General features: G+C 40.8%; 3 protein-coding genes and 2 long non-coding RNA genes across 19 annotated transcripts in view; 2 read left to right on the top strand and 3 right to left on the bottom strand.

Annotated features, from left to right (window-relative positions):
* Nucleotides 1-8,813: 8,813 nt before the first annotated feature.
* On the bottom strand, nucleotides 8,814-11,006 carry LOC108698206. Of its 2 annotated transcripts, none has more exons than XR_005963215.1 (3): nucleotides 10,901-11,006; nucleotides 9,632-9,705; nucleotides 8,814-9,306 (listed from the first exon to the last, which is right to left on the bottom strand). It is a non-coding gene; the product is annotated as an uncharacterized LOC108698206 (long non-coding RNA). The 2 variants fall into 2 exon arrangements; XR_005963214.1 differs by having other exon boundaries at nucleotides 10,882-11,000.
* Nucleotides 11,007-36,081: 25,075 nt separating this feature from the next.
* LOC108698862 (carboxyl-terminal PDZ ligand of neuronal nitric oxide synthase protein) lies at nucleotides 36,082-95,183 on the bottom strand. 3 transcript variants are annotated; one of them, XM_041572380.1, is made up of 11 exons: nucleotides 94,892-95,183; nucleotides 78,114-78,185; nucleotides 48,419-48,511; nucleotides 48,247-48,305; nucleotides 43,541-43,649; nucleotides 42,380-42,521; nucleotides 41,869-42,029; nucleotides 40,741-40,908; nucleotides 40,357-40,522; nucleotides 39,901-40,228; nucleotides 36,082-39,684 (listed from the first exon to the last, which is right to left on the bottom strand). In XM_041572380.1, the coding sequence occupies exons 1-11, from the start codon at nucleotides 94,994-94,996 to the stop codon at nucleotides 39,138-39,140; spliced, it is 1,950 nt and encodes a 649-aa protein (XP_041428314.1). In that variant the 5' UTR covers nucleotides 94,997-95,183; the 3' UTR covers nucleotides 36,082-39,137. The 3 variants fall into 3 exon arrangements, with proteins under 3 accessions (XP_041428314.1, XP_041428315.1, XP_041428316.1); XM_041572381.1 differs by having other exon boundaries at nucleotides 40,741-40,866; XM_041572382.1 differs by lacking the exons at nucleotides 78,114-78,185; nucleotides 94,892-95,183 and adding an exon at nucleotides 67,096-67,196.
* A 19,572-nt stretch (nucleotides 95,184-114,755) lies between these two features.
* ttll11.L (tubulin tyrosine ligase like11 L homeolog) lies at nucleotides 114,756-192,888 on the top strand. Its single transcript, XM_018229513.2, has 9 exons — nucleotides 114,756-116,207; nucleotides 122,432-122,531; nucleotides 126,924-127,057; nucleotides 140,715-141,290; nucleotides 143,527-143,622; nucleotides 148,524-148,642; nucleotides 180,050-180,298; nucleotides 188,123-188,229; nucleotides 192,327-192,888. Exons 1-9 carry the CDS (start codon nucleotides 115,152-115,154, stop codon nucleotides 192,593-192,595), a joined length of 2,706 nt encoding a protein of 901 aa, XP_018085002.1. The 5' UTR covers nucleotides 114,756-115,151; the 3' UTR covers nucleotides 192,596-192,888.
* Nucleotides 192,889-204,703: 11,815 nt separating this feature from the next.
* On the top strand, nucleotides 204,704-226,117 carry LOC108698204. The gene is made up of 3 exons (XR_001932587.2): nucleotides 204,704-204,804; nucleotides 213,005-213,106; nucleotides 225,705-226,117. It is a non-coding gene; the product is annotated as an uncharacterized LOC108698204 (long non-coding RNA).
* Nucleotides 226,118-237,974: 11,857 nt separating this feature from the next.
* The window catches only part of LOC108698203 (disabled homolog 2-interacting protein), a 253,072-nt gene continuing 239,918 nt past the window's right edge, over nucleotides 237,975-251,128 (bottom strand). For 10 of the 12 annotated variants that reach the window (XM_041572374.1, XM_041572369.1, XM_041572371.1 and 7 more), the window contains one exon: nucleotides 250,312-250,495. In XM_041572374.1, coding sequence (XP_041428308.1) covers nucleotides 250,328-250,495 — 168 coding nt within the window. In that variant the 3' untranslated portion in view covers nucleotides 250,312-250,327. Of the gene's footprint in view, nucleotides 239,386-240,516; nucleotides 245,277-250,311; nucleotides 250,496-251,128 lie in introns of those variants that run through there. The other 2 variants (XR_005963203.1, XM_041572372.1) reach the window with 2 other exon arrangements.

Below are 251,128 nucleotides of genomic sequence, written 5' to 3'. Positions count from 1 at the left end.
GCAGTGAGACATAAATCACTCATTCATGCTGTTCCCAGTTTGTGCCACAGGAGGGCAGCAGTGAGACATTAATCACCCATTCATGCTGTTCCAGACTTCTACCATGTAAGTCTCCAAAACAAAGATGCCGATTTCTTACTCTGTTGACAGTACAGATACAGACGACTATCCAACAATTAGATCACAGATGACAGTTGGTATCAAAATACTCAAACCTATTTTCTTGAAATGTGGCAATAACTCAGGTGTCACAGAGGGGTATCAAGTGTTTCTCCACAGGCTGAAATCCACTGATGTGGGAGTCATGAGTGTACCCTAATGATTTATCTAGTATAGGTAAATCTAAAAACAACTCGACTTGCTGAGTAATCATTGAAGACGTGTCACTACTGATCCGAGCAGCTTCTTCAGTACAACTGACTGGTGTGGGAAGTTCTCGGCATATAAACTCTTCCACTAATCCAATCACAATGGCACATTGTAACTCTTCAAAGAGGTGACATCTGAAGAAATTCTGTGTAGTTTTACTGTGATAGGATTATCCAATGTGTCATGCAACTCCTAGATACAGGTGTTACTTGTGAGAGTTGCATGAATGGATGTGTGAAATTTTCTGAAACCGCCGGGGTACAGATGTTAGAACAGCATTGTATATAGCAGACAGTTGGTGTCGAATGCACCTCTGTGAGTTTCTTCAGATGTCACCTCTTTGAAGAGTTACAATGTGTACACAGACCAACCAGCATCAACTAGCCTCCAACAGCATACAGGTAATGAAACCTTCCCATCCCAAGATCACGCTAGTGACTTAAGAAACTTAGATTTGGGAACAGACTCCTTACCTGTGCAACGCAGCCTTGACCTAAACTGGGACTTGAAATCTGATACATTTACATTTCAAGTGAACAAGGATAAGAAACCTTTAACTCACAGAGGAGTCTTATCTACAGAATCTTGTGACTGAGATTCACCACTTCCATCAGAGAAAGAACAAGTGTGGATAGAGGGGAAAGACTGTTTAGAATCATTGTCTACCTTACAGGCTCCGAGGCAATACACTTCTACTCCTCCTACAGGAATCAAGGAGAGGGAACTCTGTGTATTCTCTGATGCTTCAACCAAGGCTGTAGCTGCTGTTGCTCATATCAAGACTGTTGACTACAAAGATCAGTGCCCTTTAGGATTTGTTATGGGTAAAGCAAAACTAGCTCCATGGTCAGAGCACACTATACCCAGACTAGAGCTTTGTGCAGCTGTTTTAGCAGTAGAAATGGCTGATCTTATCACTTCAGAAATTGATCTCCAACTAAGTGAGGCGGAATTGTACACAGACAGTAATGTAGTGTTGGGCTACATCTGCAATGAGACCAGACGCTTCTATGTCTATGTCAGCATCAGAATTCTGTGTATATGGGGATTAATACACCCAAAACAATGACACTATGTACCATCAGACCCAAACCCAGCAGATCATGCAACAAGAGCTGTACATGCAGCTTGTTTAAAACAAACCTCCTGGTTTGCAGGACCCACATTCCTGTATATTTCTGAACAGAACCGCCCTGATGATGTGTATGAGTTAGTTGAGGCAACATGTGACCCAGAGATTCATCCACAAGTGTCAGCACTCTGCACTAATGTCTGAACTACCCACCTCAGGTCCCATCGCTTCAAAAGATTTTCTACTTGGAAATCTCTAGTCAGGTCTATTACTTGGCTACTTTATATAGCAAAGTTATTTAAGAAACATTTCCTTCCAACCTCCAACAACTGCAAAGGTTGGCACTACTGTCAAAAGACATATACAGTGAATGAACTTAAAGGGCTTGTTCACCTTTAAACTAACTTTTATTATGTTGTGGTTTTTGAGTTATTTAGCTTTTTATTCAGCAGCTCTCCAGTTTGCAATTTCAGCTGTCTGGTTGCTAGGGTCTGAATTACCCTAGCAACCATGCACTGATTGGAATAAGAGACTGTAAAATGAATAGGAGAGACCTGAATAAAAAGTAGCAATAATAATACATTTGTAGCTTTACAGAGCATTTGTCTTTAGAAGGGGTCAGTGACCTCCATTTGAAAGATGGAAAAAGTCAGAAGAAAAAGGCAAATAATGCAAATATAAAAGAAATAACAAAAAACAATTAAAAAGTTGCTTAGAATTAGCCATTCTTTAACATATTTAAAGTTAACTTAAAGGTAAACTAACACTTTAAGCAAGTGACAGACATTGTCATTCTCTGTGTACAGCATGAAACAGCTGTAAGGGTCAGTCCACACTGGGCGTTTTAGGGAGATTTGTTTGCCTGGCCACTAATCGCCTCGTTTTTGCGGCGACCAATCTCCCCAAACGCCTTCCTGACTTTGCGCCGGCTAAAATGAAAAAAAAAAACGCCGGAGCTAATCACAAGCGGAAATTCGTTTTCCGAAGTCACCTGAAGTTTTCTCGTGAGGCAACTTTGTGCGACTTCGGAAAATGAACTGCCGTGTGTGATTAGCGCTGGCGTTTTTTCATTTTAAGCTGGTGCAGAGTGAGGGAAGGCGTGACCATGTGTAACAACAGTAAATGATCAGTCTAGCTGCCATCTTTATACTAATCACAGCTAGCACACCAGCATCTGCAGTAATCCTACCCCATCCACCCTTGTGGTAGCATCGTTGGTAGGTGTTAATAATGTAGAAACCCTGGTTTATGAAAGCATACCATTATTTTCTTGTTTTGTACTTTTATACAAGTTTTATGTGCAGCCGCCTCATAGTCCTACTGTATACCCAGGCTTCTAAGCTTTACTTACCTACAGATGCCTCTCATGCTTTATGCATTATACATGCTATTTCCACAGTGTTTATGGACTTATGTTATGATATATATCGTACAGTTTCACTAAACACTGTTATTTTCTGTTCCCCAGTTTTACACTTTCCCCTTGTTAACAAAAACTGAAGCTTTCTAACCTGGAATCCTTCCTTCCTAATGAAGAAAGGAATTTAGCTGCAAGTCAAGCTACACACTACCCCATGGTATCACCATAGTGGGGATTAAAAAATGCCTTTTCTCTTTAAATTGCTAATAAACATGATAATCTATGATAAATATACCAAAAACAAGGCTGTTTCTTGTGTGGCACAGTAGCTCAATGGGTAGCACTGCTGTGTAGCCAAAACAAATCCTGTCGCTGAGGGCTTGGGTTTGAATCCAGCTGTAGCAGTGATTTAAAAGTCTATTTTCTCTTTAAAGTGCAGTTGTGTTTCATGTAAGATAGCAAACATGATAATCCATGACAAAATTACCAAAAATAAGGTTAATTCTTGTGTGGCCAGGTGGTGCAAGGGGTAGCACTGCTACATAGCAACACCTGTGGGCCATGAGTTCAAATCCCGTCTGTGACTGTGTGGAATGCAGGCAGGTAGCAGCGGTGCAAGGCTACAATGTGCAAAGTGGATTCCAGATTCCAGGTAAGAGTTCTCAAGATGTCCGAAGACTGAGTTCCAGGTAAGGCTACTCAAGAAGTCTGGATTCCAGGTAAGACCTGTCAAGATGGCTGCATTCCAGATGCAAGGTAAGACCAGTGGTGCATGGTTACAATGTGTGAAGTGGATTCCAAATTCCAGGTTAGAGTTCTCAAGATGTCTGAACACTGAGTTCCAGGTAAGAGGTCTGGATTGCAGGTAAGCCCTGTCAAGATGGCCGCAGACTGGGTTCCAGGTAAGGAGCAAAACATCATGTTTCATGAAAGATAGCAACGGTTTAAGAAACTTTAATTAGTATCTTATTTTCTTTCATTTTTTCCGATATTCTTTACTTACCATAAACCAGGCTATTTTTACACATCTTACCTTTCTTTATGAATCTCACCTGTTATCTTTTCTGACCCACTGTCATCTTGCCTTACCTGCTATCTGGACTGCAACCGTCTTCACTTGTCTTACCTGGAATCCGGACTGTGGCCATCTTTACGCCTGTACATGTCTTAACTGTACTGTGGTCATCTTTATGTGTCTTACCTGGCATCCAGACTGTGGCCATCTATACGTCTTTACATGTCTTACCTGTACTGTAGTTATCTTTATGTGTCTTACCTGGCATCCAGACTGTGGCCAGCTATACATTTTTACGTGTCTTACCTGGCACCCGGACTGTGGCCTTCTTTACATGTCTTACCTGGTAACCGGACTGTGCACATCTTACCTGGCACCCAGACTTCAGACATATTGAGTTTTCTTACCTGGATCATCTTACCTTGAACTTGGAATTCAGTCATCTTGAGGATTCGAACTCAGCACCATTGCATCGAAAGGAGCACCCATATCCAATGCACCACCTCATCGCTTGCTTCTAGCCTTTAATTTTTGGTAAATATATCATTTAAACAAGTTGGGAGAGATCTTTAAAGTGATCATTAAGCCAAGAGATTTGGCTGGAGTTGAACTCAGAACCCCTACATTACAAGGTATAGCTTTTAAGACTGAGCCATGACATCACTTGATACAAGCCAACCATTCTTTGTAAATATATAGTTAAAACATGATGAGACAGCACTTTAAATGGTCATTGACAAGAATTGAACTCCAAACCTTGCGTTGTAAAGCAGCTCCTCTATTCACCACACCACTGCAGTGATCAAGAATCAAAGCCATTCTTCGTAAATATATAGTTAAAAGATATTGAGACAGCACATAAATGTGATCATTTATCTCCTTATTCTTCTTAATACAAACATGTTGAGAGAGCGCTTTTAAATGGTTAATTACCCAAGTTATTTGGCTGGATTTGAACTCAAAACTCTGCGTTGCAAAGCATCATCTCTAACCACTAAACTACAGCAGCACTTGACAGAAACACTGCCATTCTTTGTAAATATATAGTTAAAACATGATGAGACAGCACTTGAAATTGATCATTAAACTCACTATTCTTTGTAAATATAAATTTTAAAGATTTTTGACTGGAATTGAACTCAAAACTACCAGTTGCAAAGCATCACCTCTAACCACTAAGCTATAGTAGCACCTAAGCATCAACCTGACATTCTTCGTGAATATATAGTTAAAACACACTGAGACAGCACTTGAAAATGATCATTAAACTCACTATTCTTCATGAATATAAAGTTCTTTGGCTGGAATTGAACTCAAAACTTTGTGTTGCAAAGCATTAACTCTAGCCACTACACTATAGCAGCAACTGACAAAAATATTGCCATTCTTCGTAAATATATGGTTTAAACATAATGAGACCAAACTTGAAAGTGATCATTAAACTCACTATTCTTTATAAAGTTCTTTGGCTTGAATTGAACTCAAAACTTTGTATTGCAAATCAGCACCTCTAGCCACTACACTAAAGAAGCAGTTGACAAAACCACTGCCATTCTTTGTAAATATATAGTTAAAACATGATGAGACAGCACTTGAAAGTTATCATTCAACTCGCTATTCTTCGTAAAACAAACATGTTGAGACAGAGCTTTTAAATGGTCAATTACCCAAGTTCTTTGGCTGGATTTGAACTCAAAACTCTGTGTTGCAAAGCATAACATTAAGCCACTACACTACAGCAGAACATGATGAAAAAGGTGTCTTTTTTCGTAAATATATAGTTAAAACAAGAGGAGACAGCACTTGAAAGTGATCATTCAAATCACTATTCTTAGTAAATATAAAGTTCTTTGGCTGGAATTGAACTCAAAACATTGTGTTACAAAGTAACATCTCTAGCCACTACACTACAGCAGCACTTGACAAAATCGCTGCCATTATTTGTAAATATATAGTTAAAACATGATGAGACAGCACTTGAAAGAGATCATTAAACTCACTATTCTTTGTAAATATTCTTTGGCTGGAATTGAACTCAAAACTTTGTGTTGCAAAGCATCACCTCTAGCCACAACACCATATCAATACTGGTTAAACCTGCCATTCTTTGTAAATATATAGTTAAAACACACTTTTTACTTGAAAATCAAATCCCATCTGCGACTGTGATTTTCCAGCCCCACTGCAGAAATCTACAGGCAGATGCATGGGGTGGGCCCTAGCAAATATCATTGGAACATATGGCCTTGGAGCTCTGGCTGGGGCCCTATCTGCAACGTCTTGTATGTTCCTCTCCATGTCTGTGTGGCTTTCCTTCAACACTTACAGCTTAATATCTCCTGACCAAGCTCCACTGGGGCAGTCTCTGGCCTCATAAACATGTGGCACATTGGAAAATCAGCCCCATTATAGACAACTTTCATTGTGAGAACAAACAGTTGAATTCAGCTGTTCAGTGTTCTATTTTCTGGAGAAGCAAAATGCGGGAAGAAACTGACTCGGATTTATGAAAATATTTGCTGCTGGTGAATATGTGAATTTGGCTGGAAAACTGAACCAGAATTAAAAAGTACACAAGATAACCAGGAACTATGTCTCACCTTTGTATTAACTTTTATTAAGATGTAAAGAGTGACATTCTGAGACAATTTGCAATTGGTCTTCAATTTTTCTTTATTTTTTTATAGTATTTTGCAAATTTCTGTCGCCAGCCGAGCTGGATATCAGTTGCTTAGAGTAACATCGTATCCCAGCGGCTCCCAAGGGGCCTTTGAGTCCATGACACTTCTCATTCAGATCTTCCCCAGCAAACTTGTGCCCGTGCCCCACACCTTCCCACTCCAGGTTGATACAGAAGATTGTTGTAAAACTACAGGGGCCACTGATCAGATCCGGCAGCAGTTTGCCAAGGGCCAGTAGTGTTGGGACCAAGGGGCTTCTCAGTTTGTCTATTTAATGTGTAGCATCAACTACTGAAGGGAAAGCTGGGAGCTGTTTTCCATCCCAGTCCAGAGGGCAAAGCTAAATCATGGGGCTGCTTTAAGCGTCCAGCAGTCCAATGGCCTTAAATATCTTCTCCCTTTAATAAGTTGTCCCCTGCTCTGTGACATCAGTGAGTACTTGCTCCTTACATGTTTCCTACGTGTGCCTCTTCAGCTCATTGAGCATGTGCAGGGTCACTGACTCTGTCTTGAGAAGAACAAAGGGAATATTTTCAGGGAAAGAAAAAATATTTATTATTGGGCTTCTTTTTGACACTAAAGAGTTTTCTGAGGCCAAATTAAGGCCACCCAGACAAGCCGCAGGCCCTGGAGCAGCTCTGCAGAAGGGATTGACTGCAACACTAAACAATAACAGAGATGGGATCTGTTATCCGGAAACCCGTTATCCAGAAAGATCAAAATTATGAAATGGCCATCTCCCATAGACTTCATTTCATCCAAATAATCAAAATTTTAACAAACTATTCCCTTTCTTTCTGAAATAATAAAACAGGTGCTTGTACTTGATCCCAACTAAGATATAATTAATCCTTATTGGAAGCAAAACCAGCCTATTGGGTTTTTTTAATGTTTACCTGATTTTCTAGTAGACTTAAGGTATGGAGATCCAAATTATGGTAAAATCTGTTATCCAGAATACCCCAGGACCTGAGCATTCTGGGTCACAGGTCCTATACCTGTACAAGTAAGTCCTTGCAGTCAAATGCAAGTGCAACCAAAAAGCAGGGCCCAGAAGGTCTTGGACCCACCGGGTTTTTTCCCAATCCGACCCTGGGAATAACAGAAGGTTCTTGTTTAGCAGCATTTAGTGGTCAAAGAACATTATATATGATAAACTTTAGCCAGCAGATTGCTAGTCCTCCAGCAGCTCATTGTGGGTGTGGATCAGCTAGCTGGGTGTTGTAGTCAAATATTATTTAATTTTTCTTTCAAAATGCATTTTTGATTTTAGGAGGACACTCCACCCAGTAATTGTCAGCTAATAATAAAATTGCCATTCTAAGCAGCTTGCCAATCTCCATGCATTCCTAATTCTCACTGGGTTGAAACTGCCAATTGCCTTCCACAGACTTTGGTTTGGAAAAATGTATGTTTTGGGCCAAAACTCACTTGCACCCAAATTGCTCACATTGCATAATTATCTAATTACAGACAGACAAACAACACTATTGATACTGAAATCAAAACACTGGCTTGTCAGATGCTGCCCTCTTGTGGCACTATATAAGTAGTACATTAGTCTTTACTGGGAAATTTAGGGATTTCATATATATATATATATATATATATATATATATATATATATATATATATATATATATATATATAGGCAGATGCTGCCATCTAGTGACCCTATAGCAGAAGTTCATTGGCATGAAGGGGTTCAATGAGAAATGGTCAGATGCTGCCCTCTAGTGAAATTATAGAAGTAGTATGTCTGTGAAGCTTTTTATTCATCTAGGTCTGGAGTCCCCTGTGAGCCACATGCAAATGTAAGAGTTGGGGAGCAAAACCCATGTATGAAAAAGTTCCTGAAAGATACCAAATAAGGTCTGTGATTGTCATATAGTGAGAATTACATGAGAACAAATGAGAACTACATTCCCAGTCCCACAGAGGAGGGCAGTTTACACTGTCCAATCTCAGCAAAGCAAATACAGGGATACGTATGGGTTAATGGTAAGAGACCAGTGACAAGGTCCTGAAACAGGGTCTGTACCTTAGAAAAAAGGGTAGACGGGAACTTTACACTAGGAGAATATACGGTTATCAGAGTAGAATTGTTCCCTTTGAACAGTTCCCAATGAGCACAGTGATAAACAGTAGTGTTCCCTTACTGAGCAAATGGGATAGGGGTTTAGGTTGTAAATGGAGATTGATGTGTATTATGTATAATCATAAAACATTGTGGAATAGATCAAAACTATATAAAGGATATTAGCAGATACACAAGGGGTAAAGTATCGCAAGATTCTTACAAACAACAGACACAGGTGACGTTTAGAAGCAGCTTTATACATAGCTTATGTTACACGTAAAACTCATGAATCTACAAGATTAATGGCAAGTTTTCCAGTACATTGTTTTCGGGGTAAATAGTCACATTTACAGCCATAGAGTTGCCATTAGTGTTTGGAAAAATAAACCGCTACTTTGATACAAAATATTCTCTTCTTCATCATTTAAGTGAGACACAAAACAAGACTATTTTCAAGTATAAATATCTGCTTTTTAGAAATAGTGACATTTGCTTAGTCTCCTTTGATATCAATATTTAAATGTGACTTTAAAATAAGTTATTTCTAAATATATTCATTATGATTGGATTCTTTGAGATAAATGAGGCAGAAAAAAAAATTCCAAAACGTTGCACAATCCGATCCAGATGAAACTACCAGCAGACCAGCTGACACTTGATCCTTGATATGAATGGATAATGTGATGGAGTCTGGGGGTTATTTAATCGTCAGCTCTTGTATTACCAGTCCTGTGAAAATAAGGGGAAGAAAAGTGTCACATGAAGTACACATGTTTTTCCAGGCCTTAAGAATACAAGTTTTATTTAGATATTGGCCATAGCAGTTTCAGGCCAGCTTATTTTTTTAGGGAATTTACAGAAAGTGTAAATTTAAAAATGTGACCAAGTGCAATAAAAACCTTTTACAACTTGTGCAGTGTCTATAGATATAAACCACATACTGTGTGCTTAACATACAGCTACTGGATATTCAGCTACTAAAACATGGTGTTAAATGCCCCAAAGTATCCATAACTGTTGCACTGCCCTTCAAATGAAATAATGGGACAATCACCTGAAAATCCCTCTGAGCTGCCTCTTTCATATGATAAAAAAGGCTACGGATGATGACCAGACCCCAGATTAGCACTAACAAAGAAAAGAAAAAATAATTATTTTATCCTGCAACATGTTAATATTAATAACAGTTTTATGTACATGTATGTCTCCTCCTTCAATAAACTATTGTTTTGTGAATAACTGTACAAGGGAGGGAGAGGGTTTATAAGAATGACCGGTGCAACATATCTCAACGTAGTAAACCCATAGTACAGAAACTGGTACAACTATCAGACCAGACTAATACGGCTTATTAGACTTACAAAGGAAATTATGTTTTTAAATGTATTTAATAACCTCTATGGGAGATGACCTTCCCGTAATTGTCCACAGAATGGATCCCATACCTGTACTATTTATTACTCACAAAAACCACCTATTTTTGATAGCTCTTTCCCAAGTAACCATGTGCAATAAAATAGTGCACTTCACACTAAGAAATGATAAATTACATCAGCTTTAACTTAGTGGATGGATCTAAACACTTTTGCACGGCTTAACCACACTTTTACTTGAACACAATCTCCCACAACTATGTAATGCATTAGCAAGGTTAAGGCATGCTGGGAGCTGTTGTCCAGCAACATCATTGTATTCTTAAAGCAATATCATATACAGATAAGACACAATGCAGCTGTTGAAAAAGTGGCAATTTTAGTAACGTTACATCACTGTATTATTTCCTGAGCAAATAGATCATAAGGAATTCCAACAAGAGCATAGCCACAAGCACATTTTCAGGGACTAGAAAGACTTAAGTACTAGAAAGGTTTAAGGACAGAATTGTGTCACAATGTTCTATGCTGTTGTTTTGTTGTCATTCATTTTTCCAACAAAGGGCCAATTTAGTTGTTTTTGTACAATATGTACATCAATGCTGAAACTGGCAGCTGTGTGTATTGGGAACATTAAACAAATAGGTGGTGCTACATTCCCTCTGCTGTGTGCACTGACATTAGACACAAGGATGGAAGTGTAATTACATAGCTGAGTTCTTGGGACATTAAACATGAAATAAAACTGCTGTGAGGGCCCCAAATAATAACGGAGGTCCCAAGACAAAGAGAAATTTCTCTCGTAAACACAGCCCTGTGAATGCAGCTACCGACCCCATCTATAAGAGTTGTCTAAACTAAACTGTCAAATGCTGTGAATGAATGACTTCAGCTGCCACTTAAACATCACTTTGGTTTGAGAGCAACTCACCATTCTGCCTAATACTCACTGTGGTCACAATGAAAATCCTTTTACCTCTAACTTTACCCCTGTCTGTAAAGGAGTGCACACGTCACATGATCCAAACTTGTGATTCACAATGGGGAGGAGCTGCCTAATCAGGAACAGCAATGGAAAACCTGACTATTTAAACCAAGGTCAGAACATTAAAGGGGCTGTTCACCTTTGGAAAAAACTATCTTGTAGTGTGATGTAGAGAGGGATATTCTGAGACACTTTGCAATTGGTTTTCATTTTTTTATTATTTGTGTTTTTTTACTTATTTAGCTTTTTATTCAGCAGCTCTCCAGTTTGTAATTTCAACAATCTGGTTGCCAGGGTCCAAATTCCCCTAGCAACCACACACTGATTTGAATAAGACACTGGAATAATAAAAGAGGTCTGAATAGAAAGATGAATAATAAAATAGTAGGAACTAGCAGTGCGTAGAATAGACAAGGACAAGCAATGAAAGACAATAGCAATGACAGTTACACAGAACTATAAACCCAGTGAGAATGAGGAATAAATGGAAATAGGGAAGTCACTTAGAGTTACATTGTTTCATCAGTCAGAACCCACAGTGCAGAGAACAAACAAAAACAGAGAATATCAATGACATTGAAGTACATTGTTTCATGAGTCAGAACCAGCAGTGCAGGGAAAAGACAGAACCAGAGAGTAACAATGACATCGATGTACATTGTTTCATCAGTAAGAACCTACAGTGCAGAGAACAGAATAAAACAGAGTATAACAATGACATTGAGGTACATTGTTTCATGAGTCAGAATCTGCAGTGCAGAGAACAGACAAACACAGAGAAGAGCAATGACATTGAGGTACATTGTGTCATCATTCAGAACCATCAGTGCAGAGAACAGACAAAAACAGAGAATAACAATGACATTGAGGTACATTGTGTCATCATTGAGAACCAGCAGTGCAGAGAACAGACAAAAAAAGAGAATAGCAATGACATTGAAGTACATTGTTTCATGAGTCAGAACCAGCAGTGCAGAGAAGAGCAATGACATTGGGGTACATTGTTTCATTAGTCACTACCAACAGTGTAGAGAACAGACAAAAACAGAAAATAGCAATGACATTGAGGTACATTGTTTCATGAGGCAGAACCTGCAGTGCAGAGAACAGACAAAAACAGAGAATAGCAATGACATTGAGGTACATGGTTTCATCATTCAGAACCAGCAGTGCAGAGAACAGACAAAAATAGAGAATAGCAATGTCATATGTGTACATTGTTTCATCAGTCAGAACCAGCAGTGCAGAGAACAGATACAAGCAGAGAATAGCAATGACATTGAGGTACATTGGTTCATGAGTCAGAACCAGCTGTGCAAAGAACAGACAAAAACAGAGAACAGCAGATATTGGGGTACATTGTTTCATCAGTCAGAATCAGCAGTGCAGAGAACAGACCAAAACAGAGAATAGCAATGACATTGAGGAACATAGTTTCATGCATCAGAACCAGCAGTGCAGGGAACAGACAAGGACAGACAAAAATGACATTGAGGTACATTGTTTCATGCATCAGAACCAGCAGTGTAGAGAACAGACAAAACCAGAGAACAGCAATGACATTGAGGTACAGAGTTTCATGAGTCAGAACCAGCAGTGCAGGGAACGGAAAGCACAGTGCCACATAACTATAAGAAGAGGAGCAGCAGGTCACTATATTGAGGTTGATCAGAGTGGGAGCAATTTTCCTTTTATGGTTTAATTTGCAGTATTATTGCTAATTGTATCAGCGCTATATTCTTTTTCACCACTAGATGTCACCAAATGACAACATATAAATGTAACATGACGTCTCTGTGTTCAGTAATGAGCTGAAACTGTCTATAGAAGCTGCACTTGTACCATGAGGTATTTATGGAAATTGAGAATTCACTATGAGGTACATTGTTTCATAAGTCAGATCAAGCAGTGCAAGGAATAGACAAGGACACATAATGACAATGCAAATAGCAAATAACTATAAACCCAGTGTGAATGAGGAATAAAAGGATATTGGGAAGCCACTTCGAGATACATTGTTTCATGAGTCAAAACCAGCACTGCAGTGAACAGAGAACGACAGACAATGGCAATGACTCTTACAATTAACTATAAACCCAGTGAGAATGCGGAAAACATGGAAGTTGGGAATTCATTTACAGATACATTGTATTAACAGTCAGAACCAGCAGTGCAGGAAACAGACAAAAACAGAGAATTGTTTCATGAGTCAGAACTAGCAGTGCAGAGAACAGACAAAAAGAGAGAAAAGCAATAACATTGAGGTAAATTGTTTCATCAGTCAGAACCAGAAGTGAATGGAACAATCAAACAGAAACTAGCAATGATATTGAGATACGTTGTTTCATGAGTCAGAACCAGCAGTGCAAGGAACAGAACAAAACAGGGAATAGCGATGATAGTGAGTTACATTGTTTCATAGCTCAGAACCTGCAGTGCAGAGAACAGAAAAAAACAGAGAATAGCAATGACATTGAGGTACATAGTTTCAACAGTCAGAATCAGCAGTGCATGGAACAAAGAAAACAAAGAATAGAAATAACTTTGAGGTACATTGTTTCATGAGTCAGAACGAGCAGTGCATGGAACAGACAAAAACACAGTAAACCAATGACATTGAAGTACATTGTTTCATCAGTCAGAACCTGCAGTGCAGGTAACAGACGAAGATTGAGAATAGCAATGACATTGAGGTACATTGTTTCATCAGTCAGAACCTGCAGTGCAGAGAACAGACAAAAACAGAGAATAGCAAAGATATTGAGGTACATTGTTTTGTGATTCAGAACATTCAGTGCAGAGAACAGACAAAAACAAAGAACAGCAATGACATTGAGGTACATTGTTCCCTGAGTCAGAACCGCTAGTGCACGAACAACTGAAAACAGAGACGGACAATGATATGGAGCTACATTGCTTCATAAGTTAGAACCAGAAAGTGCAGGGGACAAAACAGAGAATAGCAATGACATTGAGGTACAATTGTTTCATCAGTCAGAACCATGCAGTACACGGAACTAAGAAAACATAAAATAGCAATGATATTGATGTACATTGTTTCATTCAGTCATATACACCAGCAGTAACTAAGAACAGACACAATAAGAGGAACTCAGCCGATATCGACCAATTCATGATGATACACAGTTTCATCTCAAGAGCTCAAGAACCAATCGTGTCAAGAGAAAAGACAAAAAACGAGAATAGAAATTAACATTGAAGTTAGAGGTACATTGATTTACATAAGGTTAGAAATCTGTGCAGTGCAGAGAACAGCAAAAACAAAAGTAAAATAGAAATACATATTGAGGTACATTGTTTAAATCAGCAATCACACTGCCAGTAGCACATGGAAGCCCAAAAGAAAACAGTTGAGAGAGCAATGACAGGATTAACAATTGTTTACAATTCGGTTCAGAAACCAGAGCATATAGTGAACAGAAGAAATTCAAGAGTACATAAATTTCAATCATGAAATTGAGTATTGAGCTGGTACTCAGTCAGAATAAACCAGCAGTTGCAGCGGCAAAACAGACAATCAGCAAAATGACCAAGTGACACAGGCCAATGACAATGAGATGGTAAATTGTGGTTCGAGTCAGCTCTGAGTAAACAAGCAGTGCGAGCGAACAGAGCGAAACATGATCTAAGAGTGGAATTACATTTGAACGTGTCTCCACAGCGTTTCTATGAGTCAGAACCCAGCAGTGCATGCGAAACACGAGAAAAACAAAGATAGTAGCTAATGATATTTGGACTGCAATGTTTCATCAATTCAGAACCAGCAGTGTCAGTGAATTACATATGGCCAAAAACAGAGAATAAAGCATATGATATGATTGGATTACATTGTTCCATCAGTTCAGCAATTCGAACAGACACAGAGAATAGCAATGGCATGAGGTAAACGCTGAGAACCAGCAGTGCAGAGAAAAGATATATTAATGACATGAAGAGTTGTATCCAGAACCTACAGTGCAGGAACACCGAAGACAAACACAGATGAAAGGCAATATATGCAGCACCCTTGGTCTAATACATGTTCCCAGCAACCAGAAGAGTCTTATAACTGTGCAAATGAAACAGGAAGGAGGTAATCATTAGTTTTCATCTCAAGTTACAGTGCAACCAGAGCAAAAAATTATGAACAGCAATGACATTCAACGCGTACATTCGTTTTCATCAGTCAGAACCAGCAGTGCAGGGAACAGACAAAAACAGAGAATAGCAATGACATTGAGGTAAATTGTTTCATCAGTCAGAACAAGCAGTGCAGAGAACAGAGAAAAACAGAGAATAGTAATGACATTGAGGTACATTGTTTCATGAGTCAGAACCAGCAGTGCAGAGAACAGAGAAAAACAGAGAATAGCAATGACATTGAGGTACATTGTTTCATCAGTCAGAACCAGCAGTACAGTTAACAGACAAAACCAGCGAATAACAATGACATAGAGGTACATTGTTTCATCAGTCAGAACCAGCAGTACAGTGAACAGACAAAAACAGAGACTAGCAATGACATTGAGGTACATTGTTTCATCAGTCAGAACCAGCAGTACAGTTAACAGACAAAAACAGAGACTAGCAATGACATTGAGGTATATTGTTTCATCAGTCAGAACCAGCAGTGCAGAGAACAGACAAAAACAAAGAATAGCAATGACAATGAGGTACATTCAGTTCCCTGCACTGCTGGTTCTGACTCATGAAACAATGTACCTCAAACCCATTGCTGTTCTCTGCACTGCAGGTTCTGACTGATGAAACCATGTACCTCAACGTCATTGCTTTTCTCAGTTTGTGCCTGTTCCCTGCACTGCTGGTTCTGACTGATAAAACAATGTACCGCAATGTCATTGCTATTCTCTGTTTTTTCTCTGTTCTCTGCACTGCTGGTTCTGACTGATGAAACAAAGTACCTCAATGTCATTACTATTCTCTGTTTTTCTCTGTTCTCTGAACTGCTGGTTCTGACTCATGAAACAATGTACCTCAATCTCATTGCTATTTTCTGTCTTTGTCTGTTCTCGGCACTGCAGGTTCTGACTGATGAAACAATTTACCTCTATGTCATTGCTATTCTCTGTTTTTGTCCCCTGCTCTGCTGGTTCTGACTAATAAAACAATGCACCTCGAATGTCATTGCTGTTCACGGTTTTTGTCTGTTCCCTGCACTGCAGGTTCTGACTGATGAAACAACGTACCTCACTGTCATTGCTATTCTCTGTTTTTCTATGTTCTCTGCACTGCTGGTTCTGACTGATGAAACAATGTAACTCAATATCATTGCTATTCTCTGTTTTTGTCTGTTCCCTGCACTGCTGGATCTGACTCATGAAACAATGTACCTCAATCCCATTGCTGTTCTCTGCACTGCAGGTTCTGACTGATGAAACTATGTACCTCAACGTCCTTGCTATTCTCAGTTTGTGTCTGTTCCCTGCACTGCTGGTTCTGACTGATAAAACAATGTACCGCAATGTCATTGCTATTCTCTGTTTTTATCTGTTCTATGCACTGCTGGTTCTCAATGATGACAAAATGTACCTCAATGTCATTGTTATTCTCTGTTTTTGCCAGTTTCCTGCACTGCTGGTTCTGACTGATGGAACAATATAACTCATTGTCATTGCTATTCTCTGTTTTTTTCTCTGTTCTCTGCACTGCTGGTTCTGACTCATGAAACAATGTACCTCAATGTCATTACTATTCTCTGTTTTTCTCTGTTCTCTGAACTGCTGGTTCTGACTGATGAAACAATTTACCTCAATGTCATTGCTATTCTCTGTTTTTGTCTGTTCCCTGCACTGCTGGTTCTGACTGATGAAACAATGTACCTTGAATGTCATTGCTGTTTACCTTTTTATGCCTGCCTGCACTGTAGGTTCTGACTGATGAACTATGTACCTCAATGTCATAGCTATTCTCTGTTTTTGCCAGTTTCCTGCACTGCTGATTCTGACTGATGAAACAATATACCTCAATATCATTGCTATTCTCTGTTTTTGTCTGTTCCCTGCATTGCTGGTTCTGACTTATGAAACAATGTACCTCAATCCCATTGCTGTTCTCTGCACTGCAGGTTCTGACTGATAAAACTATGTACTTCAACGTCATTGCTATTCTCAGTTTGTGCCTGTTCTCTGCACTGCTGGTTCTGACTGATAAAACAATGTACCGCAATGTCATTGCTATTCTCTGTTTTTATCTGTTCTATGCACTGCTGGTTCTCAATGATGACACAATGTACCTCAATATGATTGCTATTCTCTGTTTTCATCTGTTCTCTGCACTGCTGTTTCTGACTGATGAAACAATGTACCGCAATGTCATTGCTATTCTCTGTTTTTCTCTGTTCTCTGCACTGCTTGTTCTGACTGATGAAACAATTTACCTCAATCTCAGTGCTATTTTCTGTTTTTGTCTGTTCTCTGCACTGCTGTTTCTGACTGATGAAACAATGTAGCTCAGTGTCATTGCTATTCTATGTTTTTGTAATTTTTTTTTCACTGCTGGTTCTGACTCATGAAACAATGTACCTGAATCTCATTGCTATTTTCTGTTTTTGTCTGTTCTCGGCACTGCAGGTTCTGACTGATGAAACAATGTACCTCTATGTCATTGCTATTCTCTTTTTTTGTCCCCTGCTCTGCTGGTTCTGACTAATAAAACAATGCACCTCGAATGTCATTGCTGTTCCCTGTTTTTGTCTGTTCCCTGCACTGCAGGTTCTGACTGATGAAACAACGTACCTCACTGTCATTGCTATTCTCTGTTTTTCTATGTTCTCTGCACTGCTGGTTCTGACTGATGAAACAATGTAACTCAATGTCATTGCTATTCTCTGGTGTTGTCTGTTCACTGTACTGCTGGTTCTGACTGATGAAACAACGTACCTCAATATCATTGCTATTCTCTGTTTTTGTCTGTTGCCTGCACTGCTGGATCTGACTCATGAAGCAATGTACCTCAATCCCATTGCTGTTCTCTGCACTGCAGGTTCTGACTGATGAAACGATGTACCTCAACGTCATTGCTATTCTCAATTTGTGTCTGTTCCCTGCACTGCTGGTTCTGACTGACAAAACAATGTACCGCAATGTCATTGCTATTCTCTGTTTTTATCTGTTCTATGCACTGCTGGTTCTCAATGATGACAAAATGTACCTCAATGTCATTGTTATTCTCTGTTTTTGCCAGTTTCCTGCACTGCTGGTTCTGACCGATGGAACAATATACCTCAAGGTCATTGCTATTCTCTGTTTTTTCTCTGTTCTCTGCACTGCTGGTTCTGACTCATGAAACAATGTACCTCAATGTCATTACTATTCTCTGTTTTTGTCTGTTCCCTGTACTGCTGGTTCTGACTGATGTAACAATGTACCTTGAATGTCATTGCTGTTCACCTTTTTTTGCCTGCCTGCACTGTAGGTTCTGACTAATGAAACTATGTACCTCAATGTCATAGCTATTCTCTGTTTTTGCCACTTTCCTGCACTGCTGATTCTGACTGATGAAACAATGTACTTCAATGTCACTGCTATTCTCTGTTTTTCTCTGTTCTCTGCACTGTAGGTTCTTACTGATGAAACAATGTACTTCAATGTCATTGTTAGTCTCTGTTTTTGTCTGTTTTCTGCACTGCTGGTTCTGATTGATGAAACAATTTACCTCAACGTCATTGCTATTCTCTGTCTTTGTCTGTTCCCTGCACTGCTGGTTCTGACTGATGAAACAATGTACCTCAATGTCATTGCTATTCTCAATCTTTGTCTGTTACCTGCACTACAGGTTCTGACTGATGAAACTATGTACCTCAATGTCATTGCTATTCTCTGTTTTTTCCAGTTTCCTGCACTGCTGGTTCTGACTGATGAAACAATGTACCTCAATGTCATTGCTATTGTCTGTTTTTCTCAGTTCTATGCACTGCTGGTTTGACTCATGAAACAATGTACCTCAATGCCATTACTGTTCTTTGTTTTTGTCTGTTCCCTGCACTGCTTGTTCTGACTGATGAAACAATATACCTCAGTGTCATTGCTTTTCACTGTTTTTGTCTGTTGCCTGCACTGCTTGTTCTGACTGATGAAACAATGAACCTCGAATGTCATTGCTGTTCACTGTTTTTGTCTGTTCCCTGCACTGCAGGTTCTGACTGATGAAACAATGTACCTCAATGTCATTGCTATTCTCTGTTTTTGCCAGTTTCCTGCACTGCTCGTTCTGATTGATGTAACAATGCACTTCAATATCATTGCTATTCTCTGTTTTTAATCTGTTCTTGGCACTGCTTGTTCTGACTCATGAAACAATGTAACTCAATATCATTGCTATTCTCTGTTTTTGTCTGTTCTCTGCACTGCTGGTTCTGACTGATAAAACAATATACCTCAATTCATTGATATTCTCTGTTTTCTTTGTTCCATGCACTGCTGGTTCTGACCGATGGAACAATGTACATCAATGTCATTGCGTTTCACTGTTTTCTTTGTTACGGTTCCATGCACTGCTGGTTATTATTGATCAAACAATTCACCTCAATGTCATTGCTATTCTTTGCTTTTGTCTGTTCTCTGCACTGCAGGTTCTAACTTATGAATCAATGTACCTCAATGTCATTTCTGTTCTCTGTTTTTGTCTTTTCTCTGCACTGCTGGTTCTGACAGATGAAACAACATACTTTGAATGTCATTGCTGTAAACTGTTTTTGTCGGTTCCCTGCACTGGTGGTTCTGACTGATGAAACTATGTACCTGAATGTCATTGATATTCTCTTCTGTTGTCTGTTCCCTGCACTGCTGGTTCTGACTGATGAAACAATGTACCTCAATGTCATTGCTATTGTCTGTTTTTCTCAGTTCTCTGCACTGCTGGTTCGACTCATGAAACAATGTATCTCAGCGCCATTACTATTCTTTGTTTTTGTCTGTTCTCTGCACTGCTTGTTCTGACTGATGAAACAGTATACCTCAATGTCATTGCTATTGTCTGTTTTTCTCAGTTCTCTGCACTGCTGGTTCGACTCATGAAACAATGTATCTCAACGCCATTACTATTCTTTGTTTTTGTCTGTTCTCTGCACTGCTTGTTCTGACTGATGAAACAATATACCTCAGTGTCATTGCTTTTCTCTGTTTTTGTCTGTTGCCTGCACTGCTTGTTCTGACTGATGAAACAATGAACCTCAAATGTCATTGCTGTTCACTGTTTTTGTCTGTTCCCTGCACTGCAGGTTCTGACTGATGAAACTATGTACCTCAATGTCATTGCTATTCTCTGTTTTTGCCAGTTTCCTGCACTGCTGGTTCTGATTGATGAAACAATGCACTTCAATATCATTGCTATTCTCTGTTTTTTCTCTGTTCTCTGCACTGCTGGTTCTGACTGATGAAACAATTTACCTCTATTTCATTGCTGTTCCCTGTTTTTGTCTGTTGCCTGCACTGCTTGTTCTGACTCATGAAACAATGTAACTCAATGTCATTGCTATTCTCTGTTTTTGTCTGTTCTCAGCACTGCTGGTTCTGACTGATATAACAGTATACCTCAATTCATTGATATTCGCTGTTTTCTTTGTTCCATGCACTGCTGGTTCTGACCGATGGAACAATGTACATCAATGTCATTGCCTTTCACTGTTTTCTTTGTTACGGTTCCATGCACTGCTGGTTATTATTGATTAAACAATGTGCCTCAATGTAATTTCTATTCTCTGTTTTTGTCTTTTCTCTGCACTGCTGGTTCTGACTGATGAAACAACGTACTTTGAATGTCATTGCTGTAAACTGTTTTTGTCGGTTCCCTGCACTGGTGGTTCTGACTGATGAAACTATGTACCTGAATGTCATTGATATTCTCTTCTGTTGTCTGTTCCCTGCACTGCTGGTTCTGACTGATGAAACAATGTACCTCAATGTCATTGCTATTGTCTGTTTTTCTCAGTTCTCTGCACTGCTGGTTCGACTCATGAAACAATGTATCTCAACGCCATTACTATTCTTTGTTTTTGTCTGTTCTCTGCACTGCTTGTTCTGACTGATGAAACAATATACCTCAGTGTCATTGCTTTTCTCTGTTTTTGTCTGTTGCCTGCACTGCTTGTTCTGACTGATGAAACAATGAACCTCGAATGTCATTGCTGTTCACTGTTTTTGTCTGTTCCCTGCACTGCAGGTTCTGACTGATGAAACTATGTACCTCAATGTCATTGCTATTCTCTGTTTTTGCCAGTTTCCTGCACTTCTGGCTCTGATTGATGAAACAATGCACTTCAATATCATTGCTATTCTCTGGTTTTTCTCTGTTCTCTGCACTGCTGGTTCTGACTGATGAAACAATTTACCTCTATTTCATTGCTGTTCCCTGTTTTTGTCTGTTGCCTGCACTGCTTGTTCTGACTCATGAAACAATGTAACTCAATGTCATTGCTATTCTCTGTTTCTGTCTGTTCTCTGCATTGCTGGTTCTGACTGATATAACAATATACCTCAATTCATTGATATTCTCTGTTTTCTTTGTTCCATGCACTGCTGGTTCTGACCGATGGAACAATGTACATCAATGTCATTGCGTTTCACTGTTTTCTTTATTACGGTTCCATGCACTGCTGGTTATTATTGATTAAACAATGTGCCTCAATGTAATTTCTATTCTCTGTTTTTGTCTTTTCTCTGCACTGCTGGTTCTGACCGATGAAACAACGTTCTTTGAATGTCATTGCTGTAAACTGTTTTTGTCGGTTCCCTGCACTGCTGGTTCTGACTGATGAAACAATGTACATCAATATCATTGCTATTATATGTTTTCTTAGTTCCGTGTACTGCTTGAGCAATTTTCCTTTTATGGTTTAAGTTGCAGTATTATTGCTAATTGTATCAGCGCTATATTCTTTTTCACCACTAGATGTCACCAAATGACAACATATAAATGTAACATGACTTCACTGTAGTCAGTAATGAGCTGAAACTGTCTATAGAAGCTGCACTTGTATCATGAGGTAGGTCAGAACCAGCAGTGCAGAAACAGACAAAAACAGAGAATAGCATTGAGATTGAGGTACATTGTTGCATGAGTCAGAACCAACAGTGCAGAGAACAGAAAAAAACAAAGAATAGCAATGACATTGAGGTACATTGGTTCATGCATCAGAACCAGCAGTGCAGAGAGGAGACAGAAACAGAGAACAGCAATTCCATTGAGGTACATTGTTTCATCAGTCAAAACCAGCAGTGCAGGGAACAGACACAAACTGAGAATAGCAATGACGTTGAGGTACATGGTTTCATGAGTGAGAACCAGCAGTGCAGACAACAGACAAACACAGAGCAGAGCAATGGCATTGAGATAAATAGTTTCATCAGTCATTAGCAGCAGTGCAGAGAACAGACAAAAACAGAGATTAGCAATGACATTGAGGTACATTGTTTCATGAGGCAGAACCTGCAGTGCAGAGAACAGACAAAAACAGAGAATAGCAATGACATTGAGGTACATGGTTTCATCATTCAGAACCAGCAGTGCAGAGAACAGACAAAAATAGAGAATAGCAATGTCATATGTGTACATTGTTTCATCAGTCAGAACCAGCAGTGCAGAGAACAGATACAAGCAGAGAATAGCAATGGCATTGAGGTACATTGGTTCATGAGTCAGAACCAGCTGTGCAAAGAACAGACAAAAACAGAGAACAGCAGACATTGGGGTACATTGTTTCATCAGTCAGAACCAGCAGTGCAGAGAGCAGACCAAAACAGAGAATAGCAATGACATTGAGGAACATTGTTTCATCAGTCAGAACTTGCAGTGCAGTGAACAGACAAAAACAAAGAATAGCAATGACATTGAGGTATATATTTTTCATCAGCCTGAATCTGCAGTGCAGAAATCAGACAAAACCAGAGAATAGCAATGACATTGAGGAACAGAGTTTCATGCATCAGAACCAGCAGTGCAGGGAACAGACAAGGACAAACAATAGAATGACATTGAGGTACATTGTTTCATGCATCAGAACCAGCAGTGCAGGGAACAGACAAAAACAAAGAATTGTAATGACATTGAGGTACATAGTTTCATGAGTGAGAACTAGCAGTGCAGGGAACAGACAGAAACAGAGAATAGCAATGACATTGAGGTACATTGTTTCATGAATCAGAACCAGCAGTGTAGAGAACAGACAAAACCAGAGAACAGCAATGATATTGACAAAAACAAAGAATTGTAATGACATTGAGGTACATAGTTTCATGAGTGAGAACCAGCAGTGCAGGGAACAGACAGAAACAGAGAATAGCAATGACATTGAGGTACATTGTTTCATGAGTCAGAACCAGCAGTGCAGGGAACAGACAAGCACAGTGCCACATAACTATAAGAAGAGGAGCAGCAGGTCACTATACTGAGGTTGATCAAAGTGGGAGCAATTTTCCTTTTATGGTTTAATTTGCAGTATTATTGCTAATTGTATCAGTGCTATATTCTTTTTCACCACTAGATGTCACCAAATGACAACATATAAATGTAACATGACGTCTCTGTGTTCAGTAATGGGCTGAAACTGTCTATAGAAGCTGCAATTGTACCATGAGTTATTTATGGAAATTGGGAATTCACTATGAGGTACATTGTTTCATAAGTCAGATCAAGTAGTGCAAGGAATAGACAAGGACACATAATGACAATGCAAATAGCAAATAACTATAAACCCAGTGTGAATGAGGAATAAAAGGATATTGGGAAGTCACTTCAAGATACATTGTTTCGTGAGTCAAAACCAGCACTGCAGTGAACAGAGAACGACAGACAATGGCAATGACTCTTACAATTAACTATAAACCTAGTGAGAATGCGGAAAACATGGAAGTTGGGAATTCACTTACAGATACATTGTATTAACAGTCAGAACCAGCAGTGCAGGAAACAGACAAAAACAGAGAATAGCAATGGCATTGAGATGTATTGTTTCATGAGTCAGAACTAGCAGTGCAGAGAACAGACAAAAAGAGAGAAAAGCAATAACATTGAGGTACATTGTTTCATCAGTCAGAACCAGAAGTGCATGGAACAATCAAACAGAAACTAGCAATAATATTGAGATACGTTGTTTCATGAGTCAGAACCAGCAGTGCAAGGAACAGAAAAAAACAGGGAATAGCGATGATAGTGAGTTACATTGTTTCATAGGTCAGAACCTGCAGTGCAGAGAACAGAAAAAAACAGAGAATAGCAATGACATTGAGGTACATAGTTTCAACAGTCAGAAACAGCAGTGCATCGAACAAAGAAAACAAAGAATAGAAAAAACTTTGAGGTACATTGTTTCATGAGTCAGAACCAGCAGTGCATGGAACAAAAAAAAAAGAGAATATCGATGACATTGAGGTACATTATTTCATCAGTCAGAACCAGCAGTGCAGAGAACAGACAAAAACACAGTAAACCAATGACATTGAAGTACATTGTTTCATCAGTCAGAACCTGCAGTGCAGAGAACAGACAAAAACAGAGAATAGCAAAGATATTGAGGTACATTTTTTGTGATTCAGAACATTCAGTGCAGAGAACAGACAAAAACAAAGAACAGCAATGACATTGAGGTACATTGTTCCCTGAGTCAGAACCAGCAGTGCACGGAACAATGAAAACAGAGACGGACAATGATATTGAGCTACATTGCTTCATAAGTTAGAACCAGAAGTGCAGGGGACAAAAACAGAGAATAGCAATGACATTGAGGTACATTGTTTCATCAGTCAGAACCAGCAGTACACGGAACTAAGAAAACATATAATAGCAATTATATTGATGTACATTGTTTCATCAGTCAGAACCAGCAGTACAGGGAACAGACAACATAAGAGAATATCAATGACATTCATGTACACAGTTTCATCAGTCAGAACCAGCAGTGCAGAGAAAAGACAAAAACAGAGAATAGAAATTACATTGAGGTACATTGATTCATAAGTTAGAACCTGCAGTGCAGAGAACAGACAAAAACAAAGAATAGCAATGACATTGAGGTACATTGTTTAATCAATCATAACCAGCAGTGCATGGAACCGTAACAAAGAAAACAGTGAAAAGCAATGACAATGATGTACATTGTTTCATTGGTCAGAACCAGCAGTGCATGGAACAAAGAAAACAGAGAATATCAATGAATTGAGGTATATTGTTTTATCAGTCAGAACCAGCAGTGCAGGCAACAGACAAAACAGTGAACAGCATTGACATAGAGATAAATTGTTTCATCAGTCAGAAACAGCAGTGCAGAGAACAGAGAAAAAACAGAATAGTAATGACATTGAGGTACAATGTTTCATGAGTCAGAACCAGCAATGCAGCGAACAGAGAAAAACAAAGAATAGTAATGATATTGAAGTGCATTGTTTCATCAATCAGAACCAGCAGTGCAGGAAACTGGCAAAAACAGAGAATAGCAATGACATTGAGGTACATTGTTCCATCAGTCAGAACCAGCAGTGCAGGGAACAGACAAAGACAGAGAATAGCAATGGCATTGAGGTAAATTGTTTCATCAATCAGAACCAGCAGTGCAGGAAACTGGCAAAAACAGAGACTAGCAATGACATTGAGGTACATTGTTTCATCAGTCAGAACCAGAAGTGCAGGAAACTGGCAAAAACAAAGAATAGCTATGACATAAAGGTACATAGTTTCATCAGTCAGAACCTACAGTGCAGGAAGGCAAAAAAAAGCTGAACAGCAATGACATTCAAGGTACATTGTTTCATCAGTCAGAACCAGCAGTGAAGGGAACAGACAAAAACAGAGAATAGCAATGACATTGAGGTAAATTGTTTCATCAGTCAGAACAAACAGTGCAGAGAATAGTGAAAAACAGAGAATAGTAATGACATTGAGGTACATTGTTTCATGAGTCAGAACCAACAGTGCAGGAAACTGGCCAAAACAGAGAATAACAATGACATTGAGGTACATTGTTTCATCAGTCAGAACCAGCAGTATAGTTAACAGACAAAATCAGCGAATAACAATGACATAGAGGTACATTGTTTCATCAGTCAGAACCAGCAGTACAGTAAACAGACAAAAACAGAGACTAGCAATGACATTGGGGTACATGAGTCAGAACCAGCAGTGCAGGGAAAAGACAGAACCAGAGAACAGCAATGACATTGAGGTATATTGTTTCATCACTCAGAACCAGCAGTGCAGGGAACAGACAAAAACAAAGAATAGCAATGACAATTAGGTACATTGTTTCATCAGTCAGAAACATCAGTGTAGAGAACAGACAAAAACAGAGAATAGCAATGACATTTAATTACATTGTTTCATCAATGTCATTGCTATTCTCTGTTTTTGTCTGTTCTCTGCATTGCTGTTTCTGACTGAGGAAAAAATGTACCTCATTGTCATTGCTATTCTTTGTTTTTGTCTGTTCTTTGCACTACAGGTTCTGACGGATGAAACAATGTACCTCAGTGTCATTGATATTCTATGTTTTTGTATATTTTTGCACTGCTAGTTCTGTCTCATGAAACAATGTACCTCAATCTCATTGCTATTTTCTGTCTTTGTCTGTTCCCTGCACTGCTGGTTCTGACTCATGAAACTGTGTACCTCAATGTCATTACAATTCTTTGTTTTCGTCTGTTCCCTGCACTGCTGGTACGGATGCATGAAACAATGTACCTCAATGTCATTGCTTTTCTTTGTTTTTGTCTGTTCTCTGCACTGCTGGTACTGACTGATGAAACAATGTACCTCTATGTCATTGCTATTCTCTTTTTTTGTCTGTTCTCTGCACTGCTGGTAATGACTGATGAAACAATGTACCTCAATGTCATTGCTCTTCTCTGTTTTTGTCCCCTGCTCTGCTGATTCTGACTAATAAAACATTGCACCTCGAATGTCATTGCTGTTCACTGTTTTTGTCTGTTCCCTGCACTGCAGGTTCTGACTGATGAAACAACGTACCTCACTGTCAATGCTATTCTCTGTTTTTCTATGTTCTCTGCACTGCTGGTTCTGTCTGATGCACCATGTACATCAATGTCATTGCTATTCTCTGGTGTTGTCTGTTCACTGTACTGCTGGTTCTGACTGATGAAACATTGTACCTCAATGTCATTGTCATTCTCTGGTTTTGTCTGTTAACTGTACTGCTGGTTCTGACTGATGAAACAATGTACCTCAATGTCATTGTTATTCTCTGTTTTTGCCAGTTCTGTGTACTGCTGGTTCTGACTGATGAAACAATGTACCTCAATGTCATTACTATTCTCTGTTTTTCTCTGTTCTCTGCACTGCTGGTTCTGACCGATGAAACAATTTACCTCAATGTCATTGCTGTTCACCTTTTTTTGCCTGCCTGCACTGTAGGTTATGACTGATGAAACTATGTACCTCAATGTCATAGCTATTCTCTGTTTTTGCCAGTTTCCTGCACTGCTGATTATGACTGATGAAACAATGTACCTCAATGTCATTGCTATTCTCTGTTTTTCTATGTTCTCTGCACTGTAGGTTCTTACTGATGAAACAATGTACTTCAATGTCATTGTTATTCTCTGTTTTTGTCTGTTTTCTGCACTGCTGGTTCTGATTGATGAAATAATTTACCTCAATGTCATTGCTATTCTCTGTTTTTCCATTTTCCTGCACTGCTGGTTCTGACTGATGAAACAATGTACCTCAATGTCATTGCTATTGTCTGTTTTTCTCAGTTCTCTGCACTGCTGGTTTGACTCATGAAACAATGTACCTCAATGTCGTTTGCTATTCTCTGTTTTTCTCTGTTCTCTGCACTGTAGGTTCTTACTGATGAAACAATGTACTTCAATGTCATTGTTATTCTCTGTTTTTGTCTGTTTTCTGCACTGCTGGTTCTGATTGATGAAATAATTTACCTCAATGTCATTGCTATTCTCTGTTTTTCCATTTTCCTGCACTGCTTGTTCTGACTGATGAAACAATGAACCTCGAATGTCATTGCTGTTCACTGTTTTTGTCTGTTCCCTGCACTGCAGGTTCTGACTGATGAAACTATGTACCTCAATGTCATTGCTATTCTCTGTTTTTGCCAGTTTCCTGTACTGCTGGTTCTGATTGATGAAACAATGCACTTCAATATCATTGCTATTCTCTGTTTTGTCTCTGTTCTCTGCACTGCTGGTTCTGACTCATGAAACAATGTAACTCAATGTCATTGCTATTCTCTGTTTTTGTCTGTTCCCTGCACTGCAGGTTCTGACTGATGAAACTATGTACCTCAATGTCATTGCTATTCTCTGTTTTTGCCAGTTTCCTGTACTGCTGGTTCTGATTGATGAAACAATGCACTTCAATATCATTGCTATTCTCTGTTTTGTCTCTGTTCTCTGCACTGCTGGTTCTGACTCATGAAACAATGTAACTCAATGTCATTGCTATTCTCTGTTTTTGTCTGTTCTCTGCACTGCTGGTTCTGACTGATAAAACAATATACCTCAATTCATTGATATTCTCTGTTTTCTTTGTTCCATGCACTGCTGGTTCTGACCGATGGAACAATGTACATCAATGTCATTGCGTTTCACTGTTTTCTTTGTTACGGTTCCATGCACTGCTGGTTATTATTGATCAAACAATGTACCTCAATGTCATTGCTATTCTTTGTTTTTGTCTGTTCTCTGCACTGCAGGTTCTAACTTGTGAATCAATGTACCTCAATGTAATTTCTATTCTCTGTTTTTGTCTTTTCTCTGCACTGCTGGTTCTGACTGATGAAACAACGTACTTTGAATGTCATTGCTGTAAACTGTTTTTGTCGGTTCCCTGCACTGGTGGTTCTGACTGTTGAAACTATGTACCTGAATGTCATTGATATTCTCTTCTGTTGTCTGTTCCCTGCACTGCTGGTTCTGACTGATGAAACAATGTACATCAATATCATTGCTATTATATGTTTTCTTAGTTCCGTGTACTGCTTGAGCAATTTTCCTTTTATGGTTTAATTTGCAGTATTATTGCTAATTGTATCAGCGCTATATTCTTTTTCACCACTAGATGTCACCAAATGACAACATATATATGTAACATGACTTCACTGTGTTCAGTAATGGGCTGAAATTGTCTATAGAAGCTGCACTTGTACCATGAGGAATTTATTGAAATTGGGAATTCACTATGAGGTACATTGCTTCATGAGTCACAACCAGCAGTGCAGAGAACAGAGAAGGACAGACAATGGCAATAACTGTTACACTTAACTATAAGCTCAGTGAGAATGAGGAATGAATGGATATTGGGAAGTTGTATCAGGAGTCAGAGGCAGCAGTGCAGAGAAGAAAAAGGGACAGACACAATGACAGTTACACAGAACTATAAACCCAGTGAGAATGAAGAAAACATGAATATTCAGAAGTCACTTAGAGGTACATTGTTTCATGAGTGATAACCAGCAGTGCAGGGAACAGAGAAGGACATAAAATGGCAATGACTGTTAAACTTAACTATAAACCCAGTGACAATGAGGAAAAATGGAAATTGGGAAGTCACTTAGAGGTACATTGTTTCATGAGTCAGAACAAGCAGTGCAGACAACAGACAAAAACAGAGAAGAGCAATGACTATGAGGTACATTGTTTCATGAGTCAGAACCAGCAGTGTAGAGAACAGACAAAAACAGAGAATAGCAATGGGATTGAGGTACATTGTTTCATGAATCAGAACCAGCAGTGCAGGGAGCAGACAAAAACAGAGAACAACAATGACATTGGGGTACATTGTTGCATGAGTTAGAAACCGCAGTTCAAAGAACAGAGTATAGCAATGAGATTGAGGTACATTGTTTCATCAGTCAGAACCAGCAGTGCAGACACAGACAAAAACAGAGAATAGCATTGAGCTTAAGGTACATTGTTGCATGAGTCACAACCAGCAGTGCAGAGAACAGACAAAAACAAAGAATAGCAATGACATTGAGGTACATTGGTTCATGCATCAGAACCAGCAGTGCAGAGAGGAGACAAAAACAGAGAACAGCAATTCCATTGAGGTACATTGTTTCATCAGTCAGAACCAGCAGTGCAAGGAACAGACACAAACTGAGAATAGCAATGACGTTGAGGTACATGGTTTCATGAGTGAGAACCAGCAGTGCAGACAACAAACAAAAGCAGAGAATAGCAATGATATTGAGGTATATTGTTTCTTCAGTCAGAACTAGCAGTGCAGAGAACAGAGAAAAACAGAGAATAGCAATAACATATATGTACATTGTTTCATCAGTCAGAACCAGCAGTGCAGTGAACAGACAAAAACAGAGAATAGCAATGGCATTGGGGTACATTGTTTCATGAGTCAGAACCAGCAGTGCAGGGAAAAGACAGAACCAGAGAACAGCAATCACATTGGGGTACATTGCTTCATGAGTCAGAAACAGCAGTGCAGAGAACAGACAAAACAGAGGATAACAATTACATTGAGGTACGTTGTTTCATGAGTCAGAATCTGCAGTGCAGAGAACAGACAAACACAGAGAATCGCATTGAGATTGAGGTACATTGTTTCATGAGTCAGAACCTGTAGTGCAAACAACAGACAAAAACAAAGAATAGAAATGACATTGAGGTACATTGTTTCATCAGTCAGAACCAGCAGTGCAGAGAACATAAAAAACCAGAGAACAGCAATGACATTGAGGTACATTGTTTCATGAGTTAGAACCCGCAGTGCAAAGAACAGAAAATAAAAGAATAGCAATGACATTGAGGTACATTGTTTAATTTGTCAGAACCAGCAGTGCAGTGAACAGACAAAAACAGAGAATAGCAATGACATTGGAGTACATTGTTTCATGAGTCAGAACCAGCAGTGCAGAGAACAGACAAAAACAGAGAATAGCAATGACATTGAGGTACATGGTTTCATCATTCAGAACCAGCAGTGCAGAGAACAGACAAAGACAGAAAATAGCAATGAGATTGAGGTACATTGTTTCATGAGTCAGAAGCAGCAGTGCAGAGAACAGACAAAAACAGAGAATAGCAATGACATTGGGGTACATTGTTTCATGAGTCAGAACCTGCAGTGCAGACAAAAGACAAAAACGGAGAACATCAATGACACTGCCGTACATTGTTTCATCAGTCAGAACCAGCAGTGCAGAAACAGACAAAATCAGAGAATAGCAATCATATTGAGGTACATTGTTTCATCAGTCAGAACCAGCAGTGCAGAGAACAGACAAAAACAGAGAATAGCAATGCCATTGAGGTATATTGTTTCAGGAGTCAGAGGCAGCAGTGCAGAGAAACGGACAGACACAATGACAGTTACACAGAACTATAAACCCAGTGAGAATGAGGAATGAATGGATATTGGGAAGTTGTATCAGGAGTCAGAAGCAGCAGTGGCCAAGAGAAGAGAAAGGGGACAGACACAACTGACAGTTACACCAGAACTATAAACCCAGTGAGAATGAGGAATTGAATGGAATTGGGAAGTCGTATCAGGAGGTCAAGAGGCAGCAGTGCAGAGAGAGAAGGACAACGCATGACGTTAACAGAATATCCCCGGTGAGAATGCCAGGAATGATTGGATTATTGGGAGTTGTATCATGGGCAGATCGCGAGCCTGCAGTGTGCGGAAGAGATAAGACAGCGCAACTACATGTTACACACACTTCATAACCCATCGGCAATAGGCATGAATGATATTGTGGGAGTTTGTTTCAGGAGTCAGAAGCACGAGTGCGAGAGGAGGACGGACAGCCAATATGACCATGTGTACACCAGAACCTATAACCAGTTGAGAGATGAGGAAATCAAGCGATTTGGGAAGTTGTTGTGCAAGGATCAAGGGCAGCGAATGAGACGAAAGGGACAACACAATAGACCAGTTAATAGGACGATAAACCAGTGGATGTAGAATGATGGAGTATTGGGAAGTTGTATCAGCGACGTCAGAGCGCAGCAGTTGCATAGAAAGGCGACAGACCCAAATGACAGTACAGAACTAAACCCAGTGAAATTGAGGAATGAATGGATATTGGGACGTTGTATCAGGAGTCAGAAGCAGCAGTGCAGAGAAGAGAAAGGGACAGACACAATGACAGTTACACAGAACTATAAACCCAGTGAGAATGAGGAATGAATGGATATTGGGAAGTTGTATCAGGAGTCAGAAGCAGCAGTGCAGAGAAGAGAAAGGGACAGACACAATGACAGTTACACAGAACTATAAACCCAGTGAGAATGAGGAATGAATGGATATTGGGAAGTTGTATCAGGAGTCAGAGGCAGCAGTGCAGTGCAGAGAAAGGGACAGACACAATGACAGTTACAGAGAACTATAAACCCAGTGAGAATGAGGAATGAATGGATATTGGGAAGTTGTATCAGGAGTCAGAGGCAGCAGTGCAGAGAAAGGGACAGACACAATGACAGTTACACAGAACTATAAACCCAGTGAGAATGAGGAATGAATGGATATTGGGAAGTCACTTAGAGGTACATTATTTCATGAGTCACAACTAGCAGTGCAATCAATAGACAAGGCCAAACAAGGACAGACATTAGCAATGACAGTTACACATAACTAGACACTCAGTGAGAGGAATGAATGAATTATAATCATGTGTAACTGTCGTTGTGTCTGTCCCTTTCTCTGCACTGCTACCTCTGACTCCTGATACAACTTCCCAATATCCATTCATTCCTCATTCTCACTGGGTTTATAGTTCTGTGTAACTGTCATTGTGTCTGTCCAGCTTTCTCTTCTCGCACTGCGCCTCTGACTCCTGTACAACTCCAATATCCATTCATTCCTTCTTTCTCCACTGGATTATATATTCTGTGTAACTGTCATGGTCTGTCCCTTCTCTTCTCTGCACTGCTGCCTCTGACTCCTGATACAACTTCCAATATCCATTCATTCCCATTCTCACTGGCTTATAGTTGCTGTGATACTTCATTGTGCTGTCCCTTTCTCTTTCTCTGCACTTGCTGCCTCTGACTCCTGATACAAATCTTCCCAATTATCCATTCATTCCTCGATTCTCATCTTGGTTTATAGTTCTGTGTAACTGTCATTGTGTCTGTCCCTTTCTCTGCACTGCTGCCTCTGACTCCTGATACAACTTCCCAATATCCATTCATTCCTCATTCTCACTGGGTTTATAGTTCTGTGTAACTGTCATTGTGTCTGTCCCTTTCTCTGCACTGCTGTCTCCGACTCCTGATACAACTTCCCTATATCCATTCATTCCTCATTCTCACTGGGTTTATAGTTCTGTGTAACTGTCATTGTGTCTGTCCCTTTCTCTGCACTGCTGTCTCTGACTCCTGATACAACTTCCCTATATCCATTCATTCCTCATTCTCACTGGGTTTATACTGCCCTTCTGTGGAATAATCCTGGAACTGCATGAACCTGTGATTAATGTCTCACTGCTTCCCTCCAGTGGTAGAAGTATTGAACAGCATGGACGGGTGTCTCATTATTGCTCTTCTGTGGCACAAGTCTAGGGATGTCTCAACAGAGCCTGAAAGATCTATAAGTGGTCTGTGCAGAATTCCCTTATATGAATATGGGTAGAAATGTCATATTTTATATATTGAACTTATTGCACTAGCCCAAAGATGAGGAGTGTCAGTGACATAACGCATGTGCTATGGGCAGTAACTAATTCTATGGAACCCATAAATAAAGTCCTTGGGACCTGAGGCTTCATTGATTTTCCAGATTTCAATGTAAACATTCAGGGGCAGATTAATGGTTGGTGGGGCTCCTAGAAGCCAATCAGAGGAGTGTGCAGTGCAGTGATGAGGCACAACGTCTCCTATACAGCCCAATGTGAATTATATATCTACAGTCTCTTACTCACGGTCTTATACTTTCGCTGGGCATCAGATCTTCTCCAGAATCACGGGGCCCACGTATGTTGAAAGGTAATTCCCTATTTCTCTGATTGCAAAAGCAAAGATAAAGCAAAGAAAAGCTTTGCCAAGACAAAAAGCACCTTCTTTCTTTCAAACCTGCCCATGAGATATCGGTGCAATGTTTTGCCTTCTTTTAGTCTATTATTTTGTTGCTAGGGTCCCATTCATCCTAGCAACTGGGCAAAAAAAAAAATGAAATCAGAGACATTTAACTTAGTCAGATGTGAGTGATGTTTAGCCGTTCCCAGATAACACTCCGTGCTGCACCCCAGTGGGATATGTTAATACAGGCGACTCCTGAATAACTGGCAGGTCTGGGAAATGGCCGATGTCAAAACCTGGGTCTCGCCTTTGTTGGTTACAGTCTTTGTGCATAAGAACTAGGTCTGTGAGTCTTCAGGAATTCTATGATTTAGACTGCCTATTCAAGACACTACCTGGTTGCTAGGGGTTAGAGATCTTAGAAACAAAAAGACTAGTGATGTGATGGCTGATCTACAAATAACTGCAATTCCATCAGCGGCACCTACTACTCAATTCACAGCAATTCCACCAAACATGTTTCTAAGTCAGACCACCACATTCTAACTAGCGCCAGTGATACTCACACTTCCACATACCGCAAACTGCTGTCCTGCAAGCTAGCAGGGAATGCTGGGAGCTGTAGTTCAGCAACAGATGGCATGACATTAGGGTCACAGCCAGCAGCCGAGTATAATTCACTCCTGAGTATGTGGGACACAGAAATACTTTCTATATACATAAACCCAGTAGAAGAGACAGGCAATGTGTATCTATAAAAGATACACAGGGTTATTTACAGGCTTAGCTCATTGGAAGCAAGCAATATGGCAGCTCCCTATAAGTGGGAAGCTGTTCCCCATATTATATAGATTATAGTTTTGCGCCTGCCCCGTCCCCTTCACTGTGGGGCGAGTGCAGAGCCGGGTTGGGGGAAGGTGAGTTACGATACCTCCCAACATTTTGGAAATGAAAACCATTTAATCCACGCCCATTTTGTGACCACACCCCCTAATTATCATGTTAATTTACAAAATTTGGCAGGTTATAATAGCTTGAACATATTTCTGTGTTTTTTTCAGTTATTACAGTTTTGCTAGTGCAGGTGACTTGCCCTTTAAGCTGCGAGTCTAACTTTTCCCAAGGGACCTCCTTATCTAAATTGTTACAATTACTTACTTGCTGATCTCAAAATTGTTACAAAAGTATCTTAGCTGCACCTAGTGGCTGTTCTGGGCTCTCTTCCAAAAGACAATTAAGTTAGAAACTTTGTTTAGCGCAGAGAAAGTCTGTTCAGTGCAGAGAAAGTCAGGACTTTTCAGTACAAACGCGGAACTGCAGGTTGAGCTGTCAAAAGCCGGACTGTCCCGCTGAAAACGGGACAGTTGGGAGGTATGTAGGCCTTTTCTGTTTAAAGGAGACATTTTACCTTGGAATAAAATGAATCAAGACAGGCGGAAATTTTCCCCTTCACTGAACTCCTATTCACCCTAGTCCTGGCTTAACTGCTGCCCCTTTTACCTTCTCACTGGCCCAAACAAGTTCCTGCAGGGGAAATCCTGTATAGGCCAACCTTATGGGTTGCTGCCACCTGCTGGCTGACTTGCATATTGCCTCAGCTATTTACATTTAATGGGGGTTTTCACCTTCAATTTAACTTTTAGTATGACATAGAGAGGGAACAATTTACAATTGGTTTTTATTTTTTATTATTTGTGGTTTTTGAGCTATTTAGCTTTTTATTTAGCAGCTCTCCGGTTTGCAATTTCAGCTATCTGGTTGCTAGGATCCAAATTCCCCTAGCAACCATGCATTGATTTGAATAAGAGACTGGAATATGAACTGGAGAGGCCTGAATAGAAGACGAGTAATAAAAAGAAGCAATAACAATACATTTGTAGTCTTACAGAGCATTTGTTTTTTTTAGAGGGGGTCAGCGACCCTCATTTGAAAGCTGTATAGAAGTCAGAAGAAGAAGGCAAATAATTAAAATAACTATAAAAAAGAAATAATGAAGACCAATGGAAAAGTTGCACAGAAGTAGCCTATCATATACTATAAACTAACTGTGAAGGTGAACCACCCTTTAAAGTGAAGTAGTTCACTAGATACAGTATTCATACATAAAGTCTGTGTATAACACATGGAAATACAAACTCTTTTTTCTACATTTTGACCAGAAAATAAACACTCTGCATTGGGACGATTACAATTTAGAATATAGATTTTTTTTATTTCATTAGAAAACCAGTTCCTGTGCAATATAGACATGTTCTTCAGTAGTGGACTAAACACATAATTGAGATTCACATTAATAGGCGTTAAATTGACACTCGCTACAAAATATCTATAGGAGCCATACATAAGCTGTGGCCTTTCTGATTTCCCAGAATCCCCCGGGCTCAGTCCAGCTATTTTGGAATGACACTCCTGGTCTAAGTGTTGGGGAGAATAAATATAAGGTTGGGGTTGGGGGACACAAGGCAAATCTTAGTGCTTCTTAAATGCAGCAACATATTCATAAACGGCTCTGAGTCTCTATTCCATCCCTCCAACCTTCTCCTATGTCTCATGGAACCTTCTCTATCACATTTAACTCCATCTTCCCATCCTCCCCTAGTGCGGCACTTCACAACTGCAGCCATAGAGGCCACTTATCCTGTTATGATCCCATTCTATAGGGTAAATCAGCTACACCCCACCTTTTGACTAGGCTTGGGGTGGGGCAAATACCCATAGGAATACCCATCCTCCCCGTCCAGAGCTGAGGAACCCTGTACCACCTCCTTCTTGTATCAACTACCTCATCCCACTCATCTCCGTCACTTACCAATTCCCTTCATCCACATTCTCTGTGAAACTTCAACCCCCAAACACAACATTCCCTTCACATTCTGTTGTCTTCTGAATCCATTCTATAGGTCCCTATAGATCCTAATATGCCCTGCTGCACCTGATGCCTAAGTGACTGATATAGAAATTAACATGGGGGGCAATTCCACCAATCTGCCATGACCCTAAAGGTGGCCACAGAAGATCTTTCCCTGATATGCCCACCAGCGGCAGGGCAATATTGGGTTAATCCAAACGATTTGATTAGAACGATGACAACGGGTTGTAGGAATGCATGAACTAGCCGACACGGTCCACAAGAGCAGGTGAATTCAAACCTGCCCGATGAGTATCTGACCGATTGACTAACAGCCATTGAAGTTGCCTAACATATAGAATTCCAACCAATCAGTGCAAGCACTTTCTGGACAATCTCATGTCCTGGAGATAAAGAATGCCAAAGGGGTATACAATTAAAGGATAACTAAAGCCTGTCTAATAACCAGGACCCCCTTCAGAGCCTACTCTCCCCCCTCCTGAATCCAAACTACAGAGGAACCCTTAATATAAACTTTTGCTCTTAATTGTTATTAAAAGCATCACTTTGGGTTTGGTGGAGTTGAAGGTCCTCTTCTCTGCAATCTTCTGTCGGAAGCATGCACAGGTGATGCCAACTGGACCTAGCTTGTGCATGCAATTGCATAAAAGAGGTGAAGCCGTGCCCGCCAACCCCATGGGGCTTCTCTGCTTTTCAGAACAAGGTACAGTAACTACCCTCAGAGCAGTGATCCCCTACCAGTGGCTCTGGAGCAACATGTTGATCATCACCCCTTGGATGTTGCTCCCAGTGGCCTCAAAGCAGACACTTACTTTTAAATTCCAGGCTTGGAGGCTCGTTTTGGTGGTATAAAACCAGGTGTATTGTCACACAGCTTCCTGTAGGCTGCCAGTCCACATAGGGGCTACTAATAGCCAATCCCAGTCTTTATTTGGCACCAACAGGAACTTTATGCATGCTTGTGTTGCTCTCCAGATCTTCTTATATTTGAATGTGTCTCACAGGTAAAAAAAAGCCTGGGGAGGGTCCCCCACTAGTGTGGTTTAGTAAGGAGGCCCAGTCCCAGTTATTACTCAGGCTTTACGTCCCTAATATTTCACATAATAGACCCAGGGATAATGGGAATCCCTGAAGAGCTAAAGTCCCACCAGCTGCCCATAATCATATTATATTTTGGACAGCACTGCTTCCATACATTGAAACCTACTTAAGATTTCTATTCCTGCACTTGGTGCTGTTTAGCATTTCGGGGGGATCCATTTTCCTTGTACTCACTACTCATTACCATTATTGTCTTACGGGGGGGGGGGACATAAAACCAAAAAGCAAGTTTAAAAATATCAATACAAATCTAAAGATTAAGCATAATCATTGTTAAAAAATAAACCTATGCATCTTCTACATCTCATATTAAACTTTCTCTCTCTATAAGAGGTGAAATTGTTCCTTATATTGCACTTTAACGGCAAACTACTCTATTGTATTGTAGCCATTCTGTTACACAGGCGCCATATCTTCCAGTAACCAATGAGGAGCAGCTATATCTGTCTGGGCCATACAGGGAACCCAATATACATGTTTCATGTTGATGGCTACAGAGGTACATTGTGGTGCTGACTCTGATACATGAAATGGTAGATGAGGCAGAAGCTCCACAGCGGGGTCTTTAGTTATAGAACAGGTTCCTTGTGGTCAGTCTGTACAAGGCACATCCATTGACAAAGGGTACCAGTCCTCCCAATAGTGACAATTCAGACTGGGCATATCCATATTAGATTTGGGGATGACCTAAATTGTGCAGCTGAAGTATAAGGGGGTGTGCCATATGGGGTTGGTGTCCTTCGGGAAAAGTTTGTAAATCGGCGGCACCTCCAACAAATCAATAATTTACATTTCACAGTTTTATGGGGGGGAGGGGGGAAATTCCATATTTCAAGTAATATTTTCAGTAATCTTCAGTTTAATTGGTTCCAAATGGCACTAGAGAAAACTTGCTCATTGGCATTGGACCCATATAGAAATTGGACAATTTACAATCCATCCAAGGAACCCAATATTGGTAAAAAATGGCCCATGTTAAACTTTTGAAACTAGACATTGGGGTAATTACCCATAATATCTACCCATAGAACAGCACCACCTGTTAGTTGCATGGATCATATCACAAGCAGCCCCTTTGCTTCCCAAGTGAAAGGTTTGTGCCCAAGAAATTAAGTCTCAATAGTTATTCAGTTGTCTTTAACGTTGACCGTGTTGCAGATGGAGGCAACTTTGGAAAGTTCTTGAATGATGCAGATGGAGGCAGCTTTGAATAAATCCCAGTTGATGATGTTGTTTTTCCACCAGCCGCTCTCCAGAACAAAGCCAGCATTTCAGTTCCCATTTTTGATTAGGCGCCATTGTTTTTGGACGGACACATCGGACTCGACTTCTGGGAAATCGTCTTCAGAAAAACTGATGTGCAGACAGGTGTCGTGAGCGGTGGAGAACGGCAATGTGCTCTCGATGGCAAACTGCTTGGCGGAACCATTAAAGACTTGGTCATCAGGCGAGATGGTCGGGGTGTCCTCCAAGTTATCATAGCTGCTGGTGATCGAGTGAAATGTTCCGTTCTCATCCACCGCTTCTCGGTGGAAGGATAAACTCGATGCCTCCTTGATGGGAGAAAGCTCAGGGTTCTCAAAGCACGGAAAGTGGGTATTTTTAAAGGACGGACTGGTGTCCTCGGTGGTGAACTCGGATGGTGTAATGGAACATGAGGTGATGGTGGTAAAGCTGGTCAGGTTAACCATAGTTGGGGTCGTCAGCGTGATGCTCTCACTAGAAGCAAATTCTGGTATTTGGCCAGAAAAGATCTTACTGGACCTCTTTTTAGTGACGGGAGGAGGTGGGATCAGCTTGGGAATAGACTGTAGGATCCTACGGAAAGAAACACACATTTGTTATTAAACAGGGACTAATAAACCGGCAAGGGGGCACCATTAGTAAGGGGTGTAAACAATGGATACCTTTACATAACGAGGGGCAATCTGGCTCAGTGAAGTTGATGAATGACTACAGTTCTGTCTGAAACATTATTAGTGAGTGTATGATTTGCACAAGAGAAGGGATGCAAAAGTGTTAAAATAAACCTACTTTGCCTCGTCTGATCCTGCCCTTCCATCCCTGGCTTTGAGACCCTCAGTGTGATCGTCTATCACCTCAATGACCTCCGACCCTTCCACCTTTCTGCAGGAGACCCCGGTGCCTTCCTCAGAGGCTGCGTGTGGAAGATCCAGGTTCAGCAGGTTCAGGTACGACTCCCCAATGTTGTTGCCATTCAAGGCTTGCACCATGCCAGGATTATTCTGAAGACTAGCAGGCGTGGAGGTGCACGGAAGGTTGATCTCCAGGTTGTATAGGTTCTTTAGGTTTAGCGAAAGGGACTGCGCAATCGCCAGGTTGTGTAATGATCTTCTGTCCCCTGGTATAAAAGGCATAATGTAATAAATGTAAGAGTGTAATCTATGCACTGCTAATTCTGACTCCTGAAACCCAGCTGACTGTCTCCAGTCACATGTCATGCAAAAGGCCTATCCAATTCCTCCTCACCTGGCTGCTTGGTGTCAGATCTCAGCTCCAGCTCCTTCAGCAGTCGCACAAGGAGAGAGATATGCTGTAACAGGTCTCTATTGGTCAGCAGCAGCTGCCGGACGCGGGCCTGCGATTCAATGCGTGCTGCTGTTTCTGCGGCCAGCTGGTCTTTGAGCAGTTGCACCTGGTGATTTATGGGAGAAAACAATAAATATTATAATTTTAATGGACAGAGAGCTGCAAGCACAGGTGAGAATATGCCTGAAAGAGAAAGCAGTCCCACTGGAATGTTAGTGCCATCTAGAGGTGAGATGTGGGTAAGACAGGTAATATCCAGGAGTTCAAGAGTCTGTTAAAGGTATTTCACACAGGGTACAAAGCATCTTGGAAGAGATGACTTACCTGGGCTACAGCGACTTGAGTTTGCTGCTGTTGCTGTAGAAGCTGATGTTGCAGGAGTTGCAAGCGATGTTGGGAAGCGAGTGGCGTCAGGACAGAGATAGAGCAGGACGAATCTGGAGTCTGAGCCTGGTGGGATGCAGGAGAATGGTTGGAACACTTCTCTATGTCCTAGATAAACACAACAAAGGTAAAGTACAATGCGTACAGCCACTCATGGAACAATCTCATGGCCTATCTCAGTGGTGCACTTATGGGATCATCCCACGGTCTCAGTAGAGCATTTATGGAACCATACCATGGCCTATCTTAGTAGAACATTTATGGAACCATCCTAAGAACTATCTGCACTTATGTACAGTATTTGCTTTTAAAAACCCACAGTTACTACAGGAATCTAGCACAGGTATTCAGGCCTTCCATCAGGGACCAGAATGAATTGCCATTACAATGTATAGGAAGTTATTTTGGACACGTTGTCATCCACTAGTAACACCACCTGTAATTGCACTATGCTCCAATGGCCTTAGGCAAGAAAGGTAACAGTTAGCAATGCCCCAAGGGTTAAAATTGGTTAAATTAGGAACAAGGATATATCTGCATGAAGAGTGTATAGTCTTCCCGTATCTGTGTGGGCACATGGGCAAATAGGTGAATATTCAATAAAGACAGTCTGATGGTCTGATGATAATAGAGTTATTCACTGCATTACACTGATTCACCACCTGGTGGCGCCAGCGTTCAGAGAATAATTGTGAGCTCTTGCGCTGTGGATAATATTACACGAAACGTCCTGCAGAGGCAATACCTTATGACACGGTTATCTGGCTGAATATATCAGCTGGAGCCCCATAGCCTTCTATGCAATGTATTTTCATGCCCCCCTCCCCTGCCAAGAGCTTCAAGATTTGTTACAATCTAAACAGTGGCACGTCATGTTGGTGATTCAATTCCCATAGATTCGTCTTTTATAAAAAATACATTGGCTTTGCTTGTTTTGCCTCCGCAATGCTATTACCCTGCTATTGCCATGGTCACATGACTAGCAATAGATACAGTCATCATGCAAAAATGACTATACATTTTTAGGAGCACAGAGGAAGCCTCCATCTCTCCAGCGACGTGTCCTACCTGACTACCATGTTCCACTAATGCTCGCACAGACTGCAGGACCCCTAAATCAGATATTGTGGAGTCTCGTTTGATGTTCCTCTCATCTCGGAGGACGACCCTCTTGAGATCAGCATCGTCTTCTTCAGGGTCTTTATTCTCTTCTCCTGTCAACTGGCGTGCTGACGAGAGAAAATAAAAAAAGAGAGAGAGAGGGATTAAGCAACACGGCCTGACGCCTCGCATATTAATCTGCCCCTCTAGCCCTGCATTTGCATCCCATTGAAATGCTCCAGGCGTCCCACATTGTATCAGGTGACAGATCTTTCAAATCAGGCAGATGTCCTCATATTCGAGGTTAATGCTTTCCCTTATTAAGGAATGGCAGACTATGGAACGCTCATCAATGAACAATTTCATACTTCCGTGCCTGGCAGATACTACACAATTGTGTCGTCACCAAGTACTGTTGATGTCACACTCGCTTAGGCTGCAGAGGCGGAGCTTGGCGTGTACCTCTGCTTATACCTACCTTCCAAAATGGCTTCTTCTTGGGATTTGTCACTGGCACCGTCCGCCTGCCCATCTGCATTCTGTTGGGCATGTTGCAGGCTCATTTTGTGACACACTTCAAAGGCTTGTCCAACTGTCCGCACAATCTGCATCGCCTGGCTCTGGCATATAGAAACAAAGACATTAACACCCGTTGACGATCCACAGTGTAATAACCACAAAACAATATTGCAACATTTCCATAAGTAGACCAGTGCATAGCGGAAACCCATTAGACTGGATACAGAGGCCGATAGGACTAAAAAGCTTGCGCGGATACCTGCAATTTGCCTCCTACTGCAACTGTCACACCAAAAAAAACAAAAAAAACCCTGCAACTCAATTCCGATAATTTGCATCATGTGAATTTCATGCAATGCATTTGGATTTGGCATGGGATACCCAATTTCGAATTGCAAGAATTGGATAATGGAAATGTATTTGAATGTGGTTTACTTGAGACCTCCTGTGGTTGTTGGACTTCTAGGTAATCTGAAATATCACCAACTGGTCTTCAGGCTAAAACCTTTAGGCTACTGTTCCAGGTCCCAGCTCCACAGTTTAGGAACACCTGCTGTAGATAACACTACTGGGTTGTCTTCAATGGATTCTGGTATAGATGAAGGACAGGCACTCAATGAGATCTCACCAGACAACCATCAAACTGGTATATAGTGACATATAAACATAAGGCCTGGTGTGTCTCATGCTGTTCTTGCATAGTAATAGGCTTAGACCTGCCTGGTCTAGAGATGTCTATGACAGCCTGCGTCTATTCTGGTTCATCTGCTTGATCAGCTGAAAGCTCAGGGCCACGTACCAGAGTCCTTCCTTTACCAGAGGTTTTTATTCTATTGATGGCTTCCAGCACAACCTTGTTGCTTGTGGAATCATCAGCTGAACTTTATGCTTTAAGGAATGGTGGGTTGTTCTTTAAAACCATCAAAAGGTTGGAGGATACCAAACATTTATAGAAAACTCTATGTTCAGAGGTCAGACTCTAGAGGGCAGTATTGGTCATCACATACCGTATGTCTATAGAGGACTAATAGCTCATGACATTTTTTCTCAAGGTCAAAACATTTTTTTCACCAATTTGCCCCCCCATTATTCTGCCTATGAAAACACCATTCAACTTCACCTTTTTCTTTGACTTAAAGACGTTGCACTTAAAAGTGTTGCTGGCTCCGTCTCGTGCGATGTAACTGAATATTTTTAAGTCTTGAGAGTCGTGAGATACATAGAATATTCTGGAAGCATAAGAAAACATTAAGTATTATTTCTTCATAAAAAAACGAGTTGTAATAATAATGGGTATTAAACTCCCAGGTTAGCCTCGTCCCCAGGCCATGAATATTCAACAGTACTTGGAACCGATGCCTTAAAAATTAATTATTCATTATTTCTGCCAGGCCAAGCTAAAGTGCAAAAAGAAGTAACCGTGAGCAGAAAACAGAATATTATAATTTTACTGGATCGGAATGAAATGATCCTGGCGCTTGGTACTGCAGATGCCTGCCAATGAATGCAGAAAAGTACTCAGTCATTACCAATACATAAAAATAATCATCCTTCCTCCTCTGGCCTTGGTACATTATCCCAGTGTCTATTTTACATTTGTTTTAAAAATATTTTTAAACTTTTTTTTTTTATTTTTAACATTAGCGTTTTTTTTTCAACATAATTTTTCAATTTAATCTTATAATTTAAAATTTTAGATTCTTCTTCTTTTTAAAACATTAAAACAAATTTCAACTTAAAATATCAATGAAGTCACAAAAAATACATTTTACAAATTAATTACAAGACAATTGTTGAATTCATTGTGTTAAGCGTTTTTTGCTCCTTTTTTTCCTGCATGCACAGAAGCCTATACTTCCTGGATAGTCATGTAATGGTATCTACTTCCTTCCTGCTGCAAGCATCCAGCTCAATGTTTCTACTGCTCACTCCCTGTAGATTGGAAAGGCTTTAAAGTTGCTAGGACCATAAACATCATCCAAGTGTAGAAGTTTACCCCATCCGACCATTGCCCCTCATGTCCCAAACAGGAACATGCACTTAAAGTCTCAAAGGATAAGTTAGACAGATCATGGGAAGATCAACAAAAAAGTCCAGAAAATAAAACTGAGAAGACATTTAAGGGGTATTTAGAAGCAACCCCTGTAATTTTCTTGGAGTGCTACCCTGATGATCCCCTGGCTTTATTCCAAATACAAGTAGATGGAACCAATGACTGTCTTTGTTGAGTGTTAGAAACCCACAGGGCTGTAATTTGAAAGGCATAAAACTGCCGGCCATGGGAAATGGCACAAAAAACCTGAGCCGTTATACAGTGCAACTTTAGTGTAGGCTTTGTTTACCCTTTAAAGGACAAAGTGTTTCAAACAGCAAGGGAATCGGCCATTCCAATAATTCTTATTAGCCTGTGGACCTGTCTTTACGGCTAAAACCTTTAAAGATGCCAAGGCACTAACAGTCTGCCCGCCAGGGGCTTAAATCACTGTTTACTACAGGTAATAAATTGCATCGTCTTCACAGTACGACTCTGAACATTGCGGTGTGCGTGACTTTCCTTATACTGGCACGGTGCTAAACCATCGGGGCTGTCAGACTAGTGATAAGAGCAACCCAAGGGGCCCCCGGAGTATTGGAGGCTGCTCAGATAATACGGAATTAGTTGGGTAATAGGCCAACCTAATTGAAAGGCAAAGCACATCTAGATCCTAACGAGACCCATAACTCAAAGCAGAGGTCAATAGTGAGGGTGCTGCCGCTGTTGAAATCAAACAAAGCAGGAAATTGCATGTCAATCACAGCGCCATATACAAGCCTGATGTTCTGCACAAACCTTCCCATCCCACCTGGATTTGCTTTATTAAAGGGCATCAAAAACCCCAATAAGAAATGTTGCCGAATGAAAGGAAACATCATTCTAAGCACCTTCCCAATATACGTTTATTAAACATTGTCAGTGGTTTTAAAGTTATGAGTAAATGTCATTGCTATTGACAGCAAGTGCCTGCCTGGCCATTTCTGTTACTGGAACTGTTCTGAAACAATGCATCAGCAGTCAGCTGACTAGCCAGCAACATTGTTTTCGAGTGACCGAACCAGAGAACAGAAATGGCCAGAGAGACACTTGCTGTCAATAGCAATTATATTTACACATAACTTTAAAACCACTGACAATGTTTAATCAATGTATTTTGGGAAGTTGCTTAGAATGACGTTTTCTTTAATTAAGCAAAGGTTTCATTTTGAAGTTTGCTATCCTTTAATTAAGCAAAAGTTTCATTTTGAAGTTTGCTATCCTTTAATTAAGCAAAAGTTTCATTTTGAAGTTTGCTATCCTTTTAAGGCAGAAATCTTACCACCAATAAGCAATGCCATCCTTAGTCCACCTTTTCTCTGTGTTATAGATAGTAATGTGCATTTAGGCTTCCAAATATCTTTATTCTAATTGCTGCCCCGCCCCCTTGATAATAGCCTCAGAAGGGCCTGAATAATCAGTAAAATGGGTATATTTGCACCAGTGAAGTACCCCATAGCAATCATTCAGATACATGATTCCATCATTCATTGATATTTGATTTCATTGGACAGAAGTAACTCCGATGGTCCACTGCTGGTCATCATATTCCCCCCCCAGCCCTGTACTGTACCCTCTTTACTTGTGACCCATCCCACTACCAACCTCTTCTCCATAAAAATTAAAAACTCAAATCATCATTGATGACAAAATGGCAGCATCATGGATTCGGAGAAGGTAATTAGGCTCATTTATAAACACCAGGCAAATTTGCAACTGGGCAGTAACCCATAGCAACCAATCAGCAATTAGCTTTTCTTAGCTAGCTGCAAGTAGACCAATGAAGACCAATTGCAATCATTGCTTGATTGCCACGGGTAACGGCCAGGGTGCAAATTTGCCCAGTGTTTATAAATGACCCCCAGTGAGTGGTGGGGAAACTCTTATTGACCCAATTCACCCTGCATTTAATCCTGCCCCTGCATTGCTAATAGTCACCCTTGGGTACCCAGTAGGACAATGCCATGAGCAGAGCAGTTGCCTATTACACTTTAGTTTAAATGCAGCAGCTTGGAGATGTCTTAACTGGTTGTTACCACCATAACTGGTTCATTATAGGGGTGATTGAGAGGCCACAGGGTTTGCGCTGGATCAGGCAACCAACGAGAGTCAAACATGAGCCTAGAAATACAACCCTGCTGATCTGCTGCTATAGAGCAACCTGTGGGTCTCACACAGGTCGGTAGTATACTGACTAGACCCATGGAACTGTAGAAGATTACTTTAAGTCAAACAAAACTCTAAAGAACTTATAACTTTATCAGATCTTCAGCTTTCCGGATAAAATAATGGCTTTTTTATATACAAGAGATGTCACTGTATTGCAGAGACCAGGTAAGCTTTAGACACAAGAGATGCAGAATATATATATATATAATATATATATATATATATATATATATATATATATATATATATATATATATATAATATAAATAAAAAGCTTGGAACAGATGAAAAGGGGTTATACATTAAGTGCTCCTCCAGACAACATTTTTCTTTACAGCAAGGTTACTGTGTCCTTGGCTAATAAGCACTGAATCCGCACATTAGCGCAGGTGCGTCATCTGTATTGTTCCTCCTAGATACAACTTTCTGACTCATCCGTAAAGGAGTCTTTGTTCTGTGACCCTATGATTATAACAATTCTCTTGCGCTATGGAAGAACTATGGATACTAAAACTGAATATATATATATATATATATATATATATATATTGTTTAGGAGAAAAGGTTTATCTTAGAAGTATACTACCAGGGATCCAATGCTGTGTAATCTCAGCCATAAAGCAGGACAGGACTGCTGCTTACAAAGGGGATCAGATAGGATCTGTGCAGCCACTGGGACAGAATGTTCTGTTATACAGATAGCTAGAATCTCAGCTGCCATAAAGCAGGACAGGACTGTTTCTTACAATGGGGATCAGATAGGATCTGTGCAGCCACTGGGACAGAATGTTCTGTTATACAGATAGCTAGAATCTCAGCTGCCATAAAGCAGGACAGGACTGCTGCTTACAATGGGGATCAGATAGGATCTGTGCAGCCACTGGGACAGAATGTTCTGTTATACACAGGGATGCTTCGCCAATGAGGCGAGTTGAGGCTGCCGCCTCAGGCTGGAGGGGGGAGGATCGCCCCTGGTTATACAGATAGCTAGAATCTCAGCTGCCATAAAGCAGGACAGGACTGCTGCTTACAATGGGGGATCAGATAGGATCTGTGCAGCCACTGGGACAGAATGATCTGTTATACAGATAGCTAGAATCTCAGCTGCCATAAAGCAGGACAGGACTGCTGCTTACAATGGGGGATCAGATAGGATCTGTGCAGTCACTGGGACAGAATGCTCTGTTATACAGATAGCTAGAATCTCAGCTGCCATAAAGCAGGACAGGACTGCTGCTTACAATGGGGATCAGATAAGATTTGTGCAGCCACTGGGACAGAATGTTCTGTTATACAGATAGCTAGAATCTCAGCTGCCATAAAGCAGGGCAGAACTGCTGGTTACAGTGGGGATCAGATAGGATCTGTGCAGCCACTGGGACAGAATGTTCTGTAATACAGATAGCTAGAATCTCAGCTGCCATAAAGCAGGACAGGACTGCTGCTTACAATGAGGATCAGATCTGTGTAATGTTATTAGTGTTGAAAAGGCAGAATAGGGCTGGGATAGAAATAACAAGGGGGGGGGAGAGCAGTGAGTGGAAAGCCTCTCATTCCTACTGACTAATGACCAATTAATCTCATACCTGTACACAGGATCGTGCATCATCAGCATTTTGCTCTCGTCCCATGTCCATTCCTTTCTCTGTGGGGGGGGGGATATAAAATACACTGAATTAGGGTGATTAGGAGAGGAGCAGTGTCAGACAGTTACTATAGTTAACTAATAAGTCCCTCTCTTGGCACAACTGCTCTCACCTTCTGTTTCTTCCTCATCACCACCTTGACTCCATCCACCGACACCGTGATACTCACTTTCTTCTTCTTTATGTTCTTGGCTTTAAATTCATACTGCAAGAGAAAGTGCGGAGCCTGCATCACACACACATTATATATAATTGTTACAGCATTATATATATATATATATATATATATATATATATATATATACATGTTTTTTAAATGTTTTTTAACCATACACACAGTGCATGGTTCTCTTCCCCCCCTAATTTACATATGCAAATTAAGGTTTTGGTGCATCCGTAATATATATATATATATATATATATATATATATATATATATATATATATATATACTGTACAGGTATGGGATCTGTTGTCCGGAAACCCGTTATCCAGAAAGTTCTGAATTTTGGAAAGGCTGTCTCCCATAGACTCCATTATAATCACATAATCAAAATGTTTAAAAAAATATTTCCTTTTTCTGTTTGATAATAAAACAGTCGCTTGTACTTGATCCCAACTAAGATCCATTATCTGGAAAAACCCAGGTCCCAAGCAATCTGGATAACAGGTCCCATACCTTTTGACTGAATACCAAACTGAATCCTAATTTGCATATGTAAATTATGGACGGGAAGGGAAAAAGTGGGATTTTTTTTTACTTCCTTGTTTGGTGACAAAAAGCTACGTGATTTCCCTTCTTGACCCATAATTACATTTGCCAGACAAGAGGATTCGGCTGAATCCTGCTGAAAAAAGGCCAATTCCTGGCTGAATCCCGGATTCTGTACATCCCTAGTATATCAATAATTTCTCCATATTACACCTGGCAGGTGTTTCTTCTCCATGTTTCCCATGTGTGCCACTGTCCAATTTTTCCTTAAAGCTAAATTAAAAGATGACTGTAAAGTTGAAGTAAAGCTACCGAGGCAGTTTAGCCACAATAGTGCAAGCTATAACACTATATTTATTCTGCAGAATGCTTTACCATACCTGAGTAAACAGCTCTAGAAGCTCTCTCTGTTTGTTTAGGATAGCAGCTGCCATATTAGCTTGGTGTGACATCACTTCCTGCCTGAGTCTCTCCCTGCTCCCTCATAGCTCTGGGCTCCGATTACAGCAGGGAGGGGAGTGGAGCAAACTGAGCATGCTCAAGCCCTAGCCCTGGAGGTTTCAGCTGAAAACAGGAAGTCTGATACAGAAGCCCATGAGTACACAATAGAAGGAAAGAAATGTGGTGTTTCTTTTGACAGAGGACTCAGAGCAGCATTACTTTGAGGGGTTACTGGTGTATTTATATAGACCTTTCTGATAAAGCTTACTTAATTTTAGCATTTGCTTCTTCTTTAAAAGAAAACCTATTCATTTCAGAGTGTTAAACCCAGTGCATTAAATAAGAGAGGCTACAAAGCGTTGAAGCAAACAAATCCCTCTTCAATCAATAATGAGAGCAAGTCATTAACAATGAGTCATTAATATCACTCTGCATAAACCATCCAGGCAGCCAATACTTAGCAGGATTTACATCTGGGGTGGGGGGATAAAGGCAACTTTGTCCTTCATTTTCATTTGTATGCGTATAAAATTCATGTTTTGTGCATTTTTTCTAAAAATACCAGCAAATGCCAATGATGTGTGCACCTGACGTTCTGCATGTTGCACACTTGTATAGGAATGTACCACCACACACTTTAGATGCCCCCCAAATGCAAACCAACGTATCTGTAAACATATAGAACTGCCAGGCTCTCTGCCAACTGCCACATTCTGCCTGGTAAAATGCCATGCCATGTGCTAGAAAGATAAAATAAGGGGGCAAACACAAAAAGGCTGATCAGGGCACAGACTGAACTTAAAGGGGTGGTTCACCTTTAAGTTAACATTTAGTATGTCATAGAATGGCTAATTCTAAGCAACTTTTCAACTGGTCCTTATTATTTTATTTTTTTTATATTTTTTATTTATTTGCCCTTTTCTTTCCAGCTTTCAAATGGCCCCATCTAACAAAATCAAATGCTCTGTGAGGCTACAAATGTATTGTTACTGCTACTTTTTATAACTCATCTTTCCATTCAGGCCTCTCCTATTCATATTCTCTTGTTCCAATCAGTGCATGGTTACTAGGGTAATTTGGACCCTAACAACCAAATTGCTGAAATTACAAACTACAGAGCTGCTGAATAAAAAGCTAAATAAGTCAAAAGCCACAAATAATAAGAAATGAAAACCAATTGCAAATTGTCTCAGAATATCACTCTCTACGTCAGACAACTCAAAGGTGAACAAAACCTTTAATTTAGGAATCCTGCATGCGAGGTGTAAAAGGGGGGGGTGATATGGGGGTGTGTGTGTGTAAATATTTGGGTGAAACCAGGGAAACTGCCATTCATGCATTATTCATTATCCTTCAGATAAGTTTATAGAGAAGATGCAAAAATCTGACATTTGCTTTGTGGGAAAATTACCATAGGAATAGAATGGACTAAATGAACCGGGAGGGAAGGAGGAGGGGTGTTCGACTCACTATGAGCTAAAGATTAAAACATGCTGAATATTTGGCATTTACTTCCAGCCATTATAGTTCTGCTACACTATATCCAGCTGGGGATCATCAGCCACAACCTTTATGGGTAACTATGGTCTATAACTACATATAATACACAAGAGCCATGAATATCCTGTCAATGATATCCTTATAAACGGTGCTTAGTGATGTCATCGGTTATAATCAAGAGCTTAGTGATGTCATTTCTGTCACATGACTCACTGAAACTTGTGTATTATAATTATAATTATAAAGTACCCCCTGCTGTCTTCTGCCTTCTGTTTTTATATGGTCATGGAACTAATAATATCCTTATAATGCATTCTACATTGATTGTGAACACTATCCCCTCAATATACATATTTAACACAGCACAACTCTTTCTCACACTAAAAAATTTAATTTGAGTAACAGAACAGAAATCAGCAAAAAGGACAAAAAGAGGGAGGGAGGGATGGAAGAGATGGAGATAAAAGGGAATTGAGAAAAGGTCTAAGAAAAGAGCAACAATAGTGCAGAAGAGAAAAGGAAACAAACAGTAGAACAGAAAAATAGTTGTAATCACTATTAGTGTTTTTCTGGTTGTTCCTCTTCCCTGCACTGCAGGTTCTGACTGCATAAACAATTTTATTGTTTTTAAAAACAATTATTTGACTTCTTCTTCTGACTCTTTACAGCTTTTAAACGGGGGTCACCGACCCCCATCTAAAAACAAACACATTTAGGGGGTTATTTATAAAGGATCGAGTTGTGTTTTCATGAATAGAAAATAAAGATTGCAAAAAGAACAATTTATTGCATGTCCGTTATACCATGGGGCACATTTACTAATGGTTAATTAACCCTTGATATTCGACCCTTGAAGTTAAATCCTTCGACTTCGAATATTGAAGTCGAAGGATTTAGCGATCTTGGATTTTAATCCATCGACCGAACGATTTTCCTTTGATCAGAAATTGGCTAGAAAGCCTATGGGGACCTTCCCCATAGGCTAACATTGATGCTCGGTAGGTTTTAGGTGGCGAAGTAGGAGATCGAAGTTTTTTTTAAAGAGACAGTACTTCGACTATCGAATGGTCGAATAGTCGAATGATTTTTAGTTCGAATCGTTCGATTCGAAGTCGAAGTAGCCAATTCGATGGTCGAAGTAGCCAAAAAAAACCTTCGAAATTCAAAGTTTTTTTTATTCTCATCCTTCACTCGAGCTAAGTAAATGTGCCCCCATATGTTCTTTTTGCTTTAAGAGTGTGCAATCTTTATTTTCTGATTAAAGAAAAAACAACTGAATTTTTTTGAGATTTTTTTATACCCCGACCCTGGAAATAGCTCGAATCTCAAAACACACCATCTAAAACCTGTTGAGGTCATGTAGGAGACAATGGCATAGGTCCCTTGAACCATCATTTGGCACACAGATTGGTAAAATCCACTAGAGAACAAGGGAAGGCTTGTTGGATGATACTAGAAGAACTCCAGCAAAACTGAAACAAGCTAGGACAAAATGTATTCAAAAACACACTTCCCTCCTGTTGTAACCAGCATGTTTTAAATTGGAATATTGATTAAAAGTTATGTTTTAGTTACATTGTTACAACTAATATCTGAACTAGTTTGCTGGTTACAACAGGAGGGAAGTGTGTGATTTGAATACATTTTGTCATAGTTGGTTTCAGTTTTGCTTGAGCACTTTTGTTAGTTTGTTGCAAACTTGCGGCGTAACAGTTGTTAAAAGTACTTTCTGCTCTTTCAGTTAATCATACTAGAAGAAGAAAGTCCAGGAGAAAGTAACGGCCCAATTCCACCTTAAACCAGCCAGTCCTCATAATCCTTTTCTACTATTCAGATCAAGATGGCACCAAGAGTTGTATAGTTATGGGCAATGGCACGTTGACTCCAGGAGGGGATGTAGAATTCTAGATCAGAGTTTCATTAGCCTCATACCCCTGATTATTACCAATACCTGTTGTACATATGTATAGTAACCTTCCTTATATACACCTCCTTTATACCCCTTAAATAACCATGCCCACCCAAATACAATGCAGCCTTGCCCACCTATTTTACCCCTTTATTAACCATGCCCATCCAAATACAATGCAGCCTTGCCCATCCCCTTTTTAACCCTTTATTAACCATGCCCACCCAAATACAATGCAGCCATGCCCACCCCTTTTACCCCTTTATTAACCATGCCCACCCAAATACAATGCAGCCTTCCCCATCCCCTTTATAACCCTTTATTAACCATGCCCACCCAAATACAATGCAGCCTTGCCCACCCTTTTACCCCTTTATTAACCATGCCCACCCAAATACAATGCAGCATTGCCCACCCCTTTTACCCCTTTATTAACCATGCCCACCCAAATACAATGCAGCCTTGCAGATAACCTTTTTACCCCTTTATTAACCATGCCCACCCAAATACAATGCAGCCTTGCCCATCCCCTTTTTAACCCTTTATTAACCATGCCCATCCAAATACAATGCAGCCTTGCCCATCCCCTTTTTAACCCTTTATTAACCATGCCCATCCAAATACAATGCAGCCTTGCAGATCCCCTTTTTACCCCTTTATTAACCATGCCCACCCAAATACAATGCAGCCTTGCCCATCCCCCTTTTAACCCTTTATTAACCATGTCCATCCAAATACAATGCAGCCTTGCCCACCCCTTTTACCCCTTTATTAACCATACCCACCCAAATACAATGCAGCCTTGCAGATCCCCTTTTTACCCCTTTATTAACCATGCCCACCCAAATACAATGCAGCCTTGCCCATCACCTTTTTAACCCTTTATTCTGTCGCTGTACTGCGGGTTTTGACTACATGTACCACTAAAAATCAGTAGTCAGCTCAACTAGGATTCTCTAATTCCCACAATGCCTCTTGCATACTTTCTTCGAGGGACTCTTGACCCAACCAAAATTTTTTACATGATAAAAGACATCTTTTTACATGATATAGGAAAACATAATTCTTAGCAATTTCCCAGACATGCTGACCCCTAACCTGACCCGCATCTGCCACCCAAAACATCCCTCTACCCAGAACCATTACCGACCCTTTAGAATTAACTTATCTTCTGACCCAGGAACTGTGAAATTGTAAGGGAAGTCATCATAAAATAATAATAATAATCATAGCCCAGAAGTGATGTCACTCCGGCACCAATCCAGCAAGTTGTGTTTTTCTCTCCAAAACACAACTGTTTTGCACATATTCTGCGGGTACCTAACCAGGTGCAGGACTCTACAATAGAGGGGTGTCATGCCAATTTATCCATTTCTGAATCCCAAAGAAATACACTTCCCTGCAAAAGCTAAAGTTGCAACTGTTTATTCTAAATGAGAAGATGTTTATTCCCCAGTATAACTCTGTCCAATGTGTAAATCTAGATTGAGCCTGTCACACTCGTTCAAGCACAGGAACAATGTATAATTTAATGCCGGAGGCAGGGAGTTCACCTCTGCATTGTGTTAACGGGCGTGCATCAGAGCCGGCAGCCATTCTGTTCCCTCATTACATGCACCACTGCCGGGAGAATTTAGCAGCGCTCAGTCGGGAAGCCAGTGGTGAAGCAAATACAGGGAGTTGGGATATGAGATTGGTTTCAATATTTAAACTTATATTTAAAGGGAAATAACAGCTGGAGTTTATTTGACCTATATAAAAGTACTCAGGATTGCAGCCTTATGTCTTTATATGGTCACAGAACCCCTCAGTGACTTCTAATATTCTTATTATTTACAGTAGGGGGTAGATTATGCCTTATAATACATGAGTGATACTCAGAGTTCCCTGTATAACTCAGCCTGCAGCCTTGTGCCTTTATATGGTCACAGAACCCCTCAGTGACTTCTAATATCCTTATCATTTACAGTAGGGGGTACATTATCCCTTATAATACATGAGAGATACTCAGAGTTCCCTGTATAACTCAGCCTGCAGCCTTGTGTCTTTATATGGTCACAGAACAACTTCTCAGTGACTTCTAATATCCTTATCATTTACAGTAGGGGGTAAATCACCCCTTATAATACATGCATGAGGCCCCATAAGCGTGCTCTGCCCATAAGGACACCCATGTGAGCTATTTATAGAGTCATACGATCCAATTCATATTTATGAGCCAAACTGTAAATATTTAAGAGTAACAAGGGAAGGTACTTATCCTCCGCTATGTGTAAATGGGTTTAGCACAAGAACCCTTCTAGGTATAAATAATAAAGGTTAGAAAAAGCAAATTTACTATTTTATACGCAGAAAGAACAAGGTGGCGGCCTGTCTGCACGGGGGGATTCTGTTGTAGCTGCTAAATATTTCATAGCTATGACTAGAGATTTGATATCCCCAAAAGTTCTGCACATTATTCGGACCGGCCAACAGTCGGGGTGCAAGACAAGGGTGCTTCATCTTGGGGTAACGCAGGAGTTGCAGGTATTTCTCGCTCAGACCGTTCTGTTTACAGAAAAGATGCGGTGGTGGCGCAGTGTGATTATGCCTTATAATACATGAGTGATACTCAGAGTTCCCTGTATAACTCAGCCTGCAGCCATGAGTCTTTATATGGTCACAGAACAACCCCTCAGTGACTTCTAATATCCTTATCATTTACAGTAGGGGGTACATTATCCCTTATAATACATGAGTGATACTCAGAGTTCCCTGTATAACTCAGCCTGCAGCCTTGTGCCTTTATATGGTGACAGAACAACCCCTCAGTGACTTCTAATATCCTTATCATTTACAGTAGGGGGGTACATTATCCCTTATAATACATGAGAGATACTCAGAGTTCCCTGTATAACTCAGCCTGCAGCCTTGTGTCTTTATATGGTCACAGAACAACCCCTCAGTGACTTCTAATATCCTTATCATTTACAGTAGGGGGTACATTATCCCTTATAATACATGAGTGATACTCAGAGTTCCCTGTATAACTCAGCCTGCAGCCTTGTGTCTTTATATGGTCACAGAACAACCCCTCAGTGACTTCTAATGTCCTTATCATTTACAGTAGGGGGTACATTATCCCTTATAATACATGAATGATACTCAGAGTTCCCTGTATAACTCAGCCTGCAGCCTTGTGCCCAGTGGAGTAACTAGATGCTACTGGGCCCCACAGCAAATTAATTTTAGGGCCCCCAACATTTCCAGAGGTTGTCCTGTTTTACCAATATATATTGACATTTCTCATTAATTAGTGCCTCATAGGCCCCCTATACCTCCTGGGCCCCCCTGCAGCTGCAGGGTCTGCTTCCTCTGTAGTTATGCCCCTGCTTGTGCCTTTAAATGGTCACAGAACAACCCCTCAGTGACTTATAATATCCTTATCATTTACAGTAGGGGGTACATTATCCCTTATAATACATGAGTGATACTCAGAGTTCCCTGTATAACTCAGCCTGCAGCCTTGTACCTTTATATGGTCACAGAACAACCCTTCGGTGACTTCTAAAATCCTTATCATTTACAGTAGGGGGTACATAATCCCTTAAAATACATGAGTGACACTCAGAGTTCCTTGTATAACTCAGCCTGCAGCCTTGTGCCTTTAAATGGTCACAGAACAACCCCTCAGTGACTTATAATATCCTTATCATTTACAGTAGGGGGTACATTATCCCTTATAATACATGAGTGACACTCAGAGTTCCTTGTATAACTCAGCCTGCAGCCTTGTGCCTTTATATGGTCACAGAACAACTTCTCAGTGACTTCTAATATCCTTATCATTTACAGTAGGGGGTAAATTACCCCTTATAATACATGCATGAGGCCCCATAAGCGTGCTCTGCCCATAAGGACACCCATGTGAGCTATTTATAGAGTCATATGATCCAATTCATATTTATGAGCCAAACTGTAAATATTTAAGAGTAACAAGGGAAGGTACTTATCCTCCGCTGTGTGTAAATGGGTTTAGCACAAGAGCCCTTCTAGGTATAAATAATAAAGGTTAAAAAAAGCAAATTTACTATTTTATACGCAGAAAGAACAAGGTGGCGGCCTGTCTGCACGGGGGGGATTCTGTTGTAGCTGCTAAATATTTCATAGCTATGACTAGAGATTTGATATCCCCAAAAGTTCTGCACATTAGTCGGACCGGCCAACAGTCGGGGTGCAAGACAAGGGTGCTTCATCTTGGGGTAACGCAGGAGTTGCAGGTATTTCTCGCTCAGACCGTTCTGTTTACAGAAAAGATGCGGTGGTGGTGCAGTGTGATGTTCCATGCCCCAGATATATCAAAGGGGATCCAGGATCTGTCACATCAAAGGCAGAAAATAAAAGCGCTGAGATGCTGCAGTGACTGGTACCGGCTCCTTTCAAGGTTTAACTTCTATGAACACAACCTCCTTGCTACGACACTAGTGCACTTTATTAAAGGGAATAACTAATATATATTCATGTCAATCAAGGGGAAGTCGATTTTCACTTATCACTTCTCTAACAGTGACGTCACAATGGCATCCTGCTAATGCCTTACATTACAATTAAAATGCTTTTTAACCCCCCCAAACAATACTCATTAACCAATTAGTGAAATACAGAGAGCAGAGACTTTGGAGCAGCGATATAAATGCAAAAATAATCAGAATTTCCTCCCAGGAGCAATTAGACACACAGACGTGGCTACAGCGCAGCGTATTGGGCTGTCAACATCATTCTCAGGCGCCTGATAAATCAAACCCATTGTATTCGCTCAAGCTCCTCATCTCAATAAAATGATTTATGACAGCGTATGTACATATTTGTGATACATTTCAGTCTTTTGGGAGATACATCCTCCCTTTCAATCACACAGGTTGCTAAGTGTGCTGGGTTTGGCTTACACCACCGTCATGTATTATCTTTTGGCTTTTTCTAATTAACTAATGCAAATTATACAGCAGCTCCATTTGCTGTTCCCACTGGCTGCACAGATCCTATCTGTTCCCCATTGTAAGCAGCAGTCCTGTCCTGCTTTATGGCAGCTGAGATTCTAGCTATCTGTATAACAGAACATTCTGTCCCAGTGGCTGCACAGATCCTATCTGATCCCCATTAAACAGTTGTATGAACAAGTGCTAAGCTCCTTTTTTGTTGTCTCTTTGAGTGCAAAAGATTGCCCTGTAAAAGTCATGGGGGAATGCATTAAGTTTTTGAATGGAAAAAGACTCCCAGAAAAAATGTTTGATAACGCATGGTTGGCCCTACAGGGGAAGTTATTTGTAAGGGGAAATTTAAGTTATCTAAGTGCAGTAAATAGTTTATGCCCCTGGGACTGTGGAAAAGAAGAAACAGTAGATCATTTTTTATTAGAATGTTCAGTCTCAAAAGCCCTTTATGATCAAGTTTTAACAACTTTGGGAATCAATAATTTCTGTAGAAACACTTACGGGGAAAGAGCCTATGGAATTGTAACTAATGACCATCCTCTGGATAAAGAGACCCTCTTTGTTATTTTCTCAGTTGTTCGATATTTCTTATGGATGAGGAGATGTGGTAAAACTTTTGGGAGAGAAGAAGGATCTATAGATTTGACAACCAAAAAGATTTTGAAAGAATTATACCTGATAAAATTGAAAGAAATAAATATCAATAAAGAAAACAATAAATTGTGGAGGGGGATAGATTTTTCATGGGAAAAAACTATGGATTTTTGAATATGTATCTGTTGTATGTTTTGATTTGTTTGTTATGACATTTTGATTTTGTTTATTGTTATTGTTCATATTTTTTAATAAAAATCCCTATCTGATCCCCATTGTAAGCAACAGTCCTGTCCTGCTTTATGGCAGCTGAGATTCTAGCTATCTGTATAACAGAACATTCTGTCCCAGTGGCTGCACAGATCCTATCTGATCCCCATTGTAAGCAGCAGTCCTGTCCTGCTTTATGGCAGCTGAGATTCTAGCTATCTGTATAATGAGCATTCTGTCCCAGTAGCCGCACAGATCCTATCTGATCCCCATTGTAAGCAGCAGTAATGCCCTGCTTTATGGCAGCTGAGATTCTAGCTATTCCTATAATAGAGCATGTTGTCCCAGTGATAATCAAAGCTAAATACATAGCTGCTAAATGAATATGGACCAGTAAAAAGAAGAGAAACTAAAGTATACCATAAAGTGAGTATGTGCTTCTACATAGTAAACAGGCATAATCCCAATCACATTCAGCGTCCCGAGGATTTAGTATCTTTGCATCAAGACAAACAAGGCCTCTGCTCAGTGTAAATACCAGGTGATGGTTAATAAAGAGAAGAATCCTGGGAGTTTTATTTGATAATCAGGGATATATCTCTATAAGCCAGAATGTAAGCAGTTGTAATAAAGTCATGGAAAAAACCTTCAGATTTGACTTGAAACGTAGTGGTTTAGTCGTTTCAATAATCCCCCCAGTCAACTGGATTTGTGGGCCAATCCAGGCAGTGTTAACCCCGAGTGCCCTAGCAATACTACCAATGTTTACCCATGATTAAAGACACACTCAACTGTTGCACTGACATTATTGGAGGATTAGTAGCCATACTCTTTTATACCCGATCTCAAAGGGCAGCCATTGGTGCAGGATTTTAAAACTTCATTTTAAATTTAACAACACTTTACAGTTTATTCAAAAAAGCAGGTTACATCATATTCGCTGTTCAGACCATCCGTTGTCCAAGTGTGTAAGAAAAAGATCCATTTTGTCTCCAAATACAGAAGCTTTGAGATATGCCTCCTGACCCCTCTTTTTGGAAAATAAACTTTCACCCCATTTTTTACCCTAATACCTTCAAGTTAGGCTTTCACTCTTCAAACGCATTGCATAGACCCCCCTTCTCAATGCATTACTAAGGCATCCACCCTCCACCTCTGGATTGCTGAACTACCTGCAATCACATGCCCAAAACCTACTTAGATTGGATGGTAGGTAAGGGTGCTGATGAGGGTCCTTACTGGGCCCCCCTCTCTCCCCAAACACTGCAACCTAGAACCCCAGAACTGCATGGAAACAATGCTAAGCACTAAGCCACCATTCAGTATGGGACATCAAATGGGAACTTCTACTACCGAAAACCTTGCCTTCTCTGGAAAAGACTGGGTTACTGGCCTGACCCCTCTTCATATATATAGTGAATAAAGTATCCTCTCTTGTAAAATATAAGGATATTATAAGTTACCAAGGAGCTTCATGACCATATAAAAACTAGGGATGCACCGAATCCACTTTTTTGGATTCGGCCGAACCCCCGAATCCTTCACGAAGGATTCGGCCGAATACCGAACCCTAATTTGCAAATGCAAATTAGGGGTGGGAAGGGGAAAACATTTTTTACTTCCTTGTTTTCTGACAAAAAGTCACGCAATTTCCCTCCCCGCCCCTAATTTGCATATGCAAATTAGGATTCGGATTCGGTTCGGCCGGGCAGAAGGATTCCGAATCCGAATCCTGCAGAAAAAGACCGAATCCTGGCCGAATCCCGAACCGAATCCTGGATTCGGTGCATCCCTAATAAAAACATTCTGCAACTGGGGGTACTTTATTTATTATAATACACAAGTATCAGTGAGTCATGTGACTGAAATGACATCAGAACTCACCGTTGATAACTGATGACATCAGAACTCGTTTATAAGGATATAATTTACAAGATATTCATGGCTTATGTGTATTATATAAATACATACACTTACTGGCTGAGCAAACACAGTATGAGGCAAGTGTACAGAACAAACAAACAGATACAGACGGAAGCTATTTGCACTGGCAGAAATGTTCCAGCTTTGGCATTTGTAATACAAACTGCTGAGAAAACACAAGAAAAAGAAAGAAGTGAATGTCAGACACAGTTTCTTCATACAAGACAGGGGAGCCCCTGCAACAGAAGTAGAATTAAATACTATAATATCTAATATCTTCCTTTGCAGAACACAACGTTACGGGACAATGTGACTCCGTCCCCACAGATGCACAAAGTGTTGGCTTCACGATTATACCGGATGGCAGAATAACCTTTACATGGGAAGAAGACAGCTGAGGCTGTTTATTTCTTCAACTTGCAGGCAATGCGAATAGAGAGTCCGCTGGTAAACCTTAATGCATGTGGCATGTCTTCTCTGCAAGGCACTGATATATGCGTTCTTTACATTTAGGGCAATGGCACATTCACTTTCCCCCTCTCAGCAATCTGTCTGTCTACACGCAGCTGGGTGTCGGAGGCGTTTATGATAAAAGACAGTTAGCTCTAATACATTATCTAGGCAAAGGCAGCACAGGCCAATGATGAATTTTACCTAATGGTCCACCAGAACCGTACTCAGACTCCTGCATAAGGAGAGACTTTGTCCTCTTTAAAGGGCAACAAACTAACAGGAGGCGCCAATTTCTTCACCACCCTGAAATCACTATAATTGTTAACCTGGAACAGGAGTAAAGCAATGTGTAGTTTGCATTGTTTTTCAGGAGCAAACTAAATAGAACTTGTGCTGAAAAACCATTCTGCCCTTTTAATGCTTTTAATCTAGCTAGATTAGGTAGAGACAATGAGTTCTGTATAAACAAACCCCTCCATCGCCCTTTCTTGTGACTTGCATAAATCCATTATGCAGGGGGGGGTTATATTTGATAATGGGTAATTTAAATGATCTACCTCATAAGACCTTGTAGACACCAAATTGTTTGCTCTCTACAGATGCACGAGCAAGGAATCCGAGGATAAAAAGAGTTTTTAATATTTTTTTAGAAGCAGCCAGTTCTGCTCTTGGGCCCCTGTCAGAAGCAGGAGATGCAGCCTCATCCAAGACATATTTTATCAAAGATTTAAATGGTTCTGTGATTTCTGGGCAGCTACAGCCGCTGCTTGTATCCCACACACAGGTGAGTGCCTCACGTAGGAGTGCCCCAGGGATGAATAGGACGGGGCAGGTTTAATGCACAGTTAGGCATTAACTAAAGACAATCATTCAATTCCCCCGCAGAGCACGGGACTGGAAGTTTCCATTGCAGGACGGCTGCTGATTGATAGCACTGAGAGTGGAAATACCAGTTTGCACTTGCTACACCACAGTAGGAAATATAAAATATGGATATTATATTAGAGTGCTTTAGAATGACAGACTTGTGAATTTAAATTTGAGGAGGAATCATAAAATGTCACAGATTTAAAAAAAAAAAAAAAATCACATTTAATTTTCCCAGAGCATCAAAGTCACTTGACTTAAAAGGCTTGAATTTACTTTGGCTGAGCATTTATGAATCCACCAAATCCAAACCTGTTAAAAAATGCAAGGATATGGCTAAATCCTGGATTTGGTGCCTCGTTATTATATCCTACTGACTGTGTGTAACTACAGCATCATTCACTGTAACTTTGTCCTGCTGCAAGTCACTCACTCATGCTGCGAGCCCTATCAACATGTAGAGCCAAAGAGGACTGATCAGATTGCTTGGCTCTGGGCCAAATATTGGATCATAATAGGGACTTACACAGACCCATTAATGGTCAATGTAATACTTTAAAGGGCACCCGTCACCCCCACATTGTTTACCCCATCAGAGGAGGAGGCTATTAGAGCTAACTCCATTGTTGGGGGAAACAATAGTGTGGCACAAATGTGCATAATGAGCTCCAGATAGATAGATAGATCCCCTCTCTGTTATCAGAGTGACTGAAACAATCTAGCAGAAGCTAGCTCTATTTTTTTCCCGTTTATCAGATGACTGCTGCTACATTGTTTCGTTGCTAAGAAAAGAGAGACAGTGAAGGAGAATAGCAGTGACAGTTACCTTAACTATAAATCCAGTGTGAATGAGGAATGAATGGATATTGGGAAGTTGTATCAGGAGTCAGAGGCAGCAGTGCAGAGAAAGGGACAGACACAATGACACTTACACAGAACTATAAACCCAGTGAGAATGAGGAATGAATGGATATTGGGAAGTTGTATCAGGAGTCAGAGGCAGCAGTGCAGAGAAGAGAAAGGGACAGACACAATGACAGTTACACAGAACTATAAACCCAGTGAGAATGAGGAATGAATGGATATTGGGAAGTTGTATCAGGAGTCAGAGGCAGCAGTGCAGAGAAAGGGACAGACACAATGACAGTTACACAGAACTATAAAGCCAGTGAGAATGAGGAATGAATGGATATTGGGAAGTTGTATCAGGAGTCAGAGGCAGCAGTGCAGAGAAAGGGACAGACACAATGACACTTACACAGAATTATAAACCCAGTGAGAATGAGGAATGAATGGATATTGGGAAGTTGTATCAGGAGTCAGAGGCAGCAGTGCAGAGAAAGGGACAGACACAATGACAGTTACACAGAACTATAAACCCAGTGAGAATGAGGAATGAATGGATATTGGGAAGCTGTATCAGGAGTCAGAGGCAGCAGTGCAGAGAAAGGGACAGACACAATGACAGTTACACAGAACTATAAACCCAGTGAGAATGAGGAATGAATGGATATTGGGAAGTTGTATCAGGAGTCAGAGGCAGCAGTGCAGAGAAAGGGACAGACACAATGACAGTTGCACAGAACTATAAACCCAGTGAGAATGAGGAATGAATGGATATTGGGAAGTTGTATCAGGAGTCAGAGGCAGCAGTGCAGAGAAAGGGACAGACACAATGACAGTTACACAGAACTATAAACCCAGTGAGAATGAGGAATGAATGGATATTGGGAAGTTGTATCAGGAGTCAGAAGCAGCAGTGCAGAGAAAGGGACAGACACAATGACAGTTACACAGAACTATAAACCCAGTGAGAATGAGGAATGAATGGATATTGGGAAGTTGTATCAGGAATCAGAAGCAGCAGTGCAGAGAAGAGAAAGGGACAGAAACAATGACAGTTACACAGAACTATAAACCCAGTGAGAATGAGGAATGAATGGATATTGGGAAGTTGTATCAGGAGTCAGAGGCAGCAGTGCAGAGAAGAGAAAGGGACAGACACAATGACAGTTGCACAGAACTATAAACCCAGTGAGAATGATAAATTAATGGATATTGGGAAGTGGCTTAGACCTATATCCTTTTTAGGGAACATAGAATTTTTGGGTTTATATTCCCTTTAAGCAGTTCACCTTAGTTTACCTTTAAGCATTTTTATGACAATCCATTGCTTATGTGACAGCGCTTTAAAGTGAATTCATTCTCTCTGTAAAACTTTACTAATAATGTTCAGCTCTCCATTTACATTGACTGTTCCTCAGGAAGCACTTTCCGGGGCCGTGACTACCCTGGATTCTGATATTATCTACAAATGAGCCACAAAGGACACGTCCCTTCCCGGAGACACAGACAGCAGCGCGGCAAGAAAGGTCTCTGCGATTTCCTATTCGTGCCAGCCTTAAGTGAAACTTAGCTGCAATTAACAAACAGCTTTCTACTTAATTAAAAAGACAGTGGGCCAAATTAAAAGAAACTCTGGCTAACTGCACGTCCCCCTCCCCAACAAACTACTCCAAAGCTCCCTTTCCATCCTAGGATTTTTAATGTTCGGTCATTTCAGAGAAGAAATGTTCTGGGCAAACAGACTGTCTAAAGGAATCAATATGGCACCGCCTCCCATATGTATCAATACAAATATACAGAGAAGGAATGTTCTGGGCACACAATAAGCTATACCCTCATACTGTACTGTCTAAGGGAATCAATATGGCACCTCCTCCCATATGTATAAATACAAATATACAGAGAAGGAATGTTCTGGGCACATAATAAGCTATACCCTCATACTGTACTGTCTAAGGGAATCAATATGGCACCTCCCTCCTCCCATATGTATAAATACAAATATACAGAGAAGGAATGTTCTGGGCACACAATAAGCTATACCCTCATACTGTACTGTCTAAGGGAATCAATATGGCCCCTCCTCCCATATGTATAAATACAAATATACAGAGAAGGAATGTTCTGGGCACACAATAAGCTATACCCTCATACTGTACTGTCTAAGGGAATCAATATGGCACCTCCTCCCATATGTATAAATACAAATATATAGAGAAGGAATGTTCTGGGAGCTTTAAGCTTGTGCTGTCCCGTATACCATGCGATTGAATACATATTTTGCCTTTCCCCTCGCCGGTGGTAGACTGCAGCAGATATTAATTTTGAATAATAATTATCATACATTAAATCAGAGAGCAGCTTGCTGTGCATCGTCTGGAAAATAAATAGATATTTAGAGATGCGAGTGACACCTTGCAGGCGCAATTAAAGACCATCTCTATTACATTATCCAAATGCCCGGTGGCATACGCTGTATCAAAATGACAAACGACAAATCAACTGCCGGCAAGAAGCAGACGTGAGATTGAATATGATTAGTCACTCTGTGCCATTTAATAGTGCATCTGTGCACTTCTCTTATACACGGCGACTGGCCACGCTTATATATCACAGGGTCATTCAGTGGCACCTACTTCCTGCAGATCATCTCACATAGTGCTGGCACTGCCAATTTCTTTCTAGAACCAGATGGAACCTACAAACTATAGAAGTATGGTACCCTATATAATACTTTGTGATAAGCTTGGAATATCTGACCCTGAACCAGATCATATAGCTCCCTCCCATATGTATAAATACAAATATACAGAGAAGGAATGTTCTGGGCACACAATAAGCTATACCCTCATACTGTACTGTCTAAGGGAATCAATATGGCACCTCCTCCCATATGTATAAATACAAATATACAGAGAAGGAATGTTCTGGGCACACAATAAGCTATACCCTCATACTGTACTGTCTAAGGGAATCAATATGGCACCTCCTCCTCCCATATGTATAAATACAAATATACAGAGAAGGAATGTTCTGGGCACACAATAAGCTATACCCTCATACTGTACTGTCTAAGGGAATCAATATGGCACCTCCTCCCATATGTATAAATACAAATATACAGAGAAGGAATGTTCTGGGCACACAATAAGCTATACCCTCATACTGTACTGTCTAAGGGAATCAATATGGCACCTCCTCCTCCCATATGTATAAATACAAATATACAGAGAAGGAATGTTCTGGGCACACAATAAGCTATACCCTCATACTGTACTGTCTAAGGGAATCAATATGGCACCTTCCTCCTCCCATATGTATAAATACAAATATACAGAGAAAGAATGCACACAATAAGCTATAACCTCAAGCTGTATTGGCAAATTAAAGGGAAAATTTTAGTCCAAACCGGGTGTTAGTACACCTCCCTGAATAGCAATAATAAGGCTTGAACCCTGCATCTATCAAGGGGCAGACTATAACCAGTGCTGGGGTAGCCTTACTTAACATTATTCTTACTCTTTAATAAGGGTTTGACAGATTGGTTTCCCCTTTTTGCAATAACAGGGTCATGCAATAGACAAATTTATTTCTCCCTGTAACCACCTCAAGCCTGTGAATCAGGGGCAGCCAAGCTCTCTAATTAAAACCTCCCTGTCTCATAGACCCCGGAAAGGCGTCCTTTCATGATTTAGAATGTCTGTGTTCCGGTGGCGAATCACATTCCATGTCCTGCTGCCTAATTGACTGGAGCGACAAAACCCCCTTTTTTTTTATTCCTGCGGGAGCCTTTCACAAAAGCCGACACATCTGTCATTGTTCTGTGATGAGGAAAAAAAACCCCAGTCTCTCCTCTTGGATAATAAGCCCAGGGCCCCCCGACACTTGTGATTATTCTTAGACAAAGTGTCAGCTTGTGGAAACGGCTCAAATGCACAAAAAAATTCCCCCAAATAAAAAGCGATTCCTTTGCCCTATTTTAGTTTTCACTTTCAGTGAGTAAGATGTGATTGATTGTCATAGCGTTGGTGGGATAAGAAGACGTACCCCTGAACAACACCAGGCACCCCGTTTACAATGTATATGCTGATGAACTTTAACCAGTTTGTCCGAAGGTCACCCTGCTGTGCTGGGCATCAATGAACTGGCAGGAGAATAAAAAGTATTAAAAGTAGAACATCTTTAATTCACCATATCTATTATCAGTAAAGTAAGGAAAGAGTAGGTTGGCAGCCGACTCTCCTTTCTGAAACCATCAATATAACTGCCCTAAAAAGATGACAAGATGCGACTGTCAACCGCCAGTCTGCAGTAGCCGGAGAGACAGATGGCACACTCAAAGCCATCGCATTAAAAAGAGATACCTCAGTGGTGGAATTATTGATGATGTTTCTGTCTGTTGAAGAGAGCTTGGGCATTACTAAAGCGTGTCAGCTGCGAGGCCCAGGGAGCATAGAGGGGCCCGTCTGATGCACATCTGTCTTAGGGGGTCCTAAAGAGATTTTTCAGGGCCCAGAAATTCCTAGTGAGGTGGCTGCAGGAGTCTGAAACAAAATGCAAATTAAATAGGCTTGGGGTACAAGGCACATTGCAGGCAGTGGTGCAACTGCAGCTGGACTGAAAGTCTGTAAAGTGAATCAGATGCAATAATAGATTGTTGCTTGTGCTGGTAAAGCAAGTGTAGACCCAAATATCTATGGGACACAGGAGTTACCCACTGGGTCAGACAGGTTTGGGCTGATCAGTTTCCCCCAGAGGCAGGTTGTGGGCAGGTGGCAGTCTGTATTTACTGCCTGTCCTGTACTCCCTACACCTCCTCTCAGTCCTAGCCCCTCAATTGACTCCATATACTTGTGTTTGCCTGCCCCATCTCTGATGTCACCATAGGGGTATATAAATTTTAACAATGCGGCAAGCCAGGTCGGTCAGGGGTTAGGTTATGCCGGTATCACTAGCTCACACCCATACACCTATTGAGGTCACAACATCACAGAATCAATAATGCAATCCGACACACACAAACAAATACAATTTGACATTTTACAACATCGGAGCAGCACACACTCAGTTCTTCTCCTGCTGGCTTCTGCTGCGGGACAAGGAGAGCAGGGACGGGATACGGAGAGCAGAGACAGTATGATGGGAACAAGGAGAGCAAGGACAGTATGATAGGAACAAAGAGAGCAGGGACAGGACAAGGACAGTAGAGACAATATGATGGGAACAAGGAGAGCAGAGACAGGAGAGTAGAGATAGTATGATGGGAACAGGGAGAGCAGGGACAGGACAAGGAGAGCAGAGACAGTATGATGGAACAAGGAGAGCAGGGACAATATGATGGGAACAAGGAGAGCAGAGACAGGACAAGGAAAGTAGAGACAGTATGATGGGAACAAGGAGAGCAGGTACAGGAAAAGGAGAGTAGAGACAGTATGATGGGAACAAGGAGAGCAGGGACTGGACAAGGAGAGCAGAGACAGTATGATGGGAACAAGGAGAGCAGGGACAATATGATGGGAACAAGGAGAGTAAGGACAGGACAAGGAAACTAGAGACAGTATGATGGGAACAAGGAGAGCAGAGACAGGAGAAGGAGAGTAGAGACCGTATGATGGGGAAAAGGAGAGCAGGAACAGAACAAGGGAAGTAGAGACAGTATGATGGGAACAGAGAGAGCAGGGACGGGACAAGGAGAGCAGAGACAGTATGATGGGAACAAGGAGAGTAGGGACAGGACAAGGAAAGTTGAGACAGTATGGTGGGAACAAGGAGAGCAGGGATGGAACAAGGAAAGTAGAGACAGTAGGATGGGAACATTGAGAGCAAGGATGGGACTACTGCTACATTGTGTCTGTAGTTAGAACCAAAGGGCACAGCCTAACAAACCTTTCTTTACTTTTCTGTCCTCTCTTTATGCACAAGGGCAGAGAGAAAACCCTGTTATGCTGCTGCAGTAAAAGTGCCCGCATCGTTTCATACATATATGTATTTCTTTCCAAATACAGCGTAGTCTGCAATATCTATATTTCTGGAGGAAAAAACCAAGCTTTCCTGGTACCTGCTTGCCTTAAAAATTTGCAGTCAGCACCAAGGTGGCACAGAGGAACTGATTTTAACTCGCAAGCTGTTGGAAAACAACAGGCACTGCTAAAAATCACTGCAAATATGTTTTCCGAGGGCTTAAAACACAATAAATCAGCTTAGCCACGGGAAACCTAATTTGGTCAGCCTTGAAGATCTCCTGGCTATGAAGGCTTTAGCAATTCGACGTAACCAATAGCAGCCAAGGGGTTAACAGAATTGTTCAGCTATGGATATAAAATGTTACAACAACTTGCAGCTGCTTCCTAGCCCCTTCTACTGTATTAAGGGAAGCAATATGGCTGCTCTCACCCATATAAATAGAGAGATGTACTCTGTACACAATAACCTATATACATATGCTTTATATAATATATACAGAGGGGACAGTCCATGGGATATAACTCCACTCACAAACTAGGTTGTTATATTGGCCCTTTAAATCCTATAATTATATAATTCAGTGAGATGCAGAGAATGCTGCCTATACAAACAGGATCAACAGGTGAATGATCTGGCATGACAAGGGACTGGTTTCCGACCCCTTTCTCATCTAAATACCCACACAATTTACACTCTTCCTGTAAGAAATTGCTGGCTCTGATTCCCCCAGGGGCCTGCTACAGTTTTCAGTGCAATGGAAAGCCAAAAAGACCCCAACAGGGCAAGAAGGAGAGAAGAGGGCACATTGGCAACAGTTGGCCCTGGGCCCTGCCATAATGACTCTGGTGTAACTATGATCTATATAGCTAAGAGAGGATTCAGAAATGACAGATTCAAACTGGCTCTTGATCGCACTTGGAAGGACCACTTGAAATCTAAAGTGATCAGACTAAAAGGCGGCGGCAGGAACATTAACAACTCAGTACGGATTTGACATAAACCCTGTTAGTCCCACGTTAGGAGTCGGATTAACCTTATGCATAATGCATTAGAGAGCGGCTGAAAAACCAAGGTACAGGCAAGCCAAACGGAGAGAACTTTGAGATGAGATTCAATGTTGAGAGTCAGAACCATGCTTTTAATATACAATTGTACATATAATTCTGGCAGCCTTATATACATATAAGTGTGTGTCTATGCAAGCCATGCTGAAAGTGTGTCCGTGCAAAGCCATGCGGAGAGTGTGTCTGTGCAAAGCCATGCTGAGATGGTGAAAGTGCTGCTGTACATGGGGAAATGCTGGTGTACAAGAGCAGACTGGAGAAACCATTGTTTCAGCTGTACAAAGCAATGATGCAGGGAAGGGGGATGAGCAGGTGGATAACGAGGTGCAGGTGGATAACGAGGAGCAGATGGATAACGAGAAGCAGGTGGAAGACAAAAAGCAGGTGAATAATGAGGAGCAGGTGGATAACGAGGAGAAGGTGGATAAGGAGGAGCAGGTGGATAACAAAAAGAAGGTGGATAACGAGGTACAGGTGGATAAGGAGGTGCAGGTGGATAAGGAGGTGCAGGTGGATAAGGAGGAGCATGTGTATAAGGAGGAGCAGGTGGATAACGAGGTACAGGTGGATGACGAGGAGCAGGTGGATGACAAGGAGAAGGTGGTTAACAAGATTCAGGAGGATAAAGAGGTGAAGGTGGATAACGGGGAGCAGGTGGATAACGAGGAGCAGGTGGATAACGGGGAGCAGGTAGATACGGAGGAGCAGGTGAATAACAAAAAGCAGGTGGATAACGAGATGCAGGTGGATAAGGAGGAGCATGTGTATAAGGAGGAGCAGGTGGATAACGAGGTGCAGGTGGATGATGAGGAGCAGGTGGATGACAAGGAGAAGGTGGTTAACAAGATTCAGGAGGATAAAGAGGTGCAGGTGGATAACGAGGAGCAGGTGGATAACGGGGAGCAGGTGGATAACGAGGAGCAGGTGGATAACAAGGAGCAGAGTGAATTGGAAAGGAATGTGGGGCAGGTGAAGGCAGTTACAGGCACTGATTCTGATGCTGCTGTAGGGGTACGTGTGTAGGGAATGCAGAGGCTGCAAGAGAGAAATCAGGAGGAAGCTATAGAGGAAGAGTATGGGAAGAGACAGAATGTGGTTAAGATCAAGTGGGTTAAGGAAATAGCAGATTGCCCCGGCAGGAGGTTTGTGGGTAGGAGGCTGATAAATGAGGTTTTGCAGAAGTGCAAATAGACCGGGAGGATAGGTGACCGGACATGGGGCAGGCGACAGAGCTGTATTTAGGTCCCATGCCGCCCTAGGCATCGGACTGAAACATGCCCTTACGTTGTACGGACTGGCCAAGTGGCCATGTGAGCAAGGTGTGTGAAAGGCAAATCCAGGGTAATTTATGTCTAAAGTCAGGCCATGCCTATAAGAACTGCCCTGAGGCTTGGAAGAACATTAAGAAGACTTGCCCCAATATAGAGGAGCTGATGAACAGAGATCTTGGTGAAAGTCAGTGCAGGACATGGCCCAAGAACTTCTACAGAAGATTCTGTGTTACCCCAGGAGGGGCAGGAGAGGCTAAAGAGGAAGGTTCATATGCCCATTAGGGATAAAAGCAGATGAGGACTGGAAGGTGGTGGGTAAGGAGAAAAGAGAAAGGAGAAAGAAAAAGGAGCCCAGTGGGAGTCACTTGATATAGGCGAACTAATGGAGTTCAGTGAGGAAGTGGGGTTAGGGGCAAGGGTTCAAGTTAAGACCAGTATTGGGGGGCTGAATACTTCTAAGAAAACATATAAAAAACATCAGGCCATAAATTGCAGCAAATGTTATCAGTTTCCGGGTGGGTGTTGCAAATGCAATCTTTGCGATACAGTTTGTAGCAAAACATGGGAAATTGAGAAATCACATGTGAAGGGTTAATGTCAAGATTTGATACTTTATTAATTGATACTATGAATTTTGTTTGATTTGTTTCTGTAATCATTGATTTTGTATATTGTTTTAATTCCAATAAAATTCCCTCCCATATGTATAAATACAAATATACAGATAAGGAATGTTTTGGGCACACAATAAGCTATACCCTCATACTGTACTGTCTAAGGGAATCAATATGGCACCTCCTCCTCCCATATGTATAAATACAAATATACATAGAAGGAATGTTCTGGGCACACAATAAGCTATACCCTCATACTGTACTGTCTAAGGGAATCAATATGGCACCTCCTCCCATATGTATAAATACAAATATACAGAGAAGGAATGTTCTGGGCACACAATAAGCTACACCCTCAAACTGTACTCTCTCTTAACTGAACTAAGATAAAACTCTGTTTATGAATATGGCATATTTTCCCTTTAATCTCAGGTGACAGGACCTGTCTTTGCAAAACACAGGGCATCAGAAGATCTAAGGCACCTTTATCAGAGAGATGCAAGATGTAAAGATGATATAAAGCAAGTTAAATATGCTCAGAAGTTCCTTGTTCACTGCAAATAAAGAAATAAAACATATCGTATTGATGAGGCTGAAGGTACAGTTAATTACACGAACGAACCTGGTGCTTTGATCAGTACAGTCTTTCAAATCAATTATATGCAAGATTTGGCAATATCAAAGCGCTGGCGGCATTGATACCGGGATCCATTGGCACACCTTGATATAAGGGTTGGAAAACAGCTTTAAAAGAAATTTATGCAAAGTTTAAAAAAAAAAATCTTTTCAGGCAAATGCTGTTTTTTTGCAGTGGAGCAGATTCTGTCGTCTATACCCTGCATATGTATGTTTATCAATTAAAGTGTCAAGCAGTTTTGGCATCAGAGAAGCAGGGTTGGAATGGACTGGTAGGCCACTGGGAAAAATATGATGGGCCCCCCAATTCTGTTTAGGGGTAAACTGGAGGGTGAAAATCGGGAAAGGTGGCTCTTGATGGTTCTAGAACTAGTGGGCCCTGGACACCCTGTTCAGTGCTGCACAGAAGTGGGTGGGGAAAGGGTGTATAATGTTGAAGGAGCTGGGGAAAGTCAGGCCTATCACCCACCCAGGCCCGGACTGGCAATCTGTGGGTTCTGGCAAATGCCAGAGGGGCTGCTATAAGGTGCCATAGAAAGTCAGTATTTAGTGGCCTGGTGGGGGCTGTTTGGGCCTTTCTGTGGGCTGATTGGGCCTCTGTGTACCTGAAATGCCAGGGCCTATTTTAATTCTTAGTCCAGACCTGCACCCACCCATACCTCCTAACTATTCTATTTTTCACCAGACAGTCCAGATATTGACAGCTCAGCCCGCAGTCCCAGATTATTACTGAAATGTCCCAACTTTCTCTTTGATTTCCTGCACTGAACATCCAGAAAAAGATACAAAGTTTCTAAAACTCAATTGGCTTTTGGCATAGAGTTCAGAATACATGGCAGGTGCACTTAGATACATTTTAACTATTTAAGTTGGATCGTGGGAACATATACACTCATAGATGCGGCCGCGATCCGGCGGGATTTTTTAACCTGCCCGATCGATATCTGGCTGACTTTGTGGTTGCCTAAATGACAGATATATTGTATAGGGATTAGGGATGCACCAAATCCACTATTTTGGATTCGGCCAAACCCCAGAATCCTTCGAGAAAGATTCGGCTGAATTCTGAATCGAATCTGAATCCTAATTTGCATATGCAAATTAGGGATGGGAAGAGGAAAACATTTTTTACTTCCTAGTTTTAGGTTTTGGATTTGGTTCGGCCGGGCAGAAGGATTCAGCCAAATCCGAATCCTGCTAAAAAAAGGCCGAACCCCGAACAGAATCCTGGATTCGGTGCATCCCTAATAGGGATGCACTAAATCCCAGATCAAGTTCAGAACCTGAATGCTGGGCTAAACCAAATGCAAATTAGGATTAGGGCTCCCATTCAGTTGGGGATTCCAATGATTCCTTTGCGCTGGAGTTGATATTCAGCTGGAACCCAACACTGTGGATTCACATCCCTGAATTGCCTGCCTTGCTGCCATACTGGTTTGCACTCACTGAAGTTTCCAAATAGTGACTTCAGTAACTACATTTGTTCTGACAGTGGCCGAGAAAAGAATGAAAGACTCCCAGAGAAGAGCTTGTTTCCATGCAGATCTGATACAATGCTATTTATGATTCCGTAAGAATGTTCCGGATAGGCAGCCGATGAACAGAAGCTATTTTTTCATATTAAGATTTTTTTTTTTTTAAAAAAAAAAGGAGAAAAACGTACATAATTAAAATCTTCTATAAGAGTGAGCTCAGCACAATGAGTATTAATGAAAGAATTATTACTTGGGAGGATGAGAACTCACAGACGGAGAGGCTGTGGGACGGGAAGGAGACAGGCTGATTTCAATATTATGAATGCCAGCTTAATAATTATTCATAAGTTCCCATTTATCATGTCGGCAAAATTATGCCATATGCACTTTCTACGGTGGGGGGGGGGTCTTAAGGGGACAGGGCGAAGGAGATGGTTTCCATGGTAACACGGCAGGTCTGTTACAGAGAGAATACAATTCATTTAGAGGCAGATTTATTTTGCTGTAACCTTTGGAAATGCATTAATCTATATATTACTCAAATTTAACCCTGACGATGTACCCCCTACTACAAATGATAAGGATATTAGAAGTCACTGAGGGTTTCTGTGACCATATAAAGGCACAAGGCTGCAGGCTGTGTTATACAGGGAACTCTGAGTATCACTCATGTATTATAAGGGATAATGTACCCCCTACTGTAAATGATAAGGATATTAGAAGTCACTGAGGAGTTCTGTGACCATATAAAGGCACAAGGCTGCAGGCTCAGTTATACAGGGAACTCTACTCGTGTATTATAAGGGATAATATACCCCCTACTGTAAATGATAAGGATATTAGAAGTCACTGAGGGGTTATGTGACCAAATAAAGGCACAATGCTGCAGTTATACAGGGAACTCTGAATATCACTCATGTATTATAAGGGATAATGTAACCCCTAGTGTAAACTATAAGGAGATATTATAGAAGATATTAGAGGTTTAAAAGCTACAGCAAATGGATTTAGGGATTAGATTTTAATCCCGGTGTAATTTTTCTGTCCACGAAGGCAGGTTCCACGAATACAAACAGATTGCATGGCAGTATTTGGGTGCTTGGCCATGTGTGCCGTGAGCCATATGTTTAAAAGAGCAGTTCACCATTAAAATTTCTATTGAACTGTGAATGAGACAATGAAATGCAGCTCAACTGATTACAATATGACACGCACAAATTAATTTATTAAGGCTCTTATGGCCAGCCTGGATCTCGCTGCACAAACTCCATCAATTATGAATGTTATGGTGTGGGACGGACAGGGTTTTTTTATTGAGCATCTGCCCCCTAATGTCCTGGAGCCTATATTGTTTGGAAGTGTAAGTGTTGGTGCACCTGCTTAGGCCCTTTTATACAGAAAGCAAAACAAACTGTTTCCGGATTTATTCAGCATTTAACTTAAAGAGCATGTAATGGTCCTACAAATGATTGGCTAACTGTATTTATTTTATATCGTAGGGCTGCCGTGCCCTTAGGGATCGCTCACCTGCCAATCACATTCTTTTATTTATTTTTACAGTTTCTTGCCCCATTATGTTGTGTTTCCTAGTTGCAGACCAGTAAACCAGGGTTTCAGCTCTTTAATCGGTTACAAATTGATACATGAGGTTGGTACATTTCTTAGCAGTCATTTTAATGCCAGGAATGCAGCAACTACCCTATTAAGGAGGAATATTTATGAGCAAATAAGTGGGTACAAAAGCCTACTTATAATCAGGGTATATTTCCCAATAACGGTATCTTTTCTTTGGCATAAATGAATAAAGAAAACGCTTCTCCTGGGACAACTGAAGGTCAGAGACATAGAATGAAAGCTGCAAGCGGGAAGGAGAAATCTCATAACGAGCTCATTTTAATGCCGAGCGGGGATGGAATAAAGTAGGAAGGTTTCCATGCAGAAATATCTATGTTCCTAAAATGCCTTGTCTATTCCTGGCAACTGCTGCCATATAGCAGAAGAGAGGCGCTGTAATTATGGACGCATTTGCCACCAGTTTTTGGAAAGGAAGCTAAAGACAAGGGACGTACAGACTTTGGGGCTATTATGAGGTTTCAGCCCCCCATTCTTGCAAAGGGAACTGTAAAGCAGTTGAAAGGGGGTGTCAGGGCAGACCAACCAGGTGCACTTTATAACGGTAAATGTATTGCAAATTAGGCAGCTAGCCCCCACCCTACTCAGGTAGTGATACAAAGGTCAACAAATCAACCCACTACATACCCTTACCTGCTCTTTTACAACCTGGGCCCTACCTGACCCAACGTGCAGTCACTTTTATACCCACCCTGACCACCTATCTCAGACGTTGCTCCTGGTCTGGCGTCAGATCTATTTTAGGACTATCCAATGAGCAGTAAATTTGACAGCAGCGTCTCATGCCTCATGCCCTATTTTAAGTTCTCCCAGAGCCCTTGTTTTTGGTAATTCTACCATAGCAAATAGTAAACTGGATGCTCTAGCAGCACAGGAGGTAGGACTGATATAACCTTGGATGATCATGTAGTCAGCCATCAAATGTATAGAGAAAGAACATAAAACTGGTATTCCCCTTTGCTAAGCACAATTTAGAAGAAACAGCAACCAGTCAGTATAGAAAGATTATATAATCTCATGAATACCCTGTATAAGGGTGGCTAACTTCAGCAGATAAGTGCCTGCGCAATCCTAGTGATTGATTGATCCAATGCTTCCAAAAATTTGTCCCTCCATCATCCACTGGAACCAAGAGAATGTTAGTACAAACAAGTTCTGCTAATGGTCTACTATTTAAAAGAAAAAGGCAGTTCCTACCCAGACTGGTGACCCAACTCCTTAATTCCATTCTTATTAGACTAACTCTCCATTCCCCCCGCAGTCATTTTCCAGTAGCTAGCTTCATTGGTTTGAGGCAGTTTATGTTTATTACATTCACCTCTCTCTCTCTTGTAGTCTCATAAATGCATTCACGAGTCACATGCTTTATCCACATAACTGCTTCTGTGCCCAAGGCAACAGCAGTACTGACATTAATATTAGTCTCAAAAGGCAGGTACTTTCCATTGTAATCTCTCTGAATAATTCCTGCTTACTGCTGCGGAGGAGGGAGGGCATGTGACATGTCTGAAGATGCAGCAGAAGGGCCACGTTTGGACGTCGCTGTCTTTTAGGGCCCTACTGAACAGAGAATGGAAAAATTCCAATTGCAGTCATCATGATAACTCAACCCTTCACCTTTAAGTTACACTTCAGGGGCTTCCCACCATATTAAGCATCAAGTCTACAAGTCTACCCCCATCCATCCAGCTCCAACTCTTAAGACCATGCCACTTGTCTCTCCCCTAAAATCTCAAGAACTAAGCCCCTAAACCAACCAGGCTCAGTGATGTTCCTCAAACTCTCAACCACCTCATCTCCAAGCCTCAGTTGCTCCACAATCCCACAGATACTCACCTCCATTTCAACTCAACATCTTAACAATGTACAACCCCAAATTCAAGTGTAAACAATACACCCTCCACCACAAATCCAAGGCTCAAAATTTCTTACTCACCCATACACCATTACTCAATAATACTCTTGCCAACCCAACACCAAGTTTCAGCATTCCACCCCTACCCAACACTGCAAATCAAAATGTACCCCACAAAATTCCTAAAGAATCTACCCACTATTCCAACACCAAGCCACATACTCACTGGCTAGTTGCATTGTTTATGGCATTACTTAATTAATGTTAGGTAAGGGCTGGATGGACACTGTAGTATATGCTGTTTGCACACTGGTTACTTGCTCATGTACATAGCACATGCCCTGTTTGGTTCTACACTATATGTTGCATTACTCTGGTGGAACGTATGACCATCGTACTTGTCATTGGCAACTACCAACCTCTAAATTACATATGGTCATTCATCTAAATAAGACATATATATGTCAGGGAAAATATAACAACCACCCACTCTTCGTGTCTCTTTTCCAGGCTGATACTCCTTACAATTTTAACAATCTAAAATGTTCCTTCTTTTTGGCCGGTGATGCCTACAAGCTGGAAACGTGCCAGCGCACTAATTGCTGCCTCATTTCAGCTTTGTTACAGTGAAAGCTACTGGAAGCAAGCTGTTCCCATCTAATTGCTGTCTCCTTCAGTTACTGTCTGCAGTGGGATGCGGTCGTGCAAAATGGGAAAGCCAAAACACATGCACCTCTCTAAAGAAATGGAGGGAGAAAGGTATATGGTGCACTCGGGGCACCAACTGATGCACACCCAGAGGCCATGACACTGGAACTGCCACCAAAAGAACAGCGCCAGTCAACGTCACTTATAATTATAACAATCTTACCCTAATCCTTCTCATCGCGGCCACGATTTCCACTCGGCTGTTAGGTCTTGGCACATCCAGGCTACCGATGTACTGAGAAAAAGAGAGAAAAGAAGTCGGCTGTCAGCCACAAGCAACAAGACTTATCACCATTCATTCAGCACATGGTATTACCCATAAACCTCCCTGATTATTACCGCAAGAAAAACACAACTTTCCATTATTGGTTTAAGAGCTATATTTTATTGGATCTTTTCTATTAAGTTAGGGTGTCTAAATATGTCATGAGGCCAGGGGACTACCCCTCCACTAGAATAACGGATACTTGATGCAGTCAACTCCCAGCAGCACTTTTCCAACCATCCTGGTCATCATCCAAAAAAAAGACAAGAGGATCTCTGCACTCAACCCATTATCAATATATTAAGGACATTGACATTGTAGCTTAATGCACAAAATGTTGTAGGTTAAGTGCAGAGAACTGCTGGTATTTGTTTTCATGAATTTTGTGGTCACAACCCCCGTCTAATGGATTAAAATCTATTGGTGAGCACAACTTTTTTGCCTTTTTGCCATACATTATCCAACAGGAAGGCAGTAAAGTTTTGAGTCTTGGCTGTATACATAGACCAATTAACTGCTGACTTGATCAAAAGCGGCCAACACCGGTTAATGTATGGCTGGCGCTAAAGTATAGAGTATACGCATCAGTTTTAGGCTTCTTTAAATGTCACAGGTGGCCTCACCTGGATTTAGCGCACTAACTCCCATATGAAATAAAAGGTAATATGTTTGCCCAGGAGCAGTAACCCATAGCAACCAACAGGATCTTCCTTTTAAACAGGTGACCAGTAAATTCTGACTTCTGATTGGTTGCTATGGGTTACTGCACCTGGGTAAACGTAATGCCTTTTATTACATAACCCCCAAACAGTTGAGCAAACTCTCGATTCTGCAATGATAGGAATTCTTTTTATGGTGGAATTGCATGCATGTGGTTCTAATTATGAATAAAGGTACATTTTTATCCAGGGAGAACCACTGAGACCTTCAGGACAACATATGAAGAACAATAGAGAAGAATAACTAAGACTGATACAGTAACTCTAGTTGTACAACGAGTCAAGGCACAATGAAGAGGAGACAAAGCAAAGATCTATGAGCCACATACGAATACCCAAAGTACAGAGCTGACACAAGGAAATGACACAAAGTAATGAAAGTGACTTTATTTTGGCATGATTAATGTTGGAAGGGGACTCTTATTAATGCGCTCATCTGGTCTGTGTTGAGAAATGATCTGTCTGTACCTCCCGGAGCAGGTAAAGATGAATAAATAACCTGTGCAGTAGGAGAGAGGCCGGCTAGGGCATGACGTACAAGTCCATGATGGAATACACAAAGCAAGATGGTGAAGACAAAGTACTTACAAGGAAAAGTGTTTTTTCTCCAGGCATTTTATCAGCCTACAGCAGTCATCAAGGGACCATGGCTCTGCCACGGGGCCCAGCTCATCTGCAATTTCTACTTTATCATGTCTTACGGGGCTGAACGCTTCCCTTGAATTACAGTGATTTGGAGTAACACAAGGCAGGACAGGCTGCGGTCATACATTTATTACTCTGTAGTTCTGTAGCTTACGGATAATTGCTCCATGCCAAGCGGACCCAAAGAAGCACAACAGGATCCCAGTAATCAGGTGAGTGGCTGGAGATGAAGGCTTCCAAGTGAGCCTCTAAATTGTCTCCAATGAGTCTCTCAATTGATTAGCAGACAATGAGCCAACCAGTATCTTGTGAGCAACATGTTGCTCAACAACCCCTTGAATGCTGCTCCCAGTGGCCTCAAAGCAGATGCTTATTTTGGAATTCCTGGTTCTGAGGAAAGTTTTGGTTGGATAAAACCAGTTGTACTACCAAATACTGCCTTCTGTAGGCTGCCTGTCTGCATAGGGGCTACAAAATAACCAATCACAGCACTTACTTGGCACTCCCATGAGCTTTTGTCATGTGTGTGTTGCTCCCCAACTATTTTTACATTTGAATGTAGCTCAAGGGTAAAATAAGTTGGGGACTCCTGGGCTATACAAAAGCTGTCATTGTCTTCAAGCTGACTGGCTACAGTCTCTTATCTATTCCCTTAGCATGAAACACACACCTCATCTGCCTACCCCTAGTTTGGTTCTGGAGTCTGGCCCTTGCACAGAATAGCAGGAAAGATAAGAAAAGGGCAAGTAAAGGAAAGCAAACAAAACCACAATACCACACTGTAAAAAGGTGAACGAAATCTCAATATAGAATTAGTACGTTTACACCATATATTTCTGGCCTAAGGCCACCACAGCCATTTAGCAAATCTGTGCCTCTGAAGATGCCCTGGTAGCTTCCCACCTTCTTTTCTGCTGATTCCCAGCACATGCTCTGGGCTGCTGTCATTTACCTGAGTTTAGGAACCGGCTCACAATATACATTATATATAAAATTAATAAATGTGACGACACAAGGCTAATTAGTCATTACAATTCACATTTCACAACAGCTTTAGAAACCAGAGCATTCAGCATCAGAATAGATCAATCACCAGACATGTAGCATGATTTTCAATGACGGATAAAACCTCACTTTCCGCTGTTTGGAAAATGTATGACGACCCAGAAGTGTTTCGCAACAGCAGCCCACAGCACACTGAGCATGTGCAGTGCTACCCAAGATGAAAGATGGGGACCTCCTGCATACAACTTTAAAGACACAGATCATTATTGTTATGGGGCTACTGAACCCCATAATCAGTATATGAAACACTGCATTTCTAGCAGTGATATAGAGGATTTAAATCATGCAAATTGCAACTCTTACAAGTGACATTATATATTATGTAAAACCATACTGAGAGCTAGAAAAGACTTATAATGCAAAATGTTGTATTCCTTAAATAAATTAGAGTCTGGAAGGAAACACCAGAAGGAACAGCCCCTCTAATTTCTGGAGTTGATGAGGGTGAGGTGCAACGTGCCAACTCGCTGACAGTGATAAGTCGTCTCTGCAAGGAGAAAGTTTGTTAAGTGGCACCTTGCCCGAGAGAAGGCGGCACGGAGGATTTGGATGCCCCCACAGAGAAGCTGCAGAGCTGAACCTCTCCAATTATCATGCAAAGACTAACAGATGGCCCTGAACAATACAGCAGCTCCAAGGCATTTGAATTAGGCAAACTAGGAGGCACAGGGCTACATGTGTTGCCGTGCCAGTATAACACACCATGCCAAGCTCGGCTAGCTTGAGTGGAACTACTGCCAACTGTGCTCTTAACAGATACCACTCTTCAAGAGGAGGAAAAACAATACATGTTCTAAAAATAATAGTGATTTTTCGTGAAACAAACTAGCAGTCGAATGAGAAGCCTGTATATAATGAGCTGCTCCGTATCTAAAAAGGCTGCCCAGTGGGCTACTGGTTTGTTTGCCTTTACTCTTCGGGATTAGGAAGTAGAAAACGGCTTCCTGGATGCACCATCTTCAGGATTCTGCCAAATTCCATTTGATTTGACTTTTTGCAGAATTCAGATAGAGCTAAATCCACTATGGCAAATTTATTAGAATTTATTTATTTCCCCTTCTATTTAACACCCTGATTGTCAATTTTTGAAATCTTAAAATTTAAAATAAAAATTGGCCACTTTTTTTGTACACATTTTTTTTTAAAAAATATGATGAATGGAGCAATACGATTTACGTTGTCAGACTTTTTATTCTGCAGATTACTGTAATCTGGTTTTGGAAATTCCATTTCTTTCTGTAAATATGCTACAGGTATGGGACCTGTTATCCATGCTTGGGACCTGGGGTTGTCCGGACAACGGATCTTCATAGTCTATGGATAGTCTACTAGAAAATCATGTAAACATAAAATAAACCCAATAGGCTGGTTTTGCTTTCAAAAATGATTATATTATATTTTAGTTTGGATCAAGTACAAGCTATTGTTTAATTATTACAGATAAAAAGTAAATTGTTTTTAAAGATTTGGATAATTTGATTATAATGGAGTCTATGGGAGGTAGCCTTTCTGTAATTCGGAACTTTCTGGATAACGTATCCCATACCTGTAGTTATCGAAGTTATTGAAGTTATTTCACATTTTGCAATATCAAATATTGCCAGCTAGAACTGGTGAGTTTTTGAGAGGTGTATTTTCAAAATTCAAGATATTTTAAAATTTGAGTTTTTCCAAACAAGTCAAATTCATTGTCAATGATGAGCAGAAATGTGTTTTTAGTGCATTTTTTGTTCTCTTTACACGGTTTTAAGCAATCAAGTTTTGACATTTTTCATAAATAAGTGCACAAATTAAGTGTCTGTTTGCATTCTGAATTTTTTTAAAATAAAAAAAGCAGAACTTAAATTGAAATTGTTATATATTTGCCTCAGCCAAACTGAATAGAAACCCTCAGGATCAATGTAATTTGTATATGTAAATTGATGCCTGAATTTGGTCCAGTGTTCAACTGGATATTTTTTTTTAAGGTTTGGTATACTGCGTAATGAAAAAATGCTATTAGCAAAAATTATATTTAAAACTAAAGTGTGTTTATTACTAATTTGATTAACAACTATGTAAAACAGGTCTTGATCAACATTTGCCAAAAGATTGCGCATATTCCAGAAAACACATGGATCCTTGAGTAATTCCCTTTGATTAATATACCCAATAAAGTTAATTTTTAGGTGACCTTGATACAGGTATCCGGCTTACACAAGAGCACCTTGCTTAGCAATTCCAAAAACTGCTCTCATGCCAAGTCGATGGAAGTTAAAGCCATATTTTTGTTTCTCTATATCTGTACTGTAGATGGAAAGCTTGTACTTAGCCATGTGGCCTACAGAAAATATATTTCACAGGCCTCTATTTAGGACAAAGCCATTTTTCAGCCAGGTACTTGCCAGCCTCATTGATCCAAGAAGCCCTGGCCGGTGGTTTAGTGGCAAGATAAATCTTACGGTGTTCGAGATTTAAAATAATATATAGTAAAAGAAAATCCCAGCTTATGTCCAAGTTCCAGCAATCTCGCGACTGCTGCAAAATTGATTTATATCTTTCCGGGGAACCAGCCCTTGGAACGCGCTGAGCCATTTTTTATTTCTTGGTCTTTTTTCTTTTGTAATTCTCTCCAGCAGAGACTTTCATTAAGATTTCATGATTACGCTATCTCAGAACCTTGTGGGTGAGAAAGATAAAGAGAGCCGAGAGCAGAAATTCAAGTTGACGTAGCTCTTTATCCATTATTGAAAAAGAAAGTTTTTCCAAGCGCAGAATGGTTGAGTATTCTCCAAGTTCAAGGTCTTCAGACAATGTAGTAAATCTCAGGTCCATGGCACGTTGTCATTCAACATTATCTAGTTGCCAGGATAGAAAACCCAAATGGGTGCATGGAACCTGTTCTTCACAGGTGAGTTTTATTCAAGTCTGGGATGGTTTCTCTGCCAGGGGAATTGGTCTAAAGGGTATGAAACTGCAGATTAAATCTGCCCATGTATAGCCATTTTAAGGGCACTGGTCCACAAATGTAATCATCTGTAATCACCTGTTACAAGTCTCCTTCAAATGTTTTTCCACCAGCAATAAAGTGAATCGCTGTTGGTTAAACCCATGTTTTGGGTGAGGTTTCCTCTTGAAACTCCTCTTCTGCGGGTGATTATTCTTCTCCAAATCACTTCAGACGACTTTGGAAGATCAAAATGACACTTTGGTTTTACCATAAGCGATTCCCTTTATCTCAGGTGGGAAACCATTGGGAGGAGAATAGTCACCCACAGAAGATGAAATTGTAGCAGTCAATTAATCTTCTTGTGGACCACTAAATAAATTGTGAATAGGTGATTGTTGGCGTCAACAGTTGTACTTTTAGGTTACCCTTACTCTTGATATCAGCATTTCATTGAATGTTGAAGAATGTGATAGCAACAGTTGATCAACTATTCTCTTTTTTTTCACCAACAGCAAATTGGATTGATCCTGTCAGGAAAACAAATGTCAAATACAATACATACTTGACACTCTTGAGTAGAGACTTGGCTGTCACTCCAGCATTCTGTATACCTAAAAGGGGTCAGTTCCTTCTTGCAATAAAGCTGTTACCCGTCACAATGGCCTTTGTATTATTCCATATTCATTTTCTATTAAGTGCAATTTAATGAGGTTATATCACGGCTATCAAGCATCATTGTTGCAGCATTAGATTGTAATGGGCACCTCTGGACTACAGTCTAGTTATACAGGTCTCAATGGACTTTGATTCCTAGTGTAGAGCAAGGAGGTCCTGAAAGTGCTTCACTGGTTCTGTACAACCCACTGGACCATTGAAAAAGTAAATAAAAGACACAAATAACCTTGCAGCTTCCTGAAGAACAGGGATGAAATGGCAGCATTAATACAAATCACCTAGTTGTCTATTAATAAGCTTCAGACGATAGCGTGGAGGATCTCTGGAGACAGGTCCTAACAGTTTGTTGCGTACAGTTAATCATCACCACTCAACTACGCTAAATGCAACATGACAGATTATTTCCAACACGCTCCTTCTTTGTACTTTGCTTAATGTTCATTTGAAGATGTCCTTCACAATTAAAGGGAAGTAAGCAGCTGTAAAAAATTACATGCCAGAATAATATATTGGTAAATTTTTAACACAAGCCTGATCATTATTGTGAGCATGCACAAACAGGTTGGGTGATGATTACTCTACACTGACATGTATATGAATCAATAAATGGCAAGGAATGAATGGGTTGGCTCCTCAGCTCACAAGTAGGGTTGCCACCTGTCCGGATTTAACCCGGACAACCCAGTATTTGGGAGGGCTGTCCAGACGAAACCTTCCTGTCCGGATTTCGAAATTAGGAAATCTAGACAGGACATTGAAAATAATGACATGGCGATCAGCCAATCGCTGATAGCCACGTCATCATTCCCGCCCCCATCTCCGGCACTCCCCTTGACGCACCTCTGACATCATCCGCCCTTCCCATTTTCTGGGAAAAGGTGACAACCCTACCCACAAGCCTATTTAGTCACATGAGGACAAATCAAAGGACGAATTATTTTTCAATAGTAGGTTTTGTGTTCGCTTTAGTAGACTAAAGGTGTGTTAATCCTTCAAATCATGGAAATATCCCTTATCCGGAAAACCTCAGGTGGAAAAATGTGATTTTGAATTTTTGTCTTTGATTTAGCATTTTTCAAAACTCGAATTTTTAAGCGTGTAAAAAACCTGGCGAGAAATGGAACAATGTGACTTTCACCGATATAAAATTAGAACAATTAAGATTTTCTTATCTGATCTTTTCATAAATATGTTAGCAATGGAGAAAAAAATTAATTTTAACTGCAAATTTATAGAACTATAAATGTTAAGCAGAAACGGAACAGGCAAGATTTTTTTGGTGTTTAAATGGCTCAATCTATCTGCAAATATTAATATCCCGGCTGCATATCAATGCGAACATCTATAAAAGGCAGGTTATTAAGGTTTAATGATGTCTGTAATTTCCTTCACTCATCAGTCCTTATCCACATTCCTGCAGAGCATCGAACTCCCCGGGCATTTTGAAAGGATTTGTAATGGACACAGCTGAGAGAATGCCCAAATGAATGAAAATCCAGATTCAATTTTCTGAATAAATATGACGCTATACTTTGGATTGCAGGCATACTTGTATATTTGCCTTCCAACAAACAAAGATCAGGAAAAGACTTGGGGTTTACCCTATTGCCAAAGGTCTGGTAGACCTGCAGAAATTACTCAACCTCTAGATAAAGGCAGAAATATAATATAATATATAATATGTGCCAATACCTGGGCAGACGTCAGCTATCTTGACCAAGTAGGCAATCCAAATGGCCCTCGAATGGGACCAAACAAGAATTTCCTGTTCAGTTTGCGATTGGGAATAATTTAGATGTCAATCAGGTGGAGGGGGGGGGGGGATTCCATTAGCACAGGACTGCATCAAGGTCCAAGGTGATCAGTTCTTCATGGGTACTCTGCCCTACCTGGCCTACTGCATGATTGGCCTAAATCAGCCAGAATAGGCTAGAGAACAGGAAGATCTCAGAGGGCCCCATTCTGGGAAATATCCTATTACCCCTTCCATATAACCCAATTTGGTGGTCCTTGGATGTCTCTGGTGGACCCAAAGAGGCCCAGTCTGACAGTTATGTTAACAAAAAGACAACTAAGGTGGGGAAAATATTAAAGGTAACTATTGAACCACCATCTTGATCAAGGTCACTGAGAAAAAATATCACAGCTGCTGCATTGAGATTTGCATTTAGTTTTCATCTTTCTTAACTACATAATACTAGCCCAGCACTTTCCTCTTTCGTATTTGCTTTTCCATGAGTTTGCTCATCCCTTTGGGTCTTAAGGCAGTTCACGCTGGGCTTTTTTAACATGCCAAAATACTTAAAAGAACCAAAGCAGAAAATTACAAAGTTCTTCTGTCTTTTGCTTCCCTGAAAGAACCAACCAGTCAATCAGTGGGTTAGGTTTCTATCACTTACTAAATTTAAGCATAAAGGCTTTATGTGTGTGTTTTTTGGTAAGGATCGAATTTTCTACCTGTGGTTCTTTAGGCACATAATTAGTCGGGACAATGCTGTGCTTGTGAAGCTTGAAGAATACAGGGGACAAAAATTTGAAAGAAAGAGCAAATAAAATATGGTACATATACACCGAATGTAGGCAATGGGTCTGTTAGATAGGGAAAGTGTTTCAGTAAGGTTGTCGTGGACCATTAGAGTATTGGGACACAATACTTGTGGCACACAACTGGTGCACTAAACCAGAAAGTGCTATGGGTTGCCCAAAATGGGCAGGGTGCTTCCACGTGTAGAATCCTTCAAAGGACCAGGCCATAATTGGCTGCTTGTGAAGGCATCCCAAAAGCAATTAGGGAAATTACTCATTTCTTCTACCCCCACAATATCTTATATTGCAATGTTGTCCTGTGCCGTGACTTCCTATACATACAAACAGCCATGAAGCCATACAAATAGGTCTGTGCATATTTTGGGCATGCTGTGGGCCATAAAAATTGCTCGGAGGGTCACATCCATACTGTGGATAACCCTGATGTAAAGGAAAGAAGCTTGTTAAAGTGCCACCCAAAATAAATGTATTCCCCACTAATCATGGCTGTACATGGGAAATGAAAAGCTGCCAGCTTGTCCAAGTCCTTAGTAAATTCTCAATGGACGTTCCGAACCATATCTGGCTGAATGTCAGCCAAACATCCATCTTTAAGCAAGGAAAGGGCATTGATATTGTCTTCTCTAGATGGCTCTCCCTAGTGCCCAGTTATGATGGGATCATCATAATTTGGCCCAGAATGTTGTTGGCCAAATCAGATGTATATCTGCTTGTTTTTCAACCTCCACACCATCTCGTCACAGCCATATTTAGACCAAAGGCCACATAAATAACTTTGTTTCTCTGACACCATCATGGAACAGTGACTTTAGACAGGTGTATTTTAGAGTAAATTTTGCAGTCACACATGAATAGGCTGACAGGATAAGCAGGCTGGAAGCTGGATGGCAGGTAGGTTGGAGGAGTTTGAGTGAGAGACATCAGCACATGAGAATACGCTGTCAATACATATAACTAAGCCATCTAATCTCCAGTACAGTGCACAACCTACAAGACAATGATCACAATAATGTCATGAAAACATGAAGATACCCTGGACAGGGTGGTCCGGTTTTAAGACCAATACCTTCCTCACATATGTATACCTACAAATATACAGAGAAGGAATGTTCTGGGCACGCAATAAGCTATACCCTCATACTGTACTGTCTAAGGGAATCAATATGGCACCTCCTCCCATATGTATAAATACAAATATACAGAGAAGGAATGTTCTGGGCACACAATAAGCTATACCCTCATACTGTACTGTCTAAGGGAATCAATATGGCACCTCCTCCTCCCATATGTATAACTACAAATATACAGAGAAGGAATGTTCTGGGCATACAATAAGCTATACCCTCATACTGTATTGTCAAAGGCAGTGATCCCCAACCAGTAGCTCGTGAGCAACATGTTGTTCTCAGTGTCCTCAAAGCAGGTGATTATTTTTGAATTCCAGGCTTAGAGGCAAGTTTTAATTGCACAGTATAGTGCCAAGTAGAGTCTCCTGTAGGCTGCCATTCCACATAGGGGCTACCAAATAGCAAATCACAACCCTTATTTGGCACCCCAAGGGACTTTTTTATGCTTGTGTTGCTTCCCAACTTTATTTACATTTGAATGTGGCTCACGGGTAAAAAAGGTTGGGGACTCCTGGTCTAAGGGAAACAATATTGTACCTCCTCCCATATGTATAAATACAAATATACAGAGAAGGAATGTTCTGGGCACACAATAAGCTATACCCTCATACTGTACTGTCTAAGGGAATCAATATAGCACCTCCTCCCATATGTATAAATACAAATATACAGAGAAGGAATGTTCTGGGCACACAATAAGCTATACCCTCATACTGTACTGTCTAAGGGAATCAATATGGCACCTCCCTCCTCCCATATGTATAAATACAAATATACAGAGAAGGAATGTTCTGGGCACACAATAAGCTATACCCTCATACTGTACTGTCTAAGGGAATCAATATGGCACCTCCTTCCATATGTATAAATACAAATATACAGAGAAGGAATGTTCTGGGCACACAATAAGCTATACCCTCATACTGTACTGTCTAAGGGAATCAATATGGCACCTCCTCCTCCCATATGTATAAATACAAATATACAGAGAAGGAATGTTCTGGGCACACAATAAGCTATACCCTCATACTGTACCGTCTAATGGAATCAATATGGCACCTCCTCCCATATGTATTAATACAAATATACAGAGAAGGAATGTTCTGGGCACACAATAAGCTATACCCTCATAATGTACTGGCTAAGGGAAACAGTATGGTAGCTCCAATGTCAGTAAATGCCAATATGAAGAGAATGAAGGTTCAGTGAGCTGTAAAATCTATAACCTCCATCTCACCCACATGAATAAACACATAACCGATAATTAGTGTATGAATACACCAAATTGATTTCTTCATTTCAGTGCTTGAGACATAAACAAACGCATCCAATGCTACAATTCAACACGGTACTGGCACAGTCCTCGTCTCCGGTCTGCCTACATTCCATACGTGATGATACAGGTTTGAAGCAGGATCCAATATTATTCATCCTTTTATTGCTTCCCCCACGGTGATACATTCCTAAGTCATTGCTTTCATTATTGCAATAAGCGCAATACAGGGATCTGAATATGTTCTCCCATATCCAATGGGGACTTTTCAGACCCCAGAAGAACAAATCTCAGCTCCTATACCAACAAGAACCTTTATTACTGTCGTTAAGGGTCTACAAAGCATGCTGCAATGACTTTTTGGGTGTAGCTCCCCTTTAATTTTATGCATGGAATGATAACAATAATAAAAATGCTGGATGCCCTTGAATTGCCATGTTTTTGTAACCATGAAGGTAAGGAGGCTTTTTCATCTAATTGCCATGCTTTCTTTGGTGCCGTAACCCTCTATGAAATCTCCGAGCAACTACTGATAATCGATCAGATCTAGCCATGCTGTGTATCAATTGAATCCAAAGCCAGCTTAAATCCACTATTTTATTTGAGGGGGTTGTCCCTGGAGACCTGGTTATACACTATATTCACTGGGCTGAGTCACGAAACACGAGACAACGCGCTGATGCACCGGTAAAGCACTATAGCAACTATAAACCAAGCTTAAAGGGGTGGTTCACCTTTACGGTAACTTTTAGTGTGTTATAGAATGGCCAATTCCAAGCAACTTGTCAATTGGTCTTCATTATTTATTTTTTATAGTTTTATAGCAATTTGCCTTTTTCTTTAGACTCTTTGCAGCTTTCAAATGGGCGTCGCTGACCCCTTCTAAAAAGCAAATGCTCTGTAAGTAAATGTATTGTTATTGCTACTTTTTATAACTCGTCTTTCTATTCAGGTTCTATACTAATTATATTACATTTTCTTGTTCAAACCAATGCATGGTTGCTGGGGTAATTTAAACCCTAGCAACTAGGGATGTAGCGAACGTCGGAAAAAATGTTCGCGAACATGTTCGCGAACTTCCGGACAAAAATGCGAACGGTTCGCGAACGTCGCGAACCCCATAGACTTCAATGGGAAGGCGAATTTTAAAAGCTAGAAAAGACATTTCTGGCCAGAAAAATGATTTTAAAGTTGTTTAAAGGGTGCAACGACCTGGACAGTGGCATGCCAGAGGGGGATCAAGGGCAAAAATGTTTCTGAAAAATACATTGTTGACACAACGCTGCGTTTTGTGCTGTAAAGGGCAGAAATCACACTACGTCACTCAGGTGATGTTTCTGGACACGGAATGTGAAAAAGCTCACACAGCTAGGTGGCACTTGGTTAAAGACTGGGCAAACAATGCCTGCAAGGTCAACGTATACACTACAGCAGTGGATACGGAATATATTATTGCTGCTTGAAAAACGTCACTCAGGTGGTGTTTCTGGAGATGGTATTATTATTGATATTTAGACAGAATGTGAACAAGCTCACACAGCTAGGTGGCAGTTGTTTGAAAATGAAGAACACACTGGGCAAACAAATTGAAACAATGCCTGCAAGGTCAACGTATACACTACAGCAGTGGATACGGAATATATTATTGCTGCTTGAAAAACGTCACTCAGGTGGTGTTTCTGGAGACAGTATTATTATTGATATTTAGACAGAATGTGAACAAGCTCACACAGCTAGCTGGCAGTTGTTTGAAAATGAAGAACACACTGGGCAAACAAATTGAAACAATGCCTGCAAGGTCAACGTATACACTACAGCAGTGGATACGGAATATATTATTGCTGCTTGAAAAACGTCACTCAGGTGGTGTTTCTGGAGACGGTATTATTATTGATATTTAGACAGAATGTGAACAAGCTCACACAGCTAGGTGGCAGTTGTTTGAAAATGAAGAACACACTTGGCAAACAAATTGAAACAATGCCTGCAAGGTCAACGTATACACTACAGCAGTGGATACGGAATATATTATTGCTGCTTGAAAAACGTCACTCAGGTGGTGTTTCTGGAGACAGTATTATTATTGATATTTAGACAGAATGTGAACAAGCTCACACAGCTAGCTGGCAGTTTGAAGAACACACTGGGCAAATAATGCCTGCAAGTGCACTACTATTGGTGCACTACTATGAAGAATAGCAAACAGCACTGGACACGTTAAAGAACAGTGAGATAAGTAAAATAAAAAAAAATATATATATATTAAAAAAAAAAATTACTCTGGTTGGTGCTGAACTACTAGGAGCAGCACACCAGTCCCACTCCCCAACACAGCTAGACTAATAGCACTGGGCTCTTATAGTAGCAAAGTAAAAAAACAAAAAAGAAAATAAAAGCAGTCCTTACAAGGACTATTGGGTTACAGGCAGCAGATGAGAGATCAGCAGCAGTGCCCACAGCAGCTACACACAGAGCACTGCAGTAGAAGGTAGATTACTAGCCAGCAAAGCTACCTAACCTAAAATGTCCCTCAAATCCCTGCAGAGTTCTGTCCCTACAATACAGAGCAGTATCAAGTAGATTACTAGCCAGCAAAGTTACTATCAACTGTCCCTCAAATCACTAACAGCTCTCTCCCTACACTAGCTCTTCCAAGCACACACAGGCAGAATGAAAAAACGTTGCAGGGCTTCAGTTTATATATGGAAGGGGAGTGGTCCAGGGGGTGTGGGGGTGGTCCAGGAGGGAGAGCTTCCTGATTGGCTGCCATGTATCTGCTGGTCTGGGGTGAGAGGGCAAAAATAAGCGCCAGCTAAGGCGAACTCAAATTGGCGATCGTCGCGCGACGTTCGCGAACATTCGGCGGGCGCGAACACCCGATGTTCGCGCGAACTAGTTCGCGGGCGAACAGTCCGCGACATCCCTACTAGCAACTAGATTGCTGAAATTGCAAACTGGAGAGCTGCTGAACAAAACACGAAATAAATCAAAAACCACAAATAATAAAAAATGAAACCTCATTGCAAATTGTCTCAGAATATCACTCTCTACATCATACTAAAAGTTGTCTCAAAGGTGAACAACCCCTTTAACCATCTTGCAGAAGAGCCAAAGAATAAACCATTTAGCACTTGCTAAGGAAAACAGACAGGCATTAAAGGGGTTGTTCACCTTCAAACACTTTTTAAAGATCAGTTGGTTTCAGATAGTTCCCCACAAATAAAGACCTTTTCAAATTACTCTATTTTCTATGTGTGACCATTTTTCTAATATTGAAGTGTAAAATTTCATTTTTCACCTTCTAAAGCAGCTCTGGGAAGAGGGGTCATCGACTCTGTAACTGTTCTAAAAGTTTCATTAAAGGCAGTTGTTAGAACTGATACAATAGTTGCTAATATTCCCCAAATACTGCTACAACTAATTGTAGCAACTAAATGTAGCACATTGTAACAGTTCAGATGTTCCTGGATCGCTGAGCTGCCAGACAGGACTAGGGCAGGGGCACACGGGCAGATTCGGGGAGATTTAGTTGCCTGGCGACTAATCGCCTCTTCTGCGGGGCGACAATCTCCCCGAACTGCCTTACCTCACGAGGAAACTTCGGGCGACTTCGGAAATCAAGTGCATTTGCGCAGGCGTTTCCTTATTATAGCAGGCGGAAGGCAGTTCGGGGAGATTGTCGGCCAGCAGTAGAAGCGATTAGTTGTCAGGCGACTAAATCTTCCCGAATCTGCCCGTGTGTCCCTCTGAGTCCATCTGCTTTAGGTTGCAATGAAACAACATTTTAAAGGGCAAGTTAATCTATTTTAATATATTAAATACAAAGACCTGTTCTGATAAACTGTTCCCATTGGTCTTGATTGTTTATTTCATATGCTTTGTGAATTATTCGTGTGTCTATTCTGCTTCCCCCACCCCAAGGCTGCAACTGAAAAACCAACAACAGCCGTTTGTCGGGGATCACTCCAGCAACAATAGTGGTTCTGATATTTTACCGCTTTTCCTTCTTTTCAAACCCTTTCCTATTCATCTACTCACTTCCTCACTGCTGATTGGTTATTAGGGTAATTTAACCCTGGAAACCAGATAACTGCTGAAATGTCCAGACTGAGAGCTGCTGAGAAAATATATCAAAAACAACAACAAAAATAAGGAACAACGGCAAATTGTGTATATTAAACAAAAACACCTAAATATAATGTAGCAACAAAGAACCAATTGGAAAAAAAATTATTTGAAGCGGTTCAGTCTGGATACTGATACTTTTTATGTGAACTGACAGTTAATAAATTTATAAAAAAAAAAAAAAAAAGTTACAGCCCAGGATGTTATTCATAAACAAAGGAGCCAAAGGGAACACGTAGAAGGCAAAGAATTTTTCAAGCCACTGTTTAAAGGGGAACTCTGCTTCACTGAAAATATATTAAAAAATATCAGCGGTTTGAGAGTTACCTGTAAATGTAATTGCTACTGAAAGCAGTATCACCCTGGCTGTTTCAAATCTCTGCACTACTGCTTCTGACTCCTGATCAATGTAGCAGAAGCCAGCTGGACCTGGAGAAGACATTACTTTGGCTATGTTGTTTGTGGTGTCAGAATCAGAGAACAGAAGGACGAGACAGTTTGTTTGTAGGTACACTTATCCTTGCACTATGTTAGTCTTTGGCACACATTGGGTTAAATATGGAAGATTATCAATCAATCCTATGACTGTAGCATAGCAGATTATCAATCTTTACATCAGAACTGATAAAATTATTAATAGAGAAAGCAGGATTCAGTCAACAAAATACTAAGAAAAACAGGAGCAGGGGATGTGCTATGGCTAGGGAATTGGGCATAGGGGCACGTTGCTGGGGGAGTAGCAGGTGGTAGGCTAATAGGTTAGGGGAGGAGGCACAAGTTAGGGGCTGCAGAGACTTGCCATTGTGGAGGGGGCTGGGAAAGGGACGTAGTGGCTGGGCACTGAACACTGGTTAGGGACAGTAGGGTATTGGGCAGGAAAACTGTAGGGAAGAGCAGGTTGGGCACAGGTTGAGGGCAGTGCTGAAGAGCAGAAGTGAGGGGCACAAGTGGAGCAGGCAGTGCAGGGGTGCTGGGGAATATAGACTGGCTGTCACTATCCAGGCAAACAGGTTGCAGGGTAGCACCAACTAGACACAAATATGAGGGGTGGGAGCAGTACTGGGTGGGCACATAATTCAGGAGGGGTTCTCACTGGTGCAACAGAGACTGGGCACTATAAAGTAGGGCAGGGGCAACAGAGAAATGGCACAGAAACACAGGGAGGGCACAGGGGCAGTGCCAGAGACTTGGCACTATACAGTGGGACAACAGAGAAATGGCACAGAGACACAGGGATAGTACAGGGGCAGTACCAGAGACTGGGCACTATACAGTGGGGCAGCAGAGAAATGGCACAGAGGCACAGAGACACAGGGAGGGCACAGGGGCAGTAGTACCAGAGACTGAGCACTATACAGTGGGGCAAGGACAAAAGAGAAATGGCACAGAGACACAGGGGCAGTAGTACCAGAGACACTATACAGTGAGGCAGGGGCAGTAGAGAAATGTATCAGTGGCTGGGCATGAAGTGAGAAATACAAAGTGGGCACAGGACAAAGAAGGGAGAGACTGGGCATTGTGCAGGGACAGTACCACTGGGCACAAAGGGAGGGGCAGCCTGTTGGACTCACCTTTGCCTGGAAGTGAATACCATGCTGGAAGGCATCTTCATTGTGCAGCGGCACCCGGGAATCACATCCGTCATCCACCAGGTTGTACCTGTTCCTGGCCGGCATCCTCCCCGGGAAATAACCAGCGCTTTCCCCTACTACCAACCCCCGCGGCGGGCACTTAGCCAGGGCATCCTTGCGCTCTCCCTGCTCACCTACCCCAGCATTCTGCCCATGCTGATGCCATGCTCTAATACCCCTCCGCCGCTGCCCCTCAGCTCTTCAGCCGTCGCGATTTGAATGGGAATTCTACACTTTGGTCACTGGAAGCCTTAGCTCACCTCCCGCTCGCCATTGGTTGAAAGTTCTGTCACATGCCGCCCCTGGACCAATAAGAGGCGGAAGAGTGCTAAACGCCCAAAGCTATTGTAGTGGGAAGATTTTAATTAAGGCAGCAGGGTAAATGTCCTTATAACAGGGGAATTTACAGAATTATCTACTGTAAAGAAAGCAGTTACTCGCATCTCCCCGTATTCTGACACAGGCTGTGACATCAGCTGACTGAGGAGGGGAGGGGGCGGGAACTGCAGAGCTCAGAGCTGATCTTCCTGGAAGAAGTACTATAGGCTAAGTTTAGCCTAACCATTAGCCACCCTGACAGCTTAATATTAGAATTCTGTGGTAAATGTACAAGTATTAGGCCAGTGCCAGCCTTATATCAGAATCCTGTGATAAATGTGCCAGTATTTGGCCAGTGCCAGCCTTATATCAGAATCCTGTGATAAATGTGCCAGTATTTGGCCAGTGCCAGCCTTATATCAGAATCCTGTGATAAATGTGCCATTTGGCCAGTGCCAGCCTTATATCATAATCCTGTGATAAATGTGCCAGTATTTGGCCAGTGCCAGCCTTATATCAGAATGATGTGGTATATGTGCCAGTATTTGGCCAGTGCCAGCCTTATATCAGAATCCTGTGATAAATGTGCCAGTATTTGGCCAGTGCCAGCCTTATATCAGAATGATGTGGTATATGTGCCAGTATTTGGCCAGTGCCAGCCTTATATCAGAATCCTGTGGTAAATGTGACACTATTTGGCCAGTGCCAGCCTTATATCAGAATGATGTGGTATACGTGCCAGTATTTGGCCAGTGCCAGCCTTATATCAGAATCCTGTGGTAAATGTGACACTATTTGGCCAGTGCCAGCCTTATATCAGAATGATGTGGTATACGTGCCAGTATTTGGCCAGTGCCAGCCTTATATCAGAATCCTGTGGTAAATGTGACACTATTTGGCCAGTGCCAGCCTTATATCAGAATGATGTGGTAAATGTGCCAGTATTTGGCCAGTGCCAGCCTTATATCAGAATGATGTGGTAAATGTGCCAGTATTTGGCCAGTGCAAGCCTTATACCTGAATCTTCTGCTAAATATTACCTTATCTGGATCAACCTTGTACCCACATTTGTTTATCTGGCCAGCCTTATATCTGAATTCTGTGGTAAATGTTCCATTATTTGGCCAGTACCAGCCTTATATCTGAATCCAGTTTTAAATGTGCCAGTATTAGGCCAGTAACAGCCTTATATCAGAATCCTGTGATAAATGTGCCAGTATTTGGACAGTGCCAGCCTTATATCAGAATGATGTGGTATACGTGCCAGTATTTGGCCAGTGCCAGCCTTATATCAGAATCCTGTGGTAAATGTGCCAGTATTTGGCCAGTGCCAGCCTTATATCAGAACGATGTGGTAAATGTGCCGGTATTTGGCTAGTGCCAGCCTTATATCAGAATCCTGTGGTAAATGTGACACTATTTGGCCAGTGCCAGCCTTATATCAGAATGATGTGGTAAATGTGCCAGTATTTGGCCAGTGCCAGCCTTATATCAGAATGATGTGGTAAATGTGCCAGTATTTGGCCAGTGCAAGCCTTATACCTGAATCTTCTGCTAAATATTACCTTATCTGGATCAACCTTGTACCCACATTTGTTTATCTGGCCAGCCTTATATCTGAATTCTGTGGTAATTGTTCCAGTATTTGGGCAGTGCCAGCCTTATTTCTGAATCCTGTGGTAAATGTTCTAGTGTTTGGGCAGTGCCGGCCTTAAACCCGAATCTTCTGCTAAATATTATCTTTTCTGAATCAAACTTGTACCCAAATTTGTTTATCTGGCCAGCCTTGTATCTGAATTCTGTGGTAAATGTTCCATTATTTGGCCAGTACCAGCCTTATATCTGAATCCAGTTTTAAATGTGCCAGTATTAGGCCAGTAACAGCCTTATATCGGAATCTCCTGCTGGCAGATTTATTTTATACTCAGGTCTTGTGGTAAATTACATCTAAATGAGCAATGGATTATGTTTTTTTTATTATATAGTAATTGTGTTGTATATGTTCTTTCTCTAGGGCAGTGCAAGTGACACAGAGAAAACCTGACCTGACCTGAAAACCTGTACCTGGCCACTGCTGTTATTCAGTGGTACTCATATTCTTGTCTCAGCAATGCTTCTCCTGGGCACAGCCAGCCTTAAATTGTGCCAGCCTTTCATTGGGACCATTTGATACTGTGTTATACAGCCCTTACATAACAGTGCCAGTCCTCTGTAACCTGAGCTATATATTCACTTTTCTGGGCACTACCAGTGTTACGCAGTAATACATTAGTATACAGATCCACTTGTCAGGGGCAGACTTACATTGGGATTGGTATATATTCTCTTATACAGAGTCAGATATCTGGGCAGAGCCAGTCTTATTTTAGATCTCAAGTAGGGTTGCCACCTGGCTGGTATTTTACCATCCTGGTCGGTAAAAATGATGGTTGATCCCAATGTTATTAATAGGGAAAAAAGATAAATATATAGGCCGGTATTTTTTTTCCAGAAAAGATGGCAACCCTAACGTTAAGACGTAGTAGTGCCTGCTTTACATAACTAATGGCATATATTCTTGTCTATTATCATTATCCTTTATTTATATAGTGCTGACATGTTCTGCAGTTCTTTTTAGAAATCATACAGGCATGGGACCCTTTATCCAGAATGCTTGGGACCTGGGGTTTTCTGGATAAGGAATATCCATACCTTAGATCTACTGAAAAATCATATTAACATTAATTAGCCCAATAGGATTGTTTTGTCTCCAATATGGATATATTATGTCTTAGTTGGGATTAAGTACAAGCTACTGTTTTATTATTACAGAAAAAATAGGATATCATTAAAAAATGTTTTAATTATTTCATTAAAATTGAGTCTATAGGAGATGGCCATAATTAGGAGCTTTCTGGATGACGGGTTTCCAGATAAGGGATCCCATACCTGTACATAATTTCTATCAACCCATGCCCCAGCGGAGCTTACAATTTAAAGTCCCTATCACACATAACCAGGATAAACAGTCCCTTAAGCCATTTGTGCCACTGTCATCCAAAGAATCTTTGTGTTTATAATGGCAACCATACAAACAGTGACCTGTTTTATTCATTTCAGCCTTGCCCAGTGATTTCTTCACCTGCAGAATCTTGGATGGTCGGACAATGGGATCTCCCGCATGGTATGGCTTGTGTTTGCAGTGCCAGTCTAGTTTGGTCAGAGCGTAAATGGAAACCACAGTATATGATTGAAGAGGTGATACTAGTGCAGAGGCCTAACTTTAATTTATGTAGAGAAATTTCCACTTCTTAAAGGAGAAGTGCTTGTCATTGCCTGGGTTTATTTAGAGTTCAGTCTCTTGTGTGGGCTGAGCTTTGTCCAACTTCATAATACCTCCTGAATCTCATGGTGTCAAATTCAGGGCTACTTTTTTTTTTATAAAAGAAAGATGTTACATTACCTTGCAGGGTCACCTTACATTAAGACATAAGAAAAAAATGAGGATGCGGTGCTTTAAAAAAAGAACTGGGTTGGCAACCCTGTATGACCCTATTAAAAATGAACCCTGGTCAGATTCAAACCAGCCACACAGCTTTGAGCTCTCTGCCTTTGTCTGTGCTGTCAGCTTCCCCGCTGTGCCTGTGTGCTGGGCAGAGCACTGAATTCAATAGAAACAAAGAGGAGAGAAACTGTCTTTTAAAAAGCAAAACTCTTGGTGTACAAGGTTCTGGATATACAATCTACCCTTGTATCAGGGAAAAAGACTGATAAAGCATAGAATTTAATATTTATACAAAGAAGCATTGGGGTAACTAGATGTTACTAGGCCCCCATAACATCATTTTAGGGCCCCAGTAAACTTGGTAAATAAGACATTTTTTGTAAACATTCGAAGAAGTGATTATCCATTATGCCCAACTGTGCTCCCTGTACCTCCTGAAGCCCCGTAGAATGTCAGTGGCTCTCTTTTAATGTAGTAAATAGTCTGCATTTAAAGGAGTAATAATATATATTTAATATAATATATATTTAATATTACATGTGGTAAGAAATATAGGACTAAACAGGTTCTTTCCATATAAAGCATACAATCTGTTCATTTCCCCTTAAAAACATGGTTTAGCATAGAGTCAACAAATAAAGCAGCAGAGTCCTTGCAGTTAACCACATAAGCAGAACAGGCTTTACAATTTAGAACCATACAAGCAGTAAAATCCTTTCAGATTCAGTGGAGTCCTTGCAGTTGTAAAAACAACGTGAGAACATTCTTGCAACTGATGCATCCTTGCAACTGCATTAACAGCAACATCCTGGCTGTTAATGCAGTTAGCAACCATAAGAGCAGCACAGTCCATGTCAGTAACAAGTAAATGAGCAGTAGAGTCCTGTAACTGGCAGCTATATAAGCTTAACATTCTTTGTAGCTGACAATGTAATCAGAACTAGTACAGTTTTGCTTTTGACAACTATATGACCAGTACCATACTTGTAGCCATCAGCCATATACTGAACTACATTCACCAATCTATTCAAATATGTTTTTTTCTGTTTAAAATAGAAATAACACACAGAAGTTAATTATTAAAATTGTTTCTTAACAGGTTACTGCAGAGAACAGTTCAGCATGCTGTGGCAATTATTTGTCTGGTACAGCCAGGGAAACAAATTCACAGTGGACTTTGAGTACATGAGACTGTTCTTCCACCCCTAGTCATAATCCTAGAGTCCTAAGGAGATGTTTGACCTAGTGCATGTGTAGTAAAATGTAACTAACAAACTGTACATTGATCAGATCTAACTGATATTTATGACGGCTCAGCTGAGTAGCAGCTCTGCAGAGAAAGGTCAAGAACACAACAAATCTACTCTTATATAGTACAGGAAGTACACCAGCATCTCTGGGATGAAACTGTGTTTTTAGCATAGTCAGCAAAGCAGGGAGAGATGCTGCCAATAGTGGTAGTGGGATAATTTCCCCTGAGAAAGGTCTGTGGCTGTGGGATAGCAGGTATAGTAGGGAGAGATGGTGCCTAAAGTAGCAGTGGATAATAGTCTCTGGGAAGGGACTGTGGCTGTGGGATAGCAGGTATAGTAGGGAGAGATGGTGCCTATAGTAACTGTGGGATAATAATCCCTGGGAAGGGAGTGTGACTGTGGGATAGCAGGTAAAGTAGGGAGAGAGGGTGCCTATAGTAACAGTGGATAATAGTCTCTGGGAAGGGAGTGTGACTGTGGGATAGCAGGTATAGTAGGGAGAGATGGTGCCTAAAGTAGCAGTGGATAATAGTCTCTGGGAAGGGACTGTGGCTGTGGGATAGCAGGTATAGTAGGGAGAGATGGTGCCTATAGTAACTGTGGGATAATAATCCCTGGGAAGGGAGTGTGACTGTGGGATAGCAGGTAAAGTAGGGAGAGAGGGTGCCTATAGTAACAGTGGATAATAGTCTCTGGGAAGGGAGTGTGACTGTGGGATAGCAGGTATAGTAGGGAGAGATGGTGCCTATAGTAACAGTGGGATAATAGTCTCTGGGAAGGAACTGTGACTGTGGGATAGCAGAAATAGTAGGGATAGATGGTGCCTATAGTAACTGTGGGATAATAGTCTCTGGGAAGGGAGTGTGGCTGTGGGATAGCAGGTATAGTAGTGAGAGATGGTGTCTATAGTAACAGTGGGATAATATTCTCTGGGAAGGGAGTGTGACTGTGGGATAGCAGGTATAGTAGTGAGAGATGGTGCCTATAGTAGCAGTGGGATAATAGTCTCTGGGAAGGGAGTGTGACTGTGGGATAGCAGGTATAGTAGGGAGAGATGGTGCCTATAGTAACAGTGGGATAATAGTCTCTGGGAAGGAACTGTGACTGTGGGATAGCAGAAATAGTAGGGATAGATGGTGCCTATAGTAACTGTGGGATAATAGTCTCTGGGAAGGGAGTGTGGCTGTGGGATAGCAGGTATAGTAGTGAGAGATGGTGTCTATAGTAACAGTGGGATAATAGTCTCTGGGAAGGGAGTGTGACTTTGGGATAGCAGGTATAGTAGGGAGAGATGGTGCCTATAGTAACTGTGGGATAATAATCCCTGGGAAGGGAGTGTGACTGTGGGATAGCAGGTAAAGTAGGGAGAGAGGGTGCCTATAGTAACAGTGGATAATAGTCTCTGGGAAGGGAGTGTGGCTGTGGGATAGCAGGTATAGTAGGGGGAGATGGTGTCTATAGTAACAGTGGATAATAGTCTCTGGGAAGGGAGTGTGACTGTGGGATAGCAGGTATAGTAGGGAGAGATGGTGTCTATAGTAACAGTGGGATAATAGTCTCTGGGAAGGGAGTGTGACTGTGGGATAACAGGTATAGTAGGGAGAGATGGTGTCTATAGTAACAGTGGATAATAGTCTCTGGGAAGGGAGTGTGACTGTGGGATAGCAGGTATAGTAGGGAGAGATGGTGTCTATAGTAACAGTGGGATAATAGTCTCTGGGAAGGGAGTGTGACTGTAGGATAACAGGTATAGTAGTGAGAGATGGTGCCTATAGTAACAGTGGGATAATAGTCTCTGGGAAGGGAGTGTGACTGTGGGATAGCAGGTATAGTAGGGAGAGATGGTGCCTATAGTAACAGTGGATAATAGTCTCTGGGAAGGGAGTGTGACTGTGGGATAGCAGGTATAGTAGGGAGAGATGGTGCCTATAGTAACAGTGGGATAATAGTCTCTGGGAAGGGAGTGTGACATAGCAGGTATAGGGAGAGATGGTGCCTATAATAAGGCAAGTAGAAAACTGTTCATATCAGCGTTGCTCAAGCTGATGTCTGTTAGATGGTAAAGGCAGTTGGGAATGAATGCAGGGAGTTTTAACACAGTTAACGGCTAGGGGAGGAACATAGTTTTGCCACCACTATAGATATCCCTGCGGGTGCTTCATTGTCCCTGCTCATTCCAACTGCTTATTAAGTACTGAAGTTAATTTTCTCAAAGTAAAGGTCATTTGCTGTATAAAATGCCAAACAAGGAATAAAGTAGATTTAAGCCCAGCTTGCATGTTCATGAAAAAAAATAAATACAAAACTATAAAATGAGAAAAATTATCCCTTCCGATAACTCCATCAGTCCTGCCATTAGACTTATGAGAACAACAAAACATGTGACGCTTCCCCTCCAAGTATTATAATAGGCCCTCTTTGCTCTAAATTGTAAATAATTTCCTCATTTACATAATAAAATCATTTACGTGACTCCTGCTGTGCCATTTGGTGTCACTGGCAAAATGATTGACCCCCTCTCTTCTAGTGCTGCTCAGTTGATTTAGCTTGGATTCAGCTTCTCGTTAGGGTTTTCTTTGTTGCTCAGAATAACGATACGTCAATTTAATTTACTGTACGGGGTGATCAATACACAGTGCGCAGTTAATGGGGATTTGCAAATGCTGCATGGGTACAGCTCTGGAAAATGCATTCTGCAGTTTCCCAACCTGACTTGTATTTAGATCACCAAATAAAAACCATTTAAAACACTAAATAAACCCTGAAGGATCTTTTTTTCCATGAGTATGGATCTATGTACAATAAAGTAGTACTTTATTATTATAGGAAAAGGGTCAATTTTCTTTGGTTTCCATGGGAGATGGCTGCCCCATAATTGGAAACTTTCTGGATATCAGATTCCAGAGAAGAGATTCCAAATCAGTATCAAGGTGTGTTTTTGATAGCTCAACCAAAAGGATTTAAAAGACAAATAAATGATTCCAAGCACAATAGTCTCCCAATATCTACACGTAAGGAATTATAATTGTAAGATGACTCTAGCGGACACAAAGACAGGTTTTGAGCATTAGCATATTTACACCATCCTAAAATAGAAGCATTCTTTCCCTGCTATGCTCTGAACAAATCATGGAATGCATGAAATGGATCTAAGAATTACAAAAGAAGAACGAGAAAGAGTATGAAGAAAAACAATCATTTTGGATACTGCAAATTCTAAGAGAAAAGTTAATACATTAGAGGGCTCATTTGCTATTTATCGCCACAGGGCTAGGCAGAGAAGTGTTTCAAAAGAATAGAGGCATGGGTGCTTGATAATGATTAAAGTGGCAGGTATTGGAAAGAATTATTGCTTTAATAGGCATGTCGATCTTTAGTCCAGTTTGGTTAAAAATCTGAAGGTTGTTTCTTAAAACATCTTCTGTATCTTCTCAGCAGGTCGGTCCATCAGTGCTGTGTATACAAGGTGTGCTTTGTTTCTAAATCAATATCCCTGCATTTTTCAAGCTGTTTACTGCATTGTAAGGTATAGCTTACCGTATTCATATTGTGGTACATATGTATTTGCATAACTAATTTATTATTTATTTTTTAGTGCTAACACTTTTGGGCTACAACCAGACATTGGACTGTTTCTGTTTAAATGCAGGCCGAGACAAAGCAGAACCACTCACCTTGGCTCACTACGGTGTCTGCAAAAACCTGCGGTGTGCCTTTGTGAAGGTACATGGAGCAGCGTGGAAACACTTCAGTGTACTGAAATCTGCCATGTGTGTACAGCAGCCGATAAGTGCTGCTGCATCGGGATTAGGTGAGCAGCTTGGAACCTTACGCAGGTGAAAAACAACTCAGTGTGACGGTAGCCTTACACAGCACATTACAGAGATTATATACATCAATTATAAACATCATTCCCTTCAGTCCTTGCATCATAGCAACTTACAAGTTAAGACCTCCAATCATACAGCAGGGTCAGGAGAAAATTGACCTGCCTGTATGTTTTTGGAGAGTGGTAGGAATTGAACTCATGACCTCAGTGCTGCTAGGCAGAAATACTATCACCTCCTACTGTTCTGTCTAAGGAAACAATCATGGCGACTCCAACCCACATGCATCAATACAAGTATACAGCGAATTTATGTACAGTGATTTCAGTAAGCTACACCTTTATCCTGTCTGTGGGAAATATATGGCAGTGGGTTTCCATTATAAAAGCTTCTTTGGGCACAAAGTGAGCTTTTCCCTTTAAACTGGCACATTTGTGACCTTTAAAGTAACTTTTCTTTCTTGATTTTTAAAGTCTAACACATGCTGTGCTTGAAGATGAGCCATGAATATGATTTAAAGTTTCCTAGGTCTAAACTATAATTGGAAATTATTTGTGAAATACTGCATGCTAGCTGGTCTCTGGCCTCTGCCTTCATTTATTTTATAGCATGGCATCATCATTAACAGGAACGGTCTTGTATTTTAATTAGGTTGCAGTACAAAGTGGAGTAATCAAATAAAATGTAATTAGTCGGTAGCATGTTTTTAGTGAATGCGAAATGTCGGCATTAATATAGTGACCATCACCAAAATAAGGCTTTATAGTTTTTTTGGGGTGTCGTTTACTAATAACCCATAAAATCTAGTTGTATTTAGGCAGCAGACCTTGTTACTCTGACTTATGACGTCCGTTGGAAGTGCATACACTCTTCTGCAAGGTGGTTGTTGTGGTGATAGAGAAAAGGACACAAGGAAATGTTCAAAGTAATAATGAGTGGAGCAGAAAAAATAAGACCCTGAACCCAAGCAAAAAGAATTCCAGGTCTGATTCTTTGGATACCATAACAGGAAGCCTTAAGGGCTATAACAGAAATAGATGACTGTATTTCAGCTTCTATTTAATTTCATGCCTTTTTTTCTGATGGGGGGGGGCTTATGTCACACTTTCAGATGAGTAGCTACTACTTTCAGAATTCTTTACTTGATTTTCTTACTTATAAACAAGAAGTTAAATTGCTGTTTACTCTTCCATGCCATTGCCATTCCTGGAATCCCTAACAGGCAAGGTACTCTTTAGCTCTCATCTCTCAGTGTCTCGCTAACATACCGTGCCTTGGAATTTGCTGCCACGTTCTGATTAAAATGTAATGAAAGATGGGTAGATAATAACAAGAGATGAACGTATAGTAACTTTAAAGGATAGCTGTGTTCCCCCGAATAGGGGTCTGCCTCATTTCATACATGAAACACGAAAGCTATTCTTACCAACATAAACAAAATGAATGGGGACACGCAGCTGGCAATGTGATAATGAACTCTTTGTAGGACAATAAATCATAAGCAGAGCCAGGTTGGAGTGGAAAATAAATGAAAAGGAGGGAGACAAGGAGGATAAAGTGGGAGCTGTGCGCATTCATGCAAACTTTTCCATAAGGACAACACAGACACCAAACATACAGTATTTAATCAAAGGAACGTATTGCTGAGAAACAAATTGTTGTTAAACAACTGATTGCCGGCAAAGTTGTCCTGGAAATTTAATGATGTAGGGAATACCTTTCCTCTAGACACCTATTGTAATTGGAAGAAGGGTAAAATATTCCCACTCTCTGACTGACTGACTCTGACTGACTGACTTCCTGGGAGCTACAGTTGAGGACCAGTGATGTAGAATTCTGTATATGCCTGGGATTACTGCCTAGTCTAGTGGGATTAGTGATAATAGCACCAATGTATGTACAGTATATGAAAAGATAAATAGGGTTTTCTCTTCTTTTCTCATGATATCAATCGAAAGCGGTGCTCATTTGCTTTGCGTGTAGCTGATAAAGATCATGGAAATACGGATGCATTTTTGTTCTGTTTATTCCATTGCTTGATGGGAATCTCTAGGACCATAACTGTCTATTTTCCACTTCGGTGACTGCAGCTCTCACAGCGCAGCAGGGTTGTTGGAGCCGTAGAACACAATGCTGTCCATGATACCCAATATTTATTATCCAACCCAAACCTTTTAGTGAAGACATAGAGAAGCCTACTAAGCTGTGATTAGAATCTTTATGTAACCAGGAAAGAGTATTTACAGGGAGGCAGACAGGCTCTGCGCCTTGATAAATGAGCTACTAATTCCAGGAAGTTTAGTGCATGTTGCCTTTACATTCGGTTTCAGCACAATGACTAATCTCTGGACAAACTGAGCACTGGAACAAAATGAATTCAGCGGAACTGGCAAACAGTAATGAAGCCACCATAGATTTAAAGGGCCAAGAGCTTCCCTTACCCTACAGTGAGGAATTGCCAGCCAGTGGGAATAGGAGGGAAACCCCTAGTATTGATGCATGGTTCAGCCTGAAACCCACAGGTTTATCCATGAGTGGGATCAGGGCAGAAATTGAGGAGATTCATGGGTGGCAGGCAGTTTTCTTTTTAAAGGTATTTGCCCCTCTTTTTAAAGGTATTTGCCCCAACCAGTGATGTCACTAGGTATAAACAACCCCCTAAGGAGGGGACAGATCAGGTGCCTTTTAGTTTGGGTGTGGATTTGAGGTGACCTGGGCATCAGTAATTCTCTGGTCCCAAAGAGATCTGAAAATAACAATTTGCCTTTTTTTTACCAACTTTTTTTATTTGTGGCAATTACAGAATTGTGACGTTTTCCTGTTTGATGCTTTCAGCAGTTTAACAAGCCAAATGTAATTAAAGCAATGTTAAGCCTGGATACATTATTTTTTAATCTGATTTAATGGTAAGACATCCAGAAGAGTTTACACTGCAAATATCTGATGAGACTATAAAATATCACGCAGTAAGGATTTTTGTCTGAAAAGGATTTTTTTTGAATATTCATGAAACAAACATGGTTTGGATATATATCCCTGTAGATCAATAAAGTACTGAGGTATTCCCAGGACACTGGTCGAATTTATGTGAAGTCATAAAAACTGGAGAGAAAAATAATTGTTACATATATTTTGGAGAGCATTTTGCTTCGTGCCATCATTTTCTTATGTATCACAGCAATAATATATCGATGTACAGATGGGCAGCTCCCTCAGCTGCACAGATATAGCCTGTGATGTTACAATGCATAGTCAGGCGCCCTCTAGTGCCCTTACACATAAAATACTTGTGTTTGTACTTAGTGGACAATTTTCACTTGCAGTATACAGCATTTTGTATTATTACAGAGGGGGGAATAGAAGAAAGAGTCATTATTTGATAAATCAATACACATTACCATAACCTGTTTTTTTTTTTTTACAGCTTATTAGTCAGCAGCCTGTAGGCAGTATCAAATATTCCTGGTAGGTTTATTGCTGAGAAATAATAAAAAAAAAAAAAATAGAAACTAAGGTTGGTAGGCACAAACTGTGACTTTATTTACCTACATCTGTACGTGTTTGTATTTGGCCATTAAATTCATGGAAGACTATCCCTCCCAGAGAAGAAGAGTTCCTGGAGATGTTTGGGGAAACTCACTATACACCATCGTTCATGGCATTTATGGCGAGTATGATCCTGTAAAGACTGGAGTTCCATCTGCAACCGCTGACCATTGACTTTTTTCTGGAACACTTCTCCCTTTTGAAAGTTTCCATTGAAAAGTGTTCAGAAGACAAATTGCAAGAGCAGCCAATGCCCTTACAACTGCCAGAGGCATTGCAGCACTGACCATGATGAAATACTTATGCACCATACTGGCTCAGTGCTGCCTTAAAGCTGCAGAACACATATTTGGGTACGAGTCATTCGGGGAGTTGCTCAGTGACCTTCCTAGCCACATTGTGCAGAAATGCTTCAAAAAGACATTCCTCCTGGCATCAGTCAACAAGGACTTTTCGCAGCAACTTATGCCAGGAGTCTTTCCAAGCCTTGCTTCATCCTCAAGAAAGGAAGCACAGGAGCCAAGGAACTAGCCAGGCAGCCAAGAAAAACATCACAAAACCACCAAAGAAAGAGATAGAAGCCAAGGAACCAGCCAGGCAGCCAAGAAAACCAACAAAGAAAGAGACAGGAAGGAAACCTTTTCTGAAGAACCCCAAAGATAAAGTAGAGTCAGCAGTGGTGGCATGTGCACCCAGGACAAGAAGAGCATGCAGCGCTCAAAGATACTGCCAATACACAAGAGTCATAGCTTGCAGGAATATGGTTAAATACACACAAGTACCTTTTTGCCACTCAGTAGATGCTGCAATTCTTTTCATTCCATCCCTCAGACTGCACAAGCCGGGGTCTGCAGGCTGCCTGGGGTCAAATGGAATGGAGAAAAATGTAGTGTTCACCTGTGTGTATGCTGCCATATTCTCTTCTGTTTCCCTCACCCTGCTTCCCTTTATAAATATGGAGCACTTATCCTGGGAGCAAATCCGATCGCATGTTAAGGAGTCAGGGAGGAATCTTTCCTTCTAGTGAAGCAGATTGGCCCAAGCTTCTCAGAGTTTTTTTTTGCCTTCCTCAGGATAAAAAAACAATTTATTGCATCAATAAAGCTGTGACTTTTCACAGATTAAGCATAAAGTTGCTGTGTGTGTGTCTTTATTTTTGGGTATTGGGGGATAAAGGTTGTGTCTTCCCTCAAGCAGCCAGGGTAAAATATATAGGGGGAGAGGAGGTGGAAGAGGGGATCAAATAGCCCCAATAGTGTTTTATTTGGAATCTACACTACTATGTGGTGGCTAGGGTTCTGATAGCTTAAACAACCAGGCAGTGCCTTGAATGGAATTTATTTTAAATAAAATCATCTGATAAACTTCACATTTAATGCAACTAAGCTAAAAGGTCTTCAGTGACATGTCATGGTTTTATTGACATATGTACCTGTTAGGGTTTTATTAAGTGAACTCAGTTGCGGGTACTGGTCAGGTGTGTGAGTGAGTGGAGACGCTAAGAGCGGTGCATGAGGCGAGTGAGAGCTGCAGCAGGAGCCACACTGTGAACTAGCGCGGCAGCAGGAACCAAACGCCGGCAGGTAAGCCGAGCGCAAGAGGGAGTTTCTGCACGTGCACAACATTTAAAAAAAAAAAAAACAGTCGCAAATCATCTCAGATTATCAATATCTATGTCATAGTAAAAGTTAATTTGAAGATGAACAACCCCTTAGTTAAATTTTTTGTTAAGCCTATTAACCAACATCCCATTTTTCCAACAAAGAGCAAATGTTCCCTCTAGTGGTCCATTTCTAAAATGCAACCCAATATCTTTTTTTCTTTCTCCCTCTGCCTTCGGTTTCCAACTGTTTTAAATATAAATGATTAGGCTGGCGCAGCAGTGACCTTTCCAGAAAAGTAAAATATATGCCGTAGAGCATAAGGAGCTGGAAGCCGCCGCTGATGTTTATAAAATAGATTTATTGCTACGGCTGGTAATTGTGCAGAAATTGTAGGGTTGGATTTATTCCATATTTCACAGATAAATGCCTGATGGAGAATGACAAGTACAAAGGTGAATGAGTGGGTTTGAATGAGAGGCCCTTGTACCTGCCTAATGATAGGGAAGGTTTTCATCAGAGCAGCTTTTGATACCATATTATTCTATGTGTCACTTCTGGAGTGAATGACTGTGTCATAGTGCCCTTATCATGGTTAGATTACCTGAGAAAACTATAGGGCTTTATTGCACAGTGCAGTAGGAAATCTTCCCCACTTGGGTGTCATCTTCTGCACCCGTCCCAGCCACCAGTACAGCTCTGTTTCAGTCTCTCTATTAAAGGAAAACTATACCCCCCAAACAATGTAGATCTCTATTAAAAGATACTGAGTAAAACAGCTCATGTGTAAAACCCTGCTTCATGTAAATGAACCATTATCATAATAATATACTTTTTTAGTAGTATGTGCCATTGGGTAATCATAAATAGAAAATTGCCATTTTAAAAAATAAGGGCCGCCCCCTGAGATCGTAAGATTCACTGTGTACACATACAAACCACATGTAAGGTCACATGAGCCAATTAACAGACAGAGTTCTGCCTTTTGCTTCCTCACTTCTTCCTGTTACAGTTAGTGTTGTAGTATTTCTGGTCAGGTGATCTCTGAGGCAGCACAGATACAGTCACGAAATGGTGGTTCAAGGCAAGAGATGTAAAAGGGCAATATTTATGTAAATATATATTCCAGTTTGGTAAGATTCTTTAATATGTCATTCAATTTGATATAAACTATCTGTTGCTTAAGTATTCATTTTGGTATTTTCCTTTAAGGGCATGGGCAATTCTCCACTGACTGAAAATTCAACAAATATCATTACGGGTTACGGTCTCTTTTAAGGGAGTAGATCTGAGACAATGCTAAAAATGTACCTATAGGGTTGCTTCAATTCATTTAAAGGGCAAGTTTGACTAAGAATGACCATTTTCGTGTTGTGTAGGTGGATTTAATATAAAGCGTCTCCCTGCTCTCTAGATATTTTATACTTTATAGGCAAGATCCACGTGAGAGGCACATTAAGGTATTTAGGCTTACAGGGTTAATAGACAAATGCAAGCAAGCGATGAGTGACAATGGCGGGCTGCATCATGCTGCACAAGGATTAGGTGTTAGGGTTCCAGGGCTGATAGGGGAGCAAAGGGCTGAAATGGGAGCAAGCGGTTGGTGATTGGCAGGGGGGGTCCGTGGCCCAAAATAAAAAGGAAAATCGATGGCATTTGGGCAGTGTCCCCAACCTTTTTTAACCATGACTAACATTCAGATGTAAAAAGAGTTGTGGAGCAACGCAAGCATAAAACTGGCCTGGGATTACTGCTCTAGGGCATTGCACAGTTGATTGATGAGGGCGATCATTAGCACTGGTGGAATATATCATGCTGCACAGGAACTGACACAGATGAGGATCTTTGGGTCCAGAGAAGATTAAAGTGAGCAAGTTGTTGGTGATTGGCAGTGGTAGGCAAACCTTTTCGTCCGGTTTCTCCACAAAAAATGCCAGGAAATCTGCTGATACATTGTCTTTCCCTTGAATGAAGACAGCTGTTAGGGAAAAAAGATTCATTTCTACCCAAAGAAACATTTCTCAAGTTATCTTTATCAACGCATGACTTTTAATCCCCCCTTGGTTCTTTACATATTGTACTGACGTGCTGTTGTTGCTGTGAACCCTGACTGCCTTGCCTCTCAGCTCTGAAGAAAAGGCCTAGCTAGATTGCGTCTAATTCTCTTCGATTGGATAACCAATTCCTCTGGTAGCTGTTCCACAGTCCTTGGGCTGACAAACTCCCTAACGGACCCCCATTCACTCTTGCTGGCATCTGTTTTCTAAATCTGAGATTTAGATGATGCAAATTTGCAGTTTTCCTTGTGACTGATTCTCTGGTTTTGTCCACCATAAGAGAGAATGGCAAAGCTCCTCTGGTATCTCTACCATCTGCTGAAGATGCTGGTAATCCTTGTCCTGTGTGACTTCCTTATCTAAATCTTCAAGCTAGGGAAATAAATTATATTTTGTATGTGATCTGGATATAAGGGATTTAACTGAAGTTTTTTCCTGGGGATCACCATATGTAATGGTTAAGCACCACTTGAACACAAAGAATCAATGATATCCAAATCCAAATGACATTTTTCCTGCATAGGAGCTTCCTCCTCGACATATTCTCCATCAGATAAATCAATATGGTAATCAGTGTCAGATCCTCATTTAAACTTGTTTGGGATCTTGGTCTTTTTAACAATTTATCAGTTGCTTTTTGTGCTTTACTGATTCTATAGTAATAGTCAGAGATGACTTCATCCATTGAAACAAATCTTAAAAGTCTTCAGAAATTTCTTCAACAGCCATAACTAAACATCTTCTGCACATTCGTTTCCCTTACAAAGCAAGTCTCTCACATGCAGTACAGTTTATTTTCACCTCATTTCAGGTCTAAAAAGAAACCCATATTATTACTACAGCGCCTTGTAGTAGCACATACATAATGTGTATATGATCCAATTCCCTCGAAACTTCTCCGCAATACCAATCCTTGTCTAATCAAAGCCTTAACTCACCTATTTAATCTTTCGCTCTCAACTGGACTGTTTCCTTCTCAACTAAAACATGCTCTTGTCACCCCCATTCTGAAAAAACCCTCTCTTGATCCCTCCAATCTTGACAACCTCCGACCTATCTCTCTGCTACCTTTCATCTCTAAACTACTTGAGCGCCTAGTCTACAACCGACTTACCTCATTCCTCTCTGACAATAACCTGCTGGACCCCCTACAATCTGGTTTTAAGCCACAACACTCCACGGAAACTACCCTGACTCGACTAACTAATGACCTTTTAACCGCTAAAGCCAACAATCATTTCTCACTACTAATACTGCTTGACCTCTCAGCCGCATTTGACACTGTAGATCACCCTCTCCTCCTCCAGTCCCTCCAGTCGCTTGGCCTTCGTGACACAGCCCTGTCCTGGTTCTCTTCTTACATCACCAATCGTTCCTTCAGTGTCTCCTACAATGGAGTATCATCTTCTCCCCTACCTCTTTCTGTTGGAGTTCCTCAAGGCTCTGTCCTGGGACCATTACTATTCTCCCTCTATACTTCCTCCCTTGGCAAATTAATAAATTCGTATGGTTTCCACTACCACCTCTATGCTGACAATACTCAAATCTATCTCTCATCTCCTGATCTCAACCCAGAACTCCTAACTCGCGTCTCCTCCTGCCTGTCCGCTATCTCTACCTGGATGTCGCAACGCTACCTTAAATTAAACCTCTCTAAAACTGAAATGGTTCTCTTTCCTCCAAGAAACACCAGTAGCATCCCCGAAGTATCCATCATAGTTAACAATTCCACTATCACCCCCTATCCCCAGGCCCGGTGCCTTGGGGTTATCCTAGATTCTGCCCTGTCATTCACTCCTCATATCCAGTCACTTATTAAATCATGTCACTTCCACCTAAGGAACATATCCAAAATACGATCATTTATCACCCAAGACGCTGCCAAAATTCTTATTCACTCTCTCATCATATCGCGTCTAGACTACTGTAACTCTCTTTTAATTGGCCTCCCCCTCCAGAGACTGTCACCTCTCCAGTCCATAATGAACACTGCTGCGAGGCTCATACACCTCAGCAACCGCTCATCCTCTGCCTCGCCATTCTGTCAATCCCTGCACTGGCTTCCGTTGCCTTTCAGAATCAAATTCAAATTAATGACACTGACTTTCAAAGCACTTCACAACTCTGCTCCACCCTACATCTCTGAACTCATCTCTATATACTCACCCACTCGCTTACTTCACTCCTCTACTGACCTGCTACTCAACTCTTCTCTCATTACCTCCTCACATGCTCGCATTCAAGACTTTGGAAGGGCTGCACCCCTCCTCTGGAACGCTCTCCCACGATCTGTCCGACTTTCTCCCAACCTTTCTGCTTTCAAAAAATCTCTGAAAACGCACTTCTTTCGAGAAGCCTACCCTCACTCTGCTTAACTACCAAACGCAACACCACATACAACACCACATTTCTCACCCACTTACTTCGATCTTGCCCACTCCCACACCTTGTGTATTACTCCCTTCCCTTTAGACTGTATGCCTATGCATTGGGCCTTCCTCACCTCTTTGTACCTGTATTGATTGTGATGTTTGTTACTCCATATATTCTATGTATGTAATTCATGTGATGTAGTTGTATAATCACAGTTACTTTACAATGCTACGCAATATGTTGGCGCTATATAAATACATGTTAATAATAATAATAATATATGGTCTCTCTTTTGGATACACTCACCCCTCAGATCTCCTAAGCGACCCCCAGGCTGGCATTTTCCATGATGCAGCAGATCTAAATAATAACAGCCAGGCATAATTAACTAGCCCAACATATAAAAAGCCATGTTCCCATTTCGTTGTTACATGGCAAACTCAGAAGGCAGCTTTGCAAGGCACACATGGGCAGCACACATGGGCAGCACACAGGCATATCAGCAGCATAGCAGGAAAGAATGCTACACAGAACACCAGCATCCATGTGTGTTTAAAGGAGACATAAAGGATAAATGAAAAACCCCTAATTTTGTAGGCAATTATAAGTAATATATGGTTTTGCTTTTACATGGTGCTAAAAATTAATATTATTAAAAAGAGTCCCTTTATTGGAGCTCCCCATAGATGTTCAACTGGTCCCTGTCTGTGTTCCTAACTAGGGTTGCCATCTTTTCTGAAAGGTTTTACCGGCCGGTGGGGGTGTGGGAACAAAAGGGGCAGTCCTGAGCTCTGAGTGAATTGAGGGTGGGCCAAGGACTTTTTTTAAGGGTATTACAAATTACCGGCAACTTTGTAATACCGGCCCCGTCCTTGGCAGGTGTTTTACCGGCTAGTCTTTTAAAATAGGACTAAGCTTGCTGGGTGGCAACACTAGTCCTAACGGTCCCTGCCAGAAGCACAGTAAAAGGGGGACAGCCAATCACAGCCCTGCAGTCACACAAGCAAAGACAGACTTCAGTTCCCTATCAGGTCCTGCTAGCTGCTGATTGGTTCCTGTCCTACAGTACAGTGAGCTGAGAGCCGCCGGATCCCCTGCAGAGCCTGGAAATTCAGGGAGCAGGAGGTGGAAGATAAGGGAGGGATTATTAGGGTTTTTGCATAAATATTCAATAAATCAGCCTGAAACACTACTATTTTAAGCACAATTCTTCTGTATCTAAATGAGTATATCTATATGCACTGGTACATTCTTATTTTTTTACACAAAATGTCTCCTTTAAGGGTGCATTCCAGTGATGTCATCACTTCCTGGTTACCAGCATGAAAAAGGGAGGCGGTCTTAAAGAAAACGGAGAGCTATGATAGGCTGCTTCATGATTGACAGGCAGGGGCAGAGAAAGTTCTCGGTGTAGAACGGCTTGGGCATGCGATCAGGAAAGGCAGAGCTGTGGGATTGTTGCTCCGTCCATATGGACATGTGAAGCCCAGCTGCTGAAAACAGCGGTTATCTAATGTAGTGAAGGAAAAAACACGTACATTACCATAACAATTCTTGTGGAACGCATCACACGAACTGATTTGTCCCTCGCCGCTTGCCGTTTGTTGCGCTGTCAACCAGACCCAAACAATCACGCGTGTGAGAGGGGCGGGGCATGAGTGTGAGCTGCCGGTAATGGAACCAGCTGCTGCCCTGGGGCATCCTGGGAAAAGCCCATAAGAAAGTTAGTGGTCGGGAGGAAATGTCTGGGAAAGGGATGGGAGACCGGGTAGGAGGAGAGGCGAACCGGGAGATGATAGGTGGGCTAGGACAAGATGGGGCTTTACAGTGGGTGACAGATGGGAGAAAGCAAGAAGGGGCAGATCATAGAGATCCAGATGAGATTAGAGAAGGGGCAGATCATAGAGATCCAGATGAGATAAGAGAAGAAGGGGCAGATCATAGAGATCCAGATGAGATAAGAGAAGAAGGGGCCGATCATAGAGATCCAGATGAGATAAGAGAAGAAGGGGCAGCTGTGGGAGATGCACAGGCGGTAAGGCAGGAATGGGCAGGCCCATGTGGGGAAAGAGAAGGGAGGGCATTAGAGGCAGGTTATTATCCAGTAGGAAACACTGAGCTGAGAATAAAAATAGAGGAAAGGCTGGAGCTAAAGGTGGCATGTGGGGATATAGCAGGACAGAGAGTGGGCTTAACCCAAAAAGGGACAGAAATGGGGGTGACTGATGGGTTAAAGCACAAAGAGACAGCGGAGGAGAGGATTAGGGAGACAGAGGAAGTGCCAGGACAGTGTCTGACAGTTAAGGCAGCCCAGCTAAGGCCCCTTAAAGTAGGGCATGAGATACTGAAACCAGCAAGTGGGGTGCTAGGGAAGGCAGCTGAGTGTAAGGGAAACAAGTACAGTGGGACACAGGAGGCCGTATGCAGCTTTTCTGTAAGATCAGGTCCCTGGTTGGTATCAGGGCAGCATGAAACCCGGCGCAGCACAAAGTTTAATAAGAGAAGAGAGGGCTCAGCGGAAAGGCAGGATCAGAAAACGAAAGATGTCTATAACAGGTTGTCTGCCAGCCGAGGAACCAGTTGCCCACCTACCACCCGTAAAAAGTCTGAGCACAGAGTTGCTGAAAGCAAAGCAACAAGATTATCAAGCAGGGGACCCCCACAGCAGGAGATTAAAAGCAACCAAAAGAAAGCGGAGGGAAGGGGTAATAAGAAGCAGGTGACGGTGGACAGCTCCAAAGCCAAGACATCCTTAGAAGCCCTAAAGATGAGCATCAAGCAGCTGAAGTGGAAAGAAGTAAGTACCCTTGCTCTATATATCTACCTGTTGCTTAGCTCTGAAACTTGCTGTATCCTCCTAAATCCATTCTCCCCTACTATGTGTCCTCTCTGTGGTATTGTCCTGAAAACATCAACTTAACAGTGTGTTATCCAGAACCCAACACCAACAATGACCAGGTAAATGGGAAAGTATTGGACTTTACCCTGGTGTTTGTGAAGACTGTCTTAAATGTGTTTTGCAGTGGGTAAGGGGACATTTAACCCAGAAGAGCCTAAATAACCGCATTCTCAACAGATGCTCAGAGCCCACTGAGCATGTGAGTGTCACAGACACTTTCCAAGATGGTGACCCCCTGTGACAAGTTTGAAGTCCTGGATCATTGCTGCTATTGACAAGCTGAAACTTTAGGCTAGTGTAATAAGTTCAATATATAATAAATAGCATTTTTAGCCACATTAATTTTTATGGTTTAATATTCAGGAAAATAGTTGAATCAAACCGATCCAGGCAGTATTTTTAAACTCCAATGTGTTTTTATTAGCAGTGTAGGCACCCACAGTTCTTAGTTCTCCTTTAATGGGCAGCCTTTCAATCACTGTGTTTTGGTATTAATTAACCGTGGTTTTGTTGTTTTATAGCCACAATGCCATTTGGCTTTGGTATTTACTCATTACAGTTGACTTAGAACTTCAGCAGATAGTTGATATATCCATTTGAGTAACAGTAATAAATCAGTCCTTTATAGCTCCTACTGTATTCAGACTTCACATGGCACACGAGTTATGCCGGCAGTGAACGTGCTCACTTGACTATGGTTGCTAATACAGTGTCTGAACTAAGGAACAGTGAGAACATATCCCATTACCTTTGTGTTCCAGCAGAGAATACATTAATAAAAACCAAGTCTATGTATTTAGCCAGGCTCAGTCTGTGTTATATTTATATTGGTTGGTAGGGTCCAAATTACCCTGACAACTATGCATTTTAGATGGGGTCAGTGACCCCTGTTTGAAAGCTGGAAAGAGTCAGAAGAAGGAAGCACATAATTGAAAAAAACTATAAAAAATAAATAATGATGACCAATTAAAAAGCTGCTTAGAATTAGTCATTCTATAACATTCTAAAGTTAACCAAAGACACATGGAGGAGTTGGGTGCAGTTCCGCTTGGATCGACATTAGCCTTTGTGCCCTTGCACTTGCATTCAGGGTGTCAGTCATTGACCCCCTGTTTCTGTGAGGGACATGGAAAATAAAATATATTTGTTAGGACTAAAATTGCACACACTTTACCCTAAAGTTGGAGGCACCACTTAAAGGGGTGGTTTATTTAAGTCTGCTTTTAGCATGTTATAGAATGGCTAATTCTAAGCAACTTTTCAATTGGTCTTTTTTTTTTTATACTTTTTTAATTTCTCTACACATTTATTGTTATTGCTACTTTTTATTACTCATCTTTCTATTCATGCCTCTCCTATTCATAGTCCAGTCTCTTATTCAAATCAGTGCATGGTTGCTAGGGGAATTTATATCCTAGCAACCAGATTGCTGAGATTGCAAATCTGGAAAGATGTTGAAAAAAGAGCTAAATAACTAAAGAAACACACATAATAAAAAAGGAATCACTTTAAATACTCCCTTATATAGTGTTTTCCTATGCTTAAGATTAAATACATTCTGGAGCATGACAAATCGCTGCATTTAGTGGGTCTAAAGCCTGTTACTTACTCAATATGTCTCCACATTCAGCAAATGATCTCCTTTGCCTTGCGCTCACACTTACTTTATCGGAATACTATAACTGTGACAGTTCAGAGCCTGAATGGAAGGAAACTATTGGATATTAGGTTAAGCACTTGCCACCCAATATCTGATGCCTTTACTTCTAATGAAAGAAAACATTGTTTTAAGCAACTTCCCAATATCTATTCGTTTTTATAATTATGTGTTTATCCCTTATTGTTCCTTGAGCTTCCTCCTGATTCAGAATCTTGTAGCCTCTTCTTTTCCCAAGTCTGTTCATCAGCTGGCTTCTGCTCCATGGCACTGGGACTGGGAGTCAGAACCAGCCGTGCAGAAACTGTTACATGACAGACACTGCTGCCAATAGCCATAACTTTTACATGAACAATAAACCCAGTGAGAATGAGGAATGGATGGATATTGGGAAGTAGCTTAGAATACGATTCTCTTTCAATTGGCAAATGCAGTTTTTGGACACAGTTAAATGGGTGGTTCACCTTTAAGTTAACTTTTAGTATATTATAGAATGGCTAAAGCTAAGCAACTATTATTTTTTTTTTTTACAGTTATTGAATTTCAGGTATGGAATCCGTCATCCAGAAACCCATTTTCCAGAAAGCTCCGAATTACAGAGAGGCTGCCTTCCATAAACTTCATTATAAGCAAATAATTAAAATTTTTAAAATACATTTCCTATTTCTCTGTAATAATAAAACAGTCGCTTTTACTTGATCCCAACTAAGATATAATTAATCCTTACTGGAAGCAAAACCAGCCTATTGGGTTTATTTAATGTTTACATGATGTAGATTGAAGGTATGGAGATACAAATTACTACAAGATCCCTTACCCAGAGCATTCTTGATACCAGGTCCCATACCTGCATTTGTCTACTGACTCTTTCCAGCTTTCAAATGGGGTCACTGACCCCACCTCAAAAACATATGTTCCGCAAGGCTACACATTTATTGTTATTGTTTCTGTTTATCACTCATCTTTCTATTCAGGCCTCTTCTATTCATATCCCAGTCTCTTATTCAAATCACTGCATGGTTGCTAGGGTCATTTGGACCCTAGCAACTAGATTTCAAACTGGAGAGCTGCTGAATAAAAAGCTAATTAATTTAAAAAACACAAATTATAAAAAATGTAAACCAAATGCAAATTGTCTCAAAATATCATGCTCTACATCACTCTAAAAGTTAATTTAAAGGTCAACAACCCCTTTAATGGAAGTCCCTGTAACCATTGGCAAAAGGTGCATTTCAGCCCAAACAAGGTACCAGTTACTGGCTGTAGGAGTCTAGAGTATGCTTGCTGGGCAGCCTTGTTGGTGTATAACACTGGCTTCTTATTGTGTCTTCCAATCCCTGGCTGCCATCCCAGAGCTGGCATTAGCAGTGTTATGCATCGGGATGTTCAGTACAAGTATTAAGAGGCCACTATCTTACGTGACACGAGACAATCAATTAAAATTTCAATCTGGCTAAAGCATCCTTCTACTCTCCCATCCTGTAGAATTCCTTGGCTTGAAAAGTAGATATCATTCACCTTCGGTGGCGGGTGCTAATAAGCAGTCTGCACAAATACAGAGATGGATTTGCTCGGCATGCCGGGGAATGAGATGCATATGCAGCTGCTCTGACACCTGAGCACCGAAGACCGGGGTCATATATCACATCCACACTCTTCAAATCATTCCTGCTGCAACAGTTATCAACCTACTTGTGCTTCCACAGTGCTTTAACTTCTGCTCCACCTTCAGTAAATTACTATACCTCTGTTATTACTGAGGCTTTAATAACTGTGCATGTGTCACTGAACCTGACTTTTCCACCAGAATAATTGATTGGCTAAATCAGGGATAACTATAAATTAACTATATACAAGAGTCGGAGGTACCTTGCTGTTTCCCTTAGACAGTACAGTATGAGGGTATAGCTTATTGTGTGCCCAGAACATTCCTTCTCTGTATATTTGTATTTATACATATGGGAGGAGGGAGGTACCATATTGATTCCCTTAGACAGTACAGTATGAGGGTTTAGCTTATTGTGTGCCCAGAACATTCCTTCTCTGTATATTTGTATTTATACATATGGGAGGAGGGAGGTGACATATTGATTCCCTTAGACAGTACAGTATGAGGGTATAGCTTATTGTGTGCCCAGAACATTCCTTCTCTGTATATTTGTATTTATACATATGGGAGGAGGTGACATATTGATTCCCTTGGACAGTACAGTATGAGGGTATAGCTTATTGTGTGCCCAGAACATTCCTTCTCTGTATATTTGTATTTATACATATGGGAGGAGGTGCCATATTGATTCCCTTAGACAGTACAGTATGAGGGTATAGTTTATTGTGTGCCCAGAACATTCCTTCTCTGTATATTTGTATTTATACATATGGGAGGAGGTGCCATATTGATTCCCTTAGACAGTACAGTATGAGGGTATAGCTTATTGTGTGCCCAGAACATTCCTTCTCTGTATATTTGTGTTTATACATATGGGAGGGAGAATCTCAGAGCTGGGACTACTCTTGCTTTACTCCTGTGTGAGCATGTTATTGTTAATAAGCCAAGAGTTGGCAAGGCAGAGTTCCTTCTATTGTTCATAAATCCATAACAAGTTCCTGCCTTTCCAAGCTGTGAGCGTGAGGGCATTGCTGGAGAAATATAGTGTTTTTTTTATGTAAACAGTCAAAGAATTTGCGTTCAGACCCAGAGAAAGGAGCCAATTAACCTCCAACAGAAAATTGCTCCCACTGGTGTCACAGTACATTAATTATTGCTGCCTTTTAATAGTACAAGAGTGACAGATGAAATGTTTGCTTGTGGTACGGGAGGAAGTAAAGAAAACCGGCCTCAGCTGGGCTTTCTATTCAGCAAAGTTATTCTAAAAGTCATCTCACCTCAAACTTTTTACCCAGAGAGTGTGTGATATTTAATAACAGTCCTTCCTTTAGCATGCAATATATATACTTATAAAATGCCTTGGTTTTGTAAGCAGTACAGGTATGGGATCAATTTCCTGCACAAAACTCCAAGTTAAGGGTAAGATACTCTTCAATAGACTCCATTATAATCAAATTACTCACATTTTAAAACATTATTTTTTCCCTCTTTAATAATAAATCAAGATCTGTATTCCTCATCCTAAATTATTTTTAAGTAGACTTCGATTCAAGTTAGGGAAAGATCCCTTATGTGGAAAACCCCAGGACCTGAGCATTCTGGATAACAGGTGCCATACCACTATCTTTCTGGCTTTGGCTACACTGATGTCCGTATGGTTGACCAGTGCCAACCCTAACCTACCATCACCCGCTATGATAATGTCCATATGTCTGACGTCACGGGAGAGGGTAAGCTGGGGCAGGGATAGGTATATAAATAAAATAGGCAAGACTTTCAGATGTTGAAGAAGGGGCTGGACTGGGGGGCAAGACAAGCTTGTCTCCTCCTGGAGGAACCATTGGTCAGCCCCAACCTTCTACATCCAAGATTAAACTTGCATGAATCCACTGAGTCTTAGGGCAACAATTGCCAACAACTGTATTCTCCTTGTTGGAGCCGCTGGCTGCTCTTATAACTACCCTCAGCCTGAATCTAACTCCCTGCATCAGCTATAACCTCGCACTAAGTACTCCTTCCTCAGGCTTTTCAGCACCATCCACCCCCTCTAAGAAGTAGGGTCCAAAGCAAAAGAATCTCATGGTGCCTCCCCTTGTAAAGACTAGGGGCACATGATACTCCTGGCCTATAAGTAACTTCCAGGGAATACTTCATCCTAAATAAACAGCTCCCTCATTCCAACTCTGAATATTTTCAGCCTAATTTTGCAGTTAAATTGTATGGGCACAATAAGCCTTTGAGGAGTCGTTATTACTGCAATTAGCAATTCAGGTATTTCTATGATCCCACTAATGCTAGCCTATGCATATGCCGGCTCACAATCTCTCATCGCCTTTATGTTTAATCAGGCCGATCAATACACTATAAATATCATCCGTCTGATTTGTACAGAGTCTCTCTGTGCCATTTCAGTGATGAAAAGCCCAGCTCGGCCATCGATTCCGGCATGAACTACGGCACCGGCTCTCAGAATTACAAATGGTTGCAGGGTAAACAAACGAATGAGGTCAGCAAGAGGCCTCGCCATGTTCCGCAAAAACAGACCTTGATGGATGGAAGGATAACGAGTGCGACTGGATCTGTTACAACTTCTTCTGAACTTATATAGAAAGTTTTGAATAAACCTTTAATTGGGCAGCAGTGGTCAGCTATTGCAGGGGTCCTAAATTCTATTCCAGGAATTTGTCTCCAAGGAGTCTCTATGGTTTCTATACCCAGTTTATAAGCCAGGTTTATACTTCATTCACCCTACAATGCGAAGACTGGGTGAAGATGGGAGGCATGCCTTTATTTCCATATCAGTACTAACATTATCAAGACATAAGGTACTAATAACATTTTTTGTTTGTCTTCTAGTTTCCCATGGGTCGCCGCCTACCTTGTGACATTTATTGGCATGGAGTTTCTTTCCACGAGAGCGACAACCTCTCCTCTGGGCAAGTCAACAAATTCCCAGGTAATTTGAGGTTGCATTATTACAGGTATGGGACCTGTTATCCAGACATCTCTGGACCGGGGTTTTTCTGGATAATGGATCTTTCCGGAATTAGGATCTTCATACCTTATGCTTGCAAAAAAATAAATAAACCAGATAGGCTGGTTTTGCATGCAGTAAGGATTAATTATATTAATTATTAGTTGTGATCAAGTACAAGCGACTGTTTTATTATTACAGAGAAAAAGAAAATAATTTTTAAAAATGTGGATCATTTGGATAAAATGGAGCCTACGGCAATTTTCCAAAATTCAAAGCTTTTTGAATAATGGGTTTACAGTGGGCATAAACTGAGTAGGCAGCTTATTGGCACACTCTTGACAGCCTGCTTGACCGATAGCTGCCCAAAAATCTGACACATATCAGCTAGGTTTGAAAATCCCACTGTGCAAGGACCATATTGGCACACTGATGCTGGAAAAAAAGTTAACTGAATCTTGGAGCTTTTCATGTCCTAAACATTTAGCCAAACCCAATCCGAACCCATAAAGGGGTTGTTCACCTATATGATGTAGAGATTGATATTCTGAGACAATTTGCAGCTGGTTTGTTTAATAGTTTTTGAGTTATTTAGCTTTTTATTCAGCAGGTCTCCAGTTTGCAATTTCTGATTGCTAGGGTCCAAATTCCCCTAGCAACCATGCACTGATTTGAATAAGAGACTGGAATATGAATAGGAGAGGGACTGAATAGAAAAACGAGTAATAAAAAGTAGTAATAGCAATACATTCGTAGCCTTAAAGAGCATTCGTTTTTTAGATGGGGTCAGTGACCCCCATTTGAAAATTGGAGAGAGTCAGAAGAAGAAGGGAAATAATTTCAAAACTATAAAAAAAATAAAGAATGAAGACCAAATAAATTTTTTTTTAGAATTAGCCATTCTATAACATACTAAAAGTTAACATGAAGATGAACCACCCCTTTAATGTCATTTCATGGTAACACTCTGGACAACTGAATTCGACAAGTTGTTGCTGCCTCAATGGAGCTTACAATCTAAGGTCCCTATCATACAAACCCACGTTCTATGGTCCAATAAGTAATGAATCCAATCAAAGACTGAGGCATAAACAACCCCAGTGATAATAATTACTTACCTGAGACCTCCAGTCCAAGAACAAGTCCAGGAAGATTGCAACTTGGCACTGCTACAGTAGTGCTCCAGACCTGGTCACTTTTTAACACATAGAAGCACCAGTCAGGTAAGAGATTATAACTGATTGGGTGCCTAACGTTTTGTCTCTCCCAAGATGCCTTTCCCTCTCCTTACTGAACTGGGAGAATCTTTGCTCTGCTTGTTTCAGAAGTGCATTTGTTTTCCTGGGTACTGGTAAGCTTTAAGGGCAACCACATAACCTGTTTTCTTACCGTCAATCTTCTCGATCAGGGCTTGGCAAACTCCAACTTCTTCTGTAAGCCCCTATTTTTTATTCTTCTAACACCTGTCAGGATTTATATAGTCTCATCCATCTCCCACTGAAACCTGGACTATATAGGAGACGTTTAGAAAGGAATAAGAACTAAATCAGACCGCGGTTTGGTCATCATCCCCGATCTCTTACCTGCAGCAAAGTTGAGTACTTTAAATTAAGACTGCTTTGCCGCGACACACTTCTATACACATCTCAAAGGCCATCAAGGTAAAGAAATGCTTTCTTTCCTAAAGATCGGTTGCGCAGAATCTTCCAACACATTTCCTAAATCACTCAGAATCCCAGGCTGCCAGAGGCTATTACTTCTAACAGCAGGAGTACAGTTATGTGTAGTCGTGCCGGGTTTGACAGTCGTCATAGCAAATCAAATGTATCCAGGATCTATTAACATCATTCAAAACCCTATTTAATGTGTACATATCCCCTGTGTTTCCCTTCAATTAATAATGAACTAAAAGTGTGTGACTTCAATATTGATTTCCTTGGCAGAAACCACGTGTTGGGTGGTGACATCCAGTCCCTAGTACTGCTCCCTTGCAAGAGGGTGGCCCAGCCTATGGCCACAGTGAAGCAAAATGCACCCTGAGCTTGGGAATGGCAAATTTAACCAGTTTGCCCTAGTTGTGACATTCTCAGAAAAATTTGGTTTGTTTCAGCAAGTATCCAGAAGCATTTGGCTGCAACAAGCAGAGTGACCCTGACAATTAGAAGATAATTAGGCGGGTGCAGACATTAAAAATATATAGGGAGGAACGTGTGCCAGCAAATATACCATTTTCATCTCACTGAGAGCCATATGACATTAAGAATGTGCTTGCACTCACTGACATGCCAAGAGTGATATTCCTTATTGCTGCATGCTCACCTTTGCTGAGAAACAGGGGTTTTGCCTAGTCACCCCTGGCATGAATTCACCAATGGATTAATCTAACTCTGGTCCAATGGACAGGACTCCCTCAAACAAGTTAACTTGAGAGCCACACCCCCACTCGCATAAGAATGTACCTAGAAAGGACTAAGAAGTACAGAAAATCAGATAATTTATTTGTGATACCCTGTGGATTTAGGAAAGGTCAAGCTCCTTCAAAAAAAGAAGTTGAGTTTCTGGATTGTTCTGCAATTGCAAAGTTTTACAACATAGCAGACAGGAAGGTTCCCCAGGGATTAAAAGCCCATTCCACCAGGGCATTGGCGAGTTCCTGGGTGATGGAAGCCAAAGCATTGCCAGAAGCTATCTGCAGAGCAGCAAGGTTGTCGTCGGTCAACACCTTCATCAAACATTATAGACTAGGTGTCCTTGCCGCCCAGAAAGCTAGATTTGGGAGGAAGGTCTTGCAGTCAGTTGTACATTGCTAAATAAAGCATTTTTTTTTTGGTTCTGCAATCTTGTGGTGTCCCTCCATTTTTAGCTTTATAAATCCAATTCAATTGGAGAATGCATGCCAGGGATGACTAGGAAAACAGGAAATTGGTTATGCTCACTGTAATTTCTGTTTCCTGTTCACCTTCCATGGCAGAATTCACCAAGGAATTGCCCACTCTATGATGTCAGGCTTTAGACTGAGACGAGTGAGTGGGGGTGTGGCTCTCATTTTAACTTGTTGGAGGGAGGTCTTGTCCGTTGGCCCGGAGGGAGATTAACTCATTGGTGAATGCTGCCATGGAAGGTGCCCAGGAAACAGAAATTACTGTGAGTATAAACAATATCCTTTTTTATGACCAGGCAAGCACAGATTATATGTTCAGGACTTTGTGCCAACATGAACAAGTCACAGTAAGTTTGGGCAGGCCTAGTGCATCTCCCCTATTCTCTGCTTGGCATGATAGATGCCAGCACTCACAACTGTCTCATTAATCTAAGCACCTAACTCCTGTCACCTCACTGAAGGGACACAGGTTGGTCAATGCTTATTTAAATAAATATTACAATTTCCATGTTGCCCTAGTGTGTCCATTTTTCTCTATCTGATCCAGCGGTCACCACATTGACCTACTGTCTCCATTCTGTCCCATTTTTTCCATCTTGGTTGTCTGTCTCTATATTGTCCTACGGTCCCCATCTTTCTTTTCTGACTCCATCTTGCCATACTGTCCCCATCTTGATTTACTGTCTCCATCTTGCCATACTGTCCCCATCTTGATTTACTGTCTCCATCTTGCCATACTGTCCCCATCTTGATTTACTGTCTCCATCTTGTTCTGCTGCCCCTGTCTTGTGCTACTGTCCCTAACTTGTCCTGCTGTTCTGGTCTTGTCCTACTGCCCTCATCTTGCTCTACTGTCTCCATCTTGTCCTACGTCTCCATCTTTCTTTTCTGACTCCATCTTGCCATACTGTCCCCATATTGACTTACTGTCTCCATCTTGTTCTGCTGTCCCTGTCTTGTGCTACTGTCCCTATCTTGTCCTGCTGTTCTGGTCTTGTCCCACTGTCTCCATCTTGCTCTACTGTCTCCATCTTATCCTACTGTCCCCATCTTGCCCTGTTGTGCCTGTCTTATCCTACTGTCCCCATCTTCGTTTACTGTCTCTATTTTGTCTTGCTGTTTCTGTCTTGTCCTACTGTCTCCATCATGCCCTGCTATCTCCATCTCATCCTTCTGCCCACATCTTTCCTTTCTGTTCCCATCTATACTTTCTTCTTGCTTTCAAACCAGTACCCTACAGAACCCAACAGCCTGCAGAGACTATAACAGGTCCTATTACTTTTATAGTTTTTAGTACATTAGATTGACCTGGAGATGGTATGTACACCACAGAGTGTTGTCTGTGACCCTCTTGTGCCAGTGTAGTGTGTATTTTAGTAGTTTCTAAGATTTTGCAAAGAGGGATGCTTTATGGCAACTTAACCTTGATATATGACCCAAATTGCTGTTTTTACAGGCCTTTTACTAATGCTAAATAAATTCATTCATTTTAGGGATGACTGAGATGGTGCGTAAAATCAACCTGAGCCGGGCTGTGAGGACCATGCAGGAACTGTACCCGGAAGAATACAACTTTTATCCCCAGTCCTGGATTCTTCCGGAAGAGTATCACCTCTTTGTTGCTCAAGTGAGTGGCCCTCATTATTCTGTACAAACTATTCTGCTAAACTAAGGCTAAATAATCTGCAGTTCTTATGATGTTCAGTACTGTTAGACTGTATGCATCAATAACATACTGCAGAGGAGGCATACAGCGCTTGTAGCTCATGGATACAAGAACTTTCCACAGCTTCATCATTGCTTATTTATGTCATTACCCAGTGGCCTCTAGATGGCACTGCATCACATTACACAGTATTATAGTGTGATAACCCATTGTCTCCTAGAAGAAGGCTCATCCACTGTGTTTTAAAGCATAGCCAGGGCAGTTATTGACAAGGTTCCGCCTACAGACCCTTATTAAGGCTCTTCAGTGTAGTGCAGGATTTTCTGACCATTCAGATAGTCCTGGTGAGCATTGCCATGTGTTATTACCCAAAACTGTCTAATCACTGCAACAGATGACTGGTATGGACATTTAAGGCAGGGACACACGGTCAGATTCGGGGAGATTAGTCACCTGGCGACAAATCTCCTCTTCTTTGTGTTGACTAATCTCCCCGAACTGCCTTCCCTTGCCTTCCCGCCGCTTGAATGCAAATCGTCGTTGGGATGGCATTCGGAGGGATTCGTTTTCCGAAGTTGCTCAGCTTTTAACCATTGCCCAATGCCATATGACGTGCACAGTAGCTGCACGGTGCTGTAGGAAATAATCCTGAGATACATCCCTGCAATTGCCCCCATAGACTATAGATGGAGCTGCAGACAAAGGAATCTGCACTGTTGCTAATGCTGACAAATGTTAATTTTGCAGGGTTTTCATCTCATTTAAAGAAAAGAACCTGCACCTACAAAGGCAGGGGTAACACTGGCAACATGTTTCCCTCAGCCCTTTGGGTCGCACCGATAGAGTACACTACATATCCGCTCTCTGTAGGCCTTAAGGTCATGCTTTATTTTGCTTTTATTTATTTCTTCTGCCTTCTGTTTAGTAACTTTTTCTAATTGCTGCTCCATAGAAATGGCAGCCTTCTCAATTTCCAGTCCCCGGAACGTGAAAATGGCAGTAATTACTTTCCCCTCCATTCCTTTATTATGTACATTTGTAATAGTGTAATTACATATTATTATTTTCCTTAACTAATTGTAATTATTGCTATTGAGCTCCGTAATTACTGTTGATGACTGTTTCCCTTTTTTTATTTTTTATTAAAAGAAATAAATTGATTTGTCTGTCACGGTTGTTTGCATTTGGAAAATAATCTGATTTGCAGATGTTTTCTTTTTGCGAATGAAAGGCGCTGAAGTTCCAGCGCATGTGTCTGATGGAGATTATGGGATTGTGTATCCGGGTTCTCTAACTGGGTTAGGTATAAAGAGATATTAAACTATGTATTTTTAGTAACTGGCATGCCCTCCCCCCCCATGGCCAGAAACTGCACATGAGACTGAAAGAATTTTATCCTAGCTTCATCTCAAAGATGTTGGTGGACTTCCTCGCATGAACTACCCACATCAACTGCTACTTCCACAACATTTCTATAGGGTTACGGTCAGGACTTAGATTCAATTGGCCATTTCAAGACATTCAATCTCTTCTGCATTACCTATACTTTGGTAGATTGATTTGTTTTGCCTTGATCCCTCCAGACCAAGTCAACAGCTTATTAGCCCTGTCTATAGGGCCCTCTGCCCAAACTGAAGGCCAGATATCTATTGGGCGGGTTAGAAAATCCCACTTGGTCCTCTACTAATGGGTCTCTATAGGTCTCATCTGTCCAGATAACATACTTCCAATAGACCTCTGGCTTATCCATGTGGTCTTTAGCAAACTGTAGACTTGCAACAATGTTCTCAGAGAATATCTCCTTGCAACTCTTTCATGCTCACCATTGTGGTTCAATTTTCTCCTGATGGAGGCCTTTAGTTCCTTAGATGTTAGCTTGTAGTTCTTTAAGATCTGCCAGAACATAGAAAATTAGTCGAGTAACAGCATCAGCGTGTTGACTTAGTCCTCTTCCAATTGGTCTTTGTAGATCTCATCCGTCCAGATAGCATACTTCCAATAGCCCTCTGGAATTTTCTCCTGATGGAGGCCTTTAGTACTTTAGATGTTGGCTTGATCTCCGAGAACATAGAAAATTCCCTCAGTTGAGAAACAGCATCACTTGTTGATTTGGTCCTCTTCATTTGGTCTCTATAGGTCTCATCAGTCTAGATAACATATTTCCAATAGCCTTCTAACTTTCCAAATGGTCTATAGCAAATTGTAGACATATAACAATGTGTTACAAACTCGTGTTTGTACTAGTGGTGTCACTGACCCTAGCAACCAGAAAGAAGCCTAATATTGAATAATAAACAGATTCGCTCACAAAGACCAAAAGCCAATGAATTTTTCCTTTAGAAAAAATGCAGTTGTTGTGCCTGTTAACAGAATGCTGTGATTGTTAGTTCCACAGCACCCTTGTTGCGTATCCCTTGGCTTCAGACCATGACTCGCTAAATAAACTGTTTGTCCTAATTTGCCATAGAGTAAATATTTAATTATGCAGATAGATGCCACAGCTGGTGCTGAGCCGGTGAAATGAGAGTTTTTTGGAAGCAGCTGCGACATTTATAAGAGCGACATTTATAAGAGCGACATTTATCGATGCTTGCCGAAGGGAGGCAGTTATGACTCTGGCCTGTAATCTCTCAAAAATCATTACAGTTGGTAGGAAGGTGCTCATTTTCATGCCTTGCGTTTAAAAGAACCTGCAAATTGGTCAAATTAAATTTTATAGCAGGTTCTTTCAATCTATTTTCATCTAGAGAGGATCGCTGTTGCCCATTTGTGATACATTGACCTTAATAATCTTCGTTGACCTCAATAATCGTTGTTCACTTTTTTTTTGGGGGTAAAAGATCTTAACTCTGTATTTTTTACCCTAGCAACCAAGCAATGGTTTGAATGAGAGACCGAAATATGAATAGGAGAGTATCTAGAAGAAATACGTCTTTGAAACTACTGGATGCTGTATATCATGACCTGGATAAACGAGAATCTTCATAGACATGAATAGGAGAGGGTTTGAAAAGCAAGTAGTAAAAAAGTGGTAATTAAATTGTAGCCTTCTGTAGGAGTAGTTTCATAGCTGGAGTTAGAAGATTAAGGCAAATAATTCAAAACTATATAAAATTAAGACCAATTGATCTAGGAATAACAGTAACAGTAGTAAAAGTTACTTCACCATGATTTTCCCAGAATTCATTCATTTGAGACCGGAACAGAAAGGGTTAATATGCGTGCTTATCAGTACCTTTAAAGGGGTTGTTCACCTTTAAATGAACTTTTAGTATGACGTAGAGAGAGATATTCTGAGACAATTATAAATGGTTTAAATTTTTTTGTTATTTGTGGTTTTTTGGAGTGGTTTAGCTTTTTACTCCGTAGCAACCATGCACTGATTTTAATTTGAAATATGAGTAGGAGAGGGCCTGGAATATGAATAGGAGAGGCCTGAAGATAAGGAATATAAAGTAGCAATAACAATACATATTTAGCCTTACAAAGCATGTGTTTTTAGATGGGGTCAGTGACCCCCATTTGAAAACTAGAAAGAGAGAAGAATAATAATTTAAAAACTATATAAAAAAAAAATCTGTGGACCAATTGAAAAATTGCTTAGAATTAACCATTCTATAACCAGCTAAAGGTTAATGTAAAGGTTAACCACCCCTTTAAAGGAAAAGTGCAACCACTTGAGAGATGCCCAGGAATTACAAATGCTATACTTGTCCGAAGGGAACTGTTCTTCTTTTCGGGAAACAAATTGCAAAATACTAGGTTGGATCATGTGTGTTGCTTATGCATTGGGCTGCCCTTTTTCTAATTAGCATATCACTAAAGCCACTGCCTCATACCTAGTACTCCAACTCCTGCTCCTTCCCGTTGATCAATTAATACAAGCCCTGTATATTTATTAAGTTTCTAATTAAAAGATCTATAGAGTGTTTTATTTTTTTAATTCGGCTCGCTTGACTTTTAGCTTCTGCCGTAATGTATTGTTTAATAAAAACACCTCCTTGCCCAGAACATTCCATACATAACCGCTCTCGGGCTGAACATTTGCGATGTATGTGTGTTGTTTGTTCAATCATTTCCGCCCATAAAGATTTACTGGTGGATCTCAAAATAAAAAAAGCCATGTTGATTCATAGCCCTCAATTTGTTTTACTAAGAATGGTAATCTGTGCCCGTGGATGATTCATGGGCATAATTGGCACTAGGTATACCTACTGAGCCACATCTCTGGTTCCTGAAGTTAAAGGGAAGCTTAGAAATATATCTATTTTTGGAATTTTTGAACTAACTTCTGGCAGGGAGGAAGGAGAAGCAATGTAAGCACATTCCAAGTGAGGAGGCTGTGCTCCATTCTGAGTAAACGTGGGCAAATTATAGCTGCAGGGAATCTCACGGCAGCAACAGAGGGAGGAAGAGCAGGAAAAAAATGATAATAATAATAGGAATCAGGGTTAAAGTGACTTTGGCATGTCACAGTGGACAGTATAGAAAGCACAAGGATTATGCCCCAACAACTGTTTGCTTCTCATGCTGTCTACAGGCAGTAAAGACTTTAAAGGTGGTTATTCGTAATTCAATTCAATAAAAACTGCCAACATGCTCCCCTTCAGAATGGGTTACTTCTTATTGGACTGTCTATATTGGCCTCATGACTTCCAGATATCTTATCGGGCAGGTAGGGTAAGGACCAACAGCATGTAGATGTGGTCTTCTCTCAACAGGTCTGTGTATGACCTTATCACAATTCAATCAGCCTCATTTGGCCCACCACATGGATCTGCGAATGGCCAACTTTGAACACCAAACCCTTATTTAGTTTCCCATGAACATAAGTACTATTCAGCTTTAACAGTGCCCCCTTCCAGCCCCTACTGTCCACTTGTTCACCCTCAGGTTCCTCACCCCAACCCTAAAGCTTTGGAGTAGGGAAGTGTGGGGTAGCAGCTCCATAACTTATCTTTTTCCTTTGTTTCAAGAAAAATCATCTGTATTTTTCACATGAACCTTAATTGAGAACTGTAGTTGGGTAGCATCTCAGCCCTCTGGAGCTGATGGGTCAGAATACCTTCTATCTTCCAGTTCTTGCATTCGACCATGGAAACTTGAGCAGTTTGTGCAGGTTGAATATATGTTTTATGATTTCATGGATAAATGGCCATTTAAGGTGGCCATGCACAAGCTTTCTGTCTTTGGTTTCATTCCTTCAGTCCGAGAGCCAAAGCAACAGCAGAAAGTGAAGAGGAGTTTCAGCACCATGCATTGAACAACCTACATTATCAGATGACATTTTCAGACCTTTCTGATCGGTGATCAAGTTTCAGACTTAAATCTAAGAGTAAATACTTTGAGGTTATCCAATACTAGCTGACTTACATTTTGACACCCTACTCTAACTTCTGGTGTACATAGAACAGGGCTGAATCTGTCTCGACTGAACAGAATTATATTACAACAAACATGGCTTGTAGAACTACATTTGCATCACACTAAGGAAGAAGAAGCCGGCTGATATAAATGAATAGCTCAGCATTCGTAGTCGTAGAATGAAATTTGCCCGAGGCACAGAACGTTCATGAATTATACCTTTGCTATAAACCTTGCCACAAGTTTGCCTTGATTAGAATAAAGATGGTAGATATCAGCTTGAGTTTAACTGGAGGTTCCATTAGTTCAGGGTGTTTTCCCCCAGCAGTGGAGAAGAGCAGGATTTGATCAAAATTCCATCTTTCTTATTTCACACATCCTATTTTTGTTTTTGCAATTCAGTGTAATTTTCCATGTGTACAAGCTTGGATTGTACCCTAGGGGTTGAGGCCAACCGATTGCCCCTTCTGCGTTTTGATGCTGGCCATGAGTCACCACAGAGATGGGCAGGTCAGATGCAGGCATGTAAATCAACACGTTGTTCCTGGACAGTCTTGGGTTTGGTACAAAACAAACTGGTAATTTTCTAAAAATCTTGATCTGCAGGGAAAAAACAAGTTCCATTGAGACTTAATCACATTTTTCATATTTACTTTTGATAAATCAGCCTCCAGGCTGGGACTCCTTAGCTCATAACAAGGTTTTAGATATATAGAAACATTGGGGCAACAGTCACCCTGCTATAGTTCCAGAGGTACCAGGGTAAAAATAAGCACTCATCCCAAATCTCCCCCTAACTGGCCTTCAGGCTGGGCCCCTTAGGGCAAAACAAGGTAACAGATATATAGAAACATTGGGGTAACAGTCACCCTGCTATATTTCCAGGGGTACCCAGGGCACAAATAAGCACTCATCCCAAATCACCCCCTAACTGGCCTTCAGTCTGGGCCCCCTTAGCTCATAACAAGGTTACAGATATATATAGTAACATTGGGGTAACAGACACCCTGCTATAGTTCCAGGGTTACCCAGGGCACAAATAAGCACTCACCCCAAATCTCCCCCTAACTGACCTTCAGACTGGGCCCCTTTGCTCATAGCCCGGCTACAGATATATAGAACCATTGGGGTAACTGTCACCCTGCTATAGTTCGAAGAATATCTTCTTGTTAAAAATTACTCACGCGTTATTAAACAGCTCTAAGTTTGTAGTCCGTGACCCTATGTTCTGGGCTTTCTATTGATTTGTTTGGCAGGTCATTTAGATCAGATCAAGCAGAACAATCGGCTTCAGAATTTGTGAAATATTGAATTCTTCTCATGTCTGAATGATGAGAAATCTTTTAAAAAGACACAAGACAAATATGCCTGTGGCCAGACGCCAGATGACTATCTACCACCTGATCTAATGGAGAAATATTGCAGCGGAAACCAACGCCATGATGGAGTTCATCTATTAAGAAAAGCAGAATTCACACGCGGTGTTTCCTCCCTGCAGATATTTTCCCTATTGTTTTGATAGAAACATAAAACAATCTAGAAACTGTCATAGTGACAACTTTGGTAATTGGCAGTGAAACTACAGAGTTTGCATTTCAAGGTCATTGGTCGGAATCCAGCCGAGGCCGGAAAGTGGAAAATAATTACCTTCCGACAGATGTGATCTATTTGTCAGAACCCGGTGGCTTTGGTCTGGTTCGTGGACAGCAGATGCCCATTTCACATCCGCTCATGTCACCGGTTCATAATCGCCCTGGTGTGGCCGCACATGATACGAATTTACAAACACTGTTTCTTATTTAGGCGTGTTGAAACGCTTTGAAGACTGTGCCATTTTACATCTCCGCGGAACAGATTAGCAGAGCATATTTGAAATTTGTAATGTATAATTTAGGCACCTGATTATCTCGGTTCCAGATGTGTTGTGTGCTCTCATTCTTTGTAATGAGCACAATAATAGCAAACTGCATTACCTCTGAACAGCTGACATCACACATCAGTGCCTAAGCTGGCAAAGCAAAGGCTTTCTTATAGAAATGGAATGCTCTGGGCACACAATTTATACCCTTATTCTGTTCCAAGAGAAACAATATGGCAGCTCAGGTATACAGTGAAGGAATGTTCTGGGCATACAATAAGCTATACCATCATACTGTACTGTCTAAGGGAATCAATAGTGCACCTCCCTCCTCCTATATGTATACATATAAATATACAGAGAATGAATGTTCTGGGCACAAATAAACTATACCCTTGAACTGTACTGTCTAAGGGAAACCATAGGGCACCTCCCACCCATATGTACAGTATAAGTACAAATATATAGAGAAGGAATGTTCTGGGCACACAATAAGCTATACCCTCATACTGTACTGTCTAAGGCAGTGATCCCCAACCAGTAGCTCGTGAGCAACCTGTTGCTCTCCAACCCCTTGGATTGGTTGCTCCCAGTGGCCTCAAAGCAGGTGATTATTTTTAAATTTCAGTCTTGGAGGCAAGTTTTGGTTGCATAAAAACCAGGTGTACTGCCAAACAGAGCCTCAATGTAGGTTAACAATCCACATAGGGGCTACCAAATGGCCAATCACAGCCCTTATTTGGCACCCCAAGAACATTTTTCATGCTAGTGTTGCTCCCCAACACCTTTTACTTCTGAATGTTGCTCACAGGTTCAAAAGGTTGGGGATCCCTGGTCTAAGGGAATCAATATGACACCTCCTCCCATATGTATAAATACAAATATACAGAGAAGGAATGTTCTGGGCACACAATAAGCTATACCCTCATACTGTACTGTCTAAGGGAATCAATATGGCACCTCCCTCCTCCAATATGTATAAATACAAATATACAGAGAAGGAATATTCTGGGCATACAATAAGCTATACCCTCATTCTGTACTGTCTAAGGGAATCAAAATGGCACCTTCCTCCTTCCATATGTATAAATACAAATATATAAGGAATGTTCTGTATGTATGCATATATATGTACAAACAACAATATTCCTGTGTACACAATTAGCTATGCCCCTCTTACTGTAGTATACAGTATTATGCTAGCTTTCTCCAGTATTCAAAGTTTTTACTGCAATTTGAGTCTTTTGCAGCAAAAAAATTTGGAATACAAATTTGAGCTTCTGAGTTTTTAAAAAAGCGTAAACAGCTACAAAACTAAACTTGTAGCCGTCAATGTGAGTTGTATCAGAATTGAAGTTAATATTAATTTTTTTAAGTATTAGAAAATTGGCGGACTCATTGAAAATGATGGATGAAATGTAATTTCACTGTGTTTTAGTTGGTACTGCACAATTTCAAGTTTTTGATTTTTAAGTTTTTTTATAAATGAGCACATATTCAAGATTTTAATAAAAAGAAACTTGAAAATGTAAATGTTCATAAATCTGTCAGATTTGGAAGATTTATCCAACCAAAAAATTCTCAAAAATTTGAATCCAAAACATTTCAAACTTCTAAAGAAGTAAAAGAGATTTTACAGCCTCGTTGACTGGAATAATACGATTTACATATTATCCACAATTAAACATGATCATGTAAATAGGTGAGGTTAAAGCCCTAACAGGGAAAACTTTTATTTAAATTTGAATATATAAATTAGGATTTTGATTCAGTTCGGCATTTGTCCAAGTCTTTTGAGGAAGATTTATCTTGATGTGTATTGTTTTTTTTTTTAAAAAGGAATTCTATAGATATCAGCTCTTTTCCACTTTAGAATCCTCATTGCCAATGATAACATTAAGAAAGGAGAATGGACTGAATTCTCTGCAATATCTCTCAGTGGAACATTAGAGGGAGCTGCTTCACTTCCACAGAGCGAAACCCAAGACGACTCTGAGAAAAAACATTTTCAAGATTAATCAAGTCAGAAATAACCATAATGCAAAAGGTTTAACAAGGTGCATCGGTGAAGATTTAGCTTAGCATTTTTTATTTTTTTTACCTCCATAAAGATTTGTCTGACCTATTTGATGGTAAGGATGTCTGAGTCATCGCCGAACAATTCATTGAGCATGCACTGGGCTAGATTTATGCCTTTTAAAACATTGCACAGAAAAGGCTTTTTTACTCAAGCCTCAATTTAAATCTGTGATTTCTATTCACTGGATTTTTACGCTTTCCTCTGTTAAAGTAAAACTAAGGACAAAGTATTTTTTTTTTGTGTTTTATAAATCGAGGACCTTTGTACTAGTATCTGCAATAAGCCAACGTGTCAATAATTTGTTGTATTCACTTAGCTCAACCTACCTTTTTTTTTTTAAACCTGTTATATCGATGATTGCCTCAGAAGGCAACCACTGTTCTTCATTCTTCAACATAATGGAAAATGGGATGTTTTGACTGCTGTCCTCTTGAGGGGGAACCAGAACAATCAAAACTCATCTTGAGGGGAACTAGAGCAATCAAAACTCCCTTCCCCAAAGGCAGCGGCTTTCCATTTTGTGAAATGAGAAATACTCTGCCTTATGGCCCAGATTAGTGGTTTAAAGAGAATATGATTTGAGAATACTGTCTTCTGCATTTCATTGCTATGGCCCTCCCTAAGAGGACCACAATGATCGAATTTCTCTGTGTCCCAATCCTGCTAAGATATGTTAATTATGTTCTTTCTGGTCAACCACAAGGACCTTGGTAACATAAAAAGATGCCATTGCCTATTATGACCTGCCCTGTTTTAGTAAGATTCTTCAGAATTCTAAAATCTGTTCCAGGTAGTTCTAGTTATCTAGGATGTACTAGCAAAATTAATCTCTAGGCTTCTCCAATAGTTAACCTTAAGAGTGGCAAATGATCCGATTGCTCTTTCCTATTGTTGAAATTCTGCTGTAAAATATTGGACTGCGAAAAATGCCCATAAACTGTAATGTTTAGTGAAAGAAATGTTGCGTGAAAAAACGGCCATTGACTTCAATGCATCTTGCACATTTTTTGCCTTTTTTGTGAATTTATGGCAAAGTGAAATGGGTAAGATTTTCCTATTACTATCTTCTCACCAATGACTTTCATTTACTTTCTACTCATGAAACCTTATTAGGGAGGCACGGAATCCCAGATTTGGTTTTGGATTTAGCCAAAGAAAGCCCCCCCCCCCTTTTTTTTTTTGCAGGAATCTGATTCAGCCAAATCAGAAACCTCAATATGTGACTGTAGACCACATGAAAACTGGAGTTAAATTATTTTTTGCATGTTACCTTTTGGACTTGCTTATGAGTATATACAAATGTATGGTTTAAAATCAGCTTGGCATTCAGCTGAATCTTTTGTGGATTCAGTGCATCCCTAGACCTTCTCAAGAAAAAATGTTTTACAATAAATAGTTGCGATTGTGCTTTGAAAACTCAAAATAAAGCCCCACCCAAAAATGTTCCTCTACTGTTATTAACCTCATTGACTGCTTGATGGTGCAGTACACCCAATATTGGTCTTGGTATTGGTTTTCAGACAGACAAGCAAAGTGATATTATTGTATACTGATAGGTAATGGTGGAATTTTAGGTGGCAGTAATCTCTACAAACAGGATATAATAATTTAAAGGATATGATTCAGACCAAACCTTCGGTTTCCAGGTGAATCTGAGCCCAAATTAAGGTCCATTTCAAAACAAGTTAAAGTGGCAGTATACCCCCTTTTTAGTATGAGCTGAATGAATAGGGGTAGTACTGTACTGGACCATTTTCCTATTGTTTTATTTATTGCACTAAACAAGAAATTAAAACCAAGTAAAGAGTCACAGTAAGTAGAGAAACCAAAAAAAAACCTTACACAAGGGGCAGCTTTTGGAAGGGAATGGTTTGTTTATACAGTGCTCATTGTCTCCTTTTGAAAAAGAAAATAAAAATACAAATTCAATTTAAAATCAAAGCCAGAATAGATTTTTAATGTCCTATTTAGTTTTCTTATGTTACGCTTTGGTGAATATATGTGTATTCAGCCCCTTTTTAGAAACCCTGAACCACACAATTCTAAAATGTAATTTTAACTTCCTATTGCCCTTTAATTGCTTCTTCTTATGAAACCATTTTATGAAAGGAGCAGGTGAACAAGTTAAAAATGCACAATCCCTGTTAATCAGTGAATATGTTTGATGTTGATGATATTTCTGTAGAAATGAAGAAGAGTGAGGAGAATTCTAGAACGCTGCAATAAATAAGAATGCAGAATCCCTGGTGGCTTTACAAAGCAGCTATTATAAATTGGGTTTCTCCTTTACTGGGACTAAAGCACAAATATCAATTGGACTTGTGTTCACCCAATTCCAATATCAATAGTAACAGAACATTCTAAATATTCCATTTACAGCCGTATATTCATTTTCTGAAGGTTTTATCTTTCCAATTAGCTGTTTGACAATAACCTATACAACAAATTGATACTACTCTGATAAACAACCCATTTTTTTTAAATTGTCAGGTATGAATGATGAACGTTATTAAGTTTGAGAGAGAACAAACAACATGTTCCAATAATATTCATGTAATATCAGAGAAAACTGATAGCATTAAACTCTTAGAGGACCAAAAACACAAATACAGTCGTTAAATCTGTCATAAAATGTGTTCAGAACACCATGATGTAAAATAAATATTTTTATTACTTTTTTAAATCACAGTTCTTTTTTTTTCCAAATAATATTAGTACGGTAGGAATTTATCCAGGTGTCTGGATCTGTTTATTGGTTTGCACGTCTGTTAAATTTAATTCTTGGCTCAAAATAAAACGATGTAACAGTTCCGTTTTTCTCAAAGTTAAAAATTTCATGATAGGTGGAAGCCTATTTTATTTTTACTATTTCCTGTATTACTAGAAGTTTATTTTCACTAAGGGGTACATGCATTAAATATGTGGTCCTTTGTAATTATCTTGCATAATCTGTTATAATCTACATCAGGGGTCCCCAACCTTTTTGACTTGTGAGCCACATTTAAATGTAAAAAAGAGTTGGTGAGCAACACAAGCATGAAAAAGTCCATGGGGATGTCAAATAAGGGCTGTTGCTGGCTGTTTAGTAGCCCCTATGTGGACTGGCAGCCTACAGGAGGTTCTGTTTGGCAGAACACCTAGTTTTTATGCAACCAAAACTTGCCTCCAAGCCTGGAATTCAAAAATAAGCACCTGCTTTGAGGCCACTGGGAGCAACCTCCAAGGGGTTGGTGAGCAACATGTTGCTCACGAGCTACTGGTCGGGGACCACTGATCTACACTGTGCTAATTGATCAAACTATTCATGAGTTTGGTTGAGCCTGACAATATTAAAGAAATATCTTGAATGGGTTCATCCAGTATCAGGTTCAGTTTCCAGCCATTTGAGGTCTCAGGTGACATCTCAATTTTCAAGAAAAAAAAGACAATTCCAGAATTTGAATTTTTCGATTCCCATTGATTTAATTGGTAGATTTGAGCTTACTTTCTCCAAGGCCCGGTCAATAATTTATTGTACATTACGAACACAATTTCGCAGACCCTAATTTTATACTGGTTTTGTACAGTTATAATAAGATCTCAAGAACCTAATATGTCTTTATATTTTCCCTAAATTTGAACTTTCATACAGTTTATCATATTAATACACATCCCCTAAGAATTATAGAATTTATGATCCTAGAGGTTTCTCACCCAGCACCCCTTTTCTTCCACTCCCACTCCTTCCTCCACCCAACTACATTGACATGCTGACAAAAACTAGGGGTAAGCAGAAGATGCAGCTGCCTAGGGTGCCACAAGGGAGGGACATCATTTCCAAAAGAAATAACTATGGTTATGTTTGGGTGGGTCTAGGGTTGCAAGCAAATGGAGGGCTGTGTTGGCTTGTGGCAGCTGAAAGAAGGGAAGGGGCACCAGGGGTATTTGCAATGGTTGCAAGTACTTCATAACCCTACTCTGCTCCCTTGTCATGCTCCCTTTATTACATGCCAACTCTCATTTCTCCCACACTAGGGCCATACATACTCCTTTGCACTAAACATAAACACTGGTTCCCTCACAGGTTTAAACTTGAAATGTATGCGGAATAAAGCTAAAAAAAGAAACAAAATAAGTATACTTTTTAACATATAAAGGCCTGATGTAGCGTTAAAGGCTACAGGATTAAAAAGGGTTTTTAAAGCAATCACAGCTCCTGTTGGTTCTTTAGATGATAGGAGTTGTGGAGTTGCAGTAATTGAAGAGCACTACGGTATAAATCACTAAGAAATAAAACACATGTATCACCAAGTCTGACATTCTTATGAATTTTCTAGGTACGCCTAGGAAAAGAAAATGACCCGGCATGGAGACCGACGTTCATTGTGAAACCGGATGGTGGTTGTCAGGGTGATGGGATCTACCTCATTAAAGATCCAACTGAAGTCAGAACGATGGGGAGCTTGCAGAATAGACCTTCTGTAGTCCAGGAATACATCACTAAACCCCTTCTCATAGACAAACTCAAATTTGACATCCGCCTCTATGTTTTACTAAAGTCCATAGAACCTCTGGAAATTTACATAGCCAAAGATGGCCTCTCCAGGTTCTGCACTGAGCCATATCAAGAGCCTAATCACAAGAACCTTCACCATGTCTATATGCACTTAACCAACTACTCTCTCAATGTCCACAGCGGGAACTACATACACTCTGACAGCATGCACACCGGCAGCAAGAGGACTTTCTCTAGTGTGCTCTATAGGCTCTCGGCCAAAGGACTGGATGTTAAGAAAGTGTGGTCTGATATCATTTCTCTTGTAATCAAGACTATTTTGGCTTTAATACCAGAGCTCAAAGTCTATTACCAAGCCGATATACCACCAGGAAAGCCAGGACCAACGTGCTTCCAGGTACTGTATCCTGACATAAAAAGAATCCCAGCACCACCTCATACAACTCCCAGGTTGATCCATGTGGTCTGGATATATATATATATATATATATATATATATATATATATATATATATATCTTGTCTTTATTGCTAGAAGTGAATGAAAGCTGGTTTGGAATCCCACCAGTGAATCTCATTTACTAGGAATTTAGTAGTGGTGCTGCCATTACAGTAAAGACACATTTGCTTATTATGATATTTTCTCTGCACCCATGTCAGTGGGGGTTTTTATTTCCTACACCATTTACCATTGTTTAAAAATATTTTTCTCTACAGTAATGTGATATGGCTTGGTCATGTGCATGTTCACTCTAAAGCTGGCCATAGACGCAAAGATTTGATCGTACGAATCTCAGTTTCATACTAATTTTTGAGCCGTGTGTAGGGTTGTACCCTTTTCTGGAAAGAAACCGGCCTTCCTATATTTTTATGGTTTTTCCCTATAAATAACATTGGCATCAAGCAACATTTTTACCGGCCAGGATCGGTAAAATACCGGGCAGGTGGCAACCCTAGCCGTGTGTGGAGTGTCCTGACATTTTTTTTTTTCGATCGGACGTTCAGATCGGACAGGTTCGAAAATTTCTGTCTGCTACCGATAATATCTCTGCATGTATTGCTGGTCTGCCGATATCAGTGGGAGACTGTCACCAGTGTTTATGGGACATAACTTTTGTACGATTGAGGTCAGGGGCATAACATCATCTGATCTGTTCTTTTACTACTTTATTTGATCATAATGGTTAGTGGCAGGTCGGGAGATGGCACCGACCGGTCGTTCATCCGATATAGCAAATCTGCACGTCTAGGGCCAGTTTAGGACTTGGACATACGTAGTCAGATCCCCAGCCAAATCCGCAGCTCAAATCTGCCTTTTTATGGCCATCTTTTGGTCCAGATTAGGGAGCTTTGAACTTAGTCATACACAGTCAGATCCACTCTTTTAAAGGGCACTGAAAAAGCATGTTTATACCTGATTAGGCCACCTTTGTTCTACATCAAATCTGAACTATGCATCATTTAAAAATAAGATAATGTTTCAGTTAAGGTGACTATACATGCAGAGATCCACTGATTTGGTGAGGTTGCCAGACGAGTGGATCTCTCCCCCATATGCCCAGGGCAATATTAAACTGGGCCAAATGATCGGATCACAACACAGAAAATATAGGTGGTCAGACTGAGGACCACGTTGCTGAACCGATGCAGTCCTCAATCCGACTGGTTTTTTAAACCTGGCCAATCGACACCTGGATGATTTTTGCCTACATATCGATTGAGGGAAGTGTGTCTGAGGGCCCCATACACTGCCCAATAAGATACCGGCTTGGTCTGTTTGCAGTTTATGTCGGCCCGTGTATGACCACCTCTATTAGTAGTGTAGGACCCAGTGTAACATTTCAGCAGGGTTCTGCATTGATCGATTGCTTGAATCCTTCCAGAACCGTGCTGGCTTTACAAAAAAATGGAAAGGTTGAAGGGTTTTGTGCCCACGGACTTGAATTAGCGCTAAATGAATGAGAAATTATAGAAATGATACACAAGGTCAAAATGGTACTTAACTCTTCTGAAAAGTATTTACGGGAGATAATTCCAACCCAAGGCAATCATTTTATTTTTACAATTTTTTTTGCAGTGAACTGTATTAATCTACTGTCTGTTAACCACTAAGCTACCCCAAAGGTCTCCTGCCACTGCTACTTAAACTTCTCATCACTGCCCATCTGATTGATATCTTCTCTTGTATGAAATCTGTTAATCACCTACAGTAGTGCGAGACTTACACTATCAGTTCTTACTCTCTAGGACTTGCCATCCCATGTCAAATATGGTTCCTTTTTATCAGGGCCATTTTCATTCATATACAGGTATGGGACCTGTAATCCAGAATGCTCGGGACCTGGGGTTTTCCAGATTATGGATCTTTCCATATTTTCATCCCTTAAATCTCCTAGAAAGTCATATAAACATTCAGTAAACATCATTAGCTGGTTTCGCCTATAATAAGGATTCATTCTTAATTTGCATCAAGTACAAGGTACTGTTTTATTATTACAAAGAAAAATGAAATAATTTTTAAAAGTTTCGATAAATTATTATTATTATTATTATTTAATATTAGTATTTGGATAAAATGTAATCAATGGGAAAGGGCCACTGGATGTTATTAATGAAGGTATTTTGCCTGTTTAGATTTTAGGATTTGATATACTCCTTATGAAAAACTTGAAACCTGTGTTGCTTGAAGTGAATGCAAATCCAAGCATGAAGATAGACCATGAGCAAGAGGTGAGACCTTTACTTTTCTTCTATCTATCTAATTATCTATCTATCTATCTATCTATCTAATTATCTATCTATCTATCTATCTATCTATCTATCTATCTATCTATCTATCTATCTATCTATCTATCTATCTATCTATCTATCATCTATCTATCTATCTATCTATCTATCTATCTAATGTATCTTCCCACTTTTACACAATCTCGTTAGCACCATTACTTTGAAATACTAATTAAATAGCTCAGAACCCACAAGAATGACTAGGATGTCCAAGCTACTGTAGACAGGGGCACCATCAATAGTCAATGAGACCCCATACTACTGAGGAGTTGTTCACCTTTAACTTTAATTTTTACTATGTTATAGAATGGCCAAATCAAAGCAACTTTTCAATTGGTATTTGTTTTTTTATTTTTTTGTAGTTTTTTAATTATTTGCCTTATTCTGACTCTTTCCAGCTTTCAAATGGGGGTCACTGACCTCATCTAAAAAACAAATGCTCTGTAAGGCTACACTTTTATTGTAATTGCTACTTTTTATTACTCCTCATTCTATTCAGACATCTCCTATTGATATTCCAGTCTCTTATTAAAATCAATGCATAGTTGCTAGGATAATTTAGACCCTAGCAACCAGATACCTGCTGAAATTGGTTTACCTGGGTCATTAGGAGGAGGGTCCTCCCAGCAATTAGAATAGGTCCCTAATGGATTGATGATTTTGCTTTGACATTCTTGTTTATCGTGTTTCTTCTTCAGTAGGATCCCATGCAGCAATATGTACATATATGGGACCTGTTCTCCAGAATGCTCAGGGCCCGTGGTTTTCCGGATAAGGGGTCTTAATTTGGATCTCCATACCTTAATGGGGTTGTTCACCTTTGAGTGAACTTGTAGTATGATGTAGAGAGTGATATTCTGAGACAATTTGCAGTTGGTTTTATTATTTGGGATTTTTAAGTTATTTTGTTTTTATTCAGCAGCTCTCCAGTTTGCAATATCAGCAATCTGGTTTCTAGGGTCCAAATTACCCTAGCAACCATGCATTTATACATGTATTTATTTATATAAGAGTCTGGAATATTATTCAGTCCAGTTAAAGGCAGCCCTGTACTTAATTGCCATGGGCAGTTGGTAAGTGCAAGGTTCCCTAGTGCCATGCATCATGTACTACCCTCAGCCTTTCTCTCATGAATACAACATTGTCAAAGGCAGACAGCATTGAATCCATGGGAGAGATGCAGGTTTTAATGCTAAATTCTGGAGCGTAAAGCCCTGCACCTATGGGTGCTTCACTTGAGACAGGATGCAAAGTGCACCCTACCTTTCACTTAGTAAATGTGCCTTTGCTTCAAGGCTATATTTACCATATAGACAACTGAAGGCCTGTGCCTAGGGTGGAAGTTGTAGAGGGGGTGGCCCTCTGATGCCTATATAGTAAAAGAGGGAGAAGGGGTACCCCTCTAGTTGCAATTGCCACATTAGCAGTAAATATCATCAATGGAAGGTGCCGGACTCAGGTCCAGTGCCTAGGCACTACTGGACCTAAATACAGCTATGCCATGGTAGACGTATAGGATCCATTATCCAGAAATCCGTTATCCAGAAAGCTCTGAATTAGAAGACAGCCATTTCCCATAGACTCCATTATAATCAAATCATTATAATGATTTTTCTATGTAATAATAAAACAGTAGCTTGTACTTGATCCCAACTAAGATATAATTAATCCTTATTGGAGGCAAAACAATCCTATTGGGTTGTTTTGATGTTTAATTGATTTTTTTAGTAGACTTAAGGTATAAAGATCCAAATAAGTAAAAAAAAACCTTATCTGGAAAACCGCAGGTCCCAACCATTCTGGATAACAGGCCATACCTGTAGTTAAATTCCTTTACAATATTTAATGTGACAATTTCTATTTCTGAAAATAGAGGAATGCTGTAAATGTTAAGGCACATCACTTATATGTAGCCGGCTTAGGCTGTTACTTTTGCTTCACTTTACGTTGTCATTTTTCTTTGTTATGACAACATCTGGACAGACTTATTTCATACCTTTGCTAAGCACCTCTAAAACCCCTAACAGCCTGCTCTTGTTTATTGTGTTTTTATCTTCAGTTTTTGCATGCAGCTATAAAAAAAAGTCCAAGAATAAAAATAGGCAACATTACAGGCATAGATTCTAGGGGCTCTAAAGTCTAAAATCGACACGTGACATATGAAGAGCAAGTTGTCCTACTTTTACAGCCCAAGTTTCTTTCTCATGGCACACATGGTTCTTGAGAAATCCATGTTATATATTATAACATTACATATTTAGTACAGCCTACCAACAATAAACAATAGCTAGAATCTCAGCTGCCATAAAGCAGGACAGGACTGCTGCTTACAATGGTGATCAGATAGGATCTGTGCAGCCACTGGGACAGAATGATCTGTTATACAGATAGCTAGAATCTCAGCTGCCATAAAGCAGGACAGGACTGCTGCTTACAATGGGGATCAGATAGGATCTGTGCAGCCACTGGGACAGAATGTTCTGTTATACAGATAGCTAGAATCTCAGCTGCGATAAAGCAGGACAGGACTGCTGCTTACAATGGGGATCAGATAGGATCTGTGCAGCCACTGGGACAGAATGTTTTGTTATACAGAGAGTTGGAATCTCAGCTGCCATAAAGCAGGGCAATACTGCTGCTTACAATGGGGATCAGATAGGATCTGTGCAGCCACTGGGACAGAATGTTCTGTTATACAGATAGCTAGAATCTCAGCTGCCATAAAGCAGGACAGGACTGCTGCTTACAATGGGGATCAGATAGGATCTGTGCAGCCACTGGGACAGAATGTTCTGTTATACAGATAGCTAGAATCTCAGCTGCCATAAAGCAGGACAGGACTGCTGCTTACAATGGGGATCAGATAGGATCTGTGCATCCACTGGGACCGAATGTTCTGTTAAACAGATAGCTAGAATCTCAGCTGCCATAAAGCAGGACAGGACTGCTGCTTACAATGGGATCAGGAGCTTAGAGAGAAAGGAATGAGCCTTAATTGAATTAAACCTTTGGAAGTGCAAAAAATAAGTATTCTTTTTCTAAAACTTATATTTTAGCTCACTAAAAACGACGGCACACACATTAGAGTGCCATAACTTAAGCACCAGCTTAAACACAGGAAAATGCAAAGGGAGGCAATTTCCAATGGTTCAGTTGGATTGCCGCAACTACGTTTTACCTGTGGCAATTATAATGTTATTCAATGGAAAGTCTTTTGTGGGCAAATCTCCCCATCATCACCCTAAACTCCGTCTCTCCCTTTATATTATTTGAGGTGAGAACTCGGATTCTTTCCTTCTAGAAATAAAGAGAGAGAGGGAGATGCGAGTACTTAAGGGGATTCTTGTTTTTTGCTTTATTGAAGATGAAAGTGACGGCGTCTGTTCCACCGCTGATCTCCATCGGGTCACTCTTACAAAGCACAAATGCAGATTTCTCAGCACAGCGCTTCCATGCACTTAGAGATAAATGAATACATTTCACATCTCAACGAGCTGATTTATCATTCTGCCATTAACAGAGCAGAATCAATTATTTTATTTTGCTAAAAGAAATTTCTACCCCTGAGCAGCTGCTGTCACTTTATGGCACTGTCATAGTGTTAATGGCATGCAGTGCTACCTGATTATCATTTAAAGGGACAATGGCGTCCAACTCCAATACTGGTATTTGTGATACCCAATACAAGGGGGGTCCTTTATGGCTAATATTCTAGCTATCTGTTTAACAGAGCATTCTGTCCCAGTGACTGCACAGATCCTATCTGATCCCCATTGTAAGCAGCAGCCCTGTCCTTCTTTATGGCAGCTGAGATTCTAGCTATCTGTATAACAGAACATTCTGTCCCAGTGGCTGCATAGATCCTATCTGATCCCCATTGTAAGCAGCAGTCCTGTCCTGCTTTATGGCAGCTGAAATTCTAGCTATCTGTATAACAGAGCATTCTGTCCCAGTGGCTGCACAGATCCTATCTGATCCCCATTGTAAGCAGCAGTCCTGCCCTGCTTTATGGCAGCTGAGATTCTAGCTATCTGTATAACAGAACATTCTGTCCCAGTGGCTGCACAGATCCTATCTGATTCCCATTGTAAGCAGCAGTCCTGCCCTGCTTTATGGCAGCTGAGATTCTAGCTATCTGTATAACACAGCATTTTGTCCCAGTGGCTTCACAGATCCTATCTGATCCCCATTGTAAGCAGCAGTCCTGTACTGCTTTATGGCTAAGATTCTAGCTAGAACTTAATAACCCTCATAATGTATTTTCTAAGGGAAACATTATGACACCTCCAACCTATGTGTATGAATACAAATATGCTTATTATGGCACACAATACGCTATACCCTTCTTTTTTAATATTTTTCGGGAAATAATATGGAACACCTACTACTCTTATATAATACAAAATATTCAGAACTGGAAAGTAAGAGAATGAAAGAATCGAAGATCCCGGCAGATTACGACTATTCTGCTAATGCATGTATTGTAAAGTACATTTGGGTATTACTAAACACATACAAAACACTGGTAATAAGAGTTGCAGTGTGGAGGAATTAATGTAGCGGCCTTTATCTGCTGTAATTTACATTGTGAATTTACACATGAAAGACTTTTCAAGGCAAAGCTCTTGGGCGCTTCAACATTCTCATTGAGAGTGTAATATTAATAACGGCAACCTGTCTGCTAAATAGCTGGTGGGTATGTGCTGTTTAAATAACACAGGTAAAGGCAGGCGCCGGTGTGAATAAATTGTTTCTAATTAAATATGTTAATCTGTAACATTTCACACAATAGAGCGCAAATATTTCCTCCATAACATTGTACAATTTTATTTTAACGTGGGAAGCTCCTACCAGGAGTATACGAACACGTCCAGAGTCTGGTGGATGAGGAGGTGAAAATCGCCGTCATCAGGGATACCCTGCGTCTTATGGATCCTGCAAGGACGAGGTTTAGTTCTAATGAGTGAGTCTTCTTCTTAATTTTTATTTATCTACCTTATTTGTACTTGTGGGGTTTCCAAGAACGGGTTCGGGGTGGGTTCTGGGATTTGGATTTAACTTTATTAACGAGTTAAGGAAATCAGTTTTAAGGTGGCCATACATGGACAGATTTGCTCAGTTTGCAAGGTCAAAGTCAAAGTTAGCAAGATCTGGGCCAAATCGAGTTCATCTGATCGTTGGCCCTAGTGCCATCAATCAGATCATCCTTTGGGGCCTAGGGAGACCCATCAGTCAAGGGCCATATCAGCATGAAGGTGTGCTGCCCAATTTTCATCAAGTAATAAGTTGGGCAGGGTTGTTAATGGGCACCAAAGGGCTGGACTGGTTTGGCCTTAAAAATTACCCCCAGTAGCACATGGCTGGCCTTCCCCAATGGTGATGGTGCCTCAGCAATGCATCAATGTCATTCCTGCCTTGTCCCAGCCCCAGTGGTGATGCACTGGCTTTGATGTGTCTATTGTGACATCCATAAAGGGGCAGATTGGGTAAGTATTAAAGGGAGGAGGTATGGGTTGAGATGTGGTCGGGTTACCACTGGGAGGGTTAGGATCTGCACATCACTAGTATGGTAGCAAGTTGTGGGTAACATCTTCAGGAGGTAGGACTGTACCGCTTCCTGAGCTCCGAATTAAAATGAACCTAAAATGTTTTTGGGGCTACACCTTTTGGCGTAAACCGCTGTGGGAACCCTGGCACATTTTTTCTGATTGAAAGAATGTATGTTTGACTCTTTAAGTTAGCAGGAGCGGCTTTTTGCTGGAACGTCCCTCTCCAGGGTTCCATAAGCTCAGTAGGTACTTGGCTCCTATATATGGAAGTGCAAGGAGCGTGTTTGGGTGCAAGTACCTTTAATGAATGGCATCATTTAACTTGACTGAACTTGTGGCTGCATAAGTAAATGACTCCCGTAAAAAGATGCCCTCTTCCATTCAGAACTCTCCGTGCCCGGTGCAAAAACCAACTTTATGTTAATACAAAACCCAAGAGCCCTCTGCTTGTATCATTTCATTACTGCATTTTAATTTTACCTCTCATACTTATAACCGCCATGCCGAGTTCTGCCGGCGCACATGATAATATAATTTCAGCAGCCTGGCTTTTTACAAGACCCAATTTTCCGAGCCCAGGAATGAAAGAGACGGCCGCAGAGCGAATTACACAAAGTCAAAGGAAAGACCGGCAGATTGTTCCCAGCGTTAAGCAGGCATCTTGTTGGGGGCGATTGACTGAAAATAATTTTGCAGAGGACTACATCAAACAAAGAGGGAGTCTTTTCAGAAGCCAACAGTACAATCAAAGGAGAATGCGAGGAAGCAGGGGAACAGATGTGTGGGACTAATCAGCTGAAACATACACACCACTGGTTCTGCGCACTTTTCATTCGGTCGGATATGATCTTTGGTAATAAGTTAACGTACAGTTACTGGATTCCAGATAAATGGGAATCTGACAACTGACCTCTGGGTAATAATTGCTTTTCATGCCGGACTCCGGTGCAAAGTGAATGCTTTAGTTAGCAAATACATATCCTTTAATGTAATGAGTATATATAGAGTGAAATTACTTATGTGTATCTCTTTATTACCACCTTTATCGTTAGATTTAGGTTCAGTTGCTCTTAATTATTTCATGTTTTTATAATTAATTTAGCTGTTTGTCCATAAGCTCTCCAGTTCAGAACATCAGCAGCTATCTCGTTGCTAGGGTCCAATTTACCTTAGCAACCAGGCATTGGTGGGAATAAGAGACTGCAAGATGAACAGTACAGGGTCCGAAGAGAGAAAGATAAGTCATTTAAAGTAACAACACATTTGTAATCTCACAATAGGTTTTTTTGACCCCCATTAGGAAGTATCTAAGAATAGAGCATTCTATAACATACGAAAAGTTAACTTAAAGTTGAATTACTCCTTTCCATCCAACACAATTAATAAGTGGTTTGGCCTGAATGCAGAGGTAGTTGTTGCTCTCCCCAAGCTGGACCTGAAAATCATATTGTGTGGTCCCCAAATTGTGGGGCTGCCCCCTCCCAAGAAGCATCAGAGCACTGGTATGTGGGACCTAGCTAAGCGTGAGAAGAATAGTTCTTTGTTTAGTTGGAACTATGGCTGAATGACTGTAACCACCAGCTTTCATATATCTGCATATGTTTGCTATGAGCTGAGGAGGACCCTGACTAAATACTGGACTTCAAAAGTGGGGGCTTGAACCAAAATACCTATAATACATCAGGGGTTAAGCTTGCTGTGGCGCTTCACCATTAAATTGGAATCATTTAATTAATACACAAACAGTTCATTGGCACAAGCCAAATGTTTGCATTCCTGCAGTGCTGAGCTTCGACTACGTACGCGCAAGAGGAAGGTCTTGGATGACAGTTGCAGGTTTCCAGGACATTCTCAGCCGAGTGGTAGAATCATATCTCCCACTGAACAGAACTATCAGAGGCAGTTACAGGATTAAACAATGTTTAGAAAAGAACAAAGTGTTCCATGTATTAATGTGATGGAAGGAACATTCTGCAAAACTTCAAAGCTCGGAGTTTGTGTTATGGCTATGGAAACATTTCAGCAGCTTAGGCTCCTGCTTTGAATCTCCTTCCCTTATACCTTATATGTCTATAGATGTTTTGCCCTCTGTTTTCAAACTCATGGCAGGATTTATATTATTATTTTTTGTATCTGCTTAATCCATACTGCTCTTGGCTTGCCTAGCACAATGCATAGGCACCAGCTTTAGGCTGAGTATCGCACCAGCTTTTGCTCAGCTACAAATGCCAGCTAATGACTGTGGGGTGGCAGTAAATAACAGGTAACTTCAACCCCAAATAGATTTTTGCACAAAGAAAAAAATATCTTCACAGGCCCAATGTCTGAAATCTGCACCCAACCTGGACCCACAAGCTTAATTTTTACCCAGTCTGATCTGCAACTGCCTTAACCGGAAACTCACCCGCCATATGTAGATCCACAAAACCAGCTGACCTGCCAAACACACCTCCCCCAGCAAGGAACAAAATACCCACTTTTCTGTATCCCAGGGGTTCCAGTTGTTTTAACCAATGGTTCCATAATGTGGGGTTCAGTTTCCCTTGAGACTTGATTCCAAAGTAGAGAAGTTTGCCAAGATTCCTTACAGTTTGAACGTGTAGCTGGTATTGTGAGGAAACATCCATGTTCTGGTGGAACATCCACAGAGGACCTTCTTCCCAACCCTACACACAATAGCTTTATTCGCAACCTTTAATGCTGTCCTCCATCATCATTATGAAGGAGTGACATCGGGGTAGGTTAAAATGGAGTAAAGCCTCTTCTCTGACCCACAATTTAACCAGTATCCTCTACCAGTCAAAATACCTCCAGTTTTTTTCTATACCGACCAGTTACAGGGCCCAGGTCCCCAGTTGCAATGTGCATACACCATACCCCTGGCCTGTGGGGACTTTTTTCATTCTTTACTGACTATATCAATAACAGTTTTTATTTGTCTTGCACCTGCTTGTATCTGAGATTCTTCTCATCCCTGCTCTGCAACTGAGGCCCCTGAATTCCATTCAGCCGACTAAAGCAGAAGCTGCTGTCCCCTAATGGATACGCAGAATATATGAGCGCTTGCCGTGCCCAGAATAATAGCTTATTGGGATGAATCGCTTGCCATGCCGGTGCAATCATTTACTGCATCCCACAGCCAGTACATTGCTGCAGTCAAGTACTTGCGTGATACATACTCCAGTAATAAAGAACAGCAAAGGATTCCACGTTCACCTTGTCGGCTGGTGAAACGACGAGTCCTGAAATTCTTAAATGCAACTCCATCTATATCAAATGGAACCGACACTTTCATTTGCTTTTGGCATAGGGCATATGAGTTGGCATAGAGCATACGAGGCCACCCCATGTTTCTGTGGCACAGGGATGGTATCTTTAGCAAAGTAATGCATTGCTTTTTGAAGATGAACCAAAGTCCCATCCAGTGTCGGAATGGAGGGTCCAAGGCTCACCAGGGCTTCTGTGTGGGCTGTAGACACGTGCTTGCATAGCACCTGGGAAAATCCCAGAATCTTTTGTTAAAGAGAAAGTGGAAACTGGGAGAAGTTCTGGCTGAGCGAGCCCATATAACGAGATTAACTTGTGATGAGATAAAGCAGCCCCATCTCACCAGAGCACAGATTCAGCAGTTATAGATCTTGTCAGGGGATAATCTGCTTTCATATGATTTTATTACAATGTGCCAAGGGATCCTCTCCGAGGGATGCCGCACCAGTAACAGCGATGCAACCGCGTGTCCACCCCGCAGATATTCTTTCCTACAATCTTGTTTGCAATTATATGTGATAAGAAAATTAGGATCTATTCACTAAAATTCTCTGGCGCCGAATCTGCGATGTTGACGGAAGGCTTATGTAGAAACAGACACCAGGCATACAGTAATTGTCTATAATCTCTCCCTCGCCGGAGGGTCCTGCAGCGCACTGCACAGCATCTAAGCCAAATCATTCGGCATATGCTTGTGGGCCTGAGCAACATTGTGCCATCATCTGTTCCACCATGAAACACTTCTAATTGCTTAAAAAGGACCTAAAAGTCCCATAGACATGAGTGCATCAAGTAAGATGCTTTTCACTCAACTACACTCTCATCATCTGTATTTGATTGACATGTTTGTCTTGAGCACATATGTACATTAGCAACACACAAGATGCCTAATTATATATATATGATATTCCTGTTTCACTACAAATCCAGTAATAGACATAATAATAGCAAAAATTACCCATGAATTTCTAAAGCCTGTAAGGAATTATACCATAATATTATGCCTACTTAGGTATTCCTCTGTACTAAACACAATTCAGCAGGAACAGCCCCCTTCTTTTTCTCTTTCTGTGGCTTCCCATGTACTAATCAGAATTCAGCTGGAACATCCCCTAAATGTTCTCATAGTCTGTACAGAGAGATCCCATAAAACTATGGCAGCATAGGGATTCCCCTGTACTAAGCACAATTCAGCAGGAACAGCCCCTAAGTTTGCTCATAGTCTGTACAGAGAGATCCCATAAAACTATGGCAGCATAGGGATTCCCCTGTACTAAGCCAATTCAGCAGGAACAGCCCCTTAGTTTTCTCATAGTCTGTTCAGAGAGATCACATAAAACTATGGCAGTATAGGTATTCCCCTGTACTAAGCACAATTCAGCAGGAACAGTCCCCTAAGTTTGCTCATAGTCTGTACAGAGAGATACCAAAAAACTATGGCAGCATAGGTATTCCCTGTACTAAGCACAATTCAGCAGGAACAGTCCCTAAGTTTGCTCATAGTCTGTACAGAGAGATACCAAAAAACTATGGCAGCATAGGTATTCTCCTTTACTAAACACAATTCAGCAGGAACAGCCCCCTAAGTTTGTCCATAGTCTGTATAGAAAGACCATACAACAATGGCAACATAGGTATTCCCCTGTACTAATCACATTTCAGCAGGATCAGCCACCTAAGTTTGCTTATAGCCTTTACAGAGAGATACCATAAAACTATGGCAACATAGGTATTCCCATGTACTAAGCACAATTCAGGAGAAATAGCTCCCTAATAGCCTGTACCGAGATATACCATAAAACTATGGCAGCATAGTTATTCCTCTGTACTAAGCACAATTCAGCAGGAACAGTCCCCTAAGTATGCTCATAGCCTGTACAGAGATATACCATAAAACTATGGAAGCATAGGTATTCCCTGTACGAAGCACAATTCAGCAAGAACAGCCCCCTAAATTTGTGCATAGTCAGTTTTCTGGTTGCACAAGCTCACAGGGCCAAATCACCTAAAACCCTCACCATTCTAATTCCATGCAAATAAGAACTGACAGCATAGGTATTCCCTGGCACAATTCAGCAATAACAGCCCCCTAAATTTGCTCATAGTCTGTACAGAGAAATCCCATAAAACTTTGACAGCATAGGTATTCCCATGTACTAAGCACAATTCAGGAGAAATAGCTCCCTAATAGCCTGTACAGAGATATACCATAAAACTATGGCAGCATAGTTATTCCCCTGTACTAAGCACAATTCAGCAGGAACAGCCCCCCAAGTTTGCACATAGTCTGTACAGAGAGACCCCATAAAACTATGGCAGCATAGGTATTCCCTGTACTAAGCACAATTCAGCAGGAACAGTCCCTAAGTTTGCTCATAGTCTGTACAGAGAGCTCCCATAAAACTATGGCAGCATAGGTATTCCCCTGTACTAAGCACAATTCAGCAGGAACAGTCCCTAAGTTTGCTCATAGCCAGTTTTCTGGTTGCACAAGCACACAGGGCCAACGCACTTAAAATCCCCACCATTCTAATTCCATGCAAATAAGAACTGTATTCTTATACAGACAAATCTGACCAGAATCTCTCATCTAAATAAATCTAAAAATTTTCCCCCGGAAAACAGTTAGACTCCACTCCCAACTCTCAGCCGAGCGCCGTTCCAGTGGTTCTTAATTGGAAGGCTGGTACATTATGGAGTTTATTCATTTTAAATGTCTTTTTGAAGGTGTTTGCGATTACCGCGCCTTTCCTTCAATCGCTGATAATGTGCTTTCCCGTTGTGCGGATATGAAATATTGGAGTCCCTGTTTAATATTGCTAATTAGCTGGGAGAAGAGGGGAAAAATAAACCAAAAAAAATGAAGACCCTGCACATTGCCTTCTAGATTCATCCTTGGAGGAGAATAAGTTCATTAGAAATTTTCCAATTGCATTCAGAGCTGCACCTTTTCTCTGTTGGATATTTATGGCATTAGCGCAGAGAGGTGGAAGTCCAGCACCTTTTGTTTAACACATCTTTTGTGGGGTTGGTGGCAGGCTGAACTCTGCCCGCTGCCCTTCGCCTGCCCGAGACTTTAGTGTGCCCCAAATCCATATCAATATTTAATCCCTTAAAGGGATACGGTCATGGGAAAAAAAAAATTGTCAAAATTAATCAGTTAATAGTGCCGCTCCAGCAGAATTCTGCACTGAAATCCATTTCTCAAAAGAGCAAACAGATTTTTTTATATTCAATTTTGAAATCTGACATGGGGCTAGACATTTTGCCAATTTCCCAGCTGCCCCAAGTCATGTGACTTGTGCTCTGATAAACTTCAATCACTCTTTACTGCTGTACTGCAAGTTAGAGTGATATCAACCCCCTCCCTTTTTTTCCCCAGCAGCCAAACAAAAGAACAATGGGAAGGTAACCAGATAATAGCTCCCTAACACAAGATAACAGCTGCCTGGTAGACCCATGTCCCACTGAGACACATTCAGTTACATTGAGAAGGAAAAACAGCAGCCTGCCAGAAAGCATTTCTCTCCTAAAGTGCAGGCACAAGTCACTTGACCAGGGGCAGCTGGGAAATCGACAAAATGTCTAGCCCCATGTCAGATTTTAAAATTGAATATAAAAAAATTTGTTTGCTCTTTTGAGAAATGGATTTCAGCGCAGAATTCTGCTGGAGCAGCACTATTAACCGATTCATTTTGAAGAATTTTTTTTTCCCATGACAGTATCCTTTTAAGGTTGCATTATCTACTACATATAGCTAAATGAACAGAAGTGCTCATCCTGCTGAAACACTCTAGATAAGAGCCATGTCATGTTTACTGTCTTGAGTTTCCAGACCATTCTGTGCATGCCCAGAAACCCTAATTTTTCTTCCCATATAATGGTATCCACAATACTAGCTAAACCACAGAGGTAGAATTGCAATCAATCACATGATGAACACGATACATTCTGTTTGTTGCTATAGAAGAGACTTACACTGTTTTATTTCTGTTATTAACATGCGTACACATACCTGTACTAGTATATAGCACTGTTGATCCTTTCCTACTGCCTGTTGCTAGTAGATCACTTGGTGCTGGTATATTTTTTTTTCATTAGGTGCTATTTGAATAGCTTAAGACATTTCCCCACTGTGGAGTCCCTTTAATTGGTAGACAGACCCTGGTATATGATCCTCTGAAATAGCTTATTCCTTATATTTCTACAAGTACCCACCATGGAATTCCCAGCTTCCTAGTAGTGCGGGTATTTGGTACTTGCTGGTAAATAAATTTGTAATCCCTAGTTGTTTTGCTCCAACCACTATTCTGTCCTAGTCCCCTCTGCCAGAACCCGTTCTATAACCTCGGCACCTCTAGAATTCAGCTCTTCTCACCAGGTCCCCTACATGATCAGCCCCATGTACATCTTGGTTGTGTTATTTTACAACATGCCTCCAGCCCCATCACTCAGCATTCCCTACTGGGACTAGTCTTTCTCTAAAGGTGGCCATAGATTCAAAGATCCGATCGTTTGGCCACATCGCCAAACGAGCGTATCTTTCCCCGATATGCCACTAACGGCATGGCTATATCGGGGGTAATTCGAACGTTCGGCTGTATGGCCGAACGATCGAATTACGATGCGCCAAGGGGCTCAGACGGGTCGGTCGGTTAAAAATCAAACGGGAAGACCCGTCGGAAGCCCCCATACACGGGCAGATAAGCTGTCAAATCGGTCCAAACGACCGATATCGGCAGCTTTATCTGCCCGTGTATGGCCACCTTAAGTGGCCAGCTGTTTTTACAGGGTCCAAATGATCAGATGCGCCAAATATGACCCAGCTTGTGGGTTGCTGGGTCACCCACTGAGTGGAATATCACTTATTGCTAGGTCCCCTGGAATTGGTGTCACTCATAAACTTGATTTTGGTCAAAAGTGTGTGTTTCGAAGATGGATCCAGAATACTCCTCTAGGCATAAGGGTGGTGATCCCCACCCCTTTTCATCCCCACCCCTTTTAATTATCTAATTTCTGTTTTTCATGTGTCTTAGCAACATGTCTAGGAACTGCTCAGTACAAGCTTGCTGAATTGTGGGCTTGTGTTATTGGGAAATCCACAGATCTAGAGAAAGGAAAATGATATGAAGGAAAACTAGCCATCACTGAAAGGTCACCCTTTCCTCATTAAGTAACGTGTCCAGCAAGGGAAAAAGTAATCTTGGATTAACTCTACACAAATATAAGCATGGAATAGCCCATTTATAGAGGTGATAGAAGCAAATACAATAAACAAATTGAAGCTTCCCCAACCGTGAAATCAGTTAGAGTAGATGGCCCGTCAGAATCCTGGTTCCTGGGAGCTCTCTCTTTTGTTTTACTCGTTCTGCCACATGCCGAATATGCAGTCAGGCTTACATTTGTATAAATTATCTGCAGTGCCTCTTAACATTAACAAACCTGACAGTAAACAGCCCTTCTGCCATCACAGACATTAGAATATTGACTATTGGAGCAGCTACTCAGGAAATGTAGATTTTTTTTCCCATTAGGAATACATGTACAACCATGAAGGAATACTTGTTAGTCCATGCTCAACAGAATATTAACATATAAAGGATCTGATTAGATCTAACATTCCTGCTGATATATCAACTTTTGCAAACGCTTCAGAGCATTCTTCAGCAATTAACTGTCACTACCCTGGGGCCTTCAGAGTAGCAGTTGTTAAAAGTATGAGGGTGAGATAGTTAACGTTTTATGGCAACAGTAGGTCACTGCTGAGCAGGGAGGTTTCATCAGGGAGGGATAGAGAGTAGGACAAGATGGTCATTATTTTCCAAGATGGAGACAGAAGGGCAAGATGGTATCTGTTTATCAATATGGAGACAGAAGGTTAAGATAGTGACTTTAGAGTAACATGAAGATAGTAACAGTAGAGCAGATGGCGACATTAAGGCAAGAAGTGTACAGCAAATCATGCAAAACAAAGTTGTACACATAGATACAGATAGAGCACATTTTACTTAGACATATGACTCAAATGGCTTACCATATCCCGTCAAGTCACTGTCACCCACAATTGGAATGAAGGTTGCGACATGTTGTGCCGTTGCTCCATCTGCAGATCGCTGTAGATACAGAGCAATAGATAGATGGAGATATTTAGGAAGCATTTTGCCATTATTTATGATGCAAGACGATTGCCATTCACTTGAACATAATAGATGGAAAAAAAAATCTATACAGATAGGAAGTTTTAACTTGACTTTTGGTTTACCATGTCCCATCATGACACTCCATTTAACTAGATCATTATTACACAATTTTCAGTTGGAATGACTGTTGAGACATATTGTGCCACTGCTTCATCTGTATATAGCAATAGGTATAGATCAACAGATAGATGCATATAATTGGGGATAGATGGTAGTTAGGCAGGGAGTAATTACTCATTGCCATTAATTTGAACATAACGGAAGGATGGACAGACATATACAGATGGAACCAGGTTTATTTAGGCATGTGGCTCCACCATGTCCATCATGTCAACCTATTTCAATAGATCATTATTTAGATTATTGAGAATGAATGCTGTAGATAGTTGTCGAGACAGCAAGCTATATATCTAGTCTTTTGGCTCAAACGGTTCACAGTTTGTCATCATGTCACTCCAGTTAACTAGATCATTATCCCAAACATTTCAACTGGAATGAATGCAGAGACATGCTGTGCCATTTCTCTATACATAGATCGACAGCTATAGGGAGATAGATCAATAAATAGATGCAAATAATTAGAGATAAATGCTAGATAGACAGACAGCATGGTGCATATGTTCTTTTCAACTTCTGACAATCCGTTTGCTTCTTCTGGCATGGTTGCATTGTTCTCCTCCATCCCCAACAACCAATTAGAAGTCTTCTCATCTCACTAACAGCACATCCCCCCCCTCCATCTTTCATATTCCATTTCCTTATACAGCACATATTAATTCCAGGCACGCATATGGGTGCATAGCTTTTTGTCTCTTCATTAGTCATACTGTCTTGTGAAATATTATTTGTGCTCCATCTCTTCTGAGTATTCTGTTAGCGGCTCAGCCAGATAGAGGAATGATAACTTGGAAGCATCTTATTACCGAGCAGAACTTTGCACAAAAGCCGGCCAATCTTCAGTGAATTGTGTGTCGACATGTTGAATGGACATGTTCCTCTCTGCAAGAGAAAGGCGAGCGACCGCCACCCCCCTGCCGGCCCCAAACGACTCATGCACAAAGAGAAATCATTTTGCCAGGCTACAGTGACAAACAGAAAAGGTTCCTAAAGTTGTACACAAAGAGCAAGTTCCTTTCCCAAAGCTCAATGTTCTTTCTATTGTCAACTGTTTGTTTCTTGGCGGTGGCCCATTAGTGGTCTTTCTTTTCATGTTCTCTTGTTGTATGGAATCAGTGTAACTGGTTATTAATGATCCAAGATGACCTACAGAAGCACACATGAAGGAGATAATCAGCCATATTTATAAATATCTTCCCTGGTGTTGTCATTTCTCATGCCTTGTATTTCTCTGTAGCCATCCTGCATTTTCATTTGTTTAGTCATTGCTGCCTGCAGATATCTATTTGTGTTTTGTTATGAGGGGTTGTCTGGATTTATGACGGCGCCTGTTTCTCTTCATAACCGAGATGATTTGCAGACAGAGTTATAAAAATGCTTGTTATCTCATTCCAAAGACCAACCCGAAAGAGAAACGGAGATGCCAGGAGCCGATGGCTAGTTTGTTTCCCGAGAATTGCTGCAAGATTCAGTGCATCTTTAAATGCCAGCCAAAACCTTTATGGAGGGAGGGCAAAGTCTTTAAATTTTGATAGGCCTTTTCTTCAAAGATGAACGAGTATTGCGGCGGAGTTCTGAAATAGGGATATTCTTAATCTGCAAAACTTTAAGGCTAACGTTGTTAGCTACAGTAGCTCAGTGCCACCTACACCGTACAGTCTAATATTTCCCGCTAATAAGATTTCATGGGATTTGAGCAGGGTTGAAACTAGGGGAAGTCAGAAGAGGCATGTTCCTAGGGTAGTGTAGAGAAATGATGGATTGAAATGTAGTTGGATGATGAATTCATCTCTCTGGTTCTACTTGTTGATGACCAAACATTAAACATCTGCTGGCCAAGGGAATGGAATAGCTAATTGTAGCATACTCTTCTTTTACTATTTAGAAACCCCACATTTATAAATAGGATTTATCTCTCAGTTTTTAGTACTGGGAGTATGAATTTGTGGGTAGCATTTACTGGATGGAAACCGGATTAGGCCAAGTGGTGAACTGTACTATAAGAAATTCAAGGGCTGGACACGAGTCTTAAAATGAAGCGGTGGACCAGACTAGGATATTCTAATGGCAGCTTTCAGAGGGAGGAGCAGAGCAAGCAATGGGCTGGGCTAGAACTCTGTCATGACAGCTTACAGGGAAGACACAGGGAGTCTGTATCCCAAGTATTGGACTGGGTCTAAACACCCTAATGGCATCTTACAGAGGGAGAGGGAGAGAATCACTTTTTTATTATTCTGAGTTTAATACAAGTAAAAACATGTTTGAGGAGCATTGATAAAACTATAAATATAGGCCATGGATAGACATCCCCAGCCCAGGATGGGGTCTAGAAAACCTAGAGTATTTTATAAATTAAAAACATGAAGCATGGATGAACCATCCATCTTCTGCCAAATTGCATATTTCAGCTTTTTGATAAAAAGGACCATTTTTCCCTTTCCCACTGAGCGCCTACCTTTTAAAAGCACCGCTGTGCCTAGTGGCTGGTTATTTATTGCTTTTATATATGCTGTTGAGATGGGCTCTCTACACATGCTGCATATATCCATTTCTGTCTGCGAGAAACGATAAACACCACAGCAATCATTCATCGCTGCGTTGGGCAGAAGGAATCGAGCTGTGGGGTCAGGTCACATTAATAAGAACTGGGTGACTAATGTGTGGGATAAGAATGGAGCCGCACATATCTAGGGTCTGTCAAGTGTTCAGCTCTGTCCCAGACTAAATAGGGGTTGTAAAGGCAATATGTCCTAGAATTGTTATTATTCTCTATTAATATAGCTTTGAACATATTCCTTGCCGCTTTACAGAGATTATACACGATTCCCATCAGTCCCTGCCATAGTGGAGCTTACAGTCTAAGGTCCCTATCACAGTCGCACACACTAGGGTCAGTTTTATCAAGACCCAAATTTGCCAGTATATTTTGGGGAGTATCCAAAGGAAACCCAAGTGTTCGATAATACTTTTGATACTCAGCTTGTGCTCTTTTATTTTATAGACACAAAGATGTGGTATATGCTTTGGGTTTCCCCAAAATGTGCTGCTGAGCTAATTCTATGGAATACTCCATTGCCATTGGTCAAATTGGCAAGTGGGGATATATACAGCATTTCCAGGCAAATTAAGCAAATATACAAGCTCAGCACCCTTGACAAACTACATGTATTTGCTTCAATGTACTGCACAGTGGTTCTCCAATACTATGGAATGATACAATGTTGTTTGTCAGTGGCCATACCTAAAATTTGGGCAACAAAGGTTGCAGTCAGAGGTTCAGAACAGTTGAGAACTCTCTGGTACATTTGTCCTTTGGAACATTTCATTGCTGAGTACATTTCTGTGTGTCAGGAGCTCCGATTCATTTCCAAGATAGTGGTGCCAATGGCCACCTAGTGACATCATCGTTCCATATTTTGGCATGAATTTTTTTAATAAAAGGACATCAAAGACCTGAGCTCAATGTCCAAATATAGGTCTTTCTTGGTAAAGTTCTTGGGTGCTCCTAAATTGTTATTTTGGCTTGATCCTTCTGTTCCTGACCGCCTGCCTTGACTTTGCTATTCGCTGTCTGCCCTGATCTTTTGCCTGGATATGACTACGAACCTTTTAACCCTTTGGATAGCGCTAATTGGACTTTCTGCATACAGCGTCCTCTTTGGCCCGACTTCTGCCTACCAGACCGATAGGCCCTAACACTGTGGAATGGACATTTTCTGCCAGAGGTCCGAGATACTTGGAACCATTGCATGAAGTCCAATTAAATGAGGTTGCCATCCTCCTGGATGAGAGTATAATCCATGAGAAGTTCAGTTTTATTCTATTGTAGTGAACTGCATAAAGAGCATATCCACAGGCATACCTTCATCTTAACATATAAGATTAGTTGTATATCAAAGACTGCTGACGATGCAAACACCTTTTACTGAAATGCTGACTTGTTCGGGGAAGAAAAAGAGCAAATTAAAAGAAAAAAATAGTTTTAGGTAAATTGTTGTCCAGCGCGTGGGATCTGAACCTCGGTGCCAAAACATAATGGATTAGGGAACAGCCAAACACTGACTGTACTTTTAATTATACTTTACTGGCAAGAACAGAGGGAAGGGCCCTGCAATTATTAACTGTTTGTGATATTCTCCAGCAAGGAGGAAAAACTTCTCAAAATGTTCCATAATGAGGTGAAAAAGGCAAAGTCAGTTGAGTTCAGCTTTTGCAAGGACCTGCCTTGAAGGCAGTTAAAGGTCTATATGGTTGGTGATTGTAATGACCTCCAGGAATCTTGATTGTAATCTCAATTACTTGCAAATAGATGATTCTCTCATCCAACCAATGAATCCTCTGCTCAGTAGGCAATCTGTAGCTTGTTTGCACCTAGACATAGAGTAGTAGAGATACTTTGTGTTGATGGTGGAACCTGCTTTCCTCCAGTGTCTAGGAGGGAGTTTCTTCTCACTCCAAAATAGAAATCAGAAAGCTCACTGGAACAATAACTACTGATAATCTCTTCACATCAGACCTTTAAGGGTCACTCACAAGGATAAAGTCTAAATCACGCAGCTTACAGTAGGGAGTAAATGATAACTTATAATACGAGTGATAATCAGAGTTCCCTGTATAACTCGGCCTGCAGCCTTGTGCCTTTTATGGCCATAGAACCCCTCAGTGGTTTCTAATATCCTTATAATTTAAAACAGGGGGTACTTTATCCATTATAATAAATGAGTGATACTCAGAGATCCCTGTATAACTCAGCCTGCAGCCTTGTGCCTTTATATGGTCACAGAACCCCTCAGTGACTTCTAATATCCTTATCATTTACAGTAGGGGGTATATTATCCCTTATAATAAATGAGTGATACTCAACAGTTCCCTGTATAACTCAGCCTGCAGCCTTGTGCCTTTATATGATCACAGAACAACCCCTCAGTGACTTCTAATATCCTTATCATTTACAGTAGGGGGTACATTATCCCTTATAATACATGAGTGATACTCAGAGTTCCCTGTATAACTCAGCCTGCAGCCTTGTGCCTTTATATGGTCACAGAACAACCCCTCAGTGACTTCTAATATCCTTATCATTTACAGTAGGGGGTACATTATCCCTTATAATACATGAGTGATACTCAGAGTTCCCTGTATAACTCAGCCTGCAGCCTTGTGCCTTTATATGGTCACAGAACAACCCCTCAGTGACTTCTAATATCCTTATCATTTACAGTAGGGGGTGAATTATCCGTTATTATTATTCATAGAATCCACTGATTGTGTGGAACAGAAGCATTAAACATTTGTTACAATTCAGGTTACAATTGGGGTGTAGGTTAATAGTGATGACAGTTCTCTTGCAGCCTAACACCTCGCAGTAGGTATGGAGAATCCATATGTGCAAGCTGTTATCTCTGCTGGTCTCCTCTCCATTCTGCTGGCAATATATTTTCTTCGGGCAGCAGCACAGTAACGCCATGTGTCTCTCACCATTATACTGTCAAGCTGTTCTCCCTTCTAAAAAATAGATCACAGTTAAGTTGGGTATTTGTTAAAAAACATATTCCGTTTGAGTCCTAATTAGTTATTTGAAATGTCCATCAAGACTGTGCAGATACCACTGAAACGAGGAGACTCTGCAGTTGGAACAGGACCGAGCTGGAACCAGTTGCCGGCTCTTAAAGATTTTCTACACATTAAAATTAATTGGACCCAAAATAGAGCAAGTGGCTCCAGTAGCTGTGATTCTGCAGTGCCCGTAGCATTTGATTTCACTGTATTTTAAGTAGTCTTTCTCACAGCCAAGCAGTCACACAGGAACTTAAAAAGTTGTGTATTCAAGTTCAGGATTAAAGGGCCACTGTCATTACAAACTGTCAGTTTTTTTTCCAATGTTTTCTGTGTCATTATTTTCATTCAGTTTTGACTAGTGTTCAGCCCTTGTGTAGTTGTTTCCATTGCTTTAATAACCTAATTAATGCTCTCATGGTAATCACACACATGAAGTAATTCTAAATGTTTTTGACCAGCGTCGTTCTAGGGGTCCAGTGCCCACAGGGACTTCCACCCCAGAGGTCTCCACTCCAGCTGCAAACCCTCCATGCCTCTGCAAACCTGCCCCCCAAGCATATGTTGTACTCTTCCTGAGCCTGCTATTGAGCCATGGGGGGAGGTCAGGAAGTGCAAAGAGTTGGTCTGGGTCGCCAGGGCCCACCAGGTGTTTTTCCGGTATCCCAGTGGCCCAGTCCGACCCTGTTTTTGACTGAGCTATTTCTCCAGGCTGGCACTTAGTATCTATCTCCCATTCATTTCAATAGCATTCATTCTTGACTCATATGTCAAACATTTGTGGTTGGTCCAGACAGCCTGGATGGGAAGGGGTCTGGGGCTACAGCATCAGGGGGCTGTACACCCCTGGGCCTGTGACCCCCCTCCACCACCTCTAGGGACTGCACAGTTTCAGGCAGGTCCGGCTCAGCAGGGCCCACTTTGTTTTTTTTCTGGTGTCCCGTCGGCCCAGTTCAACCCTGGGTCCAGACCATTAACACTGGAAATCAATTGGGTGGCAAAAAAAAAAACAATAGTTCCTCAGAATTATACAGTGATAAAAACAGTGGGTTTCATATAAGTGGCACTATGGCAGGAGCCATCATTTCCCTCTGTATTGTGGTGTTCTTCACCTCACGACGGAAGGCATAGAACAACCCTGTGCAGGTTGTAAGGACAAGTCATCTTTGTGGCCAATGTTCTCCGACACTACTGGAAGGAGGGATGCCTACATGTCTTCCTTTGGAATGCCCTTAATAACAAAAGCACTACAAAACTCTGCAGGTTTCGGAGCACAATATCCTCCAGTAATTCAGAATGAATGGAAGACAGGGTGTAAAGCGCCAATAAAATAGCGGATTGCACCAGTTTCTTGGACTTGCACCTTTCCTTCCATGTAGTAAATAAGTCCTTTCCATAAATCAAGACTTGAACTGCCTTTTTTTGCCAGAAAGGAAGTAAACAGATTAGTAGCAGGAAATGCATCCCCCCCATAGACACAAAAAAAGACGAGCAAGCTGTTTCAGAAGATACACAAGTCAAGTGACAGGCCTTTCTTGCACTTCTCGACAGACATTACTGTGCAATCACTTTTTTGCCAGAATGCAGAGCTTCATCTGAATCTCAATTTTTGCTAGTCCTCCACCGACCTTCTGGGAATGAAAACTCATTTACCTTCCTCTACTTTCCATGGAAATATTCTGCATTCCGACCTGACCTCATTTGTTCTCCTTTCATACCATTGAATAACAATCTATTAGGGGAGTTAAAACACATCTGTACCCATCTGTAGTTTGCTTCCACCGGTTGTTAATAACCTCTTCAACACCACTCTGCAAATAACTCGGCACTGGAAATGGTTAATGTATTACTGTGTTAATGGAAGCTCCGGTGACTTCTCATCATCTCTTGGAATAATGAGACTTTTTATCATCGTTAAGGGTCGGACCTCTGTAACCTACAATAAACTCTGTTTGAGATCAGAGGATTGAGGCTTATTAATTTTTGCTGTATTTCTGCATGGAAACCACTTATATTTTCACATTAAACAAAAGTGCAGAAATGTAATCAAAAAATTTCATAAAGCGTATCAAGTGGTTTGAAGTTGCTGATTATAAGGACCTTTATTCAAGTCTGGAACTACTAAGCCAAAAACAGTTCCTTCCGAGCCACTAAAGTCAAGTTATAGATTTATGTGAAGACCAATCTTTTGTCTTGGGATACTCAAGTCATAGGCCCTTTCTTGAGAAGGGTACGAGGCGTAAGCTTAGACTATCTGTCCATATTACCAAAGGATCCATGTGAAGATAACCGACTCATGGACCCTGGCCTCACTTTCCATGACGCTCTTTTTCTTCCTCAAAAACACCAGGAACAGGTTTGTGGTTTGATTGCAGACATTGGTTACTATTGGTCACTGGTCTTAGAGAAAACATATAGACCGATGCTACTAGGGATGTGCGGGTCAGGGAAAACTCAACTGGCATCCAACCTACAAAACCTTAACTGGCACCCAACCCTAACCGGCAAAATGTTGCCATTGTGGGACCTCCACACAACCTGTACCCGCGCTGTGTCACTCTCAACGCTACTTATGTGTGCTCCTCTGGTTCTAAGACAGGGAATCTTCAGGAGGACTCCCCCACTCTGACCCGCACCCAACCTTAACCCGCAATGATTGGCCAAACTTCAACCCAAATCCGCCCAAACAGTGCTCAACTTGCGGGTTACTGTTGGTTTCGGGTCAACTCACACATCACTAGATACTACATAATCCTGAATCATTCAGCCTGTTGTGTATCCAATGACTTTCAGAGGGCCCTTGATGTTCTATTTTGAAATATACTAGATCAGAGGTCTTCTTTAAGCCCCTTTTTATTTTAAATTTGTTTAGCCCCCAATAGCTCATAATAAGGTTACAAAATGCATAAACACATCATTGTAACAGTCGCCCTACAATGGTATTTAGGAGTATCTAAATACCATTAACCCTTTGCATCTCCCCTCAAGTTGCATCTTTCCAAACCATTTCCATTAGGCCGGAACCACGGGTCTAGATTCAGTTAGTCAGTGTTAAAGAAAATGGTATCAGTGGAGTAGTAAGTTTTGAGGCAGTGCTGCAGGATGATTGAGACTGCTTCTAGATATGTAGTATTTTTCTTCTTCATTTATATAGCACCAACATATACAACAGTGATTGTGAATCATTCCCATCAGTCTCTGCCCCAATGGAGCTTACAATCTAAGGTCCCTATCCCATCCCATCAGTCCCTGTCCCAGTGAGCTTACAAACTAAGGTCCCTATCACATTCCCATCAGTCCCTGCCCCAGTGAGCTTACAATCTAAGGTCCCTATCACATTCCCATCAGTCCCTGCCCCAGTGGATCTTACAATCTAAGGTCCCACTGGGTCACAAGATCACAATTACACACACTAGGGTCAGTTTTATCAGGAGCCAGTTAACCTGCCTGTATTTTTTTTTTGTTAAGTTTTGACATGTGTGAGGAAACTTGAGTACCTGGAATATATATGGCCAGTATGTGCCCTTTCAGTGATCCAGGGTGACCAAACTATTCAGAGATGAATTAGTTATGGCCAACAAGCTGATATTTTCATGTTTGACTAACTTTAGTTACAGTTACATTAATAATGTCCAAAAGTCGAATTTCGATTTCCAGATGTTGAAAAGTTATAATGTATTCCTGTTTGGACTCACATTGCCACTGACATTCAGAATTAGAATCTTCTCTGCCCCTTTATTCTTTTAATTAGCCGTAAGATTCATAAGCTGAATGCTAATGACTTTAGTGGAATTGGTTGTTTCTTTCCTCTAGGGAACTGCACTGCTCTGTACTCTGAGGCTCCTTTTATTTTGATTCCATTTAAATTAATATTTCCTGTTTTTGGTTTCTGTTTAAAATCCATCGCTTGGAATGCTTTTCGAATGCTCCATGAGACTAAACGGTTTCAGAGACGCCGTGGCTATATTGCAGCTCAAAAGAAATGTGATTTCCCAGAGAGATTTGCGTTCAGCTACGGATAGCATGAGTTATTGAAACACAAATGTGCAGTATGGCTTGGGGATGTCAAACTGTTAATATCAACCCCCAGCGTACTCAGCCAGCTGTCTCAACTGTCATAAATATCAAGGTAATTCACTACGATGAAATCATTGACAATTTCCATTTTATATTTGAAAGGTGTTTTATCACCCCATTGAAATTGGTAGCCTTGCATCAGTAGATCTATAAAAAGTTACACCATCAGAAACCCACTTTCTCCTCTGGGGCCCTGTATGGTAATATTTGTGGCCCTCTCTGCCATACTGATCACATACTATACATACACACACTAAAAACAGACTTTTAGGGCCCTGGCACTAACAGTACCCCTTACAGTTGTACATTTTTGATGACCTGTTCTTGTACTTGAGGTGCTCAGCCTGAAGGCTAAATTGGGTGAGATGTTGGTTGAATGCTTATTTCCATTCATATATACAACTAATAGCCCACCATGAATTACACCTAAGTTGAGATTTGGGGTAAACACAAATTAGTAGCAAGAGTTCTCATACAAGGTCGCAATGTTCTGCCCAGAAATTAAGGAAAGGGAAGGATTTATGTAGGAAGAATGCAGCTGTTAATGGCTGACCTAAAAAAGCCCATGAGGGAAATTGACACACGGAAAGTAGATAAGGCCAAATACACAAGGAACCCAGTGGGTTGATTTGATCATTCCCAACCACCATCCGCATAAAGGATGAGTGACTTTGCCAAGAATAAAACAGGAGCCATGATAAACTGCTGCCTGGTTCCCCTGGATCTATAGCTGAGTGACTGTTCAACAACTTAGGATGGAATTGAGGTGGAACCACGATCCAGGATCGGCCAATGAGAAATACATTGGACTGTTTGTTTCCTGTGAAGGCTTACAAAGAAAGATCAACCTGAGCACTATCATTTGCAGATTGTAGGCATCAAATTACCTTTATCTAGAAATGGAACAATGGAAGTGATTATACAACAGTTATATATTTTAAGGTCGATCAAATCTTAGAATTACCTCCAGCATAAAACATTGACCCAAAATTATAGTATGCAAAAAGTTTAAACAAAGCTTCCAAGAAAAAAGAAGCCAGACCGTGGTTAGGACTCCTGAAGGTGAATGGGGATACGGTGTATCCAGATGGAGGCTGTCACTCTGGTCCGAAAGGAAAATTAATTGAATGGCATTCAACAGGACCTCATGAACCCCACCTGCAACAAAGTCACATAATCCATTAAATCAGTCTTTTCATCTGCACTAAATACACTTTGTTGGTGGAATTTAACAGAAAAGTGAGAAATGGTATTAACTGTTTCCTTGATAGACGCATCCCCAGCTCTGAATAGGTGGTTCATATGTATAGATAGGTTAAAAATAGAGATAAATGTAGATCTTATCATTTATTTCTTGACATGCTTTCTTGTTTGTCTAATATATCTCCGGCGCCGGCATACTGAAATTGATTGTTGGAGCTTGCTGGAACCAAAGATAAGAATTAATAAGGCTCTAGCAATAAGTGGAGCTCTTTGTTTACACGTGAGAGAGTCTATTTTCAATTTTCTGAGCATATTAGATATATTCGTAATTGCTTTTGGGGAGGAATAGTGGCATCTGCAGACAGAGGAGACGTTAAAAAGAAATAGTCAGCTGTGGTGCCTTAATGAGGACTCCAAACTCCTTTTATCTTAGAAACAGAAATTAAGGTTTTTAGCTACTATTAGGTTCCCCACAATGCCTTGCACAGACGTCTGTGTTAATGACATACAAGGCATTGTGGGAATTGGAGTCTTGGCTGGATTTGTTGGAGGTTCTCCAAGTTTAGACTCTTGGGTTAAATAACATCATGAAAATGGGGAGGGAGGATTATGGCAGGTCCTCTTTCTCTATTACTAAAACCATATACCATTAAAAGCACACTATGCCTTCATTTTTTAGAACTCTGTTGATTTTCCTTAGATATCCTTCCTTACCTCTGCTAACATTGTCTCTTACTACCACAGCCCTCCTACAGTGTTATAATAACATTGTCATTATTCAGAAGTGGTCAGGACTAGGGTTACCACCGGGCCAGTATTTTACCAGCCTTGCCAGTAACATTTAGTTTTGTTTAGTATTCCTATTTGGTCTGCCCCAGGCCCACCTCCTATCCATCAAAAAGTCCTCTCCTTGCTCTCTTAAACCCTACCTACTCACCTAATCCAAATCGCAGCAGTGCTGCAGAGCCATCCCCCGGAACACCATCATCGGACCACTTTCACCCCCCTACATCAAGGCCTGAAGAAAAAGGTGGCAACCCTAGTGGGGACAGTCAACTGCACATTAAAGGGCACTTTCTGTAGCTGGGCAAAATCCAGTATATCACTGTAGCCTGCAAAATTCAGAGATAGCTCAAAAGCCTTTATATAGTAAGATACCATAAGAATAGACATTCCATCAGCAGGAATTCAATTTAGCAGGAAAAACTCCCAATGTTTGTTCTAGAGGGGTACAGAGAAGTGCCTTAGAACTATGCAAGCATCGCTTCCCCCCCTTCACTAAGCAACTGTGCCCCTTTATGTAGACAACAGATGCAGGAGAAATATCCAGCTCTGTCAGCACCTGCTTGTAGAAGAAACGCTTGAGTAAACTGAATCTGTATGACTCTGATACCTGAAGTTATCCATCATACTGTCCATGAATGGAATGTTATACAAGCAGGTCCATTTATCCTCTGTATCAACCCCACTGGTCATGAACTTGATAGTATGAATGTACCTACTGCACTATAAGTGCATTTATATCATATCCATCAGACTGGCCGCAAGTTCCAATTAAACAGCAGGCTATATGTGGTCCTAAAAGTATATAATCATATCTTCAATGCTCATGTTTATGCTTTATATCTGTACCTCCACACAGAACATCTTGGCTTGTTTTGTCAAACTCTTAACATGTTGATGATGATTTTTTTGTATGCTAAATATAAAGCTCCATCTATACAAACACCAGCTGTATCTGCTTGAGATCCGATAATACTGCATGGCGTGATGCCCTGTTAGGAACTATTTTAAGAATATATCTTGTTCTGTGCAGTTAAGGAATTGGGTTGCCATAGTATATAAATAGGGGACAACATCAACTGTATATGTGCCAGGGTGGATATGGTTTGCTTGCAGATTGTAAAGTAGGAATAGAATTGTTCACTAAAGCTGTTTAAAGTTAAAAGACAGCAGAGAACTATCCACAAACCACATAAATGGACATGACCAAATGTGGACATGACCAAATTGCCTTATTGAATTATAGCCAGTAGATGGGGTTGACACATTTTAAAAAGAAGATGACCAGCTTGGATATCCTGGGGAGTTTTTGGTGGCTGATGACATTAATAAGCATCTTGTAAGGTAGATTTTATACAATCAGGCAGTGAATGAAGATGGAACAGAGATTGGTGTGGATTAGGGTTAAAGTGGGTGGACTAGGAGTGGAACTAGATGATATTAAAAATTTACCAGCAACGACATAACTGGTAAATTTGCTTATGTTCTATTGGGTACGTCACTGAAATACCAGCCAGGCGATATTTTGTCGGTATATTGTCGATTATTGACCACTTGTAGATGGCACATTACTAAAGAGTGCAAATTTTTATATGAAAAAAACAAGGATGTTTTCTCAACCTGCACTTAGCATCTTTGCCACGCTACCCAAACCAGCTTGAATCCTCATAAAAGAAAGAGTTAGTAAAAACCAAAAGTGACCACCTGACCCTCTGCAGTGTGCCCGTGGGTTGACATAGATTTTCCATTTGAATATTGACCACTTTGTTTGTATTCAGCAGGTGCCAGACCCAATTTAAGAGTAGTTCTAGGGATTAAGAACTATGGTGCCTATCTACACATTGTACTTAGATTTAGAGGTCCTTCAAAGAGTTGAGCCTCATCCTCAGGCCTTATTTCGTACCCTCCTGTTGTATCCTGTAAAAGTCATGCTCGTACTGCCTCGCCAGATTGTTTATAGCTTCGTGTTCTGCAGCAAAACATTTAAAATACTGATTGTACCCATAGGGGTTCAGCAATTGCATACAATCATTTAAGAAGCTGCCAGTGATAGGATATTATTTTTCCTTTTCACTGAGAGGTTTGGAAGTAGAAAATAGAATCCTTTCTGCTTGTCTGAAGTTAAATACAAGTGCACAGAAAAAAAAATTACATCTTGCTTTGCAGAAATCTCCTTCTGGTGACAGTTTTGCTTGTCTCGACTTTTCCGGCATAAATCATCAACAGCTTAAGGCTTCCGAAAACATCGCCACGGACAGATGTTGTCCCTGTCTTGGGAATAGAAATATCTGTTTCCATTAAGTATAAATTAACTTAATCACCAGGTAGGAAAGATAAGATGCTTAAACTCCATTCCCTGCAGCTTTCATTAAAATTAAAACTCTGTTTAAAAACGGAACTTATATTTTCCCAGACTTGATCCCGCTTCCAAGGAGATTATATCTGCCGTAAATTTTTCTTGACAGTGTCAGAAAGAAGCCGAAATGACTCAACGAGGGACAGTGATGTACTGTATAATTTAGCATCTGCTCAGCGGCCCTGTTTCCTCAAATGATTTTATCGGAACACTTTAAGCAACAATTAGTTTCTGACACGGAACAAATTTGCATCCAGAAAATATAAAGTGACAAAGGAGCGTTTGTGTTTGATTGCGATAGTGGCTCCTCTCGTAGAGCGTGCAAAATGCCATTTAGTGAGGTATTGTTTGATTTATGCACTTACCAAGCTTGTTAAATGACTGCTTTTATTTGGTTTTAAAAGACTTTATTTTAATGTATGATGCTTCTTTTTAATGCATCATATTATTTGCCTAAGTCAGTTTCATTATCCTGCCAACCACGGTTCGACGTTGAGAGGCTCTGCAGGGATTTGAACAAGGGACCATGGATCCATTTGAGGTGCCTGCTAAATTTTATGAACCACATGACTGAATCCATACTATATTAAAAGGAATATGCCTTAAAATAAGTAGAGCCCTTGGATAAATTAAGGGGACATACTAATTCAGTTGGAGGATGGGATCAGCATTAAAATGTAGAAATACCCATTTCATGACCCAAACACAGTGACACCAGTGGTTCCCACACTGTTGAGCAGTGTCCAGCCTGAAGGCCAGTTAGAAGGAGATGTAGGGAGAATGTTTATTTGCTGTCTTAGACACCTAAAAGCCCTACTTGAAAGTCAATCAAGGTGAAAATGTATGATGCCTTAGACAGTCTTGGAACCATAGCTGCATGATTGATACTTCAATGGGTTCCTTTTTTTAGGTTGGCTAAACCTTCAAGTTGGGTTTCAACTATAAGAAAGGTCCAACAAGAGAATTCCTCAGTCTTATCACACAAGCAGACTTGTAGTTTGTTATAAGCTACACGATCGACCGGTTCTCTTTCAAAGTTATATTTTGGATTATTTGGACTTAATAAATAAGCTGTTCTGGTTAACAGCAGTGCAACTATTTCAGCAGCCCCATGACACGAAAAATAAAACTGAATATTCATTAAACTGCCCTATTTGAAACATTTTCGGCACTGTAGCTCATTTTCCCCTAGTCATTAGGAAATTTTTAATAGGCTGTTAAACAGAAGCCGACGTAAGAAGGGCTTTACTAAAAGGCTAATAATTTTGCTAATGAAAGTAATATTTAAATTACAAAAAAAAATGAAAGTCGTCTCGAGAGGCTTAAACTGCATTTTGGGTGGAAATACAAATTTGCATATTATCATCCCTGGCATTTTATTAAAAGATAACATAAATATTTTGTAAATAATTGAGAAGGTTAATGAAAAAAATTACCGTAATTAGCATAGAATGATTTGTAAAACAAGGATTCTATAAATATGATGTTATTTTTCCTCCTGTCATGCAGAATTCACGATTGGAGACGATTAATGCAGATATTAGTCACGCTGCATGCTACTGAAATGGAAAAGCAAAGTTCTGGACCTTGATTGCAGTTCCTACATTGTGCTCTGATGATCTTTCCAGCACCTACATTAGTTTTAACTTGCTGTAGCTCAGCCGACCATACACATAATGAGTGGATCTTTGCGCGATTTGGATTCTCCAGTGTTATGAATAGGATTGTTCATCTGTCAGGCCAACAGTCACATTTCATGGGACCTGTGCAGAGCAGCTGTCATTGACAGCATTCATGAGCCAGCATGGTCCCTGACTGAAAGGGTTTCTGTCTTACTGGTTGATCAACCTCTTATGGTTGATCAACCTCTTATAGATTGGAGGGTGATTATTTTGGCCTATACACTGGACCATCAGAGGAGAGAAAAACACAATCTTAAGGGAAGGCAGTCACCTGTTACTATATCATAAGCTGGCCATTCACAGGTCAATAAATGCTAACAACTTGACTGCTCCAGACTTTGTCACCTGCTTATTGACCCTCAGGCCAATATTTTTCAGATTTTAATGCAGGTTTGAAAACCCTGTTTGTTGAGGACTGCTTTGATGAGGTCCTTGTCTTTAAGGTCTCCATAGGCCCCTCTTGATCCTATCAGTCCAATTAGGTCTAGTGACGACGTGTGGACAGATTTATAGAGAAGAAGAAGAACGCAATCTTGATGGTGTGCAAGGACTTAAGATGGCCATACATAAGCCAATAAATGCTGCCGACTAGCTCCTGCAGACCGAGTCATCAGCTTATTGACCCTCAGACCCTATATATGTGATTTTGAGGCAGGTTTGAAACCCTGTTTGGTGAAGACAGCTTTGATGAGATCCATGTATGGCAGGTCTCCATAGACCCCACTTGCTTGTATAAGCCCAATTTTGCCTAGTGAGGACATGTGTGGACTGCTTAATAGAGAGGAGGAAGAAGAATGCAATCTTGATGGTGTGCAAGGACATAAGCTGGTCATATACAAGCCAATAAATGCTGCCGATTTGCTCCTCCAGACTTAATAAACCCTGTTTGGTGAAGATTACTTTGATGAGATCATTGTCTGGCAGGTCTCCATAGACCCCTCTTGATCGTATCAACCCAATTTGGCCTAGCACATGGGTGGACTTGCTTTACAGTATCTTTATTGTCACACAGAAACAACAGCTTCATAGACAGAAAGAAGCAACATTTGTGATGGATTGCAAGGACTTTGGCTTATGTATTGGGTCCAAAAATCAGGACGTGCCAAGACATTGGTCCACTGGAGGCAGACTAACTTGGTTGCTACCTCACTGTGTTTGAGTGGAATTCAGACCATTCCTCTGTGCAGTCACACCCCAAGCTGAATATCCCACTTAAGAAGTTAGGCTCTGTTGTAGCTTGTATAAATAAATTCTGTACTTATTCTTAGTCCTGGGTAAGAAGTTGCCAGTTGAGATGGGGAGAGTTACCTTGCCTCATTGGAGAACCACCTCTTCTGTGGAGTAGACACAAGTTGACATGTAATATATGTAATGTAGAAGTGTACACTGCTGTATAATCAGCTTAGTAGGCAAAGCATTCAGCATTGGAGCTAATTATTTTACCCAGGAGTAGATACAGCACTTTGTACAACCAGGAGCAACCGCTGCAGCGAGTGTGACTCACTAAAAAGGGTATCACAGCCTAATGTGATTTTTGAGCCAAGTTGTTTTAATAATAAATCATACAGTTATTTTTTTACATTAAGCACCAGAGTCTGTCTCTTTATTGATTCGTGTTCTATGGTGTGCTGGCATATTAGGTCCCCATACAGCTAATTATATTTAATCAATCATTTCACCTTCATAAATGCAGCTGATCTTTCCTAATGTATTTAGAAATTCCTTGTGCTTTATCATGTAAGCTAGGGAACTAATTGTCCTTTGGGCTCACCTCTAGACAGGGGTATTGTGCTCCTCTGTGTAAGCAAAGAGACATAACCTATCTGATGAGGCTGCCACTTATAACTCAGTACAAGGTCTCCTCTAAACTGCGCTCATGTAAGTATGACTCTAGAGCACTTAATAAATCCTCCATAGCACAAGAATCATTGGGGTAACAATCACCCTGCTATGTTTCCAGGGTACCCAGGGCACTCACCCAAATCTCCCTCTAACTGACCTTCAAGTTGGGCTCCCTTAGCTCATAACAAGGTTACATACAGGTATATAGAAACATTGGGGTAACAGTCACCCTACTATAGTTCCAGGGGTACCCAGGGAACAAATAAGCACTCACCCCAAATCTCCCCCTAACTGACCTTCAGACTCCCCCCCCCTTAGCTCATAACAAGGTTACAGATATATAGAAACATTGGGGTAACAGTCACCCTGCTATAGTTCCAGGGGTACCAAGGGCACAAATAGGCACTCACCCCAAATCTCCCCCTAACTGGCCTTCAGACTGGGCCCCCTTAGCTCATAACAAGGTTACAAATATATAGAAACATTGAGGTAACCATCACCCTGCTATTATTCCAGGTGTACCCAAGGCACATAAGCATTCACCCAAAATCTCCCCTAATTGGCCTTCAGGATGGGCCCCTTAGCTCATAACAAGGTTACAGATATATAGAAACATTGGGGTAACAATCACCCTGCTATACCTAGGGTACAAAAAAGCACTTACTCCAAATCACCCTCTAACTGGCCTTCAGGTTGGGCCCCCTTAGCTCATAACAAGGTAACAGATATATAGAAACATTGGGGTGTCACCCTGCTATAGTTCCAGGGGTACCCAGGGCACAAATAAGCATTCACCCCAAATCTACCCCTAACTGGCCTTCAGGCTGGGCCCCCTTAGCTCATAACAAGATTACAGATATATAGAAACATTGGGGTAACAGTCACCCTGCTATAGTTCCAGGGATACCCAGGGCACAAATAGGCACTCACCCCAAATCTCCCCTAACTGGCCGTAAATAGTGTTATAATAGCCCCACAGTTTCAGAACTGGTGTCCTGTCTGGAACCTACTCCACACAGTTGAAGGTTTATAGTCCCCCCGGTGTTCCTGCCAAAGTCTCTGGTTTTATTACTGTTTGTTGGACAGAAATCCATGTGTCAATTCCATTCCAGACTGTTAATCTCTGGCTGTATGTCATGTGCTCCATATTAGAAATTAATAATTGAATAGTAGGATGATTTATGAGTGGAGTTGAGAATATTAACTTTATATTCTAAATAAGCAATTTGGATAAGAATTCATTCCGCTGAAATGAATGAACAGAAACATGCTTACCTGCCGTGGGCTTGCGGAAAGCCTAAATCTTCTGGGTGTTCGGTCATTTTCTTCCAAATAACTGTAGTTCCTGTGTAGTCAGAAGAACATTGGGTTGGGTTTTCCGCATTGACATTTTTTATGGGCCCATCTATGGCCAACTTTAGATTGACCCTATTGCCTTTATATGTATGACATGCTTACATTATGGACCTCATTTTCACCTTCCCAGGTTTCAAGTGCTCGCTCAATCACTGGAAACGTCTTGAAAATTTGAGAGAGTTTTAAAGAAGAATAAGTGGCTGCCTGGGGAAGAACAATAGACATATTCTCAGATCCATATTCATAAGTTTCTACAACTTGATAGCGATTGCAGATTAATGGCACAAACAGAGTTCTTCTCCAGCAGCTTGAGGGGAATCTCCAATCCAACAGTGATATTTTCACGATCTGTCAGAAGTTGACTCTTACCATATGCGTTTATCCCTGTAGGCTCTTTTTGTGGGAAAAATCGCAAATACAGAGGTGGTTGTGATGAAGTAAATCAAACAGGGGCTCACTGGCAACTCTCTGTGGCTTGAGACCTGGCCGTTCCGTTTTATGTTGTGTAACGTGTTTGAGATAAAATATTTTATTTTGTATTTATGTGTGAAAATGAACATTATTGCTCATGCGAGCGTTCCTGCAAGTTGCAGCGAGAGTTTTCAGAGTGGGGATTGCGTGTAATATAACCTCCCCCGTGGGAAACTTGGGACAAGTGCACCTGGGAATTGCTGTTCTCTGCATCGAAAGCTGGATCAAAAGAATGGCACTTAATGCCGTAACGATAGGGCCATTTAATGATAGGCAAGTTAGGGGGCGGTATATTTTATCTATGAAGCCACATTACCAAAGACTTGACCAGCGCTACCCTGGTATTATCTTTGTGGTGTTTGGGGTCCAGGTGCCAGTACCTGCAAGATGACACCAACCCTGGATACTAAATATCTGAGATGCCATCCAGTATTCCTACACTGTACCCTCATATGTCGTGCCTCACTCTATATTGCTCCCCTTTACCTTCATATCTCATGCCTCCCCTATATTGCTCCCCTGTATTTTCATATTTCATGCCTCATTCTGTTTTTCTATCCTGTACTTTCATATCTCATGCCTTCCCCTATATTGCTCCCCTGCACCTCCATATCTCATACCTCACCCTATATTGCTCCCCTGCACCTCCATATTTCATGCCTCACCCTATATTGCTCCCCTGCACCTCCATATCTCATGCCTTATTCTATATTTCCACCCTGTACCTTCATATCTCATGCCTCCCCTATATTGCACCACTGTACCTTCATATCTAATGCCCCCCTATATTTCTCCCTTGTACCTTCATATCTCATGCCTCCCCCTTTATTGCTCCCCTGTACCTTCATATCTCATGCCTCACCTAAATTGCTCCCCTGTACCTTCATATCTAATGCCCCCCTATATTGCTCCCCTGTACCTTCATATCTCATGCCTTACCCTATTTTGTTCCCCTGTACCTTTATGTCTCATCCTTTACCCTACCACACAACTGCTCTGTATGCAGCATTATTCAGAATATAAGTAGCTGGGGGAGAGAGTTATATCAGAAGAATCACCTGCCAGCAGATCCTGTTTCCCTGTGTCAGGGTTACAGTGACACGTCCCTTTATCAGGTTGTAATATATACGCTTGGCATTCCACGACATTCTTTATCACTTCTCTATCTGCTTTGCCATTCTCGCTATAATGCATTATATTTCTTTTCTACATTATCATTGGCATTTAAAAAAGTGTTACTACCGGGGGAGAAAAAAAAAAACCTCTTTCAGATGGCACGTTGCCTGGATTTCTCATACAGCAGATAGAGCAGGTTTTAAGACTATCATCTGTCTTATAATAACATTTCTTCCTCAAACCCGGTCTCCAACTACCTTACCTTTTATATCCCACCAGCTGTGTTTGAGAGGCTGTAATACCACCACTGTTACCAGTCTATGTAAATGAACTCTCTGTAATATGAGTGGTTTAATTTTTTCTAATGTGGTTCTAAAAACCCTAAAATCCAACTTTAAACAAAAATATCCCAGCTGAATATATGAAAGAACACAGGCTTCTTGTTCATTTACATTTATTGCAGGGCAGAAAACAAGCTCACTTTATAATAAAATGTAGCAAGGTTAATAAATGAAATTACATTAGAGAGCATGTACGGATTTTCGCCTACAAACAAAAGTCTATTTGGGGTAATGTAACACAATAAAATAATAAAAAAAGTGGCAGGTTACACCGAGGGGCTTTGTTTCTGTTCTGCATTTTGCACCATGCCGTATTTTTGTTTCTATGCTTAATAATAGGCAAGAAGCCACACGTTATCAGCCTGTGAGTTGGGACTTTGAATCCTCTCCAATAAAACCTCTTCTTTTACTCTTCTCCATGTTTGGTACAATGAGATCATGTTTTTTTCTTCAGGTCCAGTCCCTCAGAAAGTGCATCCGAAACGACCAGAGGGTTATACATGGAATCAACAGACCCAGCAGAGATAAATAAACTTCTAGAAAGCTCCTTGCCCTCGAATAGCCTCAAGCAAGTGTTTCCGAAATATTCCAAGCAGTTCAATTACTTGCGGGTAGTGGAACGGGTGGCTTCCATCTTCCTCCGATTCCTTGGCATCAAGGGGACCATGAAGCTTGGACCAACCGGATTTCGGACATTCATAAGGTTTGGAACCCAATTCAGTCCTTTAAACATTAAAAACAAAGTGGAATTTGGCATCATTGCCCCATTTAGCAGTCAGGAGCTTAGACAATAAATTGACAGCTGCTGCCATGTAGTTGCCAGAGGCACAGGGATTAAGTGGAGATCCTACAGAAAGAAGCCTTGTTATCTTGGAGAAAAACCGAGTGCCTTATTCTGCTTCCAGGTATAGGATCAGAATATTATGGTTTACCTCCATTTGGCCAAACGTGATCTAAAGTGTCCAAGCAAGGGCGTTTGGTGTATTTGTTTCATGTCGAAGGGGCAGATTAGTAAATTTGAATTTGAATTTTCGAGTGTCAAAATTTACACATTCAAATTTTAATCTTCCTTTTCGAATGTAAATTCAATTGTTAGATTTATCGCAACTCGACCATGGAAACAGTCCTAATTCGAATATTCACCACCTAAAACCTGCCGAGTTCATGTACAAGTTAATGGCAGAGGTCTATTGAGCCATTTGGAGATTATAGTAGCCTTCCTGGCATTCAAGGTTTTTTCTGGGAATAAAACTCGATTCGTACAAATCAAATACGATTCAAATTTTCAGGTCGGAACCATTTGATTGAATATTAGACATTAAAATTTTTTCTTAGATAACCTCCCATCTGAATTGTGAGTATATCCGAATTAAAAAAAATTCACATGAATTCAAAATTTGACCTTTGATAAATGGGCCTCCAAATGTTTTATATTAAAACCATGGGCCATATTCAATTCAACAAGAAAACAGTTTATCACATGAAAACTCATGGATGGGATTCAATTCGAGGAGAAAAAACTTCTTTCCAAATTCACTTCCAGTTTTTTCCCATAGGCTTTCAATAGAATTTTCACATGATAAAAAGTGATATACGTTTTTCTGAACTGAATTGGGTCTCCAATCAAATCTCGTCCATGACCTTTTTCTCACTGAATTGAATCCGGCCCCATGTTAGAAACATTTTCCAACCAATCAATGTTTCTTTGAGATTCGTTTGTTTCCTAAAGTTGGGTTCATGTATTCACCTTCTTCTTCTCCATGGTGGCACAGGCTCTGTTAATAATATTTGTATTTCTCCATATTCAGATTCAGAATTTAGCCCCAGAGATAGAAAAAGATTATTTTAATTGACTAGAGTTAGAATTCTTCACAAATATGATTAAATAAAGAAGCTTTTAACTTATTACTTCCCTAATGACATCATTATGAGGCCTTGTGGACTTTTGCAGTCAATAGAAACAGACGGGGGGTTTCTCTTCTTGTGTGCTGTGTAGCTCCGGCTTTACCAAAAATCTTAAAGGTGTGGTTCACACTTAAATAACTTTTAGTATGTTATAGAATGGCCAGTTCTAAGCAACTTTACAATTGGTCTTCATTATTTATTGGTGATCAACCACTTTAAGGGCAGATTTATTGAACATTGAAGGTGAAACTAATTGAGGAATTGAGCATTTTGCCTATGGAGCATGTTAATTAAAATTGGGGGAATTGTTTGACCACTAAAAAAAACTGTAACTTACTAAGAAATGTTTCCATATTTAATGTTTTCCTAGGATTGTGATAAAAACTTCCAAAAAACAACTTTTAATGACCTTTCACTAGGCATGCATTAAATCCAGGACTTACGTTGGAATTTGAACGAATTTCATCTGTTTTTTCTGGATGTATATTGGGACTATCTTTAGGGTTCAGAGTAGGGATGCACCGAATCCACTATTAGGGATTCCGCTGAATCCTTCATGAAAGATTGGCAAATACCGAACTGAATCCTAATATTGGAAATTAGGATTTGGATTTGGTTTGGCACAAGAATTCAGCCAAATCCTGCTGAAAAAGTCTGAATCCTGGCCGAATCCCAAAGTGAATCCTGGATTCGGTGCATCGCTAGTTCAGAGCAGCTGAACACATATGGACAGATTTTTGTTTTTGCTGCGGTTTTGTTTCCCCCCCCCCCCAAATGTTTTTTCATAAAATTAAACTTTCATAAGGATTTGGGTAGAAAAGCGCAGAGAAAAAACAGGAGTAGACATAGATTTGCCCCTTAATTTATGTGACTTTAAAACACTGAAATGTGGCCTTGTTGGCTTGTTGCAAGTGTATCATAACAAAATAATCCTTGAGGATATGTGTATGGATGAGGGTCGGGTCCTGGGTCACAATTAGGGTTGCCACCTTTTCTGGAAAAAAATACCGGCCTTCCTATATTCTTGATGTTTTTTCCTATTAATAACATTGGCACCAAGCATAATTTTCACCGGCCAAAAATACCAGCCAAGTGGCAACCCTAGTCACAATATAAGCAAATGTCACAACTTTTTTTTGCCTCCCCCGCTTTTGATGGTTACTTCTGGTTTGCGATGACTTACGGTTTGTACCTCTAGAGTTCGGCTTGCCACCTGCCCAGTTTTCACATGAGCCCTCCAGTTCAAAACCACCTGTCAGGGTTTCAGTTCTAAAACCTCGACAAAACGTATAATTCTAAATATCTCTGCCAATTCATTTCATAGCTACACCTACAAACGTCACTCCCTACTTGTGGAGGTTTCATAAATTGGACCCGTGCCGAACTGAAACTGCAAGGCGAGACAGTAATGAGAAAATGATGTTTATAATCACCTTTTGATATTTCTGTGAGATACAAAGGAATGTGAGAGTAAAGTGCAAGCTTCTACGACCTAGCCTAGATTAGAATATGTTTTATGTTTATTGATAGCTCCACTTCTGGCTTCACCAGACTGCCGCCTTATGTAACCGCTTCTCATCAACTTATACTTTCCCACAATCCTCTCTCCCATTGCCATGTCCCATTATAGCAAATAATAACGATGTCCCTTTTTAATATTCATCCCAGAAATTTGCGATATGCAAGTAATCCTCTTCTATTTATATTGCTCTCTCTGTAATTATTGAGAAGGTTTTGCATTTGCACAAGGACTGCTCTCTCTTCTTATCATGAAGGTAAAAGAGAGCAATTGCTCAGTCTCTCCTCCTTATCTCCCTCTCTTTGAAATCCTTATTCCAGACTGAAAAATATCAGCTTTTATAAAAATAAATTGCCCCCAATTCTCTCCCAGACTCTCATTCTTTCAAAGATGGAAAGGAAAAAAAAAGAGAAAAATAACAGGAGAAACGGCTCATATTCTCTAACTGGGGAGGGCGATTTAGGGCAGAGACACACGGTCAGATTCGGGGAGATTATTCGCCCAGCAATAAATCTTCAGGGTGACTAATCTCCCCAAACTGCCTTCCCGTCGGCTAGAATGTAAATCGCCGGCGGCACTCGGATCGCTTTGGCTTTCTGAAGTCGCCCGAAGTTTCCTTGTAAGGCAACTTCGGGCAACTTTTGGATAACGAAGTGCTCCGAGTGCCATCCCGCCAGCGAATTACATTCTAGCCAGCGGAACGGCAGTTTGGCAAGATTAGTTGCCCTGAAGAAGAGGAGATTTGACGCCGGACGACAAATCTCCCCGAATCTGACCGTGTGTCTCTGCCCTTCGAGTTCCCACACACAACGGGTTTTAAAGGAAAAATTTCAGATTATGTCACAGATGAAGGGAATTAATAATAAAGGGGAAGTAAACACAAATATAATACCGGTATGGATCCTTTTATCCAGAATGTTCGGGATTTGAGGTTTTCCGCATAATCGGGGATCTTTCTGTAATTTGGATCTTCATACTTTAAGTCTACTAGAAAATCATTTTCACATTACTTAAACCCTTTATCATTGCTTTGCATCCAATTGGGATTTATTATCTTAGTTGGGATGAAGTACAAGGTCCGTTCCATAATGACCGAGAAAAAAGGAAATCGCTTTTAAAAATTTGAATTATTTGATTATAATGCAGTCTATGTGAAACAATCTTTATATAATTTGGGAGCTTTCTAGATAACAGGTTTCCAGATAATGACTCATATACCTGTAGTTTGAGTAGTGAAATGTAATTCTAAGCAACTATACAATGTCCATTAGTTATGTTTTCATGTTTTGTTGGCCAATTCAAAGCAGCTTTTCAATTGGCCTTCATTTTTTCTTTTGTGTAGTTGGGGTTATAATTAGAATTATTAGCCTTTTTCTGACGTCGTCCTGATTGCACATTGCACTGACCCCATCTAAAAACAAATGCTCTGTAAGGCTACACATTTATTGTTATTGCTACTTTTTATTACTCATCTTTCTAGTCAGGCCTCTCCTATTCATATTCCAGTCTCTTATTCAAATCAAAAAGCTAAATAACTCATAAACCATAAAAAATTTAAACCAACTGCAAGTTGTCTCAGAATATCACTCTGTACATCATACTAAACGTTAGTTTAAAGATGAACAACCCCTTTACATGGTATTTCACCGGCCCCATTAAATAGGATTTTTTTTCCCCATAGCAACCAATCAGCAGGCAGCATTTACTGGTCACCTGTCTAAAAGCAAATCTTATTGGTTGCTATGGGTTATGGGCAAACTTAGTGCCTTTTATTACATTTAAGGCTAAGATATAATTAATCATTATTGGAGGCAAAACAATACTATTGGGTTATATTTATGTTTAATTGTTTTTTAAATTATGGAAATCCAAATTACAGAAAGATACCATATCCAGAAAACCCCAGGTCCCAAGAATTCGATTGTTCATTTTCTTGGGCCGCCCTGTTAATACTACTGTGAATGGCTCATTGCCTTGGGATATATTTGTACATACGGAGACGCTATACAAATTTGTAGGTAAAATGATTCCCTGCATAGAAGAAGCTGCGCCCTCGTGTTTTTATAGCACACATTATTATATTTTAATTAGACAACTCTGTGCCATGCGTCAGTAGTCCGGAGATCTGCTAGTTGGGCACATAAGTCACTGCTTTATTATTCTCCACTTTTAAATCCCTTTAATATATTAGTTCAGGAGAATGGAGAAATCCCAGTATTTACACTGCTAATTCCCCATATTCCGGAGCAATCAAAATTCACCTCTTTCCATTTAATAAGGTCGGATTAAGTTCTGTTCACCAATGAAGGCAAGACCTTTCCAAGAAAGCTAATCAGGGTGATAAATATATTTAAATTAAACCTTTTTTAGTTTATTATCAGGTCCACCGATCATTTAGGAGACTGTCAGGGTCTTTTACCAGGGTGTGAAGTGGCTCAATCCAGCAGTTGCAGTTTGCACACAGACTTCCATGTTGCTTAGAGGGGGTTGTTCACCTTTAAGGTAACTGTTAGTATGATGTAGAGACAATTTGCTATTTTTATTTTTTTTTGGTGTTTATTTTTTATTATTTGTAGAGTTTTTTAGCTTTTTATTCAGCAGCTGTCCAGTTCCAGCAATCTGGTTTCTAGGGTCCAAATTAACCTAGCAACCATGAAGTGATTTGAATAAGAGACTGGAATATGAATAGGAGAGGGACTGAACAAGACCCTCACCCGGAATTTTTACCCACAACCCGACCCACTACGCATTGACCACCAGGAAGTGACCTCATCAGAAGTGGATGGGGCAGAAAACATGGGAAATAAAGTTTTATTTAAATTATTTTAAGATTTAGAACCCCTGCCAACCCAACAACCATACCCATGTCTGCGAATAAAATTGGCAGAAACAGTTGCAAAGCAGAGAAGCGTACTGTGAATAATTCATGGGCACCCTTGCCCAGTATCCCGTGCGTAAAACAGATTAACAGCTATTCTTGAAACAGCTAAAGTCTGTATTACCTCTTTAAGTATGGGTCGCCTGAGAACCCGGAGACACGTTTCATATCAGGGAAAATTCCGAATATTTAGGCAGATTCAGACTTTAAATAAAACCAGGTCTCCCGCTGAGAGCATTTCAGGCATCGTGTAATACTCGCTCTAAAGCTTATTACTTAACCATTTTTAAAAATGTGCCTAATGTATTCCGAATGCAAACAGATCCCTGGGCAGCAGCGCTCGGAGAGGCTCTTTACATACGGCACGGGAATAAGGCAACGCAGCCAGGGCTACTCATGTACGGGCAGAGCGTGGGCGAGAGCTAAGATACATTCAAAGGGCCATAAATGTAGGATTGTTTTAATCTAAAATACCTTTTGGTATTTGTAGGTAATAAGCAGCACTGCTTAGCAGCACTGTTCCTTGGCTGAAGGAGAAGGAAAGTTACCGTAGCAGTTTATCGCCAATAGATTATCCACAATAGTGCAAGCTATATAAGACTATATTTATTCTGCAGAACCTGAGTAAACAGCTCTAGTAACTCTCTCTGTTTGTTTAGGATAGCAGCGAGTGAAGGAGTTTGGGTAGAAACCAATCCTATAAATTTAAAGAACTGAAAAAAACAAGGATTCATTTTCTAATCCCCGAGGGAACAAATGCAAGAGTGTTAAGGCGTACGCCACTTAGTTCTCACTTACCAAGCTCTTGCCCTCGGGAATTACTGCTTTCTCTCAAAAATCCTTTGCAAATCTTAATGACATGAAAATTAGGGGGTAAGATTTAGTGGTTTTTGGAGCAAAAATCCAAAAAAAGGTTTTCGGGTAGAAAATCCGAAAAATTCATACTATCCGATTTTTTCTTGATCTCTTCATGTTTTTTCCCGCACGGGAAAATATTTTTTGATAAATAAGGGGGAAAAACCTGTGCTGATTTGGTCGGAGTCTATTTCAGAAAATAATGAGATCATTTCGGATTTTGATAAATAACCCCCAAAGTGGTGGGAAAAAATGTTCCTTGGTGCTCTTGGCTTAAAGGAGAACTGAACCCTAAAAATGAATATGGCTAAAAATGGAATATTTTATATAGTGAACTTATTGCACGAGGCTAAAGTTTCAGCTTGTCAATAGCAGCAATGATCCAGGACTTCGAACTTGTCACAGGGGGTCACCATCTTGGAAAGTGTCTGTGACACTCACATGCTCAGTGGGCTCTGATTGGCTGTTGAGAAGCTAAGCTTAGGGGCCATCACTAATTTTCCAGCAGAAAATGAGGTTTGTCTGTAATATAAGCTGATGCTACAGGTTTGCTGATTATTAAATTCTGATGCTAATTGCACTGGTTTCTGTGCTGCCATGTAGTAATTATGTGTATTAATTACTAATCAGCCTTATATTGTGACATTTCTATTCTATGTGTACTGTATATTGTGAGTGGGTCCCTAAGCTCAGTAAGTGACAGCAGCACAGAGCATGTGCAGTGAATCAGCAGAAAAGAAGATGGGGAGCTACTGGGGCATCTTTGGAGACACAGATCTTTACTGATAAAGGGTTGTGGTCGCCTTGGTCTGGTACAGAAGCACAAAGCATAATGTACAACATTTCTAGCTAATTCTTTAGTTAAGCTTTAGTTCTCCTTTAACCTTAGGCTTTATAGTCCAACCCTGTCCTTAAATGCCATCTTCTGGTTGCTATGGGATACTAGATAGAGACCACTTGCCTCCGTTACTACATAAGCCCCCCATAGCCGACATATACAGCTTTGTACATATTCAGACCCTCATTCACATCTCAATAAATTGTGGATCATTGTTAACTGATTCCCCCCCAAAAAAACCCAGTTGCTTCACCAGGCTTAATTCCAGCTATACAGAATCACAGGACACTTTAATTACACAAAACCCTTTCAGGTTCAGAATACAATTTCCATTTGAAATTTTAAAAAGAGCGGAGAGAGAAAGACTTTGGCGGCCTTGCTCTCAGATCCTGCAGAATAAATACCCAGCAGCTTGAAGGCTCCTCGCTAAGATCAATGGACAAACCAAAAATTCATTTCTTTCCTCCTTACAAAAGTATTAATTTTCGGATTTTTTTTTATTAAAGTTTGCCGTTTTTTTTTCTTTTCTCAGAAGCTGTAAGCTGAGCAACACCAATTTCTCAATGGCGTCTGTGGATATCCTGTACATCGACATAACGAGACGCTGGAGCAGCATGGGGTTAGACCAAAGAGAATCAGGTAAATTCTCATTTCCATTTAGATTCCCTTTCAATGACTTATTTCCTCGGTGGCCTCTCAAGTGGCGCAAAGTCCCATTCTATAGAGAATGAAAAGGAATTGGCTCGAGGCTGTAAAGAATGGCAGCATTGTTTTTAAGGGTTAGCTGAACTGGACTTCAGTCCCCCCCTTCCTTCGGTGATCAGTGCGTTGCTGATATTCCTGCTGGTTCTTCTGTCCTACAGAAGATCCATAGTCCAGCTCAGCTACTGGATTTGGCAGCAATTAGATGTGAGCTGGAGGGCTGGGGAGATTTTCCTCATGCAATTTCTTATAGGGGTTCTTCACCTTTAAATCAACTTGAGAGTGATATTCTGAGACAATTTGCATTTGCTTTTCATTTTTTACTATTTGTGGTTTTTGACTTATTTAGCTTTTTATTTAGCAGCTCTCCGTCTGCAGTTTCAGCCATCTGGTTGCTAGGGTCCAAATTTCCCAAGAAACCATGCATTGATTTGAATAAGAGACTGGGATATGAATAGGAGAGGCCTGAAAGACAAGTGATAAAAAGCAATAACAATACATATGTAGCCTTACAGAGCAATTGTTTTTTTAATGGGGTCAGTGACCCCCATTTGAAAGCTGGAAAGAGTAGAAGAAGGCAAATAATTCAAAAACTATAAACAAGAAAAAATGTAGGCCAATTGAAAAGCTTAGGAGTAGGCATTCTATAACATACTAAAAGTTAACAACTTCTTTACGTCACCCCCGTAAGCTGCCACATTAGGCACAGGTAAGGCTATATAGTAAATACGCCCTTGATGCCTTGTTAGGAGGAGAAGAGAACCATCTCATTTTTTGCCGGTCTCATCTTCTCCTCCTGTTCCCAGACTTTATTTAAGGGAAACACACACAACCTGCTTTCCCTTGCTCCCTAGGGATATAGGTGTGATGCAAGAACAGAGCTATTGAGTTCACAGCTGCAGGGATCAAAAGATGAACAGAGTAGAGCTATAAAATGCAGCCCCATATTAATTTCTAAAGGAGAGCTTCCTTTGGACTAAAATGATGGAAATCCATCATTGGTGCTTAATACTAATGTACCACTGGAAATTAACCAATCCCATAATGGCAGTGCCCATATCAGCCACAACACAAAGCTATATTATTAGCATTACAGCAGCACCATTATAATTAACGAGCCATATTAGATTTAATGATTATCGATTGGCTCGCCCCAAAAATAAAGGATGGCATGTGAGCTTTTTTTCAGCTAACTTGGCCAATCTACCATCGTTATGTCTGGCATATCCACCATCCCTTTCACATATAGATCAGTAGAGGTTTCAAGCTTGGCTCGCTCAGATTGGTATGGAAGCAGAAACAGGGGCACAGGCAGGACAGGTACTGCTAAAGTTGGCCATACATGGACTAATAAGATACTCTATCCAGCTTGGGGGGGCGAATAGGAGGATATCGTAAGATAGTCCATCCATACTGGTGGCCACCTTTTGCTGTTGTCATTTGGGGGTTAGACACTGTAGGTACAATGAAACAGGTACTGGACTCCATTGAAGAAGCATAGTCTGAGCAAGAGAAAATATATGTATGGACCGTGCTACAATATCCTTCTTTTCAGACACGGGCTAGGATAGCCTTGTCATCCCGTGTGTGGCCTCCTTTACTGATGAACCACAAACCATGGAGGCACTATTAGCCCATCTGTCATTTCATTGGACTGCACTTGAGCCTCAATCTACTGCTTAAGCTCCTGTGCCATCCAGAGAACCCCATATTCCATCTCCTTAAAGCTACAGTGCTGATCATTGGCCTGCAAAGGCTTTGTGGACCAGTGCCTCATCCAGTTTGAACTTCAACCCTCCCACTGAACCTCTGGGAGTACATTGACCTCACATTCTCAAAGCAACAGTATAGTAAATGTGAATGTGATTTTTAGATAAATGGTCCTTGGTTTGTTGTTGTAGAGCAAAGGATAGATTCTATACTTTCCATACTGTCCAGTGGTTGGTTAAATAGAGGACAAAGGACTGGAAGGTCATTGGCCGCCAGCTGAGCTGGACTCTGATACTTTGTTCCGCTTCCCTTCATCTGTTCATTAAGCTGGAGATGGGTTTCCACTAAATATGTATCCGCATTGTGTTTAATGGACCCCCTTGAATAAGAATCACAGTGTCTTTATCAAAGTATTATTATTTGGCACTCGGCAGAGAGTCGTTATAATCGGCTCTTGATTACCAGCTCCGTTATATCCCATCCACAAAGCATTAACAAACTTATACAGCCACCAGGGAGCCGTGCATTAAAAATAACATTTCATATGTAAACAGTGATTAAACAGCTTACAAGATAATGCCGTGCTCACCGGATGCTCATAAAGGGCCAGATTTGTAGATATGTTCTCTCCACCAGGTCCCGTTACATTTCTATGTAATGTCTTCTGGCTTTGGAGGAACATGAATGTTAAATAAGAATATTTCATTTTGGATTTTTTTTTTCTTTATCATTTGTTTGTACCATTAGCGATGAATCCAGCTTAATAGCATGGAAAAGAGGATTCCGCCAGTAATCCCATATCAAAGTGCCAGCACAGCCATGCCAATTTTTTTGTGAAAATGATCATGGCTTTTTTTTATAGTAGGCCTTTGTCTTTCATTGGGTTGTCTATTTCAGACTGAAGTGCTGTTTCACATAACTGCACAATGTAAATCCAGGAAACAAAGGAGAACTAAAGCCAAAATCTGCCTTTAAATGCTGTATTTCAAATATAGAACTTACTGTATCAGCGCAAAGGTTCAGCAGCCCAAGAACAGTAATGATCCAGGCCTTTAAATATTGTATCTTGTTAGGCCATCTTTTGAGTGTCAGTGGCACTGCACATGCTCAGTGAGCTCTGAGCTGATTCTGAGAAGTTAAGCTTAGGGGTCGTCGCAAATCATCAAGCAGAGGTTAGAAAACCGCGTTAGATTGTGATTTTTTTGGGTGCAAGTCTTCTGAGCTTCTTAAAGGAGAACTCAACTTCCGAATGATAAAAAGCCCCTACCGAGTAAGCAAGATAGTCCCCCTTCCTTGTTTCCCTTCAATTGGTCTGAAAATGTCCCTAATATTTTTCTCACCTAACTTGTGCTTGTAGGCACCATCTTCCAGATCTTCAGATTTTTTTCGGGTCCTCTTCAGCAATTCAAGTCCTCTTCGACAATTTCCGGCACTTTTGGCGCATGCATCAGTATAGCACTCTATTTAAGATGAAGACTCGCGAGCTGGAAGATGGCGCCCACAAGCTTCGTTGCGCTTAGGTGTTAGGTGGGAAAAATATTAGGGACATTTTAAGACCTATTGAACTATGCAAGGGGAAGCAGGGAGGGGGGACTATCTTGCTTACTAGGAAGGGGCTTTTTTAATTTTTGGGTTGAGTTCTCCTTTAATGCATCATGCTGTGGGTTCCATGAAGCTACCATCTCATTCAGGTTGGCGGTAGCTCTAGGGTACCACAGCATCAGGCCAGACACCATGGCATTTTTCACAACTTTTTTGGTCTAACCTTCTTCGTCAAGCTTAGTTTCTCCTTTAAGCTCCTCTTTGTATTTTTTTATATTGTGAGGCAATCCTTAACTCCAATAGTCCTCCTTACTTCTGATGGGATGGTACAACACCCACGGGACCTTTTTGTGTCATCAGAGATGGGTGGGTCATGTGCAGGCCTATAAATAGAAGTGCTGGGCAGATTTAGAGCGGACGGGTTAGGGTTGGGTGTGGGTCGACTTTTTGTCAAATCACACATCGCTGCTTACATAACATAAGTCATAAAGGGCAAGGCCATGCATGTCTGGACTTCATATCATAATCAGTAGCAGTTACATTAAAACTATTTACCATTTTTATGAATATACTGTATAAAATAATATAATGTATTTTGGGAAGAGGCTTTATGGGTGCCTATCCCCTTTAAGAAGCTCACTTGTGGTTGTCTTCTCCTTGTAAATGCTAGTTGTACAGTTTGAGTTAATGTTAGAGCATTTGTATCCTTCTGACATGAAGGCTTATTAGGAACTGGAACCATGGATGTGTTGTGTACATAAATTTTGGCGTTCTCTTTGCAGGTATGTGCTTGCAGGCCTTTGTGGAAGCCTTCTTCTACTTGGCCCAGAGACGATTCAAAGGACTTCCTCTTCAAGAACAAGTCCAGTCATTGATATCATTGTGTGAAACGCATTTGGAATCCTTGGATGAAAAGAGACTTCTCTGCAGTCGGCCCCAAGCCCTGAGCTACTCTCTCCACAACGATCTGCACTTTACCTCTTGTGTTCCACGTCTAAACTGCACTTCTACGGCCTGCAAGCTCACCAATTATAAGCTGCAGCATTCTTGAGCAAAAAAAAAAAAGTGTTACATTCATAAGCTGCATCAAAAATGTTTGCGTTCTAACCCAACACTGCACTGAATGTTGTACTGCAATCCCGATATCTAGACTTCCAATGCTCAGGCTGCTTGTTCTATTAAACATGATACATGAGATTTAGGTGGGAAGAAGATAGAAGACCACTAAACACTATCCATGATCCTCAGGGAAGATACACCAACTGCTTAATGGTTACATTTGTCTCCCATCTAATTCATGCTTCCATATTGGCACCAGAATGGTCATATGAGGGTAGATCCAGGTGTTTAGAGTGCTCTCTAAACAGACCTTTGCTTAAGTGGAGGGACAGATCTTATTGGTTGGACCACTGGCCCATGATTGGATCACATTAGACAAGGACTTAAGTTGTGGCTGATTCAATTTGAGACCATATCAGTTGTGGAGACAATTCATGGGCGGTAGGTTTTCAGCCTGCCTATTAGGCACAGTCTGTGTTGTAGGGCAACTAATGATTGTCAGGTAAAATGTCTGTTTTTAGCTTATTTATAACCATTTTTCGATCATGTGTTCACTCAAAATATGTGCAATTTTGTTATTCCTTAACTTATTTACGCCAAGCAATGGAATTTGCGAACAATTACATTATTCCCATACTGCAATGACAGAAATAATTAAAAGACATTATGCAATAAATGATTTGGTTGCAGACTAGTTAAAAATGGGCACAAACTAGGGTTTCCATCCGGCTGGTATTTGGTCGATCCAGCCAGTAAATCACCAAGTAGGGCCAGGGCCGGAATTACAAGTTTACTGGTAATATAACCTTCATTAAATGTACAATACCCTGTAAATCCCTCCCTTCGATGACAGATAACACCTTATAAGGACAGGCCCACCTATGTCCTGCCCATTTCCCCGCCCCGTGGCCTCAACATCCCACCCACATGACATGACCACCCACTCTCCGACCCGAAAGCATTTATTATTCAATGAAAAACCGGGGGAAGAAACCAGTGCAATTTCTTAGGAGATGATTAATTATTAATTGTGGCAAAATATGATTTCACAAATATGATTTCATTATCTCTCAGCTTTTCTTGCCTTACTGCTATTGAGGATATTATTAAATCAACACTATTTGCCTTTGACAAATACTGAATAGGGATGCACCGAATCCACTATTTTGGTTTCGGCTGAACCCCCGAATCCTTTGTGAAAGATTCAGCCGAATACTGAACCGAATCCGGCATATGCAAATTAGGGATGGGAAGGGGAAAACATTTTTTACTTCTTTGTTTTGTGGCAAAAAGTCACGCGATTTCCCTCCCCGTCCCTAATTTGCATATGCAAATTAGGATTCAGGTTCGGTTCGGCCGAATTCAACTGAAAAAGCCTGAATCCTGGCCGAATTCCAAACCGAGTCCTGGATTCGGTGCTTTCCTACTACTGAAACACCTTGCCATCCAGGTCTTTAAACCATAGAACTCCAACACACGCTCCAGTACTCGTAGACAATAAGCCGGGGCAGACTGGGACATCAGGGCCCAACAGGACTGTGACTTAAAGAGCCCACCATATGAACTGAGGGGGCCCCTTCACAGTGCCTAGTAACCATCAGCCGCGGCCGTATACGTCCATCCTTGTGGCTGTCATCTGTGGAGAGGGGAGCGGACCTGGGTCATGGGGACAACCAGGTTTTTTCCCGATATCCCGCTGGCCCAGTCTAATAAAATCTTTTTGTGTCAGAATCTAAACCAATTTGAAGAACACTATCATAAATATCAAAAGCTTTTATTTTTACCCAAAAATACAATTTTATTGTTAATTAGTGTTGAAACGTGGTTTACTTTAGTGCTGAAAATAAAACTGTCATGTGTTTTTCTGTTTGTATAGGGGAATATATTCCATACTGCTCATGCCTCAGGCATAGACATGTACCTGTGTGGATAATAGTAAGGAGGCAGAGCCAGCTTCTTTCTAAATTACTGGCTGCTCTTAATTCTACACCACTGCAGCCCAAGAAGATTAGAAAAGGTAAACTTATACAGTAATCTCCCTTCTTTTATCATATCAATAAACACACCCTTTTCATTTTCAGGCGAGTATCACTTTAAGTTTATTATTATGCTTCACAAATGCACTGAAAATAATTTATCCTGAGGTTTGTATTAGTATATCGTTATAACATTTACATATATAGCAAGAACACGGTATCCTGGAAACTTGCATGGAATCCTATTTTCTTTTACTAATTACAATTGTATTTTTTGGGTTTACAGTCCCTTAATCCTGTGGTTTCGGAACGTAAACTGGGTGCTGAGGTTTGAACAGGCCTCCATTATACCCTTTATCAATGTGCAGTTTCTCCCTATAATAGAATAATAGTACAGGTATGGGATCCGTTACTTGGAAACCCATTATCCAGAAAGCTCAGAATTATGGCAAGCCGTCTCCCTTAGACTCCATTTAAAGAATAGAATTCTATTTTTTATTATGATTCCCATTTTCTCTGTAATAATAAAAAAGTACTTGATCCCAACTAAGATATAATTAATCCTCATGGGAGGTACACCGATCCTATTTGGTTTATTTTATGTTTAAATGATTTTTTAGCAGACTTAAATATATGGTGATCCAAATTACTGAAAGATCCTTTATCCATAAAACCCCAGGTCCTGAGCATTCTAGATAACATGTTTCATACCTAGATTAACAACATGCTGCTGTACCAACTCTAACCAAGTTATTGGGTCATGGTGGTGATTCTCTGAGTAAAAGTACATGTATGGAATCCGTTATCCAGAAACCCATTATCAAGAATTAGAATCTAGAAATCTCCCATAGGCTCTCATTTTAATCAAATAATTCAACTTTATTTAAAAGGAATTCCTTTTTCTCTGTAGTTATAAAACAGGGCCTTGAACTTGATCCCAAGTAAGATATAATTCATCCTTATTGGAGGCAGAACAATCCTACTGAGTTTAATATTGAGGATTTTTTAGGTATGGAGCTCCAAATTACAGAAAGACCCCTTATCTGTAAAACCTCAGGTCCCATACCTGGACCATGATATCTATACAGACAGAACTAGCTTTCTGCCAAATGCAGATAGAAATATTTTAGGGATCATTTACCAACTGGTTGGATACAAAGTACAAAAAACTGGTACCTTTCTACCTACCGAACCCTTTTTTTGAGTGCAAAGACCTGCAGCCGTCCAGCATTCGTCAGCAATGTATTCATGAGGGGCAGATGGGGGAGGCATGTTGAAACCCCCTCCTTCCCCCTATGTGTCTTTAACGTGCGCATCATTTAATGGGGCCCTGTACTTACTAGCTGCCCAATGGGTGGCCTTTTGCAGTGCCACTGCTGTTAATGCAATATGGAGCACATTACTTGTATGAATGTAAAGGCTTTTGCCTAAGAAATGTGTTCTTTGCTCAGCGCCAAAGCTCAAAATAAAATATCTGCCAACCCATTTCAGAAGCACTGTTGTGAATACCATGTGGACATTCTGCACGTTACATTCTTGGATAAATCTGGGATTCAAATCAATACAATCCCTAAAAATCACAGGGCTTTAATGCATTGGACAAACGAAGACTGATGTACCTTAGGTATGACCGGCATCATATTTATTTGTCAATGTTTAACAATACTTTCTTTTCTATAAAGATTGCTGCCTGTAAAATGTAGATTTGGTGCCGTAGCACAAACTGCAAAAAAGTGGTGCAGTAACATAAAAGTATCTCTTTAATCAGGAAAAACCTATATTTTGTACATCCTTTGTGTTGTTGCATTCATTCGAACTGACCACCAGAACAATCATGGCTCCTCTTTACTTCCTTTTGTTGACCAATGTAAATTTTCCATCAGGACAGATAATGCAGAATTGTGACACTAACATCTTAATGGCACTGGCACACTGGCCTTTAAATAGCAACCAAGCTTCCATGTTCTTTTGAAGTAATGTCTGATCTAGACTACTTGCCTTTGTCTCCAGCCTGACTCTTCAAACCATTGCTGCCTGCCTCGACCACTGCCCATTCACTCTACTTTGATTTTTTAGTCTGACCCCACACCCATACCTTTACTCACCCTCAGGAGCTGGATCTACTATAGCTATAGTGAGGCAATGCCTCAACTTTAGCTCCTGTTAAAGCAAGCATTCTTCACCTATCCAAAAATTGATCCCCATGCTAAGAGAGGTTTCCCAAGAATCCCCTGAAAAAAAGGAAAGAAATTTGAGTTAAGGGACTGCATTGTCATTGGAGCTGTTTCAAGCTCAAAGTCTACTTTTGCCCACTTACTGGTCTCCATTCTTACAGCTACAACTCATGTTAAAGCAGGAATGCTTAACCCATGGATCAGGATCCAAAAATGGATCCCCATGCTGTTAAGAGTGGTTCCCCAAGAAACCCTTGGGAAGAAGGTTAAGAAGGTGAAGAAATCTACTTTTGCCCACTTATTGGTCTTCGTGCTCACAGCCAAGAGTATATCTACAGTGTGTATTTGCAAAATCTATTATGTAAAGTTATGAAGGGGGCAAAAACTTAAAAAAGTGGGTGGGGCTACACCTTCTGTGGACAAATTTCTATTAGAAACATTGAGAGAGATGAAGAAGACAACTGTAGTAACGGTTGCAAAGTTTTACTCTTTTAACCATTGTTCATTCATCTGGAGGGCCACCATTTGGATGGCCACCCCTTATGTCTGTTTGTGTGACTGCTGGATGTTGGTGAATGCACTGCACCATCTAACATTTCATTGGCAGAGGACTATCTTGTAGACCATCAGAGCGTTGGCTCCTGTTACGTTTCCCTCTCCAGTTTCATTCATCACTTGAGAGATTCCGAGAGACGGATCTGGACAAATCGTTTCTTTTAACATTATGCAAATAGTAATATAAAAAAAATAACAGTGATTTGTATACTCCTGACAGAGAAAGCGTCAGATCATTCCCTCCGAACACATAGGGCTCATTTATTTACCCGGGCATTGTGTTCCTCACTTTCCCAGACTTGAAGCTTCTGATGGAATATTTCCACATGAAGATGAAGTGTGTGGTCTGCGCTTTTTGTCATCTGTCACAGCAGATGAAGCTGGTGGGTTGTGTTATTTTCAGGTTTCCATTGCAATACATCTGGAGACATTCGTAAGTTGAAAAATAGTACCTTTACGTTCCGTGGCATCTGACAATTTTTCTCGTGATTGGCAGTGTGTTCCCAGAAAAATAGCTTATAGTTTTCTTCATCCTGTGATTGATGCCGTAGCCAGAGTAAGATTTATAACAGAATTGGACTTTGAGATCTTATTTTCAATATCAATTCTTAGCTACTGAATCTAGGGCTATGACTTGAATTAGCCATTTTATGCCCTATTTATAGGAGATGTAAGCACAGCCTCTCAGTGCAGGCAGACAACACCAGTTGTGCATTTTAATATTGCAAGATTACAATGAACACCTGTGATGCTCCAGCATCAGACTGGGCCACTGGGATACTAGGAGGAATTCAGGTGGGCTGTGACCCATGGGTCCATCAAGTGTGTGCATGGCAGGGGTTTGCCATGGTGAGGTGGCAGGGGTGCTTCGCCAATGGGGCAAGTTGAGGCTGTCGCCTCAGGTGGCAGCACCCCACTAGGTACCAGGGGCAGCAAAAATGCTGCTCCTGGTACTTTAAGAGCGAATTTCTGGTGGAGGGGGAGAAGGGGCCAGGATCGCCCCTGTGAGGTGGGTGTTATCGCTGCAGAAAGGGGTGGCTTCTGGTAGTGTTGCTAGGAGGTTTCTAGTGGGCCCAAGGGTCTCCAGTCTTCTTATCCACAGGTGCTTTTCATCTGCCCGTTTCATTTTGTCTTCTATATTCCAACAACCTTATTGACTATTTGGGCTAACCAGTCAGAGCTGGTTCACATCTAGTTCCACTTGAGTTGGTTATGTTTCTATGCCTACTCCTGTCCTGTTTCAATGCCTTCTGCATCCCTGTTCAGTCTGTCCTTTTTCTATGCCTGTTCCATCCCACTCCAGTCCATCCTGCTTCTTCGACCACTCCATCCTGTCCTGTTTCTACACCAGCTTTGCCCTGTTTTTATGGCCACTGCAATGTGTGCTGGTTCTATTCCTGCTTTTATGCCCACTCCATCCTGCTCCAGTCTGCACCTACGCCCACTCTGCCCCTTTTTAATTTTAAGCCTGCTCCATCCTGGTCCATCATGTCTGGCTTCTACACCCAATCTGTCCCACCCGAGTTTGTCTAGCTGCTATTCCCCACTCAGTCCAGCACCAGTCTATCCAGATTGGACCTCTAGTCTAGTCCCTTTATTGTCTTAGGCCCCAAGCCTCCTATAACTTTATCAGGGATTTCCCCTACGCTGATCCTTTTCAGCAGGGGACCCCAAACTTTTTTTTACCTGTGAGCCACAATAAAATTTAAAAGAAGTTGGAGAGCAACATTCAAAAAGTTTCCAGGGGGTGCCAAACATGGGATATAATTAACCATTTGGCAGCCCCTATGTGGACATGGTTTTTATGCAACCAACACTTGCCTCCAAGCCAGAAATAAAAAATAAGCACCTGATTTGAAGCAACAGCCAAGGGTTTGGTGAGCAACATATTGCTCATTAACCAGTAGTTGGGGGACCACTGCCCCAAGGGGAGAGTTGTTATCATCCTTCTTCTTCCTCACTTTAGAACTGGACTGTTCACCTTGAAGAATCTGGTTTAGTCTTTCAAGAAGCATGCCCTGAGCAACAAAAGAGGTGTTTGAAACCAGTATAAGTCCTAGCACCTATGGGGGGGCCATACCCAGTGGCATGCCTCCCTGTGTTGGCTAACCCCATCATAGTTGCACAAGATAAGACTGTGATGTCACATTATATAAATCTTGCCGGCAGCTGCCTGAAAATAAGAGGTCCGTGTCCCATGGGATTTAATGCTCTCTGTCCCTGGCAAACAACAAAAAAAACTGCCATTTTATTTCTTAACCTTAAGCTCCCAACAATTTTTGCATTATATGAGAGAAGAATCAGTGCCGTTGCACTGTCACATTTACAACAATAATACATTTTACGCAGCGCAGCCTATTTTGAATAAATGCTGCGGTGTTCATTAATTCAGCTTGATGTTAACCTGGTAGTGTAATTTGTAACGAGAGCCCCACTGGGCGCTTTTTGTGTCCTTTTGTCTTTCTGTCATTTTTATCTCATTACAGTTCCATAACAAAAACAAATTTTTTGCTTAGTTCACTGAATTATAAAGCGCCACTACCTGTTATTTAATGTTTCATATTCTTCTTGTGTAACAGAAAGTCTTTTTTGTAACTATACATATATATTTTTTGAAGAATCAATCATTTTCTAGCCTATGGTCTTGTAGTTATTCACACTTTTCATGCTTATTAGAACTGCTCGTAGAAGTTGTGCCATAAAAGGACCAGCATGAAAATGGACTAGACATTTAAATTTGTCGCCTTGATCTATGCCACTTGTTTCCTGACCCATGCATAATCCAGGGATGCAAAAGTGCACCGTGGCCCCTCTGGCCCTATTCCACCCCAGTCCCATCCTGCCCCCCATTTCACCCTGCTGTACTCTCTGCTCCAATGCTTGAGACAATTGGATGATTCTATACATCTTAGTGGAACAGGTTAGGTTTGGGGCATATTTCTAAGAGTGGGTTGAGTGACAACGATGGACACTCAGTGGAACAGCCAGAGACTTATCATAGCATTGATCATGGTTGTTCCATGGCATATCCATTGACTTTTTGGTCAGAGACTTATAGCGTTGAGTATCGTTGCTCCATGGCATCTCCGATTACTTTGGCCCAGAGATTTATCATAGTGCTGACCATCAACGTTTCATGGCATCTCTACTGGGCCTGAGACTTATCATTGCATTGGTCATGGCTATTCCATGGCATCTCTGCTGACTTTGAGCCTGAGACTTATCATAACATTGGTCATGGCTATTCCATGGCATCTGAGCTGACTCTGGGCCTGAGACTTATCATAACATTGGTCATGGCTATTCCATGGCATCTCCACTGACTTTGGCCATGAGACTTATCATAGCTTTGGTTATGGCTATTCCATGGCGTCTCCACTGACTTTGGGCCAGTGTTGATCTAAGTTACCTGATTACCTAAGCACTGAACAGACACAGTTGCCTAATAATGTGTCTACCATGACTAGAAGAGGACACCTCAGTGGCTTTGAGTGAGTTATGACTGTTGGAGATCCAATGATGAAAGTCCGTTTAGCGTGCTTATGTGCTACAAGATGGCATGGACAACTTTTGGTAAATACTTCATATAATAATCATCAGCAATGGAGGAAGCAGTTTACTCCTTGCCCACAATGTCCGTCTGCTAAACCATTAGGATGGTCCATTGGTCCCATTGCAACATTTGAGGTCATCCTTCTGCCCACCCTTTTACAGGGCACCTGAAATATGGGTTTTTGATAACAGTAGGTCTTCTAAGGCTAGGTTCCCCCTGTGTTCTACCCTACAGCCACCCTGCCATAAATGATAAATTGTTCCTTATAACACATGAGCTTTTCTCTGCCTACCCAGTACCCGTAAAGGAGAAGTGCCCTTGAGCTTGACCGAGAAGAGAAGGAAGATATTCTAGCTGCATTGCCCCAAGCTGTAATCTCTGCTAGTGACCATGTAATAGAAATAAAGTTTTCCATGGAGTATTCCTGACCCAAATGAAAGTCTATAAATGTGGATATTCCCATGACTGGATGTTATAGAAGCTATATTGATCAATGTGGGGCTGGATCGTCCCATTATTTCTAAATATTTATTTTAACGTGACTGCTGCTCCTCCGTCATTTCATGAGTACATATGGACATTGCAGCTTAGTGCACACAATAAGCACAGTCACCTTGGTGAGGAGGCCCTAAAATCAGCCTCTCCGTGCACACGGCTTGGCTTTCTCATCATTTCCAGAAGGGGGCGCTGTTGCTTTTGTTTCCTTTCTCCAAGGAGCGATTGCTAATCTGAATGTGACCTTGAATTCCGCTGTTATTTTCTTAGTTGACTGAACAGAGAGCAGAATACAGTGATTTGTTTGCTTTGCCACCGAATGTAATTCCCCCCGCAATCTGTGAACTTGCTCCGGCAGGTATGTCTATTTATTATAATGCAGAACGAGGTGCAACTGAATCTGGGCAATGTTTATTCATGGCTTCCAATTCTCTGCATTAATGTTTTATGGGTAATTTTTTCAAAGCCCATGCGGCCACTCAAATAGAGGGGCTTGTGGAGTGAAGTTTTCCATACCCGAGGCAACTTTAAGTGACCCACCAGACTTCAGGTCAAATGGACGGATGCCGTACCAATGGTCATACATTTGCATGACCACCGTCCATGCATCAGCAGACCTGGGGCACAGGCGATGGCAGATTTTCAGACTGGACAGACCACCCTCAACTCAATTAGATTATACATTAGTCTCATTTATGATAGTGATGCATGGTGCAAAGTGCAATTTTCAGATGCAAATTGATATGGTTTTTACTAGTGATCTATGGTCTTGCTCAAAACCTGCAGTTAGGGTTAGGGCTAGGGTTGCCACCTTTTCTGGTAAAAAATACCAGCCTTCCTATATGTTTATCTTTTTTTCCTATTGATAACATTGAGATCAGCCATCATTTTCCTGGTCAGGCCGGTAAAATACTGGCCAGGTGGCAACCCTAGTTGGGGTTAGCAAACACACATCCTTGGTGGGTTGTGAGCACAGAGCCAGCACTAGAGGTAGGCAGAAGATGCACTAAGGTGCAAAGATGGAGGGGCACCAGGCACAATACCTCATCTGCCACCTTCAGCTAGTTCGGACCCTTGTGTCCCCTAGTTCAGACCTTGTGTCCCCTAGTTCGGACCTTGTGTCCCATAGTTTGGACCCAAGAGCAGCTGCAATTACGGTATTTTGGTTTTCTGTCTTTGCCCAGCACAGTGTGTGCAGGCTTTTCTCTGTCCACTGGTGATGGGTGAATCTGAGCCATTTCGTTTCACAAAAAATTTGCAAAACCATAAAAATTCACTGGAATGTATTAAAGTGTATGGGCGACAATTTTTTTGACGCCGGACAATTTTTTCTCACCCATTGCGGTGGGGGTCATTTTCATGGCGAAACTTGTTGAAAAATTTTGCTCATCACTACAGTGCCCACAGCCAATCCCCATTGTGCCCCACCTCCTCAGCGTTGAACTGGACCTCCGAGAGAAACACTGGTGGGCCCCGCCACCCCAGATCTGTTGCTTGGCCTATGGGTAGATCAGATTGCAGAGGCCAAAGGAGCAGCAAGGAAGTTTGTGCTGCAACTTGGAGGTACTTGTTGGGCAGGAGTGTCCGGTGCGGCTTGGAGGAGGGTGCGGCAGTTCGATTCATGCTTGTGTCAGGGACCTCTGTGACTGGGGTCGAGGGCCCTTGAAGTGGCGTGGCAGCCCTGGTTGTCCCTGGACACCCCAGTCAGCCAGTTTCCCATTGCATCAAGTGTGCAGTTGGTTGTATTTGATCAGAACAGGCAGGACTGGCACATTGACACTCAGGCAAGATATTTGGGGCACTTATGGGTGCAAGTTCCTTTGTGAATGGGTGCTGATGAATGTTAGAGCATCACATTCAAAAATGATGAGGCTTTGTCTATCCAAACGGTCATCCAAGAGGCCCACACATGTATCCGTTGCAATTAGACTTACACACTCTGTTGTATCATTGTTTGTATGCCCAATTTTATACCCATAGAAGTGAATGAAGGAAAGCAATTTACAGGACGGTTCTGACCAATATATTGGTACCATGGAGAGTGATGGGTGCCTGGAGCATCGAAGACTTGGGGTCCCTGCAGTTCCATTTGAATGAACAGAACAATAGAAATAGTGAAGAATATCAGCCAGTGTATGGAACCATATTCAAGTGCTGTATAAGCTGCCTATGTCTGTCCTTCTACTCACAAGTGCGATTTATTCTTTGTGTGTTTTCATTTTTGCCGTTTTGTTCTGCTGCTTTCTAGTTAAGCCTTTAAACTGTTGTCTGGTTGCTATGGTTCCACTTAACCCTAGCAACCAGGTGGAGGTTTGACAGGTAGGCAGATGAATAGGAAGTGGCTTGGATAGATAGTTACATCAGTAGTACAGCGAAACCTGGTTACTGGGGTCCTCTGATAACGCTTTAAAATTTCACACTGAAGCAAAGCAGAACTGGAAGTAAATAGTATAAAAAAAACAATATAAGGCTGCCCTTGTAACCCTGGCATACCTATCCATGGCCAATGCATCCAGTATACACATGATAGAGCACAGCATGTGTGTGTGTGTGTGTGTATATATAATATATATATATATATATATATATATATATATATATATATATACCTGTATGTGTATATATATATATACAGTATACACATACAGGTAGGGGATCCATTATCCAGAAAGCTCCAAATTAAGGAATGACCGTCTCACATAGCTTCTATCTTATCCAAGTAATTCAAAAATGATTTCCTTTTTCTGTGTAATAATAACAGTCGCTTGTACTTGATTCCAACTAAGATATAATTAATCCCAATTGGAAGCAAAACCAGCCTATTGGTTTTATATGATTTTCTAGTAGATTTAAGGTATGAAGATCCAAATTACAGAAATATCCGTTATCCGGAAAAACCCCAGGTCCTGAGCATTTTGGATAACAGGTCCCATACCTGTAATAATAAAAATAGGTGCTTGTACTTGATCCAAACTAACATATAATTAATCCTAATTGGAAGCAAAATCAGCCTATTGGGTTTATTTAATGTTTACAAGATCCAGTTTACTGAAAGATCCATTATTCAGAAAACCCCAGGTCCCGAGCATTCGGGATAACAGGCCTCATACCTGTATATTTATGTCTTCGAATCATGAAAATAAAACATAAAAACCACCAGTAATACAGCAATGGGCCACATTCAAACGTTTAGGGACTAAGCGGAACCCTATATTAGACTGCATGTCAAGGACACCCCAATATAATATCATTAAAGAGCCATGCCCTCATTCCCTTTGATGCTATTAGCATGAGAAACAAAGGGCTCACGTATTAAAATGTTTGGGGCAGAAATAAGCAGCTGGGGTAGCACTGCAGGTGCCTGTAATTAACTCACTAATTGTGCCGTTGTCAGTTCATCTTGGAACAGAATGGGGGGTCCGTGTCTCTCTTTGCTGCTGTACTGGAGGTAAGTGGGTTTTATTAACTGACAATGGACTCTGATAATGTGTGTCTCAGTCAATATTCAATATGGCTGTGCAGAAAGCAGTGCAGTCTAAAGTTTGCATATATATGGAATGCCTTTCAGCCATGCTGAGTTTGGGTTTCACTTATTTCTGGTTTTTAGGGGAAGTGGCTGTGACCCTGCCTGTCCTGTGTATTTGCTGGGACAGACTCTATTTATGGTGCTGCTAATAACCAATGAAATGCATGTTGGTATGTGACTGGTGTGTGCACTGTAAGAAGTGAGCTCATTCCCATTCCCCGTGTGTTTGTGTTCATACATATGAGTAGGAGCTGCCATGTGAATTCATGAGGACATAGCTTATTGCTGGATCCCTTCCCATTTTATGCAGGGCTGAGAGATATAATGGCACTTTATAAATCCTTGCCCCCATCTGGAGCTGCTGTCTCCTCCACTAGGCCCTGCTTTATAAAAATGTCAGCGAATTCTTTTTTTCTGCTCGGTCTCTCCCTGTGCCAATCATGAGGATGAGCAAAGTGACTGACAAAAGTACTCAGAGAAAATGGGAAAAGCTCCCATCTGCCCATCTTAATGTCAGCCTATTGAGCCTGCTAATAAGCACTCGCTGCCAGCGATGCTAAATGCATTGGGGATGGCACTTTGGGGAAAGGAGCTGAGCCTCTGCAGAGGGATTTGGGCTCCTGGATCAGCAATGAAACACCTCTCATGTGCAATGCACCACCCATCATCCTCTTATTTATATGTCACCCCTTGGGATGGGTATCATGATGCAGTTACTGACCCCAGTTTAGTTCTACCATGTCTGCTAGTGTCACTTCTGAGCATGCCCACTGGAAGACTGGACCTATAATACTAAGTTATTAATTATTAGCCCCTGGTTGGTGGGCACTGCCCCAATAAGAAAAAATGCCCCACACACCCACCCACTGATCTGCCCCCTAAGGCACCTACAACTCTCAAATTCCATCTCGCCCCCTCCTTTTGCCCTGACTGCATTAACCCCTGATGAACTTTCCCGGACGACTTCGGAAAGCCAAAATGATCCATGTGCCATCCCGCCGGCAATCTACATTCTAGCCGGCAGGAAGGCATTTCGGAGAGATTAGTCGCCCAAAATGGCGACTAATCTCCCCGAATAGCAGCATGTGCCACCACCCATAGGCCATTCCCCGTCTACTTGTAATTGGATTATAAACTAATAAGGAGTTCATAAGAACTTGCATATGGTGCATTAGGTCGGGTATCTGCGGGTTACCTGCAAAAAAAGTGGGCACCCTGCAGAACGAGGGGAGGATTTTCAGGTGCGGGCATACCCGCGGGTTGCGGGTCTCAAAATCGCAGGCGTCACGTCGGATGCAACGGAAACAAGGTAAGTAATTTAATTGTTGCATCGTGTCGCATTGTTGATGCGACATGACTGTCGGATGCAGACGCTGCGTCTGCATCCGACAGTCGCATCAACAATGCAACACGATCCGACACTGCCATTACGTACCTTGTTTCCGTCACATCCGTCGTGACAACTGCAATTTTGCGCAGCGCGTCGGATCGCTGCGAAATCGCCCGTGAAGTCCTGCCCTTAAAGTTTTACAAAAGTTGTTTGTTTCCCCACCCACTTTTGATGACATCACTTCTGGTTTGCAGCACTATCACTTCCTATTTTGATGGAGTTGCAGATAAGGCAGTTGTGGGTCCAGGTCGGGTAGTGAATCAAAGTGGGTAAAAATGCAGGTTCGGGTCGCGGGGTCGGGTCTGGGTCTTAGAAATTAGTTCAGCACAGGACTCTAGCAGATGGTCCTTTAAAGAGGATTTTTTTGGGGTGATTTATGTGTAAAGCAGCGTCTGTCCCTTTTTGTTCTCTGGTTTTAAGTCCTGTTGCAGAAATCCATTCTTCTGCAAGTCTGTGTATCCGCTGGCGACTGCTATTTGTTTCAGGAGTCAGAACCAGCAGTGCAGAGGTTATCAACAGCCAGCAAGGCAACTGCTTTCAATATGGATGACATTAACAAACTGTAGAACAGCCACTATGTGCCAGGGAATACCAATTCACAGACTGCCCCCCCCCCTCCAGCCCAGATGCCGTGCTATATACCCAAACTATTCATCAGAATCATCCACCCCAGTGAAGCGGAGTGTGTAATGAGCCCCCTGTTGTGAGATGCCTTTAACTGCAGATATAACTGATTGATCTGACAGTCTGCCGAGCAAATCAAGTGCTCTCCATCCCGTGAATTCCCAGTCACCGAACCTCCTCGGCATTCCAAATGTGCCCGGGCTGCCCACACAGTGCCCGTCTCTGTGCTTTGTTCTGAGAAGGGCGTGGGAAACCAGGGACTAAATGTACATTATATGAATGTTTGTATTCATGGGTTCAGTTACTGGGGATGTATACAGAGGCACAGATCTTCCCTGCTCATTTAGCTTTTGCCTTCATTCCCCATCATTGGGCCGGTGGTACTGACATTATCAGCAGCCAAACATTGGGTTTTATGTTGTTTATTGGAAACTTGCAAAATATAATTTAAATTAACTTTTAGTACTAAAATGTTGAGAATAAAATTCTGAGATAATTTGCAATTTGCTTTAATTTTTTATTATTTGTGGTTTTTGAGTTATTTTGCTTTTTATTCAGCAGCTTTGCAGTTTGCAATTTCAACCATCTGGTTGCTGGGGGACAAATTCCCCTAGCAACCATGCACTGATTTGAATCAGAGTTTGGAATATGAATAGGAGAAGGAGTAATTAAAAAGCAGCAATATGTACCAGTGTGTAGCCTTTAGCGTTTGTTTTTTGTTTTTTTTTTAGATTGGGTCACTGGAAATAGTCACAAGAAGCAGGCAAATTATTCAAAACTATTTTAAAAAAACTAATGAAGACCAATTGAAAAGTTTCTTAAAATTAGCCATTCTATAACATACTAAAAGTTAACTGAAAGGTGAAGCACCCCTTTAACAGAGCTCAGGCTATGATACAAATATTATGGACAACTGCATCTCCCCAGTTTCAGGACTGGCCATCTTGGCACCCCAGCATGGTGCTCTAACCTTTAAAATATGACCATAATCAGACGCTTTGTCTTATTTCTCTTCAAGCTGATTGTTCTGATGAGCAGAACCACAATCAAATGTTTTGCTTGGTGATTTTCTGATTCATTCCCTGTGCCAACAGCTGTAACTGTAGCTTCCCGGCATTTTAATCCTATTAAAGAAGCTTATAGTGTGCCATAACTATACCAGTATCTGTATTCCCCTGTACTAAGCACAATTCAGCAGGAACAGCGCCTAAGTTTGCTCATAGTCTGTACAGAGAGATCCCATAAAACTATGGCAGCATAGGTATTCCCTGTACTAAGCAAAATTCAGCAGGAGCAGTCCGTGCGTTTGCTCATAGTCTGTACAGAGAGATCCCATAAAACTATGGCAACATAGGTATTCCCCTGTACTAAGCACAATTCAGCAGGAACAGTCCCCTAAGTTTGCTCATAGTCTGTACAGAGAGATCCCATAAAACTATGGCAGCATAGGTATTCCCTGTACTAAGCACAATTCAGCAGGAGCAGTCCGTGCATTTGCTCATAGTCTGTACAGAGAGATCCCATAAAACTATGGCAACATAGGTATTCCCCTGTACTAAGCACAATTCAGCAGGAACAGTCCCCTAAGTTTGCTCATAGTCTGTACAGAGAGATCCCATAAAACTATGGCAGCATAGGTATTCCCTGTACTAAGCACAATTCAGCAGGAGCAGTCCGTGCGTTTGCTCATAGTCTGTACAGAGAGATCCCATAAAACTATGGCAACATAGGTATTCCCCTGTACTAAGCACAATTCAGCAGGAACAGTCCCCTAAGTTTGCTCATAGTCTGTACAGAGAGATCCCATAAAACTACGACAGCATAGGTATTCCCTGTACTAAGCACAATTCAGCATGAACAGCCATAAGTGTGCTCATAGTCTGTACAGAGAGATACCATAAAACTATGGCAGCATAGGTATTCCCCTGTACTAAGCACAATTCAGCAGGAACAGTCCCCTAAGTTTGCTCATAGTCTGTACAGAGAGATCCCATAAAACTATGGCAGCATAGGTATTCCCTGTGCTAAGCACAATTCAGCAGGAACAGTCCCCTAAGTTTGCTCATAGTCTGTACAGAGAGATCCCATTGAACTATGGCAGCATAGGTATTCCCTGTACTAAGAACAATTCAGCAGGAACAGTCCCTAAGTTTGCTCATAGTCTGTACAGAGAGATCCCATAAAACTATGGCAGCATAGGTATTCCCCTGTACTAAGCACAATTCAGCAGGAACAGTCCCCTAAGTTTGCTCATAGTCTGTACAGAGAGATCCCATAAAACTATGACAGCATAGGTATTCCCTGTACTAAGCACAATTCAGCAGGAACAGTCCTTAAGTTTGCTCATAGTCTCTACATGGCAGAGGGGGTAATGGGAAGGTGTTGGACGAATTATGGTTTTTTGAGGGTGCTTTGTTTGATGCTGAGATCTCTAGTTCTGCCACAGCTGGAGTTTCTCAGGTTACTTAATGATCTAATTAAATATATCTGAATAAGGAATGTATCCAGTAAATCAATTTGCATTTGCAGCATATGATTTCTCCCATAATCTCTTGTTTAAATGAGCTCTCATAGCATGTTAACGAGGTGCACTAATTAGCCCTGCAGTACCTTCCCAGTAACCTCCAAACAGATGTGCTTTTATTTATTTATTTTCCCTTCCACCATCTCTGTCTTTAGTTTTCTGTTCTTTACAAAACTTCCACTGCTACAGGATACTTTCTACAGGGAACTGTATAATCACTGGGCAAATTTGCACCTGGGTAGTAACCCATAGCAACCAATCAAATGCTTTCATTGTTCAACCTGCAGGTGACACAAAATAGCTCACCACTAGTTGGTTGCTATGGGTTACTACCCAGGTGCAAATTTGCCCAGTGATTATAAATGAGCCCCACTGAGGGGTGACAATATAAAAGCACAAGGCTGCAGGCTGAGTTATACAGGGAACTCTGAGTATCACTCATGTATTATAAGGGATAATGTACCCCCTGTAAATGATAAGGATATTAGAAGTCACTGAGGGGTTGTTCTGTGACCATATAAAGGCACAAGGCTGCAGGCTGAGTTATACAGGGAACTCTGAGTAATCACTCATGTATTATAAGGGATAATGTACCTCCTACTGTAAATGATAAGGATATTAGAAGTCACTGAGGGGTTGTTCTGTGACCATATTAAAGGCACCAAGGCTGCAGGCTGAGTTATACAGGGAACTCTGAGTATCACTCATGTATTATAAGGGATAATGTACCCCCTACTGTAAATGATAAGGATATTAGAAGTCACTGAGGGGTTGTTCTGTGACCATATAAAGACACAAGGCTGCAGGCTGAAGTTATACAGGGAACTCTGAGTGTCACTCATGTATTATAAGGGATAATGTACCCCCTACTGTAAATGATAAGGATATTAGAAGTCACTGAGGGGTTGTTCTGTGACCATATAAAGACACAAGGCTGCAGGCTGAGTTTATACAGGGAACTCTGAGTATCACTCATGTATTATAAGGATAATGTACCCCCTACTGTAAAATGATAAGGATATTATAAGTCACTGAGGGGTTGTTCTGTGACCATATAAAGGCACAAGGCTGCAGGCTGAGTTATACAGGGAACTCTGAGTATCACTCATGTATTATAAGGGATAATGTACCCCCTGTAAATGATAAGGATATTAGAAGTCACTGAGGGGTTGTTCTGTGGACCATATAAAGGCACAAGGCTGCAGGCTGAGTTATACAGGGAACTCTGAGTATCACTCATGTATTATAAGGGATAATGTACCTCCTACTGTAAATGATAAGGATATTAGAAGTCACTGAGGGGTTGTTCTGTGACCATATAAAGGCACAAGGCTGCAGGCTGAGTTATACAGGGAACTCTGAGTATCACTCATGTATTATAAGGGATAATGTACCCCCTACTGTAAATGATAAGGATATTAGAAGTCACTGAGGGGTTTGTTCTGTGACCATATAAAGACACAAGGCTGCAGGCTGAGTTATACAGGGGAACTCTGAGTGTCACTCATGTATTATAAGGGATAATGTACCCCCTACTGTAAATGATAAGGATATTATAAGTCACTGAGGGGTTGTTCTGTGACCATATAAAGGCACAAGGCTGCAGGCTGAGTTATACAGGGAACTCTGAGTATCACTCATGTATTATAAGGGATAATGTACCCCCTGTAAATGATAAGGATATTAGAAGTCACTGAGGGGTTGTTCTGTGACCATATAAAGGCACAAGGCTGCAGGCTGAGTTATACAGGGAACTCTGAGTATCACTCATGTATTATAAGGGATAATGTACCCCCTGTAAATGATAAGGATATTAGAAGTCACTGAGGGGGTTGTTCTGTGACCATATAAAGACACAAGGCTGCAGGCTGAGTTATACAGGGAACTCTGAGTATCACTCATGTATTATAAGGGATAATATACCCCCTACTGTAAATGATAAGGATATTAGAAGTCACTGAGGGGTTGTTCTGTGACCATATAAAGACACAAGGCTGCAGGTTGAGTTATACAGGGAACTCTGAGTATCACTCATGTATTATAAGGGATAATGTACCCCCTACTGTAAATGATAAGGATATTAGAAGTCACTGAGGGGTTCTGTGACAATATAAAGGCACAAGGCTGCACGCTGAGTTATACAGGGAACTCTGAGTATCACTCATGTATTATAAGGGATAATGTACCCCCTACTGTAAATGATAAGGATATTAGAAGTCACTGAGGGGTTGTTCTGTGACCATATAAAGACACAAGGCTGCAGGCTGAGTTATACAGGGATCTCTGAGTATCACTCATGTATTATAAGGGATAATGTACCCCCTACTGTAAATGATAAGGATATTAGAAGTCACTGAGGGGTTGTTCTGTGACCATATAAAGGCACAAGGCTGCAGGCTGAGTTATACAGGGAACTCTGAGTATCACTCATGTATTATAAGGGATAATGTACCCCCTACTGTAAATGATAAGGATATTAGAAGTCACTGAGGGGTTGTTCTGTGACCATATAAAGTACATAATTCATTATATTATGTCTGACTGTGGCCAGTGATAGTACATGTATATCATGGCAGGTGCTTTTCTCACACGTGTAGTGTTTTCTAAAACAGGTAAATATTAATTTATTGCATTTACATATCACTAATGACCCCAGCACAATGTAACAGATGTTCATAAATGATCAGTTTTATTTAAAATCTTAGCCCAGGGTTACTGGTGTCAAATCTGCACAGGAAAACCTTTAATCACATATATATATTTACTTTGGACACAAAGAGCCCAAGGGGATTAAAAGTCTGTCTGCCCATCCCAACCTACAGTTTATAACTGTTCTTTCCATAAATAATTTTTTGGTTATTCCTAGATTGTTTCTGGGTCTATGGTTCTTCTAATGGGATCTGAGGGTAAGACATAATGTCAATGAATTATTGCTGAACTACAACTGTCTCCTTATTTATACTGCCTGCGCTTTATTTGTCTTTATTAGCTTTATATATACAGTATGATAGTGATCTATACCCACTCATAATGGGTTTACAAGGTTTATTTGCTAATGTCAACACTGAGTAATTTGGTCACTGTTCCTTTGAATACCATTCTGTATTAACCAAGGATTCTGGTTTGCACCAAGGCGGCGTGTTTTGTAATAGTGGGCGTGGCTATATTTCTGCATCTGTTTTTTTTTTTGTTTTTTTTACAGCTTTCAAAGCTTTCACCGACCCCCATCTAAAAAACAATTGCTCTGTAATTTTTCAAATGCATTGTTATTGCTCTTTTTTATTACTCATCATTCTATTCAGACCCTTCCTATTCATATTGCAATCTTTTATTAAAATCAGGTTGCTAGGGTAATTTGAACCAGCAACCAGATTGCGGAAATTGCAAACTGGAGAGCTGCTGAATAAAAAGCTAAATAACTCAAAAACCACAAATAATAAAAAATGAAAACCAATTGACAACCCTTTTAAGCAAGGCTGTCTGACCTACACACCCAAAACTGATGGCCTAAGTTTTTCAGTCTACGCTGTGAGTTGTAAGTTAAAGGACAATGAAACCTAATTTAACTACTTTGATTTTTCCAGGGATCCCCTGCACCACCCTGCTCTGGGCAATTCAACAAAAATGGCAGCACAGCGCTGTAATGGAACAAACCCCAGAATGTTGAGGTGGAGATTCATACCCAGGTTAGTGATTAGTCACCCCTAGTGAATGTGGGGTTTGTTGGTCATTAACAAGAACAGAAGGGCTGTAGAAAAGGCAACATGTAAGGTGTATATATAAAATATTACTGCTGCCATCTTGTCCTACAACACTGTCAACCGGGGGGCAGCTTAATGTAGAGGAAGCTCAGCCTGAAGGTCAGATAGGGTGACAATGATGGAGCATAGCTATTTCCTCTCCTAGATGTAGAGTCAGTTAGGGTGAAACTTGGAGTAAATATTTATTTGCTGTCCTACTATTCTTGGAACTATGGCTGAATAACTGTTACATCTCTATATTCCTATATCCATTTCATGAGCAAATTGGGGCCCTGACCAAAGGTTGGAGCTTTAAGGAGGGCCCTGGCTGGTGGGACATTCAAGTGGTGTTTGTTCTCAGCTAAATAGCTTGGTGTGGATGGAACCATGCATCTGTCATAGGATAGCTCTATGGTCTAATTGCCTTTAAACTCTTTCATAATTTTGTGGTGTGCTTGAAATAGATGACCAGGGTCAGATTATAATGCCAGGGTACTAAAGGATATCCTGGTGGGTCCAGCCAAGGAGAGGTGCCATCAGCTCATAAAGTATTCTTTTGCTTTAAAGTGGGCCTTGGATATGAGATTCTCTGGTAGACCCCAGGAGGCCCAGTCCAAACCCTGCTTATGATAGTGGCACAGTGAGTGTTCCATGCAGCTTGTTTTTCGGTATGATAACAATTGTCCTTCAATGTGGTGTAAGTTCTCAAACAGCATCAGTACTCTCCATGCCATCATCCTCTGCTTATCCTACTGCATGCAACCAAACGGCAGATGTCAACCCACCTACCAGCTTCACATGTGCATGCCAACCCCCTCACCAATATCTTCAGTACGGCCAACGTACATAAATACAACCTTACAACTCTAACTTGAGAAAAGGGCATCATAAAAATGCTCCTCTAAACAAATATTTGTTGCATGCTGTATTGGAACACTCAAGTTCTTCTAAGTCGAATAAAGGCATACTCTGATACTCAAACTCTTCTTAGTATAGTTAAGGAGTATTCTGACACTCATGTTCTTCAAAGTAGAGTGAAGGAGTATGCTGATACTTAAAGGGTTGGTTCACCTTTAAGGTAACTTTTAGTATGTCATAGAAGTGCCAATTCTACTCAACTTATCAACTTTTAAATTGGTTTTAATTATTTTTTATAGTTTGACTTTTTCTTCTGACTCTTTGCAGCTTTCAAATAGGCGTTGCTGACCCCTTTAAAAAAGCAAATGCTCTCTAAGACTAAACCATAATTGTTATTGCTACTTTGTATTACTCATCTTTCTATTCAGGTCCTCTCCTATTCATATTCCAGTCTCGTATTCAAATCAGTGCATGGTTGCTAGGGTAATTTGGACCCTAGTAACCAGTTTGCTGAAACTGCAACCTGGAGATCTGCTTAATAAAAACATAAATAACTCAAAAAACACAAATAAAAATGAAAACCAATTGCAAATTGTCTCAGAATATCACTCTCTACATCATACTAAACGTTATATAAAAGGTGAACAAACCCTTTAAGTTCTTCAGGAGTACACTGATAATCCGTGTCAGACTGGAATGCCAGGGGCCCACCAGAAAACTTTAGATGGTGGGCCCACCGGTAAACCTTGACCATGGGCCCACTTTCCAAACTATTATTCCTCCTCTCTGAAGTCAACCTCTTTATTCTCCTAGTCTTTTATATCTACTTACTATACTTTATTATTATTATTACTATACTATACTATACTTCCATTATTAAGCCTCTGTTTTACCATAAAGGAATAGGGAATGGGCATGAAATAGGCCAAATGGTTAGAAACAAGAGGGCCCACTGACACCTGGGCCCACCAGGAGTTTTCCTGATATCCTGGTGGGCCAGTCCGACACTGCTGATACTCAAGTTCTTCTACGTAGCATTTAGAAGAAATACTTTGATACTCAACTTCTTAAAAGTAGAGTTAAGGAGTACTCTGATACTCAAATTCTTCTATATAGAGTTAAGAAGGAATAGTTTGGTACTCAAGTTCTTCTAAGCAGCGTTAAGGAGTACTCTGATTCTCAAGTTCTTCAAAGTAGAGTTAAGAATCTTCTTTGCCCCCTCTCGGCCTATCTTTAATCTCATAGAGAAACACCACCTCTTTGTCTGATGAGCTTTAGTTTAGAGCGAGACGCTCTCTGAGGGAGTTCAGAATGTACCCAGCCTGTTTAGACTTGATCCGATACAGAACAAATCTGAATGAGTTCTTGATGGAATTTCTTTCTGTGCAAGCCCTAAGCATCTCTCTATTGAGTGATAGCAAGTTGTGGCACTTCTCTCTGGGCTTTGGCTTTTGTTTGTTGACTCGGAATAGGAGGCATTCGGAACAGAACATGATAAATAACTTGTTTGTTTAATACAATACACAAGGTGTTGGATGGTTATGGCACCATTACAAATATATTGGTTTCTGGGTTTGTTATGCTGCTAAGCAGGAGATCTATAAAGATGAAGATGATCTCCGCAATTCATGTCTGCCATGGGAACATTTGAATAAAGGGTTTCTTATCTCTTATAATGAATAAAAGTAAATGTGGGCTCCTCGACTTTATTGCAATGTATCTGTATTGTACTGTTTCAGCTATGTTTTATATGAAGATTTCCTGACGACTCTACTGTATGGTTTATCATATATGCCAATTCCATGTAAAGTGCCCAGAACATACATGGATTTGGCACTGTATTTATCCTGCTGTGTGTTCTGGGATATTATAAATTGAATTGGCACTGCATTTATCCTACCGTGTGTTCTGGGGTATTATTCATGGAATTATCACTGTGTTTATCCTGCAGGTTGTTCTGGGGTATTATACATGGAATTGGCACTGTATTAATCCTGCTGTGTGTTCTGGGATATTATAAATTGAATTGACACTGTATTTATCTGCTGTGTGTTCTGGGGTATTATACATGGAATTGGCACTGCATTTATCCTACCGTATGTTCTGGGGTATTATACATGGAATTGGCACTGTATTTATCTGCTGTGTGTTCTGGGGTATTATACATGGAATTATCACTGTGTTTATCCTGCAGGTTGTTCTGGGATATTATACAGGGAATTGGCACTGTATTTATCCTGTCGTGTGTTCTGGGGTATTATACATGGAATTGGCACTGCATTTATCCTGACGTGTGTTCTGGGTATTATACATGAAATTGGCACTGTATTTATCCTGTCGTGTGTTCTGGGGTGGTATACATGGAATTGGCACTACATTTATCCTGACGTGTGTTCTGGGGAGTATTATACATGGAATTGGCACTGTATTTATCCTGCCATGTGTTCTGGGAATTATACATGGAATTGGCACTGTATTTATCCTGCTGTGTGTTCTGAGGTGTTATACATGAAATTGATATTTGGATATTATGAAGCACTCATTGTAGAAAATATCTTTAATTAGCCTCTTCAAGAGGGGAGGATTAACGGCTGGTGGGGACCTGGACTCTATTTCCCTTCCTGTACCCTTTATTCCAAATCTGAATTGGCCTTTTGAGGCTACTGTATTTTTTGTTGTAACCTTTTGAGATGAACGGGAAAATGGTTGCGTGGATGGGTGCTTTTAGGGCCAAGGTGCTGTTGTCGATTGGACCTTTTAGGGCCCAGATGCTTTTGCGACTCCTGTGAGCTACACCCCCTCCCGCCATTATGTCAATATTTTCCTGGAATATGCACATTCCACCACCTTTATTGGCAAATATAAAATATGTGGGAGCTAATACAAAACTGCATTTCATGGTAGATCTCAATCTCTAAACGGGTCCCTCAGGTTTTGCAGACAGATGGGAGGAATGGAAAGGAGTCATTTGTAAGCGGCAGATTTCAGCCGAAACCAGACAGTGAGATACTGAGCGGAAGGCCTACAGCAGCTGTGCCGCTCACTACTTGGCACTGAGTCTGCTACCTCCTGATGCCCATGGCCGGCTACAGTATATTAATTAAAATGCCATAAGTACATTATCAGTAAAGGTTATCTCTGTTTGTTGAAGTTTGTATCCACCCAATGGGATATTTTATAGTTCTGTGCTAGTGCGACTCATAAACTCGCTGCATAAATCACCCTTGTCCTCCCACCCCAATTGATATAAATCTAGAACTCTCCATAGCAGCGACAACTCCTTCGCCTTCCCTGTAAAAGGAAATGCCCAACATTTGTGCCCTGTACAGAACCATGGACAGTTCACTCCTCATTGCTATTAGCTCCGCATCAGGCGAGGCGAAAGGTATCGGCTTCCAATTCTGGCAATTTTTAGACCCTCTTATTCTGTTAGAATGGGGTCACATGCCCTATGCACTGCTGCAAGGGAGCAAGAATATGGAAGCACCTGTGATCTCCTCATCCTCAGAATAAAATGTTTTAATCTGAAACAATCCCAAAACTTGATTGAACATGCACCTTCCATTACTAAATGTATTGAGCTACCAGGAATCTGTATCTATTGTGTTGCCTGCGATTAGATTTCTTGTGCAATTAGGAAAAAGACGGTCAATGGTCCCTAATGAGTAAATCTTGGTGGCTCTTCTGTAAAGCTGCCATTGTGATTATCATGCTGGTGTTGGCATGCCCAGTGCAGATGATGACATATCTGTACCAGGTTTGGAGCTTCAGCTTGGAGGAGGGGGACAATTGGAGAGGCTCATTGTGTTCACACTACTGAACTCCTGGTGTTTGACTTGGCCTCCAGTTGGATAACCCTGGTCTAACCCATCATAGCTGTTTCTTTATGTGGAGTAAATACATAGAATGAGATAAAGATATACAGTACTTTTATTCCACCTACTAAAGCAACCAGGGATTGGGAGATAATAAGCATAGACTTAGTCGAACAGTTACATATGATGGTTTCCCCTGTCTCTATTGATGCCTTGGTCAAGGACTTGCATCAGGCCATGCACGTGGACCTTTATAAAAGATTCTGCAGCCATCAGGGACATAGCAAATAGGTCAACCCAACTTGTCCTTCCCCCTTGGTCTACCGACTTCTGCTTTAAAGGAATTGTTCAGTATAAAAATAAAAACTGGGTAAATAGGCTGTGCAAAATAAAAACATTTCTAATATAGTTAGTTATCGAAAAATATAATCTACATGGCTGGAATGACTGGATGTGTAACACATCTACCCAGTTTTTATTTTTACACTGAACTGTTCCTTTAAGGTCAAGGCAGGTGGGCCAATGTTCTTCCTCTTTATCTCTTTAGAAAAAAAAAATTATTAGAAAATAAAATTCATTCTTGGCTATAACTGCACATTGGCCATGAAGAGGTAATTATGCTGCCTGTGTGTCATTTCGAAAAGGTTAAACGGCGCAGAGTCTCGAAGCCTGGCTCAGCGCTACAGATAAAATATCTGGTTTAGTTTATTTTCCTAAATGCGGTGCTTTACAGAAGTCCTTGTGCAGTCTAGACAAGCACTTGCTGTGTTCATTTCAGCCTCATTGAACATACTTCAGTCAATTCCATGGAATTACAGAGGCTCCGTTACTTGAGAATCTGAAGCATGCTGGATTGAATTTGCCTGCGCTGAGAATACAGGTGGGGCCATCGCCTGTCCTGGCTCTTGACATCAGAATGACTGTTCCAAACTCTACTCAGTACCTCTGGGGACTTGCGCTTCTATTCATCTCTAAGATTAATTTTATTCTCTGGGTATCACTAAAGGCCTTAAATGATCACTAAAGACGTGTGCCACTTTTGGACATACCTAAGCTACCATTGTCTCAGGCCTTTCCTATCATCTCCCATAGACCTACTATTCTATAGGTCCCATACAAGAAGGCAACAAGGGGTGTCCAATGATAAAACTGCCTTTATGTCTAAGTAATATTTGGAGACTGTGTCACAGATGTTTTGTTGCATGACATTTGTAGGCCTGGATTCTGAGGCACGTCCTCCATACCACGAACTGATGAGTTTTTGGCATCTACCAAAAAGTTTCTATGAGTTCCATTGTCTCTTGACTAGTTCTCCATTGGCACTGCGTCTTTGGCTGCTCGAATTGCCCAACTGCAGGAGAGAAATTGTTGTTTGCTGGTAGAGCCAAGATCAACATTAGCTGGGCTCCCACAGTTATAACTAGATCTAGGGAGTACTGTGGTTTATAAAGGAAGTGGATTAAATCTGTCCCATTCCCCAGTTACCTAATTGTTAACCTTTTAACAAATGTCAAAAAATACAGAGCAAACTAAACCCAACGGACCTGGGTGGGAAATTTGCAGCTAGGCCTCCTCCTGCAATGGACTTGTCACCCCTTTACCAAATAGACCCCAAGGGACTGGACAATAACAAAGGGCAGACGAGGGATAATTTTGTTGCTTTTGGTATATAACAACAATTCCTCTGCCCCACTCTAAATGAATCACATTCATTTATAACTTGGGCTGAGCTTTCGGCTAAGAACTCTGTGTTTTGAAGTGTTAATGGTTCCTGGGAATTCTTATGGAACAGCGCCATCTGAGCTACTAATGGATCATTTCTTATGTCAGCTGCTCCGGAATCAGCAGGGCAGTTTCCCCTCCTTTCCAGTACCTGCTTTTAGCTACCCGCTGAAAAACTCTTTTATCGTGCAGGCCCCCACTGTGCCCAGCAGCCTCCTACAAGCAACACTGAAACACCTTCCTCCGGTAAAAAGTGAGAGCTTTTATTCCATTAAAATGTTTCTTTTTAAGAGAAAACTTTTGAAGCTGTCTCCAGTTTGCCCAGAAAGAGAATTCTATTCCTTCTGGACTCCATAATGTCCATGGAACCAGCACAGATTCAGCAGTGTGGTATAACTACAGTATTAGCCTTGTATTACCTCACTTGCTAAAAAGGCATCCAACCCTTTATTGCAATTGTCTATGGTTTGTTCCAAATGATGAACTTACATGTTGGAACGCCACCACTCAGGATTGTCCCACCTTACCAGAGACATTTTGGAGGTATCCTTTCAAATATCTCTTGGAACAGTCTATGTTCCCTTCCATGTTGGCCTAACTTTTTTCCAGCTTCATATCTTCTTATTCAGCCACTGGACAGGTCAAGAACATCAATGCTTTTGGGACAGATCTGTGCCAAGTAATTTTGGTGCTCAAGACAAGTTCATCCTAGTATACTTTTCCTTCATGCTGTCTCTAAACAAACCCCTGCTGCCAACTAGTCTTCACAGCTTTCTCACTAATTGTTCCTCCCACCACCACCACTATCTTCTCATTCACCCCCATGACGACTGGACCAAGGTACATGCTATATGGGTGGGTGTCCAAATCAATCAACATTTGTTGGCCCATGTACAGCTGCTGAATCAGTGTCTTGGGGGGTTTAATTACTGCCTGTACCTAGCAAGCTAAAGGTCCTCCCACTGCTGAACATGTTCAGAATTGTGGGTCATGGAGGGACATCTATTGAAGTGGCTCTTCCAAAGTCAAGTTCCTGGAGCTTCTTTGGTGGACTCATTCAGTCCTTATTTGGAGAGGTATCTCATACTTATACTTAATAGCCCTGTTAAAAGAGATCTCCACCCAAAAACAGCTGCATTGTTTTAGGAGTCTGGTTCAGTTCTGCACATGATCTGTTGGCTCACATTTAAACCTCATTTCTTCTCCTTTAATATCACTAATAAGAGGCTTCCAGACATATGTTCAGCTCTGCGCTGGGAGACGCTGCCTGCAGCACAATATTCCGCACACCATAGAAGGAAAAGAGAAATTACCCCGGCAGGAACCAGCCGTGACCTGGAGCATATTGCAGAGACAAAGGCGTATGAAACCTGTTTGGCTTTATTAATTTAATGGCCGCGGACGCTTGGTCCCCGGCTGCAAGACGCAGAATTATGACAAGCTAAAAGGCAAATGTTTTGGCTGCTGTAGGACTTTCTCTGAACCCCCTGCAAATGCCTCTTCTGCCCCTGAATAATGTTATAGAAAGCTAATGAGCTTTAACCCACCTGGAGAATCAGTGTGCCAAATATTGAATGCATATATAACTGAAATAATTTGAAGGACAACTAAAGCCTACATTTCTTTCATCTAACACAGAATAGTGTGTAGGTAAATACTATCCTTCCCATGCCTTGGAACTGTACATTAAGCAGATAAATTAGCATTAAAGTATAGACTCCCAGGCCTCCAACTGGCCTGCTGTTCAGTTCTCCTGACTGACTACAGTCTGTAGCAAATTAAGTTGGTGAGAACAGAAAAGTCTTCTGATGTTGCTTTGCCTACAACCGACCAGAGAAATGCCAGAGGGCTTCGCTCTTAACAAGAGTTTCCTTTTCCCACCAACTTCATTTTCTTATTAACAGCAGGTGGCACAGCACCGAGGATAGAAATGGACAGAGAAAAAGAATGTATATTGTACAGTTGCTTAGAATCATATTTTCTTTCATTAGGCAAGATTTTATTTTTTGGGTTCAAGTCCCCTTTAAGGGTAAATACGAGGAAAATATCTTTATTACTGTGTTTATGTAAAGCAGCCAAAGAAAATGGTATCTCAGCATATTTCAGCTGGCGATGCTCTGTATTCTGTAAGTGAAATTTCAGCATTTCCTTTATCTCAGATTGCTTCTAAGCATTAGATGTAATTTATGTTTAATTAACGCCATGTAACGCTACCCAGTTATATAAGGAGAATGTCCGTTCCTTTTGGGCCCTGTTATTCCACACTTCAATTTGATTTAATTTCATCCTAAATGAGTGCTGGGGACACGACTGTAACCAGATACAGACTCTTGGCCTCTTGTTCCTGCGTCGTAATGTCTTTATGAGGTCCAGCAATTTCCTTGCGACGGAGGAAACAGTCTGCATTAATAGTTTTAATGAGATCTCTGTGTTTTCTTTCTTTCTTCTGTGCCTGACTCTCGGTTCTGTGTCAGCTAAACCAAATCCAATAAAGGCTATAAACCTTTGCATTACAATATGTTCCATGGTGTATTCTCATAAATACGCGTGGGTCCCCCTCTGACCTAAACTGTATAGCCAAAAGTATTTCCAAATCAAAGGGTTAATATGAGGAACTGCCCTACTCTTCTTCTGGGAAGTTCCCACTAAATGTTGGACCATGGTCCTCTCTTTCCACTGTTCTTCAGGTAAGCTCCCTCTAGATGTTGGAACATAGTTGCTGGGAGTTGTTTCCATTCAGCCACAATAGCATTAGTGAGGGTGGGCACTGATGTCTAGGTTCCAATTCATCCCTCAGGGTTTCCTTTAGGTTGAGGTCTCTTTGCTGTCAGGTTCTTCACATCTCAGCAACCCATTCTTTATGGACCTGGCTTTGTGCATCGGGCATTATTGTGCCGAAACAGGAAAGGGTCTTTTCCAAACTGTTCCACAAAGTAGGAAGCATGGAATTGTCAGGAATATCATTAAACCATGTAGCCTTAAGGTTTCCCTAGAACCAGGGCCCCAAACCTTGGAAACAGCCCCAGCTCATTATTCCTCCTCCGCCGTTGGCATTATGCATTTGCGCAGGTAGCATTCTGCTAGCATCTTCCCAACTCTTTGCCAGATGGTGTAATGGTGATATAATTTGGTACATCCTGAATAAACTAGACCACACTCAGGATCATTTAAATCCCAACTACTTCCTAGTAGGCCCCTACCCCTCAACAATACAAGAAACTGATATATGGTAGGTCAAGGGGCCAAAGCTCTACCATTGGAGATTTGGGCGGAACCGGAGCTGTGTCTTTTTGTTGTAATGGCGCAGAGTGATAGCTTTTTACATAGAGCAGTAGACCATTTTATAAGGCTCCACAAGGCTGGTCTGGGAGGCTTCATTTAGAAGTCTTTCTAATGGAGAATATATAAATATATATATATATATATATAGATGTTGACTTCCCTTTAGGGAAACCAAGTCCACCTAAATCTTCATTATTCTCCACCTATGCTGGCCTGCCAGTGTAACAGGGAACCCACCCCTCAGTGGCTATATGAAAGTTTCTATCAAGTCTGCCTGCCACAAACTAATGTCACCCAGTACCATTTAGCACATTGCATAAATATTGGTTCTTAGAATGAGCCTTCAATACCAGGTTCTCTAGGAGGCCAGATCCGACACTTTCTGGACTTATAAGTACTAAGGATAAGGGCAAATGCTTGTTTCTATGAAAGAGGGGACCCCAGTTTCACATAAACATTGAAGATTATAGTAATTTCCCAGCTGTAATGTTGCCAGTCTGCTGCCCCCCCTCCCTTGCCATAACAACGAGAGATAAAACAGCTCAGCAATCAGTAGCACATGTCAAGCTTTGTGTCTGCACATTTGGATTCCATGAGCTCTCTGAAGGGGAAATATTTTAATGCACCTGTCTGGGAGCATCTGTTGAAGAGACAGGTGTGAAATGTTCCTGCCAGAACGTGGCCCCACAGGGCACAAGCCTGACACTCGCCTGATCGCTCGCTTCTGCACCCCAAACTGATTTAATGATGAGAACATCATTTTTACAGGTCACAGATTGTTTGGCTGTAGGGCCGAACAATCGGATTAGCCCGATATCGCCCACCTTTGATCTGCTTGTTTGGCCTTGTGTATAGCCAGCTTTGTTCCTCCCTAGGTCTGTAGGACACCTATTACATTTAGCACTATATCCATCCATTTGTTGTGAAAGTAGTCCCTCAGTGTCAGGTTCTCTGGTGCCTCCTAAGGGGCCCAATCCAATTCTTCATATAGCTTTTTGGTTCCTACCATATGCCCCACTGAGCCATAGTATAACCACAGACCTTATCTGAGTCATGCTAAAATCTTGTTGGAATCCCCAGAGTGCATCTTGGTTCCATTTTTCCTCTACATACATACATGTTTTATTCTATGGCATACCTCTTCTCTCCTCATGGGCCCAGCCAACCCAGGATATTTCTCCCTCCCTGATTACTAGTGTGGGGTCCCCCTGCTGTGGGCACATTTGCTGTCTGAGATTTGAGGCCAGGTCTGTGGGCCCAGAAGGAGAGAGGGGGTGTGAGCAGGAGTTCATGAGGGGGTGAGGGTAGTGGGGTCTTGACACACAGTCCAACACTGTCTGTGGTGCTAGAGAACATGTTGGTAATTTTTAATATGCAAGACTTCTTCTAAAAGTGCAGATTTGGACACAAGACCGGTAGGGTTGACACCTTTTCAAGCTGGTCACTTGTATGCAATTGTAATGTCTATTATCACCTTATATTAGCCAGGTGGGTTGTTCTGCAAGAGGGATAGACGTTACCCCCTTGTAACATCTATGGCCACCTTATACCAGCCGGGCGGGGTGGGGTCCTGCAAGGGGTAGTCTGTGATGTTAATGGGTGGGGCTGCTTCATCAAGACGATGACCCTTCTGACATCAAGTGATGGAATTGCTCTCAATTCAGAATTCAGACAGGATTTAGTAAGTCCATGGTAGCAAGGAGGGGAGAATGGGGTAGGCCTGTGTAGAAGGACTAACTATTACATATTTACTGGCAAGTACATTGCAGCCCCAGTTCTCTGTTATTGTTTGATTTAAGAAAGCTTAGCTAAGGCAGCACAAACAACACCATTTAATCTTTAAAATATGAAGCCCTAGAGGGGCCGGAAAGAACACCGTGGTGGTCTGAAGCAAAACACCTCTATAGAAGGTGCCATGAAGAACTCTGCCCAAAACCCAACTGAATACCAATGTGCAACTTCTCCCACCATTGCGCCAACTTTATGTCACTCTGTAATCGGCCTATCCTGCACAGTGACAGTCTGATCTCTGAGATTTGCAAGGGAGCTAAACAAAGCACTTTCTATTTGGAAATGTTCACACTGTGATTCGCCGGCACGGAAAATGGGTTGATATCTGTTTTACCAATGAGCCTGGCAGGAGGGGCAAATGCCAACCCACGGGAAGACAGATCCTCATCATTACAGGCACCTGAGAAAAATATTAATGATTATCTGGAATGAAAGGGGAATGTTTATCTACTGAATTATTGAAAATCCCGGAGACTTTCTTCACACCTACACACCTTACAACTAGCTCTGTTTAGTTTTAAAGAGCAAATATGCCCTAATTTTAATAGGGTTACATTCCATACAATTTTTCAAAAGAGGCATAATTCCCATAAATACATACAAATATACAGATGAAGAATGTGCTGGGAACACTTAAGGTGGCCATAGACGTAGAGATCTGCTCATTTGGCGATGTGGCCAAACAAGTGAATCTCTCCCCGATATGCCCACATTGAATTGGGCAATATTAGGCTGATCCGATTGTGGGCCCTAGGGCCCAACGATTGGATAATAATGGATCTGATACAGGCGGTCGGATTGCGGGGCTGCGAGATTGATGAAGCCTCACAAATGCTCTTTTGTGCCATGTTGGTAAAGGTCTACTCTATCTTTAGACAGATATACATGGGTTACTGAATGCCTATTTAATATGTACACAATATAATTATCTACCTCATGAAGACCAAATATGGCCTCCGTTTGGTTTTCTAATCTTACCTTAGAAACCAGGTGATACATTAACTTTAAATAAAAACTACAAATATAGGGTTATTTTTTACTTTGAGTCCATTCACACATTTCATTTGTTTCCACAGGTTTTTACCAGTGATTGTCACTATTGTTGGTCTGACCTCCTTAACTGTAAGTACTTAATTACTTTGCTTTTGTGTACAGTGGGAATGAGGGGTGGCTTTGCATGGAAAGGTACAATATTGTCACCCGGACCGATTTAATTCCATTATTTACCAGCTATCGTTGGCATGACTTTCTTAATTGTAAGTACTTCATTTCTTTGCTTTTGTGTATGGTGGGAACGGGGGTTGCTTTGCATGTAAACCTATATAGGAAAGGTACAATATTATCACACAGACATATTACTGTTTTTTACTACTGATCGTCGATATTGTTGGTCTGACCATCTTAACTGTAACTACTTAATTTTTTTACTTTTGCTTATGGTGGGAACAAGGGGCTGCTTTGCATGTAAACAGGTATATATTGTCACCACCACCGATTCCATTCTGGTACTTACCAGTGATCGGCGCTATTGTTGGTCTGACCTCCTTAACAGTAAGTACTTCATTTGTTTGCTTTTGTGTATGGTGGGAACGGGTGTTGCTTTGCATGTAAACCTATATAGGAAAGGTACAATATTGTCACGCAGACGTATTCAATTCTGTTTTTTACCAGTGACCATCACTATTGTTGGTCTGACCTCCTTAAAAAGTACTTAACTGTAATGCTTTTGTGTATAGTGGGAATGGGGGACTGCTTTGCATGGAAACCTGTATAGTAAAGGTACTATATTGTCGCCTCGACCAATTCAATTCTGGTATTTACAGTGATTGTCGCTATTGTTAATCTGACCTCCCTAATTGTAAGTACTTAAATTGTTTTCTTTTATGTATGGGGGGGAATGAGGGACTGCTTTGCATTTAAACCAGTATAGGAAAGGTGTAATTTTTTCACCCAGATATATTCAATTCCGGCATTTACCAACTATTGTTGGTTTGACCTCCTTAACTGTAAGTACTTCATTTCTTTGCGTATGGTGGGAATTGGGATTGCTTTGCATGGTAACCTGTATAGGAAAGTTAGAAGACATAATAAATTATGTTTTTTAGCAATGATCTACGCTATTGTGTTGTCTGACCATCCTAAACTGTCAGTACTTCATTTATTTGCTTTTGGGTATGGTGGGAATGGGGGGGGGGCTGCTTTGCATGGAAACCTATATATGAAAGATACAATATTGTCAATTCCGGTACTTACCAGTGATCGATGCTATTGTTGCTTTGAACTCCTTAACTGTAAGTACTTCATTTCTTTGCTTTTGTGTATGTTGGGAACGGGGGGTGCTTTGCATGGAAATATTGTTACGCAGACATATTGAATTCTGGTTTTTACCAGTGATCATCACTATTTTTGGGCTAACCTTCTTAACTGTAAGTACTTAATTTCTTTGTTTTTGTGTATAGTAGGGATGGGGGACTGCTGTGCATGGAAACCTGTATAGGAAAGGTACAATATTGTCACCTGGACAGATTAAATTCCGGTATTTACCAGTGATTGTTGACCTGACCTCCTTAACTGTAAGTACTTCCAGGCTCGGATTTGTGGTGAGGCCATAAAGGCCCATGCCTTGGGTTGCAAATTTTTAGGAGTGGCATGCTGCAACCTAAGGAGCATTGGGGAAACATACTCCTGTATGCACATGCTCACGAGGGCGTCGGGGGTTAGGACTCGGTGGGCCTAGGGGCGCCCAAGGCTCAAATCCGGGCCTGAGTACTTAATTTCTTTGCTTTTCTGCATGGTGGTGTTTTGCATGGAAACGTACAATATTGTCACCTGGACATATTCAGTTCTAAAGTCCCGGCACAAAGAATTCTCGTTTAACTAAGTGCTGCAGTATCTCTTCTCAATGGATTGGACCATTTATTGCCTAGCGCTGGGTTCTAAAGAAAACATCTGATCAATGCTTCATTCAGTGCACAACCCCCACACGTTGATTCTTTCTCTTTGCACAAGATCACTTACCTGCTTTATCCCCGTTGCGATGCTGTTACCGGAGTTGCATTTTTTTTTTTAAATTCTCAGTACCTTGTTACTTGGTAACACAATACCATTGAATTTAGCTGGTTGCCATAGAAACCATATTGCAAACGCTTAAGTGCTTGGCAGGTACAGAAGAGCATCTTGCAGTTCGTTACAAAGTGCCAGTATGCCGTTAAAGGAGCTCGCTGAGCAGTCGGCACTTTTTTATTTTTCCACACTTTGTTTAGCACTCAGAATCCTGCGGTGCTGCTCGGAGACTAAGGGGGTGGCACTTATTAAAGGATCGGATGTTGTTTAAATAGAAAAAATTTTGGAAGAAGAAATGTAGTGTTGCAGAGCTGAGCAGCCGGGATGGCGCAGTTATCAGCCCCTATGCAGAAGTAGCCGTGATGGTGCAATTTTTAATTCCTCTTAAAGGACATGGAAAGGATTAATTACCATGGAGGTGGTCGTTTGTTGGGTACCCCACTGATTATGATAAGTGGGAGGGGGGGTGCGCTTAACAAATTGCCACCACCACCCTAGGGATTAAATATTTCCTTGTCCTTTAAGTCCAAACCCCACATTGGGTAGTTGGGTCAGCGCAACTTTGTGTTATTAAATCTGACCCACTTTTTCGTGCTCTGAGTTCTCTGCCAGTTCTGTTTATGAGCCCATTTCTCATTTTTGTGCCAATGTTCCAGCGTAGCAGCAACAGCCCTTAATAAATATTGATTGGCCCTTTTGATTCGACCAAGTTGTTGCAGCACCATGACACTCACTGGGTCAATTACCCCAGATGAATTTGCAGGAGTAGAAGGCCGCACCAGTGCCTGTTCCGCTGATTGGCATCCTGACACTGGCGTGTGTCCCTAATGAATCTCTCTTGATACCTCCCAACTGCTGACTGCCTTCTATGTATCCCATGTATTGGAGAAAATCATATATGTGTGTTCTCTTTGTTATGGGACCAATTGCATTCACTGGTTCACCTCTTCCACCTTAACAGAACCTGGGGGTGGGGAGAGTCCTGCAACGTTGGGTAACCATGAAATACCTGAAAAGCATTTGAGATCCTGGAGGAAAAGCCTGACCATGATGGTGATCTTAGGACGCCCTGCTAATCTTCCATACCTGGTGGACCTGCCATCTAGGGTGATGTCATGGTAATATTCCTGCCTTCTAGAGTGATCTTCTAGAGAACTCTAGACAGAAGGTGAATCAGGTGTAGATGATTATCTTCTGGTTGACTCGAGAAATGATATCACTATCTATGACTTTCATGACACATTACTAAGACATCACTCTAGAAAGTCAACCAGATATGGAAATTAGCAGCCTGCAGAAGGTACTCGGTCAGCAACGGTTGCTGGTTGGGTATCGGATCCAAATAATTCCTGAAGCAGGGTTGGTGGCATAATAAAGCTTTAGTGAGGCTCAGCTTCTCCATCAAAATTCTAATTACTACAGTATATGCTCATATATATTTAGAGGTTCTCCAGTTGAAAGCCTTCTATTGGTTGCCTCCCCAAACTAAAATTTCACCCTCCTTCTCCTGTTCTTGGATTTGGCTTGGGTATGGGTCTGTCCTACCTGACTCCTACCTACCTGCTATTTATTATAACACAGATTCTGACTTAACCTGATTTAGTTGTAAGTCATGTTCATGATTTTCCTTTCCCAGCAACAAATTACTTTTGATTTTAATGAGGCACAGGTGCTGATTCCTTGTGCTGTTTCATTATTGCTCTCCTGAAATATCCCAATATTAATAGGCCCGAAACAAACCCAAATTGCATTTATATCAGAGATTGTTCATCTTCTTCTCTCTAGAAATAACTAGTCAAAGAAGCATCAACCTGCAGTGAGTGAAACAAGGACCACATCATTTAGATTGGTTACATGTAGTTTCTAATTTTTTGTTGTTTTGTTTTCTTTAGGTATAGTTATGACATTTCTAATTTTTTGTAGTTTAATTCGGGTTATCTTTGCCTTTGTTGGGGCCCTCAGACTTCCTGCATTAGAGGGCCCCATGCCGTATATAGGTTGTGTCCTAACCGCCGAGTATGCGTTTGGGTTTCATTTCATCCACTCCACTTGTCAGATGTGACTTTCTAAAAGTAAGTTCTGCACCTTGGGAACATTACAGATGCCTTGACACGTACAGGCGAAGAAGCATCGTCTGCTTAATGATTTGTCATACTTTCATTTGCTTTGCAATTAAGAAGGTAGAATCTAAAAAGGCCATTTAATTTCAGGGCAGTGGAGCAGATAATAACAGCTAATTTGTGCCGGAGGTTGATTGGCTCCTCTGTTTTATTCCTTTTATGCCTTTTTTTTTCTCTCCAAATACAATGGCATGACTTATAGAGTGATTGGGGGTCATTTATCCAAGAAACTGCTGGTAGCGTACCACACAGGCACATCAACTACTTTTAACATCCGGCTCATCTCTGTGTCTGTTACTATCTGTTTTATTCTTTGACTCCTTTTCTCCCTCTACTAGGGACCCCTCTACTCTCTATTGATGGTGGACTTGTTTAGCTCATAAAAAGGTCACAGACTAGAGAAAAAATAATTGAGGCTCTAAAATTAAAATAGTCTTTTATTCTTGAATTTCATCGTAATTGGCTTTCAGCCTGGACCAACCCTTCAACAGCTTTGAGTTCCCCTAGGATACAACCCCACAGTCTGGAAACCCCATGCACTTCATTGTTGGATGGATACAAACCATATTCCTGGATTTTAGAGGGACTGAAGGTCAGTGAATGCAAATTTGTCTTCCTAGATACACATGAGAGCCCACCTAGAAGTTCAATTAGGGTGAGATTTGGGGTGAACCTAGATTACTTTGGAAAGATAGCTGGATAGTTGGTATACCAATGATTTTCTATCTTTAAAAAATTATGAGTGAAAGGGGCCCACTGTTGCTGCTGCCCTAGTAACAACTCCCCTCCACCCCTGGGCTCTCCAACTCAGCCACAACCCATCTCCATAGTTTATCTTATTTTGGCCTCAAATGGGGTCAGGGGAAGATAAGGGTGCAGCAAGTCTGTGTCGCCAGGGCCCACAAGATATTTTCCCAGTGTCAACGACGGCCCAATTCGACCCTTCACTTGAGATTCTTAAGGATTATGTTCATGTACCCCATGGGAAATAATGTCCGGAATACATCTATATTCATTTAAACGTGTTGCTGTAATTTATTACTAGTTCTTTCTTCTCACTAAGAAATGACAGGGATTCCAATATTTACCTCCACCGCAAACAAGAAAATTGAGCTATGGGAACCACTGAAACACAAGAGAAGGGGACCAGATATATTCTGAAACCATATCCTATGGGAAGATAAAACTGAAAATAAAATGGTTTTGCTCTTGTCATGCCCCGCGTTCCTTCACGTGGAATAAGCAGTCAGGCTGTTAATGAGACGGCGCGGCTTGTGAGCAAGAGAAACCTTTTCATCGAGCTCATGAACCCCCGGTTCTGACTGGCCAATTTTCCGGAGACAGGAAGCTTCATTAAAAAAGATTTCAGTGGGTAACTTTAATGAAGCTAGTTCATCAACGAGTACCTCCAGAGCCTGAGCCAATGTTAACATACATCAGTGCCGCTTGTGCCTTAATAGCCCTAGCTGTTATTCAGCTGTGAAATCTACTCCCAACCTCTAAAGAAAAAGACTGTTCCTGCAGAACTTCCCCCCGAATGTACAGAGCGTAACACCTTTCAGCACTATGGATGTAATTACCAGCAAGCTGGAACTCCAGTTCAGGAGTGATTTCCTATTTATTTTGGGGGCTTGGGAGGATAAGCAACAAATAATTCCGTTCATTAAATATTGAAGTGATAACCGCGGGCATTATCATCGATAATTAACATAAAACGTACATTGAAAGCAAGGTATTGTCTCATTTACATCACTAAGCAGGCAGTTAATCTACCCATAAAGAACCATTGAGGCAAATAAATCAGGGGTTGCTTAGGAAACACGCATTAGCCCCAGCACTGACTATATTTAAAATGGCTGCATTGCCCCTGTACCTGACTGGTAATTTGGAGATAATTATTCTGCAGGATAAGATAGCTGCAATCCCCAAGGGTGATCTTTATTCACAGTGGTAGCGTGCAAAAATACGCCAACAGAGTACCAGAAGTGCCCGCCATCAAAAGTTATAGATCCCACTCTGTAGTCAATCACTGTTAATGGCAGCACAGACCTTATCAAATGCAACAGTCCCTGGCAGTAGCGGGGCATAGCTCTTACAACATGAAAGAAGGGAATAAGTGATGTCTTTTTATCAGATCTTTCCTCTCTGAGAGTGAAAATTGCAATAGGAAAGCTGATAAATTGGATTCTTCTCCCCAGCTGTAATAAACAATAGTGCCGTGAATGTCATGGTTAAAGAGCAATAATATGGCTACCTGGAGTGCTTGGCTTCAGAGTTCTGCTGTTAAGGGCTCTCTGCTGCCTTTGTTTAACTATATGTTTCGGTCAGTTTGATAAAGTAATGGGCAGGGAGGAATGGGGGGGAACATAGGTAAAAATGTTGGGGTTGAGGGAAAGGTAAATTGGGTATTGCAGAGTGGCAAGAATGTTGGGCAGGTAGTGGTGGAAGAAAAAGATAAGTAAGTTTTGGGTGGGGTTTTAGATACGGTGAAGTATGTTTGGGGTGGAAGATAAGGTGAGGCAGGAGTTAAGTTAAGTTAAGAATGATGGGCAGAGAGGAGTGTCCATAATATTGGTAGGGGAACATAAGTCAAGAACGTTGGGCGGGTAGGAGTGGCAAGAATGTTGATCAGGGAAGAGTGAGGAAAATATGTCAAAAATATTGACATGGGAGACTATGGAGTGGCAAGAATGATGAGCGGGAGGAGTGGCAAGAATGATGAGCGGGAGGAGTAAGAAAAATATGAGCCAAAAATAATGGGATGGGGTGGCAAGATTGCTGGGCAAGGAGGAGTGAGGAAAAGATGAGCCAAAAATATTGGGATGGAGTGGCAAGAATGTAAGCCAGGGAAGGGTGGCAAGAATGTTGGGCAGGGAGGTGTGAGGAAAAGAAAACTCAAAATAATGGAATGGGAGATCATGGAGTGGAAAAAATGTTGGGCATGGAGGAGTGAGGAAAGTATAAGTCAAACATATTTGGATGGGGTGGCAAGAATGCTGGGCAGGGAGAAAAGTGTGGTGGAAAGAAAAGTCAAGGACGTGTTTGTAAAACTAAAAACACTGATGCCAGAGTCCTGGGTTCACGTGTGTGTGTGTGATCATTTTATATTAGATTTTTGAACCTGCTATTGGGTATGTAATGGGGTTTGTATGGAGGGGAGGTTCAGGCTGTGGAATTCTGTTGGCAGATATAGTAGGTATTATAAGAAAGGATTGGAAGCTGGAATATTGCAGTAAATATAATACAGTAGTGATCCACTGACTACTATTTTTTTTCCCAAAAATTTAAAGGTTACAATATATTAGAATGCCCCCCCCCCCACATACAGCATAACATCCCTCTGTGTAATCTCCTATTCAGGAACATATTTGGTTGCATCAGTACATCTGTTATTTTCCTCTCTGCTCCACATATATACTGTATATATAATTAATACCCACAATTTACCTAATTATTGTACGTTCCCCGGAGGAATAACAGTCTAACCAACATCAGATTATCAGTTACTGGAGGCAAGAGTAATGCCGCCCCCGTATGATTTCTAACAGGTGTGGCATTCCCAGGTCTACATTAACCAATCCGAAGTCAACTGCAGTTAGAACAATGAAAGCCAAAGTGGTTTGTATGGGTTACTAGGTTGGGACAAATTATGCTCCGCAATGTTACCTTGACGCTAACCTGACATCCAATGTCTTTTTTTTTGCATTCTCACTTGCACTGTGTGGTTCCACTAATTGGGAGGTCTCAAAGGGAAGCAATTGGACTATCATATCCTTTGGTCCTCAGAGACTTACTGTAGCTCATGACAGAAGAAAGGGAGATGTTTCCTTCCTGGGCTTGCCAGTGTTCTGGGCCATGTTGAGGTTGCTCTGTTATTTCCCCCATGTAAAAGGCCCTTGTGGCCAACTTCAGAGGAGCCTTTTGCTAAAATCAAAACCATCCAGGTCATGAGGTAGTAACATGCTAGTGTATCAATCCAGTGTTTTGGCCAAGTTTTTTTTAGCTATCGGGCTGCTGGGAATTGTAATTCAGATACAGGTATCCTTTTTACTAAAAGTTAACTTTTTTAAAAGAAAAAAAATCACATGACATTATATGAGAAAAAAAATCTCATATAATTAGCTGCCTCTTTAATTTTCTTGGAAATCTTGATTTAATACCATAATAATCTTAGAATGTGCAGAATTAGGAAAACATACCACATGGAGAGGTAAGTGGCAGTAAATGAGCTCATTTATCTACTTAATCATCAATAATAATCTTTGCAAACATTTCTTAATTGAGTTAAGGGAATCTGTGGTTTATCAGCATTAGAGGGAAACGGGTAGAAAGTTTGGCTGCAAATTAATGTAGAAATTGCGTTGGGTCGCTCAGCACAGCCTATTTCAAGTATAGTGTATTTATACAATATCATATTTTGTGTATGTTAGAGGCCTACATTTGTGGAAAGGCCACAAAGGCCTGGGATTTGGGTGGTGTGATTTTAGGCTGCATTCACTTTTGTGCCGGAAAACTGGGGAATCGGCGTGCAAGAGATTTGACTGTTGACAGTGTGAGCTTGGGAGAGCTGGTTCAGAGTTCCTTATGTTCATGTGCTTCACCCCAAAAGAAGGCCCTCACCATCGGGACTTGCAAATTAAGCTAGGGTTGTATGTTTATGTTAGGGGCTCCATATATTGTGTAGGGCAGCTGGCCATTGATTACACTTTTGTTGTCGTTTAAATTTCTGGACATCCAGCAGTTTTAATATGCCTAATGAGGAAGGGGAATGAGGAATCTACCTGCCAGGGTATGTGTATGATAATAGTGGGAGATGCTGCCTGAAAGTGTCCTCTCTCTTAAGTGATGAACTGGACTATGGGGCCCCAAATAAGTGCATATAAGTCAGAGTTTGAGTCTATATCTTTCGCTTGGATCCCTCTCATGAAGTTCAGTGGATTTATGTTCAGAGACAGGCAGTAGAATAGTAGCATAGAAGTCGGAAGCCTGTATGGACCTAAAACTAGTGCCTCCTTGGTCAATGTCACATCAAAAGCATCTGTTCTGCTCAATTTGGTTCACCAATAGGAAATACATATTGGACAAAGAAGTTAGCATCGCTCAGTCATGGAAATTCACATTTATTTTTAAGGGGCAACCAGAGGTTAAGCTTGTGGAAGTGGGCTGTTAGATGGTTTATCAGGAAAGCTTTTTAGAAGAGGGCTTGATGCTGGTTCAGTGTCTATGCCAAAACCGTTACATTTCATGTCTTCAAAAGCAGTGTTCGACTCTCATTTCTACTTTGGGTGATAGATTTTTTTTTTGATGCCATGAAGCCAATCAAATAGTCTCTTTGGGTTTTTCCGTCCCAGTGACATTCAAAGGAAGGACAATTATACTTGAGAAGAAAGCAGTTAAGATGTTAATTCACGCTGAGAGTAATGTTTCAGATTGTAAAATGATATTGCCTATGTATATAATAAAATATTTATGGCCCTCTTTTATGTGCAAATGCATTGTATTTATCCATTATTTAAATGGAGGGTATTTTGCATTTTGTAATGTCATTAACATTTTACAGCTTCTCGGCCCCTCTGTTGTGCATTAGACAAGCCTTGTTAGAGTCAGGCACGTAGTGTAAAATTACCAAGTCACACTAAAAGAAGATGAGGTGTTAGACCTTTTTGGCCTTTGCCGCTTTGCAAAATCCAATCAAATGGTACAAATTAAGCAAATTTATTGGAAAGGTGTTCTCATGACCCTGGCCTCCAGTTTGGAAGAGTTTGGAAAAGCTACACTAATGGCTGTTAAAGGGCCAAAATACTTTCATTTTTATTAGCAATTTCTTTTCAAGGTTGTGCCGCAAATGGTTTCCAAAGCTTGCCGTACACGTACCAATAAAATCACATGAAATAGTAAGATTTTTGATATGTGTACGGCAGCCTGCCATATCATGTAGTACTAAGGATAATATTTAGTTTGGGGGAATGGGCAGGTTTAAGAACAAGGTAGAGAATATATCTCCTTAGAATATATCCATGTTGCTGTTAGTGGTGTCCAGGTCAGATACATTGTGGGTGTTCAATATGAATGGAGGTCCAAGAAGTGTGGGCAATGCAACATAATGTTCATAGTTAACCTTATAAAAGTTTCTGGCATCATTGTGGGGGCTGTATTTTTTATTCCTTGCACTTTACTATCTTAAAATAATATTTAAGCCACTTGTTGTCGGCAGGATTAGTACGTCTAAAGAAACACATGCGTGGGATCTCTGGTTCTAAGCTGTGAGTTTCCAAGTCAACTAGAGATGTCTCATGGTCTAGTAACTCATAGCAACCATAACTTCAGTAGAAAATGTAAAGCTCTAACTCCCTGACTGGTTGCTTTGGGTTATTTGGAAACCAAGGAGAGTTAGAGGTATTCAACAGTTACCCATAAATTAATCGTCCTTTCAATAATTGTTCTTCAGATGTAAAACATGTATAACAATTAGAAACAGGGAAATAAATGATTATGGCTCCTCCTAAATGTAATAAAATTAGACATTCTGCAATTTTTGATTTTATACACTGCTCCAATGCCTTCACTCCAAACTCCCATGTTCTTCACCATTACACCTCATAAATGTGGTAGCTCACACACTCAATCATGCCACAATACACCCCTAGATTTACATCTTTTTCTTGGTAGACACCATCTCTATTTTTTTTTTTAGGTATGTTGTTCTGGATTTGTCTAGAACAAATAGGGCTGATGGGTGGTATGTCCTTGTGATCCCTGGTTACCTCGATTGCTGTAAATCCAATAAGGTTGAAGCTACCTAGGTGACAACTTTACCTAGCGTGGCTTTATGTGATACAGGAACTAAGTTACCCTTTGTGGCTAGGCTTATCATAATAAAGGCTTTGTAGGTGGGCAGGGAATGTCAAGTTTCAGAAAAAACATGAAGGTTAGCTGTACTGCCAATACTGATAGGAGGGGTGGCATCTGTTCCTTTCTTTGTGTATATTACTTGTAATTAAGACATACTTACCCTTCAAATGACCTCCTGACTGATGGGATTGTGGGGTGACAACTTGGTGGACTTGTAAAGTTCTTAATAGTACATTTGTTCTTCTGTAGTTCCTGGGCATCTACTGAGAAACCATTTCTAAGGACTCTTGTTTATCTGGCCAAAGCCATAGGTAGACAATACAGTGACTTTGAAATAATGTCTAACGTTAGCCTAAAAGTCCAACGCTGGCCCCATCCAAGAGGGCGGAGTGTCCCAGAAATCTCACTCGTGGGAAAACACACCGCATGCCATCATTCCTTGAATAAATTACAGCAGACCTGGGTAAATTATCTAAATAAATCTTTAATATTTTCTAATTGGAAATGTACATAGGTATCACAGCCAAGTTCTTCTAGGAACGCCAACACCTTTCTCTGTACATTATTACAAATCTCAACATTCAACTGAAAAGTTATTCATTTATTTTCCAATTTCTCCATTTGAACAAAAAACTGTCAAAGCATACAAAATACATAATCACTGCTTGTCATTCAGCTTTTCCAGATAAGATATTGAAGGGAAATTACTAGACATATTAAGAGCATAATGGCATGTTATGACAGCACTGAGACAGAAACGCTTTATTACATTACAAACCTTCCAAAATATTAAGCAGCATGGCAAAAAGTTTTTTTTCATAAAATGTATTGAAATTCTTTTTTTTTTTAATTTAAACACGGCTATCAGCCAACAAATTGTACATTTTTTAAAATAGATAAAATGTAATGAAATTCTTATTTTAAAAAAAAAAAAAAAAAATTTAATTGTGGGTATTACCAGACCAAAAAATGGCATACATTGTTTAATATCATAAATCAGGAGTACTTTTTAATTTATACATAACAAAGTCACAAAATTCTGAAAAATTAAGCAGCATATATATATATATATTTTTTATTTTAAATTCGGGTTCTACCAGATCACTACTAATATTGTTGTTATCTTAAATCAGTATTCTTTAATTTATACATAAAGAAATAAAATTCAATTAAAAAAAAAATTAAGCTGCATTTTAATTTATCTAGGTAATAATTAGTGATGGGCGAATTTGGGGCGTTTCGCTTTGCCGAAAAATAAGCCGGCGTGCATTTTTTTTGACGCCGGCAAATTTTCGCGTCGGTTGCGCAAATTTATTCGCCGGCGGTGAATCGCGGGAATTAGCCAAATCAAAGTTTTTATATATTTACTATTTTTTTTATTTAATCCAGATCCTATTTCCTTTTAAAATCGTTACTAAATTATGTGCTATGCTGCAAAATTCCCAAATTTTTTTGTTCTTTTTAATTTTTTATTAACAATTATCGTACCGAAATAAACATCACTGCCTACTAATTAATGATAAATGTCAAAACTTTCCTTTTTTAACTGGAAAGAAAACTTTTATTTTATGGATAAATAATGTTTGATTTCTTCAAAAAATGGGCAGATAATTAATGTGCTAAGTCACCACAAACCTTTGTAGTGCCTGTAATTTTTTATTTGTATGCAAAACCCTTGTATCACATACAGTGCTTATATTTTTAAGAAATATGTAATATTGTTTCACTCTGCAGAAAATTCAAAAAAAGATTTCTAGATTCTTTTACTCAACAAACTTACATTTTTATATATGCCTTTTGCTAAATTTAAAATCTTTTCTAATCTCAAAGAAACTGGCACTGTCCATTAAATAGCCACTTTAGCATTCCAGTTCCCTGCTGGGTTGTGCTTTGTACAGAGATAAATACTAAATTGGCATAGATTTTGGGTATCTCTCTGTACAGGCTATTAGCTAATTTAGGGAGCTATTCCTGCTGAATTGTGCTTAGTAGGAAAACCAATGCCAACTGGAATTTGGTAGTATCTCTTTGTATTGGCATGACAATAGGGTTTGTAAGAAATTGCCATCTTGATTTTATCACTTACTAGTGATGTCTCTGAATGATCCCTGCCCAAAGGTGCCAGTGTCTGCCATTGGTGTGTGGCATAGGCTTTCATTTGCAAGCAGAACCGCTAAGCCCTTGGTAGAAGCTAGAAGGAGACAACCAATAGAAAAAAAAAATATTCATTCGCCCCGAAAATTCCATTAGTAATAGTGGCCATTTAAATAAATTCGGCAATGAGAAATCCACTATAAACATAAAGAATAACTGCACTAATTCACTAACCTTTTCTTTAGGAAGAGTTTGGGAAGTTATGCTTTAATAAAAAATGAAGATGACTGGAAGAGCGGGGACCCTATATTATAGGTTCTGATTGGCAGTAGAAGACCATTATACATAGCATATATTATACACGTACGAAAGGCACACAAATGCTAACAGTATGAGATATTCTCTTCTTATTTCACAGAGCTTCAGTTCTGCAAAATCTACTGTGTCAGAGCTGCCGGCTCCAGCTCTGTGTTAGTGAAGTTTTTGCATTTTTAATAAATGTAGGTAGCAAAAATAACCTTTCCCAAAATATTGCCTGTTGAACCTTTATAACAAACTCGATCTCTTACCGTCGGGTATGGGAAACCAATTAACGTATTTTAATCAGTGTTAATATTAGGCATGCTACCTTAACTTGGCCTTACATTACATAATCACATTTTATATCTAATGGTGCATAGAGTGGGCCCTACAGATCAGATTCTTTAGTTCGCCACAAGAGGCCTGGAGTTTTTATGCCCCCCCCCCAAGATCCCCATAGATCTCTTTGTAATTATATTAGAAAGGAACCCAAAAATGGTGAACAATTGGCCCACCACATGGACTATCTTGGAAAACAATATGGCGGCTACTAACCATATGTTTTAATGTGGATACACAGGAAAGGAACCATTATTAAACACAATGCCATATGTTATATTGTACTGCCAAGTTAAGATAACATTCATGGAAGATTATTTCTTCATCAAGTTAGTATTTGCATTGTTAGTAAAAGACACAGCAGGCAGAAACACCCAATGTTACAATACCCCCTTGCATCCTGAAATCACACCACCAATGATTCAATATATAATATATAAAGCCAGCACAACATGCCCACATTAAACTATATAGGACAGCACCTTTTGTTCTTGTGCTCCAAAAAACCCTTTAATCGATACAGGAGAGACAATTATATCTTTTTAAATTCTATATTTGTCACCTTGCAATGTCCATGTGCTAAGACAGCTCACAAGAAGACCACAGATAAACCACAGACTAGAAACTGTTTCTGTTTCGTAAAAAAAACAACTCTTATTTTGCAGCCCACGTAGACTGTTCTTCTAGTATAAAATAATGTGAATATATTATGCAGTGTTTATAAGGTATTCGTATTTACAGAGAAAAAAAACCAAACACTGGAAGCAAGTTCCATTCTTAAATCAAGCAGCATTGATATTCATATGTACAATTTTATTTCAGAATCCAAAATATTACAGCATATCTACTCCAGAGAGTATTTGGCAAAAGAAAGCAGAGCTTGCATTGAGGTAAAACATTGGATTATAGTCAAATTTACATCACAGCCGTGGAGTCTGTTGCTTTCCCTGGATTCACAACTGGGAGTAGAAATAAGGGTGACGGTTCTTAGCTGCCCAATTGCACAGCAGATGAAAATGAGGCAGTGCTCAGTAACTCATCCCAAATATGAGCAAGATGGTGATAATGGACCAAGATGGTGACAGTAGGGTAAGAGAATGACATTGCTACTATCACTATGCTACCTTAACTTGGCCTTACATTACATAATCACATTTTATATCTAATGGTGCATAGAGTGGGCCCTACAGATCAGGTTCTTTAGTTCGCCACAAGAGGCCTGGAGTTTTTATGCCCCCCCCCCCCAAGATCCCCATAGATCTCTTTGTAATTATATTAGAAAGGAACCCAAAAATGGTGAACAATTGGCCCACCACATGGACTATCTTGGAAAACAATATGGCGGCTACTAACCATATGTTTTAATGTGGATACACAGGAAAGGAACCATTATTAAACACAATTATTATCCCACTATCACACAAAGATAGTGATAGTGGGATAAAAGGGAAACCGTGAACCAAGATGGTGACAGTATTGCAAGAATGTGACAGTAGGACAAGAGGGAGACGGTTACCCAAGATGGTGACAGAAGAGCAAGGTGGTGATAGTGGAACGAGGGAGACAGTGGACTTAGATGTGACAGTAGAGCAAGATGATGACAGTGGGACAAGAAGGCAGCAGTGAACAAGATGGTTAACTGTTTCTTAGGGACTACAGGCTGGACAGCAATGGTGTATAATGTCTGAACAGTTCTATCTTTGTCTTGTCCTACTCTTGCTTTCTTGTTTAATGTCACTGTCTTGGTCCACTGTCTCCCTCTTGTCCCCACAGTTACCATCTTGCTCTCCTGTCACCATCTTAGTGACTGTGGGACGAGGGAAACAGTGGACCAAGATGGCGAGAGTGCACCAAGATGGTGACATTTAAGCAGAAAGCAACAGTAGGACAAGACTGATATAGTAGGGCAAGAGGGAGAAAATGGGCCAAGATGTCAACAGTGGGACAATAGAGAGGCAGTATGACCATTCAGACACTATACACCATTGCTGCCCAACCTGCAGTTCTTCAGTTGATTTAAGGGGCATAGTTCGACCAGTTTAATTTACTTAATAATGGTCTACCAATAAAGATTACTGGCAAGGAGTTTAAGGGCTCCTATTTACAAAAGGGTATGTATAGTGATTATCTACTAAAACCGTTCCTTTAGAGGACAGCAGTTATTGTCCTACTTAAATAAATTCCAACATGCTCCAGCCAATGAGAATGCATAGTATGTGTACAGTAACAGGCATTTTGCACTGTTTCATGCTTAGAAAAGATGGGGGGGTGGACAAAAATCTTTTGCGGTGACTTGGTCAGTAACACAGAGCAACCATCCATCAGCTCACTTAACTGGTCTAGGGTTGTATTAAAATAATAAAGCCACGTTTCTGATTGTCACAATAAAGTACAATGCTCAGTTGTCCACTATTTTCCACCAACAAAAAAAAACATTATGGAGACTTGGCTATGGCAGAAGTTCTGTTTTCCTAATAACACTTCCATTCTCAACTACTGAGCACAGTGCTATACAAGAGGTCCAAGAAGCTCCTTAATCCTGGGGTATTGATAGCGCGTCCTATAAATCACATTTCGACTCAAAAGGTCTCGGGTTGGACATTTCCCGATGCCCTTTTTTTTTCAGTTTGAAACCAACATTTCTCTAAATGTTCCACAATCTTCTTTGTGCATAAAACACATATAATTAATGCATACTGAAGGAAGAATTCCTTAAATTACCGACCCATTCTGTACCATTATGCAAATCAAAGCAAAAAAAATGCTAAATGCCTGAGAGAAATAGAACATGGTTTATCTTGAACATAGAGTTTCCATTGGACATTCTTGAGCTTATGGAAAGCAATTTGTTCTCATTTTGTTTGGTTCAATGTACATTCATCAGGCTTTCCAGAACCAGCGATGCCTGTAAATTAGAGCCCTTATAGGTTACACTAATTGTGGTATATGGAAAGACGCAGTAGCAATAAACACACACACATATTATATGAACTTGCCATGCAGTTCCATTAGCCAGAGGGCAACAATAAAGGAAGCACACCCTGCAACTTCTGGGGTTACAGAATTTATAGGAGCAAATGCCCTGATTGATATGCAATTTCCACCCCTTACAATCCGGCGTTAGACTAGGTTCTTTTTTTGCTACATTATTCATCTCCTCTGTGCTTATTTGAATTGAAATGACACTGAAAAATAGGACAAATCAACATGGATTAGATAATATGTTGTATGTAGCATTAAAGGGCAAATGTATTCATTTTGGAGTTGCTATTTTGCAGCAGTTCAAGGCCAAATTTTCATCATGAAACCTGCCGAGATGAACATGGGCAAATTTACAAATTTTTGTTTTTCCCGCAAAAAAATAAATTAGTGGGTCTTAGGTGCTGAGTTTAAATTTTTTTTAATAAACTTGTTCACAAAAAAAAAAACCTTGATAATGAAAAATACTCCCATGGGGATAAATTATAAAGTTTATGAATATAATTAATCAAAAAAAATGATTAAGATTATTTGCCCTGTAGAGATGCCATTTGGTATTTCCTACAGCCTTGGATTGTCTATGATAGTCTATGGTGGTGATAGTACAGCTCGTAGTCAAAGCAACATGGAGTTCTTTTTTTGTGGGACTGAAGACCACAACATAGAAATAATTGTTGGGGAACTTCTGTTGACTGCTGAGTGCCGCAGAGAGGTCCTAATGAACTGGTGGTAATTATTGTTATGACATTGTCCGTGATATTAGCATTAGGCTTGTAGACAATGGAAGGGTTGAGACAAGGAAGTCCATTTGTATAATTATATAGTTTGTAGACCTAGTCAAGTCACTCCCACTGAGTGGAACTAGATAATGGGCTCTAAAGGGATGGCACATACTATAATTGGTAGAAGCTATTTTTGGCTTGTTCATAATTGTTTAAGTTTAGAAGGTAACATAGATAACATAGTTAATCATAATAACAGCTATCAAATTTCCTTAAAACCCAGAACAACATATGTTAGTTCCGACAGCCAATATTTACTTTACGTTCTGTAGAAGCAAGTTATTGAGTATGCTTGGACAACATCTGCCAGAGACTCCTCCACCAAGCTCCTTCTTTGTATTGTAGGTCTGATAACCGTAAGGAACACCACCATTAGTATATTAAGCCAGACAACAGGTGGTAGTGCCATAACTGTATCGCACATAGCGTTTCTACTTGGTAGGTGACATTATCAACGCTTCTCCACCCAACGCCACTGAACCATTTGTTCATGGTACCGTTTCTTGTCTGCAAATCAACAGGCCCATCTTGCAGTGTCTATAAGAAATTAAAATATACATTTTTTTGAAGCATTGGCAAATAATTTTCTTTACACAGAAATACCCTCCCCCCCCCAAAAAAAGAGAGCTGTAAGCACCCTCCATCACAAAGTGATTGTCTGCAAAGATCTATTGCCGGTATCCAAGATACGCTGAAAACTCATTGGGAGAAATTTATTTTAATTCTCAGAATCCAAGGTTGTAAACTTTAACCAATTTTTTTTGTTTTGTTTTAATAATATCCAGTTCATACAATACAACATTTCCACATTTTTCTTCATTTTTGTAGCAAAATCTTTGTCGTATTTACATTTGTTTTTTTTCTATGCTACAGTGAAAATGACTGATGTTCCTCCACAGACGAAATTCCTTTAAATATTGAAATGCGAAATGTAAACTTTACACAGCACCAATTTTACTAGAAAATATATGTGTATATATATATTTATATATCTATATATGTGTGTATTCATATATATATATATATATATATATATTTCAATTTGGAGAATGAGAAGGTTTTCATAGCCACTGGCTTGGAGGCACTGTATCTCAACAATAATGCATCAAGATTTCTAAGCAAATTTTCGTTCAAGTGCAGTAAGATTATCATGCTTTTAGTAAAATTCCTCAAATTTATTGCCAAAAGCAAAAGCCGTGTGCCTTAAGTAAGTTTCTTTTTTATATAGGAAAATATCATCATATTGTGAATTTCTTTCCGTACATAATAAGCTTTTGCATGATGGGGGTCAACTGATTTGCACATATAACTACCCAGTCATTCAGTACATAAAATAGGTAGAACTTTTCCGTATAAATTGCTTTGAATAAGTATAGAACTAGGAGACGATATATAGAATGCACAATCGATTCCTTGATAGGTGTCCGTTAATTAGGACTCTTTCACCAATGACCGTCTAAGTCTACCCGGAACATTCAACGTTTCTTCCATTATTATTACATTAAGAGGTAATAAATTTGCAAAAAATGTCTCTTTTTTTGAAATTGATATTAGAGAGAGTTTTTACTCCCTAAAAGCAGCATGTTTTCCAAAGTTATTTTTGGTCCTGAAACACCAAATCTCACTGATTTGGATCGCTGGAAGTTGACGTAAACCAACAGCACAGACTGGTTTTTATCCTACTCCATATCTGTTCAGAGTTAAATAAATAGACTACAAACAATGTCCAGAGACCACCGCCAGTAAGAAAGAGGCAACACATCCACCAGGGTCACAAAAACAATATGGCGTCCCATGTGTCAAGTGGCTTCCATTGAGTAGTTCCAGAATGGAAGTGGACTTGCTTAAGATTTAGGGAGGGAAATGATGAGCGCCAAGTGGTAGGACAACGTTACCTAGTGCAAAACTCATTTCAATGGGCTGAATCTGCGTGCTCCAACACAGAAATCTTATCACCCTGCTTTGTGGGCCTGCCCAGCTTCCTGACAATGGGAAATAGACGCTTGGCAGATCCAGTAGTTTACATTCTTCGGAGCCTTTAATTTTCCAAGCAGGGTGCTTCTCAAATTTTAAGTGGATAGAACTCCAGAATAGGGGATGGTTTTTTTTCTAATGCATACTGTGAAAGAAAAAAGATATAATTACCCTTTATCGAGTGTTTTTGAAAAATCTATTTTTAATTTCAATACTAGTAAGGATTCTTCAGGTTACTCTGAAAGTTCTAATACCTTTTTAATCAAATGAATGGCAGAGGATTGTGTTCTTGTCCAATCAAGAGGTATCATAACCTTCTAAGAAACTGAATCAATCCCAAAACAGGTTTCATCATGTTATCTACATTCACCCCCAAAATAATAATCCTTCACACAGAACACATTTGAACTTGGTCTTATATCTTTAAAGTCAAGAGTATGGTAGAACTCCTAATATAAAGGTCCATCCTGGGATAAAACTTTAATATACATGTACCATTATCTGCAAGAGAAGCAAACAGCAACTATGCTCCACATTGAACTGTTGTATTTTTGTTATAGCTGCTTCTAGTGTCTCTCGAAGGTTGGTGGACCTGACTCGGGCCACATGGGTGTGAATATATAAGTGATCATGACATGGGTCAGGTATAGTTCAGGTTGGGAGTTTGAGGATTAGTTGACCATGCCTCACTAATCGTGCATTTGATAGTTTGAGCTCATTTTCATCTTGGTAGAACACTCTGATGGAAACTTACAGCAGTAGGGTTCAAGTAACTAAAGTGGTGTCCTCGACAAGGACATTCTAGTGGAATCTTATAGGGGCAAGGAGCATGTAACTCAAGCAGTGGGCTAAACTTAAACACTCTAATGGCAACTCTCTAATGGAGAGGAAGGGCCTTAACTCAAGCTAGGGTCCATCTAAAACTTTCCGATGGTACAGGGAGAGTGTCAGGAAACTAGAATGCTTTGACCACTTATAGTGTTATGGACAAGGGAACCATTAAAAAATGCAATTCTGAAGCATGATAAATAGGTTAGCAAATACAATTTTCAGCATCACATATAACATTCTCATTTCAATTTACTAAAGAGAGCACTTTGTCTTCTACTAATTGAAAGTGCAACGTTTGATTTTAGAAAAATGGATATTAAGACATAGAGAAATGGCTATTGGATCTCTAGCTTGCTAGTTAACTATGCAAATCCCTAAGGGACGTGAATAGTTTTGGAGAAATTTGTAGTCTAAACAGGGCTACGTTGATTACATCTGAGAAGAGGCTCCCTAATTAGCTTCTGGCTGTGGCGCACTTAGGAGAATTTTATTGCACACCTTCACACTGCGCGTTGAGCGTTTGTCAAAATACAGAACTATAACGTCAAAACAATTTGCCAATAGACGTGACAGATCTCTGGTGCAACCTGCTTAGTCAGAGGGTTTTTGTTCCCATCAGATACTAATTGTGGCACTTTAGAGGGAATGGAGAGCCTTTCAACTTGACCTGAAGCAACTCGTCTAGAGCAGAGCAGAAATTCGCCTTACAATCCCAATCATCTTCAGAGCTCTGCTTTTTCAGAGATCATGTGAACTAGATAGATCAGTATGTATATGAGTAGGTGGTATTCCAAGGGTTGACTCTATACATGGCGTTGAGCTTCACTGTGTGTTGAGGAGGAAGAAACCCGCCTTAATAGAATGGTACATGGAACATTTTCAAATGTTTTGTCCAATGCATAGTTTAGTAGGCCAAACACCTTGGGCACCAAATACCCAACATTGCTTTTGGTGACAGTTGCACTAAATGGATTGTTTGTTGTGATTCTCACTTGGAAATATGGTGGATAAATTTAGACATATTGGGGTTACTAATGAATTCACCGGGAAAAAAAAGCCCATTGTGCCATTGCTTTTGGCATGTTCTCTAAAGGCAGAAAACTACCCACTATATTTACTCATTTCAAATGTCTTTCACTACCCCTAAAAACAGGTTCAACCCCTCATGTAGATCATAATGCCTGCATTAGTATAGGGAAAACATATTTAGATAGGAGGCTGCCGCTAGAGATTGGAACAGGAAGTTAAGCTCTTAAAATTGTGAGAGCACTAAGCTCATTTGTGCAGTGCAATTGGCTAACCCTGGCTCCTCCACATATGTAAGGAAGATAGTTTCTTTTTAAATAAAACTCATCAAAATATAAACATAAAAACCTTTTACCATAAAGAAATTAACAAAATAAAAGAAATAAAAAATGTTAAAACAAAAAACGTTCTCAAACAACAAAAATGTTTAATAAATACTCATTTTATTTATTTTTATATAAAAGCTGTTTCTCATATTATTTTTTAAATAAATATTGAATTTAATGAAAAAAGACTGAAATGGTCAATAGCAGACATCTTATAAGGAGCAATACTGGATAATATTGGCCCCTGGTGTGTGTGGACACCCAGGAAAGAACATTTATGAATCACAGAAGCTGGCACAGTAAAGACTGAGGAATTCAAGATATACTGTACATCATAGTTCTTCTTGAAGTAATAGTGGTGAGTGAAAGTTGTGCTCCGCTAGGGTTCCCACAGCAGCATAGCTGAGTTTCATGTAGTCCTGGCTAAGCAGATTGCATACAAACAGTGGACAGCTAAAGGGCCACTAAAAGCTCTAGTTCTGGTCAGTAAGCTACCAAACCTACATTTGAGTTTGCCTGAGATTTAGGAGGTTATAGCGGCTCCTCCTCTTTAAGAGTTATCTTTGGGGTACAACATATCTAGGAAATACCTATGTCTATATTCTGTGACAAACCTCCCCTACTCAACACATGGTCTGGTCAGAGATATTTCCCCTAGTTTGCCATCCTCAAGCAGGTTATGAGATGTACCCGGGATCTTATACCTTGGTATGACTCATGGCCACCTCTTGGGAATGGCAGAAATGGACCTGTTATCTGTTCGTATTTCTATGGCTTGATAGTTACATTCAAATGTAGAGGGGGGCAGCTGGTAAGTCCCAATAGTGGTGAGTCTCTGGGAAATCAGAGACATAATTATTTTAGACTAAAGTTGTGCCATACACGGTAAGATCCACTTGTAAAGTTTCCAAACCAGTTGCCCGTTGCCAGATTTGGGGCAAATTAAATTGCTTCATTCAACCCTGGGTTAAGGATTGTATCACAATGGGAGGTGTATAAACCCACAATTACAGCCCAGTGGGATTTTCCAGCCAGCTTGATCCATATGTGACCAAACTCTATTGCTTGGAAAATATGTTGTTGAGGCCTCTACATGGTTCAATAACTTCAAAGAATGTCATTTGGTCCACTAGTAATAATTCAACTTAAATCACAGACTTTCCACTAGCTCCTTGTTGGGGGTGAGCTGTAGAACAGTTGGTTCAGGCCTTACAGAACCTCTCTTGATTGGTTACTTTTATATTTGATTGAATGTGTCTGTTGTAGCGGTCAACAAAGTACAACTGGCTTACAGAACCAGTTTTGAGAACCTTGAGTGACACTTTTTAGTATCCCCAAAGTACACAAAACCATCCCCTAAGACTTGTATTGAAATTACCCAAAGAACAATTCTGCCAGAGTGGATCTAACTGTATGTGGCCAACATACTTGTCTGGGGTATATAATTACACAGATGATGCTTCTACCACTTGCTTTAGTCATTTTTTCCAGGGGCTGAACTTTTTGTTTATTCCTGAAACTGATGGAATAACTCGGTGGGGGGGGGAGACTTGATTAGCCAACTATTTGTAATAAATGTTGCAGTACTCATATATTACTAATTCCATAGGGCTAGACCCACCTAACCCAATGGATTTTTTTTTTGGAATTTAATGGGTTATATGGTTTCTAGGGTCACCAGCCCTAGCTACCACGCATTTCTTAGAGTATCAGGATGAATAAAAAGAAAATGAAATAAAAACAACTTAATAAGCCTCTCCTGATTGCCGGGGCCACTTGTCAAACTTCTGCAGTGTCATCCCAGGACCACATATCCATTTTTCCAAAATGCCTTGTTTTTGGGGTAACAACCGCCCATGCTCCTTAGAATATTTGGTATTTGGGATAACATGTGAAAGTTTCTGATTTGCGCCATTATCTGGTTAGGATTCCTTTGGGTACTCCTTTGAGTACAAATGTGAATAACAAAAGAATGTAACGGATATATTTCTATAAAGGTGAATATTCCCTTTAAGGTTTTGCTGTTTTTGAAATCTAGGCCAGCCCTGCAGATTTAACGTGCAACAGGCATTTTGACCCCCTCGGATGCCACAGGGCAACTTAGAGTCAACTGAGTGCAATCAGCTCTACAATGAGTTCCCGGGGGCGGCTTGATTTTGAGCGCTGCTTGGATAACAAGACCGGGGTTCTGCTTAAGGAAAAAGCTGCCACTCTACATTTTGCTGGTATAATTAGCACAATAGCAGCAGCAGCGGCTCAATTCTTAACAAGCTCTCTGTGCATTACATTGCTATAAACGCCTAAAGGTTCCTGCTATTGTGAAAAAAAACAGGTCATCGCCTGTGCCCAAAATAGACCCTCATATTTTATTAAAGGAGCCCAGGCATACATGCGCTTTCTCTTTATCACCCCCAGGTAACTGTAAAAGAGTTGTCAGTGCAACAAAACTGTTGGCAAGACTGATTCCTCAATAACCTTAGAACCCAATTTGTTTTTTTCCAGGGAGTATGATCTAATCCCACCAGGATCTGTGCAGTGGGAGGAATTAATCAGCGTGCCCCATTGCCGTTCCGTATAGAATTTTTGCTATGGAAACACCTCTAGGTGGATTACGACTTTGCTTTTTTAGCTCCACCTAATTAAGAATTGCTAATTTGGCAAAGGTTACTGGCCAGTTTGAGAAGGGAAAAAAAGCTCAGGAATTGCTCGGAAACGTTAAACATTGAAAGAATTCACCAGCATTGACAATTTCATATACAAATATGTATTAATATGGCACATACAGCTGCATTTTTTTTTTGCCATTTCCCAAAAGCACTGGTTTTAAAGGCTCTAAAGGCGCTATCTCCCAGAATGCTTCAGTCAAATGTGCAGGGTGGTGGGGGGAAGAGGACCATCCTTTTTATGTATGTGTTTGTTTATTTTTATTTTTGAAGTGCTGCTCGCGGCCGAGTTCGTTACTGTACAGGGGTGCGTCTCTGCCCAATTTTGTTTTAAAAAAAAAAATGTTTTGTTAACAATTACTGCTGTTTCGGAATTCTCCGTTCTCTGTGATCTGTAATTTAGTTGGGTTTGTGGGTGAGATCCCGTTACGTGTCTGCATGCTGTACCTCTCTTTGAGCTGAGTGAGGGCGCTCATTAGCCGTGCGTTTGCGGCGTCCAGTGATGCAATGCGCTTCTCCTGAAAGAAGAAACACAAGAACAGAGTTTAAGGGATTGTCTGGTCCTGTGTCTATGCCAGCAAAACACTAGCTGTTACAGAGATATCATTCCTAACTAGAGACAGCGGTTCAACTAGCAGTAGATCACACAACTTGCCTATTAGTCAGAGCCCCTTGGACTCCCTATACCACCTGGGCCCCTGAGTAGTGGCAGGAGGCTCTGTAATGGTTGTCCTACTTGGAGTTCGATTCTTGAGGTTACTGTCCTTCCTGTAGCCCATAACAAGCTTACAGAAATCATTTGTGAATCAGTTGTTCTATCACAGTAATCCTTTTCACCAAAAATATTTTAGGTGTATCTAGGTGGGCAAACCATTACTCTTCCTTAATCTTTTTGCTCATTGACTACGCTATTTGGCCACCAACATGCTGGCCAATTTTGTATGATTTAAACATTTAACACCCAGACCAACAATCGGATCATAATAGGGGATTATGGAGATCCATCAAGTGGAAGCCAAACAACGCAGTATTTAACCTATGGAATTTTGAAACCTGCCTGATAGATATCTAGCTGTCCACTTGGTCTAGAGAGGCTAAGTCAGCAGCTTTACAATCACATTGATGGTCCTTTTATCCTATGGTTGGTGAGC

The sequence above is a fragment of the Xenopus laevis genome, chromosome 8L (genome assembly GCF_017654675.1).
Source record: "Xenopus laevis strain J_2021 chromosome 8L, Xenopus_laevis_v10.1, whole genome shotgun sequence".
In the NCBI taxonomy this organism is placed as follows: Eukaryota; Metazoa; Chordata; class Amphibia; order Anura; family Pipidae; genus Xenopus; species Xenopus laevis.
The sequence above is the reverse complement of the archived record's forward strand: the minus strand, read 5'-3'. Positions and strand labels throughout refer to the sequence as shown.

What these genes read in the sequence shown, in the direction of transcription:
- ttll11.L (XM_018229513.2), top strand. Translation starts at nt 115,152, where the DNA reads ATGTCTGGGAAAGGGATGGGAGACCGGGTAGGAGGAGAGGCGAACCGG. An exon ending in AGCAGCTGAAGTGGAAAGAA is followed by an intron (nt 116,208 to 122,431) that starts GTAAGTACCCTT and finishes TTTGTCTTCTAG; the next exon opens with TTTCCCATGGGTCGCCGCCT. An exon ending in ACGAGGTTTAGTTCTAATGA is followed by an intron (nt 148,643 to 180,049) that starts GTGAGTCTTCTT and finishes TTTTTTCTTCAG; the next exon opens with GTCCAGTCCCTCAGAAAGTG.
- LOC108698862 (XM_041572380.1), bottom strand. Translation starts at nt 94,996, where the DNA reads ATGCCGGCCAGGAACAGGTACAACCTGGTGGATGACGGATGTGATTCC. An exon ending in GTATTCACTTCCAGGCAAAG is followed by an intron (nt 78,186 to 94,891) that starts GTGAGTCCAACA and finishes TCTTTTTCTCAG; the next exon opens with TACATCGGTAGCCTGGATGT. An exon ending in TCTTTAAGTCAAAGAAAAAG is followed by an intron (nt 42,522 to 43,540) that starts GTGAAGTTGAAT and finishes TCTATATGCCAG; the next exon opens with AGCCAGGCGATGCAGATTGT.